Source organism: Saccostrea echinata, unplaced genomic scaffold (genome assembly GCF_033153115.1).
Source record: "Saccostrea echinata isolate AGI-Se365-2 ecotype Australia unplaced genomic scaffold, CSIRO_AGI_Sech_v1 ptg000009l, whole genome shotgun sequence".
Lineage (NCBI taxonomy): Eukaryota > Metazoa > Mollusca > Bivalvia > Ostreida > Ostreidae > Saccostrea > Saccostrea echinata.
In genome coordinates, this window is record NW_026889758.1 from 46,782,377 (window position 1) to 47,070,734 (window position 288,358).

At 33.6% G+C, this 288,358-nt stretch overlaps 8 protein-coding genes and 2 long non-coding RNA genes across 13 annotated transcripts in view; 4 read left to right on the plus strand and 6 right to left on the minus strand.

Moving 5' to 3' along the window:
* The window catches only part of LOC133182919 (ectonucleoside triphosphate diphosphohydrolase 5-like), a 14,061-nt gene extending 13,588 nt beyond the window's left edge, over positions 1 to 473 (plus strand). The window contains exon 14 of the mRNA XM_061317774.1: positions 1 to 473. This exon is cut by the window's left edge and continues 1,236 nt beyond it. The gene's annotated coding sequence lies outside the window, so the exon portion shown is untranslated.
* An 11,323-nt stretch (positions 474 to 11,796) lies between these two features.
* On the minus strand, positions 11,797 to 13,474 carry LOC133183832 (uncharacterized). The gene is made up of 4 exons (XR_009720739.1): positions 13,391 to 13,474; positions 12,500 to 13,258; positions 12,243 to 12,337; positions 11,797 to 12,137 (listed from the first exon to the last, which is right to left on the minus strand). It is a non-coding gene; the product is annotated as an uncharacterized LOC133183832 (long non-coding RNA).
* A 40,879-nt stretch (positions 13,475 to 54,353) lies between these two features.
* On the plus strand, positions 54,354 to 102,348 carry LOC133182921 (probable nuclear hormone receptor HR3). The gene is made up of 11 exons (XM_061317780.1): positions 54,354 to 54,419; positions 54,668 to 54,765; positions 63,159 to 63,716; positions 76,753 to 76,897; positions 77,168 to 77,283; positions 85,603 to 85,750; positions 88,042 to 88,496; positions 89,035 to 89,158; positions 90,216 to 90,491; positions 91,608 to 91,688; positions 100,635 to 102,348. Exons 3-11 carry the CDS (start codon positions 63,174 to 63,176, stop codon positions 100,799 to 100,801), a joined length of 2,055 nt encoding a protein of 684 aa, XP_061173764.1. The 5' UTR covers positions 54,354 to 54,419; positions 54,668 to 54,765; positions 63,159 to 63,173; the 3' UTR covers positions 100,802 to 102,348.
* Positions 102,349 to 103,275: 927 nt separating this feature from the next.
* Positions 103,276 to 132,663, minus strand: LOC133182920 (patatin-like phospholipase domain-containing protein 7). Of its 4 annotated transcripts, none has more exons than XM_061317777.1 (34): positions 132,560 to 132,663; positions 130,840 to 130,921; positions 130,428 to 130,516; positions 129,089 to 129,171; positions 128,677 to 128,697; positions 125,496 to 125,642; positions 123,287 to 123,446; positions 122,911 to 122,991; positions 122,731 to 122,792; positions 121,894 to 121,960; positions 121,585 to 121,665; positions 119,399 to 119,564; positions 118,016 to 118,272; positions 117,729 to 117,806; positions 117,540 to 117,614; positions 116,953 to 117,086; positions 116,575 to 116,706; positions 115,966 to 116,139; positions 115,008 to 115,159; positions 114,535 to 114,657; positions 114,177 to 114,240; positions 113,912 to 114,080; positions 113,256 to 113,438; positions 112,836 to 112,954; positions 112,587 to 112,743; positions 111,204 to 111,267; positions 110,859 to 110,981; positions 109,715 to 109,831; positions 107,877 to 108,025; positions 107,449 to 107,601; positions 106,836 to 106,958; positions 106,305 to 106,434; positions 105,555 to 105,679; positions 103,276 to 104,058 (listed from the first exon to the last, which is right to left on the minus strand). In XM_061317777.1, the coding sequence occupies exons 1-34, from the start codon at positions 132,653 to 132,655 to the stop codon at positions 103,993 to 103,995; spliced, it is 4,002 nt and encodes a 1,333-aa protein (XP_061173761.1). In that variant the 5' UTR covers positions 132,656 to 132,663; the 3' UTR covers positions 103,276 to 103,992. The 4 variants fall into 4 exon arrangements, with proteins under 4 accessions (XP_061173761.1, XP_061173759.1, XP_061173760.1 ...); XM_061317775.1 differs by lacking the exon at positions 128,677 to 128,697 and adding an exon at positions 128,887 to 128,916; XM_061317776.1 differs by lacking the exon at positions 128,677 to 128,697 and having other exon boundaries at positions 103,277 to 104,058; positions 125,496 to 125,663.
* A 1,121-nt stretch (positions 132,664 to 133,784) lies between these two features.
* On the minus strand, positions 133,785 to 143,439 carry LOC133182931 (maleylacetoacetate isomerase-like). Its single transcript, XM_061317810.1, has 9 exons — positions 143,391 to 143,439; positions 143,135 to 143,186; positions 140,879 to 140,946; positions 139,987 to 140,067; positions 136,559 to 136,636; positions 136,309 to 136,447; positions 135,975 to 136,077; positions 135,747 to 135,868; positions 133,785 to 134,253 (listed from the first exon to the last, which is right to left on the minus strand). Exons 1-9 carry the CDS (start codon positions 143,397 to 143,399, stop codon positions 134,249 to 134,251), a joined length of 657 nt encoding a protein of 218 aa, XP_061173794.1. The 5' UTR covers positions 143,400 to 143,439; the 3' UTR covers positions 133,785 to 134,248.
* Positions 143,440 to 145,500: 2,061 nt separating this feature from the next.
* LOC133182932 (maleylacetoacetate isomerase-like) lies at positions 145,501 to 161,269 on the minus strand. The gene is made up of 9 exons (XM_061317811.1): positions 161,261 to 161,269; positions 158,433 to 158,484; positions 157,239 to 157,306; positions 155,772 to 155,852; positions 154,131 to 154,208; positions 152,237 to 152,378; positions 151,599 to 151,701; positions 150,712 to 150,833; positions 145,501 to 145,886 (listed from the first exon to the last, which is right to left on the minus strand). Exons 1-9 carry the CDS (start codon positions 161,267 to 161,269, stop codon positions 145,882 to 145,884), a joined length of 660 nt encoding a protein of 219 aa, XP_061173795.1. The 3' UTR covers positions 145,501 to 145,881.
* Positions 161,270 to 161,534: 265 nt separating this feature from the next.
* On the plus strand, positions 161,535 to 172,688 carry LOC133182930 (protein O-mannosyl-transferase 2-like). The gene is made up of 20 exons (XM_061317809.1): positions 161,535 to 161,857; positions 164,044 to 164,128; positions 164,570 to 164,674; positions 164,939 to 165,047; positions 165,156 to 165,264; positions 165,720 to 165,785; positions 166,217 to 166,310; positions 166,445 to 166,551; positions 166,797 to 166,879; positions 167,083 to 167,192; positions 167,341 to 167,468; positions 167,656 to 167,734; positions 168,129 to 168,280; positions 168,526 to 168,614; positions 168,947 to 169,023; positions 170,636 to 170,707; positions 170,878 to 171,034; positions 171,172 to 171,312; positions 171,866 to 171,977; positions 172,233 to 172,688. Exons 1-20 carry the CDS (start codon positions 161,580 to 161,582, stop codon positions 172,336 to 172,338), a joined length of 2,259 nt encoding a protein of 752 aa, XP_061173793.1. The 5' UTR covers positions 161,535 to 161,579; the 3' UTR covers positions 172,339 to 172,688.
* Positions 172,689 to 174,981: 2,293 nt separating this feature from the next.
* LOC133183833 (uncharacterized) lies at positions 174,982 to 179,247 on the minus strand. The gene is made up of 4 exons (XM_061318737.1): positions 179,120 to 179,247; positions 176,438 to 176,555; positions 175,799 to 175,862; positions 174,982 to 175,162 (listed from the first exon to the last, which is right to left on the minus strand). The coding sequence occupies exons 1-4, from the start codon at positions 179,165 to 179,167 to the stop codon at positions 175,051 to 175,053; spliced, it is 342 nt and encodes a 113-aa protein (XP_061174721.1). The 5' UTR covers positions 179,168 to 179,247; the 3' UTR covers positions 174,982 to 175,050.
* Positions 179,248 to 208,686: 29,439 nt separating this feature from the next.
* Positions 208,687 to 213,135, minus strand: LOC133182810 (beta-1,4-galactosyltransferase 2-like). Its single transcript, XM_061317655.1, has 6 exons — positions 213,060 to 213,135; positions 209,957 to 210,186; positions 209,540 to 209,730; positions 209,197 to 209,319; positions 209,016 to 209,111; positions 208,687 to 208,840 (listed from the first exon to the last, which is right to left on the minus strand). Exons 1-6 carry the CDS (start codon positions 213,133 to 213,135, stop codon positions 208,687 to 208,689), a joined length of 870 nt encoding a protein of 289 aa, XP_061173639.1.
* Positions 213,136 to 228,733: 15,598 nt separating this feature from the next.
* Positions 228,734 to 230,418, plus strand: LOC133183834 (uncharacterized). Its single transcript, XR_009720740.1, has 4 exons — positions 228,734 to 229,060; positions 229,696 to 229,771; positions 230,099 to 230,168; positions 230,347 to 230,418. It is a non-coding gene; the product is annotated as an uncharacterized LOC133183834 (long non-coding RNA).
* The last annotated feature ends 57,940 nt before the right edge of the window (positions 230,419 to 288,358 follow it).

Genomic DNA, 288,358 nt, shown 5'->3' on the forward strand with positions numbered 1-288,358 from the left:
TCCATTTTTCTCTGTTCGTTGTATGAGGGTTTTATAGTATTGTTTCCATTCCTGCATTATATGTCTGCTCAACTTTGCACTATTTTATGTAAATTCACCTCCCAAATATGTAGTCCATTTCACAAGAAAGCACAAATTCAGTATTTAAAAATATCAAGAATTCATTACTTAAAGGATGAACAGGGTGGAATGGATTATTAGAGGGTTATTCATTTTAATACATGGGCTTTTTCACTAGAGACGTACAGGTTCAAATATTTGAACCAAAGTCATGACAATCAATTGTCTTTTATAAAATGAAAAACTTTAAATATTAGATGATAAAATGAGAGGGAGAACATTTGGCATTTAAGACAGAAGAGAGTGAAAAGTATACTTGTTTTTATACAAAGAAGATATCTTTCATAGAGACAAAAGATGTATGTTCTTTAGCAAAACAGATGTCTGAATAAAACACATATGACCAAGAATAACTCTTATTTTTATTTTGTCATTGTAGTTTTTCATATTTCTGATTTCTAGAAATACAAAAGAAATATTGTATATTTGAATTAAGGGAGATGAGTTGGGTTTTTTTTTTTTAAAGAAAATGAATTTTGCTCACAGAAGACAGTCCTTATCAGTTGTTACATACCTTGCTGAAACATTTCAGAAATTAACATTTGCCTGTCTTCATTATAAGAACATTTTATGTTTTAGCTAATCTGAGCTAAAGGCTCTAATGAGCTTTTCTGATCAAAGCATATCCAACATCTATGTGTCCTTATATTGCCTTTAAGTTTTTACATTTTCAACTTCTTCAGAATCAATGGGCCAAATTCAATCAAACTTGCCCAAAATCATCCTTAAGTGAATGGAATTCAAGTTCGTTGAAGTGCAGGGCCACATCCTCTCTCAAAAAATAGTGAATATTTGGTTGGATTGCCAAAAATGATGAATATTTTACATGGGAATATATAGAAATTAATCTCGAAATATCTTCTTCTCAAGAAAGCTGGGTTGTGATTAGTAATATTAATATACAAACATCTTCAGATAATGCAGATTCAAATTTGTTCAAATCCTGGGAGGAACAAGGTTTTACATTTAGAAATGAGGGAAAAATTCCTATATAATCTTCTGAAATTACGCAAGCATCCTCATTTAAGGAGGAGAAGGACACATGGTCACATGACTCTGTTTAACTACGTCATAGTCTCCGTTTATATAAGAGCAAAGCGTGTAAAGCATCAGTTTTTGTATAATTTTTTGACATTTTTTTTTTAACTTTAATAACCATCTTATATGAAAAAAATAAAAAGTTTTAAAATTCTTGTAAACATTAACAAATTATGAAAAAGATTGATCCACTCCTCTGTTTCCCTAAACTGCGCGTCCTGCAAGTCGGTGACGTCATACACGATCAGTTAGTACAGCAAGATCATACTCAGTGAATACAGGAGCGGTGTTACTTTGTTGAAACAGGTCTTAATCAGTATATATGATAAAATATTCTGGACACGGGGAATACAAAAATTATTTTTGCATGGCTGATGACGGAAATCTTATGTAGGTATATCTTCTTTCGCTTATTTAGCTTACATGTGACGTCATAGTTGGTTTTTCCCGTACTCGAGAAATGTTTTTGTCATGCTTATGTCCTCTTTAACGATGTCCTGTGCAATATTGAGGTCAGCTTCACCATTCGAAATTTTTACAGTTAATCAATAATTTGAAGGACTTACATTTCAACGTAAATTTAAAAATATTGAATGATAGAATTTTTGGTAAATTACTTTTTTTGTTGTTAAAGTTGTCTTAAAAGTACGTAATTTTCGCTATCCAGATGCAGTGTGATAGAAGAAACTTGCCTTTTCGAATTTTAAACCCTATTCATACTATGAAATATTTTAAAAGATACATGTCCACTTACATATTTTTTATCTTTGCTTAAAAAATCCCATTATGGACAGAGTAATGGGCCCGGAAACATGGAGAACTAAAACTCTACATAGATACTGTAGGGCATAGTATTTGTCAATCAATATTTCTAAAATAAGGTAAGAAATCTAATGATATAACTGCATTAAGATATGTGGGACATACTTAATAAGAAATATACAAAATATGAAAAAAATTGAATGACAGGTATTTTTTCAGCTCAAGGTCCTTCTTCCCCTTAATGCAGATTTAACTTTGCTCACATGATCCCTGGGGTTAGGACCGCAAAAGGAATCAAAGCTGTACATGGAAATATGCTGGGGACAAAAACTTTACCTTTCAAGAACACCAGGACCACAATATAAAATTTAAATGCATGTAACCTCGGATGGTGCAGATTCAAAATTTATTCAAAACCTGACCCTTGGGGTTTGGTGGGGCCACAATAAGGGATTAAATATTCATATGGAATAAATAAGGCAAAAAACTTAATTGCAGACGTATTTCATGGCCCACTGAACAGGGAGGGTAGTGAAATAGGTACTTTGAAATCACTAATTGGGGGTTTAATTTTCATTGTTTTAATGATATAAAGAGACCCACATCATGCACATATTCATGTCCTCCAAGTAATGTAAAATTTCAAATATATAACAACCCGCCACTTCTTCACCCATGAAATCATTCCCCATGAAGCAATAATTTTTCCTCAAGCCTCAAAAATTTGACCCCACAGATTTTTTTATTTTACAGTATTTAAAATTTTGCAATTGAGTATATAGGATTTTTTTAATTGTGATTAGGAGTCTCTAATTCATTGAATTTGATTGAAATGCAAACATTCCTACAGCACATTATGAGGATCCAAGATTGTTTGAATAATGGACAGTGGGATTTGGATGGAGATGAATTAGGGGATAAAATTTTACATACCACTATTTGGGGTCAAAATTTTCATGAGAATATAAATGGGAGAAAAATTCAATCTTATGAGGATCAGCAGGACCAAAATGACTCAGATGAGCAATATGACCCTTGGGCATCTTTTGGTATTTATAACCATTTAGTGATATGACTTAATCAAACAGGTGATATTGATATTTAAATGAGTGATATCACATATCAAATTGAGTTGGATATCATCTATTCAAATAAGTGATAATATCTATTCAAATGAGTGTTACCATTTATTTAAATGGGTGATATCATGGACATAAAATGAATAGTGATATTACTTATTTAATTAATGATGTAATCTATAAGAATAGGTTTATCACATTTACTCTTTTATACAGTTGATATAGCTTATACAATATTGTTTTCATATCGGCAGTTTGACGCCACAATGACTTTTACGTGAAAGTGATGAAGTCAAAGCGGATTTTCATAAAATATACAATAGCTGTGTAAAACGTGATAAAAAGTATCTCCCATGGTTTGTGGTTTGATATGATTTTCAGCTCTACTATTTAAAGACCAGATGAGCTTATTTGAGTAGGTGTCCATCATCTGTCCATTTCTTTGTCTGTAAACAAATTTTTAAAATGAAAGTCCTACAATTTTGGTTTAATTTCAATGAAACTTGGTACACAAGTACACTACACTAAGATACATTCGTTTTTGATTCAGTGAAGGGTCTTGCAATGGTTATTAAAAGTACAAAAAAAATTTGTGAAATTCTTTCAAAGAGCTACTTTTCCTACAGTTTTTAGCTCACCTGAGGCAGAGGCTTAAGTGAGCTTTTCTGATCAAAGAGTGTCCAGCATCCGTCTTCTCTGTAAATTTATCACATTTTCAGCTTTTTCTGTCAAGAACCATTGGGCCAATTTCAACCAAACTTGCCACAAAGCATCCTTGGGTGAAGGGGATTTAAGTTTATTCACAGGAAGTGCCACACCCTCTTTCAAGGGGAGATGATTAAGAATTCGTGAAAATTTGGTGGCATCTTTCAAAAATCTTCTCACTGAGCAAGAAAAGATGAAACTTATTTGAAAGCTTCCTTACCTACTCTAGATTCAAGTTTGTTCATATCATAACCTCCAAGAGTAGGATGGGGCCACAAGAGGGGATTGAAGTTTTACATAGCATCCTTGGGTGAAGGGGATTTAAGTTTATTCACAGGAAGTGCCACACCCTCTTTCAAGGGGAGATGATTAAGAATTCGTGAAAATTTGGTGGCATCTTTCAAAAATCTTCTCACTGAGCAAGAAAAGATGAAACTTATTTGAAAGCTTCCTTACCTACTCTAGATTCAAGTTTGTTCATATCATAACCTCCAAGAGTAGGATGGGGCCACAAGAGGGGATTGAAGTTTTACATAGGAATACATAATCACTTATATATTGTAGATGTCCTTAAAAATCTTCTTGAGAACAGCAAAGCCATGATTATCATATTATAATAGAAGTATCCTCAGGTAGATCAGATTCAAGTTTGTTCCAGTCATGACCCCTGGGTGTAGGGCAGGGCCACAAAAGGGGGTCAAAGTTTATCATAGGAATATATTGGAAATTAATATCTTTAAAAATTTTCTTCTCATGAACAGATAAGCCATTATTAGTCATATTAATGTAGAAGTATCCTCAGGTAGTGTAGATTCAAGTTTGTTAAAATCATGACCCCTGGGGGTTGGGGACAGACACAACAGAGGGCTAAATTTTTACATAGAAATATGTAGGAAATATCTTTTTAAATAAAATTTTCTTCTCAGGAACAGATAAGCCATTATTAGTCATATATTATATGACTAATAATGGCTTATCTGTTCCTGAGAAGAAAATTTTTCTATGTAAAACTTTAGCCCTAGCTCTGTTGTGTCTGTCCCCAACCCCCAGGGGTCATGATTTTAACAAACTTGAATCTACACTACCTGAGGATACTTCTATATTTAAAATATAATAGAAGTATCCTCAGGTAGTGTAGATTCAAGTTTATTTAAATCATGACCCCTGAGGGTAGGGCAGGCCCACAACAGTGGGCCATATTTTTACATAGGAATATAAAGGAAATATCTTTAAAAATCTTCTTTTCAAGAACAACTAAGCCATTATTAGTCAGAAGCAACCTTAGCTATTGTAGAATCAAGTTTGTTCAAATTATGACCCCCAAGGGGTTGGGGGTTGGGGCACAACAGAGGGTCAAAGTTTTACGTAAGAATATAAAGGAAGCATCTTGAAAAAATCTGCTCAAGAACAGCAACGCCATGATTAGTCATATGTATTATTACAGAAACACCCTCAGGTAGTGTAGATTAAGCAAAAAGTGTGATTAAACACTGTTTTTATAACATCATATTTTTCATAATTTTTATCCCTTTAGAATAATTAACTTGGCAAAAATAAATTGTGTTGATTTCAAGACAGGAAGAACTGAAGTTTTCTTTATAATATATACATATTGCAAGCAATACTAGTACATTTGTACTTTGTATCTCGAACATGGATATCTTGAATGCCATGGATATGTTGAAGTGATTTTGAAGACCCAGATACTTATTCCTCATTAGACTTGTAAGTATTTTACCTTGGATATCTCGAATCCTCGGTTATCTCAAAGTATTTTCTTGGTCCCTTGGAGTTCGAGATACAGTTTGACTGTACTTGTCTGGCGACACCTCTTGAACAAAGTTAGAATCCTGATGCTTTTGTACAATATGGTATACCCTTGAATCATGAGTTTTTGTGGCTTTAGCTGTTTTGTGTAATACATGTATATAGTGTTGCAAAGTGGAAAAATCAATAAGGTTGAATAATATCACAAATAAAAACTTCTTTCCTTATAATTGTCAAAAAATGCAAACTTGATTAGTAACTCAGCTACATGTAGATAGACTCACATAACAAAAAAGGAGTTTAATATAGATCTACAAGAGTTTAGGGGGGAAAAGCTCGAAAACTGGCCCCCATTAGAAATTAAAAAGGCCATAATTCTGTCAAATCCCTGAAGCGGAATGATACGAAAACTTGATAAGTAACTCATCAAACTACACTCAAATAGCAGTTCAATGTCTTTAAGGATTTTTTTTAAAAAATGCAGAAAACCAAGCGGGATAGTCACAGACAAGGAAGAAACTAAAGTTTCCTCCGGTTACCAGTAGGAGACTGATGTATTATATTGTGATCGAATTTTGAAAGGCCCAAAGTTTTTGAATAAAAAATGTACACTTAATGGCACCTCCATCTTGATACAGGCCTTAACTAATTGTGGATATGAACTTTTGGCATTAATAAGTTATGTTAAGCACATTTGTAAAAGAAACCTGAGGCCTTAATGGCCACTTGAGTATATAATACACATACAGTAACATAGTACTGTAAAGGTTCCATAGAAGTAATTAAAATATAAAACAATTAACTGATAGATGAAGATATGCTGACAAAACGCAAGATAAATAGGATGATCAGGGATGAACAGAATAGTTAAATTAATGTACTACTCGGTAACAAATCATAAACGAGATCAATTTTTCTGTTTGCACTTGCCAGTGCTAATACACTCCAATTTGTCACTATCACCATGCAGAGTAAGTCTACCTGGCCATTAAAAACTATGTACTTTTTTTATTATACATTAAAAATTCTTGTATACCATAATTCATTTATTCAAATTTATTTATTTATTATTATTAATTTCAGTATTTATTGTGATTAATTATCATAGGTGAATAGCAAAGGGAAGTAACCTCAGTTTTCTTGTACATTTTTCTTACATGATCAAGTAGAGCCCTGTCCAGCACCAAAACACTTAAAACAATGGTCTAGAATTTAACAAATCTGGTAAAAAAAAAACAAAAAAAACTAAAAATATATCCATGGGACATAAATGCCCCACCAAGAGAAAATTAGTAATGCAACACAAAAATCTGTATTAATGTATGAAGTTTGATGAGAATACTGGTATCTTGAATAGTTTCTTTAAAACTGAAATCTAACAAGCATTCTGAGAGTATTGCATTAGCAATACTAGTCCCCTACTGGCAAGTGTAATTTGGTTCCCGTTAAGAATTGAAAATGCCATAATTCCGTCAAAAATTTATGAAGCGGGACGAAATGCAAACTTGATCTATAACTAATCAAGGTAAAGCCACATACCAAAAATCAGCTCAATATCTACAAGCGTTTAGCAGAAAATTGCGGAAAACCCGTAAAAATTGAAAAGGCCGTAATTCCGTCAAAAATCAATGAAGCGGAACGAAAAGCAAACTTGATCTGTAACTCGTCAAGATACACTCACAAACCAAAAATCAGCTCAATATCTGCAAGCGTTTAGGAAAAAAGTGCAGAAAACCAAGTGGGACAGACTGACAGACAGACAGAGGGACAGACAGACAGACAGATGGATGGACAGACTCAGAGGAAACCTATAGTCCCCTCCAGTTTCACCGGTAGGGGACTAATAAATTGGATATAGATGTTAAATTCTCACCAAATGTGTATAAGTGCATAAGCTTACATAAAAATATCTTTATTGGTTTCCTCAAAACATAGCGAAATGCAAATTTAAGAAAACAAGGTCAAGGTCACAGGAAAGGTCAAAGTCAAAATGTTGATGCAGTTGAAAAGCTTACATCAGTAGATAATATATATATATGAAGTATGATAAAAATATCATGAATGGTTTCTTAAGAGCTGAGCTAAACACTTATTTAAAAGTGAGGTTAAGGTAAAAGAATAGGTTGAAGTAAAAAAAAATGTTGATGCAGTTGAATAGCTCTCACTAATATGTATCAGCGTATTAGCTTTGATAAAAATATCTTGAATGATTTATTTAAAACTGAGCTAAACACTAATTAAGAAAAGTAAAGTTAAGGTCAAAGGAAAGGTCAAGGTAAAAAAAATAATGCAGTTGAATAGCTCTCATCAATATGTACATGTATCAACATATGATGTTTGACAAAAATATCTTGAATACACTGTAAAAAATGTGTTTATAATTCAAACACTTTCTAAACACTTTGTTGTCACCTCCTTTTTTATATGTTTAATTCCTAAACATTTAAAATTCCTAAACATGTCTTAGAAAGTGTTTAGAATTTAAACACTTGTGTGCTTAGAAATTAAACATATCTAAACACATAAACACAAGTGTTTAAATTCTAAACACATAAGAGCAGAAGTGTTTAAAATCTAAACACACCATAAGTATAATTTGTACCTGCAGAAAAACAAAACACTCTTGTATAAAATTTAGACACAAAAAGTATATGTTTTTTTCAATGTGCATAATTGTCAAAATTTTCAAAACATGTAGCCAATATTAATTATTTTCCATATAGCCACTGAACGTTGGGATATGTATTTAATTATACAATACAATGGACACTGTGCAATGTACACATACTTAATTTACACAAATAATGTAGGAGATAGAACTAAATATGTAATCTTTATTGCCCAAGACATACATCTTATAGCATTGAGTAAATATAACAAACATCAAAAGAAGGTTGTGTGGCTTTGTAACATAAACACATGTAATATATAATGTTAAATTGTAACATACTTTAGTAATATACAGTTTGGTTATATACATTTATTATAAGACAGAAAATGATTTTGTGACACTTTCACGAATAGATTTGATTAGTCTCAACAATTCAATCAGAATGACACATAATTTATAATGTACACATAGATAACAAACTTTTAATCTTCAAAATCATTAAGAAAAAAATATTAAGCTGACAATTTAATATCAAAACTTCATTGAATATTTCTAAAAGGCTTTATTAAAGAATTTTTATTTTAAAAATACAAAATGTATATTTATGTATATATTTATAATAATCATTATAATTTGAATCGGCTGCAGAGTTTTCCTCTTGTCAATCACGAAAATATCAAATTTTGTTTTAACTTTCAGCAAGTCCCAAAGCACCATATTATAATCTATATGCCATCAATAACTGCCAGAAAGTAATCCATTTCTAATGCACGAGGATAACGAATCCAAGATATCCCAAGTCAGCTTTTTTACGTTGCTCATCATGGTTAATTAATGCAAAGAAAAAGAAAACCTTTAATGTATTGCAGTATCATGATGCCCTTTCACGTATTTCACTATTTCGTCATGGTTATTCCTTGAACTGGGTTGTCATAACTCTCGTTGATACATCACCTTAGTTTGTTGTGTTTTCTTTGTTTAAATAGCTGCTCAAATTAACGTTCAAATATATGTGTGTCATTTCCAGGAAGATAACTCTGCACTTTACAGTAAAACGTGTTTAATTTCTAAACGCGTTTAGATATAAAACATGTTAAGACATAAGTGTTTAGTTGTTAAACACAATACTATACACGTTTAGATCTAAACATGTGATAGAAGTGTCTATTTCCTAAACATAATTTTTACACTGAGCTAAGTGCAGAGTTTTGAACTGAGCTAAGTGCAAAGCGCACCAAAAGGACAAAAGGATAGAAGTAGGACATGACAAACTCTATATGCCCCGGCCATATTTATGACGAGGCATATTACAAACCTTGCTCATTACAACTTTGTATTCCGTTTGCCTCATAAATGCCCTGGAGCAGAAACAACTTTCAAAATATAAAGGCATTTTCACTTTATAATCGACAGAGTCCCAACTATACATTATATCCCCTGATTCAGCCCTAAACACCAGAACCCCTGACCCAAAGACCATGATATTCACAACTTTGGAAGAGGCACCTTTCCTCATCAAAATCAATAACTTACTTTGTTCACTTAATACAAAAAATTTTTTGAAGAAATAATGCGATTTTCACTATAGGATCAATAATACCCTGGCCTAACAATACCAGTGCCCAGTCCCAAATTTCACAATTTTGGAAAAGGAATCCTAGCTCATCTTAACCATGCACAAAGTTTCTCCGCTAACAGAAGCTTTTTTGAGAATTTATGCAATATATGATCGATGAATTGAGCTCCACCATATTGGGCCAACTGGCAGATGCCATGAATTATAAAATTTTGTTCCCATTCACCCCATAGATGCTATATGGCAAAATTGGTTGCAGTTGGTTCCAGAGAGGAAGCTGAAAATGTTTAAGGGAGCCGACTGGGGTTTTATTGTGTGAAAACTACTATAGAGAAACTCTTTAATTTTATAGAATATGTACTTTACATCGACTTCAGTATACATGCCAAGTTTATTGAAAATCTACCGTCTGGTTATTTTTTAGGGACCATCTCAAAATACAGGTATATTTACTATAGGATAATATAGGAAAATACCATTTTTTTGCACTTCGGAACAAATTATACAAATGCTACTATAAACTTTTTGCTCAAATTATATTATTTGATGGGTAATACTATATTGTACATTTTGTGCAAGAAACAAAATATTCTACCGTCTGGTTTCCAGAGGGGGCATCTCAAAATATCAAAATTCATGATATTTTCCTGTTTTTATGGAGTACAACAGAACATGACAGATACCACAGATTTACATAAAAAAATTATAAAAATGATTGTTAGATTCTCAATTTCCTATGTTTAAAATTTCAAGAGCATGTATTATATACTTTTTATTTTATGGCATAATCAATGACACCTCTTAAAGAACTTCGGTTATTCATAACGTCAAAAACACACTATTACGACATCTATCTACCCATCGTATGAAAAATCTTTTAAAAAATCATTTATTTTAAAACGTAATTAGATTTTTTAACCTGAGATTTTCTAAATTTGCTAATTTTTGTAAATTATGTAAAAATAGTTGCTTTAAAAGAGAAAATACGCTTTATTTTACTATGCTGCGCGAAGTATTGCGCAATGAAAACCCCAGTCGGCCCCCTTAAATGTCAATTTACAACCACCAGATGAAAACAGATAGCAAAGGTCACATTAGCGACTCAGATTTCACCTAATAACACAAAAAAACTTCTCCTCTGCTTTTTAATAAGGGCTTGGAACCTTCTGCTTGAAAAAAAAAAATGCAAAAATGAAAGCAATGTTTTTTTTTCAAGCAGGCAGCATTAAAAGTTTTGTGCTTTTTTCTGTTGTTTTGCCTTTTTTTTTCCTTTTTTTTTTTGTGGCTTTTTTTTCTTTCTTCTTTTTCCTTTCTTTTTTTGCTTTTCTTTTTTTTCATATTTTCTTCCTTTTTTTCTTTTGTTTTTTTTTTGTTTGTTTGTTTGTTTTGTTTTGGTGATTTTTTTTAACTCTGCACAAAACTTTGGCCAATGATATCAGAAAATTTAACAATGCACTATATATATACATATATTCAAAATTATTCATTCACTGTCTCAGTTTAACATTTACTAATACAATTAACATTAACATGTAATTTCACTGCATAACTAGTCACAATTCACCATTCACTGTCACAATTCAGCATTGACTAATACAATTGACATTTATCTTTCCCTGCATAACTTAACAATTCGCCATTTACTGTCATAATTTAACATTTACTAATACAATTAAAATATAATTTCACTGCATATCCATAGTCACAATTCGCCATTCACTGTCACCATTTAACATTTACTACTAATTTAACATTTACGGTACATGTACTTTCACTGTATAACTTAAGTCACAATTTATCATTCACTGTGACAGTTTAACATTTACTACTCATACAATTAACATTTACATGTACTTTCCCTGCATAACTATTCACAATTCACCATTCACTGTCACAATTTAACATTTACCAATACGAACAATTAACATTTACATGTATTTTCACTCCATTAACTCATCAAAATTCACCATTCACTGTCACAAATTTCCATTTAATAATATAAACAATAAACATTAACATGTACTTTCACCACAGAACTAGTCACATCAATAATAATTGCTGATTTACATTCAATAATACAATACATTCTTAGTCACCATTAACCATCTTATTGCAATAGCTTGAGTGAATTTGTACAGACTAATCAAAATTATAGCAAAACAACAAATAATAAAAAATATTTAAATTAAAATATTTTCAAAGATACATAATTATCTCATTGACATTTGATAGAGAAAAAGAATGGGGTCAGTGTGGGAGGAAACCGGAGCACCCGGAGAAAACCCACGTGTCTGAGTGGGCGACCCCATACCCTCTTACAACTCAGACACCCATTTCCAAAACAAATGTTTCAAAAAGATTTGTTTTGGATAAAAACTGGATGTGCTGTGTGTGCTTCACTGGCTTTCTGCATTGTCATCTTTCTTTGTCTTTCTCCAAACATGATCACAAGGATTTGTCTCTTCAATACTTTTATTTTCTGTCAATGAATGAGAAAAAAGGTATTAAACCATTAGGACCGACAAAGTAAAAATGAAGAACAGATTCTTACAGAATGGAATACTTGGGTAACTTATTCCCATACCTGAGGGCTGACCTTGTCATTCATAATGTCAAGCACATCCACATGACTTTATCTGAGTCTCCTACAGGGTACTGTCACCAAATCATCAAAGCACGCTATAAAATAAAAGTTAATACTTCAGCATCTATAATAGTATAAGACAGAAATTAAGAAAAGAACAGACATATCTTAGCAAAATATTATATGGACCTAAAATATTTTTTCTTTACTGTACTTTTTCAAAAAAAAGATGCTGGATTAATGATTATGTCACACACCTGATCAGTGACAGTTGTCCACAGTGATAAGTCTTGCTATTGGGAAAGTTAACATCCATCAGTCTTGTCTTTTCCGGTTGTTTCCACCACTTCCTGTCTGGCTATAGCTCTTTATTTCAATATCTTGGAGGGTTAAGGTCCATCAGCATTGCATTTTCCAGATGATTCCACCAATTTCTGTCGGGCTGTAGCTGTAGCTGCTCCTTTCCACATCTTGAAGGGTCAACATCCATTCGTCTTGGCATTTCCAGTTGCTTCCACCAATTCCTGTCTGGCTGTATCTGTTCATTTCCACATTATGGAAGGTCAACATTCATCAGTCTTGCTTTTTCCAGGTTTGTCCACCATTTCCTGTCTGGCTGTGGCTGCTCACTATCACATTGTGAAAGGTCAATGTCTATCAGTCTTGCCTTTTCCACGTTTTTCCACCAATTCCTGTCTGGCTGTAGCTCTTTATTTTAATATCTTGGAGGGTTAAGGTCCATCAGTGTTGCATTTTCCAGATGATTCAACCAATTCCTGTCTTGCTGTAGATGCTCATTTCCACATCCTAGAGAGTAAATATCTTTCAGCATTGCATTTTCCAGATGATTCAACCAATTCCTGTCTTGCTGTAGATGCTCATTTCCACATTGTTGAAGAACTTCACCAACACTATTTTTTAAAGTCTCCTTTTTCAGCTTATCAGATGCAAGTGTCTAATCTTTTAACCACTTTTCAGGGAAAAGGTAAAAGGGGTAATTGATACTCCTTTAGTTTCTGTAAAAGAACAAACAAAAGGTAATAATTAGGTCCAACGGAGTAAAAATGAGGAACCAAGAGTCATAGAGAATGGTATACTAAAGGTAACGAGTCACAGAGAATGGCATACTAAGGGTAACTTTCACATACCTGAGGGATCCTCATCATAATGTCAAGCACACCATTTTCATCTGAGTCTCCTACTGGGTACTGTCACCAAATCATCAAAGCACACTATATTAAATAGAAGTTAATATAATTAAGCTACTTTCAGTATAAAACAGAAATTATGAAAAGAACAAACATATCTAAGTAAATTATTATATATATTCTTTTAATATTTTGCTGTTTGTCTTGGATCATTGATTATATTACACACCTGATCAGTGACAGTTATCCATTGTGTTATTTCTTGCTGTTGGGAAAGTCAACATCCATCAGTCTCGTCTTTTCCACTTGTTTCCACCAGTTCCTGTCTGGCTGTAGCTCTTGATTTCCACATCTTGCAGGGTTAGGGTCCATCAGTGTTGCATTTTCCAGATGATTCCACCAATTCCTGTCTGGCTGTAGCTGCTCCTTTCCACATCCTGGAGGGTCAATGTCCATCAGTTTTGTCTTTTCCAATTATTTTCACTAATTCCTGTTAGGCTGTAGCTGCTCCTTTCCACATCCTGGAGGGTCAACATCCATTTGTCTTGTCTTTTCCACTTATTTCCACCAATTCCTGTCTGGTTGTAGCTGCTCCTTTCCACATCCTGGCATGTCAACATCCATCAGCATTGGCATTTCCAGTTGTTTCCACCAATTCCTGTCTGGCTGTAGCTGCTCCTTTCCACATCCTGGCATGTCAACATCCATCAGCATTGGCATTTCCAGTTGCTTCCACCAATTCCTGTCTGGTTGTAGCTGCTCCTTTCCACATCCTGGCATGTCAACATCCATCAGTCTTGGCATTTCCAGTTGTTTCCACCAATTCCTGTCTGGTTGTAGCTGCTCCTTTCCACATCCTGGCATGTCAACATCCATCAGTCTTGGCATTTCCAGTTGTTTCCACCAATTCCTGTCTGGTTGTAGCTGCTCCTTTCCACATCCTGGCATGTCAACATCCATCAGTCTTGGCATTTCCAGTTGTTTCCACCAATTCCTGTCTGGTTGTAGCTGCTCCTTTCCACATCCTGGCGTGTCAACATCCATCAGTCTTGGCATTTCCAGTTGTTTCCACCAATTCCTGTCTGGTTGTAGCTGCTCCTTTCCACATCCTGGCATGTCAACATCCATCAGTCTTGGCATTTCCAGTTGTTTCCACCAATTCCTGTCTGGTTGTAGCTGCTCCTTTCCACATCCTGGCATGTCAACATCCATCAGTCTTGGCATTTCCAGTTGTTTCCACCAATTCCTGTCTGGTTGTAGCTGCTCCTTTCCACATCCTGGCATGTCAACATCCATCAGTCTTGGCATTTCCAGTTGTTTCCACCAATTCCTGTCTGGTTGTAGCTGCTCCTTTCCACATCCTGGCGTGTCAACATCCATCAGTCTTGGCATTTCCAGTTGTGTCCACCAATTCCTGTCTGGTTGTAGCTGCTCCTTTCCACATCCTGGCATGTCAACATCCATCAGTCTTGGCATTTCCAGTTGTTTCCACCAATTCCTGTCTGGTTGTAGCTGCTCCTTTCCACAACTTGGAGGGGAAGCTAGGTTAAGGACTCCCATATTCCATGTCTGTCTGTTCAGAGTTAAAACAAATGAAACAAGATGATAAATATAATTGTTCTTTTCCTTAACACTCAAATACTTTTGTTTTCCATAGATAATGTTAATATAAATTGATGGGAAACTTATCCAGCCTAAATAATATTAACTGAATATAGACTGAAATCTAATGATCTTGCTGTACTGTGATATCACTAACTAGTTTGAAATGAATTATATGGATGTTTCTGGAGCGGGATGTTTCGGGACCTAACAACAGGTTTCAGGATTTGGGCTAACACGTTTCGGGACTTGGATTAACACGTTTCAGGACTTAAAATAAATTTGTTTGAGACATGAATTCATATTGTTTAATTACCTGTTTAGTATGATGTATAAGAATTTTACTAGGCCTATAACACTTTAAAATAATGTCGACATTAAAAAAAGTTGAAAGTGTGTATGTAATTGGTCAAAACTAATGTCCATGGAAGTCGCTTGAAGAATTTGAATGCTCAATAATCAGGCAACTTCTTTTCTTCAAATAAAGTTTTTAGATTAAAAAATACTGATTGAAATGTTTAAAATCAGCATTATCAAATTTCATATCAGGTATATTGTTTGCATATATCCTCTGTGTTGAAATGTGGATGGCGAGGCAAGGAGAGTCAATATTTTAATCAAATACACGAAGTTCAACATAAAATTATCAAGGACAATTCTTAAATTTTAGAGTAAAGAAATTCATGTATGTGGAGCTTTATCAAACGAATATTTCTGATAATTTTCATTTGTAAGAGAAAATAATAAAGTTAAATGCATATATTTCCATTTCTATTTGTTTTCTCTGTGATAACTCTTTGAAAGTTAGTTGAGTTGATTTCTTGATCATTCTACCGGAATGTAAATTTCGCCAAGCGAAAGGCCAGGAGCTAAGAAGGCCTAATATGCATGTAATTCTCGTGCAGCTGTCTTTGTGTCTGACACTAAGGAGGCCTTATATGCATGTAATTCTCATGCGGCTGTCCTTGTGTTTGACGTCAGTGGGCGGGGACTACTGAATTTGACATGTGAGGCCTCATGTAATTTAAATCTATTAGTCTACATTTTTAAAAACTAAATTTACAATTTTATTTCACAATGAAATGGAAATATAAGGTATCACTGTCTAGTTAGTAGAGTATGCTAGGAACATCAACGATAGTTGGAAATATGGGATAATTTATGCATAACGGGCTTCAACGATAGTTGGAAATATGGGATAATTTATGCATAACGGGCTTCAATGATAGTTGGAAATGTGGGATAATTTATGCATAACGGGCTTTACCCGTTATGCATAAATTATCCCAAGTTTCCAACTATCGTTGATGCCTTGGCATACTCTACTAACTGACAGTGATTCCTTAATTTAATCCCGATTTGATAATTGTCATCGGTTCTCAAAACTTAAGTCTGACTGACATAAGAGGAGTATGAATACAATGTAAAAAAAATATAAGAGGGTTGTCTCAGAAAAAAAGCAAACTTTTATAATATTTTATTAATTACCTGACCAAAATTATTCCCAAATTTTCACCAATTACTATACCAAAGTTCATTTCAGCTGGTTAATACCTAAATTCCATATACAAAATTACTTCAAAATATTTTTAAAAAAAAGAAAAAGTATTTACTGTATTACTGGAAGCACAATACATCTTAACTGTAGTTGATAAAAAAAGTTATTCTAGATATTTGAGAAAAAAAACCAAACTGAAGATGTTTAAAAACATTTTCTGGCTCACAACATTTTAAAAATGTTTTTAAAAAGATCAGGGTAATATTTCTAAGATACATTTCATGGAATTGATTTTAAACATTTTACAAATTATACTTTAAATAGGTTGTACATGTAACATTTCAAGAAAGAAAATCTTTTAACAATACTATGTTAGAAACATCTGAAAACAAAAATATTTGAAACGTTAAAAAAATATTTATACAAAATGTCACAAGATTTATACATTTTCAATTTTTTGTTTTATTATGATGGGATATCAATATTATAAATACAAGAGATGTTTATGAAACACTTATGCCTCCCCCCCCCCTCCCCACCCCCTTGGACATACATTATAGGGTGCCTTTATTATGGGCAGTGCATGTACGTGGAAATGAAATTGACCTTTTGAACTTAAAATCAATAGGTCATTTAACTCTTTTCCCCCTGAAGCAGTACATCCTTTACCCCCTGATGCCACCATTTGACGCTATGCCCCATTTCCCTGTTGACGACTTTTGACGCATGCATAAAACAACCCTAAATAGCTCTGTAATTTCCCCTATTTCTAAAATAAATTCAGCTCTAAATAACATCCAATCATGTGTATTAAACATTAGGTAATGTTACTATATTTAGTGAAGTCACATCTGATGTGAATTCACGTGAGATTTACCTGTCTTTAAAAAAAATGGCGTCCTGTCTGTTTACAAGAAAAATTAGGCCTTGTTACAAGCAAAGTTCGGCCTTATATTGCATATTATGAAACATTCCTTGGGTTTTATTAGCATTCACAATGTTTACATCATTTCTAAAGATTAATTTAGCAGAAATAAAAATTTACAATGAAAATTAGAAGGCAAAACTTCGGAGAATCTTACACAATAACAACAATGGCGGCCACAACTTTCCCATGTGTTTTACAAGTGCTAAATTCAACAATCAGCAAAATTTTACATCTGAACATTGCTTTAAGTATAAATTTATTTCCCCCAAGAGATTTCTGCAAGAAATGGTCAGCAAAATAAATATCTAAACATTGTCTGCCTAAACAAGATCGCAAAGTTTAGCAGGATCTACCTAGTCTAGTTAATTACCTACCTTAAGTGAACTATCATGATAATACTAAACATTCAAAAAAAAAATCTAATGAACCTTTTAAATGATAGGATATTATGCTATGTTTACAGTTATATTTTAAGAAAAATGCTTTAGAAAAATTTTCTTTCAAAGTGATGATATCAAGATTAATTGTGAAAAATTTATTTCACCTGGTTTCACCTATATTGTTAATTGTAGATGAATAATTTTTACAAAATTATGTGACCATGTTAAAGTTTAATCCATTCCCGAAACATTGATATATAATATGTGACACTTTAATGATATTTAAGTACTTACATGTAATTAGCATGTTCTAAATGTAATGGTCAGTCATTTCTAATCAGCCAAAATGGTTCAGGGGGCAGCCAGACAAACACTCTAGGGAAATGGCAAGTGCGTCAAATGGTGGCAACAGGGGGAAAAGAGTTAACGGTACTATCTGAGATGCATCAACCAGAAATAGTCTTCTACATCACATCTTAGGCAAAAACACGTTTCTCATGATATATCAATGATTAATTTGTTAAACCTTTGTAGAGATAATGAGATATATCAATGATTAATTTGTTAAACCTTTGTAGAGATAATGAACAGAGAGCAAAGAATTGGAATTTTTCTGAGTCTAAGGGGCATAACTCTGTCAAAAATTGCTCGGTCATACCCAAAACAGAACTTGACCTAGATATTCTTACGATAAATCTGTATACCAAATTTCATTTCAGTATGTGCAACCTCTGTGAAGAAAATGAGTGGAAACTGCAAATAATAGGAATTTTTCTAATTCCAAGGGGCATAACTTTGTCAAAAATTGATCGATCATACCCAAAACAAATCTTGACCTAGATATTCTTATGATAAATCTGTATACCAAATTTCACTTCAGTATGTGCAACCCCTGCATAGAAAATAAGCGGAAAATGTTGGTGGACTGACAGACAGACTGAGGGACAGACAGACATGCACGTACAGTATCAGTCATGATATGTGTGTGTGCAGATTCTAACTGTTGTTTTAATGATTTACTGACATGTTGTTTTAAACATATTGGACAGTAGCTGGAGATCACTTGAATTAAAATTATTAATTATAATTAAAAATAAGATAAATTAAAATAAATTTTATCAACATGAGAATTTTTTTCTATTATGATTCAGTTTCTTACTCTTCTAATTGTCTGTTGTGAATCAGTTTAACTTCTTCATCTGTTGTGAATGAAACACTGGTATACATTTTTATGACAACTTAATATATATAAATAAATTATGTGGATTAGCTTGAAATATTATGTGCTATGTGTACTGGTACTTACAAAAACATATACTATATCAACAGAACAAAAAATAATTGTTGCAATCCCGAAAAATTTAACCCAAGTCCCGAATTGTCTTTAACCAAGTCCCGAACCATCTTGTGGCTAGTCCCGAAACATTGTATTAGTTAGGTTCCGAAACATCGGGGTCCCAAAACATCGTGCACCCGTTTAATTGACATAGTTTCTCTGTAGTGTAAGCATGGATCAATTTATTATAATCATAGCAATATGTCCAGGATGGAGACATTTTTTTGAATAAATTAATATCTTTTTCCCCAACTATATTCAAAATGCATGTATAACATAGCTGCAATAATGTAGCCCTCTCAGATTATTTATTATCTGATGTTTTCTCTCCCCTTTCAATCCCCCCTTTTGTGAATAGGACATTGAATCTCATTTGTCTGTAAAAGCTGTCACAAAAACTTTACCCTGGGACATAACTTTTGAATAAGGAAAAATACTAGGCTACCATGTTTCTGATCACTTAGTTTTATTATTATATTTTGTAATGCATGTCAACTCATTTCACCTCAAATAAACCTCACTGCAGTGCTTTTGTATTAAATATTGGAACAAAAAAGTGAATAAAGGTATGCAGGGCATTTTATTTATTACAAATTATACTCGCTTAAATAACAAGTGGTTGTATCATATATTTTCAACATCCATACATGTACCATTTCTTTGTTGATATCAAAAATGTAAAAGAACCATGCAATCATCACAGGGTTGTCCCTAAGACCCGGAGGGCCGTGGATTTTCCCTGCCTATAATGAAGTAAATCCCCGGTTATTTTGGCATTCCTCCTAAACTCCCATTAGGGGAGAACCCCCAGATCTCCTTCTACTTTTCAAATGTCCCCTTCTAATTCAATTCTTAGGGACAGCCCGGCATCAGATAACTTATCAGAAAAAGTACGATATAAACTCAGTGAAATCTTGGATTAACATAGACGTTGTATTGCCAACTTACAAACATTTGATACTGTCTTTACCAAAACTATTTTGCATCACAGGCCTGTAGTACCAGCCAGTCAATGAAAATTACAGGTCCCCAGGAAATTAAGAGGCCCCCTACATTTTCTGTACATTTACAAATTATCAGAAAAAAAGTGTTGTTTATATTTATATATCAATAGGCCTTATGATTAATGTGATATTCAACTTCCTTGAACTGTTGTCTATTGTTTAATCTGATCTAGAATGAGAATATAAACAAGTGACTCAAGTAGTGCAATCATTATCTTCAATTTAATTAAAGGTACTGTTTTATGAAAAAAAACCTGCAAGAGACTATAACTCCACTGACTGAATCTGAAGTAGTGACATACTAACTATCAAAGTAAATAAATTTGTGTACCTGAAATAACTTATATAACACTTACTCTTTAGTTTGATTGAGTAAATGGAAATAATGCAATCATGGCATATCTTCATGTATTTCGCATGAATGGAGGAATGGATAAAATTCGGATTAAGAAAAAAAAGATGATCATTTTTAGGAATAAGACTAAGTCAGATAACACTGCTAAATGTATTAGTTGAAGGAGATTAACAAGCAATGGAGTCATACAGCTTCTTTTTTTTTTTTTTTTGGATAATATGGGGGGAAATACCTGCTTTTTTAAGCTTTAAAAATTTGGGCCTTAATTAAGAAAATCCTGCAGGCCCATTGGACTTACTTGATTTTCAGCTTTACTGGCCCCCAGCTTATTTTACTGGCCTCGGGCCATGGACCTGTTGGTCTTGATAATGACTGAAACTTTGAAAGTCCAAAGTGACAGTCCAGTACTGTAAACATGCTTTCAGGTATAAAGCCTTGTTCTCACCACTCGAAATATTGAACCCGAGCTTCTGTCAAACCCGATCACAAGTGAAATGTAGTTTTGGTTCTAGAATATTCATATAACTTTGTCAATAAATGAGTCTCAGTATAATGTAATGATGCTTACATATTATTCAGGTAAATCAATGCATGTTTTGCTGTTTAATTTTATTTTTTGATATGTATATATCCATGATCTAAGTAAACATTGGACCCCCTTTTCCTAGACTATCATATCCCTAAAGATCATGACTTGAAAAAACTTAATCTACACTATGTTAGGAAGCTTTCATATAAATTTCATTTCATCTACTAGCTCAGTGGTTCTAGAGAAGAAGATTTTTAAATCACCCCACCCTATTTTTGCCTTTTCTTGATTATCTCCCCTTGGAAGGGGACAATGCACTTCATTTGAACAAACTTGAATCCCCTTCACGCAAGGATACTTCAACTGGAATTTGGTTCAGAGATTCTTGAGAAGAAGTTGAAAATGTGAAGTTTATATACCCACACCCGCATGACGACAGATGAAAACAGATAGCATTAGGTCACCTGAATGACTCAGGTGACCTAATAAATAGTTGATTTACAGTTAATTCTACTAAAACAGTAGAAATACTTAAGAATGAATATACATTGTTATATATGACTGCATAAAGGGCCGTCTGACTTACTTCTGTTCTGTTTTCTGGTTCCTAAAGATGTAGATCCTTTGAGATGAGGTCTCTTATTGCTGCATTTTTTTTTTTCTTATTCCGGTGTTTGTAGTTCAGTGACTTTGTGTGAGGACACAAAACTGAAGATCAATGCCAAGCTCTAGCATCCCCTCATGACATCAAGAAATGCTACAATAGAGTTTGAACCATTACAGATCATTACTTGGCTCAGAGTTTACATATTAATTATTACCGGCATTTTTTTATTCTGGATAATCTACTGAAGATGCCTAAATATTAGCGGGGAATTATAAATTATCGTGCAATTTTGAGAGAAGATCAAAGGTGAAATAAAATTACTGTATACAGGAATTTTTTTGCTGTTTAATATTTTCATCCTACTGACACATGCAGATAGCCAAATTTAAAAACGTGAATTCAAAGAACACAGTATAATTTCCTAAACACAAAACTGTGATTGAGCGAATTTAAATGGGGTAAAATTGTGTGCAAGTGTGAAAGGCCGAAAATAACACGGGGCAAAAATAACCCTGTATACAGTACGTACTTCAGTTTTTATTTTTATGGTTCTGAAATCTATGTAAAATCTCTGGATCAACCATCCACTTGCGAATTATTACTCTCACAATTTGACATCTAAGGGCCATTTCACACTATTATTAAGTATTTGTGTAAAAAGGAATCTACAGTATAAAATCTACATTGATCACAATAGAATACTGTGCTTATTGGTATTCAATGTATAACAACTATATTTTGTACCTAATAAATGAATGGTTGGATATTTTTAAACATGGTAGCGTTATGAAGGGGTTATCAAATGAAAATACTCCACCAAAGGAATTAACAAATTTTTGATTTATGTCCAATTAATTTCACCTTGAATTTTACATTGAAGCCTATGGGCGTGCTTGTGTCATTAAGTTATAATTGTAAAAAGTATTTTAATTTCATACAAATCTCTTGTTAGAATATGCACACACTCTTTCTTCATTAGAATATAAAATAAAATGAATCATTTACTATAGATATTTTGACAAAAATTTAAAAAAAAATTTTTCATCAAGGGCAGATAACTCTTCAAAAACGTTTGAGGTGCAAAATGGTCAGCTTCTTATAATTTTATGTTATCAAGCAGGTGAAATTGGTTCATTTCACTTTCATCATTATTTAGCAATACCTATTTACTAGTTTCAAATGATTCAAAATTGTTCAATATCCCTTCATTATACACTGAATACCTTAAATCACTTTATTTGTAGGAACTTTTAAATGAAATCATGCAAGACCTACTACTAGGGCTGTGTCAATATATTGATTAATCAATTCTTTACATTTTAAATTTCTATGTTTATTCAAAAAATAAATTCAGTTTCATGAATTGAACTTGCATCAATATTCTTAGAATTCAATGACAATGACATTCTTTAATACATCACATCAAACATTTGTATTAAACAGGACACTAGCTCTGTTATTGTTAATGTTTACATTTATTGGGGTGTTCAATTTGTTTACTAGATGTATGCATCCCCAAGCATTGACTGACAATACTGGTGAGCTGGTTTTGCTTTCTCAAATTTCTACTCAAATTTTTCCGGATTATAGTTTTAATATTTTTCATTAATACAAAAAAAAAATTCTACTTTTCTTAAGAATTAAGGATAGTGCAAGTATATGTACAGTATCAATTAAACATGTCCCAAAATTCTTAATTATCATAATTTTCAGATCAAAGAAGATTCTAAATGCACTTTTATTACATTTTCATGTGAAATGCTCTAGCAAGGTAAAAATCATGATATTAAACTGAAAATTTTAGAAAATAATAATTTCAAATCTGTGTCCAACAAAGAAAAAAAGAAAGAACAAAGAAAAAACTTTTTTCAAAATTTTTACCTTAAATTTCTTAAGAACTAAGAAATACCTCTTTTCCAGCGATGTTGGCATGCTGTTCCTCCTTATAGACCGCCGCCAGCCCTAGCATTCCAGCGCTGAATCCATCGACGACTGTGGCTCTGAAACGAAAGAGGCAGAACAAGTGCGAAGGGGAGGGAGGGTGGATGGGTTAGTACTTAGTGGGTGGTGCAAACACAAAACAATGAATGAAGGGAAAACTCTTACCTCACATTTCTTAAGAACTAAGAAATACCTCTTTTCCAGCGATGTTGGCATGCTGTTCCTCCTTAAAGACCGCCGCCAGCCCTAGCATTCCAGCGCTGAATCCATCGACGACTGTGGCTCTGAAACGAAAGAGGCAGAACAAGTGCGAAGGGGAGGGAGGGGGGATGGGTTAGTACTTAGTGGGTGGTGCAAACACAAAACAATGAATGAAGGGAAAACTCTTACCTCACATTTCTTAAGAACTAAGAAATACCTCTTTTCCAGCGATGTTGGCATGCTGTTCCTCCTTAAAGACCGCCGCCAGCCCTAGCATTCCAGCGCTGAATCCATCGACGACTGTGGCTCTGAAACGAAAGAGGCAGAACAAGTGCGAAGGGGAGGGAGGGTGGATGGGTTAGTACTTAGTGGGTGGTGCAAACACAAAACAATGAATGAAGGGAAAACTCTTACCTCACATTTCTTAAGAACTAAGAAATACCTCTTTTCCAGCGATGTTGGCATGCTGTTCCTCCTTAAAGACCGCCGCCAGCCCTAGCATTCCAGCGCTGAATCCATCGACGACTGTGGCTCTGAAACGAAAGAGGCAGAACAAGTGCGAAGGGGAGGGAGGGGGGATGGGTTAGTACTTAGTGGGTGGTGCAAACACAAAACAATGAATGAAGGGAAAACTCTTACCTCACATTTCTTAAGAACTAAGAAATACCTCTTTTCCAGCGATGTTGGCATGCTGTTCCTCCTTAAAGACCGCCGCCAGCCCTAGCATTCCAGCGCTGAATCCATCGACGACTGTGGCTCTGAAACGAAAGAGGCAGAACAAGTGCGAAGGGGAGGGAGGGGGGATGGGTTAGTACTTAGTGGGTGGTGCAAACACAAAACAATGAATGAAGGGAAAACTCTTACCTCACATTTCTTAAGAACTAAGAAATACCTCTTTTCCAGCGATGTTGGCATGCTGTTCCTCCTTAAAGACCGCCGCCAGCCCTAGCATTCCAGCGCTGAATCCATCGACGACTGTGGCTCTGAAACGAAAGAGGCAGAACAAGTGCGAAGGGGAGGGAGGGGGGATGGTGTAAACACAAAACAATGAATGAAGGGAAAACTCTTACCTCACATTTCTTAAGAACTAAGAAATACCTCTTTTCCAGCGATGTTGGCATGCTGTTCCTCCTTATAGACCGCCGCCAGCCCTAGCATTCCAGCGCTGAATCCATCGACGACTGTGGCTCTGAAACGAAAGAGGCAGAACAAGTGCGAAGGGGAGGGAGGGGGGATGGGTTAGTACTTAGTGGGTGGTGCAAACACAAAACAATGAATGAAGGGAAAACTCTTACCTCCCATTTCTTAAGAACTAAGAAATACCTCTTTTCCAGCGATGTTGGCATGCTGTTCCTCCTTAAAGACCGCCGCCAGCCCTAGCATTCCAGCGCTGAATCCATCGACGACTGTGGCTCTGAAACGAAAGAGGCAGAACAAGTGCGAAGGGGAGGGAGGGGGGATGGGTTAGTACTTAGTGGGTGGTGCAAACACAAAACAATGAATGAAGGGAAAACTCTTACCTCACATTTCTTAAGAACTAAGAAATACCTCTTTTCCAGCGATGTTGGCATGCTGTTCCTCCTTAAAGACCGCCGCCAGCCCTAGCATTCCAGCGCTGAATCCATCGACGACTGTGGCTCTGAAACGAAAGAGGCAGAACAAGTGCGAAGGGGAGGGAGGGGGGATGGGTTAGTACTTAGTGGGTGGTGCAAACACAAAACAATGAATGAAGGGAAAACTCTTACCTCACATTTCTTAAGAACTAAGAAATACCTCTTTTCCAGCGATGTTGGCATGCTGTTCCTCCTTAAAGACCGCCGCCAGCCCTAGCATTCCAGCGCTGAATCCATCGACGACTGTGGCTCTGAAACGAAAGAGGCAGAACAAGTGCGAAGGGGAGGGAGGGGGGATGGGTTAGTACTTAGTGGGTGGTGCAAACACAAAACAATGAATGAAGGGAAAACTCTTACCTCACATTTCTTAAGAACTAAGAAATACCTCTTTTCCAGCGATGTTGGCATGCTGTTCCTCCTTATAGACCGCCGCCAGCCCTAGCATTCCAGCGCTGAATCCATCGACGACTGTGGCTCTGAAACGAAAGAGGCAGAACAAGTGCGAAGGGGAGGGAGGGGGGATGGGTTAGTACTTAGTGGGTGGTGCAAACACAAAACAATGAATGAAGGGAAAACTCTTACCTCACATTTCTTAAGAACTAAGAAATACCTCTTTTCCAGCGATGTTGGCATGCTGTTCCTCCTTAAAGACCGCCGCCAGCCCTAGCATTCCAGCGCTGAATCCATCGACGACTGTGGCTCTGAAACGAAAGAGGCAGAACAAGTGCGAAGGGGAGGGAGGGGGGATGGGTTAGTACTTAGTGGGTGGTGCAAACACAAAACAATGAATGAAGGGAAAACTCTTACCTCCCATTTCTTAAGAACTAAGAAATACCTCTTTTCCAGCGATGTTGGCATGCTGTTCCTCCTTAAAGACCGCCGCCAGCCCTAGCATTCCAGCGCTGAATCCATCGACGACTGTGGCTCTGAAACGAAAGAGGCAGAACAAGTGCGAAGGGGAGGGAGGGGGGATGGGTTAGTACTTAGTGGGTGGTGCAAACACAAAACAATGAATGAAGGGAAAACTCTTACCTCACATTTCTTAAGAACTAAGAAATACCTCTTTTCCAGCGATGTTGGCATGCTGTTCCTCCTTAAAGACCGCCGCCAGCCCTAGCATTCCAGCGCTGAATCCATCGACGACTGTGGCTCTGAAACGAAAGAGGCAGAACAAGTGCGAAGGGGAGGGAGGGGGGATGGGTTAGTACTTAGTGGGTGGTGCAAACACAAAACAATGAATGAAGGGAAAACTCTTACCTCACATTTCTTAAGAACTAAGAAATACCTCTTTTCCAGCGATGTTGGCATGCTGTTCCTCCTTAAAGACCGCCGCCAGCCCTAGCATTCCAGCGCTGAATCCATCGACGACTGTGGCTCTGAAACGAAAGAGGCAGAACAAGTGCGAAGGGGAGGGAGGGGGGATGGGTTAGTACTTAGTGGGTGGTGCAAACACAAAACAATGAATGAAGGGAAAACTCTTACCTCACATTTCTTAAGAACTAAGAAATACCTCTTTTCCAGCGATGTTGGCATGCTGTTCCTCCTTAAAGACCGCCGCCAGCCCTAGCATTCCAGCGCTGAATCCATCGACGACTGTGGCTCTGAAACGAAAGAGGCAGAACAAGTGCGAAGGGGAGGGAGGGGGGATGGGTTAGTACTTAGTGGGTGGTGCAAACACAAAACAATGAATGAAGGGAAAACTCTTACCTCACATTTCTTAAGAACTAAGAAATACCTCTTTTCCAGCGATGTTGGCATGCTGTTCCTCCTTATAGACCGCCGCCAGCCCTAGCATTCCAGCGCTGAATCCATCGACGACTGTGGCTCTGAAACGAAAGAGGCAGAACAAGTGCGAAGGGGAGGGAGGGGGGATGGGTTAGTACTTAGTGGGTGGTGCAAACACAAAACAATGAATGAAGGGAAAACTCTTACCTCCCATTTCTTAAGAACTAAGAAATACCTCTTTTCCAGCGATGTTGGCATGCTGTTCCTCCTTAAAGACCGCCGCCAGCCCTAGCATTCCAGCGCTGAATCCATCGACGACTGTGGCTCTGAAACGAAAGAGGCAGAACAAGTGCGAAGGGGAGGGAGGGGGGATGGGTTAGTACTTAGTGGGTGGTGCAAACACAAAACAATGAATGAAGGGAAAACTCTTACCTCACATTTCTTAAGAACTAAGAAATACCTCTTTTCCAGCGATGTTGGCATGCTGTTCCTCCTTAAAGACCGCCGCCAGCCCTAGCATTCCAGCGCTGAATCCATCGACGACTGTGGCTCTGAAACGAAAGAGGCAGAACAAGTGCGAAGGGGAGGGAGGGGGGATGGGTTAGTACTTAGTGGGTGGTGCAAACACAAAACAATGAATGAAGGGAAAACTCTTACCTCACATTTCTTAAGAACTAAGAAATACCTCTTTTCCAGCGATGTTGGCATGCTGTTCCTCCTTAAAGACCGCCGCCAGCCCTAGCATTCCAGCGCTGAATCCATCGACGACTGTGGCTCTGAAACGAAAGAGGCAGAACAAGTGCGAAGGGGAGGGAGGGGGGATGGGTTAGTACTTAGTGGGTGGTGCAAACACAAAACAATGAATGAAGGGAAAACTCTTACCTCACATTTCTTAAGAACTAAGAAATACCTCTTTTCCAGCGATGTTGGCATGCTGTTCCTCCTTAAAGACCGCCGCCAGCCCTAGCATTCCAGCGCTGAATCCATCGACGACTGTGGCTCTGAAACGAAAGAGGCAGAACAAGTGCGAAGGGGAGGGAGGGGGGATGGGTTAGTACTTAGTGGGTGGTGCAAACACAAAACAATGAATGAAGGGAAAACTCTTACCTCACATTTCTTAAGAACTAAGAAATACCTCTTTTCCAGCGATGTTGGCATGCTGTTCCTCCTTAAAGACCGCCGCCAGCCCTAGCATTCCAGCGCTGAATCCATCGACGACTGTGGCTCTGAAACGAAAGAGGCAGAACAAGTGCGAAGGGGAGGGAGGGGGGATGGGTTAGTACTTAGTGGGTGGTGCAAACACAAAACAATGAATGAAGGGAAAACTCTTACCTCACATTTCTTAAGAACTAAGAAATACCTCTTTTCCAGCGATGTTGGCATGCTGTTCCTCCTTATAGACTGCCGCCAGCCCTAGCATTCCAGCGCTGAATCCATCGACGACTGTGGCTCTGAAACGAAAGAGGCAGAACAAGTGCGAAGGGGAGGGAGAGGGGATGGGTTAGTACTTAGTGGGTGGTGCAAACACAAAACAATGAATGAAGGGAAAACTCTTACCTCACATTTCTTAAGAATTAAGAAATACCTCTTTTCCAGCGATGTTGGCATGCTGTTCCTCCTTAAAGACCGCCGCCAGCCCTAGCATTCCAGCGCTGAATCCATCGACGACTGTGGCTCTGAAACGAAAGAGGCAGAACAAGTGCGAAGGGGAGGGAGGGGGGATGGGTTAGTACTTAGTGGGTGGTGCAAACACAAAACAATGAATGAAGGGAAAACTCTTACCTCACATTTCTTAAGAACTAAGAAATACCTCTTTTCCAGCGATGTTGGCATGCTGTTCCTCCTTATAGACCGCCGCCAGCCCTAGCATTCCAGCGCTGAATCCAACGACGACTGTGGCTCTGAAACGAAAGAGGCAGAACAAGTGCGAAGGGGAGGGAGGGGGGATGGGTTAGTACTTAGTGGGTGGTGCAAACACAAAACAATGAATGAAGGGAAAACTCTTACCTCACATTTCTTAAGAACTAAGAAATACCTCTTTTCCAGCGATGTTGGCATGCTGTTCCTCCTTAAAGACCGCCGCCAGCCCTAGCATTCCAGCGCTGAATCCATCGACGACTGTGGCTCTGAAACGAAAGAGGCAGAACAAGTGCGAAGGGGAGGGAGGGGGATGGGTTAGTACTTAGTGGGTGGTGCAAACACAAAACAATGAATGAAGGGAAAACTCTTACCTCACATTTCTTAAGAACTAAGAAATACCTCTTTTCCAGCGATGTTGGCATGCTGTTCCTCCTTATAGACCGCCGCCAGCCCTAGCATTCCAGCGCTGAATCCAACGACGACTGTGGCTCTGAAACGAAAGAGGCAGAACAAGTGCGAAGGGGAGGGAGGGGGGATGGGTTAGTACTTAGTGGGTGGTGCAAACAAAATAGAACGCCCAGTGGTTCTTGAGAAAATGTTTGAGAGATGCCATTAAATTTTCACTTATTCTTAATTATCTCCTCTTGAAAGAAGGAATGGTCTTTCATTTGAACAAACTTGAATTCCCTTCATTCAATTTAGCTTTGTGGCATGTTTGGTTGAAACTGGCACAGCAGTTTACAACAAGGACAGCCACAGACATTAACAGACAAAATTCAATCAGAAAACCTCACTTGTGCCTTTGGGTCAGGTGAGCTAACAAGTACTTATTCCAGGTCTCTTGGGAGCTCTTCTTGGGGTTGCTAGTGTGCAGCAATCTTCTTGAAGCATTAATCTTGGACTAGTGGGTATGGACTCTTGTGTCTTGTTCGGAGTGGGGTACCATTAAATCCACTTCATAACAAACTGCTTTCCCTCAAAGACAGGAATTAGGTACTGAAAACATTCAAAATGAAGTTAAAAATATGTCCATATATATATATATATATATATATATATATATATATATATATATATATATATATATATATATATATATATATATATAAACAGTCAAACCTCGTTATCTCGAACTCGAAGGGACTGAGAAAATACTTTGAGATAACTGAGGATTCAAGATATCCAGGGTAAAATATTTAATATGCAGTTGGGACTTCAACATATCCATGGTATTCGAGATTTCCGTGTTCGAGATACCGAAGTTCAACTGTATATATATATATATATATATATATATATATATATATATATATATATATATATATATATATATATATATATTATATATATATAGGATCTCCCATGATTTGTAGTTGGATATGATTTTTATCCAACGAGTTGTGTGTGTTTTATCCCCGAGCCTTGGCGAGGTGATAAAAACACACAACGAGTTGGATAAAAGTCATATCCAACTACAAATCATGGGAGATTCTTTTTATCCCATGTTTAATACTTCACAACCAATGTTTTACACTGTTTTTTATAGGACTCTACTTCATTTTACTTCATCACGCTAACGCAAAAACCATTGTGACGTCACAACTGCACTTAACTGTGGATTATGAAAAAATTATCCAATGAGTCATATCCACGGGATAAAGGGGTAAACATGGGATATATATATATATATATATATATATATATATATATATATATATATATATATAGAAAGCACAAAGAAATTCACTTTTTACAAGGATACCCACTTCCGCCCCAGCCCGGGGTTGAACTCTCGACCTACAGAATCTGTCTCCTAGCAGTACAGGAACAGCGCGCTAGACCACTCAGCTATCTAGGCAAGTCTAAAACTTGCTTTCGATGCCAATGGAATTCTCGCGGCGCTGCTCTACACTACATGGTCATTGAGAATGGAAGTGAGATACATTTATTTGGACATTAGTTGTTGTAAAATGTGCTTTATAAATAAAAATTAATTTCATTACAACGTGTATTGGTAACGATCCTCTAATAAAACTAATGTCCAAATAACTGTATTTCACTTCCATTCTCAATGACCGTGTAGTGTAGAGCAGCGCCGCGAGAATTCCATCGGCATCGAAAGCAAGTTTTAGACTTGCCTAGATAGCCGAGTGGTCTAGCGCGCTGTTCCTGAACTGCTAGGAGACAGATTCCGTAGGTCGAGAGTTCAACCCAGGGCTGAGGCAGAAGTGGGTATCCTTGTAAAAAGTGAATTTCTTTGTGCTTTCTATATTAAAATTTCTTCACTTAGGGCAGTTATATTAGTTTAAGAGTTGTTGTAAAATGTGCTTTATATATATATATATATATATATATATATATATATATATATATATATATATATATACACAAATGAGAACAGAACAGAAATAAGAAATATAGAAATATGTTCACAAGAAATGGATCTCCTGCCCATTAGGAACATTTGTATTGCAACAGCAAACAGAAATGCACCTTCCTTCTTTGGTCCAAGATTGATTCCTCTCATCTTTTATCTTATACCTAAATAAAGCCTCATTTATTATTTATTTACGGGTATTTGTTCTTTATCTCATATTTAGTAAATAAATAATTCATGATCTCTTAAATATACCATATAATTGGAATTTTTAGCGAGACTCAAATTTAGCAATCTGTCCTTAACAAGAGGCCCAGGGGCCACATCGCTCACCTGAGCACTATGGCTAGGAAAAAGCAGAAATCACTTCAATCTTGAAGGGTTGAAAAGTTTAAATATAAAAGTGATTGGGGGGGGGGGGGGTGTCAGGAATTGAACAAATTTGAATCTACATTATCTGAGGATGCTTCCATTTAAATATGACCAATTATGGCTTTGCTGTTCTTGAGTAGAAGATTTTTAAAGATTTAACCTATGTATTCCTATGTAAAACTTTGATCACCCATTGTGGCCCCACCCGACCCCCAGGGGTCATGTTTGAACAAACTTGAATGTACACTATCTAAGAATGCTTCCATATGAATATGACCAATCATGGCTTTGCTATTCTTAACAAATAGTTTTTTTTAAAGATTTTTACTATGTGTTCCAATGTAAAACTTTGATCGCCCATTGTGGCCCCACCCGACCCCCGGGGGTCATGATTCGAACAAATTTGTATGTACACTATCTGAGGATGCTACCATATAAATATGACCAATCATGGCTTTGCTATTCTTAACAAATTGTTATTTTTTTAGAATTTTTACTATGTGTTCCTATGTAAAACTTTGATCGCCCATTGTGGCCCCACCCGACCCCCGGGGGTCATGAGTTGAATAAATTTGAATCTACACTATGAGAGGATGCTTCCATGTAAATATGACCAATCATGGCTTTGCTGTTCTTGAGAAGAAGATTTTTAAAGATTTTTCCTATATATTCCTATGCAAAACTTTGATCGCCGATTGTGGCCCCACCCTACCCCCGGGGGTCATGATTTGAACAAATTTGAATCTACACTACCTGAGGATGCTTCCATGTAAATATGACCAATCATGGCTTTGCTATTCTTGAGAAGAAGATTTTTAAAGATTTTTCCTATATATTCCTATGTAAAACTTTGATCGCCCATTGTGGCCCCACCCTACCCCCGGGGGTCATGATTTGAACAAACTTGAATCTACACTACCTGAGGATGCTTCCAAGTAAATATGACCAATCATGGCTTTGCTATTCTTGAGAAGAAGATTTTTAAAGATTTTTCCTATATATTCCTATGTAAAACTTTGATCGCCCATTGTGGCCCCACCCTACCCCCGGGGGTCATGATTTGAACAAACTTGAATCTACACTACCTGAGGATGCTTCCAAGTAAATATGACCAATCATGGCTTTGCTGTTTTTGAGAAGAAGATTTTTGAAGATTTTTCCTATATATTCCTATGTAAAACTTTGATGGCCCATTGTGGCCCCACCCGACCCCCGGGGGTCATGATTTGAACAAACTTGAATGTACACTATCTGAGGATGCTACCATATAAATATGACCAAGTATGGCTTTGCTGTTCTTGAGAAGAAGATTTTTAAAGATTTTTCCTGTATATTTCCTATGTAAAACTTTGATCGCCCATTGCGGCCCCACCCTACCCCCGGGGGTCATGATTTGAACAAATTTGAATCTACACTACCTGAGGATGCTTCCACATAAGTTTCATGTTTTCAAGCACAGTGGTTCTTGAGAAGAAGATTTTTTAATGATGCCATTAATTTTTCACGAATTCTTAATTATCTCCCCTTGGAAGAGGGCGTGGCCCTTCATTTGAACAAACTTGAATCCCCTTTACCCAAGGATACTTTGTGGCAAGTTTGGTTGAAATTGGCCCAGTGGTTCTTGAGAAGAAGTCGAAAATGTGAAAAGTTTACAGACGGACAGACGGACAGACAGACGGACAGACGGACAGACGGACTACAGACAAAATGTGATCAGAAAAGCTCACTTGAGCCTTCGGCTCAGGTGAGCTAAAAATCGGTATCTTATTTTAGCCAGAAGTATTTTTAGTGATTTTACGGTAGATAGATAGATACTGGTTACTCTAATATGGAATAAATTGTTCACGATCGATATTTAATTTTAGCGATCTCAACATCCTTGCTAAAAATACCAAAATTGAATCCTTCCTAAATTTTCTGCTTACACAGTATATAAATGCCTTTACATGAGATTTATTGATGAATGGAAATTTTTGAAATAATCCTTTATGGAATTTAACAGGGTAAACTAAAACCAATATGAGGGAAAATGTGAAATTCAGTTGTTGGGAAGGGCAAGGTAAAAAAAAAAATAACGAACTTAAACTGCTTACACCAATTTTATCAGTATAGAAAGTTTAATTTAAAAAATCTTGAATCTTTTTTAAAAAGGTAACTGTTAAAAAAAAGTGAGGTCAAGGACATAAAACAGGTCAAGGGAAAAAAAGAATGAATGGGTTGAAATTCTCACACCAATATGTATCATAGTATGCAAAGTTTGATGAAAAAACTTCCTGGGAAGGTCAAGGTCAAAAGGAATGTTAAGGAAAGGAAAATATGACAGTCTAATAACTCTCGTCAATTTGTATTAGTGTATGAATTTTGATGAAAATATTATGAACAGTTTCTTTTTAAACTATGCTAAATCCAAAACAATTTTAATGAAGTCAAATCACAGAGAAAGCCATTAAGTTAAAAAATCAATTTGTATATTTGTATGAATTTTGATAAAAATATCTTGAATAATTTCTTTTAAAAATAAGTTAAATTGAAAATAAGAAATAGTGATGTCAAGGTCATAGGAATAATCAAGGTAAAAAAAAAATTGACAGTTGTATCGGTCTGATGAAACTGTAACTCCACTGCTTTGTACTTATAACAAAGGAAGATAAAAGTAGCACTTGGACTTGAAACTTTGCAACAGAAATAAATAGAATAATGATCCCTGGTTTAGTCTGTTTTTGAGGTTTATTGCAATCAGACTAGTAAAACTCTAGGAGGAGTAACCTTTTAAAAGATTTTTACAAAAATTTCGATTTTAGTAACCATGGCAACATCATTCAACAAATTCAAAAAACAATAAAAGACAATTATGTATCTCAGTATAGTCTACTTGTGTGCAAATTTGTATTTTCAGTACCCATGGCAACACCATTCAATGAAATCAAAAACTGATAAAGAGAGTTATGTATCTTAGTGTAGTCTTATACTTGCGTGCCAAGTTAAATTGAAATAAGATCAAAACTTAGGAAGAGTAGCATTTTGAAAGTATTTCAAGGAAATTTCAATTTTTAGTAACCATGGCAACACCATTCATTGAAATCAAACACCTATATACAGAATTATGTATCTTAGTGAAGTATACTTGTGTGCCAAGCTATACTGATGCCCTGTTCACACAGAGTTTAATTCAAATTAAACGTAAGTTACTGCGAATTAAATTTGGTCTGCATTCACACGGAGAATTTAATGTGAATTAGTTTAATTTGAATTAGTTTACTTCGCATTAAATTACTTCGCATTAGCTCCGTGTGATCGCTAAGTGAAGCAATTCGAATTAAATTCTGACACATGCGTAAGGGCAGAATTAAGTCACAGGACACATATCAGTGGTCAAATATAGGTACTTTTGAATGGAAAACAAAGGAAAATTATATTTTTCAGTAAAATGTTTATAGACACTATGACATTATGCCAAATGTATATCTGCTTGGCACAATATGACGTGATTTGCAAATGACGTCATAATAGCCTTACTGAATAGCCTTATAATAGAAACAAAAGTTTAATTCACATTAGTTTACTTCACATTAGCTGTTGTGTGAATGCAATTTAATTAGCATTAGTTTAATTAACATCATTTTACTTCACATTTATTTATTGCAAATTAAACTCTCTGTGTGAAAAGGGCATTAAATCAGACCAAAACTGCAGGAGGAGTAGGGTTTCTAAAGTATTTCACAGAAATTTCTATTTTTAGTGAACATGGCAACACCGTTCATCAAAATCAAAAACCAATAAAAAGAATTATGTATCTTTATGTAGTCTACTTGTATGCCAAGTTGTACTGAAATCAGATCAAAACTGTAGAAGGAGTAGCATTTTGAAAGTTTTCCACAGAAATTTCTGTTTTTAGTAACCATGGCAACACCATTCATTGAAATCAAAGACCGATAGATGGAATTATATATCTTAGTGTAGTCTACTTGTTGCCAAGTTATATTGAAATCAGACCAAAACTGTAGGAGGAGTAGCTTTTGAAGGTATTTCAAGGAAATTTCTATTTTTAGTAACCATGGTAATACTGTTCATTGAAATAAAACATAGGTAATCAAAGATTACTAAGCTCACCTCGACGAATGTTATCTATAAGTAAGGTAAATCTCACATCATATTTTTTTCCTAGTTAGTGTACATTCCAAGATTAATATCCATCAATATTAGATTCAGAATCCAAAGTAAGTCTGGAACTGTCCATCTCTAGATACATCATCATTCATGCTAATTTGGTTAAAATATGGCTAAAATTCACTCATGTGGAAAATCTAGGTCAGATCCAGAATCCAAAGCAGGTTAGTTAGTGTACATCCCTAGATGCATCATCCATGCAAGTTTGGTCCAGGTAGGGCTTATATTTACTTGGGAATGGACCTGCTCCAAAAAAACTTTAACCTGATCAATCATCTGGAAAATCTAGGTCAGATCCAGCATCTGAAGCAAATATGGTAGTGTCTATCCCTAGATGTATCATCCATGCAAATTTGGTCCAGGTAGGGCTTTTAGTTACTTGGGAATGGACCTGTTCCAAAAACTTTAACCTGGTCACTCATCTGGAAAATCTAGGTCAGATCCAGCATCCCAAGCAAGTGTGGTAGCGTCCATCCCTAGATGCATTATCCACGAAAGTTTGGTCAAGGTAAGGCTTAAATAATCACTTGGGAATAGACCTGCTCCCAAACCTTTAATCTAGTCACTCATCTGGAAAATTTAGGTCAGATCCAGCATCTGAAGCAAGTATGGTAGAGTCCTTCCTTTGATGCATCATCCATGCAGGTTTGGTCCAGGTAGGGCTTATAATTGGGTACCTGCTCCAAAAATTTTAACCTAGTCACTCATCTGGAAAATCTAGGTCAGATCCAGCATCTGAAGCAAGTGTGGTAGTGTCCATCCCTAGATGCATCATCCATGCAAGTTTGGTCAAGGTAGGGCTAATAGTTTCTTGGGAATGGACCTGCTCCAAAAACTTTAACCTAGTGACCCATCTGGAAAATCTAGGTCAGAACCAGCATCCAAAGCAAGTGTGGTAGTGTCCATCCCTATATGCATCCTCCATGCAAGTTTGATTCAGGTAGGGCTTATAATTACTTGGGAATGGACCTGCTCCAAAAAATTTAACCTGGTCACTCATCTGGAAAATCTAGGTCAGATCCAGCATCCGAAGCAAGTGTGGTAGTGTTCATCCCTAGATGCATCATCCATGCAAGATTGGTCAAGGTAGGGCTAATAGTTACTTGGGAATGGACCTGCTCCAAAAACATTAACCTAGTGGCCCATCTGGAAAATCTAGGTCATATCCAGCATCCAAAGCAAGTGTGGTAGTGTCCATTCCTAAATGCATCCTCCATGCAAGTTTGATCCAGGTAGGGCTTATAGTTATTTGGGAATGGACCTGCTCCAAAAACTTTAACCTGGTCACTCATCTGGAAAATCTAGGTCAGATCCAGCATCCGAAGCAAGTGTGGTAGTGTCCATCCCAATCTGCATCATCCATGCAAGTTTGGTCCAGGTAAGGCTTATAGTTACTTGGGAATGGACCTGCTCCAAAAACTTTAACCTGGTCACTCATCTGGAAAATCTAGGTCATATCCAGCATCCAAAGCAAGTGTGGTAGTGTCCATCCCTAGATGCATCATCCATGCAAGTTTGGTCCAGGTAGGGCTTATAGTTACTTGGGAATTGACCTGCTCCAAAAACTTTAACCTGGTCACTCATCTGGAAAATCTAGGTCAGATCCAGCATCCGAAGCAAGTGTTGTAGTGTCCATCCCTAGATGCATCAACCATGCAAGTTTGGTCCAGGTAGGGCTTATAATTCCTTGGGAATGGACCTGCTCCAAAAACTTTAACCTGGTCAATCATCTGGAAAATCTAGGTCAGATCCAGCATCCGAAGCAAGTGTGGTAGTGTCCATCCCTAGATGCATCATCCATGCAAGTTTGGTCCAGGTAAGGCTTATAGTTACTTGGAAATGGACCTGCTCCAAAAACTTTAACCTGGTCACTCATCTGGAAAATCTAGGTCAGATCCAGCATCCGAAGCAAGTGTGGTAGTGTCCATCCCTAGATGCATCATCCATGCAAGTTTGGTCCAGGTAGGGCTTATAGTTACTTGGGAATTGACCTGCTCCAAAAACTTTAACCTGGTCACTCATCTGGAAAATCTAGGTCAGATCCAGCATCCGAAGCAAGTGTTGTAGTGTCCATCCCTAGATGCATCATCCATGCAAGTTTGGTCCAGGTAGGGCTTATAATTCCTTGGGAATGGACCTGCTCCAAAAACTTTAACCTGGTCAATCATCTGGAAAATCTAGGTCATATCCAGCATCCGAAGCAAGTGTGGTAGTGTCCATCCCTAGATGCATCATCCATGCAAGTTTGGTCAAGGTAGGGCTTATAGTTACTTGGGAATGGGACTTGCTCCTAAAACTTTAACCGGGACGCCGACGCTAACGCCGACGCCGACGCCGACGCCAACGCCGGGGGTATAGCATAAGCTCATCTCGACTTCGTCGAGGTGAGCTAAAAAGGATATAAAGAATTATGTATCTCAGTGAACTATACTTCTTTGCTAGTTATATTGAAATCAGACCAAAACTGTAGGAGGAGTAGCATTTTGAAAAATTGTTTACAGACGAGCAGACAGCTAGACAGATGGACAATGAAAATTTTGGTCAGTTCCAACATCCAAAGCAAGTCTGGAAGTTTTCATCCTTGAATGCACCATCTATGCAAGTTTAATCATAACAGGCCATAATATCATATAGCTACACCAAAAAAGTTACCCTGGTCACTCATCTGGATAATGTAGGTCAGATTCAGAATCCAAAGCAAGTCTGGTAGTGTCCATCCCTAGATACATCGTCCATGCTAATTTGGTTAAAATATGGCTAAAATTCACTAAATAAATGTAGAAAATCTAGGTCGGATCCAGCATCCGAAGCAAGTTGGTTAGCGTCCATCCCTAGATGCATCATCCATGAAAGTTTGGTCCAGGTAGGGCTTATAGTTATTTGGGAACAGGACTGCTCCAAAATCTAAACCTGGTCTCACATGTGGAAAATCTAGCTCAGATCCAGCATCTGACGCAAGTGTGGTAGTGTCCATCCTTTGGATGCATCATCCATGCAAGTTTGGTCAAGGTAGGGCTTATACTTACCTGAGAATGGACCTGCTCCAAAAACTTTAACCTGGTCACTCATCTGGAAAATCTAGGTCAGATCCAGCATCTGAAGCAAATGTTGTAGTGTCCATCCCTAGATACATCATCCATGCAAGTTTGGTCCAGGTAGGGCTTATAGTTACTTGGGAATGGACCTGCTCCCAAAACTTTAACCTGGTCACTCATCTGGAAAATTTAGGTCAGATCCAGCATCCGAAGCAAGTGTGGTAGTGTTCATCCCTAGATGCATCATCCATGCAAGTTTGGTCCAGGTAGGACTAATAGTTACTTGGGAATGGGACTTGCTCCTAAAACTTTAACCGGGACGCCGACGCTAACAACGACGCCAGGGGTATAGCATAAGCTCATCTCGACTTAGTTAAGGTGAGCTAAAAATGAAGTGAAGACCTAATAAAACATAGGTAATCAAAGATTACGAAGCTCACCTCGACGAATGTTATCTACATGTAAGGCAAATTTCACATCATATTTTTTTTCTAGTTAGGGTACATCCCAAGATCAATGGCCATGCAAGTTTGATTTAATTATAGACCTGCTCAAAAAACTTTTGACCTGTTTAGTAATCAAGAAAATTTTGGTCACTTCCAACATCCAAAGCAAGTCTGGAAGTTTTCATCCTTAGATGCACCATCTATGCAAGTTTAATCATAACAGGCCATAATATTATATAGCTACTCCAAAAAATTACCCTGGTCACTCATCTGGAAAATGTACATCAGATTCAGAATCCAAGGCAAGTCTGGAAGTGTCCATCCCTAGATACATCATCCATGCTAATTTGGTTAAAATATGGCTAAAATTCACTCATGTGGAAAATCTAGGTCAGATCCAGCATTCGAAGCAGGTTGGTTAGTGTTCATCCCTAGATGCATCATCCATGAAAGTTTGGTCCAGGTAGGGCTTATAGTTACTTGGAAACGAGACTACTCCTAAATCTAAACCTGGTCTCACATGTGGAAAATCTAGGTCAGATCCAGCATCCGAAGCAAGTGTGGTAGTGTCCATCCCTGGATGCATCATCCATGCAAGTTTGGTCCGGGTAGGGCTTATAGTTACTTGGGAATGGACCTGCTCCTAAAACTTTAACCTGGTCACTCATCTGGAAAATCTAGGTCAGATCCAGCATCCGAAGCAAGTGTGGTAGTGTCCATCCCTAGATGCATCATCCATGCAAGTTTGGTCAAGGTAGGGCTTATAGTTACTTGGGAATGGACCTGCTCCTTAAACTTTAACCTGGTCACTCATCCGGAAAATCTAGTTCAGATCCAGCATCCGAAGTAAGTGTGGCCATGTCCATCCCTAGATGCATCATCCATGCAAGTTTGGTCCGGGTAGGGCTTATAGTTACTTGGGAATGGACCTGCTCCTAAAACTTTAACCTGGTCACTCATCTGGAAAATCTAGGTCAGATCCAGCATCTGAAGCAAGTGTGGTAGTGTCCATCCCTAGATGCATCATCCATGCAAGTTTGGTCAAGGTAGGGCTTATAGTTACTTGGGAATGGACCTGCTTCTTAAACTTTAACCTGGTCACTCATCCGGAAAATCTAGTTCAGATCCAGCATCCGAAGTAAGTGTGGCCATGTCCATCCCTAGATGCATCATCCATGCAAGTTTGGTCCAGGTAGGGCTTATAGTTACTTGGGAATGGACCTGCTCCTAAAACTTTAACCTGGTCACTCATCTGGAAAATCTAGGTCAGATCCAGCATCCGAAGCAAGTGTGGTAGTGTCCATCCGTAGATGCATCATCCATGCAAGTTTGGTCAAGGTAGGGCTTATAGTTACTTGGGAATGGACCTGCTCCTTAAACTTTAACCTGGTCACTCATCCGGAAAATCTAGGTCAGATCCAGCATCCGAAGTAAGTGTGGCCATGTCCATCCCTAGATGCATCATCCATGCAAGTTTGGTCCGGGTAGGGCTTATAGTTACTTGGGAATGGACCTGCTCCTAAAACTTTAACCTGGTCACTCATCTGGAAAATCTAGGTCAGATCCAGCATCCGAAGCAAGTGTGGTAGTGTCCATCCCTAGATGCATCATCCATGCAAGTTTGGTCCAGGTAGGGCTTATAGTTACTTGGGAATGGACCTGCTCCTTAAACTTTAACCTGGTCACTCATCCGGAAAATCTAGTTCAGATCCAGCATCCGAAGTAAGTGTGGCCATGTCCATCCCTAGATGCATCATCCATGCAAGTTTGGTCCAGGTAGGGCTTATAGTTACTTGGGAATGGACCTGCTCCTAAAACTTTAACCTGGTCACTCATCTGGAAAATCTAGGTCAGATCCAGCATCCGAAGCAAGTGTGGTAGTGTCCATCCCTAGATGCATCATTCATGCAAGTTTGGTCCAGGTAGGGCTTATAGTTACTTGGGAATGGACCTGCTCCTTAAACTTTAACCTGGTCACTCATCCGGAAAATCTAGGTCAGATCCAGCATCCGAAGTAAGTGTGGTAGAGTCCATCCCTAGATGCATCATCCATGCAAGTTTGGTCCAGGTAGGGCTTATAGTTACTTGGGAATGGACCTGCTCCTTAAACTTTAACCTGGTCACTCATCCGGAAAATCTAGGTCAGATCCAGCATCCGAAGCAAGTGTGGTAGTGTCCATCCCTAGATGCATCATCCATGCAAGTTTGGTCCAGGTAGGGCTTATAGTTACTTGGGAATGGGACTTGCTCCTAAAACTTTAACCTGGGACGCCGACGCTAACGCCGACGCCGACACCGACGCCGACGCCGACGCCGGGGGTATAGCATAAGCTCATCTCGACTTCGTCGAGGTGAGCTAAAAATGCATTTCTATATCTGACCCTCAGAATGTATTCAAGTAGCCATCCTTACCCCAGGTGTCTTACATTGCTGCTTCAAAAACCTTTTGAATTGTCTTTTAATGTTATTTAATGTTATTTTAAGAGTAGATTCATTCTTTCTGTAAATCCATTTCTTTTTTTTGGGGGGGGGGGGGATAATTTGTTTTTTCATTATTTTATTTGATAAATTTTATTGCTAAGGCTATTTATACTGCCACTGAAGTATTTTCAAAAATACTAGAAGCACATGGGCCTTAATGGTCACCTGAGTATCAGTTTCTCAAGTTATATGACCACTTTAGCCCAACTAGAACTACTTGAACTACTGGGCCTCAAGTGAAAAAAAATTAGCTTTGTGACAACACTACAATAATAATCAACTTAGATTCAGAAATAGAAAAGATAGCATACACTGTACATGTATAATAAAGTTTAAGATATGTCCAACCTTGCCCAGCCCTTGGTCTTGATCCTTCAATAGGTTGACTTCAATTAAGGAATGTTTTTAAGTTTTATGTGAGTTATTGGTGTGTAAATCACACAGGCTTGTCACGTAGGCATATTTCATGAAGCGTGCTAGCTTTCCTTATATTTACATTTTACATGTTTAAATGCGCCAAAAATATACTCAATGTTTCTCGCTGTCCTATATCGTCATATTTTATTGATGTCTCTGTAGCCTTATTGTGACGTCACTTTAGCGCGAGGTTCTCCATGTATATTTCTACGCATGAGTATACAGAAAAATGGCTTTCAAATCAATTTCACGGTTGGCTTAGTAGAAAACACAGCAAATGTAAATATCTTTATTTGATTCCATTCATTATAATTAATCACTAAATGTCCATACTTAAAGATTTTCGAATAAGTTTTTAAATGACCTGGCCCTGAAACAACTGCGGGTCAGAGAGCAATTACCCAGTACAGTGTTTTTTACAAATCTGGAAGAGGGCATTAATTAAAATCTGAAAATATTACATGTATAATTTATATTTTGATGGCAAGATGTGTTGATGTTCTTGGAACGAAGATTTATAAACATGATAAAGATTGTTCCTATATATTCCTATGTAAAACTCGCCTGAGTTGTGACCCAACCCTGTCCCAGGGACCATGGTTTAAACAATTTTGACCTACACTGTAACCTGGTGATGCTTCCATATTCATCATAGCTTTGATGTTCTTTAGAAGGTTTTAAAAAGATTTTTCCTATATATTCGTATGTAAAACTTTGATCCCCAATTATGGTCCCACCCTACCCTAGAGGTCATGATTTGAACAATCTTGAATTAACACTCATCCTTGAGGATCTAGTCTCTATATAATTCAAAAGGGTCCATTCAACTTGAAATGTTTGCATATTATGACTGAATGTGGCCAATGCTTCTCTAAAAGATTTGTTCCCACAAACCCTTGTAAAGTTCTGTAACCCTGTTGAAGCCTCACCCTAACTCCAAAGGCTATGAGGTTTGGCACAATCTCTTGATTTAGCTATGCATATAGATATAAATTATATAGTTATCATACTTTTTGCTTAGTTGTGCATTTTCGCAATATGCAAAAAAAAATGCATTCTCATGCAGTGAAAGTGCTAAACTTTGTATTAATTGTTCTGAAAATAATGCATGAAAAAAATTGTTTAGCAACCTGTGTCTCCTCCATAGACTCAAAGTTCTGAAAATTTTGGGGCTATATAATTAAGCAATTGATTTGTGACCACAAAGTTTCTTCTTGATGAAATTATAAAGGGGGTCAGCTGTGGTCAACAAGGTAATTGATTAGTTATAATTCAGCACAATGTGAAGTAATCATACTTAGCCATGCCTCACTGCACACAAGGTGATGTACAATTACCAAACAATAGAAACTCCTATTACCAGTATGGACCAATCTTACCTGGAAGGGGAGGGGAAGGGGTGGGGGGGGGGGGGGCAGGGGTAATTTGAACTAACTTAAACCTGCATTACCTGAGGATGCTTTCATATTAATAAGACTATGGTTTTGTCGCTCTTGGGAAGATTTTTTTCCCTATATACATATTCCAATGTTAAACTTTGACCTTCCATTGCGACCCTCCCCTACCCCAGGGGGATCACCAAGTTCAAATATGTAAAAAAAAAAAAAAAAAAAAATACTAAATTGTAATTGATATTTTTGATATCAGAATTTAAGACAATGTTTCTTTCTCGAAATCTGACAAGTGACATAACTTAAACTTTAACCTGACCTTACATGTAACTCTGGTTTGACTGTTCGCTGAATGTTACGGTTGAGCCCATTTCAACGTTTGTTAGTAATTGTAGTAATTGTTTTAGCGTTAAATACAAATAAATATTTGAAAATATACCAAAAGAAACAATACCTTTCATAAGTAACAGAAACTTTTTCTATAATCAGAGGGAAGGCGGGAAAAGGAATGCTGCCGACCATTAGATCAAAGGTTTGACTGAGAACTATTCACACACCGGAAGTTGGAGCTATCACGCATGGGCTATAGATCAAAAGATGAAATCAAGCATGAAATTAAGGTCAGACGATACGTTCATCAAATATCTGTTTTATATATCTTCGTATTGTTTGGAAAATATTCAAAATTTAGTTACTTTCTGATTTCTAAACTGGTTTCAAATGGTCTTTAAAAAATTGGAACACTAAAAAAATGTGTTACTATTGGCTATAAGTCAACTCTCATTGGCGGATATATAGCAGAACCCACCCCACCCCTCTCGGTCAGGTTCGTATTGGCGTCCTGAACAGCTGGATAGCCTACACTTTTTCAGTATCAAAATAAAATTCCATTGTCAAAGTTGGATCAGTGATAGGTCTTCTAACTCTATGCTACAGGAGCAATAAATTTTAGTAAGTTGAAGCGACATAAATTTAAAATTGTGACTTCATGCAATCTTTTGAAATATATATATTTTTTTAAATACGGTGAGTTTCATCTAACAAATCATGCTTAGAATTCAAGAGGTTGCTTCTATTTTTTTAATCTAATTGTTTTGTTTGTAAAAATATCCATTTATTATAACACACCTCCACCCTAAAAGAAATGCAAGTCCTGGTCTGTGCCCCTGATTGTAACGCACAATGATAAAATAATTACGCACACTATGAACACGAAGAGAGAGAGAGAGAGAGCATGGTATAAATTGGTTTAAAATGTGTGTACACGAAGAGAGGAATGGGGTAACCTCCTTCGGAATATTCAGTATCTTAAGACTTTGGGGGGGGGGGGGTTACATGTATATGCATTATAGTTGTTATTCGGGCCCTATCTTCTGCATGAAACTCCCCTTACATTTTTATAAGTAGAATTCAATTCATCTTTATGATTGGTGGAATCTTTTAGATGTGTACCAAGGTTTTTAATTTTCACCCTTGAGTTTTTTGTTTTTTTTTACTTCATATATAACCCTTGAGGTTACAGGGGTTGGGGTCGAAAAACGACATTTTTTCCCCACAAAATCTCCCTCCTCAAGTCCTCTTACATTTTGTGCAATATCTAATTCATCTTTTGGAACATAATAATTGGTGCCCCGTAGATGTGCAATCAAGTTTCAAAATTTTTCATTTTTACCCTGTGGTCTAAGAAAGGATCGAAAAGCAATGTTTATCACCAATTTTTTTTTCTAATTTTCCTCGAACTCCTCTTTTATTTCATGCAATATTCAATACGTCTTTTGAAATATGATTGATGCTGTCTTGTAGATGTGCGATGATTTAAGGTTTCAAATTTGTTAAACACAAAAAGCATGCAAGTTCAAAGAACCCCTTTCACTAGCCAAATTAGTAGCCAAATCTGATTAGTGGTGTCCTTTTTTCTGACATGATCATTGTATCGACACCAAAACATGCGAAATGTTAACTTTAAACGAGATTGTTGTTATCAACTTACTTGTCCAAAGGTTGTCTCATTTTAAAAATTATTTGCATGTAAAACATGCGGATCGAATTAACTGGGAGACACAAACTCAATATGCAGGTGACAATGGTACATTTTTATTACTACATAAATTAGGGAAGCTAACGAGAGAGTAGTTGTAGTTATCATGTTTATCATAAAATCTAGTTGTCAGGTTGACATCAAAGTCATTCTCTAATAAACACCCAAATGTGAAAATAGATGTGATAGCTGGACTATGTGGTGTCTAGGAAGAATGTATGAATTTATGACATTGATCTATGACCTTTTGACCGTGAACATCGATAGGATTCTTCTTCGGGCCATAGGAAGTTTTGATATTAAATTTTACTGAGGAAATCTGAAAGAAAACTTAAGTTATCATCTGGAAAATGTTATTTGCAATGTATAATTTTAATTATGACCTTTGATATTTTTACCTCGAAATCCAAAGAGGTATTATTTACATTTGTCTTTAGGTCATGCGGAGCTGTGACATAAAACTTCATAGCAAAGGCTCAAAGACTTTTTAAGTGTCGTGTGTGTGTGTGTGGGAGGGGGGGGGTATGTTTTATTAATGAAAGCTCAAAGAAAATCCAAGTTTCATCTGGAAAATGTTATTTGTAATGTATGATTTTTTATCTTGACTTTTAACCTTTTGATCTTAAGATCAGAGGAGATCTTATCTAGGCCATAAGGATTGGTGACATAAAATTTCAGTGCAAAAGCTCATATACTTTTTAAGGTATTGCCTGGAAACGAAAGTGTTGCACATAAAAAGAATCATGAATTAATGACCTTGACCTTTAACATCAAAGTCAATAGGGGTCTTTTTTAGGCCATAGGGAGTTGTGATATAAAATTTCATTGCAAAAGCTCAAAGGATTCTTGAGATATAATCCGGGAACGAGAGTATTACCTTGACATTTAACCTTTTGACCTCAAATTAATTCAATAGGGTTTTTTTTAGGCCATAGGAATCTGTAGTATAACATGTCATTGTAAGACTCAAAGGCATCTTGAGATATCTTCCGGAAACGAAAGTGCTACTCACAGAAAGAAATACAGCTAGACAGACTGACAGACCCAAAATTAATATCCCTCACTTTCAGTTAAAGCGGGGGACAACAATTTCGAATAAAAGGCCACGGCAAGGGGCTATTTCTTTTCACATAGAAGACTTTGCATAAATTCTGCTTCATTTGGATACAAACAACAGGTCTGCTCGTAATGGGCCACAACTAAGTACCCATGAGAATTCCAAAAGGTTGTTGGGAGACCTGATCGCTGAAAACAAAATAGATAATGTCATTAGAAAATCAAGTATATATATATATATATATATATATATATATATATATATATATATATATATATATATATATATATATATATATATATATATATATATATATATATATATATATATATATACTGATTTTTATAATAATCTTGGAGTACCTGTGTCTAGAATTAGAATGTTTTGGGGCAAAATAAGTTTGCAGATGACCAGTGACAAGGTACACAAATTTACAAGCTTCATTTTTATTGAAGAAGCAGTTGTCCATAATTTCAAAAAGCCTGAACTTTAATTCATTGTGGCAAATGTTTGTATAAAATGTTGAAAAGTTGTTCGGTTTGATTCTATTAATTTCGGCAAAATTTTAAATTTCAAACTTTCTAACAGTTCTTTGGAGTTTTAAAAGTACATGTACCCACATCTGATTAACACCACTTGTGAAATACATTCTTGTGCAGTACTTCTAGAGTTTCTCCTTCACTGCTATTACCGCGGTAATATTTTCACGAGGACTTGGTAGAAAATATATTACTGATGTTAGGGCTTTCATACTTCACAGGTGTATTTCTTATGACAAAGCCTTTCTTTGGGAACCAAAATATTTGACCTTATGACCTTGACCTTGGAGTTTCACCCACTTTAAAAAACTTTAACTTTGGCCATACTTTTGAATGGTTAGTGCGCTAGAGCTTTCATACTCGTATTTCACAAGTGTATTACCTGTGACAAGATTATTTCTTGGGTACAACAGTTTTGAACCTTGTCCTTGACCTTTGAGTTTGACCTAATTTGAAAGAAAACTTGGAGTTTGACTTGCATTTGAGAAACTTTAACCTTCGTTATGAGCAGTCATATGGGGGCATCAGTGTTTCAGAAACACATCTTTTTTTTTTTTTTTTTTTTTTTTGTTTGTTTGCAATCAATGGTGGTTGAATAATTGTAAGAAATACAGAATGTGGACTTCAACTTAAATATGGTGGAATACAAATAAATATAAATAATTCTTATTAACACCCGCAAATACTGCATTTTTCATTCATAGTACTTTACATTTTTTTCCCCAAGTTTTACTTCAACAGTTATCACCTTATTTCTAGTACATGTAATTTATTCCACCGTGCAGCTGAAAGTGGGTGAAATTCAAACCAAAATTTACAGCATATTTTCTCTATTACTTTCTTATTTAAGCACATGGTTGTTGTGATGTTCATCAATGATAATAATACACAACCAATGTTATGAACACTTTATTGTAGGTGCAGTTTATATAATAACACTAACATTGACCACTTGATAAAATTTAGAGCCATTAATAATGAAAACATCAGATAATTGTCTGTACTGTAAGTAGTTGTAGGGGTATATGCCTGTAGTATATGATGAGTTCCTAATTACTACATAATTACAGTATTAAAGCTGGACTGCATTGTAGGACACACTTTAACAAAAAATATGATTACATGTATCAAATTTAAATTTATCTTGCTGAACAGTTACGCATATCTGAACATGACCTCTACTTTCTCTCTGTTTTATAACTTGTTTCAAAATTCATTTAATTTAATAACTTTAACAGATTGTCATCAAATTGTTAGAACTAGAATTTGTTCTAGCTTTGTCCATAGTTACTCATGTGAGTGTTGTGGCCCATGGGCTTCTTGTTTTTAATTCATCGTCTTATGAACAGCACATATTCACATGCAAGCATCTTCAGGTAGTTTAGATTCAAGTTTGTTCAGATCAATGCCCTTGGGAGTAGGTTGAGGCTACATAAGGGGATCAGAGTTTTACAAGGGAGTATAATTCGGATGAAATCTTCCCAAGCGTGGCAAGATCACACTGAATCAAGCAAAACATATCTTAGTTATGTGGAATCATTTTTTAATTATGAACCCTTGGGTTAGGGTTTGGCCGAAATCAGAAATCCAGATTTGACACAATGCATGTGTACAAGGGGGGGGGGGGGGGTGTCCAGAACAGCAGGGTCTTACTGATATTGAAGCAATCCAATGTTGTGTGGATGTAACTTTGTTTAAATCATAACTCCCTTAGGGTTAGATTTTGGTCCACAATATGGAGTCAAACTTTTTATGAAATAAAAGAAAAAAAATCTGATGAAGAAGAATAGCAGGATCAAAGTGACTCATGGTGAGCGCCGTGGCCCATTGGCCTCTTTTTCTTTAGCGTATATGCATGCAGTCATGGGAGCAATTATTACTTCAGATTTGCACATATAGTTTCAATGGGTGAATGTCACCTTTTTGGCTAAGCGATATGTTCAAAAAGCTGGTTTAAATAATGGCAGTGAATACCAAAGACTCGTAGTTGTGTCATTGAGTGTGTTGTACATCCATTGAGCGCATTATACATTTGACATTAGGTATCTCGAACACTTGTATGTCTAATACTTTACGGACAAGACGAAATAAGTCAGTGATCCAACGTTTGATAAACTTGTATAACAGTAAATCATGTTTATATCGAACACGTAACATGGATAACAATATTTTCTTAGAATGATTTCTAATATCAAGAAAATAACGACTTGCAGAATGCAATGTGAGTATATGACGAATTATAGTTATAACAAGGTAATTAAAGCTGCACTTCATTGTTCCAAACTTTATGTGAGATTATACGTCAATTATGAAGATTTAAGAATGCGGCAATTATTTTATGTTGCTCACATTGAACGTGTTTTTTTTTCTTCCAGAAATGGTGATCATATGAAACATACTCTAACCTTCAGTATACGACGAGTTCATGATTTTTGAAAGCGGGTGAAAGAGTTTGACATATTTCGCTACTTCACTTGACCCTTGGACTAGGATTCCCCATTTACATTTTTTTTAATTGATTTTCTCTTAATTTGGGTATATTTCTGAGGTGGTAAATTTGCTTTTCTGATAAAGCATGAGTACTATTCAGTTCAAAGCCCAGACACCTTCGGTGACCTTATTTAGATTTAGATTCAAATGGAAAACAGTAAGAAGTATGAAACATTGCTAACTTGTTTCAGAAATTGATAGTATGCTATACATGTATATAATAGTATATAATATAAATATTTACTACAAGCATATTTCCTTTCCTTTTTTTCTGAACCTTTCAGTGCAGAGAACACACAAAAAATAGCCATCATTTAAGGAGGAATGCCACACCAGAATTTTATTCAATGAATCTTTATGACATCCTTTTTTACTGTGGTTTCAGCACTGAAAGACAATATTAGCTCTTATTTATTTTATACATTTTTTTGTTTGCATTTTTTCAGAGAAAATAAAAAAGTTTTATTTGCAAATGAGAGCAAATGAGATGCTTTATGGTTTAAAATTTGCAGTTAATAAATGCATAATATATCGTCTAATAAAATATGTAAAGAAAACCGATAGACATTTTATTTTTTTTAAATAAAAAATATTTATGAAAATAAAACACATTTTTAAACCTACGTGGATAAAATCTTCAGAAAACTAGTCACAGCTAGGGAGAACATGTTAGTCAATTATGTTTTAAAAAAAGAAATCGAAATGAAATTGCGAAAATTAACTTTAGAGAGAATAATTATTTAATATTTGGACCAATCCCGATCAATGTCAGACTCGGAATTTTGTTGACAAAGCAAAAAAGAAAAACGTAAATAACTTGTCTTAACCTAAACTTATTTCCTTTGGGGGGGGGGGGGGGGGCTTCTGATCCGCGCATGACTTTTGGAACTCATTTTCAATTCACCGACAAATCTACTCGTATTTAATCCATGCACAATGTGTTACGAAAAGACACCGCTTACGCTTTTGTCGTGCAGCGAAAGACAAACTTAAGCTTTAACTTTGTGTTTAGTTAAGGACATACGCAAAGTAGTTTGAACTTTATTGTCTTTTTTCCCTGGATCGAGTTGAAGAGTTCCAATACTACCAATACTAGAGGAACTGTGTGCTACATTTTAATGTTTATATATGCTGTTGAACACTTCTTCTAAAACAAGTTTGGATAAACAAAACATCTAGAATATATGTTTAGAAATTTTTGTATATTTTTCTTTGAATTATACAAGAATTTTCATCAATTGAAAATAGGCAAGGTACGTTGCATCAGTCCTTAAGTATCAAACGTACCGTGTCGAAGACATTCAACGTGTATAGAGCCATTAGAGGTACATTATGTATTCGTGTACAAATTTTGTTGATGACTTTCTAATCTTTAAAGTTTTTATAGCATTCGGTGTCGGATCCAAAATTCTTAAAAAGGGAGGGGGCAACCAGTTCGGGGTATGCGGTGGAGGCCCAGGGGGCGAAGCCCCCGTAATATGTTTTAGGTTTTAAGGAACAGTTTTTCGACTTATTTTAGCTATATTTTATGTAAAATTAAATTAATGCAATATCCCACAACAAAATAATCATTTATTCATCTTGTGCATATTTTGGTCACTAAAGGGGAGGGGGTTGGGTCCCCGTCCCCCTCTAAATCCGCCAGGGGCACTGGTGACATTAACTTTTGGACCAACCCTTGTACATTGTCAGCTGAATGTTGCATAACTATGTGAGAAAATATGTCAGTTATAATCTTTATATATTTTCTATTTACAAATTGAAGTATTGATATTGCTGATAGTTAATGATATGTATTTATACTGTCTGACAATCAATATTTCTAGTCATATTATTGAGACTCTTAAGTCCTTTTGACAGACACATCACAGTGTTAATTTGTATGATTATTTATCTGTTATGTACATGTATATATATATATATATATATATATATATATATATATATATATATATATATATATATATATATATATATATATATATATATACACCTGATATATATCTGGAAGTACGATGGCCGACAGCGGCCGCCACTTTTGATTCTGAATATTGTCATTTTGTACAGCTTTTTTGTCAATTTTCGTTGACAAATTACAACTGAACTGGTAATGCTATATGTCCATATACAGTTTTTACACTGACAATTTACACTGGAGAAAATCATTAAAATTCTTTCTTGTGATATGAAATGAAGATACATAAAACAGGTTACTTGAAGGTGATAAGCTTAAGGTTCTAGCAGAACAGCAAGGTCGGGGTGATTACGGATTAGTATTGTCTTCTAGATATGCTTTCTCGACAGATTGTAGTAATTAATTCATAAAATTCCATGTTGGTGTACCTGCTGGTCACATCATAGGTAACCAGGATGAAATTTTCCAGGTCTATCAGAAATTTGATTTTGTTCATAATCGGACGTGTCTTTGATGTATGAATTTTGTTTTTTAAACAATGCGCACGAGGAAATGATCACATTAGTTACATGTACCTATGGTTTACAGCTCTTGTTTAGAATCTATATTTCATCAAATGGATGACACTCTGTTATGCAGGTTTGTGATGATTAGACGAGCGAAAGAGAAGCAACGGACGTTGTTGGGATCGCTAGTCTAATATTATAGTAAGTTTAGTCTAATATTATAGTAAGTTTAGTGTATAAGGGGAAACAATTTTATATATTGATTGCTTCCCCCGTATACACTAACTGACTAAACTTACTACGCTGACTTTCAACATTTTTTTTTTTTAAATATTTAGTTATTTCTAAGTATTTCTTCACTTTTGAAGTGAGTTGCGGCATTTCTATCCTATCCGATTTCGCTGCCGTATATTAACTAAATAATTTAAAAATGATTTGAAGATAATAGACCATCGATATTCACTGAAAACAATCACTGAAGCCATCCAAAAATTAAGGACCACAATAGGTGAGAACAACTGTGTCACTAATTACTGTATATACACAGCCACAGGCGATAATTGGTGTTTTAGAGGTAGAAGACTACAAGCTATAATTACCGTATGCATACATGTATTTAAATTAGTTTTTGATAAGTTTTTGATAAAAATAAGTACTTTGAAATATCCGAGTAACCGAGTACCATTTTTAGTATTCGATACTCGGACGTTCGATCGAGTACCCGGTTAACCGCGTACTCGTTGACATCCCTTATATATATATATATATATATATATATATATATATATATATATATATATATATATATATATATATATATATATATATATATATATATATATATATATATATATATATATAAGTAATACACACTACACACACACAAACACAAATTTCTAATGGAATTTATTTTTGCAACGGTGGTAACAACCTAACTGATATAGTGAAATGACCTGTACCTGTTGACCCGATGAGGTTGAAAGACACGACAATGTGTGAAGTTTCTGATTTTTTAATAATGCATCTGATATATAAAATATAAAATAAAGGATTTAAAAATTGAAACCGCAATTCTATGTCCTTGTTTGCCGTACTCGTCATTGTATGTTGTCTGTTACTCTATCTGTATATATATGTTTATGCCCATTTGGCCCTGATTTGGTGGTAATAAATCCTATTCTATAAAATTCATTATATTAGTTCAGTAAACCCCCTTTATACACATGCACAAGTGGCGACGGTTGAGAGATTGTTGAGCGTTGCAATACAGAGAGATCATAATATCTCTCAACGGTCTCCCAGCCTCAGCATGATCTCTCTTTGAATCTCCCTAAGCCTCCACAGTCTCCATCGTCTCTTCAAGGTTTTGATTCGACCAAAAACAGTCTCTTGACGATCGGAAGGTAATCAATGATTATTGGTGTCGAAAACGTTGAGAGAGAGAGAGCGAGAGAGTAAATGGATCGCCCAGCAATCTCTTAAATTGGGTGTCTCAGAGGTCTTTCTAAGATCGTTTTGAATTAAGGATCCCTCAATGCCTTGACTGGTCTCTCAACAATCTCTCAGAAGTCACTATAGAGAGCAAAATAACCTTCAATATCGGGGAGGGGGGGGGTCATTCAGGGTGCTCACACAGTCCTAGATCGCTTACTGATCTCGACAGATCGTCATGAAACGAGGCAATAAAGAGTACCTGTTAGTATAAACCGGTGAATCCATTTTAAAAATTAACGTTAGATCTTAAATCATAGCTAGGATTTGTAAGCAGTGCTAAATAGGAATGATCTCCTTATACCTGATAACACTTACACAGAGGCGGACTTTCGGAGGCTTTCAGAGATCACTAAGAGATTACATCGCTAAAAGATCTGTCAGCGATTTACATTTTTTTAAAGGGGCCCTAAGGCATTGGGTTCGAGTTGACTAGAAACCGTTGACTAGAAACATTTCGTGATAACAGATAACATTGGGCATTGTTCCAAGACTTGATTTGATTCATATTTCCCAATTTTAACAAATATCAAAATCATTAATCAAGAACCCATCAAGAATTACACCTCCTCCCTCCAAATTGATGCACAGTACGTTCAATTTCCATGTTAACAGTATTTGAATCGGGATCGGAAGAAGGGCAAGAACTTATTGGATCGTTGAAATCTGTCAGTGTCAAGTTATAAGGTGCACATAGTGCTTGTAAACGGATGGTTATATATAAAGTAGTGAGTAAATATGGACATAAACACTTTCAATATACAGTTCTATATCATTTATACAGTAGAGCACGTTTCATTAAGCTATGAAAATGATATTGCAGTGTCAATGACTCGAATATGTTTTCCACAGGAGAGGGAAACTGCGTCATATTGGATTATTGGCATATTTCATTGGAATTTAGATGTGCCTGAGACTATCATTATGTAGTCAGTATATATTTTTTTGAAACATTGATAAATATTTCTATTTTCAGAAGAAGGTTTGGTCACTGTGAGGAGTTTCTAGATAATGAAATTTACTGCAGGTCCATTTAAATATGGCTAGAGTTTGAAGAAAAAAGCTTTAGAAAAGGTCTGTATATAATTAATCATCAATAATCTGTAGTTTTGGTAAACATTCTTTTGCCTCTACTCTTCATTACAAACACATCACATTTGTTTTACTGGTAACGGATATTGGCCAATATTGTTGAATAATTTTTTATTTAAATATTCTTGAAAAACATAGTGATGGGTTTAAATATTTCTTACCTAAGGTAAATACAATAAAAGGATAAATATTCTACCCCTGTGTATCGTCTTTGTAACATTGGTATGATTAATTTCCACAATATTTACAATTTGAAACAATGACCCAGATTTGAACATGTGCAAGTGCAAGTCAGAGAAACCGTAAGTATGTAAACAAATGCATCTAAATCAAAATTTTCAATGTGTTATTGATCCAGATTGAGTATGTTTTCAATATTACAAGCAAAGATATTTCATGAAAATTGTGTCTCGGAGATGGTTGATTTAAAAGCAGTAATATATCATAAAAAGTTTATCATAAAATTTCTCATAGTGTTTAGTTTTAGAAAAAAATTCATTGTAAGCAACATGTAATGTTTATATACTTATGTAGAATTTTGTTCAAGGCATATTTCAACAATAATTCCAATCCGCCAATTTTATTTATTGGGTCAGCAAAAGTAAAGGACACTTGATTCAATACTGAAAAATGAATGAAGAAAGGGCTTATATAGGCTATGCCTGCTGCCTAATCCAGTTATGTATTTATTGCATAAATAAATATGTTCAAAATTGAAAAATGAATGAAACCTTGGATTATCATGATTATGTGTGTGTGTGTGTGTGGGGGGGGGGGGAGGGGGGGATGTTTTAATTGACATTTCTGTGCCTGTACCATTCATATTTTGGGAATTTTGTAACCACCTACTTGAAAAGCATAGAAATACGAATTAAACAATCAAGAACATTTGGAACTTCGACAATGTAGGTTGAGTGCATGACATAACAACAAACAGATTCCCAACCGTTAAAATGACGACTGTACAATAAAACTCGGTTATAGCAAAATCGAAGTCCTGGGGACCTGTAAATTTACTTCACTATATCCATAATTCGTTATATCCGTATAACGAACCTCTATACATATATTTAGTGAATTCACAATATGTTAGGGAAGCAATTATTACAAAACATACATTGGATAACTAAGGTTTAATTATGAATTGAATTTTATATACAAATACTTAACAAAAATAATATCAGTTCAGTATATAAAACTTTGAGATCTTTAAAAACTCATTATAAAGATGTAAATTCCATTATTTTTAACCTCTAGGGGACTCAAAATCAGTTCGCTATATCTATAAATTCATTAGTCAGAGTTCGTTATAACTGTATAATTTTACAAAGAATTGTTAAGAATTTTGCTGGGGACCCTAAAAAACTTCGCTATATCTGTGAATTCGCTATATATCTGTGTTCATACTAAACCAGCTTTACTGTATACAGACCAAAGAAAGAATTAATGCTTAATAAAGTAAGTCTATAGCCTGACCCAGTATGATGACTGCATGTACTTCACAATTCAAGTTTACATCATTAATGTATTATTTATAAAATGTTATATCACCCATTTAATTAAGAATTTACAAAATAAACTAAATACTATATAGTGTTGTGCTTTGCTAGATTAATTAAAACTTTTTTTATTTCTCTAATTTTCCTTGCTGTCTTTTCTAGACTTAGATATTTCCTGTAAGATATTGATGTCTTGAACATATCTTGTTAATGAGTAATTTAATTAGTACGGGGAAAGCTGGTTCAATGCTGACCTTGTGATTCGCATTGAAAAGAATTATTTCATTATATTAACTAATGCATATAATTTGCTAAAAAGTTTTCAAATGAGTAATGACATAACCATGATGAATACTTCTATTAATTTAAATAATGAGAGAGAAGGGGAAAAGGGGGGTTCCTTTGGTGTAAATTAAAGAAACCAATTATACTCTTTTTCTATGTACATAAAGTAAAGGAAAATTTTGAATCCAATCAGTTCTGTATTTATACCAATATGTCACTCTGGTGTGTGTATATATATATATATTCAGTGTATACTTAAGAAGTGGTATGTAAAAGTGGTATCTGAAGTCACTTTGATGTAGTAGGATGTAAAAGCTGGCCAAAAAACTCAGTTATTCACTAACAGTAACATATTCGAAATTTCATTCAAGTCACACAACATTATGCAACTTGTACCTGTTTATTAAAAAATTACATGTGAATTTCAAGAGTTGCAGGGCCACACTAAATCATATTAGCGCCCTCAGTCGATATACTCCATGTATCTTCGGTCAATATCTGTCATCCTGGGTCATTATAAATGCATATTGACCTACATTGAGTCCATATTTGTATAATACATGTATTAATATGCAATTATTCCCAAGTTATGTGGATTGAAATTTTTTCAAGTTATGGATCCTAGGGTGTGGCTTAAATCTGGAATAATATTTTCATAATACATGATAAGGACCCCCCTAAAATCTCAAGAACAAGGCTTTGTCAGTCACATAGTAAATGGAAGCATCCCAGTGTTATTTGGTTAATTGGTTACCCTTTGATGCTAGGTTTGGGCTATAATATGATGTCAACATTTTCATTGGAATAAAGAGAAAAAAAGTTATGAAAGATCAGTTCTGAAGAAAAGCAGGGCCCAGGTTATGCAGGTGAGTGTTGTGGCCCATAGGCCTCTTGTTTAAAAAATAATTTAAAAAATACCATCCTTGAATCAGTAGTTATTCTTTCCAACAGATTTTCAAAAAATAAAGATGAAACTTATTTCACTAGAAGTATTTGTTAGTTGCAGAAAATTTTATACTAGTATGTATAAAGGTCAGAGATTTCATTGCCTGATCTAGGAAATGAATTTTATCATCTAGAAATATATGTATATCTGAATACCATTAATATTCCTTTTCCTAACTTTGTTTTGAGATTAATATGAAATAAAATTTAAATAGAGAAAAATACATTGCAAAATCTACCACATGTACCATATATTCTAAATTCCCAATTTATGTGAATACTTATGTCGCAAAATAACTCATAGACATCAAATCATGAGAACAATAATTCACAAGTGGACTGTTAATCAAGAGTATATAGATCTACATTTTATGTACATGATGTATTTTAGCAATATAAAAATAAGAGTGACTGATATTATATCATGTTATGTACATGATATATTTCAGCAATATAAAAATAAGAGTGACTGATATTATATCGCAAGTGGTGCTTCTCACAAAATTATGTGAAAATAAATTCCTCACATATATTTTGGAATCTAGATCAATATCAACCTGAGACTCATTATTTAACATTATTTCATCACACAACATTGGTCTCTTACTTGTTACAGTGTCTCTCAAATTGTTGATATGGTCAACAAGATATGTTTGTGAAACACTGATGCCCCCGTATGGCAGCTTATGGCAAAGATTAAAGTTTCTTAAAGCCATAGCTCCAACCAATCAAAAGTTATGGGCAGGGTTCAAGTTTTTGTGGACAGACAGACGGACAGACAGGGCAAAAACTATACCCCTGAATCTTCGATTACGGGGGCATAAAAAACTTTTTATGCCACTTGTAAATCAATGAACTGGAATTATTTTATAGTCTATAAATAGTTCCTATATGATCTGTACAAATGCAAACAGTTCAAAATACTTGTACATATTCACTGGATTTGATCATATTCACTGAAAGGTTAGTAGCGGCACATCATCGCAAACCATGGGTTTTGTGTCCATTCTATTTCCACAAACGGGTTTGTGGAAATAGAATTCATGGACACAAAACCCGTGGCTTTCCACAAAACCTGAGTTGCCACAAACCCGTTTGTGGAAATAGAATGGACACAAAACCTGTGGCTTGCGATGATGGCAGCGGCATTTTACAAACTCAGTGTCAGCAATATTGCTTTCGGTAAATCCTGCAGACACTAGCTATGCTCCATCAAATACAATTGTACCTGCATTTGTGTCTAGATTTTCATGGAGTTCCTTCTATGTGCATGTATTCTAATCAGTGCTTTACTTACAACTTCCATAAATTGATAAGGGAACTTCAATTATAAGAAAGGAATTCTTAACCTCCCACCCCACCCCAGAATTCCTTAGAAACTATTTTTTCTTCAATTTGAAAGGTTCTTTTTGGAATATCTTACCCAAGGACTATTACAGACCATTTATATATTATACTATTAATAGATTCCTAAATAAATGCGAAGAATTAATTATCACACAATTTCCCGAGTACACCACTTGTGAAATAAAATTACTCGCTATTATTTTTATGGTGCTAAAATCCTGGTAAAATCCCTTGATTAACCTTCTACTCCTGAATTATTGTTCTTGCGATTTGACATTAAAGAGCCATTTCGCGATAATAAGAACCTGCGAAAAATAAGGAATCTACAATACTGGATATGGAGGGTTTGTGGTATTAAACATCACTGAGTAAAAACAATATTGTATTGATCAAGGTACACAACTCCAGAGAATTCTTTGACCTGAGTGTGTTTTCTCCCTGCTTTTCATGAATGCATTGAATGGAATATAATATTGATAGTCATAATCATGGAGTATTAGGCTAGGATCACAGTAAGTGTCAATTATTTTCCAAGGTTGCTTTTGTTATAATTCATTCCTATGTAAACAGTATAAGAGGTAACATATGCAGATGTGCATTTTCCACTGTTATTTAAAATTTTCAAGAACTAATTAACTCAAATTATTGTAATAATTTTCATTGTCAGAAAATATACCTATCATATGTTGTACTGTACTTTTAATTAGACTAGTGCTTAAAAAGGTTAATATTGAACCCTGGCATTCAAACATGCAACATCAAAAGATGAGGTTAAGACAGGATGCATAGCACTAGGGTTTTGATTTTGCTGGATGGATGACACTTTTATGATTGCATAAAAATGCATGATTGCAAATAAAATGTTGAGACTAGCCCTCTTCAAAAAATTGTGAAATGATCCCTTGTTTCAGGGTCTGCAGAGTGTGGCATATTGATCTTCATTGAAAATCCATATCTTATGAAGTCCTCTTATTTATCCTTACTTATTTACTTATGGACATCTAGCAGGAAACTGTTGTTCGTAATGAGTTCTCAACATTTTATCATTAATTCATATTTGTGAAATACAAACCCCCTAGGTCGAGTAATGGGATGTTTTGTGCCGATGCATGGTTTGCCCTCAGATGGTTCTGTTTTGCCCTTTGATGGTTCATGCTACAGTGTTTCACTCTGGATGCAAAAATGTGCTATTTATGTTGAATTTGTTCAGCAAAAAATAATGCAAATAAATATAAATATATGCCAGTATGTATATATAAGTACATGTGTCTCGCTCAGAAAAAATCATGGAAAAGTATCCACTGTGGCACAAGCACTGTTTAGCCAACTCACTGATATTTTGCATATATAACATACCAAGGCACAAGAATATTTTAGTACATGTTTCACACCTCGAACAAAGGGTTTTTGCTGCCACCAAATCACTTGGTATTGAGTCCTACAAAACACTGACTATTTTTTGCTGTCAGACCTTGATCATATTTGATTTTTAAAATGTCAATTTAAGGCCATTTTTTCATGAAAATTACTACAGTTTCAGAAGAGGATAGATAATCTGAGCTATTTAATATACTGAAATTGTGTAATTTTTTTACCCCAAAAATCTAACGAAATTTTTATTCTTTTTTGCTCATGAACTGGGCCAAGTGAAATATGGACTCTCCATGAATGACCAATTTTGCAAAGTTTGCTTAAATTCAGAGTAAAAAACCTCTTTAGATATATCATTGAAAAGCAGGGGTACATAGTGATGGGGGAGTCCATCTGTCCGTACATCCATCTGTTACGCTTTGGGGGTACATGTATATACATCTCTTATCCACAACTCCTCTCATACCACTGAATAGAATTTAATGATACTTTCACAGAATATTTGTTACATAGTGCCATTGTGCATCTCCTATTTTACTTTTTGATCAGACACATATTTCGGGTTTCCAAAAGCAAAACAGAGACACCGCCATTATTCCAATAATATTGAGGGGTACCCATGCATCTCTTATCTGTGATTTCTCTTATACCACTGAATAAAATGTTGTAATGATACTTTCACAGAATATTTGTTACATAGTGCCATTGTGCACCTCCTATTTTATTTTTTGATCAGACACATATTTTCGGGCTCCCATAGCAAATCACGGACTTTGCCATTATAAACATATGGGAGACTGGAGTATCATTTTGTGAGCTCAGTGCTCACAGTTCTTCTAGTTATATCTTAAAACCTCCATCATAAGTTAAGAAAATACTAGAATATTGAGCTCAGAAAAAAGTAGACCTACCATGACAAATAACCTAAAAACATATGCATTCAGCAAAATGCAAATTTCATCATATGTCATCCTTTATAATACATAACAAATTATCTATCCCAATAACACAGGTTTTCACAAATTTACCTTATACTTATTAATCAAAAGACTTTTATTTACCTTGAAGCTTGATGCTTTCTAAAATTTCTATGTACATTATTTAAAAAAGGTCAGATTTTTTTGGGAAGGGGGGATACACGTACATATTGATTTTATTGACCCTATACCTTTACGTAAATTTGAGTTTTCCCAACTCTGAGTGTTCTTTTTTTTAAGGAGAGAATATTTTATTTATTACCTGATCCAACAGATATTAGCGGACTTGTTCTTAATTCAGCTTAAGAGAAATGTTTTTTTTTTTTTTTATTTTTAGCTCACCTGAGCTTTTGGGATCAAAATTTGTCTGTTTTCTGTCGTTGTTGTCATAAACATTTTTACGATTTCGTTTTCTCCTCCAGATCCACTTGGCCAATTTCAACTAAACTTGATATAGAGTATTGTTGGATTAAGGGCATTCAGGTTGGTTCAAATGAAGGGCAACATGTTCCCTCTTTCAAGGGGAGATACTGAAGAAATAGTAAAAATTGGGTTGGGACATTTAAAAATTTTCTCAAAAACCACTGTGCCAAAAAAGATGAAACTTGTGTGAAGGCTTCCTTTTATAGTGTAGATTCAAATTTGTTCAAATCATTACATCCGGGGATAGGGTGGGGCAATTATGGTCGATTTAACTTTTACATGTCAATATAAAGAGGCATGATTAGTCATATTCATACAGAAGTATCATCAGCAGACTTGGGGTAATGCTAAATATAATGGTAATGCATTGCGATGTATTTTCAGATCTATGTACGAGTATGTACATGTTGTTTCTAAATGTTCAAAATTGCCAAAGAGTCATATTAGACAAAAACTAAAAGCTTCCATACATGTATAAAGTTGCAGATTCAAGTTTGTTCAAGTCAGTGGCCCTCTGAGTTACAATGGGGCAAAGCTGGGGATCAAAGATTTTTTTTATATGGGAATACTGCAAAAAATTGTCATTTATCGGGGTTGAATATTTAAAATTTTCCTGGTTTTAGAAATTTGGTAAGTAGAAACTTTGGAGGTCTACTAGAAACTTAGAGTACATAGCACATATTAATGTAAAACTGTGTTTTCCCTAAGAACTAGCTACCAGCCAAAGTGACCACTTTAATTGTCAATGATATAAATGTCACTAAAAAACAAACTTTAAAAACATAACTGTTATAAGGTCCATAGAGATTTTATTCATAAACCTGAACCCCTAGCCTGTTACAATTGATCTCAAACCCTTTACTTCAAAACAAAGGGAAAACACTGTATAATGAGGCCCATAAGCCACAATGCTTACCCTTAGTTACCTTGGCAATGCTGTTCTTGAAAAAAATTTTAAACAATTTTTTTCTATATATTCCCAAGTATTTTTTTTTCTATGTATTCCTAAGTAAAACATTTTTTTCTCTATATTCCCAAGTAAAACTGTGACTGTTGCCCAAAGGGCAATAACGACCAAACTTGCATCTACACTACATGGGAATGGTTGTATATCATTATGACCAATGATGGACTGTTCTTGAGAATTAATTTTAAAAGAAATTCTCTATTCTTATTTTAAACTATTGTGGTCCCATCTATTGTGGTGCCAAAGAGGCAAATGCATAATTGACCAAACTTGGATTAAGATTTGAACAAATATGAATCTATGTTACATGGACATGGGGATAGTGGTACATGTGTATATCATTTATTAGTGGTCTTAAATCTGCCAAGGGTTTGTGGAGAGTGTGGTGGATTGAAAAGGGCAAGATGAATTTTTTTATGCTCCGTTTGTCTTTTAAACTGACATGTTTTTCCTTAAATAAGAATAAGGGATAATTCAGCTTGGATATTTAAGAATACTTAAAATTAATACTGCTCAGCTGATTTACTCGGTAAGATTATTCAATTTTAATATTTTTTTAAGGTTTTGGAAAGAGGTATGAAGGCTTCTGCAGTGCAGTATGATTTTATGGACAATGCCAATGAAATTCTGCACCCCAAGAAGTACTTTTCACATCTGTATCAAGGAAGTATACCAGAAATCTACAATACGTTCTCTCCTACCAAGCCTAAACCTCATGAACTGGTGACCAGAAATGAAGGTTTTTGTAAAACAAAATCATCACTAGGGTTCCGATATGGCCTTAGTGTTGGTCAGCTAATAGAAAGGATCAATAAAAAAGTAGAGGTCAATGAATTGTGTATTAGTGCAAAAGAAAATGGAATAAGAGCTGCAAGTCCACAGCCAGTAGAAAGCTTAATTACACCTATAAAAGACATTAAATCATTATTATCCATAGAGAATGATGACATTTGTAAGTTTGAGTGCCAGGTGAAGGAAGCAGATAGTACAATGGCACTGAGTGAGACATCACAGAAAAAGGAGAGACGGTGGGCGTTAGGGACTCAGAATCCTTGTCAAGTCTGTGGGGATAAGGCAGCAGGATTTTACTGTGGAGCATTCGTCTGTGAGGCTTGCAAGGTACACTTTGATTACTTTATATGTTTTTCATTGGGTTGAAACCTTTTTTTTTTTAGCCAAAGGTTAGGTGCATGAGCTTTAACCATTGCTGCAATGTCTATTCATTTTGGAGACTTTTAAATTTCTGTATTTATCCCAATACTCTTTGCTATTTTTTTTATATGTATATACATGTATATTTATAACTATTCAAGGTCTGTCTAATAATTATTTAGACAGTGTTAATTACTAGGCAAAAAGAGAGGAGAAATTATGGAAACATTATGTAACAATCTCATTTCTTTTTAACTGTATGTTAAATGTTAAATTTTAAGGAATGGGCTTTAAATCACTTGAAATCCAGTATGATGCTACACCAGTAGAAGTTTAAGATGTTACTGTAACATCATTTTGAAATTACTGATATGAACAAATGAACAAATAGAGAAAAGACAATCACTCTCTTTATTTGTCTCTGATAAATGACCTCAGCTCTGGTCCAACATTTTGATCCACTGAAGCAGTGCATCTTCAGAAAGTGTGTCACAACTCAAAAGTTGGTCACTGTGACCTCATTTTGTAATTTAATGGCAATACATGTACATGTGATACTGATAGTTAAATTTTGGTCCAACTTATAAGTGAGTCCTAGAACAATCAGTATTTTTTGTTTGATGAAATGTAGTATTTTCTTAACTTTAACAAATATCATTGATATGATTCTTTTGTACAGGAAATGAACATCTTAAGTTACCATATGTGTAAAGTACAAGTTCCTACAGATTTTAATGATTTTATTTTTGTTTAAAATGTATATTTTTTTTATTGTCCCTCATTTTCATGAAAGCGAGGGGATCATTAAATCTCTGTCTGTCAGTCTGTCCATCTGTCAGTCTAGCAGTCTGTCACAAAAACTTTAACCTTGGTCATAACTTTTGAATGAGAAGAGATAGAGCTTTCATATTTCACATGTACCTTACCTCTGACAAGACCTTTCCAAGTATACTAAGATTTTTGACCTTTGACCTTGAAGTTTGACCTACTTTTAAAAAATTTTAACATTACTTTAATATATTTGACACGTACATTACCTGTGTCAAAATATTTCTGAATGTGCTGTGGTATATGACCCCATGACCTTGACCTTCATGTTTGACAGAATTTTCAAATGTTTCATCAGTGTTGCTAACTTTTGAAGGAGCGAAGATAGGGCATTTATGTTTGACACCTGCTTTACCTGTGTCAAGCATTCCCAAATGTACTATGATTTTTTAACTCCATGACCTTAAAGTTTGACCTGATTTTCAAAAATGTTAACATTGCTGATAACTTTGGATTGAGAGAAGATATGGCATTTTGCATTTCACATGTGCTTACCTGTTTCAAGACCTTTCCCATTGTGTAATCTGTTTTTTTTTTTTTAAATTTTTATGCCCTGCTATGAATATGGCCGAGGTATATAGTGTTTGTCATGTCCGTCTTCCGTCCTTCCATCCTTCTGTCCTTCCGTCCTTCCGTCACACTTTGCGTTTAGCTCTGTTCAAAGCTCAGGTTCAAAGAAACTATCCAAGATATTTTTATCAAGCTTCATATGCTGATAGCTATTGATGAGAGCTATGCAACTGCATCAACATTTTTTGACCTTGACCTTTCCTTTGACCTTGACCTCACTTTTCTTAAATTAGTGTTTAGCTCAGTTTTAAAGATACCATTCAAGATAGTGTAATCAAACTCATATGTTGATACATACTGATGTAAGCTATTCAACTGCATCAACATTTTTTGACCTTGACCCTTTCTTTTGACCTTGACCTCACTTTTCTTAAATTAGTGTTTAGCTCAGTTTTAATGAAAAAATTCAAGATATTTTTAACAAACTTCATATGCTGATACATGCTGATGAGAGCTATTCAACTGCATCAGTATTTTTTACCTTGACCTTTCCCTTGACCTTGACCTCACTTTTATTAAATTAGTGTTTAGCTCAGTGTTAATGAAAAAAGATTCAAGATATTTTTAACAAACTTCATATGCTGATACATGCTGATGAGAGCTATTCAACTGCATCAGTATTTTTTACCTTGACCTTTCCTTTGACCTTGACCTCACTTTTCTTAAATAGGTTTTTAGCTCAGTTTTAAGGATACCATTCAAGATAGTGTTATCAAACTTCATATGCTGATACATACTGATGTAAGCTATTTAACTGCATCAATATTTTTTCACCTCGACCTTTCCTTTGACCTTGACTTCACTTTTCTCAATTTGTGTTAGAATGTTGCATTATTTATTAATATACCCTTGGTGGGGCATTCATGTCCTATGGACATATTTCTAGTTTTAACATGTCTATTACTTGTGATAAAACCTTATGGATTGTATTATTATATTTAACCTCATGACCTTGATCTTGAAGTTTGATGTAGTTTTGAAAAGCTATAATATTTGCCATAACTGTTATTAATTCAATATTTTTTTTTTGTTTAATGCACAGACAAGACAGGACACACAAACAAGACAGTTACAATACGCCATAAATGATGGCATTCCATCCACTAAGACACCGAAAATCCTTTGAAAAAATATTGAGTGCATTTGTGTGTATTTGTTCAATTCAATGTGGATTTAACCTTTTATGTCAATTAAAGAAAAAAAGATTTTAATTTTTAATAATATTTCTAACTACAGGTATTACTCAGTTATTAAGTCTATAAACGAAGATGTTTGAAGAAGTATTTTTGTGATTTTCTATATTCTCCTTATGACCATGTACCCCTAAAAATGGCTGTAAATTATAGTCATACTGTATAATCCCTATTAACCGCCCCAGGCGATTAGAAAATTGCAAAAAGGAGGCATTTATTTTGGTATTCTCTTTATAATATTTAATGTCATATTTTAACTTCAAAAAATCTTGTGCAAAAAAAATAAATTCAGAAAACAACTAAAAGATTGTTTAATTTTCCTTTAAGTTAAGATAATCCACCCAAATTATGCTAAATGTTTCATTTTTCCACAAATTTTGAAGGTAACTTTCACTTTCAGAAATATATAATTATTAGGTCGTTCTAAAAATCTTTCACTTTCAGTAATACTTTACGTACGAGTTACCCAATAATCAAGCTTCACTTTCACTTTCTTCAAATTATGGTGGACTTTCGATACGATTCTAGATGATTTTAATCACTGTAGAGGGGGCCCTTATTTCCTGACAATTGAAAAAGACCCGGGGGGGGGGGGTGCTTATAGGGGCAGGGGCGGTTGATAGGGATTATACGGTAGTGTATAATTATCATTCTAAATTGCACCTTGCAGCTGCACTATACATTTAATAAAAAGAAAACATGCTGTGTACTTTTAATTGATTAATAAGCGAGTGCTAATTACTCATTTTGAAAAGTTTGAAAATCCTGTGACAAAGACTCTGACATAGGTTCTACCTTAAAGAAAATGATCGGCAAGTGTAAATCTCTCATCCGTTTTTAATATACATGTACTGAAAGATTTCATACAGAAAAATTAAATTATTCAAAAATCTGCAACATCATGACCAAACTGATATTTCTCGTAAGCAGTAGAGCTGTTAGCTGTTACAGAAATTCTGTATTTATTTGGGATTTTTGTTTTATGGATTGGCTTATAATTATTATGCTTTTGGGGTACACTTAGAATTGTAGTTATATTTTTAAATTACATCCTATTTATACTTTAGCAATAATAATGATTCACTTAAAAATGTTAATTACACTGATATGTATTTGGATTGCCATTTATGACAAAAATGTAATATTAACAAAAATCATTCTCATCTCCTCTCATCTAAAAGTTATCAGATATACATAAAAAAAATTAAGACAATGTATTGCCAACAATAAATTAAGAATGAAAAGCTTGAATTATGATGAGAAACAAATTGAATTTCTGGAAACTACAGGATAAAGCTCTGAACCAGAGACATAAATGACATCGCTATTTATGTCTCTGCCATAACATTCATGCATGAAAATTTTCTCATTTTGATACACTATAGCTATCCATAGTCAAATCTTGTCCCAGATATGTCTTTCACATTGTGAAAACAAAGACAATCAAACCACTTCCTTTTATTTTTTTGAAAAAGCTCTTTTGTGTTTTTCTTTCATTATAAAGGAAAGAAAATTCAGGTATGCTATAGTAACTTTATTCCTATGTAGTTACAAATAACAAGGTCACAGCTTGTGACAGTGAGTATATTCATAAATAGAAATGCATCATGTAGTTCCAGACAGATGTATCATGTGTCCTAGGAGTGTTTTTCATTTAATTTTAGCTCACCTTAGCTGGAAGCTAAGTGAGCTTAAAAGCTTCTCTGATCACAGTTTGGCTGGCATCTGTCTGTCTGGCCATCTGTAAACTTTTTAGCTCACCTGAGCTGAAAGCTCCAGTGAGTTTTTCTGAACACCCGTCGACCGTTTGTCTGTTAGTTCGTCTGTAAACTTTCACATTTTCAACTTCTCAAGAACCACTGGGCCAGTCGATAAGAAGCATGCTTGGATGAAGGGAAGTTTAAAATATTAAAATGAAGGGCCTAGCCCTCTTACAAGGGGAGATAATCAGGAAAAGACAAAAAATAGGGTGGGTCATTAAAGTCAGATGACACCTTCCTCAATAATATATAATTTTTTCCCAATAATTTGTCATTGAAATATTTCTACCTTAAAGTTTCCTCCTAAAAAGTTGAGGCACCTTACCAATTGGCATTTGTGGAAGGTAACGGAGGATGGTGTTTCCAGTATAATCCTTTTGGAAATGACTTGAATTGCTTATATCACAATTTTTTAGTCTTTATTTTTAAAAGCAGTTTAGAAATAGCAAGATAACAATAATTATAAATATTTTTTTGTAAATTACAAAGCAGATATTTGAGGAACTTGTTGTCTGACCTAAAAAATCTTCTTTCAAGAACCACCAGGCCAGAAAAACTGAAACTTATATAGAAGCATCCTGGGATAGTGTAGATTCTAAATTGTTCAAATCATGATCCCTGGGGATAGGGTAGGGCCAAGTTTTACATTGAAATATATATGAAAAATCTTTAAAAATCTTCTTCTCAAGAACCACTGGGCCAGAAAAACTGAAACTTGTGGGGAAGCTTTCTGAAAGTGAAGATTCTCAATTTTTCAAGTCATGACCCCTGGGGTAGGATGTGGCCACAACAGGCATTACAAAGAGGAAAATCTGTTGAAGAACAGCAGGGCCAAAGTTACTCAGGTGAGTGTTGTGGCCCATGAGCCTCTTGTTAAAATTTCACTGGGCCAATTTCAACCAAACTTACCACAAAGCATCCTTGGGTGAAGGGGATTCAAGTTTGTTCAATTGAAGGGCCATACCTCTTGAAAGGGGTGATAAACAAGAAAAAAGTAAATAGGGTGTGTGTCTTTAAAAAAATTTCATCTTAATAACCATGGGGCCAGAAAACAGTTGACATATCAATGCTTAGTGACATAGGGTAGATTCAGGTTTGTTCAAATCATGACTCCCAAGGGTAGGATTGACCACAATAGAGAATCAAAGATAAAATGGGAAAATTGAAAAATTCTTTTAAAAATTCTTTTTCTCAAGAACAGCAGGGGCATGATTAATATGCAAGCATTTTCAAGTAAAATAAAGTTTGATCAAGTCATGGCCTCCAGGGATAGTTTGAGACCAAAATAAATGATGGAAATTTACATGTAAATATATAGGAAATCTTTATAAAAATATCTTCTCAAGAACAGCAGGGCCTAATGGTAAGTCATACTAATGTGCAAGCATCCTCAGGAAGTGTAGATGCAAGTTTGTTTCAATCATAGCCCCTAGGGGTAGGGTGGGGTTACAACAGAAGATTAAAGTTTTATATAGAAGTTGTTAAAAGTCTTCTTCTAAAAGACAGCTGCAAAATAAGGGCTAGAATCAGCCATATTAATATGCAATCATCCTATAGTAGTTTAGATTCAAGTTTCTACAAACTGTGACCCCTTGAGATAGGGTGGGGCCATAATAGGAGATTAAAGTTCTCCTTAAGAACAGCTGGGCCATAAAAAGTGATATTAATATACAAGCATTCTTTGGTAGTGCAGATTCAAGCTTGTTCAAATCATAGTCCATAGAGGTAGGGTGTGTCATAACAGGGGATCAAAATTTTACATTGGAATATACATGTACAGGGGAAAAAATCTTAAAAAAAATATTTTTACTTTGTTATGGTGGTCCACAGTATGGGGTACAAAATTTTCATTAGAATATATATTGGGAAAAAAATCCATGAAAAATTTTTTAAAGAACAGCAGGGCCAAGGTGACTTGTGTGAGCTGTGTAGTTCATGGGCATCTTGTTTACATGTATTTCAATGATTGGTGTTGCTGTGGTCATTAAAATAAGAATAATCTTTAAAATTATTAAAAATGTTACTTTGATATACGTCCAGTATTTTAGCTCACCTGAGCTGAAAGCTCAAGTGAGCTTTTCTGATCACATTTTGTCTGTAGTCAGTCTGCCTGCCTAGCTGTCTGTCCGTCTGTAAACTTTTCACATTTTCGACTTCTTCTCCAGAACCATTTGGCCAATTTTAACCAAACTTGCCACAAAGCATTCTTGGGTGAAGGGGATTCAAGTTTTTTCACATGAAGGGCCATACCCTTATTCAAGGGGAGATAATTCAGAAATAGTGAAAATTTGGTGACATGTTTTAAAAATCTTCTTTTCAAGAACCACTGAACCAAATAAGTTGAAACTTATAGGAAACCTTCTTTACATAGTGTAGATTCAAGTTTGTTCAAATGATGACCCCTGGGGGTAGGGTGGGGCCACAATGGGTTATCAAATTTTTACATAGAAATATATAGGAAAAAACTTTTAAAATCTTCTCAAGAACAGAAAAAACATGTTTAGTCATTTTGATATGGAAGCTTCCTCAGGTAGTATAGATTTAAGTTTGTTCAAATGATGACCCTCGGGGTAGGGAAAGGCCACAATGGGGGATCAAATTTTTACAAAGGAATATATAGGATCTGTAAAAATCTTCTGCTCAAGAACAGCAAGGCGTTTGTTATATTGATATGGAAGCATCCTCAGGTAGTTTAAAATTCAAGCCCCCACCCTTTATGTAAACTTCAATACTAAACTGATTTGTGCTTTTTCCTAGCCAATGTGCTCAGGTGAATGATGTGGACCATGGGCCTCTTATTTGTTTTGATTTCATTATCACCTAGCTAGTATATGAAGGTAGAAAAATCTTGGTATCAGAATTTGATTTAAATGTGTGATGTTGGGGGGCGAATAATCAATAATAATCTCAAAGTGCTCTAAATGACAAATCCATTTGTTGAAAAGTGCTCTAAACGACAAATCCATTTGTTGAAATCAAAAACCAATAAACACAATTATATATATATTTATACTGTAGTATTATTTTGTACATGTACCAAGTTTGACAAGTCCAGTCATTCTACAGAAGGTTTGAGAACTAATTGCAACAGTTTATATTTTAATGCAGATTTATAGATTAACAATTGGTAACTCATGAATAAAAGGTTTAGAAAAATTCATAGAGGGGAAAGTTAAGAAATTAATAGGTTAAAATTAGGGGATCAAAATGAATTTAGAGTGACCAGTTTGCACACCATACATTCTCAGTGTTAGCTTCCTATGGCAGACAACATGCTGGTTGCACAACAGTATTAAATTTTGCTATATATTCTTGCCAAAAATGCGCAACTTTGAGTAGGTGGTCTTAATTTAAAACAAACTTTTTAGAGGTTTCCTTTTCAGATCTTGCAAAACAATTCTTTATAAAGATTTTAGTACCAAAAAATACATAGCCATTCAGCAAGGCATGCAAGTTTGTTTCAGTTGAAGTTGAGCAGGTGCTTGAAAATCAAGTTCAGGTCCTAATCACTCCCCACTCAAATACAGTATACAGAAAAATCAGCACATCCACCTTTAATTATAATGAATCTTGTCAATGCAGGAAGTTTACATATAGTTTTTCATCTCATAAAAAAATTCAGCTCCAGTCTCGAGCCAAAATGCCCGAATCAGGAGTCTTGGGAGATTCAGGAATTATTTTGAGTCAGCCATGTTTTGACGTGAACCTCAACTGAAATACTTTTATGACACTTGCAATTAAAATTTTTGCTTGCCAGGATAACACTATTTTCCCAATCTGTAATGAATATGTAATGAATGTAATAAAACAAGTTTCATAAAAATCCGTCTCAAGTTAGGAAAAATATTGGCGACAGTCTGTGACTGTGGTGTTTGCAGTGAACACGGATTTCTAGAAATATGGCAAAAGTTGAACTATATGTAATGATCTTGTGTGTTGAACTTTTGTTGTTTTTTCGTCTCAAATTTTAAATTAATGCATACTGATTCACATAAGGATTATAAACTGTGTAAAATAAGTTTGCTTTTTATAACAGGGCCAAAGAAGTGATCTTTGTCAGAAGGAAGGGGGGTGGGGTTAAAAAGAGCATTGAAATAATATACAGTTATGGACTCATTCGGTGGTGAATATGATTTGTTATTCACCAGAAAAATATCAATTTTGACCCAGGCAAGCGAGGTCAATATTGATATTTTCTAGTGAATAACAAACCATATTCACCATTGAAAGAGTCCATAATTGTGTTATTATATAGTCAGGATTTGAATGAATCAGACACTGAAGGCTGCAAGATGATTCCAGTTTCATTAACTACATGTAACTATACTGTTGTAGAAAAATAAAAAAAATGTCCAGATTACAACTTATAACTTCCGTGTTTCCCTTTCACTGTGTGTAAGACATCGAAATGTTTAAGCAAGGTGAGGCAGAGGACAAGATAAGAGTTGCAAGCCTTCTGCATGGAAGTGCCCAGTATTTTCGGGTGTCATCATTATGTGTAATGTCATTCGGAACATTAAATGTGAAAGGGAAAAAATCCCAAATTTTCTCTTCATATTAACGGTAGTTCTGTGTATAACAAGATAACTATATCTAGCTGATTCTGATGGATGAAGATTAGCATTTTAACAAATGACCTAGACAACCAAATTTCACAATATTTTTATTAAAAGACCAGGAATTCTTTTTTAATACAGAACATTCATAAAGTCAGAGGTACCATTATTGCACTTCCGTCCCAGCAGGTGCACACCAACAAAATTTACCCTTAGATGCGGGTGATTTCATCGAAATATTTACAAATTGAGGGCACATAAAAATTAAATAGAAATATGAAAAGGAAGAAGAATGTGTAACAAATTTATTGATGTATGCGTAATCCATGTTATCTTATGCTTTAGATAAAAAATCATGCAAAGTTTAAGCAGGTGAGGCAGACGACAAGAAAAGAGTTCCAAGCCTTCTCTCTTTTTATGTATCGGTTGAAAACGATATATTCAAAAACAAATTATAGAAAGAAAAGGATTAAGTTATCGATAACGTAGTACATATTAGAATACAACAATAGGAAAAAGATTTAAAACAGTACTGCCAAGTGCTTTTGTGAACAGTAACAAGCTTCCTATATCAAAGATACAAATACAATGTATTGAGCTTTTTTTCTGTAATGACTGTACCATTTGTACAAGAGTTGCATCATGTTTAAATAATAAATTCAAATGGATTGTTTTGACAGAAGTACTTAATTGATCTTTTAAAAGGTTTTAAAAATTTAAACCCATTCTTTAAAACCCAGTTTCTCCCTAAGGATTTTTTTTTCCATTTACCATATCACTCAGGCAGTAATTTTTTGCAATAATAAAATGCCTGAGGTGGCACTTATTTAATGGGAACTGCTACCAGAGATGTTTCCATGAACAACCTTTAAAGATTGAACAATAGCATTTGGAACACTTTCTCTAAATTTGAGGAACATTGAAAAAAGGAAAGTGGAATTGATTGTCCTAGTCTTTGTTAAGGTTCAATATTCAAAGTACCTAAAATTCCCAAATTATACTGTATGTTCCATGACAGCCAACACACATAGCAACCAGTATTTTTTTTCTTCAGTTTATTAAGTTTAATATCCTACTTAATATATGTATTTCGAATTGATATAGCAGTTTTTTACTTTACATTTTCATTTGATTCTGTTTACTTCATTTCATCAAAGTGAATAAAATACTTCCCAATAATGACCTCAATATTTTATTTTTCCCATGTTTGAATTTTTCTAACCTTTTTCTTATTTATTCAAATCATCTTATTGATTAATAAAAAGTTTATAAATCTTGCAATTAGTTATTTTAGTTTGACGGAAAATTTTATAATATATATGACTGGACTGTAGGAGCAGTAGGATTTTGAAAAATTGACTATAGATAAACGGACTGACCGATTTCAATAAAAAATGATACAGAAGAGAGTGAGTATACAAATTTACTTTTTTGATATGAACAAACAATATTCCTCCTATAAGTTTGTTCTGATTTTGAATAAAACTTGGAACATAGGTATACCCAGCCATGGTACAAAGCTACAGTCTCATAAGAGATTTTCTGGTTAACTAGAAAACAAAGCAAACAATGCATAAACAAGACTCTATAAACTTTTATTATTAAGCATTATCCTTTATGGCTAAGATATGAAATAGTAATTTGATATCAGGATAAGCAATCAATCAATCAATCTTTTCATATGAAATTTAATGTAGTACAAATCGAATTAACATAAATTAGCAAATTCTATGCTGCTCCTTTATAACCTTTCCTTGAGTTTATAATAAAGAAAGATTTATGAATGCAATGACAGGCACATCTAAAAATATTGTATCTAGTCCTTAGTAAGTGTATCCATGTCAGTTGAATTTCAAGGTGGTGTTATGTCAGACTTTCTCTTTTTTCTCTTTTTTTAGCTCACCAGAGCTAAATGCTCAAGTGAGCTTTTATGATCTAAGGGTGTCCGGCACCTGTCTGTCTGTCTGTTGTGTGTTGTTTGTAAACATTTTAGCTTAGAATCATCAAGCTTTGTCAGTTGATTCACCTTGGGGTCTCAGAGTATATTAAGCATCTAGAGTGTTCCAAGGAATGTGTGTGTCGCCTACTTTGTTGCTTCATTAAAGATGAAAATAAATCTAAGAGTGGTTAGCTTCTTACTTTCTATTAGCATGATATTTTATGCATTTGTCTGCAAAGAAAAAATGGCATCTATGGATAGTTTATGAATGCCATAGAATCTGACAATCAAATAAAATATGGTTCCCTAACCCTCAAATGAATAATTAAATTGAAATTATTAGAAATAACTAGTATTTTTTTAATATGTATTTCCAACAATCCTTGAAAAGAGATTTCAGTCTGTCTTTACTGCAATTGTCAGTCTACATGATCCACTGTGGAATACTGATTCCGATGTATTTTCTTACTATTTATATTAAATATAAGTTTGTGTGGTAACTGAATATCATACAGTTTCAAAGTACACTATCATGAGCTCAGAAACATATATAAATGCTATTTATCGAAATCCTGTCTCTCAAAATTCAAAAGTCAGAAGTTAAATGAATAATTGCCCGTGGTATTTTTTTGTAAAGTAGTTCAAAGTCAAGTGGATTGTAATGCTGGTATTTTTCACAATGTCTTAACCAAACAGTGCACATACTAAATAGCATAGACTTACCTCTTAAATGTAAAAAATATGCTGTATATCGGCACAATGAACTATTTTGAAAATTTGGTCAAAGGTCAAGAATCATGAGGTAGGTAACTATGCATCTTCGCTAGCCAAGGGTTTCCGATCCGAAATCTAATCTACTGTAGAGTAGATTTCGGATCGGAAACCCTTGGCTAGCGAAGATGGTAACTATGGTAATTTACAAAAGCCATAGTGCCAAGCAATATATCAAATCCATAACTTTTACAGATCTTGAGATATAGGGTGTGACAGATGGACAGACAGACAGACTGACGCTGGGTAAGGTGATTCTTAAATGCTGCTTTGCTCTGTAGGCGACACAGAAAGTAGGTCACTGTGATCTTCTTTTGGCATTTTATGTCTTTATCTAAATATTTAAGAAAATAAGGGGCTTAGAATCATCAAATAAATTTTGTCAGTTGATGTATCTTTGGTTTTCAGAGTGTGTTAACCAAAATGAAAGCCATGCTGACCTACTTTTGGAATTTCAAGGCTTTATCCTTATTTATAGGATACTAAGAGGCTTAAAATTGAAGAGATAGGTTGTACAATTTCTCACAAGAGTATTTCTAGGCCATTGAGCCTCTTGTATTTATAATGACATTAAAGCATCCACAGGATGTATAGATTCAAATTATTTTATATCATGATCTCTTGGGGTTAGGGTGGGCTACAATATAGTGTAGGAATTTTTCAAGTGAATAAAGTGCAAACATTTTTTTTTCATTTTCTGTTAACAGGCCCATGATGACTCAGGTGAGCATTGTGGCCCATGGATCTATTTTTTTTTTTAATTAATTAGATGAGGAAGCATTGCCTGACTGAACATTGCTTGTTACTAGGTCACTAGAACAATGAAATCATATTCATAATAAAGATAGATACTTCAATCTTGTAATGGTAATTGGCCATTAAACATAAACCATGTATATATGATAGGGATGGCATTTGTAACTGGCTACTTGGTAGGAGCAATGGTAATCGGAAAAAAATCTGCTATAAAAATAAATTTTATCAAGGTAAAATAAATTGATTGAACATTTTATTTGCATTTTCCCCACTGATTGAACATTTTATTTGCATTTTCCCCACTTGTGATTTGTGTTGATCTATTCTTCATTATCTTTCAATATTTTTCCTGGGGGTAAATGACTGGTATCTAATGTTGAAAATAAAATAGGTAATCTTATACAATACAATTTTCTCACTGACCTGGAAACATATTTTATTAGTGTTTAGAGGGACTGTATAACTAAAAGGATGATCATTCATCATCATTAAAACTTTGAACCAAAATTTTTTATACATTGAAATTGTTACTTTCTAATCTATAGAGTCAAAATATGGTTTATTGTTATTCAGAAATATAGATTAAATCCTGACTTTTCCATTGTTTCATTGACTTTTCCATTGTTTCAGAAATTTTTCATGAGAGCTTCAAGGCAACAGAAAATGAAATACACTTGCCTCAAGGACAAAAATTGTAAAATAACGAGAGAGAGTCGAGTCCAATGTCAGTACTGCAGATTCCAGAAATGTTTGTCCTTTAACATGTGTATTCCAAGTTAGTATAATGCTAAAAATGTACAGCTAAGCTTGTTTGATTAATATTGTAACCAAATACAATCAAATTTTGGTATCTTGAACTCTGATATCTTGAATACCGTGGATATGTCGAAGTGATTTGGAAGTTCAACCCCTTATTGTTTTAGTATTTTACCCTTAATATCTCAAATCCTTGGATATCTTGAAGTTTTTTCTCTCTCCCATTGAGTTCAAGATAACGAGATTTGACTGTAATGATAAATTTTAATGTCTTCATTGTGGTTTGCAGGTCAAAAAGAGAGTTTGGACAGAAAAGAGAATGGTATCAGTAACATTCCTTGTCAGGTGTGCAGTGCTTCATCCTCAGGGTTCCATTTTGGTGCTATAACGTGTGAAGGATGTAAGGTATGAGGCATGCAGATAAATGTTATTGGTGTAACCTCAGATCACAAGGACATAGAAGTCAATCTCAGTATACTGTAAACCAATTTTTAGCATACTTCTACTATGGCGAAATGAGCTTATGCTATACCCTGGCAGGTGTCATGTTAGTGTTGGCGTCCTGGTTATAGTTTTAGAAGCAGGTCCATTCCCAAGTAACTATAAGCCCTATACCTAGACCAAACTTGCATGGATGATGCATCTAGGGATGGACACTACCAGACTTGCTTCGGATGCTGCACAGATATGACCTACATTTTCCAGATGAGTGACCAGGTTAAAGTTTGGAGCAAGTCCATTCCAAAGTAATTTTAAGTCCTACTTAAACCAAACTTGGATATTGATCTTGGGATGCTCACTAACTAGAAAAAGATATGGTGTGAGATTTGCCTTACTTATAGATAACATTTGTTGAGCTTCATATTCTTTGATTACCTGTGTTTATTTGAATATGAAAAATATCTGTGAGTATTGCAACCCCTTTTTACTTGTGAATATTTCTCACTGCAAAGAGTTTAGCCAGTATTTATGCATAATGTTTCCTCAGGTGCATAAGTTAATAATCGTGGATGGATTTCATACCAAAAAATTGTGAATAAAAGGTGTTTTGAATAAAAAAGTTGGTTTGTAGTATGTGTAGTAAATAACAAAATTACTTCAATTGCTTCTCCAATGGAGTTAATGTGTTCAATCTGATTAGCTATATTGAGGATGTACCATCATTCTGCCTCTGTTCATCTCTGACAGGTTGACATTTTATGTAAAATGAAAAAAATTCTCAACGATATCATTGATTAAAGCGAATGATAATCAGTTTTACACAAGCAGTTTATTTTCATCTCAAAGCACCAATTCAACATGTTGCAGATAATTTAGCATAAAACTGAAATCACACCAATGCAACAGTGTGCAAAGTTTTGTCAACATGAACATGATGCAGGATATATTCTATGGCATAATTAGCAAATGGACTTGATTAATATTTACCGTATCATTTCAGTGTTTGAAACTCCCTGTAAAATAAGCTAGACATGGAGAGCTTTATTGCTAGTAAAAGTTGTCAGCCCTGCCAAAGATCTACTAGCCCAAGAAATTAATTGCCTTTTAAAATAAAATATTGCAAATGAAAACCATATATAATTTGTTACATCGTATGCCTAGCGTTTCATGGCTGGAAATTAAGTGACAACCTTAAAAAGTTTTGTAACGTTTCCAAAAGATGACACAGCTCTTCTGTGACTAGGACTGAGTCAGCTTAACTTCTAGCCCGATTATAAAGACTGATGAGTTCTACCACTTGGCTTGTTACACTTTGCGACAAGTACAATTAGTCCATTTGAGACAGATCTATCAATGCAATTTCTTTTTATTTATGGAATTTAAAACATGCACAGCTGGTTGTGGATGCAAGCAGATTTGTTTCCTCTAGGCAAAATATATGCATCTCAGGCTGTTGGGAACATGGTTATTTTAAACACTGATCAGTTATTCTATTTGTTTGGCCTAATGTGTTCTGATAGTTATACCATGCAGCTTGTCAGACAAATAATTGAAATGCCCCGCCATGAATATGGCCGGGGCATATAGTGTTGTCATGTCCGTCTTCCGTCCTTCTGTCTGTCCTTCCGTCGTGCTTTGCGTTTAGCTCAGTTCAAGCTCAGTTTCAAAGAAACTATCCGAGATATTTTCATCAAACTTCATATGTTGATAGATATTGATGAGAGCTATGCAACTGCATCAACGTTTTTTTTACCTTGACCTTTCTTTTGACCTTGACCTCACTCTTCTTAAATTATTGGTTAGCTCAGTTTTAAAGAAACCATTCAAGATATTTTTATCAAACTTCATATGCTTATACATACTGATGAAAGCTATTCAACTGCATCAACTTTTTTTACCTTGACCTCACTTTTCTTAAATTAGTGGTTAGCTCAGTTTTAAAGAAATCATTCAGGATAGTGTTATCAAACTTTATATGCTGATGCATACTGATGAGAGCTGTTCAACTGCATCAACATTTTTGACCTTGATCTTTCCTTTGACCTTGACCTCACTTTTCTTAAATTAGTGTCAAACTTCATATGCTGATATATACTGATGTAGCAATTCAACTGCATCAACATTTTTGACCTTGACCTTTCATTTGACCTCACTTTTATCAATTTGTGTTTAACTCAGTTTTAAAGAAACCATTCATAATATTTTTATCAAACTTCATATGCTAATACGTACTGATGTAAGCTTTTCAACTGCATCAACATTTTTTTACCTTGACCTTTCCTTTGACATTAACTTCATTTATTTTAAATTAGTGTTTAGCTCAGTTTTAAATAAACCATTTAAAATATTTTTAATCAAACTTAATATGCTGATACGTATTTGTGAAAACTGCATCAAAAATGTTTGACCATGAACTTTCCTGTGACCTTGACTTCACTTTTTTTAAATTTGCATTTTGCTTAGTTTTAAAGAAACCATTTAAGATACATTTATGTAAGCTTATGCACTTATACATAATTTGGTGAGAATTTATCATCTATATCCAACTTTTTAGATTTCAATTTTATAGAAACTATTCAAGATATTCTCATCAAATTTCATACACTAATACAAATTTTCATGTTGCATTACTAATACATGTATACCCTCGGTAGTGCATTCATGTCTATGCACATATTTCTTTTTTTTAGGTCACCTGAGTCACTCAGGTGACCTATTGCTATCCATTCTCGTCCGTCGGCATGCGGTGTGCGTCGTGTGTTAACATTTGAACATTTTTAGCTTCTTCTCTGAAACCACTTAACCAATTTCAACCAAATTTGTCATATAGCATCTATGGTTGAAGGAGAACAAAAATTGTGAATTTCATGGTCCCTGCCCCCCTGGGGCCTGAGGGGTGGGGCTAAAACCACCAAAAATAATGCAATCTTTAAAAATCTTCTTCTTTACTCCTGGACATCAAACAGTCAAACTGTTGGCATCATTGTAATAAGCATTGAGCCCTCTAATAAAATTGTGAAATTCGTGGCCCCAGGATCAGGGGTTCTGGTGCTAGGGCAGGGCTATATAGATCATATAGTGAAAGTGCATTATTTCTTTGAAAATCTTCTTCTCTGCTCCTGGGTATTAAATAAAGTAACTAAGTACATAGTTATGATGAGCAAGAGTGCCTCTTCCAAAATCGTGAATTTCATGGCCCCAGGGTCAGGGGTTCTGGTGTTAGGGCGGGACTCTATTGATTATATAGTGAAAATGCATTAATTCTTTGAAAATCTTTTTCTCTGCTCCTGGGCATTAAATAAACTAACTAAGTACATAGTTATGCTGAGCAAGAGTGCCTCTTCCAAAATTGTGAATTTCATGGCCCCAGGGTCTGGGGTTCTGGTGTTAGGGCAGGGCTCTATTGATTATATAGTGAAAATGCATTAATTCTTTGAAAATCTTCTTCTCTGCTCCTGGGTAATAAATAAACTAACTAAGTACATAGTTATGATGAGCAAGAGTGCCTCTTCCAAAATTGTGAATTTCATGGCCCCAGGGTCAGGGGTTCTGGTGTTAGGGCAGGGCTCTATTGACTATATAGTGAAAATGCATTAATTCTTTGAAAATCTTCTTCTTTGCTCCTGGGTATTTAATAATGTAACTAAGTACGTAGTAATGATGAGCAAGAGTGCCTCTTTTAAAATCGTGAATTTCATGGCCCCAGGGTCAGGGGTTCTGGTGTTAGGGCAGGGCTCTATTGATTATATAGTGAAAATGCATTAATTCTTCGAAAATCTTCTTCTCTGCTCCTGGATATTAAATAAACTAACTAAGAACATAGTTATGATGATTGTGAATTTCATTGCCCCAGGGTCAGGGGTTCTGGTGTTAGGGCGGGGCTCTTGATTATATAGTGAAGATGCATAAATTCTTTCAAAATCTTCTTCTCTGCTCCTTGGTATTATTCAAACAAAGGAAGTGCATGGTTATAATAAGGAAGAATGCCTCTTCCAAATCTTGAAATTCATGGCTCCTGGGTCAGGGGTTAGGTGAAGAGTGAAGGGGGGGGGGGACTCTATTGATTATATATTGAAAATGCATAATTTCTTTCAAAATATTTTTTCTACTACTGTTTATAAAGCAAAGAAACAAGTATATAGTTATGATGAGCAAGGGTGCTTCTTCCAGAATTGTGAGTTCATGGCCCCTGAGTCAGATGTCTGGTATAAGGATGGAGCTTTATTTATTTAATAATTTAGTGAAAATGCATTTCTTTGAAAATTTTCTATGCTTCTGGGCATATTCGAGGCAAACAGAGTAGAAGTTTTAATATGCAAAGGTATTTTTACCAGAATTTTGAACACTTGGACCATTTAGTCAAGTGTTCTGGTCCTGGCCAGGGCTCTATTAACTTGTATTCCGCTGGAAGTTATTCCTTTTTGCCATTCACCTTTGAAAATTAATCTCTGTAAACAATGTATTTGAAAGGTTAATAGAATACGAGAATTATGCCAGAATATTTATTGTAAAATACAAAAAGTACAGTAAAACTTGTTGAATCCGGATGTTGTGCATTCCGGCATGTTGTTCAGTCCGGCGTAATATTTTAGTCCCCTGAATTTCCTTTATAATTTATGTTTAATAAATGTTGTTCAATCCAGATCTTGCCTATTCTGTAAACCGACCGCTATTTAAAGAACTAACTGCTCATAATTAGTACAAATTATCTCCTCTAATCCGGCCACTTATTTTTACCTGTGCCCGCTGGTCATTAGAGAAGTCTCGCGTGGGGTAATTATTGTCCCATTAATGATCTATCCTGTATCGACAGTTTAGATTTTAACAAACGTGATAAAAAAATCATTAATGGCTCAAGTAAGGCGAGGAAATTAACTCGCAAAAGAACGAGTAATAGTGATGGTTTTGTGTAGCATGTCTGTAGAAAAACTTGGAGACTTGTTCATGACCTCCTTTCTACTTTCGTTTTGTGTGCACGACATGTAATTCGAATTACTTCCCTTTGTGTCGCTAGTTTACAACGACCATAACGACAGAAGATTTTGGTTCAATATTCATTATAACATTTGAAGTGTCTTAATATTCAATCATATTAATTTTAAAATAAAGAAATTAATTAGGAATCTGTCCCTAACAAAATAATATTTACAACAACGATGAGGTTTTGGAGTGTGTTTAAAACATTTAACGATTTTCAAATTTAATAAATGACCAAGAGATATTATATTTCGTAACTGAATAAAAAACTTAAACAGAAATGAAAATTCTGAAGAACAAACAGAGTTTAAAACAAACAGAAATAGACGATTTTTTTTTCAAGTGAAATGTAAAAAATGACACATTTGATCAAGTATTTATTTACCACTCTATGTTTATGTAATTTTTAACTTGCTATAATGGTTCAATTTTCTCCAATCCGGATGTTGTCTAATCCGGCCAAAAATTTTGGAACCACTAGTCGCTGGATTAGACAAGTTTTACTGTACTTTCAGAGCTAATGCTATGGCCATTTGTGCGGCATGCGTAAACTTTTTAGAATATGGGCCATAACTCAAGAACCCCTTTGGCCGATTATTGTCAAGTTTGTCACAGGGTATCCTTGGCCCAAGGGCTCCCATTTATACTGAAAGTAGGGTTTTGACCCTTAAACAAGGGGAGATAATTAGGAAAATAGAAACAAAAGTACTGGTTGCTAAAAAATCTTCTTCTCAAGAACCGCTTGGCAAATTATCACCAAACTTACAAAAAGGATGAGGATATGTTGTAGATTAAAAATTATTCAAGGCATCACCCTGGGGCAAATGGCGTGGTCTCAAGGTCACTTCAAAGTTGACCAAAAATTACATTTTATTAAAATGTTGATATTTTGCTTACTATAAGGACTATGATCATCAAATCTTGTCAGTTGATGCATCTGATTACCTCATATCATGTTGACTCAAAAGTAGGTCACGGTGACCTACTTTTTAAATTTTGCCATTCTTTTTCAAAATGATTTAGAGGCATTTTTTGAAAAATTTAAGGCCTATGATCATCGAAATTTGTCAGTTGACGCATCTTGGGTCCTCGGAGTATGTCGACTAAAAAGTAGGTCACCTTGACCTACTTTTTGAATTTTATGGCTAATCTTTTTCAAAACAACTAAGGTCATTAATTGGAATACTGAGAGGTTTAGAATCATTAAATCTTGTAATATGATGCATCTTGGGGCCATAAAACATATTTATTAAAAAGTAGGTCACAGTGACCTACTTTTTGAACTTTGCAGGCATTTGATTTCAAAGCGTTTTAGAGGCATAATTTGAACATTTTAAGGCCTATGATTATAAAACTTTATAAGTTGATGCATCTTGGATCCTCGAAAAACATCAACTGAAAAGTAGGTCACCGTAATCTACTTTTGAAATTTCATGGCTATTTTTAAATATTTAGGATATTATTTGGCTTAGAATTATCAAAATTCGTCAGTTGATGTATCTTGGGCTCAGAGTAGGTCGACTGAAAAGTGGGTCACCATAATTAAATATTTCAGGTACTAATTGGCTTAGAATCATCAAACTTTGTCAGTTGATGCATCTTGGGTCTTCAGAGTACATGTACTGAAAAGTAGGTCACCGTGACCTACTTTTGAAAATTTATGGCTTTAATTAAATATTTCTGCTACAAATTGGCTTAGAATCATCAAACTTTGTCAGTTGATGCATCTTGGGTCCTCGGAGTATGACAACTGAAAAGTAGGTCACTGTGACCTACTTTTGAAATTTTATGGCTGTATTTAATATTTTTTGGTACTATTTGACTTTGAATCATCAGACTTTGTCAGTTGATACATCTTTGGTTCTCAGAGTACGTCAGTGTGACTGTGTCACTGTGACCTACTTTTCAATTTATATGGCTATAATGAAATATTTCGGGTACTAATAAGCTTAGAATCATCAAACTTTGTCAGTCTATGCATCTTGGGTCCTCAGAGTAAGTTGACTGAAATGTAGGTCACTGTGACTTACTTTTGAAATTTTTTGGCTTTATTGAAATATATCAGGTACTTATTGGCTTAGAATCATCAAACTTTGTCAGTCTATGCATCTTGGGTCCTCAAAGTATGTCATCTAAAAAGTAGGTCACTGTGACCTATTTTTGAAATTTTATGGTTATAATTTTAAAAATATTTTAGATATTAATTGGCTTAGAATCATCAAACTTAGTTGATGCATCTTGGGTCCTCAGAGAAGTGAAAAGTAGGTCATCATGACCTACTCTAAGGTAATAATTGGCTAAAAATCATCTTGGGTTCTTAGAGTGTTTCATCTAAAATGTAGGTCATGATGACCTACCTTTGGAATTTCAAGGCTTTATCTAAATTCATGTATACAGGATACTTATAGGCTTCAAATAGAAGTGATAGGTTGTACATTTTATCAGAAGAGCGATTCAACATCCTTGGGCCTCTTGTAATGATCAGGTAGACTTGGAAATAATAGATGAATAAAATTGAGACAAAAATCTCTTATCTTTTAAAAAGTTCTTCAAAAGCCAAGAGAGGCCAATGTGAGAAGTAATAATATGGAATTAAAAAGTAGACATTTTGTTAAATAGTCTGCATGGTAATAGTGATAAATGAGACAGATAGATACTAGACTTATTATTTTGTTGATGCTAATCATACTATATTTCTTGTTTTGGGGCAACAGAGCTTCATTTATCAGTTTATGGATCCTCTAAATTGTTGTATTGTACTCAGGTGACCGATAAGGCCCTTGGGCCTCTTGTTTAATAAGAAAGCCTTCACAGCAATACTTGCAAGGCACTAAGAAAAAGTTTTCAGATTGGGAAGGTCACATGGTGAGAAGGGGAGTGGTTTACACCTAAGTATCTTTACAAGCAAGCAATCAGAAGTCTCTGTTGAGACTGAAGCTCTACTACACTGTACCTATTACTGTGTTTAACAATTTGCCCTTTACCAAAAGTTTGAAATTCACATGTCCTGGGACAGGGGCTTAGGCCCTAAGCTATGATCACTTTGTGAGAATAAAAAAAATCTTTATATTAGTTTGGCAAAACTTTTCTTGTGTGCATGCTTGTACACAAAACCTACAAATGAAACTTGTGGTCTTAGATGGTTATACATGATAACGAGTCATCCTTTTTGCTGAAACAGGTACGACTGTAAATTAAAATTCTCAAACCTTACCATTAGAAAGAACAATTATCAAAAGGATTATGCTTATTATTATTATATAATGCTTTAGTTTTTCACTTGCATATTTTATCAATTCTTTTCAGGGATTTTTCAGACGTATAGCGAAAGAAAATGGAAGAAAACAATTCCATTGCCCAAAATCTCGTAATTGTGAAGTCACGACAGGAACAAGAAACACATGCAGGGCCTGTCGCTACCAAAAGTGTCTTGATATTGGAATGTCTGTAGAAGGTAAATGAAAATTGATTATGATAGATTTATTGTTAAATTTGTTTGTACTGTTTCAGGTTTGCATGACTTGTATTAGGTCACCTAGGTAACTTGGTTGACATGCTATTTATTCCTGTTTGGCACATGCAAAGTTTGATGTGTGTAAGCTTTTGAATGTATTAGCATTTTATGCCTCCCTTTCCACCTGTTGGTCAGTAGATGTGTTGCTTGGTTGGAAGACCAAGTGTTGTCCACTCAATATCTCGAGAGCCCTTTGCTTGACAGACATCAAATTTGGCACACTGCTATCCCCTAAAACGTAAATATTCCCTGTTCATTTTGAGGTCATAAGAAAGATACTGTCTGCTCAATATCCATCAGTATTTAAACATAATCTAAACTAAAGATGGGTATTCGTTACTATGATGCTGTAAATTTTCAAAGATTAGTGTTGAACTGTTTTTCAATTTTTAGCTCTACTGGTCAACGACCAGAAGAGCTCATCAGGGGCAGATCTAGAGGAATCGAGGTCTGAGGGTCTATTTTCAGAGTTATTGAATTTATATGTAAAAGTAATCAATGACCTTGGACCCCCCCCCCCTCCCTTCCAGGAAACACCGACCTCTCTTAAAACAGGAGAGTCATGTAAGGTACTGTAAAATCGCGTATTTTAGTGGGGTCAAATTTTGTGGTTTAAGGAAAAAATCTTTGTTTGCGGGGATTTGATTTCGTGGATGAAGAAGTGTTAAGTTATTATTTATTTGAAATTTTACATTTCTTGGAGGATATGAATTTGTGGGTTCGAAAATGAATTCAAAAATACACCTCCCCTTCAAAAATTTGTGATTTCACAGTATTTGAGGAAAGTTGACTTAGGAAAATGTCTTCTCCTCACCCCTCCCTCTCCCCATAACTAGATGAAGTCCAGTGCAAGTGTGGGAAATAAAATTGATGCCAATATTGACACAGCAATACCATGTTTTTCCAAGTCATTGGTACTGACAATTTAATGATAGTTGTTTCCCAATAAAGCTAAATGAAAAAAAAAGATGTGTGGTTCCTCAATTTACCAACCATCTCTATTTTATATTCCCCAGGGCTGTCCCTAAGAATTAAAATAGCAGGGGACATTAAAAAAGTAGAAGGGGATCTCAGGTTCCTCTAACAGGGGATTGAGAGGGAATAACAGAGTACCCGGGGGATTATGTCAATGTTGGCGGGGAAATTCCCCGGCCCCTGGGTCTAAGTGACAACCCCTGATTCCCCATCCTAAACTTTTTTTCCATCTCCAACTTTTACATATTGTCAAGAGCAATCCAACTCTGTCAATAATTTTCTGACCTTGACTTTCCTATACCCTTCAGCTTTACTTTTGAAGATTATTTTTTATATTCTCTTCCTACCATTTTAGTCCAATTTCGGTAAAACAGGGTACACAAGTAGACTACACTAAGACACATACATTTTTAATTCTGTTTATTGTTTTTTTGATTTCAAAGAATGGTGTTGCCTTGATTAAACAAAATTTTAAAAATCTGTGAAATTCTTTCAAAGACACTCCTTGTAAGTTTTAGTTAAATTTCAAAAAAAATTGCCACACAGAGACTAAACCAAGCATCATGATTTATTTATAAGTGTTGCCATAGTTTCAAGTCCAAGAGCTACCTTTCCTTTGTTATAAGAACAAACCAGTACAATCTGATTTTTAAAAAATTAGTCATTCCAAATTCGATACTGCTTCTCAAACATCTAACAACATCCCATTCAGGGTCACATCAGCACGACCTTTCAATTATGAATAAACATGAAAATTTTGGCCAATCAGTTTCAAGCATATGTACAGGATTCTAAAAACAGTTCCACAGCTACATCTTAGTAGTCTGTCTTACATTGGTTTAAGTTAATTGTGGTATAAATTGAAGAATAGTCTGCCCATCCACCTTTCTTCCTTGAATAATGTAAACAAAAATGCACAAATGATACAAGATATCCCACAAGTCACATTCATACATAGCATAGCTTTTGCCATAATTTGTTTACTAGAAAATTCCTCAGGCTGTTAAGGCTGGCTGTGAAGAAGAAACACATGCGAACTACAAGCCAAGATTTCGGCAGCAGCGATTTCATTGGCTAATCGAAAGATCCCTCTGACATGACCTCGAATGGGATCTTGTTAGATGTTTGAGAAGAAGTAGTGGATTCAGAACATCTAATTTTGATATGATTGAAACCAGTAGAGGTTCAATCTCACCAGAGACTTCTAGTTTAATTGACTTAAACTGATTTTAAATGTTTTCAATCTCTAATTTCAGCCAGCAGAATAGGACGACAGCCGAATTCAGTAAAGCATGCCATTAACCTTGAACTTCAAAAAGGAAAGAGTTTAAACTCTGCCAGCATAAGCAGTAGTAAGATCATAGACTTCAAGCGTTTAAATAACCCAGATATGGACTTCTTCACCTCACCTTCTTCAGACTCTTGTTTAGAAAACTCAGGAAATGATCCAGAAGAGATGTATGACCATGAATCAAAGCAGAGTATTGAATCAACTGAAAGTAATTTAGGACAAAGTATAAAAGTTAAGGATGAACCTGAAGATAGTGATGTTAAGTGGAGCAGAAGTTGTTGTTTGCAAGAAAAATCAGATGGTTGTAACAGTAATTGGTTTCTGAATTGTGAGGTTAATACATCTTCAAAGATTGAGCGGTTTTACAGAATGAAAAGGAATATTGAAGACATCGACACAGCATTACAAAAAGTTGGATCTGTAAGTTTATTGTAAAAATTGCACCTTTATTACCTGCATGGCAACAGCAGTATGTAGCCACTCAACTCCATCTGACCACCAGTCTGTCATTCAAAGGGGGTTTCTGTATCTCCAAAATTTCTAATTCCACATTATAAGCTTATATCTGTCTGTCCTTCCATCCATCCAAAACACTTGGGGGTACCCATCTGCAACTCCTCCTATATCACTGAATAAAATTTAATGAGACCATTCACAGATTCACAGACATTCTTTATTATATAGTGCCACTGTGCACCTCCTATTTTATTTTTTGATTAGACACATTTCAGGAATTTTATGTAAAGTCTGCCCATCTGTGGTCAGCTGACCAAATTGTCTGTTTCACTTGGACATTTAAACTATGAATGATGAGTAGTTGTGTGCATGATTCTTGCAGATTACATACCAAATATGCCCTCCTTTCTTATGAATTTTATTTGTTTTAGTCGTGTAGAAAAAAAGCATGTTGAATTGAAAGAAGAAAGGTAATGATGTCATATTCTTTTTTTTTTTACAGAGAGATGGATATGATGAAATTTTTGGACAAGGTTTTGGTAGCAAAACTGCTGTTTGGAAAATATTAAATGATTTATTCAACTATAACGCATCACAGATTGTAGTTGCATTAAAAATGTTTCCAGGTAAGGACAATTTTTTATTTAACATTTCCAGTTAAAGAGTAAAAGCATTAATGACTTGAAATTTTTAACTGTAACTCTGGAGAGCAGATTTTGAAGTGCAGATTGAAAATATTAAATGAAAGATAAACTTCATGAAACTGGATAATTTAAGTAATTTACACACAGATAATATACATTCCTACAACATATCAGAAGTTGGAGGTCAATATCATCTTTGATTTTGAGCAATTTTGATTTCTATCATTTTTTTTTCATTGAACTTGAAATATTATTACCCTATTTCGCATACACAGTATCATTTTTTTTTAATAATTAATAGGCTATAACCTTTAATAAACAAGATTAAGGTTATGACAGCAAAGTACTGTATGTATACTTAAAAAAGCGGGCTTCATATTTTAGCAGCTTTGGTGCAGACAACGATGCTCTAATTCATGAATACCGCTAAGAAATCAGTTATAAATACAATACACGGCTCGGACATGTGTAGCGCTAATTCATGATTTCACCAACAACTCCATACCCAGTGATTGTGCTAAATTTTGAATGTGCCAATTTATGTACACGTACAGTATATGAATCTTGAGAAATCTACTGTGAATAATTTAATACCATCATCCTTTAGAGGCAATGCTTGGCCTTTACATACTTAAGGTTTTACTAGTATTTACTAGTAATTTAGGAAACCTATATCTTTTATCCTGGCATTTATTTATTCTTATGACTGTTAAATCATTATTTTCATGAGGGTTAAATTTTCATTGTTTTTGTGGAATGAAGAGATCCATGAATTCATATCCCCCCACTACGTAAAAAAAAAAATTTCATACCACAGTATAATGTTTTTTCTTTAACCACAGTTTCAAATCCCGATCACTAATTATTTTTCCTCAAGCCATGAAAATTTGACTCCACAAAAATAAATAGATGATTTTACAGTATTTTGTCTTTAGAACCTCTCTACCAAAATGAAAACTCTCCTATCATTCATTTCCTTAAGAGTATGAATGTTTTCAGAAAAATTAACTTATATAAAAAATAGTAATTTTCCTTACAGCCTTCAGAATTCTGGATCTGGATGACAGAATTGCTTTGGTCCAAGATTCCTTATACTCTGTGGGGATCTTAAATCTGTCACGTAGATTCAATCTCGAGACAAAGGATTACAATTTCTTTGGCTGCACAAAGTATGAAGAAAAGATACTCCTAGATTACTTCCCACAATTCAAAGCTGTTTCAGAAGATCTTTTGTATGTTGGAAATCTAATGCAGACAGTAGCATTTGATGAAATAGAAATAACCTGCCTTACTGGATTACTGACCTTCAATGCAGGTAAAAAATCGATAGATAAAAGAATTGGCACTTCTCTGTAGACCTATATAGTAACTCATAACATGTTCATGAGTACTGTACACTGTAATTTATCAGTTGAATAATATTGATACATGTATTTTCACAGATGTTATTTTTACACCATGAAAAATAAGTATTATTTTTACAATGTTAATAACTTGATGTTCTTTTTCTATTATTAATTCTTCATATTTTTACATGTACCATTAAAACTACCCTGATAAAGTTAATGAAATTTTATACATTTTAAAAAAAGTGATTTTTGGTTTGATATGTATTTTTGCACGCCAGTCTAATACGTGATACAAGTTTTTGGACTGGTCTTTGATATGGAGTATTGTATCGCACATATATATTGTTCAGTAAAGAGACAGCAAATAAGGGCAGATTAAAGGGGTCAAAATAGGATTATATAGCAACAAATTATTTTGAATTTTCTAATCAAAAAGAGCAGGAACATGGTTAATAAATTAATATGCAACACCCCCACATGTTTTAAATTCATATTTGTTCAAGTCATGGGCACAAGTGTGGCACTTAAGTGATGAGTCCAAACTTTACATAGGGATACTTTGATAAAGTCTTTAAAGTTTTTTTTCAAGGATGACACACTTTCATGAATTCAAGTTGGTAATCAAACTTCACCACTTCTGTACAGTTCTTGGCCCCTAGAGTACAAGGACAAGGGTGGATCATATATATAGACATTCTCAATAACAAAGCTGTGATTTGTAAACTTGATATCATTTAGTTTAGTTTGCCATAGGTAAGTGCATAAAATCTTTTAAACATGTTCCTGCAAGGTTTTCATATTGTTAAGATGCCTCTGCTTGAAATTTTATTTTGTACAAAACTGCTTATCCTACAGATGGCATTTATCAGGACGAGCTTTAGATATGCTAGAAAAGATTGGTGTCTCCCCCTAATTTGTATTTAAATATTCATCTATTAAATTAAGAGCCATTATTTTGATTTCTTGACATTTAAAAAAAAATTATGAAACCTACTGTATTTATGCATCAGTCAGTCCTAAGGGCAGGAAAATTTACAGTAATGCATATAATTGGAGATTATTGGTTGTTCAATATGTTGCAGATGCACTGAATCTAAAGAAAAGAGAAAGTGTGGAAGAGGCACAGAAGAATTTAATGACATTCCTAGAAGAATATGAGGAAAGTATGTAAAAATTGCACATTATATTACATTTAATTAAAATTCTCAGGACATTATGGAATTTCTCAATTGTAAGCTCACATGAACCAAAGGTTCAATTGAGCTTTTCTGATCACCAATTTTCCACCATCTGTCTAGCTGTCTGTCCATCTGTTACTTTTTACATTTTTGACTTCTTCTCCAGAATCACTGGACCAATTTCCACCAAACTTAAAACCATTCTTGGGTGAGAGAAATTTAAGTTAAATAAAGTGCCATGTCCTCTTTAAAAGAGATATAATCAAGAAAAGGCAAAAATAGGGTGGGTGTCTTATAGGGGTGTAACGATACAGCTGAAGTAGATCATGATATATCATGATTCACTGGGACTATCATGATATGTTATATATCTACTAAAATACTGGCTATGAGGACAATAGCAAGTGTATTGTCCCCCAAGACAGAAACTATCTTCCGAGGTACAGCATTCAAATTCACAGAGGTAGAATATATATATATATATATATATATATATCTATATCTATATATATATATATATATATATATATATATATATATATAAAGCACTAAATATGACCAACGACACGAACAATAATAATTGTCAAATTTTCGGGACAACCTGTCCCTTCCTCAGGACAAAGAAAAAAGTTAAGAAGTCATAAAAACAAAGGAAATAGAGAAGCAAAAACAACTAGCACTACTACATGTTTAAATTGGGGTTTATAAACAGTTGTGAACAAAGAAATCCGGATCGCTATGAAATGCGTCCGGTCTATCGGGTTTACTCTGACACTTCACCAGAGTACACCCGATAGACCGGATGCAATTCATAGCGATCCGGATTTCTTTGTTCACAACTGTTTATAAACTCCAATTTAAACATGTAACATTGTAAATATTTAGTGTTTGGTAGTTTAGTAGTAGTGCTAGTTGTTTTTGCTTCTCTATTTCCTTTGTTTTTATGACTTCTTAACTTTTTTCTTTGTCCTGAGGAAGGGACAAGTCATCCCAAAAATTTGACAATTATTATTGTTCGTGTCGTTGGTCATATTTAGTGCTTTATACAAGTTTCCATCCGTGACCTTGTATCTACTTAGTAGATCCGACACTTAGGATATATAGTGTTGTTGGTTTTTAGTGCTTTATATATATATATATATATATATATATATATATATATATATATATATATATTTTCCCAGGTGCAGCATTCAAAAATTCAAATTCACATAGGTAGAATATATATATATATATATATAAATATATATATATAAAAGCACTAAAAACCAACAACACTGTATATCCTAAGTGTCGGATCTACTAAGTAGATACAAGGTCATGGATGGAAATTTATATAAAGCACTAAAAATGACCAACGACACGAACAATAATAATTGTCAAATTTTCGGGACAACCTGTCCCTTCCTCAGGACAAAGAAAAAAGTTAAGAAGTCATAAAAACAAAGGAAATAGAGAAGCAAAAACAACTAGCACTACTACTAAACTACCAAACACTAAATATTTACAATGTTACATGTTTAATTTTGAGTTTATAGACAGTTGTGAACAAAGAAATCCGGAGCGCTATGAATTGCGTCCGGTCTATCGGGTGTACTCTGGTGAAGTGTGATTTACATAATTGAACGAATTAATTATCGCTAATTAATTACGGCCAACAGTAAATCGTACATTGTCTTATTCTCTCAACATAGCGTAACTCTACATGATAAAAAGAAATTAAAGAAAGATAATATGGAAGGATAATTCTGAAATATGAATTTGGATATATTCTAAATTTGGAAATCGGAAAAAAGAAATAAACAAAAATGTGAGCTGTAAATATTTGGGTAGGTTGTTCCAGGATTACTAATACGAATTAACGGTAAAGTTTACACTATATAGAGAGAATGAACTTGTTTGTTACAATTCGGGATTGGGTCTAGTTCACGTTCATCCTGGTGAAGTCATTAAGTTTGTTAATACCATTAGGGCGGAATGACTTCAGCCTGTGCATCCAGAACTTTTCCTTGCCTTTTCTCTGCGCGTCTGTCCATCTTGGATTATGGTCAATAACCACTACTGTCATGTCCTCCCATTTGTGACCTTCAAGGTTGAAATGTTCCCCAACGGGTTCATTGAGTTTTTTGGTCCTAATGGTAGAACGGTGATTATTGACTCTCCTGCGGAGATCTCCTGTTTCACCAACATACTGTTTGGAGCAAACTTTGCAGCTGATGAGATAAATGCAGTTGTCTGTTTGACAGGACAAATTCCCTAGTATTTTGTAGCTGCGGCCTGTAACGGGGCTGTTAAAACTGTCTGTGTCAGAGCTGTACTTACAGAGAAGACATCTTCTGTCAGAGCAAGTTTTAAAGCCCCCGTTAGGTAATGGATTGTCCAATCTGGTTCTTACTACCATGTCCTTCAGGTTCCTCGGGCGCCTGTATGCAGCCAATGGGGGCTCCTTAAAGACCTCTGCCATTCGTTTATTTGAGTGGAGAATTGGTAGATTCTTTTGAAGGATACCGCTGAGGTTCTTAAGGACGGGATGGTATGTGGTTACCAGAGGGACCCTGCCGCTATTGTCTTTTTCCTTGTAGCGTAATAGGTTTTGCCTGTCATGTCCCGCCATCTCATCAATAGCAGTTTGTACGGTGCGGGCATTGTAGCCTCTCTTGCATAAGTGGGACTTAAGGAGACCGCTTTGTTCTTGATATAAGGCAGGGGATGAACAGATGCGCCGAATTCTGGTGGCTAGACCCTTAGGCACACCCTTAAATGTGTAGGCCCCTTAGCTGGTTGCGTTTCATTGACGATATAGAGATGAAGTGGGTGGAATGTCACGAGAGCCTCGAGGCATTCATTTCATTCGCCAACACCTTTCATCAGTCTATCAAATTTACAGTAGACGTATCTAATTCGAAAAACATATTCCTAGATACTACATCTACCCTGACTGATGGTGAAATCGAGTTCAGTCTCCACACGAAACCCACAGATTCCCATCTGTATCTTATGCCAACTAGCTGTCATCCCCCACACACATTTAAGGGCGGGACATGACAGGCAAAACCTATTACGCTACAAGGAAAAAGACAATAGCGGCAGGGTCCCTCTGGTAACCACATACCATCCCGTCCTTAAGAACCTCAGCGGTATCCTTCAAAAGAATCTACCAATTCTCCACTCAAATAAACGAATGGCAGAGGTCTTTAAGGAGCCCCCATTGGCTGCATACAGGCGCCCGAGGAACCTGAAGGACATGGTAGTAAGAACCAGATTGGACAATCCATTACCTAACGGGGGCTTTAAAACTTGCTCTGACAGAAGATGTCTTCTCTGTAAGTACAGCTCTGACACAGACAGTTTTAACAGCCCCGTTACAGGCCGCAGCTACAAAATACTAGGGAATTTGTCCTGTCAAACAGACAACTGCATTTATCTCATCAGCTGCAAAGTTTGCTCCAAACAGTATGTTGGTGAAACAGGAGATCTCCACAGGAGAGTCAATAATCACCGTTCTACCATTAGGACCAAAAAACTCAATGAACCCGTTGGGGAACATTTCAACCTTGAAGGTCACAAATGGGAGGACATGACAGTAGTGGTTATTGACCATAATCCAAGATGGACAGACGCGCAGAGAAAAGGCAAGGAAAAGTTCTGGATGCACAGGCTGAAGTCATTCCGCCCTAATGGTATTAACAAACTTAATGACTTCACCAGGATGAACGTGAACTAGACCCAATCCCGAATTGTAACAAACAAGTTCATTCTCTCTATATAGTGTAAACTTTACCATTAATTCGTATTAGTAATCCTGGAACAACCTACCCAAATATTTACAGCTCACATTTTTGTTTATTTCTTTTTTCCGATTTCCAAATTTAGAATATATCCAAATTCATATTTCAGAATTATCCTTCCATATTATCTTTCTTTAATTTCTTTTTATCATGTAGAGTTACGCTATGTTGAGAGAATAAGACAATGTACGATTTACTGTTGGCCGTAATTAATTAGCGATAATTAATTCGTTCAATTATGTAAATCACACTTCACCAGAGTACACCCGATAGACCGGACGCAATTCATAGCACTCCGGATTTCTTTGTTCACAACTGTCTATAAACTCAAAATTAAACATGTAACATTGTAAATATTTAGTGTTTGGTAGTTTAGTAGTAGTGCTAGTTGTTTTTGCTTCTCTATTTCCTTTGTTTTTATGACTTCTTAACTTTTTTCTTTGTCCTGAGGAAGGGACAGGTTGTCCCGAAAATTTGACAATTATTATTGTTCGTGTCGTTGGTCATTTTTAGTGCTTTATATATATATATATATATATATATATATATATATATATATATATATATATATATATAGAGTGATTTAATGTACCTCTGTGATTTTTTTTTCTGTATGAAAATATGACTAATAAACCTGCTTATTTTTTGTAAACAGCCTCTACTGAGAAATAGATTTTGTGATATTTGCCCATGGTGAAATTGTTGTTGAACTATTTACCAGAAGCATTCAATTTCCCTCGCTTTTTATCTCAGAACTTTTCTGCTTTTATCCACATCGTGATGTGACACATGTAAAGTTTGCTTCAGTATAATAAAGCACTTATTTAATGACTATTCAGACAATATCAAGACACACCCCAGGCTACTATATGGGATCAAAGTTTTACATGGCAATACTGTATGTGTACTTAAAAAAGCAGGCTTCATATTTTAGCGGCTTTAGCGCAAACAACGATGCGCTAATTCATGAATACTGCTAAGAAATCATCTATAAATACAATATACGGTACGGACATGTATAGCACTAATTTATGATTTCGCCAACAACTCCATACCCAGTGATTGCGCTAAATTTTGAATACGCCAATTTATGTACATGTACAGTATACTGGAAAAAATCTTCTCAAGAACAGCAGGGCCACGATTAATCATATTCTGTCCGTCCGTCTGTCTGTAAACTTTTCACATTTTCAACTTCTTCTTACGAACCACTGTGCCAATTTTAACCAAAGTTGGTATAAAGCATTCTTGGGAGAAGAAGAGTTTAAATTTTAAAAATGAAGGGCCAAGTCCCCTTCCAGGGGGAGCTAATCAAGAAAAGACAAAAATAGGGTGGGGTCTTAAAATATCTCAAGAACAACTGGGCCAGAAAAGCTGGAACTTATTTGGAAGCTTCCTTAGGTTGTGTACATTCTAAATTGTTTAAATCATGGCCCCCGTGTTTAGGGTGGGGCCACAATAGGGAATCAAAGTTTTATATTGAAATATAGAAGAACAGTCTTTAAAAATCTTTTTGGTGTATTTTTGTCTGTAAATATACCCCCTTCCTCCCAAAGAAAGAACAGCTCTGGTATGAATGGTTCCCATTTCGCCTTAACTGTGAAATATAGGTAGGAAAAAGTAAAAAAAGTACTAAGGCGAACTGGGAATTTCTTAATAATACTATTGTAAAAGCAAACCTTGAAAATTGATGAGGTGTTTTTATAATGATTAGTTAATTACACAGTTTTTGGTATTTAAAATGATTATTTAGTCATTATACCCCCCGCAAACGAAGTTTAGGGGGGGTATATTGGAATCAGCATGTCCGTCTGTCTGTCCGTCTGTCCATCTGTCTGTAGACGAGATTTTGTCCGGACCATTTCTTGGAAACTGTTGGAAGGATTTGTCTGAAAATTTGTACACTTATTATTCACCATATGAAGGTGTGCACCTGGTATTTTCATTATGATTGGATAATTATTTTGCATTTTAAAGGTGTTTTTTTCATTTTTATTATGTGGTTTTGTCTGGATCTGTTCCCAGAGACTATTGCATAGATTTGTATGAAAATTTGTACACTTATTATTTACCATATGAAGATGTGCACCTGGTATTTTCAACATTATTTGATAATTTTTCTGCATTTTACAGGTGTTTTTTTTTTTAATTTTTATTGACTTAGTCATTTCGGGTTCATGTCTAAGGTTTGAGACATAGAATCTAGAACATCTGTACAAAAATGTGAACTACAGCGTAAAACTACTCATTAGAGCTAAAAAAAACACAAAGTATTAAAAACAGTTTTTACATTACACAGCAGATAGTGTAAATCCATTTGTCCCTTGGGAGTAATGAGTGGACATGCATCTAGTTAAAGATTAATTAATGAGTTCAGTGTGGGAAGCTGTTAGGGCATCTCTGATCAAGCAGGTCTTATCTATATCTCAGGGGAATTGGGCAGAAAGAAATAAAGATCTCTGTTGTCTAAGTCTCTTAATTGTAATTTATGTCTGTCAAAATACATAGTTACTAAAACCAGCCTTTTATTTTTAAAATGAGTTTGATATAAAGGTATTAAAATCAATTTGATTTTCTATAATTAATTATGATATTTTTTTTTTCAACAATCAATTTGCTGTGTGTCATGTCTCACAAAGATGGCAGATAGTTGCAAACTATTTTTTCAATGTAATAAAAAACACTGTAATTATTAGTGTTGATGTTTTATTAGGCTGCACCTTAGTTTCATTCATTTAATAAAGTGCCCCACCACAGCATGATACGTCCATCAAATATTGTTAAATTATCATAAACAGTTTAGATTCAATTGTTTGAATGACGTCTTAGCGAGACAAGGCAGTCTGCAATTTGTTGTAAAGATATAAAAATTCAAATAAAAAATGTACAATAAATAATTAGTTTAAATTATATTATACAATATCATATAAGTTTTAATTATTATATACAATATCAAATTAGTTTTAATTACATCAAATTTATCTTGAAAGTAAGACTTGCCAACAAGAACAATTCAATACAACAAAAGCAATTAATTAAGAGACTGATTCCTTTTGCCCATTTCCCAAGAGATGTAGATAACACCTGCTTGACCAGAGATGCTCTGCCAGTTATCTCCTCACACTAAACTCATTAATTTATCTCTAATTTGACATGCAATTTTCTGCTATCAAAATTTTCCTTGACGAGTGCCTGATCATTACACCCATGGGAGAGGTGGAATTTTTGTTGTTACAGATTGCTGTAAAGAACATAATGAAAAAAATAAGACTATTATTTTCTTGATTTAACACTTTTTTAATAAAGATACTGCAATACTCTGACATCTTTTGGGATTGTGTAATTTAAAAGTTAAAAGACATAGTTTTTTGATTCTAAGTCTAATGGTTTTCTAGTTATGATTTTTCCATATTTGGCCATAGCGTCTTTATTAAAAGTCAGAACGACATGGTTTTAATGTGCGACACACCTTCTACCCTAGATGTATCAGCTGACAAAGGTTGATAATTCTAGGCATAATTGTATTAAAGTTATGAGCCTGACATGAAAAAGCTAACGGACGGACAAACATGAACGCTATAACATAATACGTCCCGTCGTAAGACGGACGTATAAAAATATATAATGAGTAATTAAATTTTCACTGTAAATGTTTAAGGAAATTGTGAACACCTCTCACATCTAGAAAACATTAGTGATTTGGTACTTTCTCTGAAAAACCAGCGGGGGGGGGGGGGGGGGGGGGGGGGGGGGTATTTGTCCCTTTTGGACAGTTCTAGTTATACATGTTGTACATTTGAAAATAAAAAAGTAAATTCTACTTTAAATGGGAATTAATTTATGCATACAGTGAATGGAATAATATTTTTTTTTTATACATAATAGTTACTATTTTATAAAAATAATGATTTCCATTAATGTTCTCTTTAACAATGTGCTCCTTGATTTTTTATCACTATTAATATTAAGCTTATTATTAAAAATAAATAAATATTAAATGATAATAAATGATATTTAAAAGAAAACTTTATTATCTTTTTGTCAACTCTACCTCCACAAGAGTTTCATAAAATTACTAATTCCTTAATTTAAGATTCATAATAATCCTGCTACACAAACAATATTTTTAGACTTAATTAGATGTTTATACAAGTTCCCATTTCACCTTGATTTACCTCAGAGCTTACTAAGGTGAAATGGGGGTGCGTATCATAACCGCTACATTTTCAAAATTATCATTACCGCTACATACTCATTACCGCTACAAAAAAGGTTACATTACCGCTACATTTAAACGTATACATTTCCGCTACATTGCCTCTTTCGATGCATGTACAGATTGATTTATAGCACAACATATACATCCACAAGACATGTTTCCCCTGCTCACCACGGGGAGTTGAAAGTAAGACTTTGAGCAAAATGTTCTTGGTTTTAGTTTTCAATTTTTATTTAAAATCTATTTTATTTAATAAAATTAATAAAACAGCTAGAAAGTGTTAAAACCGAGCATTGTTCATGGATAAAACACACAGTCTTTAAGTAATTGATAGAGCTTTGAAGGCCATTTGCTTGACGTACTGCTGTCTGGAAATCTTTTATATGAATTATAATGGGTAGAATTTATATTCTTTGCCATTGCTGGCTGATTCGATATGTAGGGGTAATGAGTTGTAATCAGCAATAGTCTTTTTTATAAAATGTAGCGGTAATGATCACCTGAAATTTCGAAGAAAAGTAGCGGTAATGAGTTGAAATTTTTCGCAATGTAGCGGTAATATTGACCTCCCCGAAATGGGAATACCAAATTTTACAGTTAAGGCGAAATGGGAACAAACCGTATGAATTTGCAAATTAACAATTTATAATACCTGTAAAAAGGAATTTGGGGGGGGGGAGGGATGTTTTAAAAATATTTTCTGTTTTCCATTGATTCTTGAGTTGTTACTAAAAATATAGTTATCTTTCTTTCTTTTGATAAATAATTCAAATTTTATGAAAGTTGATATGAATATCTATATAAATTCAAAAATTAATTGGAATATGATAATTTTTTAAAATTGATCAGGAGGTAGACTGCAAACACTTCTATCATTTGCAGTTCTTTAGTTACATTTTGTATTTTCTCTATTTTTATTTGCAGAAAAGTTTAATAATTGGGAGCTGAGATTTGGCATGTTGGTTTTACGAATTGGAGAACTCATTGGTTTAAATCAACGGCATATTACAACCATGGCGAAAACATTCCAGTCCAATCCAGACCTAGAAATTTCTCAGTTGATGAAGGAACTGTACAAGCATTTCAAATAACAGTTTTCTTTTTTTTTTTTTTAAATGTCAACTACTGATTGTTTATTTAGAGCTGAAAAGAAGAAGAAAGATTTCTAGTTTTCAAATTGTGCTGATTGTGATTTCTTTATTGTACCTTAAATTACCTCAAATTATTCATTTCTTTATTATCTGTACACCTTAATGCCTATCATCATTCCTCTGTGTGTGAATTTTCATTTGTTTTTTTTTTTGTGTTTTTAATCACCATTAACTATTTGCTGAAAAAGTGTTGTCTTTAATTAGCTTTTTCAGTTTCTAGAATGCCTTAGTCACTTGGAGGACAATTTTAGAAGTCACTCTGCATAGTGACTTTGATAACTTATTATCATTTTTTGTCATTAATTGTTAGAACATTGTCGGCTTTTTCTCTTTAACTATAATGTAATTAGTTTTGTTATTTAGCATCTATGGATGAAGGGAGTAAAAATTGTGGATTTCTTGGTCTTAAGGCTCGAGATGAGCAAAAGCCAAAAAAATCATGCAGTCTTCAAACCATCTTCTCTGTTCTTGAACAACAGGCAAATTGTTTTCCTTATCATAAAAAGCAACAAGCCTTTTAAAGTTATAAAATTCATTGACTCTGGGTCCAGACTAAGTTGGTGGTATATAGAAAATTTATCTACTTATTTTTTCCCCTATTTCACTTGAGGCGGGCCAACGGCATGCTTTAAATATATGAAAACTGAGAAATTTTTGTCTGCTTGGTCCATTGCTTAGGATTTAGAGTACACCTTATTTGCCCCGGTAATGAAAAATGCATAATGTCTCAGAAATTCTTGTCATCTATCACATTGTTTTTATATTAATACTATGTAATGAACCTATGTGAATTTTTCTAATTCCCAGGTCTCTCAGGTTAGTTTTTGGTTTTAAGTTGATCATACAAGGAATAAGATTCCAATAAAAAGTGCCATGTTTTTCCCTATTTAGTACAAATTTATAATCCTGATTGAATCCTGGTTCCTGTGGATATTGCAGGTTATATTAGGTCTATATACTAGTACTAGCTGTCCACAGTGATCAGTGATCAATACAGGACATGTGTTAAGTTGTTTTGATGTCATATCCTTGAGCATTTTGTGATGTATTTAAAAATTGTTTTTGTTTGAAAATTAGTGGCATTAAGTCGTATAATCAACGAAGTAGTTTAAAATGTAAATATACATGTAATACGTCTTGAAGATTGAATATTTAAGATTATAGATGCGATCTAAGTAATTACTTTAGTACATAGAAATAAGTATAGTAAAGCTATTTATACCTGATTTACAACTCGCTCCAATTGCAATGATCATAAACCCTCAAAAAAAAAAAAAAAAGAAGTGATTTCTTAATTTTCTACTTTAAAATCTATGTGACGTTATTATTGTGAATCTTTTGTCAAGTGGCTTAGGATTTGATTTACCTTTTATTTTAGGCATTTTTGGAAAAAAATGCCTGAAGAATATTGATTTTTTTTTTCCTTATTAATTGATAATTGAATTAAATTGACATAATATGATATTGTTTGGTTTATTTTGCACATTAGAAACAGATTGCATGTCTAAATACTTATGCATTATATATTGATAATCAATCAACAAATATGAAATGTAATAACATAACTATGAAAGTTTCATGTGTAGTGGCAGCAAAGGCATGTTCAGTTAATATTTATTCAAACAAGGAAATTAAATTTGTTGGTGTTTTGATTATCTGTACAAACTAATCAATATATTTTTATGTAGGTACATGGATGTATTTTGGGACTGTCCATAATGAAGTTTTGTTAGACATAAATTGTTTTGTTGTTCAATAAATCCAATTGCTCAAGTAGTTACTGTGCTTCACTTACTACCCTTTCAATGAAATTACTAGAGTTTATAGGAACCATCTTGTCCATTCCATTAGAATCGGCCTAGAGTAGTACAAAATACCAATGAATAAGGTCATAATAAAATCATGAAGCCCTGTTAAACAACCTATGTATATGCACATCTACATGTACACAATTGGCAAATGAATCATAAAGCACCATTCAAATTGAAGTATAGAGAAGATTATTCATTTATTCAACTAATGAATTATTCTGATTTGACAATTTTTCATTTTTTTGCTAAATATTTGTTAAAACAAATTTAATTTTTAAGAAAATACTCATTCTCCACAAAAGTTTTTTGGGACATGAACAATTAAAAAGTGGACCCTCTGTTTGCAATACAATAGAAGTACATGTATCACCTTGATGTGTACTGTGTCTGTACTTTTATGTTGCCATTAAAAATGCATTTAGATAAACTTGATTGACCTAGCATGAGGTAAATAATAAGAGGTTCATGTAACTATAATTCAAATACATGTAACACATCAAGTCATTAAAAAGAAAATAAGAATAAAAATCATAATCAATATCAAAACAGAACAAAAACATCATAATGATATTGTGTATATATTAATTTCAGTCAAAAACACATGGATAATATTTGAAATTTAACCATTGGTAAATTTTTCTTCAATTCTTTTTTCATCCAGTGATGAATTTTATTTTGAACAATTGCATGAAAAAATTATAATAGGTTTACATGTGAATTCAAACCAATAAAATATCATCAAGAAGTACATACATGTAAATGCCATTATTTTGTTCCATGCAGATTCAATACTGTAATACATGCCATACATTTTAATAGTACTTGGGAGTCAATGTTAAGGTAAAAAAACATTCAAAAAGTGCATTTCAATCTAAGAAACAAAACACATGAATAACTTTAACAAATCAAATTGGTACACAGAATAAAATCTTCCACACACAGATACAAAGTTGTTATAATTTGCATTGATATTGTGGAGCATACACATTGACAAGAACACTTAGGGCTGTAAACTGGACTTCGCAGGACAAGAGGCACACTGTAGCAATGACATTTATAATTACACTTGGCACTGCAAACAATAAAGCACATATATAATGATACCAGAACATCTAATCTTTTGATGTTTTTTGTTTAGAGACCCGCATGAGATTTTGTTTGTGTTATTTTTTTTGAAATATCTGTTAGTACAGGTAATGGATTGAAAATGTTCCATATAACCAGTGTTATGCTCCTGAACACTCTTGTTACTTGGATTTTGACTTTTTTATCACAGAAAAATTCTTATCACAGTCAACCTGTCCCTGGAGGTCTCGGTTTTTACTTGTCTAATTTGTAGGTCACAAATTTTCCCCCAGAACTCCTCCTTCTCATGGCACTTGGCAACTGGAATAATTGAACAGAATTATAGATGTGTATAATATAAAGCTTCCCTTATCATAAGTAACTAGAAATATGTCCATAGGACATGAATGCCCCGCTGAGGGTATATTAGTAATGCAACATTTTAACACAAATTGAGGAAAGTGAGGTCAAGGTCAAAGGAAAGGTCAAGGTGAAAAAATATTGATGCAGTTGAATAGCTTACATCAGTATGTATCAGCATATGAAGTTTGACACTAATTTAAGAAAAGTGAGGTCAAGGTCAAAGGAAAGGTCAAGGTCAAAAATTGTTGATGCAGTTGAAAAGGTTACATCAGTGTGTATTAGCATATGAAGTTTGATAAAAATATTATGAATGGTTTCTTTAAAACTGAGCTAGACACTAATTTAAGAAAAGTGAGGTCAAGGTCAAGGTCAAAAAATATTGATGCAGTTGAATAGCTCTCATCAGTATGTATCAGCATATGAAGTTTGACACTAATTTAAGAAAGTGAGGTCAAGGTCAAAGGAAAGGTCAAGGTAAAAAATGTTGATGCAGTTGAATAGCTCTCATCAGTATGTATCAGCATATGAAGTTTGATAACACAATCTTGAATGGTATCTTTAAAACTGAGCTAAACACTAATTTAAGAAAAGTGAGGTCAAGGTCAAAGGAAAGGTCAAGGTAAAAAATATTGATGCAGTTGAATAGCTCTCATCAGTATGTATCAGCATATGAAGTTTATTAAAAATATCTTGAATTGTTTCATTAAAACTGAGCTAAACACTAATTTAAGAAAAGTGAGTTCAAGGTCAAAAGAAAGGTCAAGGTCATAAAATATTGATGCAGTTGAATAGCTTAGATCAGTATGCATCAACATATGAAGTTTGATTACACTATCTTGAATGGTATCTTTAAAACTGAGCTAAACACTAATTAAAGAAAAGTGAGGTCAAGGTCAAAGGAAAGGTCAAGGTCAAAAAATGTTGATGCAGTTGAAGAGCTTACATCAATATCTATCGGCATATGAAGTTTGATAAAAATATCTTGGATAGTTTCTTTGAAACTGAGCTTTGAACAGAGCTAAACGCAAAGTGTGACAGAAGGACAGACGGAAGGACAGAAGATGGACATGACAAACACTATATGCCCCGGCCATATTCATGGCGGGGCATAAAAATTAAGAATTTTATCCCCCCCCCTCTTTTGGGGCCTGAGGAATGGGGCAAAATATAAATCAAATATTTTCAATGAATGATACTTTCAAAAATGACACTCTCAAGGCATTTAAAATTCATGGGAGTATGTTTTCACTATACATTCTTTTGGTTATTCATTAAATTTTTAATGGGCATTCAACATAAATTATACAATGTTTCTTGATATTAGAAACTTTACTGAGAGCACTTACAGAGGACATATGAACAACACAAGTATGTGTTGCTGTGTCTTTCAAATGAATAAATAGAAGAAATCAATCCTCAAAATAATTCCCATTAAATTTCTTAATATTCCTTACCTCTCTTGCATGTGAGGATTGGTTTGAGGATTTCCTTTCCGGCTGGATAACCTGTTTGGCTTCTTCCTCCTCAGCATTTTCCTCCTCTTCATCTTCCTCAATTAGTACTTCATCAGAGAGAGAATCTGAATATCAGGAAGTCCATTCAAGTCAATCAAGATTTCAAAATAAGTCTGAAGTGTCTAAATCTATATTCATTCTAAATCCAAAAAATCTTTGTCTCTAATTTTTAGATAATAATTGAAAAGTGAAAGGCATTATTACCTTTGCATGCAAAAAAAATAAAAAAATCTTAATTTAAAAAATTACAAGGGTAAAGCTGTCAATGTAACAGCAAACAGCATTTTCTTTTGTGGTATTTCTCAAATAAATTATAAAAAAAAAAAAATGTTCAATTCTGAAAACATCCCAACAATATCTATGTACATGTACCCTATAAGTATATTTTGCATAAAAGTTCGACAGCTGGTATTTTTCTCATAAATGATCAAAATTCAAAATCCAAGTGTTATGCCCATTTCTGATATATGCATAATTGATATTCAAACATATAAACTTCCTATCCTGAAAACGGTGGGGGAAGTTACCCAGACAAATGATGTAACCCTTTGGCAGCCGCCTGCCCACCCACCATTTCAGTATTTAAACTGGATTTTTCCTACAGAAAATCTGGCAAACAACAAAATAGAAGAGTTCCTATGTGGGCATAGTATTTTAGTTTAATCTTTAGATGATCATAAAGTGACATACCATCTGACTCATCTTCATACTCATCATCATTCTCTCCATAGAAGGTAGGCCTCTTTGTTTGTTTAGGTTTCTCAATCTGTGACACTAACTCTGCTAAATCTGTAAACTTGGCCATGGCAGGCATATATGTCTGCAACAAGAAAAGTATAATTTCCTTTGTCATTTATTAAGCTCTCATACAGTAATTTAGATAATGTAAATGTGGGGATTTACTAATAAAACATTACGAGATATTAGTGTTTGAGATACCAAAGTTCAACTGTACCTTCAATGTCCCTAACACTTCCTATCTCATCTTTGTGGATGCTGCAATCTGACTTAACTGATGCTATTCACTGAGCTTTGTGGAGACTACACTATAACTTGACTTACCTTTGACATGCTACACTCTGTACTCCATCTACCAGAGATTTCTGGATTCTATAGAGTTTGGTGGATGCTAACTGAACTCTTTGAAGGCCACACTTTGTGGATGCTACACTCTGATTTAAGTTACCTGATCTTTGTGGATGCTACACTCTGACAACATACCTGAGCTTTGTGGAGATTACATTTGGAGGAGTGAGCAGAATGCTTGTCTTTGAATAGTTCATCAATCAGGCCCCCTTTGATCCACCCTGATAGTAAGGTTTTACCATGATTGTAGCCAACCTCCTACAATATAATTAGAGTTCATTGTCAAAAATCGTGTGATTTTTTGCTCTATATAATGATCTCAATAGAAAATTTTTAGCATGGATAAGATTCCAGTGTTATTGATAAAGAATTATATTATAATAAGAAATACATGTAATTTAAATTAGACAATTCTTGAACACTTTCATTTGTTTGCTATTGTGCCTCTGGTTAACATTTACTATGATTGGGGATTACCAATTAGGTAATCTATTTTTATTTCCTCAGTTTAAAAATTCATTATTGGATTACGATAACAAGATGGAATCCCAGTGTATTCTCTGCTCTCTTATATCCACACAAATTTGAATCTTTCCTTTGCATTGTTTGTTTATATCAAATTTTCTCTATAAATATACTGAAGGAAGCTAGAAAACTTGCAAGGTTAGTAAAATGGGGGAAATTTCTTCCCCCCAAAATCTTTACTACATTTGTACATGTAAAAAAAAAAAAAAAAAAATCAACTTACATTGATTTCATCAAAGCTTCCGAACTGAAGAGTGCCATACTTGTCTATAGGTGGCCTGATATATTCACAGAAGTCACTGTTTTTGACCATTTCTAGCTGTCTCACACCAGAAACATAGGCCAGTCTGGTCTGAATTTCCGCCATATCTGGCACCTAACATCACACGTTGAAATAAAAACAACAAATATGTTATAATACTGATGATTACAGAGACCACTGTATTGTCAGAAAATGTTGGTGTGCAAAAGAAAAATGTACTAGACTTCAACATAAAAACCCTTCTTAATTACTCATAAAAACATTTATGCCATCTTCAAATTCAAATGAAATATAGATTTTAAAGTCCAGAACATTTAAGTTCCTAATAAGAATGAGGTAAAATCATATTTCAAAACTAATTCTTTTTAACTGAAATAAACTAATTGCACCTTAACAGGTGAAGCCCAAGGATTCCATCTTTTCCATAGTAACCACCAACCAGATAATTGGTCCCCATAATTTGTTAGGTCAGTTTCATCAATACTTCCCACATCCATGGCAAATATATTTCTGGCTCCTTTAGCTTTCATTACATCAGCTGAATAACAATAAATGCACTCTCAAATATGTTCTCAGGGCAAAATCCATCTGATTCAAACATTTCATAATGACACTTATAATGGCTTAAATTTGTGGTTGTAGTAATTTGCTTCTGTTTTCATTGACATATCATTGTGGTTTTAAATTCAAGCGATCACAAAGAAAGTTCTCACCCTGTATGTGATAACTTTTTAACATAATTTATTCACTATTTCTTAGGGATGTCAAATCGGTCAATTTTTGATAATCGGTTACTCGGACGTTTTTCCGATCGAGTACCCGGGTACTCGGTAAAAAGGAAAATACATACAAGTGTGTTAATTTTCTTGAGCCCTTTTAAGCTCTGTTAAACCTCAAAGCTGGTTTTTTTTCACGTTTATAAATGTATATAAACAGTTGAGTCAAAGGGAAATGATTTTTTGGTACTAAATTTACTTACCAAATAAACACAAACGACACAATTAATACATCAAAAATTACAAATGGTTTACAGTTTTTGTTTAGGATCTATTTCATCAACACAAAAGGAAGACAATCTGTTATGCAGGTTTGTGGTGATTAGACTAGCGAAAGGGAAGGAACGGACGTTGTTGGGATCGCTAGTCTAATATCATTTCATATGTTGGTTGTTTCCCCCATATACACTAAACTTACGACGCAAACTGACTTTCAACATTTTTTTAAACTTTAGTTGTTTCTAAATATTTCTTCTTTTTTGAAGTGGGTAGCGGCATTTCTAATGCATGTCCGATTTTGCTACCGCATATCAATTAAATAATTTAAAAAACAGTTAAGATTATAGACCATACTTAAACTATGTTCACTGAAAACAATCATTGAAGCCATCCAAAAATTAAGGACCACAATATAGGTGAGAACAGCTGTGTACCAGGTGATTGGTCACTAATTACTGTATATACACAGCCACAGGCGATAACGGGTGTTTTACAGGTGTAGATGACGACACGTCAATTACCGTATGCATATTTAAGTTATTGATAAGTTTTTGATAAAAATATGTACTTTGAAATAAGAAAAAAATACACTTCCGAGTAACCGAGTACCATTTTTAGTATTCGATACTCGGACGTTCGATCGAGTACCCGGTTAACCGGGTACTCGTTGACATCCCTACTATTTCTTGATTCTGCGACTACATCGAGTACTCAAATTTAGCTATATTTAACTTCCATTTATGTTTCCCATTATGGTTGTAGCATATACTGGTTCATACACATGTAATATCACAGTCATTTTTGTCTAGAAGATTATTAGTAATAATCTTCCAGACAAAAATGACTGTGATATTACATGTGTAAGTAATAATTTATTACTATGCTTATATCCACTATTATCATGTAAACTCATTCCCAGGGCAAATTTTCATTAAAATTGAAGTTTACATGTAGAAACGGATAAACCTGGTAGAAGAAATATTTCAAATAGTTATTTTTTCCAATTGATACCTTTCTAAACATATTTAAGCTTGTTATTTCTACATTTGATTCAACAATTCTGGAACAATTCAATGAATGAAACCTATCTTATATGTTTAAAATCAATTTGCATGTTACCTTATGAACATTTGAAACTACTTATACAGACTGTAGCCCAAAATATATGTATCTAACCTAAATGGGGGTTACTTGTTCAACAAGATTCCAAACATTCTGGAGAGTATATTTACCAGGAAGATTATTGATGTATCCCCCATCTAGTAGCAAGTGTCCATCCATTGGGTCACAGAGTGGGGGCAGGTAACCAGACAAGGACATGCTGGCCCTGACATATCTCCATAAGCTGCCTAGAAACCAAGAATAAAAAAAATCAGTACTAAACTAGTCATACAAGGTCTAAAGAAAGAAATTTTTTAAATACATGTACGTTCCTGGTAAATGTATTCAAAGAATATACTAGTGTTATTGAACTGATATTGGTGAATATTGGCACGAGTTGGCTGTACAAACGCACAAGCTTGCAAGTGCATTTGTACAGCGAACCCGTGCAAATATTCACCAATATATATTCAATTACTCCTTTATTATATAGCTAAAACATCTCCCATTGATTTATATTAATTATTTCAATTAAATAACTCAAATTAATAGGAATTTTTTGTATCGGTATTTAAATTAATGTCTGTCTTCTAAGTGTTCAATATCGCATCATTCCAATGACCCTACCAAGCGTTATGATTTGCTCATTGATGTTTTATTAAGGCTAATACCGGGTACATACTTAATTATTAATTAATTTTCAATTTTGTGTGAAAATAAACAAATCTTACCTAGCTGCCACTACCTCTCATAAATTTGCCTTTGAGAGGTTGACCAGACAACATTTTTTGTTTACAACGGGGCGTTCAATATTGAACGCTCGTATTCGGAATGTTTCGGGTATACTCATTTACGTACTACAAACTCAGAGTTCAATAAAACGCCAAGACAATGTATTTCAAAGCCACCGGAAATGAAATTCACTTCGCTTTAAGTGTCATCATTAGCATGTTCACTGTAAGCATGTTTCACTGTATGATGGAACAACTGAAACTTGTAATAGCATTTTGAACCTTTTTGAATTCCAAAAAAAGAAGAAAGGAAAAAAGAGAAAATCTGAAATTGACAAACATTTTGGCAAATGTAGACCACACTATAAACCTCATCATATACTGATTAAGTGATAAAACTCTTTATTATATAGCTAATAAATAGTCTATAATGAAAAACTACTAAAACTCTAGAGAATTTTAGCATTCAATAAAACGCCAAAATATTGAATGCTAAAATTCTTAACTAGAAGACATATACATGGATATAAATATGATTGTGTACCATGAGTATGGGCCTTCATGGAAGAATTAGAGATATCAGTCGTGATGCAAAAGTAGGGTATCCATAGGTCCTCAATTTGTCTGTGTCCAAAGACTTCCTCTATACTGTCATTGAAAGCTTTCCCTAAAAACAAAATAGTTTATTATTTTAACCTCTACTTCCAAGAAATCTGTAGTGTCTAACTTGCATACTTCAATGATTCTCACAGATTTTAAGGCTGTTACAGAGGGAGACACACGCACTGATAATATACCCTAAAATTTTTAGTCTAGGTAGCATATAGGATACATACATTCAAAACATTCCTCTTTCTTTTGCCAAAACAGATTTACTTATTGTATATACCTGTGAACATTGAAGTGACTGGGTATGTTATATCTAAGATCTTCTTCCATAGAGAGGTCATACCCTTAAAGAAAAACAAAATTCCATAGATTACAATCAATGGTCACCAGAGCCATCTTTCTTTTCATCCTTCAACATGGCTCTAAAGACTATGACTTGAGGAACTTTAAGATATTTTGTATATCAAAGTGTACTACTGAAGAAAATTTGAAAGATTTTTAAAATTGTATGTAAAAAGACGAGTCTAAACTCTAAAATCCAAACTCCAGTGAGTCATGAACTGAAAAAATCTAAATCTATGCAACATGAGGATTAAAATACTGATTTGATTTGACAATATCATTATATAATATCATATCAATAAGTTGTACACATTCTTATGTTTAATAAACTTTTCTTCTTAAAGCAGCCCAAAGAAAGCCTAGGAGCTAAGATTTGAAGAAACTTGAATCTCAACTACACTGCATTGATATTTGATATTTATTTCTAATAATTAATTGTGTTGGTGTTTTTAAGACTTACAGTTTTCTAAATATAAAACTGTCATTGGTAAATTTTGCCCCCACCCTTCCACCCTCAATAATGGCTCTTCCCCAACCTTGAAGGCAATGAAGTAAGAAATTTAAATCTACACAAATAAACACACTTGAATTTCTTTTACCCAGGAGTGCTTTTGGTCAAGTTTGGTTGAAACTGGTGCTGTGAATCTGGGAAAGAAGTCAAATGAGGAAGTTATAAATCAACAAGCATTCTGAGAGTATTGCATTAGCAATACTAGTCCCCTACCAGCAAGTGTAATCTGGTTCCAGTTAAGAATTGAAAATGCCATAATTCCGTCAAAAATTAATGAAGCGGGAGGAAATGCAAACTTGATCTATAACTAATCAAGGTAAAGCCACATACCAAAAATCAGCTCAATACCTACAAGCGTTTAGAAGAAAATTGCGGAAAACCCGTAAAAATTGAAAAGGCCGTAATTCCGTCAAAAATCAATGAAGCGGAACGAAATGCAAACTTGATCTGTAACTCATCAAGATACACTCACATACCAAAAATCAGCTCAATATCTGCAAGCGTTTAGGAAAAAAGTGCGGAAAACCAAGTGGGACAGACTGACAGACAGACAGAGGGACAGACAGACAGACAGACAGACGGACAGACAGACAGACAGACGACGGACAGACGGACGGAAAGACTCAGAGGAAACCTATAGTCCCCTCCGGTTTCACCGGTAGGGGACTAATAACTGAGGACAAAAATGATCCTTTGGCTTAAGTGAGCTCAAATAAAATGTGCATATTACAACAATAAATAATCCCATTTTCATGTACATGTACTTGTATATACATGTACTTTTTAGAACTGCAAAGAAATCTGTCTTACAATGGACCAGTCCCTTGCTCTTTGTGAAAAGCTGGTCAAGTTGACAGCGTCTGCATACAAAGCTCCTATGAAAGCTCCCATGCTGGTACCCCCTACCATGTCCACTGGTATCTGCGCCTCAACTAAAGCTCTCACCATACCAACATGTGAAAGACCCCTAAAATCAAATAACAGATTCGTAGTAGATATCAAAACCCTGTTAGTGAGGACAAAATAAATTATCATGACAAACATGTTTTCATATAATACCTTGCTCCACCCCCACCAAGTACTACACCAATGGAAGTTCCTGTTAAAAATCGAGCCAGCCTTGAAAAGTCAGTCATTCTGTCTGGTTTGGTTTCCATATGCTTCTGATATAGCTCAAACTAAAGAATTAAAAATAAAGCAAATAAGGAAATTACATAGAGAATTTCTACTTAATCAAATAAATGACAATGTTTCTTTAGTATTTACTGGAAAACAACTATCATTTTTATTCATCATTTTTCAGTTTGTAATCAATCCAAGACTATTAATTTTCGTGACTGAGACAATACTCTATATAAATACACAAGCAAATAAATGATTCACCATGAGAAATATTCATGAGTTAAAGAAAGTCACAAAACTTCAGGATATTGCAAATAAAAGTTGATTAACAGTATCATATATGTGAAGTTCTCCTACAATTTTAGCTTCAGATCTTTTGGTAAGAACTCGTTTTGGACATTTGATGTGGTGGTGAGATGACAACCATCCTCGGGCATTCAGCCATTCTACTGTCCTCATTGGTGTCTCAGCATCTTCTCTGTGAAGCAGTACCAATTCTTTTTGTGCCCTGACTGCCATATTTTCTATTTGCTTCTCAATCTGAATAAATTACACAATAATCTTATTTCACAACACTGACAGTGCCCCCTACTTTTATGAGTAATACTTGCATGGTTATTTTGAGGCCTTGAACATTTTTTTTTAATATGTAGATTTTTAATATACATGTACATTTCAAAGTAAAACTTTGAATCTACTTTTTGTTTCCATAATCCCATTTCTTTTCCAGATACTACGGTTTGAATATTTTTGATTCTAAACTACACAAAAATGCATGCAAATCAATAATTTTGGTTTGAGAAGATAATATTATCCCTTATCCATGTACTTTCTTTGAAACTTTGAACCCCACTGTTTCAATATCCTACCAGGGGGGGATTGCATTACACAATCTTGAATCTACACCCAATGAGAATACTTGCATAACAGTCCACCTAAGAGACTCAGGTGGCCAACAAAAGAGTGACATATGATCAATGTACAATAAACACTTAATCAGTAAGAAGTCTTGCCTCACTGACAGCTGGGTCGCCTTCAAAGAGCCCCACAATGAGGATACAGTCAGCCTGGCGGATACAGTTTTTGGTCCACTTTGTGAGGGTGTAGTCACACTGGTAAAGGGTCATCCGGTGGATATCCTCCTGTTGTCCTAACCAGTTCAGCAACCGAAACTCATTTACACTGAAAAAGTAGAAGTACAGATATAACATGCGGAATATGTTCTCTGATTCAGAGTAAAATGATTAAGGAAAATAAATTGCGATAATTTGATCTCACCTGTCTAGTGCTGCAGTTCCTAGGTTGTTCTTTACAATGTCACTTGTAAGTCTCATAGTTGAACCTAAAACAAATTAATGCCAACAGGTAAATACCCTGCCATCACACAATGGCCAGTTTCCTATCGAAATAAATCATTAAAAACCAAGAGTAAGGTATGGAATAAACAAACTACATTGTATTCTTTAAACCCCTGTAAACAAAACTAGGTTTGTTTACTCATTTTCCTGTTTATATAAAATAACTTAAGAAGCAAAGTGTATTCATATTGAAATGTTCATTGGCCATTGGAAAATTGTACATGGTAATCTTGGTACACTTGTACTATGCATTTCATTTTCTTTTTAATGCTCATTACCTATGGCCTGTAAAGCATGTTGTAACTCCAGAGTAAAACTTGTGATTTGGACATCTTTATTGATGGGCAGGACAGCCACAGTTGCTAAGTTACCAACTGAGGTCTCCTCTTTCATAACAGGATCTATACATGAAATTAAAGTTTGTAGAAAATATTTACTGCACTTTATAATGCATTATCATAAATTCTCTTTTACATATATCTAGTACTTTAACAGTCACATAAAAGGCAAAGAAAACAACAATTCTAATGTCACATACAGATTAAAATATTAACCTAGAGGTTTGTGAGATTCATGTAAAACTTTATGCATCCAGTAGGCAGAATATATAAAAAACTCATTTTTTGCATCAAATACATGTACTCCAAGACATACATCTATAATTTAAGAATATATTAACATAGGTACATAAATGTATATATCAATCATGAATCTTTTCTTAAGACTTTTATAAACATGTTGTATAACAGACCTGCTATCGGGAATGAATTGAGCCCTGACGACTTTTGTAGCTGTCCGAGAAGACGCTCGCCCAGTAAGTGTATAAGTCGTGTCACAATCTGAGGGTATTTACGTTTGATCAGATTCAGCAATTCCGCTGGTAATTTAGCACATTCTGTATCTCTGTAAGTAAATTCAATCAAAACATAAGCATTTATAGAAAAAAATGGTTGTTCCCATTGAAATCATTTTCTTATAATTTAAAAATGAATACTAAACCAATTTTTTTAATGATACTTTAGATAACAGCGGTAATACCGGTATATAGAGTTTGCTTGAGATGCTTGAGATGCACAATGAGAGTTTGCTTGAAATGCGCAATGCCTCCAGGAGTAAAAAAAACTCAAACATGATCTTTATTCTCTATTTTTGACTTTTAGTGACCAGATATGAAGTTTTGACCTTTTCATTAATCAAACTTAAAGCCTTTATCTCTATAATTCCAAATTTATGGCTAAAATTGAATCAGTTTTCTTCTAAGCAGACATAACAGTAGGAGGAGGAGCATTCTGAAACACTTTCACATCTTATCTTAACTAAAAGATTAAATATGGTCCATCACAACTGTAAAGTGATACTCAGTAGTTCACTTAGTATACTCAGAAGTAGTTAGGCTAACCTTTTAAACCTCAATGAAATTGTTAACAGACAGACAGATGGCATGCGGGCAACTTCAAAAGCCCCCCTCAACCCCTACTCCCCATACAGTTTTTACCTAATTACCATGACATTTGTGATACTCTTGAGATTAATGACCATTATGCAATCCCCAATAGTAAACCCACCACAACCACTACTTTTCCCCATCTGCAGCCTTACTTGACAGACTTGACATTAGTGGTCTTTATGTCAACTGCATTTACAAAATCCAAAACAGTTCCACAAACAATAAGCTCTTACCATGAAACCCCTCCCCCTATTGCCTTTACCTGACAGCCATGACAGTAGTGGTCCTCTTTGCCTCTGTAAGAACCTCCACAATTCCCACCAGTTCCCCCCGGCCGTACTCCCCCACCAGCTCCTTCTTTCCATCCTCCTTTGTGATAACTGACCTCAGACGACCTGTCAGGACTATGTAGATATGATCTGACATGTCGCCTTGTCTACAAAATAAAAAGACAAAGAAAGATACAACTATTTTTCATTTCTTGATCCCAAATTTTTATGGTACAATTAGATAAATTAGAAATATATATACAGCCATTATTTATACTATATTTATGTATATCATACTTACATTTATATATAATTATATTATACTTTTCATCAGAAATACTGTACATGTATGTGCCAGGAATTCCACAACATAGTTGTAAATTAACACTTTCTAATTATATGATATGCATATAGACTTTTCATGACAATTTCCAAATAGCATTTAATTTTTTCTCAAAAAACAAAAATGTGTGATTTAAATAATTTTCCAACTCAGTCTTATGTAGATCAGGTTTTTTTTTTAAAAAAAAAAAAACCCTGAAATTTAAAGGTATCAAGCCTGAATCATACTTTACAAGTTACTTTCTTAGAAATGATTATACCTGAAAAGAGCTTTGCCTGCTTCTGTAAGAATCCAGTCCAGAGCAAAATCAATTTGTCTGACAAAGGGAGTCATCCTCACCACAGTGGTGTGAGCAACCGAAAGGACCACAGAGGGCTGGGCTTTCATGATGCTACAGAGAAAACATCAAATACAGGTAAATGTCCAATATCTCTGATTAAAACGTTTTAAAATTTTACAACTGACTACATGATTTTCCTTTCATAATTTTGAAATTAACAAATAAATGAGCTATACTTTTTCAAAGATCATTGAATTATGATTTTCCATTATACACCAATGTTGTAAGTTACAGGTGATTTTCTTCACAATCATGATGTAAACTACAGGTATGTTCTTTACACCTATGCTGTGTTACCTGTAAAAGTCCTCTTTGGATATTGTGACAACCCTACACTCATATTTACACCTGATTGTAAAGAATGATGGTTCCCCAGTCAGTACAGCAAGGGCTCCCACAAGCTCTCCAGGATATGCATTGAACAGTAAAGCCTGACAAAATATATAGTAAACTGCTGACAATCTCATTTTGGCACTCATGACTGTCAGTAAATAATATACCTAATACTGTAAACAAACTATTATTCGTGATGTCTTTTACTCGTGATTTTTCAATTTAGAATCCATCTGCGACTACTAATTTTTGCGACCAAGGCAACATTCAACATAAATACATAGGTGAATAATTGATTCGCGACGAGAAATTTTCGCGAGAAAAAGATCGCTAAAATCGGGGATATTTCTTGCTCACGAAGAAAAGTTGGTTTACAGTAATTTATAAATAAACTGTACTGTACCTTGTTAATTTGTATGCTCATTAAGACACGTCACAGTTTATTAATTATTACAACCTAACGATGGCATAAAACTTGTGACAATTAAGGAATCTGTAACGATTGGCTCCTATGGATAGTACAGCTATATGTTTAAGAGGTAACTTCTTACCTCCTTTTGTTCTTTGCCAACCACATGCTGGAGGAGTTTCAATGTTCCTGCCACCAAAAACAACAAACTGGCATCCTGAATAATCAAAAAAGGAAGATTGTTACACTTTTCAAGAAAAATTATTTAATTCAAAGATATTCAAATATTTTTAAAAAGCCAGAGTGCATGATACATGATACAATTTTTGACCTGGTCTCCCTGACTAAGAATTGTGGTTCCTGCTTTGAATTTTCTCAAGGTAAGCTTTCCATCCAAAAGTGACTCATCCTTCAATAAATAAAGAAAATTATAAGGTAGGATTTACTTATTTTATACAAAGCAATTTTTGTTTTGGACAATCAACAAATCATGTAAATTCATGAAAATACAATTAAGTGCAAAAATTTACTCTTTGAGAGTAATAAAATTTTTAAAATGTCTCCCTTTTTTGGATTATTTAAATAAAAACTTTATAACCTTCTTGTCACTATTTTTACCTGAAGATTCATTAAGGTGATCAGATCTTTCCTAGCACACTCCAGAGCTTCCTCTTCACTTGTGTCTACACTGGTCTGGGACACATACATCCCTGTGTCTGAAACCTTCTTGTTACGGGACCTCGGCATGTGACCTATTGACTTGACTGGTTCTTCTTGAGACTTATTGCTCTCCAGATCCAAACTGTTTATTCTGGCTCTTTGTGCAGCTGCAGCAAAATCTGTTAAGGCACTATCAGTCTCGTCACGTGTCTCCCCTATACACAGAACACAGGAAACACTATTTCTTAAAGCAAACTCCCTTTTTATATACTCATGTACAGCTGCACATTATTTCTCAAAAAAAATTAATGCTGTATACTAATTCTGATCAGATAGAGAAAACACCATTTTACTTTTCGCAAGAAATGTTCAAAACCAACCAAAATAATAAATGGAATATATCTTTGCATAGTTTATATTCAATGAAACTGAATGGTTTTTTTTTTCATGCATCATCCATGTGATAAAATGATTTGTTTCTATTTTTTATTATATTTCAGGATTTGATTAATTCAGTTCATAATCATATTTATTTTTTACAGCATTTATTAAATTTATTGAATTAAATAGATTAAGATTACATGTACTTGAACAAAACCACATGGACTTTCTTTAAATGAATCAGTGTTTCTCCAGTTATTTATAGATGAATGACACCCCACTGGTCATTACCCCCTACACTTTCTATCTATTTGTTCATGTTGACTGAAGTATGACTTGACCAAGACAGATCAGAACCTAAGTTTACTTGTACTAATTCCATTATCTCTTATATAATTGTTTATCTGCTAAATTCCCAAGTATGAAAGTTCAGTATGTATGATTATTTTATGATTATATAAATATTCAAAGTAATGATTCTATGCGAGTATATTTTTTTTATCTCTGAAAATAAGTGTACAATACAGTAAAGTTATATTTATTTTATTCATACACAGGTCACTGAATAAAGTTCAACTGAGTTCAGCTTTGTATGTATAAACATGTATTATTATGGAAGTGATCAGTATATTTTGGTCTCATTGTATTATGTATTTCAGTTACGAGTTGTACTAGTACATAATCATTGATGAAGAAAGATAACTTTTGATGTAAATTTATCTCCGAGTACAATTAAAGGGGAATAACTATTAATGTTACCATGCATACTACCTGGCAAGTGATTTACATGTATCATACTGTCATGAAATACTTATTACTGTTTAGATATTTTTTAGAGCTTTCAATTGATAATATTGATATTACTGATATTGCAAATGATAATATACATCTAAACTACAACATTGTGTTAGCGTTTTGACTGATTAACAAACCCCATTTGAACCCATTAAAATAACACACCATCTACTTTGTCCTTGACCTCACTGGTCAGCTGTTTTTGTGTCAGTGTGTCCTCCTGTTCCTCACTTATGTCCCTTTGTGAGCTGGTATCCCTGACGATGCTACGCTGTTTGTGAGGACTGGTCTGGAAACGACCAGACAATGACCTCATCTCTTTCTGGGTCATCTGTCAATAACAATCAACTCTTATTCATACAAAATAAATGTTTGGTGGGTACTTTAAAACTAGAACATTCTCATTTAATCAAAACATTTATTTCTATTACTGAAAATTTAAGGAAATAATCAAATTATCTACCTACTAGTCTATAAAAAACACATCAAGCCTTTGGTTAATATAACAATATATATATATATATGTATGATCAAAAGCTTTTCTTGAAAAAATAATTTCAGAATTATGACAAAGAAACTTTCAGCACATTTGCACTGAAATGTACACATCAAGTCTTTGGTTGATATTAAAAAAAAACTTATAAGTATACTCAAAAGCTTTTTTCTTTAATTTCAAATTCTGAAAAAAAAAAAGAAACTTTCAATACAGTTGTACTGAAATGTTAATTATAGACAAAGAAGGTAGCAATTTGTGCTTGTGTGCATTTCACCCTTTCCTAAATCTCTGATTTTTTTTAAGTATATACATGTATGGGTCAAATAATGTTTAAGAACTGGAGGCTTGTGATATTGTATTTATTACTTATGTCTATATATGTGAAAAGTACATCTTTGTATAACTAAAAATTAAACCTGTTCTTTGGATAAAAATAATAATAATATGGATATACATGTACACGTATTTACAATGAAATTTTTATGAAACTGTAAACAGTAGTACATTTCATATATTTAAATATACAGAGCTGTATACACATACATTTTCAATTATTTTTATATCAGAAATAATTTGAAGGAAGATCATAAGGAAATTTTATGAATGAGTATTTTTCACTTGGGATTCTTCTTTTTTGAATTACAAAATCTCCTCTGAACAACCAGAATTTGAAATTTTTATTTATAGTGGAGATAAGTTATTTCCAAGGAATGGCTTCTTTGAAATGAGTAACATTTGCTGTATAGAACCAGATACCAATCCCAAGATATTCTTTGCATGCTTGTCTATTTATGTCTACTAAATAAAAACTGGAGTCTGTAGTAAACTCATTGTACACTGAACACCATAAAACCTATGATCTACAATGCATATTTATATATATATACTATATCATCCATGTTGGGCAAATGAATGGTTCATCAGTATAGATGAAACATGTATATTGTGTAATAAAAGGACATGCATAATTTTACTCTGAAAATCATTTCTATTTTCTATTTTGCATGACTATTTTTCTGTGATACAAGCACTGTATTTATTTGCTCGACATAATTTTCACAGTTCCTCTACTTAAAAAGTAATTACTATAAAGATTCATTTAACATTATCATTCAAGTGCACTTTCCAACACATAAAATGTGACTGTTGTGTGAGTGTCTATGAAACTCTATTTTTATCTAGCAACCGTGACACAAATAAAACACCTGGGTAGTAGGATTAATTAATGAAAGGTCAAAGGTCAGCATTTAAAAAATTATGTATACCAATTCATTCCATGGGAAGAAAAACCTCTAGAAGTGTATATGTAAATCACATATTAGCCTTTAAATCATTACAAATCCTAAAAAAGTAAGCAGAATTTAAAAATGTTTCAGTAACCTTTTTTGAGCATTTTTTTAACACTAACTTTTACAAAGACCATAGTATGACACTGGTATACACAATGGGAGTTATATATGCTACACTACAAGAGAATAGGATATACGCATGTACACACAACACAAATGCTGTGTCGTTTTAGGAAAGCTGGATCTTTTTGTCTCATGGCATGAAGTTCCTCAATAAGTTGCTAGAAAGAATACATCATAACAAGACAATTACATATCACTTAAACAAAAGTATATATATCAATATCTTACTAAAACTCACAACTTCATAGTGCAATACATGCAAGTAAAACTGAGGGCATCATAATACAATTCTATACTATAGGTACAACCAGCCTTGTTCAAAGGGGCCTTCGATAAAAAGATATTTACAATCCAAAAGCAACATATTTCCAAGTACATTTATGTACCTCATATTACTACTTTGACAGATGTTCTGTAATGTTTATAAAGTAAAGGATACTCACTGAGCTGATGAGCTCACTAGACAGGCCAAGGTAGTTATGTAAGGCTGTGAATGTTACTCTCTGTAGTCGTATCATGATAATCTAAAAAAAAAAATATCCAGCATCATTCCTCAACTGTCAAGTAAAATTCAAAACACATATACAATTATCATTTTATGTTACATGTAATTACATGTATCATAATGTATCTGTCAATTTCAAGGTAGATGAGGAAGTAGGATTTTTAAAATTGTATACAGACTGAACATGAATTCTCATTTCTTACTACAGGATCTGACATTAACCTGAACCTAATGAGCTGACATTAACCTGAACAATGCGAACTAGAGACTCTGGAAATCTTTCAAACATTGACTGGAAAGCAATGGCTGGCAATCTGAAAATATCAGTGACATAAAATTATACACTTAGTAATAAAGCTGGTAAACAAGCACTTTAAAAAGGACCACATTATTATATCTAGACTACCTGAGTATTGCTCTATAATAAACATGATTTCAACAAAAATTTCTTATCTAAGTACATGTATTTCCTGCAATGACCTTGACTTTGTTAAAAATGGGCTATAATGATATTCAAAACTGTTTGAGAAATCTTTTTGTCAACAAGGAGCTTCAAATGTTCCTTTAAGTTGTAACCCAAGAAGAATACCTTACTTTCTGTTCAACGACCTTGACCTTTACAAATAACCTTAGAATGTGACAAATCCTCAGCAATAAACAACCTTTGAAAGTAAAAACAACAGTTTCTCCATTTTATCTGACTCAACTGTCGTAAAACATACATGAAGGTACATGTAGCATGCAGCATACAAATGAGCATACAAATGAGGACAATGTCCATAACTAGGAGAAACATCCAAACAAATATTCACTAATAGATAAAAACCTGTTCTAAAAACTCAAATATATAACTAATAGAATGCATTGTAAATGAAAGTTTAGACTAGTTAGGACTTATTTTTCATTGGTAAAAGGTCTACTTAAAAGAAGTTTAAGTAGTCACGCTTTCAATGCCGAGTCAGTTTGACAGAAGCTATCCCTGATTTTGTGGAGATGGGCTGAAAAGACTTTCTGTGTTATTTTCTATATCAAACTACTCTGTACAGCATAAAATGCTATTTATGAAGTACAGAGCTGGACTTACTTGAGAACAGTGGAGTCCTCAACAGCTTGTGCTGATACAGTCTTATAAGGAGCTGGATGTCCCTTTCATCATAAAAAAAGAGTTATCAAACTTAAACTTTACATATTTCATTTTTTCCCACAGGAAATGAAAAATGCCCAACATAAATGATGTACTAGACTGCATTTTCATAGAACTTACTGTAAGGACATCCAATACACTAAGTAAGCTATGGATGCTGTCCCCAGGACAAACGACTTTTACTAAGTGATTAGTGCCATCCTACAATACAAAGATTTAAACATCAAAGTACTGAACCCAGTAAATGTGAATTCAGCCACATAAACTTACATAAATGGGCACACATTTTGTTCTAGCTAGTTATATCATACAAGTTATTAAACTAATAATCATTTTATTCTTATTAATATATTTTATTCTCAGACTCATAAATAACATGTATATAAAATAAAACCCTTATCAGTGTCTAAATTTTATACAGCCTGCAGTGCATCACTAGTGCTTTGAAATAATTAAATTTTTCATAAATGCTATGACAAGTTGACAGGATACTTACCGACTCAGATATACTGACGTTAATATGACCTTCTTGTACTACATATATGCTGTCATCTAAATCTCCAATTCTAAACAAGTACTCTCCACATCTTAGAATCTTTGACTCCATATGTTTCACCAAATTCAAAAATAAAGGTTTTTCAAAATGTCCAAAAATTCTGAAATAAAATTCATCATCACAAGTTCAATAATTTACCAGGTACCTCAATGTAAAGTTTTCATGATGCCAAAATAACCACAGTTAGAAACTTTGTACGGTATGATGCATCTATGCATGATAAAGAGCACATACATTGTAAAAATTATGAATAAATAAATAGATAAATAATTGTATCAAGGGCATCACGCCAGCTATGGAGTTTGCGAGATGTTGACCTTGGACAAGACTGTTCATGGTCTTTTTTCACCAACTTGTTTTCAATGGCTTGCCTCATTTTGGAAATAGTTCATACGTGAATCTTATGCATGTGTATCGATCGAGTTGGCTGGGGGACATGGGCTTCATATGCCGGCGATAATGGTTTATTGTGAAATAGAGCTAAGGGAGGTTGATGAAGGAAGAGTTGAGTCATCACTTTGTTGTAGAGTTTTGTTGTTGACTTATCATTGACGTTTTTTTCTAGTGGAAGATCCAAATGTGAAGCAGATGTTTTGGACTCTTGTGTTGTCTTTCGTTTCGAGTTCATGGGGTATATAGGATCAACATAGGAACATGAATACAAAAATATGTCTGCTAATAACGGGGTGCGATTAGTACACATGGAAATTCTGAAAGATTGTTGGTAGACTTGATCCCCAAGAACTACATTAGATATTTTGTCAATTCACAGGAAATGTATAGTTAACTCGTGCACCTGATGGTTTGTACATATGTTACTCTGTTAGTCGCTACTCGTGAGGTTTTAATGTTTCCTATTCATCTCCTCTGGATGGGGCACTTGTCCATAACTTGTAAGCTATCGACAAGTTTGTGGCGTGTTTGTTCTCCCATCTATTTTGCCAATTCTTCTAGTCATATTTGTATTTTTTCGTTATGTATATTAATATCCTTATAAGGGATATATTCAAATATGGGCATGTGTAATTTTTGTACATATTTGGTTAATTTGTTTGGCATTCTAATAAATGCCCATTTACGACAAATAATTTGTTGTTATATTTGCAAAAAACAGAGCAGAGTAGACTCATGGATGGAGAAAATAAATTATATCGAGGGAAGTTGAAGACGATGGTATAATTGTATTTATGTGCAACATAAAGTAATTTATACCATCTCTTTTATTCTACTCTTAATAGAGAATTTTTCCGGAATTTTCAGTGCCGCAGTTAATTCTTGCTTCTATAGATTTGTAACTTGATCTTGTTTATCTCTAGACCATGCATTCTAATGGAAACAAATTTTTGACCCACCTCCTCCCCTGCAACCACACAATATATAATTAATTGTATTTGATTCAATAATATATATGTATTTACATTGAAGTAACGTTATGTTACTTGTTCTCAGATTTGCTATATTAATGATGTTATAATACATCGTACAGTGTACTTATTTTGTTGTGTGTTTCACATGCTTTTAAGATTGGCGTGTTTGGCATGTATAACTTTTGTCCATATTTGGTTAATTTGTTGGGCATTTTAAGAAATGCCCATGTGTTTGGGCTTGTTTGTTCTCCCATCTTTTTTGCCAATTCTTCTAGTCATATTTGTATTTTTTCGTTATGTATATTAATATCCTTATAAGGGATATATTCAAATATGGGCATGTGTAATTTTTGTACATATTTGGTTAATTTGTTTGGCATTCTAATAAATGCCCATTTACAACAAATAATTTGTTGTTATATTTGCAAAAAACAGAGCAGAGTAGACTCATGGATGGAGAAAATAAATTATATCGAGGGAAGTTGAAGACGATGGTATAAACATGGTTCACCTTATTTTTATTCACTCAACTTTGCCATTGTAATTAGGTCATTCTGATAAGCATTTATGTGCACAAGACAAATTTTATGTAAAATCTAAAACCATGCAAAGGCAAAAACAAACACAAACGGGAAATTCTGAAAAAGTTGTTTTGAGTTTGTTTTGTAGTTTTGTTTTACTTCCTAAATTTTGTGACAAATCTTCTTGCTCAACTCACAGTTTTGATTTTTCACTTGCACTTAGCAATTTTTAACCCTTCATTTCAACCCCTGAAGACTTACCTTGTACTTCTGAGCATATAGAGGACCTCCGAAGGAAGCCGCTGTTCACTGTCATCAATATCACAGGTATCTAACTCTAGGAAGGATTGTGGTGGTTCTTTCACCTTCAGCAGAGGTTGGGAGGAGTCTCTTCTCATCTGAAGTAACCTAGAAAACAGACTCTTAGTTCTTACATAACAGCCTATATTTGAATTGATATGAATTTTTTTTCATTTTTTAAAGAATCGTTAACATTTAAGTTCTTGGTCAAACTTTGTTCTAATAGTTTAAGGAAAAAACAATTTGGATAAATGGATCTCTATATCTTTTTTTTTTTAATTTCTTCCCCATCAAAATTGCAATAATTAAACAAATACACAGTGGCTCACAACTGATCACTTTTGTGTGTTTAGAAAGGTTTAGAAAATCATGAATTACTTTCAAAGTGTTTAGTATCTCTTAAAGTACATGTACCAGAACTCAGTGACAAGGTATAAAAGTCTCCTTTAATTAGAACAGGTAACAATAGTTGATACAGAGGGTGCATTCAGACAATCAAGTTTGCACATGAAAGAAAACAGAAAAAAATCTGCACCCTAGATACAATTAAGATAAAGATCTATCTTTAATATTTCTATGTGCAGAGAATTGGAATTTCTTATGAGACTATATGTAACAGGATTAATCCAATGATATTTTTTTAATCACTTAATACCACAACATGCATTTCCATTCATAAACAATATGCATACCAAAATACTTGCTAAAGTAAAACAAGAGGCCCAGGGGCCACATCGCTCACCTGAGAACTCTGGCTAGGAAAAAGCAGAAATCAGTTCAGTCTTGAAAAGTTTAAATATAAAACTGGTTGGGGGGGGGGGGGGGATCATGATTTGTACAAATTTGAATCTACATTACCTGATGATGCTTCCATTTAAATATGACTAATCATGGCTTTGCTGCTCTTAAGAAGAAGATTTTTAAAGATGTTACCTATATATTCCTATGTAAAACTTTGATCACCCATTGTGGCCCCACCCTACCCCTGGGGGTCATGATTTGAACAAACTTGAATCTACACTACCTGAGGATGCTTCCATATAAATATGACCAATCATGGCTTTTCTGTTCTTGAGAAGAAGATTTTTAAAGATTTTTCCTATGTTTTCTTATGTAAAACTTTTATCGCCCATTGTGGCCCCACCCTACCCCTGGGGGTCATGACTGGAACACACTTGAATCTACACTACCTGAGGATGCTTTCCTACAAATGTGACCAAACATGGGTTTGCTGTTCTTAAGAAGAAGATTTTTTAAGATTTTTCCTATATATTCCTATGCAAAACTTTGATCGCCCATTGTGGCCCCACCCTACCTCTGGGGGTCATGACTGGAACAAACTTGAATCTACACTACCTGAGGATGCTTCCATATAAATATGACTCATCATGGCTTTGCAGATTTTTAAAGATTTTTCCTATGTATTCCTATGTAAAACTTTGATCACCCATTGTGGCCCCACCCTACCTCTGGGGGTCATGATTTGAACAAACTTGAACCTACACTACCTGAGGATGCTTCCGTATAAGTTTCATATTTTCAAGCACAGTGGTTTTTGAGAAGAAGATTTTTAAATGATGCCATTAATTTTTTATGAATTCATAATTATCTCCCCTTGGAAGAAGGCGTGGCCCTTCATTTGAACAAACTTGAATCCCCTTTACCCAAGGATACTTTGAGGCAAGTTTGGTTGAAATTGGCCCAGTGGTTCTTGAGAAGAAGATGAAAATGTGAAAAGTTTACGACAACGACTACGACAACGACGACAGACAACGGACAAATTTCAATCAGAAAAGCTCACTTGAGCCTTCAGTTCAGGTGAGCTAAAAAGGGTTTGTTATACTGAGCTATTAGATAATTCAATAAAGCAGATCTATGCAGTATAATTATCACATCATTCATTAATTTTATCAATAGACAGTATCACTCAATATACTAGTACCAGTCAACTTGCAAGCCAAAATATAAATTTTTGGCAAGCTTGAAAACTGGTAAGGTTTTTTTTTTCTGGTATAATTTGTTTATGGGGAATATGTTACTTTCAGTGGTATAAAATATGAAGAATCAAAACTAACGAAAACTTTGACAGGGTTTTGTGAAAAATATAATGGCTCACAGAAAGATTTGAAATAGAATGTTAATGCACATAATATAAAGAAATTTAAAGAAATTAAAAAATCTAGTAAAAGTGAAGCTTTAAAATAATTGAATTTCAATGCATTACATTCTATAAAAGGCAAAAGTATTTGTTTCTGGTTAAACATTAGCACTTCAAAAATACACTGGGGATTGATTATTAGTGAACCTTCAATTTTGTTAATCATTCAACGGAAAGTATTTTACCTGATAGCTGATTTATTCTTATTAGAGTAACAATATAAAGTCTAACGTACTGAACATGCAACTACAACTTTTTACAAAAACTGAGTTAATGTACTCAGTTTAAAAAAAAAATTACAAAAAGTTATAAAATATTAGTTATCCAAGTTCAATCAAGGGTGTACAGGTATTTACCCCAGGTTTTATTCCATACACCCTGAGGCTAAAATAAAACTTTTTGAACCAAAGTCTAATCGATGGTTTTTCAAGCTATCAGTAAGATTAACAACATGTTACGATGCATCACGAAGTCATGTTATTTGCTTTTTGTAATAGAGAAACTATGCATTTACCCCCAGCTCAGGTCGGGTGTAGGGAAAATTAAACCCAGCTATCTAACCAATCAAATCTTGGGTTACAAGCTACATAGGAAATAAGAGTAATTATCCAGGGGGATGGACAAGTTGGACATGATGGTGCAGTTTATGTGGTTAAAACTAACTTGTTTAAAAGAAGGTATTCAGATGATTTAAACCTATTAAAGGAAGGTTTAATATACAGTACAAGTATACTTTAAACTAATTTCTATAAAAGAAAAACAGTTCATATAATAGTGTTTAAATAAGTTAATACAATATTCTTATAAACCACTGTGAAAAAGAAACTGGGGTTCTTCTGCCATCTGCAGTGGTAAAGACAAGCTGTCTAGAAAATTTGATAAATTTGTTGAGTAAAATAATGGCAGAATCTATCCCTCCCCACCTCCTTCCATATGAAATCTAACCAGAAACAAAATAAATATGTTAATAAAAGTGAAACTTACCACTTTTGCAAATCAAAAGAACTTAAAATCAAAATGTTATATTAGTTAATAAGCTTTCCAAGTGGGCAAATTTGGCACACACACACACACACATGTACACACTTTACACACAACAACTTACTCATTTATTTTTCTAGATAAACAGAAGGTATACATGTACCTTATTACAAGCATCTACGTGTACATATGAAGAGAACATGATATACATACCGCAAGGTTTTCTGTCGGAGCTCAGAATAGCTAGGGAATATCACACAGTTATAATGATGATGCTCATTCAACATGATTTCTAAATAATACTGGGTTGCATAAATCCTCTCCCTTTATACTACTCCATAACAAATGATTATTGTAAAGAAACAACTACAGTATTAATTCTATTTTTAGCCTTAGTAGCCATGGGTAAACTTACTTTTTGGCGAGCTTCATCACAATCTGTCTTTTCTTTAGTTTTCCTCTGTTGGGAGGTCCTAGTTTTCTAGTAAAGCTTTGAACCTGTTACAGTTCTTGCATAATTAACTTCAAAATGATTCGAATTTCATATTCATGTGCATTATAATATTCTCTTCATTTACATATAAATTAAATCAATCTCATCTGCACAGATGAATTCCTTATATGTCTTATATGCCTGGATAAGTAATTGCATCAAAATACATTTCAGATATGTGGTATAGAAATGTACAACTATGGACCATATTAAAAACAAATGGGAAATTTACTGTATGATTTAAAGAAACCAGTCACATTTGAATTGCTCTCATAATTTCTCCAATTTTGGGCCAATTTTCATAAAAATGTCACTATTTGCTCAGAACGCAGATTTGCATCACTGAAAAATCGATATAGCATTTCCGAAATTTTTTCTTTAGTTATCAATACCAAACATATTTATATATCATCATGTCATTTAATTTCTGAAACACAGATAAGCATTTCCGAAAATCTACTTTAATTCCTATTCCATGAGCCATTTTTACTGTTGTCTCATTTTCACCAAGGAGAGGTGAAGGAGGATTTTGAGCAGGGTAATTTTATTGGATTTACATGTATTTAATATTCAGCACTATTTCAAAGGAAACAGTTCCTTAAAAAACACTTTAATATAATTTTCAACAAGAAAATCTGCATATTAGTTAAAGCAATGTACTTGTATATATCCCAAAGTGGAAAAAAAAAATACTGGCAAAGTGACACAGCTCCAGAAACACTGTACACAGTCACTGTATTTCTGGATGCAGCTCCTGCACTTGTAGGCCTCAATAAGCAACTCATTTTGAATTTTTGGTAATGATATCTGTAATATTCTTTCAGAATGAAAGAAAATAATTTTTGATTATGATAACCAACCAGTTTTCCAAATTTTTGGTAATGCAATACAGCTGATCAAAAATTAAATGTAGTTTCACAAAATATGTATCTCATATTTCTTTACTTTACCTGTGTAAAAAGTAGGAATGAGATGACTATCGACTTGAAAATTTTTGTCATTCATTTGAGTATAATTATAGTTTTGACATAAGAATAAGTGTTTCCATTTTAATTAGATTTACATTCACATCTATTTGAAGATGCACAGCAAATTTTATCTGTTTCTCATAGAATAAAGGATTAGAGTGATGATTTCAAAATGAGACAATATAAGAAGAATAAATAGAGATTTTTTTTTATTTGGTTGTAATATGATGATCCACTGCAGTGCTGTGCCTCATGTATTTAGGATCAAATACAAAAGAAAGAGAAAGGAGTACCTTCCTTAGCATTTTTCTTCCATAAAACATAACTTTGTCTCTTTTCCTAAAACGTGGTTTTCTTGGGCCTCCTGTCTGACTTGGTAATACTTTTCAAAAAACAGAAACAATACTTTCAACTTTGAGAATTTTTTTATATGTATAAATCTCACAAAGCAAGAAAATATGTATGCATACACTTTCATAAAATAAAAGTGTGAAATTTGTTATCTGTAAGAATAAAAAGCAGTAAAAGGACATGTCAAATAAAAACCATCATTTCAGAACAATTGTGTGTATAGTATATTACAGAGATATAATATGTTCTGTGCCATAAACAGAATTACCTAATCATATGTTATTACAATTATGTAATACTGTTTACAACAAATATTGAGTGGGCCCGTAATGCATTTACAATGCAATGACTTACCTTTGGACCTTAATTTCCATACACCGAAGAACATGACGATAATAAATGTGGTTATGGCGACTCCTATCCCAACCATGATGCTCTGCATAAGCAAGATTTAAAATGTTACATATTAATCTATTAAATATGTTAATCATGTTAATGTTTGCTAGTTTCATAGTTCTTCAGGAGATAAAAAAAATCTCCCTAGCTTGATTACTATGCCAGGTAATCATTCAGAAGTTTCAAATATTAGTTCAAAAATATATACTTTACAGTAAAACACGCTTATAACGAAGTACCAGGGATGACAATTATACTTCATTAATATATACTTTGGGATATAAATTTGGGTAGACTTTACTTTACCGGTCCCCAGATCCGCAAGATCCGCGCGCTCATTGCACTATGACGTAAGATTTACGTCACTCAACTGATTAAGGTTGGTTTTGCACATTTTTCGACTGGTTAGGGTTAGTCTTGCACCCACCTGAAAGATTAGGGTTAGTCCTTGCATAAGTTTTCGACTGATTAGGGTTAGTCTCGCATATATCCGAGAGATTAGGGTTAGTCCTCGCACATGGGTTAGTCTAGCATGGTCTAGCATCCGCCTGGGAGATTTGGGTTAGTCCTCGCATACCATCCGAGAGTAAAGGGTTAGTGTCTTGTTCTTTTAGATTAATTAAGAAATTCAGTTGCATCTGTATTTTTTGCAAGATCTTAATTCAGCTTCAACGACATTTCGTTGGTTTGTTTACATGAAAAAAATGGCTAAGTACGAAAGAAACGGCACTAAGCATGCGCCGCACGCGCTTCGTTCACAATTATTTTTTGTCTCCTTTTCACTGAATAAACAACATTTATTACTTTTTTTCAGAAAACGAGGTTAAAAACTTCGTTTATAAACGAAGTTTTAAACTAAACTTTTAACCGTAAAATTCGAATTTGGGGTCAAAGAGGCTTAAAACCTCATATTTTTTATTTTTTTCGATCGCTCACGCGATCTCATATATATTGAAGTCGCCTACGGCGACACTATATTTTAGCGCGTTTTTCTGGGGACCGGTAAAGTAAAGTCGTTCCATAAATTTACAGTGCAAAAATGAAGATTTTTCATTTAGACATATATTATAAATCCACATCAAACTACTTAAAAGCAATAACTTTTGATATACAAGTTTTTCTGTATCCCCACTGTTTAGGAGATTGATTCCTTTGAAGATCCTAACTTTCTTGGGGATCAATCTCACAAAATGTAGGGTTTATATACAGGTCCCTGATATAAGAAAAAAAAAAAACTTGCTTGCCAACAGTTATTGCAATCAGTTTATATTTATGCAGATTTACAGTATTTATGGCCAAAATATTTTTTTTGCACTGTAAATTTATATCCCATTAGGGATATCATATCCCATTAGGACGATTGGTCCCAACCTGTTATAACATCTCATTATTCTGACCTTTCCTAATTCAAGTTCCTTGTATTTTATTATTTAGGCATCTATGCAATAACCTTCATTGCATATTACTTTTTCCACATATTTTTGCATTTAAATTTAACATCTTTGTTCAACACACTTTGGAATATTTTCCTAATTAACACCTGTTATTTGCATACGTTGAAAAACTGACTGAAGGACAGTGCGTCTCCTACCAGTACTTGTGCACATTTTCACATCGACAAAAATATCACATTGCTGACAGATACGATTAATGATGTAAGAGAATAAAAAATAAATACCACAGTGAGCTCAAATTCAGACATTTTTTCATTCATAAGATGTTTTAATCCACCAAATGTCTCATTCATTTTCGTCTTCAGTTCCTCCATCGCCATTTTCGTTTTCAATAATGATGAACAACTCGTTCTCAGATTGGAGTGAGTCTGGTTAACCGGTTCTTATATTGAGTCTTGTGTAATTTCACCTTCACCCTGGACATGTATAAAATATATTTTATCGTCATATCTGGTATTTATGTAATATATAAAAGCCCAAAGGAGAATACAAAATTCTTTTAAAAAACCAGTGACAGATTTGACAGGTTTTTTTTAATGTGTGTGTTTCTTTCTCTCCGAGTCTCTCTCTTTTTTTTTTTTTAATTTTTAAATTAGTTAATTTTTAATATCATGCATTTTAGATATTTTAAACTCATGTTTAACAATAAAACTAATTAAAACAAAAGAAAACAACAAAATTATTTTACTTAAAAATGAAACTTATCATAATATTTCAGTGCTATATCCCCCTCCCCCCATTCCCCAAAAAAACAAACAAACAAGCAAACCAAAAAAAAAAAAAAAAAACCCACATCTAACATCCCATTAAAACCTGAATCAACATCCCCAAATATCTCAATATATCTTAGAACTACAGTTTTTAAAAAATGACAGTGAAGGAAAGACATGGATCAAATATATTCCCTAGCAATTATGATCTCACACAACCTCTTCTCAACAATACTATTTATTGCTATATATCGTAATGAAAGATTTCTATTGAAAAAAGGGTAAATGTTAATTAATACAAAAAATATTGATGTTAAATATTTTCCTCTAGGTTCAAATTAGGCCTAGAACTCAAATGTTAGGGATTTTTTCCCTTTAGAGTAATCTATTAATTAGTATTCAAATACATGCATTTTGAAAGATAAAATAGGAACTGTTACAATCAAACCAGTATATAGATATTGGAAGGAAATAACTTACTACAAAAGTGAAGAAATTGCAGTCTGTGCATTTCTCCCGTTTTATGCAGTACATGTTGTACAACCTCTTTAAAACAGGAAGAAAGCTACTTAATATTTATCTGGCCCAAATCAGTTTCTAAATATAAGAAGCTGATACACTGTACATACAAAATACATGTAGATGCAACTTGAAATTTCCTTATATAATAATAAAGTTATATATCTACTTCCTCTGAGTCGTTTCCCCAATGTATTTCACCCTAGATATCAATACAGGCTTTACTCTGTTTTAATTTTATTTTAAATCACACAACGTACCATAAATCTTACATAATTAATTTTTTCCTAATTTCTGATCGTCTTTATTCTTCTATACAATATAAATTCTTGTACATCTTTGTGCGAGATGAAGACATTTAACAACTGGTGATTTATAATGTACAAATATATTTGAATCACAATTAAAATCAATAATGCTCATATATGATAAATGCAGAATAAAAAAATATATAAACCAATCAGTCAAAAACACGAATTTTTTTATCTGCCTGGAGAAATTCAACCATGAAGATTTATGTAACAAAGTAAGTGTCACTTTTAAACTACCGGTTACGGATTGTAAATATTAATGTCTTTAATAGCTGCACTGGCACATCATTATTCATTCTTCTCAGCATAAAAGTTATTATATACTCTCATATCTAAGTTGAACACACTTATTCTTTGGTCATGCAGGAGAACATCAAGCTGCAATGATAAAATAAGCAAAGATATACATTACTATTTTAGGGATGTCGAAACTTACTGATATCTTTTAAAATTAATCTACTTACTGGGGTCCTATGTCAACTGTAAGTCAAGTGTCCATGTATTAATACTTCTTTATTTCAGCAGTTATTTTTGGTATAAAATTCCAAACTTTTACCAAAAAATACATATACAGGTACATGTATTTAATCAGACATGGTGGAATCAAATTACATTTTAATCTTTTTATCAATTTTTTTTAAATTTATAGAAATTAATAATTGCAACCAAAACAAATTTAATAGAGATTTCGTAAAAATTTGTATTCCCCAATGTCATTAATTGATAGTAATCACATGTAAAATAACTGTCTGACCTTTGAAATGTTATGCTCATTGAAAAGGGGGGGTGCAGGTTGGAGGGTTGTATAATAACTACATGTACATGTGTATGTGCATATAACTACTTTGGGGCAGGCTAGTCTGTTGTTTATATTCAATAAACATTAGTGTCTGTAAATTAAAGTACAGGTATGCAGAAATCTAATTAATTTGTTGGTGTCTTTCTATTGAAGTCAGGGTAGTTTAATCCTACAATAATTAAGAGGATGAAGGCCAATCATTGCAATGACCATTAATCAAGGAAAAAAATTTGTTCATAATCAGTATGACTTAGCAATAGTCCACTTATTAAGTACATATGCACTATCATTCCAACCAGGTATGCAAAAAACAAAACTATCCTGTTGCATGAGATATCTGTTGAACTTAACAAGAAACCCATGGGCCACATCGCTCACCTGAGCATATTGGCTAAGAAGAAGCACAAACCAGTTCAGTATTGAAAAGTTTACATGGGTGGAGGGGACTTGAACTTTAAACTACCTGATGATACTTCCATACCAATATAATAAATGGCTTTGTAGTTTTTGAGCTAAAGATTTTTCCCTATATATTCCTTTGAAAAATTCAATCCCCCATTATGGCCCCTCCCTACCACCGAGGGTCATAATCTGAACAAACTTTAATCTACACTACCTGAGGATGTTTCCATATTAATGTGACTAAACATGGCTTTGCTGTTCTTGAGAAGATTTTTAAAACATGCCATCAAATTTTCACTATTTCTAAATAATCTCCCCTTGAATGAGGGTGTGGCCCTTCATTTGAAAAACTTGAATCCCATAAGGATGCTTTGTTGCAAGTTTGGTTGAAATTGAAACTGACAGACAGACGAAGAGATGGACTACAGGCAAAATGTGATCAGAAAAGCTCACTTGAGCTTTCAGCTCAGGTGAGCTAAAACTGCATGGATAGAGTGTGCATATGGTCAATTTGGTAAAATTGAGGAGAGGCAAAAGTATGACAGACAGACAACAATTCAAATCTGTAACCCCCCCCCCCCCCCTCCAAAAAAAAGGTTTGTCAGCTGGTGCTCTACCCACTGAGCTATCTGGCCTTTACAGCCTCAATCATATATCCTCAGTGACACACCTCTTAAGTCCTCTGGGCAATCTGGCTGCTTGAAGGGACTTGCTTTTTCAAATGCCTCAATTTTTACTAGCTCTTCATTGATCTTGGATATCAATGGAAACTTGCTCATATCAGCTGAGAACCTGAGAAAAAAATAGTTGTCTACTGAAAAATTTGAAATTAAGAGCCATTTGCGTAAGATTCCAGCAAAGTATGAGACAGAAAGGGGAGAAAAAAAGAGATAGTTACCTTTTTGCATTATAAACTTGTGGCACCAAGCAGATATCAGCCATAGTAACTGTGTCCCCAATACAATATTTCCCAGCACATTTGCCAAGTATGGTTTCCAGGGCTATAGAGACAATTTTAAAGTTTAAAAATATATCCTTAGGTTAAATACATATGTATGATGCATAAGAGTTGGGGAATTTTTAGAGTACTTCCTCTAGCTATGCTTCATGAAATTTCCAGCTGTCAATAAATTATCATGTTATAGCATTAATTGATATGTACTTGAAATATCAACAGATAAATGTTTTAATAAACTCATTTAAAAATAAAATATAATTATTTCACACAATACCTGTAAATCCCTTTTCTATAAAGAATCTGGCCCACTCTGATTTTTCCTCTGCACTAGAGAGTTTCTCCACTTTCTGCAGGACTTGCAAATTCTGGATGGGCTGAATACCAGAAGCTATCAACTCACAGATTTCCCTGACCTAATCAGAATGATGGAGTATAACATATATATATTGTTCACACCGAGTTTACGTTAACTGGGTTTGTTGTATGTTTTTCAAAGCATGAAAAAATATATTGTAGTTACATACTTTTGCTCTTTGAAGGGGGTCCTTTGGCAAAATTGCATTGGCTGGGTACTTTTCTTCCAAATATTCCATAACGGAAATCTGTTAAGAAGAAAAGGCATTCTTTTAGTCTTGTATGTACTACCATTTGTCAGTTGTCAATTGCTCACAAATAGAAAATTTTCTATTTCTGGCAAGTTTTACTGGTTGTGAAGACATCCTTACAAAAAAAGGTGTTTGCATTATATGTGTACCACAATATACAATAATATGCAATATAATTATTTTGCAATTAGCCTCTTCTTTGACGAAACAATTTTTGTGGGGTGGGGGATGTGTCTGAACAATTCCTCCTGCATTGTTTGACCATCTACATCCTCCCTTCAGGTAGACAAGACAACTGCTAATAAAGTTATATGGCCAGATTGCAAAATACAGGTAAAATTGATTAGATATTAAAATCAAGATCATTGTGCCAAGTCTTTTTAAAAATATTTGCACACACAAAGGCAAAAATAAAATGACATACTGTACAAAACATCCCTAAAAAACAATCAACTATGAAATATATACTGTAAACACACTTTTTTCCATGGAGTCATAATTCCCCTAATTACAATTTCTGTTCAATCCGTAGAAAAAGGTAGAAAATTATGCGTATATTTTGAATTCCCTTGCATGTCTTAAATGCACTTAAAGAGTGTTGAGACAATTTTTTGTGGAAAATTTGTGACAACATGCATGGTGTAAATTAATTCCATGCAGAAAAATGTACATCTACAGTACTGGGTATTCAAAAATCAAAGTCAGCAATCAAGGTGGTATTTAAAATATCATGATTCTGATTGTAAAAAAATTTCAAGTCAACTCCCAAGGTGTTAACTACAAGTGAAGTTACATATTGAATAATCAACAAGAGGCCCATGGGCCTTAACCGTCACCTGAGTATAACACAATCAAGTAAAGGATCCATCTAATGGCAATAAATAGCTATATATAATAAAACAAGTTAAATTGACAGATGAAGAAATGTTGCTCAAAAACAAGAAAGAGGACAACTAGGGATCAATAATTAACTCAATTACCAATTGACGACACGTTAATCTATTTCATTGGTCTCTTTTAGTCCTTGAATACCATTTAATGCACAAATATATCATGGGTGAATAACAAAGGGGAATAACTTCTCTCAAAGAAGAATAAAAAATTCCATGATCAATAGAGCCCCAGACCCAACACCAGAACTACTGATCCAGTGGTCAAAAATTTCACAAATCTGATGAAAACTCTTTGCTCATTATAACTTTGTACTCTGTTTGCTTCCTAGATGTCCATGAGCAGGGAAGTAGATTTTCAAAGAATTCATGCATTTTCAATACATGATCAATAAAGCTGTGCCTTAACACTAGGACCCTGACCCAGGGGCCATGAAATTCACAATTTTGGAAGAGGCACCCTTGCTCATCTTAACCATATGCTAAGTTTGTCTGATAAATACCCAGAAGCAGAGAAGAAGATTTCCATAAATTGATATATTTTCACTATATGATCAAAAGAGCCCCATTGTAGCTCCAGAACTCCTAGCCCAGGTGCCTTGAATAAAGGCACTCTTGCTCATCATAACCATGCAGTTAGTCTGTTTGCTAAATACCAAACAGAAGATATAAAAGAATTAATGTAAATTTCAGCATATTGACTTGTGTTACTATTAAAAGATTCTGAAATGCATATCAACAAATTAATCCTCATATAATTAAGAACCCCTGATCCATGGAACATGAATTTCACAATTTTGAAAAACATTCCCTTGCTTATCATTACCATGTACATGTACTTACTTTGTCTGCTAAATACTTAGGAACAGGAAGAAGAATTTATACATTTTCACTATATGAAAAATAGAGCCCTCCCCAGTAATACCAGAACACCTGACCATGGGTAGATGAATTTCATAATTTTGGTTAGGGTCCATGTTTTTAATAATCATGGCAACAGTTTGACTGCTTGACGTCCAAGAGTAAGATGAAAATATTGAAGATTGCTTTAATCTTTATGGTTTTAGCTCCATCCTCAGACCCCAGGCGGACAGAGATTCTGAAATTCATAATTTTTGTTCCCCTTTGGCCATAGAAGTTACATACCAAAATTGGTTGAAGTTGGTTCAACCATTATGGAGATGGAGCTGAAAATGTTCAATGGTTAACAGACGACGCATGACGAACTACAGAGGATAAAAACGCATAGCAATAGGTGACTTTAGTGATTTGTGTGACCTAAAAATAGCTAATCTGAGTTAAAAGTTAATGGAAGATTATCATAATACATAGAACTTCCTGGCAAGAATACTAGTGTAACGTATATTAATTTCATGGTAAAAGGTAAATGCAATACCAAAAATCTGGAAATTTTTACATTTTTTACATTTTTGCCAATTTGGGTCAAAATGCTATATAATTAATATTATAATTTATATAATTTCAAAATTTTGCAAATTCACCTCACTGCTAAAAATAAAACCAGAAGTCTCTGACGAGACTGTAGCTCTACTGGTTGTACTTATAAAGGAAGATAAAAGTAGCACTTGGACTTGAAACTTTGCAACAGCAATAAATAAAATAATGATCCTTGGTTTAGTCTCTTTTTGTGGCAAGATTTATTGCAAACAGACTTAAACTGTAGGAGGAGTAACCTTTTAAAACAATTTTACAGAAATTTCGATTTTTTAGTAACCATGGCAACATCAAACAACAAAATCAAAAAAACAATAAAGACAATGATGTACAGTATCTCAGTGTAGTCTACTTGAATGCCAAGTTATACTGAAATCAAACCAAAACTGTAGGAGAAGAAGCATTTTGAAAGTATTTCAAGGAAATTTCTATTTTTAGTAACCATGGCAACACTGTTCATTGAAATCAAAAACCGATATATAGAATTATATATCTTAGTATAGTCTACTTGTATGCCAAGTTATATTGAAATCAGATCAAAACGGTAGGTGAAGTAGCATTTTGAAAGTTTTTCATAGAAATTCCTACTTTTAGTAACCATGGCAACATCGTTCATTGAAATCAAAAAACAGTATCTTAGTGTAGTCTACTCATGTGCCAAGTTACACTGAAATCAGACCAAAACTGTAGGAGAAGTAGCATTTTGAAAAATTGTTTACAGATGGATGGACAGACAGACAGATGGACTAATGATGGACACCTTACTATTGCATAAGCTCTTCTGGTCTGTGACCAGTAGAGCTAAAAAAGGAAAACCACTAAAAATTCCGTGTACATTTTTGTAATCATCCGAACATACAAGTATATGTACACATTGCTAGATGTGCGATTCACCATTTTTTCCCAATAGCAATTTTTATTTTCAAGATTTTACAAAACTTTAGACTTCACACTGCTTTATTAATCTTACTCAGACAGTTAGAAACTGAGTAAAATACTCACAGATTGTGTGAGAGTAGCACCATCCATAATAAGAGCTGGTACTTGCTGCATTGGGTTAACTGTGGTATACTCATCTTTTTTCTGTGAAAAACAATCAAAACTAAATAAATTCTTCTTTAAGGCACTCCGATCTTCAGCCAGGAAGGATAACTCTTTAATTTATGATTTAATTCAAAAAGTCTCAAAATGAAGCTTGAAAATTAAATCTTTTCATGCAACAATTTTCATTTTATACCTCTCAATGTGCTTCAAGGTTCTTTGAAGTTCTCAGAAAGGTCTTATAAAAAGTCGAAATTTTTACCCCATAAAAGTATTTTAAAATTATATATTTAAAGAAATTAAGGTTCATTTTAATTTAACTATAGATACCAATGTTTATTAACATGATATGAAATTAGAAGTGATTTATGGTGCTTTGCAGTGCTAGGAAAATCTTTATACACTATGCATTGTAAAATTATCAAAGTAAATAGAAGAAATTAAAGTACCTTAAAAGTATAAAAATTGTGCAATTCCTTCAAAAGCCTGGATACCTATGATTTTTATTTCTAAAATGTGTTTGTTGATCATATTTGAATTGGAAAATGTATAGTAGGTGTTTTTATTCGCATTTCCTGAAAATTTATTTGAGGTTTACTAATTTTCCTTATATTATATGATAAACTTTAAAGATGAAGTTTGAAGAATTATCGTGGGTAAAAACACATTACTTTGAGAATTCAGAGACATTTTTGTGAGCATTTTCAATAACTCAATGCCTGATTTTCAGAACCTGAGGATTGGAGTACCTTAAAGATAATTGTAATGTTCATGGAAGAAATACGTGTATGTGTAGAATTAGCTAAACTGCAAACTTTGAATTAATTTACTTTACTTTACTTATAATACATACCTGCATTCCTCCATCTTTGATTAGATTGACTGCTCTGTATTCATACTGTATGCCCTTGATATTGAGGGCTAAAATAAACAATTTTAATGAATCAGATCACTCTCATATATTATAGACTCAATGCATATAGCAGACCTAGCTTTATTGTCGTTTTATGATGGTGATTTATTGGGTGTTCTTTGGATCTACATTCAATACTGATTCATGACCATTTAGGCCATCCTTAAATAATTGTTTGTTTGGAATTGCTGCCTTGGAGGTTTCAGACCCAGGAGGGAGGGAGGTAAATTATCATTTTTTTTAAATTAAATTAAAAATTGATGATAAAAATCTCAGTAAGGAATGAACACATTATTTTCTGCCTTTTTGTATTTAGGGTATCTCCCATCAACCAGGAACCCAGTTTTGCTTAGATCCTATGTACACTTATTAAATGATTGGGTGGCACATGTGGTAACACACCAAGAATTGATTGAATAACATACATGCCAACTTTCCCGATTTAGGCGGGATCCTCCCGATTTTACCCTATGATCCCGCTCTCCCGATCGGGAAAGCAATATTGCCCTAATTTCCCGATTTGAAAAAATTCAACCTAAAACTTCCAATTTTCAGAGTTTTCCTACCGCAATATTTTGTCAATTGGGATTAGAATATCAGACTTGTTTATTCAATGCACACAGATTTTTAACTCATGCAGAGGTGTTAATTAGCCACAGGAAATCACTTCTCGCTTGAACGCACACAGCTGTCCAGGTACAGGTAACATAGCCTGGAGCGGTTAGGAGATTAAACTTTTCAATCAGAAGGGGTATGCATAGTGAAACAATAGATTTGATGGTTAATTAAATATCATTTTATTAAAAACAAAAATTAAATACAGTGATATGATAAACTAACAACAAAATCGGAATTAATCCATGTTTATTGTTTTTTAAAAAAAAAAACGAAAGTAGAAAACAACAAAGCATAGCTGCTGAATTTTTCTGCTTGTAATAAAAATATTGTAAAGTTTACCAGCTAAAATAACATGAAAATAATTTAGATGAAACAACAAAGTCTTACATGTATAGCTCACGTACACTGAATCCCCCCCCCCCCCCCCCCCATGTAATATGACAAGGGAATACCCACACGACACTGCCAAGATTATGCAAAAGTTCATCATGATTATAACAATTTTATTTCTTGTTTGGGATAGGGGATATCCTTGTTTTAGATAACTGATGATCTCAAGGGTAAATTTATTTCTTCAATTTGTTTTGTGTGTGTGATAAAATCAATCATGATGTCTACTTATTAATAGGGAATAAAATGACACTTCTATTTAAAGTACATACCACAAAAAATTTTCTTATCTCTCTCTCACACACCCTCACAGACACAATGCATTGCAATTTTTTCAATATTGCTTTCAATTTAATGTCTAATTAGGAAATTCTAATTGTGTAAAATGTAAATATAGAATTTTACAAATGTTTCCCAGAAACTGTACAGTAACAAAACCTCATATATTTCTAAAACTTTGAAAAAACTTTATTGAACTGAAAGTTGTACATTTTCACATTTTTCACCAAATTCTGTGTCTTTTTCAAACATAATGTTGTTAAACTAAACAGATATCACTTCTTTAGTGAGAGAGGTACCTATTTAAGCAAAAGAAATTTGAATTTTGGAAGGAAAACATTTGTTTGTATTATTTATTCTTAAATTGTATTAATTAACAAGTGATATTGATATTATAAATTTTAAAAAAAATGGGATAAACATTTATTTTCACGACAAAATGTCGCAAATTTAAAGCTTTGAAAATTATCGTCACGCGCAAAATCCCCCATGGGAATTTTCAAAAGTTGGCATGTATGGAATAAAAAAAAATATTGTATTTTGGTCAATAAAATTTTTCCAGGAGGGGGCATTTCAATGAGGCGGGAGGCAATTCCAAACAAAGAATTATTTTACTTTGGCCTTATATTATCCTATTACACTCATATAATGACAGTAGCAAACTCTTGGCAGTTCTATAGGATTAAACCTCTCTAGCGTATGCATGCAGAAGCATTACTGGTTCTTTAATATACAATTCCCTTCTTCAACAAACGAAATCAGTTTACTGGATGTATCCATATGTCTGACCAATGTGATTTAATAAAATCAGTGACTTCTGCAGTGCAGCACCATTTCATCAATTATGCAAATCCTTGAACAATGTTACAGTTATAGAGAATATCAATTTCCTTGATTAAAAAAAATTACCTATTCTTACTCTCCATGCACAAGAGCTTCTAAAATAGGAATACAACACTGGCTGAAAAACAAAACAAGTCAGGGAGTAAGAGGAATTTCGGATGGGTTATCTGAAATGTAGAATATCGATCTAATACTAAAGCCAGTCTCGTGACAACTGTTTTTAGTTCTTTAACCGTATTCATTAATGCATATTATTAACAAAACAATGACTAAACTTTCTCAAATTTGCCAAAAAATATTTTTTTGTGAAAACGAAACTTACTGTTGACATTTTTCTAATTTTAAGGGCAAGTTGATCTTTATAAATTCGTAAGAATTTCAATGTTGCTTTAGCATCAAAAGGTCAATTAAAAAGTCTAAGTTATGTATAGAATATGTTTAAAGGTTATCATTTCATTAGAAATGAAAAAAAATATTCCAATTCTAATCGCGATTTAAAATTAATTCTTGATATAATCAAAGTACGAGTTAGCAATTCACTTTTACATCCGGTCAATAACACGCCATTTTCGTTTTCAATAACAAGCTTATCTTTTAAAAAGATTGGTGAGCTAGCGCTGTAGCATAATAAAATACAGAAAAAGATATCTGAACCATTTGTTAAATTTGCTGAATCGATTAATTATTAATAGGAAGGCAGATTGGTGCACTGGGGGTTGAGTTTTTTTTTGGGGGGGGTGTCACAATTCAGAATGGTGAATCTAAGAGTGTGCTTCACGTCGGCAATGGCATAACCCCTAACTGTGCTTTAAGCAATCTGTATTTCTGTGTAATTTCAATTTCGAGGTGAAAAATAAAAGGTCAGTAGAACCACTGAGCACCTTCGGGCCTTTCCGGCAAGCTCGGAAAACATATCCGAGGTTGCTGCGGTTTTCCGAGCTTGCCGGAAAGATTTATGAAGGTCTATTAGAAAAGCTATGTATTCATTACAACTTTAGAAATAACAGTCTTGGTTTTATAAGACCCGAGTTACTGTAACTTTTTGTTCATTTACGTGCAGGTTAGACAACAGAACACGAAACTTCAGATCATATGTATTTTCAGATGATAAACACTAAATTGACATGTCTTTCCGACATACTCTGAAAAAGATTTTTGTTGTTGTTGTTTTTTCCGAGCTTGCCGGAATTATCCACTAAGGTGGTAAAACTGTAAGGAAAGCTAGATGTCTAGAATCTTGGCATTATATGGCCAAATTTTTTCTTGTACTTTTATGTGTAGGTAGACAATAAATTAAAAAAATTTCAGAATCCGGATCTAGACTGGTATTGACTGTCTCTAATCTACGAAATGTATATCGCGCATATCGGACAGGAAAGGCCTGAAATTCGGATCATTTCTATTTTTGTATGACAAAACGAAATTGTTATTGTACAGTCTATCTACAGTAGTTTTCCCAGAATCCCCGACCGTGAAGTCGAGCATGCGTATTTCAGAAATATAGACTAACGTAGTTGCTAGCGCTCGAGAGCGCTAGCAATGATGAATAACTCGTTCTCGGATTGGAGTCTGGTTAACCGGTTCTTATATTGAGTCTTGTGTAATTTCACCTTCACCCTTGACATGTATAAATATTTTATCGTCATATCTGGTATTTATGTAATATATAAAAGCCCAAAGGAGAATACAAAATTCTTTTAAAAACCAGTGACAGATTTGACAGTTAATGTGTGTGTTTCTTTCTCTCTGAGTCTCTTTTTTAAAAATTTTTAAATTAGTTAATTTTTAAATATCATGCATTTTAGATATTTTAAACTCATGTTTAACAATAAAACTAATTAAAACAAAAGAAAACAACAAAATTATTTTACTTAAAAATGAAACTTATCATATTTCAGTGCTATACCCCCCCCCCCCCCCAAAGAAAAACAAACAAACAAAACAAACAAGCAAGCAAACCAAAAAAAAAAAAAAAAAAAACACATCTAACATCCCAATAAAACCTGAATCAATATCCCCAAATATCTCAATATATCTAAGAACTACAGTTTTTAAAAAATGACAGTGAAAGACAGACATACCAGTATATAAATATTGGAAGGAAATAACTTACAACAAAAATGAAGAAACTGCAGTCTGTGCACTTCTCCCGTTTTATGCAGTATATGTTGTACAACCTCTTTAAAACAGGAAGAAAGCTACTTAATATTTATCTGGCCCAAATCAGTTTCTAAATATAAGAAGCTGATACACTGTACATATAAAATACATGTAGATGCAACTTGAAATTTCCTTATATAATAATAAAGTTACATATCTACTTTCTCTGAGTCATTTCCCCAATGTATTTCACCCTAAATATCAATACAGGCTTTACTTTTTTTTAAATTTTATTTTAAATCACACAACATACTGTAAATCTTACATAATTAATTTCTTTTTAATTTCTGATCATCTTTATTCTTCTATGCAATATAAATTCTTGTACATCTTTGTGTGAGATGAAGACATTTAACAACTGATGATTTATAATGTACAAATATATTTGAATCACAATTAAAATCAATTAATTCTCATATACAATAAATGCAGAATAAAAAAAATATATACCAATCAGTCAAAATCACAACTTTTTTTATCTGCCTGGAAAAATTCAATCATGCAGATTCATGCAACAAAGTCTCATTTTTAAACTACATGATTGTAAATATAGCTGCAATGGCACATCATGATTCATTCTTCTCAGTATAAAAGTTATATATACTCTCATATTTAAGTTGAACACACTTATTCTTTGGTCATGCAGGAGAACATCAAGCTGCAATGATAAAATAAGCAAAGATATACATTACTATTTTAAGGATGTCATAAGCATACTGATATACTGATATTTTAATTAATCTACTATTTGGGGTCCTATATCAACTGTAATTCAATTGTCAATGTATTAATACTTCTTTATTTAAGCAGTAATTATCAATAATTGATAAAGGATTGATGTGTGCAGTACATAGATCATACTGTGATTATTTTTGGTATAAAATGCCAAATTTTTACCAAACAAGAGGCCCAAGGGCCTTGAATCGCTCTTTTGATAAACTGTACAACCTATCACTTCTAAAGCCTCTAAGTATCCTGTATATTTAGATAAACCCTTGAAATTCCAATTCACACTCTGAGAACCCAAGATGATTCTAAGCCAATTAGTACCTGAGAGTACGTCATGGTGACCTACTTATCACTTGTCATTTTCTGAGGACCCATCAACTAAGTTTGATGATTCTAAGCCAGTTAATACCTAAAATGTTTTTTTTTTAAATTATAACCATAAAATTTTATAAGTAGGTCAAAGTGACCTACTTTTCACTTGTTGTACTCCAAGGACCCAAGATGCATCAACTGACAAAGTTTGATGATTCTAAGCCAATAAGTACCTGAAATATTTAATTAAAGCCATAAATTTACAAAAGTAGGTCACGGTGACCTACTTTTCAGTCGACCTACTCCGAAGACCCAAGATGCATCAACTGACAAAGTTTGATGATTCTAAGCCAATTAGTACCTGAAATATTTAATTATAGTTATATAAATTGAAAAGTAGGTCATGGTGACCTCCTTTTCAGTTGACGTTTTTGAGGACCCAAGATGCATCAACTTACAAAGTTATATGATCATAGGCCTCAAAATGTCCAAATTATGCCTCTAAAATGCTTTGAAATCGAATGCCTACAAAGTTCAAAAAGTAGGTCACTGTGACCTACTTTTTAATAAATATATTTTAAGGCCCCAAGATGCATCATCTTACAAGATTTAAAGATTCTAAATCTCTCGGTATTCGAATTAATGGCCTTAATTGTTTTGAAAAAGATTAGCCATAAAATTCAAAAAGTAGGTCAAGGTGACCTATTTTTTAGTTGACATACTTTGAGGACCCAAGATACATCAACTGACAAAGTTTGATGATCATAGGCCTTAAAGGGTTTTTATCACGTATCTAAATTTCTTAAAAATGAAACACTATTATATTCTTGAAACATATAATTATCGTTTAATTATGAAATAATGTTGAAAACGGCCGTAATTAGACGATAAAACGCCCATAATATAGGGTCCTCGAAGTGAAAATCTCCACTAATTAGATAGGGGTCACGTGGTACTGAAACGTCATAGGTGTCAATGGTCAATAGAACTCGTAAGGCTTATCGTAAGAAAAAATATATTGAATAGATTTCTACGCTAAATAAATAGAAAACACAATATGGCCGGTTGAAATTTTGACATCGACTATATTCCTTTGGTTATGGACGGTCAATCTTTTATGTGTGAACGTCCAGCAAAGAGAAATAACCAGAAAATATGCCGACAATAGGAGAGGACACCAAAGACGAAGCCGTGGACAACTCGGGACTTCGACTAAATAGAACGAATTAATAAGTTTAACTTCGTAAACATTTATAAATATGGGAATTTTAAATTCTCCTTTATTATTATTTTAATTAATTATATATAAATAAATCCTGTATATCTTCTATCTGTTCCAGCAGTCAATATCATGTACTAGAAATGATACTTCTTCAATGGAGCAGTACGCCATTACGAAGTTCACAACATTCCTACTAGATTCTGTGCGACTTTTAAAAAATGCGTGTTTGTCATTTATTAGGTATCTTTCCTTAAAATATTTTATAGGACAGAAAAAAATCGTGATCGATCGGGCATAAACGATTGTTCTGAATGGAGATAAACGCCATCGCATTTGCAGAAAAAGGCCCCTCTTTCATCTCTCAACCAAGTCCAGGAAATTTGGAAAAATATCTTCCTAAAACCTTTCTTGTGCACATTTGTGCATCCTAAAGCCATGAATTATACCTTACTAGCTGTCAATTATCCAATTATCTCTTAAATATTTTCTAACAGGTTTAATAGACGCAACAAATGAGCCATTTTGTATACACAATAAGTACTTTGCTTGACCAGGATTGACACCTATGACGTCAGAGCAATGGCGCATAACATCGGCGATCAAAATATGCATATTGAGAAATTCAAACTTTGAATCGCTGAAACATCAAAAATGTTAATTTTCTAGCAAAATTTTTTAAATATATGATTTTAATAGCATGTAAACTTTGTCATATCAAAAAATTTTGAGACGTGATAAAAACCCTTTAAATTGTTCAAAATATGCCTCTAAATCATTTCGAAAAAGAATGGCCGCAAAATTTAAAAAAGTAGGTCACCGTGACCTACTTTTGAGCCAACATGATATGAGGTCCTTAGATGCATCAACTGACAAGATTTGATGATCCTAGTCCTTATAGTAAGCAAAATATCAACATTTTAATAAAATGTAATTTTTGGTCAACTTTGAAGTGACCTTGAGACCACGCCCTTTGCCCCAGGGTAAATCCCCGTGCAAATTTTAATCTACAACATATCCTCATCCTTTTGTGTAAGTTTGGTGATAATCTGCCTAGTGGTTCTTGAGAAGAAGATTTTTTAGCAACCAGTACTTTTGTTTCTATTTTTCTAATTATCTCCCCTTGTTTAAGGGTTACAACCCTAGTTTTAGTATAAATGGGAGCCCTTAGGCCAAGGATACCCTGTGACAAATTTGGCAATAATTGGCCAAGGGGTTCTTGAGTTATGGCCCATATTCTAAAAAGTTTACACACACCGCACGCCGCACAAATGGCCATAGCATTAGCTCTTTGAGCCTTTGGCTCAGAAGAGCTAAAAATATACATATACATGTATTTAATCAGACATGGTGGAACAAAATTACGTTTTAATCTTTTTTCTTTTTTTTTTTAATCAAATTTTCAAATTTATAGAAATTAATAATTGCAACCAAAATAAATTTTAAAGAGATGTTTTAAAGATTTGTATTCCCCAATGTCATTAATTGACAGTAATCACATGTAAAATAGCTGTCTAATCTGTGAACTGTTATGCTCATTGAAGGGGGTTGGGGTTGGAGGGCTGTATGATAACTAGCTGCAGAACTGTAGTGTTATGGTTTTATATTTTAGTCTTTGACCATAATGCTACAGATCCTGTAATGTAAATAAAGTGCAATTTACAATTTATAAACTCGCTTGTTGTGAATTTCTTGTCTGGTAACATAAAATTCACAACAAGCGAGTTTAATGGTCTGTAGAGACAACTATAAACGGTTAGGAGGTGGATAAAATATACAAGTTGGTTACAGAATATGTCTAGAATTAGGGAATGAAAGGTTGTTGATTGAACAATGCTGGAAAGTGGTGAAATACATCCCCAAAGTGCGCAGAAAATCTTAATCTTAATCTTAAAGTAAATTGCACTTTATATACATTATGGGATCTGTTATGGTCAAAGACTAAAATATAAAACCATAACACTACAGTTCTGCAGCTATATAATAACTACATATGTATATGTGCATATAACTACGTTGGGGCAGACCAGTCTGTTATTTATATTCAATAAACATTAGTGTCTGTAAATTAAAATATGCAGAAATCTAATTAATTTGTTGGTGTCTTTCTATTGAAGTCAGGGTAGTTTACAACCCCTACAATAATTAAGAGGATGAAGGCTAATCATGGCAATGGCCATTAATCAAAGAAAAAAGTTTGTTCATAATCGGTATGACTTAGCAATAGTCCACTTATTAAGTACCTGTGCACTATCGTTCCAACCAGGTATGCAAAAACAAAATTATCCTGTTGCATGAGATATCTGTTGAACTTAACAAGAGACCGACTGGCCACATTGTTCACCTCAGCACATTAGCTAAGAAGAAGCACAAATCAGTTCAGTATTGAAAAGTTAACAAGGGGAGCTTGAACTTTAAACTACTTGAGGATACTTCCATACCAATATAACAAATGGCTTTGTTGTTTTTGAGCAGAAGATTTTTCCCTATATATTCCTTTGTAAAAATTTGATCACCCCATTGTGGCACCTCGCTACACTGGGGGTCATCAATTGAACAAACTTGAATCTACACTTCCCAAGAATGCTTCTATATCAATATGACTATACATGGCTTTCCTTTTTTTTTTTTGAGAAGAAATTTTTTTCCTATATATTCGTATGTAAAACTTTGATCCTCAGTTGTGGCCCCACCCTACTCCTTGGGGTTGATCATTTGAACAAACTTAAATCTATCTGAGGATACTTCCATTTCAAAATGACTAATGACTTTGCTATTCGTGAGAAGATTTTTAAAACATGCCACCAAATTTTCACTATTTCTAAATTATCTCCCCTTGAATGAGGACGTGGCCCTTCATTTGAACAAACTTGAATCCCCTTCACCCAAGGATGCTTTGTGGCAAGTTTGGTTGAAATTGGCCCAATGGTTCTGGAGAAGAAGTTGAAAATGTGAAAAGTTTACAGACGGACAGACAGACATACTACAGGCAAAATGTGATCAGAAAAGCTCACTTGAGCTTTCAGCTCAGGTGAGCTAAAAATTGCATGGATAAAGTGTGCATATGGTCAATTTAGTAAAATTGAGGAGGGGCAAAAGTGTGAATAGACAACAATTCAAATCTATACCCCCTCCCCCCTTAAAAAAAGAGGTTTGCTAGGTGCTCTACCAACTGAGCTATTTGACCATGACAGTCTCAATCACGTATCCTCAGTGACACAACCTCTTAAGTCCTCTGGACAATCTGGCTGCTTGAAGGGACTTGCTTTTTCAAATGCCTCAATTTTTACTAGCTCTTCATTGACCTTGGATATCAGTGGAAACTTGCTCATATCAGCTGAAAACCTGAAAAAAAATAGTTGTCTATTGAACAATTTGAAAATATGAGCCATTTGTGTAGGGTTCCAGTAAAGCAGGAAACAGAATGGTAAGAAAAAAGAGATGATGTATAGCAGGTTTCTTTAGTTTGTGTAAAATTTGTCTTTTTGCTTGTTGAAAGGTATGTTATTAATTTTGGTGCAACTTTTTTTGGCAGACACAGATCTAGAAAAACATGATTGGCTGACGTTAGTATTGGGCGACGCAGAGCAGTCACATTAATTCCTAGGAACATCAATGACTTTAAAGTTTTTAATATTTATAAGTCGACAATTGTCGCCGGATCATCTGGGACTTAGCCCCAGTTTGATTTTTATTGTCGGCAGACATTTACGAAAACCCAAAACCTAAATGTCGAACAACCCATGACCAACTTAACAAAACTGTCTGCGGATGGTCAGACGATGATTGAGGGTTGGTTGACAGACTATTCAGTGACTGCTTCAATTGAAGAAATTGGCCACAGATGCAGAAAAAATTATAACTGGGTCAGTGGGACATAAAATTGGTAGGCCGGAAAAAAAGAGGTAAAAATCAGGCAAGACAACGGACGATGATCTGCCAACTGCCATCCTAAGAATCACATTTTTGCCTCAAAAAACGTCTGCCGTTCGTCATTTTTAAAAATATGACTGAAGTTTTAGCGATTAAATTTTAGCAGGGTACTACCAAAGAGCTAAATGAAGCCAAAATTACCACCCCCGCTAAAAATTAGTGTTATATTGTAGTTACCTTTTTGCATTACCAACTTGTGGTACCAAGCAGATATCAGCCATGGTAACTGTGTCCCCAATACAGTATTTCCCAGCACATTTGCCAAGTATGGTTTCCAGAGCTACAGAGACAATTTTAAAATTAAAAAAATTATATCCTTAGGTTGAAAACATACGTATGGTGCATAAGAGATGGGGCATTTTTAGATTACTTCTTCTACCTACACTACATGAAATTTCCAGCTGTCAATAAATCATAATATTATACTTTCATGTAAATTAGTTGAATCTGATTCGTGGAGAAACATTTGTTAAAAAACACTATTAACCGCTGAATGATGAAGCCACGCCCTCCAGCGTAGCAACGGTAAACATTGCTTGACGACGGGTGATATTCCAAAAAATAGTGACAGTGCAGAATTTATGTGCACAAGGTTCACTGTTATATGTATTTGTATAAAACATTCAGTATAATATAATAAATATTGTATGTAGTTGAGTGTAACATTTAAAATTTTCACCCCAAGAAAACCATTGTCAACCGAGGCGGTTAATTAATGTGTACATGTACTTGAAATATCAACCGATTGATAATTTTCCTTGCATATATTTTAATAAACTCATTTAAAAATAAAATATAATTATTTCACACAATACCTGTAAATCCCTTTTCTATAAAGAATCTGGCCCACTCTGATTTTTCCTCTGCACTGGAGAGTTTCTCCACTTTCCGCAGGACTTGCGAATTCTGGATGGTGGGCTGAATACCAGATGCTATCAACTCACAGATTTCCCTGACCTAATCAGAATGAAGGAATATAACATTATACTTTTGTGTAAATTGCTTGTATTTGATTTGTTGACAAACATTTCTTAAAAAACAATGTTAGCCTCTGAATGATGAAATCACTCCCTCTACAGGGGTGTCGGCAAAGGGGCGGCAGGGGCAGCGACTGCCGCCCCAATAATTTTGCAAAATAAAAAAAAAAAAACAAAAAACAAAACACCAAACCAAACAAAAAATGAAAGAAAAAAATGAATTTTAAATGAGAAATACAGAATTACAAAATTTGTAATGGCAATATCTGTGGTCAATGGAGCGGCAAGAATAACGGCAATCTGTGGTCAATGGAGCGGCAGAGTGTGAAAGCTATTGTTTACACAGGTGGAAATTGGGATGTACGTGTATATACATGTACCTGTACCTGTTGTGCCTAAACAGAAAGCATGGTATCCATCACTCTATGTGTGAGTTTGCTACAAATTCTCCATCAGGCACAAAGCTAGCAACGTTTTTGGAATTTCTCTTTTTGGGGGGCGGGGTAGGGATTCTCTAAGTTTCTAGAATTTTTTTTTCTTTTCAAATGCTGGAATTTGCCTGAGTTCGACCTAACAACAACAAAAAGTGTGTATGAAAGGGAGGTTGGGCAAGCAGAATATATGAATTTTTACCTATCAAAACTTAAGCAGAAAAACCTATTGTCAGAAAAAGTGGAGAAATTGGGCAAAAAATGGAGCCCCACCCACTTCCTGACACTTTCCCCGCGTATAACAGGCCTGTTCATTGTCTAATAAATTGGTCGATCGATGTTTGGAAATTTTTGATGAATCGAAATTGAAAGCTATCAAATTAAAGCAAAATACTAAAATACTGGGTAAAAATTACATTTTAAAACAACTTCAGTTGATTTTTTTTAAAATTCATACATATTTCTGCATTTCAAAAATGGATGGATTCTGAAGGATTAATCACCCTGTTCATTTTAAAGTTCATAACTATGCATTCTTTCGGCAAGTAACGATAAATATTATACAGTAATTAAATATTATACAATAATAGAAAATTATATGTATTTTAATCTATACCTCTTCATTAACCTTTCAAAGTTCTTTCTATGTCATTTCGGGAAAAAAAACCCCAGCTCCTAGCTATTTAAAAATACTCCGGTTTTGTTTAATCTGGATTTATTTAAAACACATAAAACATTTTTTTTTTTTGGTTGCTTGTTTAATTGTTCTTTTTCAATCAGAAAATATGTCTAGACTATTGACTTAATGGGAAAAATATCAAGATTCTGACGGAAATTTTAATTATTTATTGTATGTCACAAAAAGTTGGTTAGGACCCCCCCCCCTTTTTTTCGATCCAATTCGCCTCCCCAATGTCAAATACTTGCCGATGCCCCTGCTCTAGCAGTACAGAACTTAGCAACAGTCAACACTGCTTGACAATGATATTATTCAAAATATATTGACTGCATGAAATTTATGCACATTTGTTTAACCTCTATTTGTATTTGCATAAAAAAATTCAGTAGAATATAATAAATACTGCATGTAGTTGAGGGTAACATTGAAAATGATCACCCCTGGAATTACCATTGTCAACCTCTGCTGTGCCTTGGTTGACAATGGTTTTCAAGGGGTGATCATTTTCAATGTTACCCTCAACTACATGCAGTATTTATATAACTGTTCACATGGAGTTTACATTAACCAGGGTTGTTGTTTGTTTTTCGAATCATAATAAAGGTATATTGTAGTTACATACTTTTGCTCTTTGAAGGGGGTCTTTTGGCAAAATTGCATTGGCTGGGTACTTTTCTTCCAAGTATTCCATAATAGAAATCTGTTAGGAAGAAAAGGCATTGTTTTAGTCTTGTATGTATATCATTTGTCAATTGTTCAAAAATGGAAAATTTTCTTTCTGGCAGGTTTTACTGTTGTGAGGACATTCATACAAAAAGGTGTTTGTATTACACATGTACCACAATATATACTCTTATGCAATCTAGTCTCTTCTGTGAAGAAACAATTTTGAAAAATATTTTAGTGGGGTGGGGTTGGATGGGGTGGGGTATGTGTCTGAAAAATTCCTCCTGCATTGTTTGACCATTTGCATCCTCTTTTTGGGTAGACAAGACAAATAACCAGATTGCAAAATACTGGTAAAATTGATTAGATATTAATATCAAGATTGTTTTGCCAAGTCTTTAATTATTTGCATACACATGTGCAAAAAATAAAATGACATACCGTAAAAAAAATGTCCCTGCAAAAAAATCAACTATTAAATAAATGTAAATATACATGTATACTCTGGGATACTGTAAACATACTTTTTTTCTATGGAGTCATAATTTCCCAGAATCACAATTTCTGTTCAATCTGTGGGTAGAAAATTATGTGGACATCTTGGTTTCCCCTGTTTGTCTTAAATGTCTAAAATTTTTGACAGCATAATAGCGTAAATTAATCCCATGCAGAAAAATGTACATCTACAGTATATTCAAAAATCAAAGTCAGCAATCAAGGTAGTATTCAAAATATCATGATTCTGATTGTAAAAAAGGAAACCAGGGCTAGAAATAATTATTTTTGTTTACTGGTCACTCGGGCTATCACCTTAAATTTTTACTGGTCAGTTTAGTACTTTCACTGTCCCACTGGGCCAGTAGATTTTAAAAAGACTGGCCCAAAATCATAATAATAATAGTACTATTTTTTTTATATTGTAATACTTAGAAGTACAACTTAACAAAACAAGAAACAGTAGAAGTTGGGACACACAACCCTGTCAAGTTAACTAGCCCTACTGTGAATGAATTTTATTATGCATAAAAAAAATGCTGACCCAAAGGGCACATGTCGTCTGCAATGTACTAGCCCAGATTGAAAATTCACTGGCCCCAGACCAGTGGGCCATCAATTATTTCGAGCCCTGGAAACTCCCATGGTGTTAACTAAATCATTTTTTTTTCAAGTAAAGTTACATACTGAATAATCAACAAAAGGCCCATGGGCCTTAACAGTCACCTGAGTATAATACATCTTAGTAAAGGAGCCATATGTTATGATCCAGTGGTCAAGAATTTCACAAATCTGATGAAAACACCTTGCTTATTACAACTTTGTACTCTGTTTGCCTCCCAGATGTCCATGAGCAGGGGAGAAGATTTTTAAAAAATTCATGCATTTTCAATAAATGATCAATAAAGTCCTGCCATAACACCAGAATCCCTGACCCAGGGGCCATGAAATCACAATTTTGAAAAATGCTACCTTGCTCATCATAACCATGTACTAAGTTTGTCTTCTAAATACTCAGGAACAGGAAGAAGAATTCATGCATTTTTCACTATATGATAAATAGAGCCCTGCCCAGTAATTAGAAACTGAGTAAAATACTCACAGATTGTGTGAGAGTAGCACCATCCATAATAAGAGCGGGTACTTGCTGCATTGGGTTAACTGTGGTATACTCATCTTTTTTCTGTGAAAAACAATCAAAATTAACAAATGTTGTTCTTCTTTAAAGATAATTGTAATGTTCATGAAAGAAATATGTGTATGTGTAGAATTAGCTAAACTGCAAACTTTGAATTAATTCACTTTACTCTACTTATAAGGCCAAATAAAAAAATATGTGTGGTTCCGGTTACCCGACCATCCCTATTTTATACCCCCGACTCTAAACTTTTTTTTGGCAATTTTCATATTTTTTCCAGAAATTTCCCCAATTTCCATCAATGGTTCCGGTTTAAGTTTTAGTTTCAGCAATGACAGCCCCCTTGCACAACATAGTGCAAGTGTTTATTAGTGTTAAATCCAAAGCAAGCTAGCATGTAGGTGTCCCCTATCAATATTGACTAGTATATTATCACACCACATCTAAATGTCATTTGCAAAGTAGTGATACAGTGATTCATTTTGAAAATGGTTATCATGGGTCCAAAGGACCCCTCTTAATGACAACAATGGGTCCCGTGCCAAAATCATTGCGTCCAAATCCAAGAGTACCGTATATATTAGATATTACAGAGGAAATTCTGGTGAAATATAAAAGGGTATTGCACAAAAGTGCAAATGTTTTATTGTAGCTGTGAGTGATTTATACTTTTACTATCAATTGTCCAAGTAAGAGTACATGATTTTGTGTCATAAAAATATTATACTGTCCACTGTGCACTTTGGTTCTATTTTCAGATCGTACATACGATCTCACAAATTGTATCAGTCATAATATGCACAGAAGCAGAATGAAGTAAAAAAAAAGTTTAAGAAGAAATGACAAATAGTCAGAAATAAAAATGATTAAATTTTATACTTGTTAACTTGTAAGGAAAAAAAAAAACGAAAAAAAAACAGCTTAAATACAAAGGCATAGCATGGTATAGTATTCACTTCATAAACGTTCCACGGTATAGACATAATCAGTGATAATCGAGCTATGCTATCTAACTTTCAAATATTTTCTGATAATTGCTTATTAACTGCAATTGTGAAATCTGACCTGTTGTTGACAACCTTATACCTGTTGAAATCGTTCATGCGTGCAGCATATCACTTAGCACGTGGATATGATGCAATCGGTCAAGTTTTGAATCAAATTATACCAAAATAGTTTAAAATAGTACATGTTCTTCTATAAATTTATTGCGTCCATTGGGATGCACATTTATTGAAATAATGCGTCCTGAGCAAAATTTGTGCGTAATTTACGCAGGACGCACACCAAAATGAATCACTGGTGATAAGTATTATTTAGAAAAATTAAGAAAATCATTTTGTTAAAAAAAAAAAAAAATCCCTACCTACCTAATTTTTTTGGAGGTGTAACCGGAACCACACATATTTTTTTGTTTGGCCTAATACATACCTGCATTCCTCCATCTTTGATTAGATTCACTGCTCTGTATTCATACTGTATGCCCTTGATATTGAGGGCTAAAATAAACAATTTTAATGAATCAGATCACTCTCTATATATTATAGAGTCAATGCATAGAGCAAACCTATATTGAACAAATGCTTTATTGTTGTTTTATGATGGTGATTTATTGGGTGTTCTTTGGATCTACATTCAATACTGATTCCTAACCATTTATAATATCCTATTACAGTCATATAATGACAGTAGCAAACTCTTGGCAGTTCTATAGCATTCTATAGCATTAAACCTCTCTAGCGTATGTATGCAGAAGCATGACTGATTCTTTAATAAACAATTCCCTACTTCAACAAATGAAATCAGTTTACTGAATGTATCTAGATGTCTGACCAATGTGATTTAATAAATCGGTGACTTCCGGTACGTCGATTTACCCAAATGGACCCAAATGGAACCCAAATGGACCCAAATGGACTCAAATGGACCCAAATGGAAATCCAAATGGACCCAAATGGAAATCAAATGGACCCAAATGGAAACCGAATGGAATATTAAATATACAAATAGAAATATTTATTATTGTATTATCAAGTTGTTACTTATTTAAAATGAAAATAATGAACTTACAAATGGAGAATATTTAGTATTCATATCTAATATTGTATTTTAAAAATACGAATTAATTTTCTTTAGTATTCTTTAGATCAGCAAAATTATTGGAGGAGGGGGGGGGGCACAGGCCCCCGCACACCCCCCCCCCAACCCGGTTCCTCCTGCCATGAATTCTATATAAACTTTAATATGAAATACTTCAGTTTTGTATACAATGATATGCAAAAGTTATTACAAATAGAAATAAAGATTAATTCATTTTAATTTTAAAATACAATATTAGAAATGAATAATTAATATTCTCCATTTGCAAGTTCATTATTTTCATCATTTTAAATAAGTAACTACTTGAAAATACAATAATATATGTTTAATATTCCATTTGGGTCCATTTGATTTCCATTTGGGTCCATTTGGATTTCCATTTGGGTTCCATTTGGTTCCATTTGGGTCCATTTGGGTAAATCGACGCACCCCGTGACTTCTGCAGCACCATTTCATCAATTCTGTAAATCCTTGCACAATGTAACAGTTCTAGAGAATACAAATTTCCTTGATTAAAAAAATTACCTATTCTTACTCTCCATGTACAAGAGCTTCTAAAATAGGAATACAACACTGGCTGAAAAACAAAACAAGTCAGGGGGTCAGAGGAATTTCGGATGGGTTATCTGAAAGAATTATGGATGTTTCGGGACCGCGATGTTTCGGGACCCCGACGTTTCGGGACCTGACAACACGTTTCGGGACTTGGGTTAACACGTTTCGGGGCTTGGGCTAACACGTTTCGGGACTTCTAAATATTTTGTAAAGGAAATGAAATAAAACTTGTTTACTTGTGTTTTTATATTTATACATGTATAATTTCTCAGTTTGATACACAATTTATAATTTAAGAAGCACTGATTGGAGTTTTTATTAGTTTTAAAGTTTGCCTGCGGCATGGAGCACGCCTGCCGAGAAAATCAAACCCCGGGTGTTGTCTCTTTAATTTCTTATTACAGTATTTGATATATTACCTTTATAAAGTATTTGGTTAACATTTGACCAAAATTTAATTAATTTTTTTTTTTAAAATATGTATTTGATTTATTTATAGTGTTTGATACGAGAGTTTGTAGAATTAAAGCCGGGAGACAATCGTAACTGCTGTGTGAAGACCACGGACGTGTTTTTCTTTCTAAGACTTTCTTTCTCTCCTTTTTAATAAAAATTTTAGGTATTTGATTTCATATTTGTTTACAAAATTTACAAAGGCTCAAGCTAGCACATGTGCAGTAAAAACTTCACGTTTTACGGGTAGTTGTTTTGAATCAGAATCTGAAATATTCCATGTTCAACATTTTAAACATCAATGTATAAAATTTATAATTATTATTTCAGGTTATATATGCAACAAGATCATAAAAGCAAATTTATTCAAAATGTTACGGGTAAGAGAAATGTTATAACTTAAGCTATAAACTTCCTACACATCCATGTATACGTTAAGCAGAGAAGGAAAAAAACGAAATGGGTAAGAAAATCAGCATGTATTTGACTTTTCAAATATATATAACGTCAAAGAACAGCTTGTAAAGTAATTTTTACTGAAAGTATGATGTGTATATATATACCATGTATGCAACATTTGTAAATAAACCAAACTTACTAATTTTCAAAATATAAACACGTTTAACTTATTTTTCATCTTAACGTTTCAAAGTTAGACAATTTCTTCGTCTATGCAAAGTACATGTACTCGATAGCTTAAGAAAAATGATGAAAGTAATCGATTTTATTCATTTATTTTAATTAGAAAAAAAATTATTCCCACCAAAGTCCCAAATATTCCCGCTATATATTATTGTACTATCAAAATTGTTAATTTGTCTACAATGATATGGATGTCTGAATTTATGTTTACTCTGTATACACAGACTACAAATCTCAATGAAACTCAATTATCGATCTTCTTATATACCCGACCAGTGCGTAATATTATATGTGGTGTTACATAGTTAGGTACATGACAAACTTTAAATAATACTGTAAATAAATACTAAATATTATTTAATTTGCAAATATTAAATTTTTCATGCTGTAAAAGTGTTTAAAAGACATTCCACATTGACTACGTTAACAGGTCAACTTACATTTCAAATTTCCACCTTGCCACATTAAATAGATAAAGCTATGATGAAATTTAAAATGTTTTTAAAGACATTATTTGAAACGATATCAAATGAAATCATGTTGTTTATACCATTTAATGCTTTTTTTATAAGTATGGTATTTTTTTTAAATTTAGGGCCAATGTTCTCGCAACATTTGTAAAATATGTTTATTTACAATGTTTTGGAAACTTTAAAAATGTTTTCGTAACATTTCCAGGGAAGAATCTTACAGATACTATGCCAAAACTTTTTGGGGAAAAAATATTTGAAACCGTTTGGGAAAAGGTAGACAAAATCAAGATCAAAACATTTTGAAAACCTTTATATTTTGTTGAACTATTGTTTGATTCTGAGTTATTTCATTTACCAATAAACAAACGATATTTTTTCCATATTTTTAGATTTTTATTTTCTTAAAATAATTTCAAAAGAAACCACACAATCTTTTTAGTTCCCATTACCGGCGGCGTCTTTATACATGTACGTAACACCTCCCTATGTACAGAGTATCAGTTGAGATATGTGTACCTGATCCCAGTTGTTGTTTTAACAATTTACTGATATGTTTTTAAAAGATATATTCGACGGTAGCTGGAGATCACTTGAATATTTTAAAATATCTATCATCAACCTGAGAAGATTAAATTTTGCCCCCCCCCCCCTCCCCATCACCACACACACAAGAAAAAATAACTAATAAAAAAAATGATAAAAAAATAAAAAGAAATAAAAATGAATATTGTAAAGATTTATTCTTCTTCGTCTGTTATGAATAAAACCCCATCAAAGTATATCTTTATGACAATTTTTATTATATATATACATAAAAATAAAATTCGGATATAGCTTGAAATATTACGTACTATATGTAATTAGAATAATATGCTATATCAACATAATAAAATAATTTGTTTAGATCCCGAAAAAAATTAACTCAAGTCCCGAATCGTCTTTACCCAAGTCCCGAACCGTCTTGTTGCTAGTCCCGAAACGTCGTATTAGTCAGGTCCCGAAACGTCGTGGTCCCGAAACATCGTGCACCCATCTGAAATGTAGAATATCGATCTAATGTAGAATGTAGAATATCGAGACTAGCTTTAGTATTAGATATACTAAAGCTAGTCTCGTGTCAACTGTTTCTAGTTCTTTAACCGTGTTCATTGATGCATATTATTAACAAAACAATGACTAAACTTTCTTAAATTTGCCAAAAAATATTTTTTTTGTGAAAACGAAACTTACTGTTGACATTTTTGACATTTTTTTCTAATTTTAAAGGCAATTTGATCTTTATAAATTCGTAAGAATTTCAATGTTGCTTTAGCATCAAAAGGTCAATTTAAAAGTCTCTGTTATGGATAGAATATGTTTAAAGGTTATCATTTTATTAGAAATGAAAAAAATATTCCAATTTCAACCGCGATTTAAAATTAATTCTTGATATTTTCAGAGTACGAGTTAGCAATTCATTTTACTTCCGGTCAACAACACGAATTTCCTCGGGGCACTTAAAACAAAATGAATTAATGATCTGTTTCACAGTTTGCGTTATTAAAAGTAAATGGCCACTAAGAAATTATCATTAGAGGAAAACAAGAATGAATTTTCAAAAGGTTTGATAGAGTGCGAAAAAAACATGGCTAAGGAAATGCAAGAAGACGACGACGACGAGCTTAAGGAAAAGGTCGAACGAAACGAACTTACAAAGGCTATGCTTTCTGATGGCGAAACTCTATCTACTGGTGATAGTGGCCGAACGTATTACTCCATATTATTTTCTATTTCTATTTTATCATTAATATCGAGGCTGTACAACATCGATAAGCCCTCTCATGTTTGGTAAGTGAAGTTAATGAAAATTTATGATAGTTAATGTCTATAGAATTTCAGAGCTTTTCAGAAAAGATAAAACCCTTACTCCATTCAGTTGAGTAGATAATAGGGTTGAGATAATTTGATATTTTGTTTACAAGGTTCTTTAATGATAAGTTATAATTATAGTTGTCACACATAGGGCTGAAACGATTCACCAAAATATTGATACTGTTCAACAGGTTGGGAACAATCGCCCAAATGGGATATAATAACCCGTCTGGGATAGAATATCCCAAATGAGATATAAATTTACAGTGCAAAAAAATGAAAATTTTTTATTTTGGCTATAAATATCATAAATCCGCATCAAAATACTTTAAAAGAAGTAACTTTTGACAAGCAAGTTTTTCTGCAACCCTAAGGGTTGTTAGATTGATCCCCAAGAAGTTTACGAACTTCCGAGGGATCAATCTCTTAAACAGTAGTCATACAGAAAAACTTGTTAACCAAAAGTTATTCCTTTATAAGTATCTTGATGCGGATTTATGATATTTATAGCCTAGATAAAAATTTTAATTTTTTGCATCGTAAATTTATATCCCATTTGGGATATTATATCCCAAACGGGCTATTATATCCCATTTGGGCGATTGGTCCCAACCTGTTCAATACAAACGCTCAATTCAATGTTCAATTCAATATCTCAATTTTTAGTTTGGTTCCTTTTCTTTAATCAGATTTGCTTAAATAAATCTGGCTTGACCTTATTGTATTACTTTCACATGCACAAGGGAGAAATGAAAAAGGTGACGTTGTAAAACAACATTATCCTGACCCATAAGCAATAACCCTATACACTTTTGAGGTCCTACTAAACAGAGAACCCTAGAGAACTCTTAAGAACCCTAGAGAACTCTGGCTATATTAGATTAATTCAAGTAAATATTCTGCAAAATTGAACTTATAATCACTTTATTTATCATATTCTATTAATAAAATGAACAAAAATGCTATTTTAGGAATGTTTCCTTTGAAAACAGCTGAAAAATGTAACAAAATTAGACGGAAAAATAATTGTTGTCATCCCGATCCTGATTGAATTTCCTTATCATTGTTTACTGAAATAATTAGTTTTATAACATGATTTTACAGTTCTTTTTATATATTTTTTTTAATCTAATTTTATTTTTTAAGTTAACAATTCAATCTGTTGCAAAACATATAAATGAAATTAATTTTAATTATCTTTATCACAAAAAGTATAATATACGGTCTTCAGAGATTAGTATTTCGTCGATAATAAACATAAAACGTCTGAAAAAAACATATCTTTAAATTTTTGTCTTGTTTTTATTTGATACATTACATATAAGAAAACATAAATTAGTCATTGAAATACAGTTAATAATTCAAAATCATTAGGGTTCTCTAAGGTTCTCTAGAGTTCTCTAGGGTTCTCTGTTTAGTACTAGTACCCCACTTTTTGAAGCATTTTGTCAATTGCTATATTAAGATGTTTAAGTTGTGTCATTTCAATAGTTCAGGTATGTGACCCACTTCATATAGGGTCCACCTTACCATGTTTACACACATCAATCAATGGCATTTCATTTGGTTTTCATTTTTATCTGATGATGAGATCACATGACTTGTCCTTTTGTTATATAACATGCCTTGGTTGTGAATTAACCTTTACATACTTTTCCCTTTAGTATGTATGTATAAATAAATCATTGAAATATAACTATAACTTGATTAATCATAAAATTTTCTATTTTATTCATTAGAACCATTATTGATATAAAATCACCAGTAGTTTTCTATTTTAGATAATGAATTTATAATTAAAAATTGTGTAATTTTAGAGACTTTCTGCAACATTATGATTTGTTTTGTCTTCAGAATATTGAGTTGTACGTGGCACAAGTATTGCAACATGCATCATACCATGAAGGGAGTGTATTGTTTATGCCCTAGTCCCAGGGTAGCAATATCATCACTTTATTTTGATTTAAATTTCAAAAGAATCATAATCAGAAATGTTTTTTTTTCCCAATTAAACTTTTATGGCACATAACTCCTGAATGTGGGGTACATCAAAAAAAACAAATAATATGGTGTATGAATTGAACTTTAATTAACATGCCTGGTAATACTTACTACTTTAATAAGTACTATGTATTTTAGAGACATGTCTATTTAAATTTCAGTTGGGATGAAACTCACTTTGGGAAAATGGGGAGCTGGTACATAAAGAGGGAATTCTTCTTTGATGTTCATCCACCTTTAGGAAAGGTACAAGTAATTGATATCACCAATATATTATATATATATTAGTTTTAGTTATTATGACACAAATCCCACACTGTGTGATAAAGGTGACATCACAATACCCCAAAATGGCTCGATTAGATTAAAAAAAAAGGCCATATTCTCGTGTGTGCACGAAATATTCTTAAATGACCTTTTGTGAACTCATATTAATATTTTAAATATATGATTAATAGAATACTACATACTAAAATACGTATCATATGCCATATCAGCCCTTGGGCCTTAGGCTGATATAGGGCCACTTGGTCTGATATGACATATGATGGGGATTTTAGTATGTAATATTTTCTATATATTTCCTGCACGTGAAGATTGACTTTTTTGAAGTAATCGACCATAACCACTCAGAACAAGCATGAGTCAGGAATATTTCAGAAGACAGAAAAAATATTTTACTTGCAGATGCTGGTTGGACTTTTTGGTATTTTGACTGGTTATGATGGGGAATTCCCTTTCGGAAAGCCTGGTGATGAATATGGTGAAACAAATTATGTCGGAATGAGGGTGGTAAGAGAACAGAAAAATTAAATTTAAAGAAAAAAGATTACTTTTCTTGACATTTTTTATTATACAATTATGTAATGGTGTATGAAATTGTATCTATTGCCATAAGCCATGGGTTTTCCTTTTGTTCCTAATAGCATTATATAGATCTACCTGTAAGCTAAAATGAATGAGTGAAAAAAAATAAGACTTCAGAAAGCATTCATTGCCATACTTAGCCAATTTTCTATTATGCACATACATTTATATTGCAAGCCTTTATTTCAGTGTTGTGCTATTATGGGAGCTGCTTTAGTTCCCCTGGCGTACATGTCAGTCTGGCTTTTGACTAAATCTCTCATGTCATCACTTTTTGCAGCACTTTTGATCTTGTTAGGTGAGTTTTTGTTATGTTTATTCCTCTAGTATGATTTTTAAAAGAATTATGTAATTATGCATCAATTATGCCAACACAATGTATGGTTAATTCTCCATATTTTTGTAGATGTTGGGACATTGACTCTTTCTCGACACATCTTACTGGATCCAATAATGATGTTCTTCATTATGATGTCAACTTATTGTCAACTTAAATTTCTCTCATATCATAACAGGTCTGTTGTTGTTATCTGTCCTCAACAGGGAATGTTATTGTAATTGGCTAATGAATAAAGTTAAACTGGTTACAGTCAAACCTCATTATCTCATACTCTAAAGGGCCAAGATTAAACTTTGAGATATCCAAGGATTCGGGGTAATGGGGGTAAAAAACATAAGAAAAGTAGTTGGGACTACCAAATCACTTTGACATATCCCAGGTATTCGAGATATCGGTGTTTGAGATAACAAAGTTCAACTGTATATGATATGTAAGTCCTATCATACCCAACAGTTACCCGGTAGACAAAATAAATATTGTTACCCATCATTTTAAAATCTTATAATGACAGTTTATCGAATTCCTATAAAATATCTTTTCTGGAGCAATCTATGTCTTTTATATATGAAACCATACCTGAAATTAATGAAAGATTTTTTTGTTATGAATATTGTACATGTATTTTTACAGACCATTTTCGATACCCTGGTGGATTTGGTTAGCCTTAACAGGAACATTTTTAGCAGCATCAATAGGGTAGGTGACATTTTAGAATACATATGCACCTAGTATATAAGGTATTTATAGTTCCCTGATAGTGAAACTGGAGAGCATGTAGTCCATTTTTAAGGAGAATTTCTGTAACCTGAAATATCTACAATTTTATCCTTTTAGGATAACATTCAAATTTTGAACTTGTAGTACAGATTGAGTATTTAAGTATTTTGCATTATTTCTACAATTTTTATAAACTAAGTTTGTATGTGCCTATATAACTGGACAATCACAAAAAATACATGTACAATCTGTATGTGTAAGGCAGTAAAAATGCAATATTTTTAATGACAGAATGCAATCTTTTCTAGTACTGTTTTATATATACATGTATGCACATGTATATGTAAAACATGTAGATCCATTTATGTTTTATGAATAAAATACACGAATGTAACATTTTCATTTTTCAGAGTAAAGTTTGTGGGTTTATTTATCATTTTATTTGTGGGAATGTCCACTATTCATGACCTATGGAGAATATTAGGAGACAAAACCTGTTCTATGGTAAATTTTTTCAATCTTTGAAAAATATTAAATAAAATAAGGAAAGGAATTCTTACATCTGCATTCAATTGTTTAAATTTCATCATAGACTATGTATTTACAAGAAGCAGTGATTTTTTTTACTTCTTTTTTAGGCAGCGGTTGTGAAACATTTCATTGCTAGAGCACTGTGCCTTATTGTACTACCTGTGTTAATGTATATTGCAATATTTGCCATCCATCTCAAAATTCTGAATCACAGGTTAGTAGCAGCAGGTCATGATATCTGACATCTTTGTTTTTCATTTCTGTGTAGTGTTTTTATATTCTTTTATGTCCGCAACATCAAAAGTAAGTGGGTGTATATTGGTCTATTTGTTTGTCTCATATCATGCCATCACAATGATTAACTGTTTCAGAAAGAAAATTTTTTAATGGTTTTTTAAAATAAAAGTTTTAAAAGATTATAAGTACAAGCATGAAATGATATAAATTTTTGTATTACAGTGGCAATGGAGATGGATTTTACAGCTCGGCATTTCAGTCACAGCTGATTGGCAACAGATTGTACAATGTTAGCATGCCAGAAAGTAAGTATAAGTGACAGAAGCTTTATACATTAAACATGCTGTTGTGTTTAAATTCTCTTACAGAGAGAGAAGTATTAGTGTGTAGAAAACCTATTGTTACTGATAATGACTGCTTAGTATATAGAATTAAGTAATAAAATACACTGTTACAATGACTTTCAAAGGGGGTCCTTGAGTTTGCAATTTATTATTGGATTTGATAGATGTGGCTTATGGCAGTGTAATAACTTTAAAGCAGAGGAGAACAGGAGGGGGCTATCTCCACTCCCACTGGCACCTGTACCCTGATGAACACCCTCCCAGACAACAACAGGTACATCATACAAAAAACCAGCCACCAAACCGCCCCAAACCATTTTATCATTGACTCATGTTAAACTTTGTCCTGCTTTATATTCTTATATTTTTATATTCTGGCTAAATATTAAGATTAGGATTTAAATAAAAATTTGATTTTTAAGATAACCACATATGCACATAAGGACTTCAATAATGAATGGATAATTAAGTTGGCTGACAGAGAACCAGAACCAGGAGACCCGGCTCAGCTGGTTGTGTCTGGTGATCTGGTCAGGCTGGAACACAAAGAGTAGGAATTTTACATTGTATCTAAAGCTATTTTTTAGTTAAAATAATATATAAATGGCCAATTTGTAATATAGAATTATGTGTATAAAAAAAAAAATAAAAGTACTTTTCCATTGATAAAGAAGTTTCTTTTAATTAAATAAAAAATTTTTATTGTTTGTAAAATATTTTGCCCATTGATTTGATAGAACCAGAAGAAATCTTCATAGTCATGCAGAGCCAGCCCCTCTCAGTAAAAGACAGTTCCAGGTGTCAGGCTACGGTGTGGTAAGTAATGTTATAGACTGTTGTTGTAATTAAAGCTTTTATATCTTTATATAGAAACACTCATTAACAATAAAAGAATACGTAATCCTTTTGGTCTTCTTAAGACACCTATTCTTATAATTTATTTGATTGCATGAATAAAATGAATTTCAACATGAATTGGACCCAAAGGACTAATGCTTAAATACCATTTGGAAATGTGAAAGACATAGACTGATGTAGGATAAGAAATGCAGTGTGAAACTCTGGATATAAAAAACATGCAGTACATTTATTACTGACAATGTAATCAGATTTAGATAGCATTTTATTTTAAAAAAAAAGAAGAGAAAAATATAAGCTAAATTTGTGTTTTAAATTACTCTGTACCATATGTGTGTATTTAACATTACAGAATGGTACGGGGGATGCTAATGATGTCTGGATTGTAGAAGTATTGGGATCTCCTCCAGGTACCGCCATCCAAACAGCAAAGTCACGCCTGCGTTTTATCCACTATCATGTCAAATGTGTTCTACACTCCCATGATAAGAAACTCCCAAAATGGTATGACAGTTTTCTGGTAACTTGATATAAAGTCAGAAAAATGCACTGTAGTCACAAAAATTCATTGCCTTATGATTTTGTTTTATTTTACATCTTAAGTAATTATTTTTCAATTTCATTTATGTGTATTGTGTGCATTTAGCTCAAAACAATGACACCCTGTAATAAAGCTAAGAACAATGTTCATTTGTATAATTTATATTTTTATTAAAGTGATTAATCTGATAAAATGTTTTATTTTGTAGGGGTTGGGAGCAGCTTGAAGCTACGTGTAATCCAAACATCAGGGAACCAAAAGCTGTGTGGAGTGTAGAAGAAGTGACAGACAAAAGATGTTAGTGATGTTATTTATTATTTTTTTGTTCAGAAATTAGTTCTCAAAGTTGATTTATGCTCTACTTGTTGAGGGATACAAATACAGTCAATTCTTATTATCTCAAACTCTATAAAACCAAAAAAAAATACTTCAACATATCCAAGGATTTGAGATATCAAGGTTAAAATACATACAGAAAGAGTCAGATAGGACTCCCAACTCACTCTGACATAGCCATGGTATTTGAGACATCAGTGTTCTAGATAACAAAGTTCAACTGTATGTGATGAAAGTCTAAGTTTTTTTTATAAAGGCAGTCATTGTTTTGATATTTTATTTCTGTTTATTAGTACCAAATGCCAGTTTTGAAATTTATTCACCTTCATTTATGGAGAGATTTATGGAAAGCCATGCAGTAATGACACAGGTATTCTGATACTTATATACAGTACTTTTCCATGCTGGTGTTTTTAGCTGTACTGGTCAGAGACCGGAAGAGCTTATGCGATAGTAAGGTGTCCGGCGTCCGTCTGTCTGTCTGTCTGTCTAGCTGTCTGTCTGTCTGTCCGTCTGTAAACAATTTTTCAAAACGCTACTCCTCCTACAGTTTTGGTCTGATTTCAATATAACTTGGCACAAATGTAGACTACACTAAGATACAGAAATTAGTGCATCGGTTTTTGATTTCGATGAACGGTGTTGCCATGGTTACTAAAAATAGAAATTTCTGTGAAATTCCTTTAAAACACTACTCCTCCAACAGTTTTGGTCTGATTTCAATATAACTTGGCACACAAGTAGACTACACTAAGATACATAATTTAGTGCATCGGTTTTTGATTTTGATGAACGGTGTTGCCATGGTTACTAAAAATAGAAATTTCTGTGAAATTCCTTTAAAACACTACTCCTCCAACAGTTTTGGTCTGATTTCAATATAACTTGGCACAGAAGTAGACTACACTAAGATACATAATTTAGTGCATCGGTTTTTGATTTTGGTGAACGGTGTTGCCATGGTTACTAAAAATAGAAATTTCTGTGAAATTCCTTTAAAACGCTACTTTTCCTACAGTTTTGGTCTGATTTCAGTATAACTTGGCACACAAGTAGACTACACTAAGATACATAATTTAGTGCATCGGTTTTTGATTTTGGTGAACGGTGTTGCCATGGTTACTAAAAATAGAAATTTCTGTGAAATTCCTTTAAAACGCTACTTTTCCTACAGTTTTGGTCTGATTTCAGTATAACTTGGCACACAAGTAGACTACACTAAGATACATAATTTAGTGCATAGGTTTTTGATTTTGATGAATGTTGTTGCAATGGTTACTAGAAATAAAAATTTCTGTGAAATTCCTTTAAAACGCTACTTCTCCTACAGTTTTTGTCTGATTTCAATATAACTTGGCACATGAGTAGACTACACTAAGATACATAATTTAGTGCATCGGTTTTTGATTTCAATAAATGGTGTTGCCATGGTTACTAAAAATAGAAATTTCTGTAAAATTCCTTTAAAAATTACTCCTGCTACAGTTTTCATCTGATTTCAATCTAATTGGCACACAATTAGACTACACTACGTTATATAATAATGTATATTGGTTTTTGATTTCAGTGAATGGTGTTGCCATGGTTACTCAAAATAGAAATTTCTGGTGAAATACTTTCAAAATGCTACTCCTCCTACAGTTTTTGTTTGATTTCAATAAAACTTGGCACACGAGTAGACTACACTAAGATACATAATTCTTAATGTTTGCTGCGTGTTGCAAAGTTTAATCCAAGTGCAACTTTTCTTTTGTTATAAGTACAGACCAGTAGAGCTACAGTCTCATCAGAGACTTCTGGTTTTCTGTAGATTTTGTTTTATACTTTTGTTGTATTCAGTAAAGCATCAGGATAAGAAGTCAATAGATTTAACTAATGTGTTCTTTAAAATTTATGATTTTTATTTCATTTGAATTTTTGGTTGATGTTTTCCACAATAATCACATTAGTTAGTAGAAATTCACTGGGATTTTTGTTGTCAGGGAAACAGTGGATTGAAGCCAAGAGAAGGGGAAATAACCTCCAGGCCTTGGCAATGGCCCATAGATTACAGGGTAAGTTTTATCAATGGTTTACCTATAGATTATAAAATTTATAGATTACAGGGTGCCTTCTCTAAAATATGGGGTAAGTTTTGAAACATGAAAAGGACAAGTTCTATAGCCACAGTTCATTTATCATATGTTATTTTTTAAGTTTGTAATACTTCAAAATATTATTGCAGGGACAGATTTTCTCAGGGAAGGACCACAGAATTTACCTGTTGGGGAACCCTGTCATTTTCTGGGGATGTCTGGTGGCCCATGCATTGTTTATTGTTTACTTTTTGGCTCACTCAATAAAAGCACAGAGGGGACATAGTGAAAATAAAATCTGGAGAAGTATGTGAATTGAACAGACACAATTAAATTAAACAAAGACTCTTCAACATTTTTAGTCTTTTTTCATATTTATAAATGAGTATTAAAAGTAATTAAAAAAAACTTGTGCAAGAATTTAAAAGTACTTTTTCTTCCAGATCACAAGGAGAACATGCTGGCAGCCTGCTGGTGGCTCCTCCTGGGGTGGGCTCTGCATTATCTCCCCTTCTGGCCAATGACTAGAGTACTTTACTTCCACCACTACTTCCCGGCCTTCCTCTTCAGTGCCATGTTAACAGGTACAACAATATATAAGCAGGGTGTCTTAGTCTGGCAAATGTTTGATATTCATTTAGCAGTGAAGTTGAAGAATATGGACCTGTGCTTACATGTACCTGCTCTTAAAAGACTTATGTCCCATTTCAAGAGGGTTGTTCTGCTTTGTGGAATAATTGTTAAAATTGTTAAAAATATTAAAAGTATTAATCATTTTATTTTTATTGAAGTTTTACTCATTAGTTTTTAAGTATTTTTCACTAATTTAATATCATAATCCACATGCATAATCAGTTTGCATTTATAATTACACTTCCCACAAAAAGTTGTTGGAGGGTATATTGGTCTATTCTCCTGTCTGTTAATCCAGCTGTTTGTCTGTAGATGCAAGGTTAAGTTCAGCTTTTAGATCATTTTTCTAGCTTCTTTCTTCTATCCAGACCAAACTAGCTGACATGGTTAATCTGTGGATACTTATTGAGATCCATGCTTTGATTGTGTCCTGGAAGGGAATATCATTCATGTTCAGGACTACTCTAGTTATTGGGACTAAGATTTTGGTACGGTATTTTACAGGAGTGATCCTGGACCACACAGTGATTTTACTGATGACCTTGGGCCCAGAGAGCCTGGCAGGGACAGTGTTCCACATTATTGTGGGATCTCTGATATCAGGACTTCTACTTAGGTACGAATTAGGTCAAATGTAGAAGATATTGTTGAAATATGTTTTAAACAATGGGAATAATGATTAATTTTGTGTTGCTAGGTTACACTTTTTATGTAAATTATATGAAATCAGATTATAATGAATTAATACCTGCAGTTCACTGATTATGAATGAATAATATATCTACATGTACATTTTGTTGATAGTTTAGATTCATTTTCATGGTTTATGGTACACTTAAATTTACACATTTGTTTCTAATTTTTGTTGCAGCTTTTACCTATTTTCTCCATTGACATATGGTATGGATGGTCCAATGGCCCACGAAGAAGGAAGCAATATAGCAGGATTAAAGTGGCTGAACTCCTGGGACATTTAAGAAGAATGATTAGAAGCATGAGTGATCTGATTGAGCAGTGCAAAATTTAAGATTGGTCTATTTTTCTGAAAAATACCTAAGATATTAATTGAACCCACTAGTCCTGTTTTCCAGTAACTGAACTTTTGGTGGAGACTTTATGATTGAAAATGAAAGCAGAAAATCTGTTCTTTATTATAGAATTTTGATATACCAGGGTAATGTCAATTGATAGGTAACTGTACATTGACAGGGCCATATATCAAACTTTTGATATGTAAATGTACCTTTAAATTTTTTTTTTATTAATAAATGTATGTGTTTTATGTAAAAGATATTGAATAATGCATTCCAAACAAATTTTTGGTATTTTCATTGTGTTCATTTTTTTTTTCATTTTGTGTTAATTTTTTGAAAATGTTAATTGTATTTTGTGGATACTCAAATCAATTTTATTTTTAAAAATACTATTTTTTTTATTAGTATGCAGTTCAATCAGTTGCAAATCAAATTTTGCAGAAGTAATGAACTAAAATGTATGCTATTAATTTATGACTTTAAATTTTGCAGCTACATGTAAATCTGAAATATACACAATCTAATGCTTTATTTATTTATAATCATTTGTTGAATTATTCTTTAAATAGTACATCTGCTTGTGCCATGTGATAAATATACAATTTATTTTTTTTTTTCTCAATTTACACACTGGTTGTGTGGTGCTTTAATTCCCCTTTAATTAAGCTACCTTTTTATGCAAATAATTTATTCCACTATGCATTTTTCTTGCATCAAATGCTTTATATTGAACCGCCCTATTTGAACAGATTACTTGTGTATGCATAATATGCAAATTACTTGATTAGTACTGTACATATCGGAATTTTTCAATCATGGTATTAAATTTTAAGCATCTGTACTTAAAAAATAATAGTGTGTATCTATAACAATGAAACAAAGAAGTCATGAAAAATGGACAATTTTACAGTTTTTTGATATACTCTTTACAAATTCTATAGAAATTTAGATGTACATAATGATCTGTGTTTTTTTAAGATACTGAATCTGAGATCTAAATCTAACCCTTTAATGGTAGCTTACAGAGAACAAGGTACTTGTAGGTTAAGAATTCTTTTTGTCTCCCTTCCTTGATGACTGAGAAATGCAGTGGTTCAAAAATGAAATTTGTAATTATGCATGTTCCAAAAAGTCACAGGAAAGTCACAGATTAATGTTTCAAAATTTCCTTAATTTTAAAGATTTTTCATGTTCATTTACATTTACTTCAGAAAGAGAACAGTATGTTTTATACAATATAAAATCTCAGTATGCTAAAAACTCATCAAGGTGAGGAAATTCGGAAAATTGTTTTCTCATCTACCACTTTCACTATTTTAGTTTCTTAATTACAAACTATCAGAATTCTGTGTTTGATTTTAATGCCATTTGAAAAAAAAAATTGGCATGTACTTTGTTCTTTTTTTGGATTTGATTTACATATATTTTTTCTCACAATCTAGCTCCTCATACTATGGCTTGTTTTATATTTTTATTAAATTGCTAAACTTTGAACCAATGGAAATGAGGTTATGGACATTAAATTTCTTGAACTCATCACCAGTGATGTTTAAATGTTGTCACAGAAGACCATTTCTTTATTTGTTGTAATGTTTCTTTTGACTTCTGGTCTCTTGGATTTCCAACCATGAATATATACATTTTTTGTGTGTATGATATTTATACTTACTATATCTAGTTTAATTGGGGGGGAAAACTCTTACAGGGCAATTTATATTTATTTACAACACAGTCCAGGGTAAATTGTTCTTATGTGTAGGTTGAAATGCATCCATATTAAATCAAACAGTATTTTGAAACCACCACACTGCAATTGTTACTTGTTCTATGCCTATGTGTACAGACTTTGCATGTTTAGATGTGGTACAATATCTACTGTAAAAATTAACTTAATTGTGTATAAAATTTACATAATTTGAGACACTATAATAAATTATTTAAATATATATGATATACATTTGTGGATTTAACAATTTAATCGCTTAAAAAAAATCCTAATTTGTTTTTTGTAAATGTGTGAATACTATGATTAAATGAAGTAGGTCTTCTGTGATGCTACTGTGGTAGTAAAATCTAGTGAGTCATTGGAGTATTCAAGAGCAGAGAATTTTGAATACAAATATCTCCAGGTGATAACTGAAGAAAGTTGGTCAATTTAAATAAAAGTGAAACTCTATGTTACCAGCAACAAATCTGATGGCAGTAACTTTGGTGAAAATAGGTCAATCAATTTGAAACCAAAAAGCAAGCCATAACTATAAAGATACATATAAAAAGTTAGCTCATTTCTACAAACACACCCAAAAATATTAAAAAATAAAAGTGAATGATTACAAATTCTCAAAGTCTGGGAAAAAAGAGGTCAATCAACAGGAAACTTGAATTCAACCTGTAATTTAAGTCATCCATGTGAAGAGCAAAAATTAGCTTTGTATCTAAATCCAGAGTAAAAAAAAAAGTCTGGAAAACTAACTATGACAGAATGATGGCATGAAAGAATGACCAAATGACAGACTAAAAACAAATAACACTGCCTGGATCTTTATATCACACATCAAAGGAAGATTTTAAAAAAAGAAAAAAATGTTATAGCAGTCATTAATATCTTTATTCCACTATATTCATTGTTAAAAATATGATCACGTCCATTAAAATTCAATCAGAATCGTCCAATGAAAGCGAGCCATCAGTATATAACACTTCATTGTTTTTAATTTTTTCCACTGTCCGTAAATATCGGTTATAATCTTTGTAACCTAGATAAAACCTGTAAGAAAGAAAAGATCTCTTTAAGGAGGTATAATTCAGAAACAACAAATGTTCAATACAATTCAAGTGTTTTCAGTACCAAAGGTGACAGTGAACACTTCAATATAATGCTTAAAAGTATATATATAGTAAAACTCGGTCATAAAGAACTCGCATATAAGGAAATCTCGGTTATAAAGAACTTTTATTGAATCCCGTACAAGATTTTTTACTACAGTAAAACTTGTCTAATCCAGCCACTGCTGGTTTCAAAGAAATTGGCCAGATTAAACAATATTCCAGATTAGACAATGTTTTTAAATTAAACAATTGAAATTGCTAAAAGGGACTTGAAGTAACATCATGTTAGGCAAGATTTCAGAATACACAACATCAGAATAGACAAGTTTCACTGTATATTCATTTTACAAATATAAAGAATCTATAAGGAAGCAAAATTTGAGGTCCCAGTGACTTCCTTATAACCAAGTTTTACTGTACATGTGTTCCTTCTTATGACTTCTGAATATGCTCATTGAAGCATTAAATATGAAACCTACCCTCAATATTTAAGTTTTCTGATTAAAAACATTTTAATTATAAAAAACTTGGGTAATAAAGATAAGCTAAAATGGATATAAAATTGAAAACTTACGTGGTTCCAAAATAAGTACCAATGAAAGCAAGTGATCCTATCCGCACTCCTTTACGTAAATTACCTGAAATTAAAAGAGGAAATTTCATGTGATATTTGATTTATTTTTATTTCAATCTTCAGAGTTATAGGTCTTTCATTCAGTGATACCACTGAAGATGTAACATATTGACTCATTGATGTAACAATGAAATAATAAGGGGTCAAATGGTCATATGAACATCAAGTTATGAACATCTTATCGCGTCACATAACGTCAAAAAAACTTCAAGTGATTGCTCCATGAACCCTATTACCGCACGTTAAAAATCATTGTATGTTTTCAAAATTTTAGTAAATGGACCTGATTTTTTACATACTAATAAACAAAAGATAAGAATTTAATCAGACATATATCATTCTTCTAACAACACAATAAATTTTCCATAAATCAGTGTGACCGCGAACTTTTCTAACAACCCTCGTACAGACAGATGGACAGACAAGTTGATTCTGATATATCCATCTCCCTAAACTTTGTTTCCTTGGGGTATAATAATTGTATTGGGGTTTGGTGTTTAAGTAAGCAGCATGGTCCATAGGCCTCTTCTTTGAAATTAATACAGAATAATACACATTGTTTTGTGTCATTTGACTTACTTGTGAAAAGAAAGTATCCCAAAGTTGTAGAAAATAATCCAATTAGGGAATTCCTTAAAGAAACTTTCATGTATGGTATAGTATTTGCATCAATTCCAAACAGCACTATTCTTTTTCTCTAAAAAGGAAAGAAATCTTTATAAAATTCTAAACATGCCAGATGTATGCATGTAAAATGTCAATATTATATATTGTGCTAGAAGATGTGCAGCTTTTTTTTTTACCAATGAATTCAGATTTTAACATTTCTAAATACACATACATGCATATATTGTATAGATGAATTCAATGAAAATAATTTTTTTCTTTTAAAACAACTGTGTCTGTGTGATTTTAAATGGGGCAAAATTGGTGATGGAGCAAAATAACATATGAGGCTAAAAATATCCCTATGTGCAGTATTTATAAAATTTATAACTACTGCCCACAGTTGTTTTCCTTCTTCAAAAAACTTGCATTTTATGCCTTTAGTTCAATGTAAATCTAATGATGTCATGATAAAATTACATGATATCTAAGTGATAAAACAGTCATTAAATTAGGTTAAATGCTAACTTAACTACCTAGGGGTAAAGAATGGTCCATATTAGCATTTAAATACCATCTTCATACTAGAGTACCTATCTGATCTAAAACTCAACCTGATTATCTTGATTTGAAAAGGAACATAAATAGAAGAAAAAATATTAATATATTTGTTGGCATTGCACATTGTTGCAGGTTCATAATCAATGCCAGTATCATAATATCTGTTTATACAAACTGAATACTGCACATAACTTAGTATGTATACCTTGTGTGATTTACATGTGACACAGTTTAGAGCAATAATCATTCATCAACGGTAATAGGTGGTTTCACCCCGATTACATGTTTGCCTCGAGTGGTTTTGCCTCATTACATGTATACTTGTTACATGTAATTAAAGAAGTCAAAGTTTAGCATGTGTGGATTTTGGCAGTTTGCTATGACAAATCGCCAAAGTGGTTTTTACGTGTGTTCTCTGTCAAAAGTTTATTATTACATCCCTATTTATTTAAAAGCGATCTACAGAGTTTAATAAAGTAAATATTTTTTCAAAATTTCAGAAACAGATGAGATTGTTGGAATAAAATTGTAACAATCAAACAAAACTTATTTACCGGTATTTTACAATATAACCATAGATGAATTTATTTCAAATATAAACCATAGTTTGAAGAAAACTGTGCAGGGCAAATCCACTCAGAGCAAACAGGTAATGGGGAGAAACCATCCAGATTCTACATTAACTATTCAGTACATTTTCTGTTCTGTTCTGTCCTCAGAGCAGAGAAAGTAGGTCAAATAAGATAGAAATAACTTCACACCATCTTCATAGTACACGTTCAGAAAGCAATGTTGTGTCCACAAAAAAAACAATGAATAATCATGCACAATTGTAAGAAATATCTTAGACTGATTAAATCAGAGATGTATATAAATGGACATGACTTATCATCTCGTATCCTGTTTTCGACTGTAATGTATTTTCGACCTATTTTTCCCAATCTGCTTCCTGTGCAGATACCATGCGGTACAACATTATTTTTGGCTGCTGCACTTGGAAAAATATCAAAGCGGTTATCATTTGATTACAAAGATTTTCTGATAATATTTTACCGAAAGAAATTTAAGATCTCTGTCACAAAGATGCATGAATATTAAAATTAATGGGTGGATCAAACAAATTTTTTTCCTTAGATATGGGCATTTTCTTATAGGTTTTCATTGAAAAATGCAATGTAATTTCATTGAATTTTTTTGGAAATGCACAGCTACTGACGGAAGGGTACAGCCAATGAATAAAATTCTCTACAACCAAAGTAAGCAACATGTTAAGTATTTTTATGAAAGAGAGACAATCATAGCGAGCCAACGAGCGGCGCAAAGCGACGCTCGTCACAGCGAGCTCTAACGACAATGCCTGGGCGAAGAGAAAATTCGGACAACTGCACATTCATTCAATAGAATTTTTTTCCGCAGTAATTCTGGACCCACAATGCATTGCTTGTTGATCTCGCTGTTAACTTCATTCGTGCGGTAACAACAACTAAAAATTCACAAAAAAATAAACTCACCTTAATTTAATGGATATTGCATACAGATAGTAGATTAAACATTCTTTGTTAAATTTTTTGCACTTTTCAAACTTCATATATGAAAATGCAGCTAACATACGACGTCATGTGACCTCACAGTCTAGAAGTTCCAAATGTCTCAGGCGGTTTGAAAAGGCGGATCTTAAAATTAAGTGAACAATGCGCTCGCCCCAACGGTCGCACCGTCAACATATTATTTTTATTGTCTGGAATATCCTACAGATATTTACAGCCAATACTATCTGGGAGTCCATACTTCATTTAGGTCGAAAACACAAGACGCTATTATTTTTGTATGGAAAACCGCACCCTCCTCATATTATGGCATATAAATAAACAGAAAACTGCAATTTGGGTTATATTATTTTATTAACAGACACATATACTATCCTCGTAAGCCTTTATTTTATTCGATTTTTTAAAGCTTGCAATAAATCAATAAATAACATCTAAATAGGTCGAAAATACAATACACCAGAATATCAAGAGTCCACCTGTCCACGATGAGAGGTACGATTAATGCATTTTAAAAAAAGGTTAATTAGCAAAAAAAACCCCAAACCTTTGGTGCTTGTTCATTTTCGCCTACTACCGATGCAACTTCAGACATCCTTACAAGGTACTTGTAGTTTGTAAACAAGCTACATTTGCAAGATCTTTTGACTTTTGTAACAAAAAATCAAAGTAGGAAGCATTGTCACGTTACTAAAAAACAAAACAAAACTGTTCGTTTTCCGGTTGTCCTTTTTTTTCGCTCACAAGTACGGTTCAGGGTCCTTGTATTTCTAAAATGACTTAAAATTTGAAAATTTAGAATTTAAATATTTTAACTCAATTCTAAATCAAAATTTATGTCAATGATATGGGTTCCAGAAGTTCCAGTTATGGTCAAGGCCAAGACTCTAATGCTGCATTGTGCATTGTTGTGAACGTCATTCGAAGAAAGATCACTTGAGATCTGTCATGTTCATTTTAGAACAAATTGTTTTAATTTTGGCACATACATAATTTAAATTTTTTTTATACAAGGCAAAATTTCCACAGAGAGAGAGAGAGACCCAGAGAGAGAGTTCAATATATATCAACGATTCACAATAAACATCCATATATTATTTTTGATTTAATAGTTTGAAGAACTTATTATTGAAAACAACATTTCTCACTGAGTGTATCCAAAATGTTTTGCTTTTCTTACAAATCAGTTTGTTTAGCTTTCTGGAAAATGTACTTTCTGTAAAAACTGAAATTCTTTAACAGTAAATCTCCAACAGAATTGATTTTTTTTCATAAAAAATAAACTACGTACTATATCTCTAACTGTTATAAAAGGTTTAATATGAGGTTAATTTTGCTGTCCTACTGTATTTGTTTTGCAAGAAGAACTCTCGTCATCTCGTCACTTGGCCCTTGCATTAATAACATCATCTTTATTCTAATGATCGTTGTATACTGACGTTGTTCAAAGGGAGATCATTTGAGTACATCCAGAGTTACCTTATTCAAATTTCACAACAAAAGAGCCGAGCATTTGAGAGAATAGTATAAATTCGAGATTTCTAGATAGTGGTGGAGGGATACTATGTATCAAGGTTATTTACAAACTGGAATCGGCTGTTTCTTTCAGACAATAAAGCATATGCAGCTATATGTACCTGCACGTACATGCATAGTACTGCAAGTGTAACCTGTGTAGCAAATGCGCTTCATCAAATTAGTCGTACTCATTTTAAGTTTCACATATTGAGCAAATTCTTTTGACTTAAATCTTAAGATATTTTTCTTTCTTCAAACTAAAGTTTTACCTGTATAAATCACAATTGTGACTGAGTTAATTGTCTAGGATCAAAATAGTTTTAAGAAAACTTATTCTTTACAATGTTTGCCAATGCAAAGCTGTGAGAGGAAAATTGCACATACTCAATGCAGTTAAAAAAAAAACTATACACATCAAAAAAGTTCCCGATTTCTTTCTGTTGTGAAGAATTTAATACAAACTTATCTAAGATCATTGTTGTAGTCTTTGAAAGTAACGGTTTTGTGAACTGAACTCAAGTCATCAAGTGACCAGTAACCGTTCACCGCTATCAAAGAAGGATTTAAGATTAAGTACTTTTTAAAGATTTATACAGTATTTGTCTTGCATGCAAAATATTTTTGTCATCTCCTCACTGAGGCGTCGCATTAGTTCAATCCAATGATGGTTGTACTTACGTCGTTCAAAGGGAGATCATTTTAATATATCCAGAGTTATCTTTATGCAAATTTCCAAACAATACAGCTAAGCCTTTGAGAGAAAAGTATAAATTCAAGATTTCTAGAGGGTGGTGGTGGGATAATATTTACAAGTAGAAATCTTCTGCTTGTAAGCAATAAAGGCACTTGCACGTACATGTATCTTTACATGCATGCACAATAGTGCGAATGTAACTTGTGCAGCACATTGCTTTGTCAATTTAATATACTCATTGTTGCTGTCATATATTCATCCTAATATTTTCCCTTAAAACTCAGATATTTTAATCTTAGAAGATTTTTCTTTCTTCAAACTAAGAGTTTACCTGTATAATTCAGAACTTTGAGTTGAGGTTATTGTCTAGGATCACTTAGTTATAAGGAAAGTTGTTCTTTACAATGTTTGACAACGCATTTTATGTAGGAATTAAGATACGCCGATTGTAAAAGTGTGAATGAAAAACTGCACAAGATCAGTGCAGTTTAGAATTATGCAGGTAAAAAAAACACAAATCCCGATTTCTTTTGGTTGTGAAGAATTAAGTACAAGGTCATTGTTGCAGTCCTTGAAAAGTAACTGTTTTGTGAGCTGAACTCTAGTCATCACGTGACGAGTAACGGTATCAATAGAAAGCGTGAAAGCTCTTCTCGACTCTTATGCATTTACCTTTTGTAGGTAAAAACGGTTATTGCAATTTTGCATGAATATTAGATACACTGGAATGCACTGCATTCAATTTATGCACCATTCAAAGGGATATTACTTGAGAATTCTAGAACAAATTTATTCAATTTATGCAAATAAATGTAGTAGTAATTGGTTCAGTTTATTGATAATCGGATTATATTAATTAAAAAAATCATGACCTTTAAATCTCTTTTTAAAAATACTTTCAATTAATGAGTACAAAGAAAAGTTACGAGAGTATGCAGAGAGAGAGGGAGAAAGAGAGAAGAGTTCATTGCATATCAGCAATCCACAATATATATCAAATTTCGTATTATTTTTGACTAGTTTGAAAATCTTTTCTTTTTTTTTCTTATGGAAAAGAAGATTTTTGACTCGGCGTTACTAAAATGTGTTTTAAAAATTTAAATTGTTTCCCATTACTGACAATGTACTATTTAAAAAAATAGAAATGCATAAAAAACAGTAAATATCTAATACAATTGATTTTTATTCCAGGAAGAATAAAGTACCAAATATGTCTTTTTTAAAGAAGGATTTAAGATTAAGTTCTTTTTAAAGATTTATACAGTGATTTGTCTTGCATGCAAAATATTTTTGTCATCTCCTCACTGAGGCGTCGCATTAGTTCAATCCAATGATGGTTGTACTTACGTCGTTCAAAGGGAGATCATTTTAATATATCCAGAGTTATCTTTATGCAAATTTCCAAACAATACAGCTAAGCCTTTGAGAGAAAAGTATAAATTCAAGATTTCTAGAGGGTGGTGGTGGGATAATATTTACAAGTAGAAATCTTCTGCTTGTAAGCAATAAAGGCACTTGCACGTACATGTATCTTTACATGCATGCACAATAGTGCGAATGTAACTTGTGCAGCAGATTGCTTTGTCAATTTAATATACTCATTGTTGCTGTCATATATTCATCCTAATATTTTCCCTTAAAACTCAGATATTTTAATCTTAGAAGATTTTTCTTTCTTCAAACTAAGAGTTTACCTGTATAATTCATAACTTTGAGTTGAGTTTATTGTCTAGGATCACTTAGTTATAAGGAAAGTTGTTCTTTACAATGTTTGACAACGCATTTCATGTAGGAATTAAGATACGCCGATTGTAAAAGTGTGAATGAACAACTGCACAAGATCAGTGCAGTTTAGAATTATGCAGGTAAAAAAACAAATCTCGATTTCTTTTAGTTGTGAAGAATTAAGTACAAGGTCATTGTTGCAGTCCTTGAAAAGTAACTGTTTTGTGAGCTGAACTCTAGTCATCACGTGACGAGTAACGGTATCAATAGAGAGCGTGAAAGCTCTTCTCGACTCTTCTGCATTTACCTTTTGTAGGTAAAAAACGGTTATTGCAATTTTGCATGAATATTAGATACACTGGAATGCACTGCATTCAATTTATGCACCATTCAAAGGGATATTACTTGAGAATTCTAGAACAAATTTATTCAATTTATGCAAATAAATGTAGTAGTAAGTAGTTCAGTTTATTGATAATCGGATTATATTAATTAAAAAAATCATGACCTTTAAATCTCTTTTTAAAAATACTTTCAATTAATGAGTACAAAGAAAAGTTTCGAGAGTATGCAGAGAGAGAGGGAGAGAGAGAGAAAGAGAGAAGAGTTCATTGCATATCAGCAATCCACAATATATATCAAATTTCATATTATTTTTGACTAGTTTGAAAATCTTTTCTTTTTTTTTCTTCTTTTGGAAAAGAAGATTTTTGACTCGGCGTTACTAAAATGTGTTTTAAAAATTTAAATTGTTTCCCATTACTGACAATGTACTATTTAAAAAATCAGAAATGCATAAAAAACAGTAAATGTCTAATACAATTGATTTTTATTCCAGGAAGAATAAAGTACCAAATATGTCTTTTTTAAAGAAGGATTTAAGATTAAGTTCTTTTTAAAGATTTATACAGTATTTGTCTTGCATGCAAAATATTTTTGTCATCTCCTCACTGAGGCGTCGCATTAGTTCAATCCAATGATGGTTGTACTTACGTCGTTCAAAGGGAGATCATTTTAATATATCCAGAGTTATCTTTATGCAAATTTCCAAACAATACAGCTAAGCCTTTGAGAGAAAAGTATAAATTCAAGATTTGTAGAGGGTGGTGGTGGGATAATATTTACAAGTAGAAATCTTCTGCTTGTAAGCAATAAAGGCACTTGCACGTACATGTATCTTTACATGCATGCACAATAGTGCGAATGTAACTTGTGCAGCACATTGCTTTGTCAATTTAATATACTCATTGTTGCTGTCATATATTCATCCTAATATTTTCCCTTAAAACTCAGATATTTTAATCTTAGAAGATTTTTCTTTCTTCAAACTAAGAGTTTACCTGTATAATTCATAACTTTGAGTTGAGTTTATTGTCTAGGATCACTTAGTTATAAGGAAAGTTGTTCTTTACAATGTTTGACAACGCATTTTATGTAGGAATTAAGATACGCCGATTGTAAAAGTGTGAATGAACAACTGCACAAGATCAGTGCAGTTTAGAATTATGCAGGTAAAAAAACAAATCTCGATTTCTTTTAGTTGTGAAGAATTAAGTACAAGGTCATTGTTGCAGTCCTTGAAAAGTAACTGTTTTGTGAGCTGAACTCTAGTCATCACGTGACGAGTAACGGTATCAATAGAGAGCGTGAAAGCTCTTCTCGACTCTTCTGCATTTACCTTTTGTAGGTAAAAAACGGTTATTGCAATTTTGCATGAATATTAGATACACTGGAATGCACTGCATTCAATTTATGCACCATTCAAAGGGATATTACTTGAGAATTCTAGAACAAATTTATTCAATTTATGCAAATAAATGTAGTAGTAAGTAGTTCAGTTTATTGATAATCGGATTATATTAATTAAAAAAATCATGACCTTTAAATCTCTTTTTAAAAATACTTTCAATTAATGAGTACAAAGAAAAGTTTCGAGAGTATGCAGAGAGAGAGGGAGAGAGAGAGAAAGAGAGAAGAGTTCATTGCATATCAGCAATCCACAATATATATCAAATTTCATATTATTTTTGACTAGTTTGAAAATCTTTTCTTTTTTTTTTCTTCTTTTGGAAAAGAAGATTTTTGACTCGGCGTTACTAAAATGTGTTTTAAAAATTTAAATTGTTTCCCATTACTGACAATGTACTATTTAAAAAATCAGAAATGCATAAAAAACAGTAAATGTCTAATACAATTGATTTTTATTCCAGGAAGAATAAAGTACCAAATATGTCTTTTTTAAAGAAGGATTTAAGATTAAGTTCTTTTTAAAGATTTATACAGTATTTGTCTTGCATGCAAAATATTTTTGTCATCTCCTCACTGAGGCGTCGCATTAGTTCAATCCAATGATGGTTGTACTTACGTCGTTCAAAGGGAGATCATTTTAATATATCCAGAGTTATCTTTATGCAAATTTCCAAACAATACAGCTATGCCTTTGAGAGAAAAGTATAAATTCAAGATTTCTAGAGGGTGGTGGTGGGATAATATTTACAAGTAGAAATCTTCTGCTTGTAAGCAATAAAGGCACTTGCACGTACATGTATCTTTACATGCATGCACAATAGTGCGAATGTAACTTGTGCAGCAGATTGCTTTGTCAATCTAATATACTCATTGTTGCTGTCATATATTCATCCTAATATTTTCCCTTAAAACTCAGATATTTTAATCTTAGAAGATTTTTCTTTCTTCAAACTAAGAGTTTACCTGTATAATTCAGAACTTTGAGTTGAGTTAATTGTCTAGGATCACTTAGTTATAAGGAAAGTTGTTCTTTACAATGTTTGACAACGCATTTCATGTAGGAATTAAGATACGCCGATTGTAAAAGTGTGAATGAAAAACTGCACAAGATCAGTGCAGTTTAGAATTATGCAGGTAAAAAAAACAAATCCCGATTTCCTTTAGTTGTGAAGAATTAAGTACATGGTCATTGTTGCAGTCCTTGAAAGTAACTGTTTTGTGAGCTGAACTCTAGTCATCACGTGACGAGTAACGGTTTCCGCTATCAATAGAAAGCGTGAAAGCTCTTCTCGACTCTTATGCATTTACCTTTTGTAGGTAAAAAAACGGTTATTACAATTTTGCATGAATATTAGATACACTGGAATGCACTGCATTCAATTTATGCACCATTCAAAGGGATATTACTTGAGAATTCTAGAACAAATTTATTCAATTTATGCAAATAAATGTAGTAGTAAGTAGTTCAGTTTATTGATAATCGGATTATATTAATTAAAAAATCATGACCTTTAAATCTCTTTTTAAAAATACTTTCAATTAATGAGTACAAAGAAAAGTTTCGAGAGTATGCAGAGAGAGAGGGAGAGAGAGAGAAAGAGAGAAGAGTTCATTGCATATCAGCAATCCACAATATATATCAAATTTCATATCATTTTTGACTAGTTTGAAAATCTTTTCTTTTTTTTCTTTTGGAAAAGAAGATTTTTGACTCGGAGTTACTAAAATGTGTTTTAAAAATTTTAATTGTTTCCCATTACTGACAATGTACTATTTAAAAAATCAGAAATGCATAAAAAACAGTAAATGTCTAACACAATTGATTTTTATTCCAGGAAGAATAAAGTACCAAATATGTCTTTTTTAAAGAAGGATTTAAGATTAAGTTCTTTTTAAAGATTTATACAGTATTTGTCTTGCATGCAAAATATTTTTGTCATCTCCTCAATGAGGCGTCGCATTAGTTCAATCCAATGATGGTTGTACTTACGTCGTTCAAAGGGAGATCATTTTAATATATCCAGAGTTATCTATGCAAAATTTCCAAACAATACAGCTAAGCCTTTGAGAGAAAAGTATAAATTCAAGATTTCTAGAGGGTGGTGGTGGGATAATATTTACAAGTAGAAATCTTCTGCTTGTAAGCAATAAAGGCACTTGCACGTACATGTATCTTTACATGCATGCACAATAGTGCGAATGTAACTTGTGCAGCAGATTGCTTTGTCAATTTAATATACTCATTGTTGCTGTCATATATTCATCCTAATATTTTCCCTTAAAACTCAGATATTTTAATCTTAGAAGATTTTTCTTTCTTCAAACTAAGAGTTTACCTGTATAATTCAGAACTTTGAGTTGAGTTTATTGTCTAGGATCACTTAGTTATAAGGAAAGTTGTTCTTTACAATGTTTGACAACGCATTTTATGTAGGAATTAAGATACGCCGATTGTAAAAGTGTGAATGAACAACTGCACAAGATCAGTGCAGTTTAGAATTATGCAGGTAAAAAAACAAATCTCGATTTCTTTTAGTTGTGAAGAATTAAGTACAAGGTCATTGTTGCAGTCCTTGAAAAGTAACTGTTTTGTGAGCTGAACTCTAGTCATCACGTGACGAGTAACGGTATCAATAGAGAGCGTGAAAGCTCTTCTCGACTCTTCTGCATTTACCTTTTGTAGGTAAAAAACGGTTATTGCAATTTTGCATGAATATTAGATACACTGGAATGCACTGCATTCAATTTATGCACCATTCAAAGGGATATTACTTGAGAATTCTAGAACAAATTTATTCAATTTATGCAAATAAATGTAGTAGTAAGTAGTTCAGTTTATTGATAATCGGATTATATTAATTAAAAAAATCATGACCTTTAAATCTCTTTTTAAAAATACTTTCAATTAATGAGTACAAAGAAAAGTTTCGAGAGTATGCAGAGAGAGAGGGAGAGAGAGAGAAAGAGAGAAGAGTTCATTGCATATCAGCAATCCACAATATATATCAAATTTCATATTATTTTTGACTAGTTTGAAAATCTTTTCTTTTTTTTTTCTTCTTTTGGAAAAGAAGATTTTTGACTCGGCGTTACTAAAATGTGTTTTAAAAATTTAAATTGTTTCCCATTACTGACAATGTACTATTTAAAAAATCAGAAATGCATAAAAAACAGTAAATGTCTAATACAATTGATTTTTATTCCAGGAAGAATAAAGTACCAAATATGTCTTTTTTAAAGAAGGATTTAAGATTAAGTTCTTTTTAAAGATTTATACAGTATTTGTCTTGCATGCAAAATATTTTTGTCATCTCCTCACTGAGGCGTCGCATTAGTTCAATCCAATGATGGTTGTACTTACGTCGTTCAAAGGGAGATCATTTTAATATATCCAGAGTTATCTTTATGCAAATTTCCAAACAATACAGCTATGCCTTTGAGAGAAAAGTATAAATTCAAGATTTCTAGAGGGTGGTGGTGGGATAATATTTACAAGTAGAAATCTTCTGCTTGTAAGCAATAAAGGCACTTGCACGTACATGTATCTTTACATGCATGCACAATAGTGCGAATGTAACTTGTGCAGCAGATTGCTTTGTCAATCTAATATACTCATTGTTGCTGTCATATATTCATCCTAATATTTTCCCTTAAAACTCAGATATTTTAATCTTAGAAGATTTTTCTTTCTTCAAACTAAGAGTTTACCTGTATAATTCAGAACTTTGAGTTGAGTTAATTGTCTAGGATCACTTAGTTATAAGGAAAGTTGTTCTTTACAATGTTTGACAACGCATTTCATGTAGGAATTAAGATACGCCGATTGTAAAAGTGTGAATGAAAAACTGCACAAGATCAGTGCAGTTTAGAATTATGCAGGTAAAAAAAACAAATCCCGATTTCCTTTAGTTGTGAAGAATTAAGTACATGGTCATTGTTGCAGTCCTTGAAAGTAACTGTTTTGTGAGCTGAACTCTAGTCATCACGTGACGAGTAACGGTTTCCGCTATCAATAGAAAGCGTGAAAGCTCTTCTCGACTCTTATGCATTTACCTTTTGTAGGTAAAAAAACGGTTATTACAATTTTGCATGAATATTAGATACACTGGAATGCACTGCATTCAATTTATGCACCATTCAAAGGGATATTACTTGAGAATTCTAGAACAAATTTATTCAATTTATGCAAATAAATGTAGTAGTAAGTAGTTCAGTTTATTGATAATCGGATTATATTAATTAAAAAATCATGACCTTTAAATCTCTTTTTAAAAATACTTTCAATTAATGAGTACAAAGAAAAGTTTCGAGAGTATGCAGAGAGAGAGGGAGAGAGAGAGAAAGAGAGAAGAGTTCATTGCATATCAGCAATCCACAATATATATCAAATTTCATATCATTTTTGACTAGTTTGAAAATCTTTTCTTTTTTTTCTTTTGGAAAAGAAGATTTTTGACTCGGCGTTACTAAAATGTGTTTTAAAAATTTAAATTGTTTCCCATTACTGACAATGTACTATTTAAAAAATCAGAAATGCATAAAAAACAGTAAATGTCTAACACAATTGATTTTTATTCCAGGAAGAATAAAGTACCAAATATGTCTTTTTTAAAGAAGGATTTAAGATTAAGTTCTTTTTAAAGATTTATACAGTATTTGTCTTGCATGCAAAATATTTTTGTCATCTCCTCAATGAGGCGTCGCATTAGTTCAATCCAATGATGGTTGTACTTACGTCGTTCAAAGAGAGATCATTTTAATATATCCAGAGTTATCTATGCAAAATTTCCAAACAATACAGCTAAGCCTTTGAGAGAAAAGTATAAATTCAAGATTTGTAGAGGGTGGTGGTGGGATAATATTTACAAGTAGAAATCTTCTGCTTGTAAGCAATAAAGGCACTTGCACGTACATGTATCTTTACATGCATGCACAATAGTGCGAATGTAACTTGTGCAGCACATTGCTTTGTCAATTTAATATACTCATTGTTGCTGTCATATATTCATCCTAATATTTTCCCTTAAAACTCAGATATTTTAATCTTAGAAGATTTTTCTTTCTTCAAACTAAGAGTTTACCTGTATAATTCAGAACTTTGAGTTGAGTTTATTGTCTAGGATCACTTAGTTATAAGGAAAGTTGTTCTTTACAATGTTTGACAACGCATTTTATGTAGGAATTAAGATACGCCGATTGTAAAAGTGTGAATGAACAACTGCACAAGATCAGTGCAGTTTAGAATTATGCAGGTAAAAAAAAGCAAATCCCGATTTCTTTTAGTTGTGAAGAATTAAGTACAAGGTCATTGTTGCAGTCCTTGAAAAGTAACTGTTTTGTGAGCTGAACTCTAGTCATCACGTGACGAGTAACGGTATCAATAGAGAGCGTGTAAGCTCTTCTCGACTCTTCTGCATTTACCTTTTGTAGGTAAAAAACGGTTATTGCAATTTTGCATGAATATTAGATACACTGGAATGCACTGCATTCAATTTATGCACCATTCAAAGGGATATTACTTGAGAATTCTAGAACAAATTTATTCAGTTTAATATGCAAATAGATGTAGTAGTAATTGGTTCAGTTTATTGATAATCGGATTATATTAATTAAAAAAATCATGACCTTTAAATCTTTTTTTCAAAATACTTTCAATAAATGAGTACAAAGAAAAGTTTCGAGAGTATGCAGAGAGAGGGAGAGAGAGAGAAAGAGAGAAGAGTTCATTGCATATCAGCAATTCACAATATATATCAAATTTCATATTATTGAGAGAATAGTATAAATTCGAGATTTCTAGATAGTGGTGGAGGGATACTATGTATCAAGGTTATTTACAAACTGAAATCGGCTTTTTCTTTCAGACAATAAAGCACATGCAGCTACATATACCTGCACATACATGCATAGTACTGCAAGTGTAACCTGCGCTTCATCAAATTAGTCGTACTCATTTTAAGTTTTATATATTGAGCAAATTCTTTTGACTTCAATCTTAAGATGTTTTCCTTTCTTCAAACTAAAGTGTTACCTGTATAAATCACAATTGTGACTGAGTTAATTGTCTAGGATCAAAATAGTTTTAAGTAAACTTATTCTTTACAATGTTTGCCAATGCAAAGGTGTGAGAGGAAAATCTCACATACTCAATGCAGTTAAAAAAAACCCATCACATCAAAAAAGTTTCCGATTTCTTTCTGTTGTGAAGAATTTAATACAAGCTTATCTAAATCATTGTTGCAGTCTTTGAAAGTAACGGTTTTGTGAACTGAACTCTAGTCATCACGTGACCAGTAACCGTTCACCGCTATCAATCGAAAGCGTGCGAGCTCTTACTGTCTCCTTAGACGTACATGTGTATGTAGATAAATGATTTTTCAAAGGTAAATGTCATTGCATTTTGCAGGAATATTAGATATATTGCAATGCCTTGCAAGTTACAAGATTGAAAAGGAACCTCCCTCCAATTCTATTAGGAATTAATTTCCTGGATTTATTTTCGATATTTCGGATTGAGTGACATTTGACAAATTGGAGAGTATCTTAACAAAAAGCTTACAATTTCATTTATTACCATTTTTTATGCATATATAAGTTTTAGGGATGCGCGATTTTATCGGTATACCGGTATATCGCGATTTTTTATTGCGTGATACGTATCGTGATGCGGAGACTAAAATACCGGTATTTGGTACATAACTATAAATTCCGGAAATTGTTCATTTATTTGTTCAAACTATTGAATGACAATAAGAGGAAGTGTAAAAAAAATGTTGAAAACAGTTAAACAACGGCATCAAAACATGCTTTATATTAAATAAATGAAAATTTAAAAAGTAAAGTTATGTTTTATAGCATACTTTAAGAAATATTATGGAAATTCATTTGAAATTGTAGTAAAAGATGCGTGTAAAAATATCACGATTTATCGTGATATTTTTGGGAAAAAATCGTGATATATCACGATACGAAATTTTTGCCGATACCCATCCCTAATAAGTTTTAAATCCAGATATTTATTTACATTAGACACAAACCAAAGCCAAGTAAATAATGCCAAAACTCAACTGCGGTATTGTACGTCATTCAAAGATCACTTGAGATTTGTCATGTTCATTTTAGAAGAAATTCTTTTAATTTGGGCACATACATAATTTAATTTTTTTTTATACAAGGCAAAATTTCCAGAATGAAGAGAGAGAGAGAAATAGAGTTCAATTCTCTCTTCATGCAAATTTCACAAGAAAACACCTGAGCATTAGAGAGAATAGACGATGAAGCACATGCATCAACGATTCACAATAAACATCCATATTATATTTGATTAGTTTGAAGAACTTATTTATTATAGAAAACAACATTTCTCACTGAGTGTATCCAGTTTTCTGTAAAAATTGAAATGCATTAACAGTAAATCTCTAACAGAATTGATTTGTTTTTTCATAAAAAATAAAGTACCATTTCTCTACCTGTTATAAAAGGTTTAATATGAGGTTAATTTTGCTGTCTTACTGTATTTGTTTTGCAAGAAGAACTCTCGTCATCTCGTCATTTGGCCCTTGCATTAATAACATCACCTTTATTCTAATGATCGTTGTACTGACGTTGTTCAAAGGGAAATCATTTGAGTACATCCAGAGTTACCTTATGCAAATTTCACAACAAAACAGCTGAGCATTTGAAAGAATAGTATAAATTCGAGATTTCTAGAGGGTGGTGGAGGGATACTATGTATCAAGGTTATCAGCTGAAATCGGCTGTTTCTTTCAAACGAAGAAGCACATGCAGCTACATGTATCTGCACATACATGTACATGCATAGTACTGCAAGTGTAACCTGTGTAGCAAATGTGCTTCATTAAATTAGTCGTACTCATTTTAAGTTTCACATATTGAGCAAATTCTTTTGACTTAAATCTCAAGATATTTTCCTTTCTTCAAACTAAAGTGTTACCTGTATAAATCACAATTATGACTGCGTTAATTGTCTAGGATCAAAATAGTTTTAAGAAAACTTATTCTTTACAATGTTTGCCAAGGTGTGAGAAGAAAATTGCACATACTCAATACTGTTAAAAAAAAACAATACACAGCAAAAAAAATTTCCCGATTTAAGCTTGTTTATAATACAAGTGTTGCGCCTGCATAGCAAACCTTTAGTGTGTTTTTTAGAATGTATGTTTCATAGTTATGTTTTCGCTATAGAACTAAGATGCATGTTTACCCTTGGTACAACAAACGTCTGACTGTGCTTAATTTTTATTACGTTGATTACATTTACCTTCAGTGTATATTTAAGCATATGTTCCTTTCTATGTCTTTAGAATTATTATGATTAATTAGAAGTCTTGTAGTACTCAACATTAAAAGATTTATTTATTACCGGGATTTCGTTATATGACAACTGGAAATGCATAAGATTCAGTAATTTCGGAAACTGTATGGTAGAGATTAATATATCCGGATTGTTAGCAGACGAATAGTTTCTGAATGTACAACTCTAGAAATAATAAGCTTAAAATAATTATAAGATTATAGTTATATAAAATAGATCTTTTGGAGTATTATTAGTAGGTTGGTTTATCCTAGTTTATTGATAAAAGTATTGTTTTTGGAGTTTTACATTTTACATATGACGTAGTCGCAGCATCACTGCGTCACAGTATAAAAGCAGCAAACTCGAAGCGGCGTCGTCAGATCTAGATCTCCTCCTGAAGAAAAGCAAAAAGTCGGTGTTGGTCGGTGCCAGTAAAGTTTAAGGTAAATTCACATTTTAGATAAGTTAGAAAAAGTTAAAACCTTCTTAGCCTATTTAGATATAGTATATTAAAATGTAAATTCTTTAGAAAATATTTGAGAATTTTTATTAGTTTAAAGTATTCAGATATTGACTACTCGGTGTGAGATTCTGAGCCAAAGTTTGTTTCTTAAATTATTAGAATAAATTTTAGTATTATCGACTGTGCAAGTTTAGAATAATTAATTCCGTTTTTATTGAGATTTAGCTAAAGTTAATTTACGGTGCAGTTTGGCACCGGCGGCACCGAGCACCGGGTTGTACCGTGCACCTGGTCGCACCGAGCACCGAGTAGTCCCGAGCACCGAGTAGTATATATTAGACCATTCTAAGTTGCATAGGTTATAAATGATGGTTGGCATTAGCACAAGAACTTTCCTATCTACGCATGACATGCTAGCATAGGATGGGGGTGGACTTTTTGTTATTAAGAAGTAGATATTTGGATTTCAGATATAGTTCTGATTACAGTATCAGAGTTCCTGATTGTGCCTGTACAGTTATACTTAGTAGTAGCAGCAGATAGCACTGAACATCTTGAAGCTCCGGAAATCGAGAAGAAGTACAGAACACCTAGTAGCACCGGAAACCGAGTAGCACCGAACACCGAGTAGGCCCGAGCACCGAGTAGCACCGAACACCGAGCTCCGTGGAATTTCGGCAGTATACTTAATATTGAAGAGATATTTTAAATATTTTTTTTTGAACTTTATTGTCTTTGATGCTATGATAAATATATGTACTGATGCTATAATAAATATATGTATTAACTGTTTATATATATTTCTTTCCTTTATTAAAACTAGGTAATATACTCGTTGCGCACTGATAGACGCCCAGACCTTGAACCTATGAACCTTGAATGTATATGGGTAGAAATCAGCGATCCTACCTGCAATATTCACCTCTGCTGTGTGTATCGTCCTCCTAACTCCGATAATTCATTTTGGAAAAAAATTGAATGGTCCCTTGAAAAAGCTGTTGATATATCCGATAGAATTTTAATCTTAGGTGACTTAAATGTAAACTTTCTAAATCTCCAAAATCACACATGTAGTCAATGAAATTCTCTTAAAATACTCCTTTCAAAACACAGTATGCGACGCAACTAGAGTCACGAAAAACACGAAATCTCGCATAGACCCAATTCTTGTTAGCGAAAATCTACACGTCGATGTATTGACTCTGGGACAATAGACGTAGAACACTCTCTCAGCGACCACAAAGGCACATACATCCATCTTAAATCACATACAATACAGAAACAATCATTTGATAGGAAAATATGGCTATACAAAAATGCAGATTTTGAAACAGTAAATATACTTATACGCAACACAGATAGGAATACGTTTATTAATGACGCCAAAGATATAGACCAGGCGGAGAGTAATTTTTCAACGAGTCTTTTAAACCATGTAAAACAATGCATTCCCGAAAAAACAGTAACTACCGTATATACTCGCCTATAAGTCGGTTTTTTGGGAGTTAACTTTTGGTCCAAAACTCTATGTCCGACTTATAGGCGAGTCATCAAAAGCTTGGTATTTTTCTGGACGACGAAATGTAGTATTTTTTACACAACTTCGACGATTATCGTTGAGAAATGTCTGGACGTATTATATTATTTATGTATTCTAAGATTATATATAAAGTAAAAGTATTTACATGTTTTAATGATTTTATTTTGATCTTAAGTGTATATTATTTATTTGATTAATTATTAACAAAAATATTTCTTTATATTAACTTGCGACTTACTGTAAATCTATCGTTTATCGGTAAAATGGAATTGCGAACCCGATATAATACGTTTAGGATTAATATATAATTATATGTACCGTCTGCAATGTTTTTGACAACAGATATGATATTCTTAAAAAATAATTCAGAATAATATGTTAGACGGTGTGACCGTTGGTGAGGGCGGAGCCATCAAGGGAACATTTCTACATTTTATTGTTCAATGATAAATCAGTTTTAAAATCAAGTTGTAATTAGTGTCAGAAAATCATAACAAAGAGCTCAGCTGTAAGTTCTCTTACCTCAAATATTTTTCATTTCAAATGAAGAAATTTAAGGGTATTTGGTGTTATAAATCTGGAAAACTTTTACTAAGATATTTCATCATGAATCGCCTAGCCAGTGCACTCAAAATCAAGTAGCATAACGGGGAAAGAGCGTGCACCGGACCAGTCAAGGATTCAACCGACCAAGGCCGTGCAAGGCCCAAGAACTCTTAAACGTTAACTCTTTTACCTATGTATCTGTGCAACAATTAATACGTGAACTTGCATGTATGAGCATCATTTCTTTATCTTTCACGACTTAATTTAAAAACCTCAATCCAGAAACATCAAGTCATTTAATTCTCATCTTTTACTTCCAATGAATGGTCATGACATCAAATACAAATAAGGACAATTGTCAGGGACTACATCGGAAGTCGAACTTGGGACCCAAACTACAGAAAGATGATTTAACTCCTGGGTTATCAGGACATTTGGAAACTGATCATCTGACCAACACTAGGGCTGTGTATCGTGAGGGCTAAAAGTATCAGCATCGCAAAATTTCTGAGAATTATTTTCTTAATTTTAATGGAAAAAATGTAGAGTAAATTTAACGTTTCTGATTTTTTTAAAAAAACTTATCTGATTCGAATAGGCTTTAGTGCTTTCAAAACTAACATATAAGCAAGGTAAAAATCTTTTCTTTTTAATATCTGGAAAAACAAATTTAACTCAATAAAATTTTTTCCAGATATTAAATTGTTTATGCCAAAACTATTAGAATTTTAAAACCCAAACTTGTGAATAATAGGGTACATTTCAGGGAAGTATCGAATAGAATATGTATCGTTGTATCGACACCCCCCCCCCCCTGCATCAGTAATTGATGTTTTGTGACATCCCTATCCACCACATGATTAATGAAAAGGATCATATACGGAAGCTTAAAAAAATATTTTAGTCAGTTCTAATCAACAACATTGACCTCTAAGTCTTTACATGGATTACCATGGGTAATGTCAAATGAAGATCCAACTTCTGTATTTGCGGGGTTTTTTTTAATCAAGAGAACATTAAACTTTATTTTATACATGTCATGTGTTTTGCAGTTCCTCATGTATTGTTTAACTTAGATTTCCTCATATGATTTTGGACTTTATACACTATCATAATCCACCATGGGTTCCAAATAGCTGAATAAATTTTCTGTTCTATATTTTTAAAAGTACTTTTTAAAATAAAAATTAGAAATCATTTTACTTTATCCGTTGAAGCGTATCCACATGTATAAATGGAACATGTGTTTGATGTGGTAGTTTGAGCCTCAGACATGTCAAAAGATTTTTCTTTTGATGGTGAGTTTCACGAAACTGAAATTTGACACTTAAAAAAAATGGTAAAACTTTTGAGAAAAAAAAAATCACAACAACAAAAATGAGACACAGGCCTCCACTTGCAAACATATATAGGAACAAGCAGATAATCAAAGACAAGAATGAATGAATGAATACATAAATAAATAATAAAAATAAAATTTAAAAGAATTAAAATGCATACCCCTTCCCCCCTTCTTGAGTTCATACCAGAATTCAGTAAAGCTTTTCATGCAATATTTTACCACTAAAACATTTTTTTAAAAATGTATTATTCAAGAGGAAAATCATACTATGTCACAAAAAATCTTATATTTCTAGTTTGTGTATTGAAAATAATCCTAAAAACATTCGTAATTAATAAATTTATCAACAAATTAAATAAATTACAGTTGTTTCTTTTCCATAAAGTCTGGTAAAAGGGGCCACAGAAAGATCCGCCCCTCCATAGTGCGTAGTACGCAGTCTAGACAGTGACGTCACTGGAATTCCTTGAACTGAGTTTTTTTGTTTCACCAAAAACATAGACTCTAGTAAGGTTTATTAAAAGTTGAATAAATCTTTCTTTAAAAATACAGTACGCATATGAAATATCAATTATTACAGTTTGTTAAAAATTCAACAGTTTCCGCTGATTCAGTAATGAATGACGTCACATGTCAGGTCTATGACGATCGAATGCAAGTTAGTTGAAAACGAAAGTAACAAAGATGTGTACTATAAGGGTGTTTTTGATTATTAGAATTGATAAAACTTCATTAAAGCAGGATTGGAATTAAAATTACGATTCTCCAGCATCTCGTCTATGCGGGAATTCGTCGCGAGATTCAAGATGGAAAAGACTATGGACGCTATATTGGCGACAAGGTTCTCAGTTCCATAGGTATTGTAATAAAAATATAGTTTACAATAGAATTCAATATATTTTACATACATACGTGTTACCTATAGGGAGAGCTTCGCTCTCACGGGCCCTTCGGGCCCGTGAGAGGGCTCCGCCCTCTATTATTCTTGAGTCTATGAAAACTCGATTGTTTATGAAAATGCTTCCCATGTGTGGTGCACAATTTTCTCGGGGCGCGTGCCACTAAATAAACATGGTGTCAGGTAAGGGATACAGGTAATTAAGAGACGATAATTGCTAATATAAGATCAAACATAGCGTTATTAAAAACTATAGATATGGCTTGGACATTGAGCACCTCCTAATTAAATATCATCAAAATGTTGGTAGACTCGTTACATAGTTCATCACCATGCCAAAGAAACAGAGATCCGCCAGTGATCGAGATCGATGTATAAAATATACAAGACAAGGGATTTAACGCTTAAACAAAACAGTATAGAAGAAACTAAAATGGTAGTGGTTTGGTTTGTTGAAAAATAAAAATATTAATTACCGATGTCTTACCATAACATATTATTTGAACACAGGTAAATACATTAGAGTATTGATATGAAATTTATAAGAGAAGAAAAAAGAGAGATAAAATATCGGCGTAATTTCTCAAAATATTATTAGAAACACATGTTAAAACATTAGAGCATTGGTTTGAAATTGTCCACCGATCCTGGCAAAAAGTTGTACCGACTTATAGGCGGGTCAATGGAAAATCCCTCCAAAATAACCTCAAAAATCACAACCGACTTATAGGCGGACCGACTTATAGGCGAGTATATACGGTATAAGGCCTAAAGATAAACCCTGGTTTGTTTCCACACTGCGGAAAACAGTTCGTATTCGAAATCGCGCAAGAAATAAAGCCCACAAAACAAAAAAAGATTCGATTTGGATAAGTTTAAAAAACTACGTAACAAAGTTAACAATATGAAAAAAGTAGCGATGGGAACTATTATAACAATACAGAGACCAATCTTATCGACGCAAGTATCAAACTTTCTAAAAATTGGAAATTATTAAAGGATGTTTTCAAAACCAAGGTTAGGTCCGAAATACCACCTCTGCAGGATATTACAGAAAATTACGATGTGCATGTTACATACATGTATAGCAAATTGACAAAGCTGAGGCGTTAAACAACTATTTTGCTTCGATTTCGGCATCGCATGATGTCGAACCTGCATTACCAGTTTTTTCTTTATTGTGTAATAGTGTTCTTAAGGACATACGCAACGTACCTTACCTACTGATACTTTTTCGAGATATTCTTAATTTAAGATTATAGTGCTATCAGATGTTCGTAGACAAAAAATCAGCATGCATTACCAGGGGTTTTGAAAAGATATCAATTGATAAAAATTCTTGTATAATTCAAAGAAAAATATACAAAAATTACTAAACATATATTCTAGATGTTTTGTTTATCCAAACTTGTTTTAGAAGAAGTGTACAATAGCATATATAGACATTAAAATTTAGCACACAGTTCCTTTAAGTATTGGAACGCTTCAACTCCAAGGAAAAAGACAATAAAGTTCAAACTATGTTGCGTATGTCCTTAATAGTATTGAAATACCGGTAGTTGAGCAAGACATTTTTGATAGAATTTCTATTCTCCCTGTGAACAAGATACTATTTTTAGCGTCTCATTTCCCTTGTGTATTCTGATTAATAGATCTTTAAGAGAATGTGTATTTCCTAAACAGTGGAAAGTAGCTAATGTACTTCCTTTATTTAAAAAAAAAGGTGACCCATCATTATTATCAAATTATAGACCTGTATCATTATTAAGCTGTGTAGGTAAAATTATGGAGCGAGTCATTTTTAAATATGTTTATAATTATTTTCATTCAAACAATCTTTTTTAGGTCACCTGAGTCACTCAGGTGACCTATTGCTATCTGTTTTCGTCCGTCGTCGTCCGTCGTCCGTCGTGCGTCGTGTGTTAACATTTGAACATTTTCAGCTTCTTCTCTGAAACCGCTGAACCAATTTCAGCCAATTTTAGCATATGGCATCTATGTGTGAAGGGGAACAAAATTTTTGAATATCATGGTCCCTGCCCCCCTGGGGCCTGAGGGGTGGGGCTAAAACCACCAAAATTAATGCAATCTTTAAAAATCTTCTTCTTTACTCCTGGACATCAAGCAGTCAAACTGTTGGCATGATTGTAATAAGCATTGAGCCCTCTACCAAAATTGTGAAATTCATGGCCCCAGGGTCAGGGGTTCTGGTGCTAGGGCGGGGCTATATAGATCATATAGTGAAAGTGCATTATTTCTTTGAAAATCTTCTTCTCTACTCCTGGGTATTATTGAAACAAATTAAATACATAGTTATGATAAGCAATGATGCCTCTTCCAAAATTGTGAAATTCATAGCCCCAGGGTCAAGGGTTCTGGTGCTTGGGTGGGGGGGGGGGCTATATAGATCATTTAGTGAAAGTGCATTATTTCTTTGAAAATCTTCTTCTCTACTCCTGTGTATTATTGAAACAAATTGAATACATAAATATGATAAGCAATGAGGCCTCTTCCAAAATTGTGAAATTCATAGCCCCAGGGTCAGGAGTTCTGGTGCTTGGGTGGGGTCGGGGGGGGGGGCTATATAGATCATATAGTGAAAGTGCATTATTTCTTTGAAAATCTTCTTCTCTACCCCTGGGTATTATTGAAACAAATTGAATACACAGTTATGATAAGCAAGGGTGACTCTACCAAAATTGTGAAATTCATAGCCCCAGGATCAGGGGTTCTGGTGCTAGGGCGGGGCTATATAGATCATATAGTGAAAGTGCATTATTTCTTTGAAAATCTTCTTCTCTACTCCTGTGTATTATTGAAACAAATTAAATACATAGTTATGATAAGCAATAATACTTCTTCCAAAATTGTGAAATTCATAGCCCCAGGATCAGGGGATGGTGCTTGGGTGGGGATGGGGGGCTATATAGATCATATAGTGAAAGTGCATTATTTCTTTGAAAATCTTCTTCTCTACTCCTGTGTATTATTGAAACAAATTAAATACATAGTTAAGATGAGCAAGGGTACCAAAATTGTGAAATTCATGGCCCCAGGGTCAGGGGTTCTGGTGCTTGGAGGGGGGGGGGGGACTATATAGATCATATAGTGAAAGTGCATTATTTCTTTGAAAATCTTCTTCTCCACTCCTGGGTATTATTTAAACAAATTAAATACATAGCTATGATAAGCAAGGGTGACTCTACCGAAATTGTGAAATTCATAGCCCCAGGTTTAGGGGTTCTGGTGCTTTGGGGGGGGGGGGCTATATAGATCATATAGTGAAAGTGCATTATTTCTTTGAAAATCTTCTTCTCTACCCCTGGGTATTATTGAAACAAATTGAATACACAATTATGATAAGCAAGGGTGACTCTACCAAAATTGTGAAATTCATAGCCCCAGGATCAGGGGTTCTGGTGCTAGGGCGGGGCTATATAGATCACATAGTGAAAGTGCATTATTTCTTTGAAAATCTTCTTCTCTACTCCTGGGTGTTATTGAAACAAATTGAATATATAGATTTGATAAGCAAGGGTGACTCTACCAAAATTGTGAAATTCATAGCCCCAGGGTCAAGGGTTCTGGTGCTTGGAGGGGGGGGGGAGGCTATATAGATCATATAGTGAAAGTGCATTATTTCTTTGAAAATCTTCTTCTCTACTCCTTTGTATTATTGAAACAAATTAAATACATAGTTATGATAAGCAATGATGCCTCTTCCAAAATTGTGAAATTCATAGCCCCAGGGTCAGGGGTTCTGGTGCTTGGGGGGGGGGGGGGGGCTATATAGATCATATAGTGAAAGTGCATTATTTCTTTGAAAATCTTCTTCTCTACTCCTGTGTATTATTTAAACAAATTAAATACATAGCTATGATAAGCAATGATGCCTCTTCCAAAATTGTGAAATTCATAGCCCCAGGTTTAGGGGTTCTGGTGCTTTTGGGGGGGGGGGGGGGCTATATAGATCATATAGTGAAAGTGCATTATTTCTTTGAAAATCTTCTTCTCTACCCCTGGGTATTATTGAAACAAATTAAATACATAGTTATGATAAGCAAGGGTGACTCTACCAAAATTGTGAAATTCATGGCCCAAGGGTCAGGGGTTCTGGTGCTTGGAGGGGGGGGGGGCTATATAGATCATATAGTGAAAGTGCATTATTTCTTTGAAAATCTTCTTCTCTACTCCTGGGTGTTATTGAAACAAATTGAATATATAGTTTTGATAAGCAAGAGTGACTCTACCAAAATTGTGAAATTCATAGCCCCAGGGTCAGGGGTTCTGGTGCTTGGGTGGGTGGGGGGGGGGGCTATATAGATCATTTAGTGAAAGTGCATTATTTCTTTGAAAATCTTCTTCTCTACTCCTTTGTATTATTGAAACAAATTAAATACATAGTTAAGATGAGCAAGGGTGACTCTACCAAAATTGTGAAATTCATGACCCCAGGGTCAGGGGTTCAGGTACTAGGGCGGGGCTATATAGATCATATAGTGAAAGTGCATTATTTCTTTGAAAATCTTCTTCTCTACTCCTGGGTATTATTGAAACAAATTGAATACATAGTTATGATAAGCAAGGGTGACTCTTCCAAAATAGTGAATTTCATGACCCCTGGATCAGGGGTTATGATGTTAGGTCCGGGCTCTATTTATTATACAGTGAAAATGCATTAATGCTTTAAAAATCTTCTTCTCTGCTCCTGGGTATTTTTGAAACAAACTAAGTACATTGGTATAATAAGCAATGGTGCTTCTTCCAAAATTGTGAATTTCATGGTCCCAGGGTAAAGGATTCTAGTGAAAAGGTTGGAAGGGGGGGGGGGGGCTCTATTGATTATAAATTGAAAAAGCAAAATTTCTTTGAAAATATTCTTTTCTGCTTCTGGTTTAAAAAGCAAAGAAGCTAAGTATATAGTTATGATGAGCAAGAGTGCTTCTTCCAGAGTAGTGAATTGCATGACCCTGGGTCAGATGTGCTGGTGTAAGGGTGGATCTCTTGATAATATAGTGAAAATGCATTAATTCTATTAAATAATCCTGTCTGCTCCTTAGTGTTAAGCAGGTAAACAAAGTGATTACTTATGATGAGCAAACTTCTGTTCCCAGGGTGAGAGACGCTAGTGTTTCTCGGTGGGGAGGGGGGAGGCTCTATTGATAATATAGTGAATCTGTAGTAAAAATGCATTATTTCTTTAAAAATTTTCTCTGCAATTGGGCATATCAGAGGCAAAAAGATCAAAAGTTTTAATAAGGAAGGGTATTTTTACCAGATTTTTGAACATCTCGACCATTGGTCATGTGTTCTGGTCCTGGCCAGGGCTCTATTAATTTGTATTCTACTGAGAGGAGTTATTCCCCTTTGCCATTTACTTTTGATAATTAATCAATGTAAACAGTGTACTTGAAAGGTTAATCGAATAAGAGAATTATGCAAGAACTTTTATTGTATAATATAAAAAGTATTTTCATAGTTTTACTGATCAGGTAGACTTGTAAGTTATAGATAAATAAAAATGGAACAAAAATAACTTGTCTTATTAAATGTTCATCAAAGACCAAGAGAGGCCAATGTAAGAGATTTCAACAAGAAATTAAAATAGTACAGAAATACTGATAGTTTTTTAATATACTGTGTAATGATAGTGATAAATAGGGAACAGATTAGAACCTTATTTATAAACTGTCAATGAATACTAGATTAATTATTTTGTTGATCCTGATCACCCCATTTTTCTTGCTTTTGGGCAACAAAGCTTCACCTTTCAGTTCATTTTATACTCTATGGATCCTCTAAATTGTTGTATTATATTCAGGTGACCGTTAAGGCCCTTGGGCCTCTTGTTATAAATATCAGGCTGGTCTTTTAACAGGTCATTCAACTGTTTATCAGCTTACTGAGACATACGATTACATAGCTAAATCTATAGATGAAGGAAAACACTGTTGTATGGTTTTCTGTGATTTGTCTAAGGCATTTGATCGGGTATGGCATAAAGGTCTTCTATTTAAGTTACAAACATATGGTGTTCGTGATAAGTTATTACTATGGTTTCAAAGTTATTTAGATTTAAGGACACAAAGGGTATTGCAGAGGAATACTATGTCTAATTTTAAACCTTTACATGCTGGAGTCCCCCAGGGGTCTGCATTGGACCACTTTTATTTTTGATATATGTCAATGATGTTGCTGAAAATATGTCGAGTTTAAGCAGGTTGTATGCTGATGATAATTCTTTACAGAACTGTTCTGAAAATATACATGATATTCAAGTATGATTGAATAATGATTTAAATCAACTTGAACAGTGGTCTAAACAGTGGCTATTGAAATTTAATCCTTCGAAAACCAAAGCTATCTTTTTTAGTACAAAGAAAAATGTAGATCTACCATGGCTTAAATTTCAAGACTGTTATTTAGATTTTGTATCATCACACAATCACTTAGGTATTCTCTTTTCACACGACCTTAAATGGTCATCGTACATTGATTCTATCGTGGCCAATGCATATAAAAAATTAGGTCTACTTAAAAAAATGCACTTCAGGGTCAGTGCTAAAACTTTATCTCTTTTATATACTACTTTTATAAGACCTCAGTTAGAATACGCAACTGAAGTTTGGTGTGGGTGTTCTAGTCAAGATTCCGAAAAACAAGAAAAATTACAGCTAGCAGCAGCAAGAATTAACTTCTGGATTAACTTCTTTGGCATCGCGAGATTCTCTCTATTTTGAAACTGAATGGGAACCACTTGTTGTTAGAAGAATGTCCAAAGTAAGAACAACTATGTATAAAATTTTTCACAATATGGTACCCGAGTATCTGAAAGAAATATTTCCAAACATTCGATCACACGAATCAAATTACGTAACAAGACAATCACAAAATTATTGCATCCCTAAGTGTAGATTAAACATTTATAAATCATCTTTTGTCCCAATGGCAATAAGGGAATGGAACCCTTTACCTCTTGAATCAAGGCAATCCACCACTATAAGTTCCTTCAAAAATTGTATAAACTCTCAAAAAACACCTACTCCTGCCTTTTTTTCTTTTGGTGTTCGTTACTGGAATGTAATTCATACTAAATTAAGACACAATTGTGTTCTGAATAAAGATTTATTTAGGTGTAACACCATTGACAGTCCACAAAATTCTATTTTCTGACCTGAAGACCTCATAGAAACGTTCTGTAATTATTGATTTTCATTGTTTTATGCATCTACAAATGATAACGTTTAAAGTCAAGGACAACATGCAAGTTCGATAGCGGTTTAAATTTTTAAGAGATAAACTGATAAAAGGAAACACACTTTTTACAATTTCCTTTTATATTATCTATTATTTTTCTGTTATGCATTCTTCTTTTTGGCATGGGGAATTTATTTCAATTTTGTTTAGAATTAATTAATCCTGAATAAATAGTGATTTCATGCCCAAAATAAAATTATTTCTGAATTTAAAGAATCCACAGTCTGCAAACCTAGCTAAAACATCGTAACCCCCATCCTGCATGTTTCACTTTTCCTTTAACAAGAAGGTAAACATGGCCTCTTTACAACCTTCATACTACGCATTTAAAGGCAGAATTTCCCACTGTAATAAATACATTTATTTTTCTAAACAATCTCCGTTCCATCTTTGCCCTAAAATCAACCCATTCCACACCATATACATCTCCAGAACTTTTTAAAGAAAAAATCTCTCTACTTTTAAATGGCACTACTTGCGTAGTCAATGAAATATGGGTAAAATTAGTGACTGAAACTGGAGTAAAATTAGTATTCTATGACATACATTTGCTTTCTAATATCTAATTAAGTATCGCAGTTTCCAACATTTATTTTAATTACTTTTTTTCTTTTACTTAGTTTTTATTTATTCGTTTATTTTCTAATTTATATATATATATTTTTATTTCATTTCATTTATATTCATTATTATTATTGACCACATAGGATATTGAAACCCATTTGAAAAAAAGTAGAAAGGCCTCTCTCTGAAAAATGAAATTTCTAGGTTTAATTTCAAATCTATAAAAATTTAGGATCCTTTCCTCAAAGTTGTTGACATTAATTGCCTGGCAACACTGTGATGGGTAATATAAAAGATAAGCGTTGATTGCACTTTGATTAAGTTCACTTCTATACCTGAAAAAAATCCACAGATTTTTTTCTCTGTGCGTTCATATTAGGAGTAAAATGTTGTTATGCTCTAAAACAATATCATTCAAATTTTTCTTTTGTGCATGATATGCACATTTGTCAGAAATTACAAGTATGTCCCAAACAAATTATTTCTTTTTATATTCCATTAACTACATGTACAAGCAGCTTAGTTCAATAAAATCGTTAAATATGGAGGATCGGGTACGACAAATTAGACTAAACCATGTGTACAACATCTACCACGGTAATGCACCATCTCATGTGAAATCTTTACTCGTGCAACACCATAGCATCCTCCATTAAGGATTTGTTTTAAAAATATCTTTTCATAGAAAGGACCCCATTGGAAGCTCTGGAGCTTTTATGGGTTATCCTGGTATTTCTATCAATGTGGATATTTAAATATTTAATTAATTAGGCCATCTTTAAAATAATATTTGTTTGCCCTCTCCCGACTCAGGGTAAAAATATTGAGTCGGTAGGTAGGTGGGGAAACTTTTTTCCAGAAAATTTTTTAATATATTTGTTGATATATAAGAGGATAAGATGAATAAAGAGAAAAAATATCATGCCCTGGAATGTAAAAAAAAAAAAAAAAAAAAAAAAAAAAAAAAAAAAAAAAATTGAGTCGGGCCATTTTTAGTCAGTCGGTCGGGAGAGGGCAGCCAATCAATTTTTTAAAGATGGCATTATGTATAATTTTTTATATTAATATGCATCAGGAATTTTAATATATTTCAAATAATTTATGTTAACCTGGGGCTTCATAGTACTTGTATATACAGTCCATGTCAATCAAACTTGCCTGCATTGCAATACTTTCCATGCTGCAAGCTTTTCGGGGTAGGCATAAATTATCTATAATAATAAGTAGACTGTGTAAACCAGTTTTACTTTGGTATTATCACTTAGGATAAACTTAGTTCTGTTATCAGGAATGCCCCAGCTGCTGGAAGTGTCCTTCCGGATTCGAAGTTTATTGGTAGCGGAAAGGGAACAAAAGACGTTTCTGCATAACGAACTATTAATTTCGCCAAAAAGCATACTGAAATACAATAAATCAAACAACTTAAAATACAATCAACAGACTGAACTGCAAAATTAACAACCAAGAGTCATTGACTGAATTGACGCTAGATGGCTGTTTTTGCAATCGAGTCTGTTGAATTTATTTTTTAAGTTGTTTGTTTTGTATTCTAGTGTTTTTGCAAATTTATTGTTCGTTATGCATAAGCGTCTTTTTTGCCCTTTCCACGGCCGCACAATTTCCACTCCAATGTGAGAGTCTTGCATGTACACCGACCCTACTCACAATTGAATAAGACGAAAGAATTTTTTAAAAGAAACTTTAGTTATTTTTTGTATGCTTTTATCTTTCTTAACAGGTCAATGCCCAAGTTGAATAAGTTTTTCATTGACTGATACGGGATACTGAAATTACTGAAATTAGTACATGTACTTCGGTATATTTTCCAGGCCAATTGAGAGACATAATTGTCATGAACGAGTCAATTCCTAAAATAATTAATAATTATTAATTATATATAAATTCAGCATTGACATAATTTGAATCTACAATTACACAGAAAACCTTTCACCTAAATCTCTGACCAAGTTATCTAAAACTTGGAGAATTTTATTATGCCGATTGAAATCGGCAGTTTTGTATGTAATAAGAATAAAAAGAACCAACACTAGTATATGAGAATTTGGACCCAATTGTTTTTATGACCATAAAGAAAAGCCTGTTCCTGTCATGTTATAAAACAATCCATTGGTCAATCAACAATTTGGGAACAAGTGGTGAAGCTTGAATATCAATATCATAAACATATCTTCCATGCGCATTTACATTCTAGAACTTTTTAAAATTGAATCACATTATTTTGACATCGTATTAATAATTTCTATTCTATATATCTATACATTATTGTCTTATACTGACATCAAACACTCACACTATGTTTGTTTAATATAGGATTTGACTCGGCATGGGTGATATATATATATATATATATATATATATATATATATATATATATATATATATATATATATATATATATATATATATTAAGGATGTCAAATCGGTCAATTTTTGATAATCTGTTACTCGGACGTTTTTCCGATCGAGTACCCGGGTACTCGGTAAAAATGAAAATACATACAAGTGTGTTAATTTTCTTGAGCCCGGTTAAGTTCTGTTAAACCCCAAAGCTGTTTTTTTTCTCACGTTTATAAATGTATATAAACAATTGAGTCAAAGGGAAATGATTTTTTGGTACTAAATTTACTTACCAAATGAACACAAACGACACAATTAATACACAAAAATTACAAATGGTTTACACTTTTTGTTTAGGATCTATTTCATCAACACAAAAGGAAGACAATCTGTTATCAGGTTTGTGGTGATTAGACTAGCGAAAGGGAAGGAACGGACGTTGTTGGGATCACTAGTCTAATATCATTTCATATGTTGGTTGTTTCCCCCATATACACTAAACTACGCAAACTGACTTTCAACATTTTTTAAAACTTTAGTTGTTTCTAAATATTTCTTCCTTTAAGATTATAGACCATACAATGTACTTTAAACTATGTTCACTGAAAACAATCATTGAAGCCATCCAAAAATTAAGGACCACAATAGGTGAGAACAGCTGTGTACCAGGTGATTGGTCACTAATTACTGTATATTCACAGCCACAGGCGATAACGGGTGTTTTACAGGTGTAGATGACGACACGCCAATTACCGTATGCATATTTAAGTTATTGATAAGTTTTTGATAAAAATATGTACTTTGAAATAAGAAAAAAATACACTCCGAGTAACCGAGTACCATTTTTAGTATTCGATACTCGGACGTTCGATCGAGTACCCGGTTAACTGGTTAACCGGGTACTCGTTGACATCCCTAATATATATATATATATATATATATATATATATATATATATATATATATATATATATATATATATATATATATATATATTCTAAAATATTGTCTATTGTCTTTTACTAGATGTTATGATGTATTCTTCCGTAGATGATTCTCTGCATTTTTTTGAAATTCCTGTAAAATAAATTCTTTTTGATAAATAATGTAAGCTAAGGATAAGCTATTAGGATTTTAAGGAACTTAGTTTATAATTACCTCGTCGATAAGCGTTTGATTTACACTGACGACGATCCAGACGAAGAGAGGTTTGTATTTGACGAAAATTACTTCATATCGCAGACTGGAAACGCCGTCAAAGTTCTTGGAGTGTTTCGTTTTCATTAGGGTTCTGAATCTGGTTGCAATTTCATTTGATGAGTTTTTCATACAGAACAAGGTTTCTCCATCAATGACATATTACAGAGTACAAAATGAAATGTTTATAAAGTAGTTATGTATTTATTTGAATTAGGATCAGAGGGGAAAAAATCTGATCCAGATTCAAAGTTCTTGCAAATAACAAAACATACCGAGACACAAACTTCTTGTCTTTCTTGTGTGCTAAAGTTGTGACAAGTCCGTCTTGATACTCTGTTCTATCAAACCATATTTTACTCTCTATAAATCTGGAAAATAATATTGACGTATTCTTAAGCATGATTCCGGTATTCTTAAAAGAAGCAAAATTCTATCTTTAACTTATTTATTTACCTGTCAAACAGATTGTCATCTTCTCCTCCCCAAACGAAGAACATGTTGGAGTAACCATTTAGTGTCATCATCTGTTTGTCAGTTATAGCTATTACTCCTCCAAGCAGTCCTCTATATGGTAGGCTGTTAATACACGGTGTTTGAAGTTTTGATAAATTTTTTTCAAAGATGCTCCTCGTTAAGAATGTATTGATATATTCAAGAAATAATAATTACTCACTTTTAATGAAATAGTGTTAAAATCAATGTAAATTAGTTTTGCATTTATCTTACTGAACGAAAAACTTTTAAATTTAAAGATTCACACAAAATTTATGTTACCAAATTCAGAATAACCAATTACCTGTAATTATACCGCCGCACACCAGAAACTAAATGATGAACAAAATCTTGACCACACATGAAGAGGTTCCTGTCATCCTCAATAATGGTATCAGCGTCATTGAAGATATAGCAGTCATAACGAAACCTCTTCTTCGCCTCTACATATCCTATATTACGCATCATTCCTCGATTGAACGCTTCATTCTCCCTCTGTGAAATATCAGCTTTTTCAGAATTATAATTAAAAAAAACTTTTATATATAAAATTTAGATTTAGCTGAAAATAACATGTAAGTGTCGAGTTGTATAATTATAGTTTGAATATCCATGCATTCCTCATTAAAGCATCGTTAAATCCCTTGTGCGTTTTCGCTTCGTTACAATGTAGTGTGTTGGAGAAAAAAACCTTTAGTTTTGAAAATAATCTTAGAAGTACCTGTTCTATAACGTAGATTGTAAAATCTATAAGCTGCCTTTTAAGCTTAGGAAGGAGATTCAAAAGGAGACGTTTCAGATGAGCTTCACGGTTCCTATAGGGAATGATGATGGCGATTCTCAATGAAGGGTTACAATGAGATGGCCGATATCTTCCCCCTCGATGATCCGTAAATGTTCGCTCTAGTTCCGAGAACGTTAAGACTCGGGTATCTATCTCTTCACGACCTTCTACAAAAACATGAATGCAATAAAAATTGTTTTTAAAAAATAATTTTAAAGATTTTTCTTATTTTATCAGATTCGTTTCGTTTTTTTTTTTTTAAATGCTCACTAACCATTTGCATGGGGAAACGATAAAGGTTTTGGGCATCCCCAATATGCTAGCAAAATCATAAACAATAAATGCAATTTCACTAAAATAAGCATTATATGTAAGACGAAAAGCATAGCAAAGAAAGTATTGTCTGCCAGAAAACAAAACATTTCTTGAGCTACCAAAGAAAGTCGAGAGTCATTGTGGGAAGGGCAACTTCCTGTTATAAATATCAACAAATGTCAATGCAGCATCTTCCTTTACGGGATGGAAAATAATGCGAGACAGACAGTTTTTGGACTGAAGAGATAATTCTTTAATCCTAAAAGACAATAGAGGAATTCTATAATAACAAAATCTAGATACCAGAACTTAATCGGTTCTCAGATGTCATCAAAAATGTTGACAATCGCGAGCTTAAGAATACTTGTATCTGACTTCTCGGAAGAGTGAGCATCCCCTGCCGACCGGTCACACCCGCCGTGTGCTCCTTTTCATGATCGGGAAGAAATTTTAAACGGAAAAATCAGTAGACAGTTCAGTGCATAAATAATGGCCTAACAATTAGTATGAAAAACGTCAGTCAGCATTTACTCAATGATAAGTTGTATGTGATCTACATGTTTAGTGATCTATAAAGGAGCATTAAACCATGATCAAGGATGCTACTTGTTGATCGTTTTATGTTCCTCCTCAACCCCATGGAAAGCAGAATATTAACGGTCTGATAGAAGATGAATGAATTGTGACCCGTAAAGCAAAACCGGTAATAATTTGAGATTTTAACTTGTAAAATCTTGCCAATCTTCTAATTTGATTGAAAGGTCTTCATGCATCAGTTTTTAACTTACTCAGTTGTTCTCTTGTAACATTACACATAAAACTACGATTCCTATAGGTTCCATTTGTTGGAAAATATTCTAAACCAGTGCGTCCCTGATCTTCAGAAAACAAACCGAACAGTCTGTGATGACCTATATAGTCTCTGTAGTTTAATTCTTGGACAGCGGCATCTCTCACTGTGGTTAAATTGTCAAGTAATCCATTACTAATTAGAAGAATCATAAAAATACACGACAAAATTAGATTTATCTTTTGTAAAGCAAGTTTTCTTCTGCTGATCCTTGGCAACATAACTGATCGTATAGGGTATGTTAAATTCCTTGCACAGAATGTCGTTAATTTGTTGTTTACACATGTATTGTTTAAATGGGGCCTTTAAATTAGTGCTTAACTTTGATCAGCAATCACTACATTAAATGATTTCATGATAAATATCTATTAACCTTTATCTTAATTTTGGAAATTCATTCAGAATTAACACTGTGTACAGATTTGCATTGTAAACAGCCCTGATTCTAAACAGTCGATCGCATATTGTAAGAAATAAAAAAAAAAAACCTTTCTTACTGCTTTGCACCAGTTACAAGGAAAATATAGGCATTCTGATATAGACATAACCAAATCCTAAAAATATGTTCTATGAATTTTCAAATTTGTCAAAGATTTTATTATCATTTTAGAATATATCGTTGAGCTTTGTGTGTATGCATAAAATAAATCTCAAAGCACAATTTTACCAGTATATTGGAAGGCAAATTTTTATTAAACTTCAAGCTCCTCTAAATTTTCTTAATGTTTTATTTCAGTTAGTTGAATTTTAGTACACAATTTTATCAATGTATCTAACATCAGCACTTAATTACAGCAAAACTTTTAAAAACCTCATGAACTTACTTAAAGGTATCATATATATACTGTAAGTCGTTTTAATTCCACGGTGTTAAAATTTCACGATTTCTCAAAGAGTACCAATCGCAATGGTTTTAATTTCACGCTGCAAAAAATTAATTTAAAATTCGTATACGCATTTAAACGTTTTTAAAAACTTATGTAGCATTCACGATAGGTTTAATTTTGCGGAAAAATGATGAATCGCGAACATAGTGAAATTAAAACCATCGTGATTATTTGCCAATCTACAGTATATATATATATATATATATATATATATATATATATATATATATATATATATATATATATATATATATATATATATATATATATATATATATATATATATATATTTATATTTATATATATATATATATATATATATATATATATATATATATATATATATATATATATATATATATATATGTGTGTGTGTGTGTGTGTGTGTGTGTGTGTGTGTGTGTGTGTGTATGTGTGTGAGGGTGTGTGTGTGTGTGTGTGTGAAATCGGGATTTTTTTCATAATCGATTATCGAAATAATCGGATGCACTTTAATCGAATAAAAATCTATCAATATGTCACGGAGGTGACCGAGCAATTATAACTTTTATGAATTCCATATATATATATATATATATATATATATATATATATATATATATATATATATATATATATATATATATATATATATATCAAATTGTTGGTATAAATCCGTGATTAGTAAATCCTTGTAACTCTTGTAATTCCCAATCCAAATAAAAATTCAGTAAACAATGCACTAATTTATTTACATATATACATTGAGGAGGCACAGTACAAACGAAAGATGTTACATTTATGCTAGCATATGTACTGTCTAAATCCTAGTAAAGCACTCCCGACTTCTGAACATTTCACACTTATTATATATAAACCTTAGCTCCAATAGATGATTATCTAAAACATTAGCTCCAATCTATTAATTAACTAACTCCAGCTCTACATATATCTTTATCAAATCCTCATCAAACTGTCCTAACTCTTATTTGACCTTAACTCAATATACGGCTCCCAGTTCTACAAACAATAGCTCCCATTGCTCCACTGATTAAAACCTCATTATTCTTGACCACACTAGACATCGCTCTACTCTTAATTACCCTAACACAGCTTGAATAGTCTGGGCAACGCATCCTTATGCCTGTAACTCTGAACATTTAATCATAAATCACTTCTTTACTTTTAAGCCTAAAATTACTACTCATCAAATATTATATTTGTTCATTTTTTAAATTGGTTAGAAATTCTGGAGTAATTTCTAGAATACATTTTTGAAATATTTTATATCATTGGGTTCATTTATTAAATTATTACTTAGGATTTAATTAAATTCAAAGAAGAATGAATCAAAAATCAAAGGAATAATTTGCTTTTAACTAATATTATAAGTAATCGATTATCAAAATTATAATCGATTATCTATTATCGGGGATATTTCGATTAGATAATCGATTTAATTGATTAATCGGTACATCGCTTATATATCTATATCTATATATATATATAGAGAGAGAGAGATATAGATATAGATATATAATTATACATATATAAATTTAGGACACGTGCATGCAAGTCGATGTATTAGCCTATGAAAGTACCAAAATTTAGAATTTTTATTCTAAATTTAGTTCTGTTTTGTTGAAAGAAAAGGAAGTTATATCCATTTCAAGTTTCAGCAAATCAAATTGCAACCACATGCTTGCGCATGTTTATAAGAATTTCGTTTTTCATATTGTAGAACTCTATTATACACATGCATAATTTCGAAGAATGTGTTTTTTTTAAAAAATAGGACAGTTTAATCTATTTGAAGTATATCAGTCATTTCACATATCGCACCTGCACGCACTTGCGTGCACTGTGCATAAAATGATACACTTAAGGAATCACTGTGTAGTTGCTGGGTATGCCAGGCATCAACGATAGTTGGAAAAGTGGGATAATTTGCATAACGAGCGAAGCTCAACATAAGGTTGACATGATAAAGATGAACCTCGAAAACATACCCTGCCCAATATCAAGAAATCAATTTGAAAGCGGGAGGGGGAATCAGAGACTATATATATAACAGAGAGTTGGATATCAAAACAAATTTAACTTTTTGAATATAAACAAGTTTATTAAAGAAAAGAAATAAAGTACAAGGTTGACAAAATAAAAAAAAATAAAAATTATGGTAAAATATATAGTCCAAATTAAGCCATATTTGTATAGCAATTCACATGCGAGTTTTGCACATATAAAATGATGATAATAATATTACGTACGAGAAAATTCTAATATGATCATTTATATACATGTACCTCCATTGAAATGCAATCCATTTCTTTTTAAAAATTTATGTTGAAAAGCTGGTTTATATATTTCAGAGGTCTTGCATTTTATGCCCCTGTATCGAAGATTCGGGGGTATATAGTTTTTGCCCTGTCCGTCCGTCTGTCTGTCCACAAAAACTTTAACCTTGCCCATAACTTTTGATTGGTTGGAGCTATGACTTTCATATTTCACATGTGTATTCCTTGTGACAAGACCTTTCTTTGGGTACCATCATATTTGACCCTTTGACCTTGTCCTTGGAGTTTGACCCACTTTTGCAAAATTTTATGAGACTTTAATCTTGGCCTTAACTTTTGAACAGTTGGTACTTGGAGTTTCAAACTTCACTTGTGTATTCCTTGTGACAAGACCTTCCTTCGGATACCAACAACTTTGACCTTTTACCTTGACCTTGGAGTTTGACCTACTTTTGAAAAACTTTAACCTTGGTCATAACTTTTGAACGGTTGGTGCTTGGGGTTTCAAGCTTCACACGTATAATCCTTGTGACAAGACCTTCCTTTGGATACCAACCACTTTGACCCTTTGTCCTTGGAGTTTGACCTACTTTTGAAAATCTTTAATCTTTGCCATACCTTTTAAACATTTGGTGCTACGGCTTTCATGCTTCACATGTGCATTCCTTGGGACAAGACTTTCCTTTAGATACCAACAATTTTGGCATTGACCTTGACCTTGGAGTTTGTCCTATTTTTAAAAAACTTTGACCTTGGCCATAACATGTGAACGTTTGGTTCTAGGGCTTTCACATTTCACAAACATGTGTATCACTTTTGACAAGATCTTCCCTTGGGGCCCTTGACCTTGACCTTGACGTTTTACTTACTTTTAAAAACATTTAACCTTCGCCATAACTTTTGAACAATTGGAGCTAGGGCTTTCAAATTTCACAGGTGTATTCCTCGAGACAAGACCTTTCTTTGGATACCAACAATTTTGATCTCTTTAACTGGGTTTTTACTTGCATTTGAGAAACTTTAACCTTCACCATAAGCTGGCATACGGGGGCATCAGTGTTTCACAAAACTATCTTGTTTTTTAAAATAAAGATATGCGCTATGGATAACTTTACTAATCCCATATACTAGTATCACATTTTTTAAAGATGTGCTTGTACTAGGGATGGCAACGAATATTCGAATATTCATTCGATGAGTTGATATTCGAATATGAATTTAAGATTCGAATATTCAGTGTTTTTCAGATTTCATAAAAAAAGTACTGTGATTAATAAATTTTGATTAGAGCAGTGCTGGGATTATCCCTGTTTAAATTACTAGCGATCAATTTCGATCGACTGATTTCTTTCACTACTTTCTTATCTTATAAATCTTCTAAATTACATATATTTTGTTTTGAGTAAGGTGTTGTAAAGAATTGTACAATAATGCTTTATGTATAATACAAAACGTACTTTCATAGCTTTTATTAGTTATAGATACGATCGGATCTAGAATCGAGGACAACAAATGAAATCTAAGAATATCTAGAAGGCGTGAAGAGTATACTTATCAAAATAAAATTAATTGATCATTGAATGAATGTCCGATAGAATTAATCTGTAATTAATATTGTAAAGGGCTTAATTTCAGAATAAATGTGTAAATTACTTGATTATCTCGGGATGTACATAATCTATATTCATTATCGGGAAAACAGTTAATTACCTAGGAAAATTGTCTATGGAAATATTTGTTTACATTGTATCAAAGATTATAATCATACAGTGTATCTCTTATCAGGCAGATAATTGTAATTTATTACACTTATTGAAATCTGAACAGTATACCGTTACGGCTATCTTCCCTTTTGTAAGACGACTGGTTCCTCAGGTGGGGCTACTATAAATACATGTTTCATTTGTTAAAATTATACTTTTCTACATTTAAATCAATTATTTATTTCAAACATTGACAAATATCAAATGGAATTTCTTATTGTACACCTACAAAAGTCTTCATACAATTTTACTTCCTATATAAGTATACCTACGAAAGTAGGATGATGATATTTAAAATAAAACAGATTTTATTTATTTTATCGAATATTCGAATATATTCGAATACTTTCATTGAATATTCGAATATGAATTTTTGACAAAATTGACATCCCTAGCTTGTACATAAATGATATTCCGTATTAGTCATTGGAAAGTTGTTATTTGGATTCAAGTACTTGAACACGTTCCTTTATTTCCTTCATATCTTGGCTACTCTTGTCCATTTGTAGTTGAATATTTTTAAGCGCTTTATTTGTAGTTTTCATTGCATTTTCTATCTCTTTCGTCGATTCTTGATTGGCTTTAAGATCAGAGCGTAAATCATTAATTTGTGTGGTGAAATTTTGTGTTAATGTTTCAGTCAAATTGGTCATCAGATTCTGAAAAGTGTCAAGTCCTATAGTATTTGACACGCCTTCCTCTTCTTGGTTCTCATCAGACTGGAATTTTGATAAGCTGTCATTACAGAGTCCTAAGCTCTTCAAAACGTCTTCAATGGGTGTCATTAAACAGGATCCATACGACGTAACGGCAACTCCCAGGCCGACGCATTTCAGTCTTGGCGGATTATCTTTGGTGACCATGAAGATAAATGCTCCAGAATCACCTATCTCAAAAAACGGTGAAATTTTACTATTTTCATCTGGCAATGGGAATACTTCGTACTGTTTGAATAACTTAAAGCGGAAGGTGTCCTCTGAATTCGTTGAATATTTCAAACAAACCTCCTTTTCTTTCACAATCATAGCATGCGCCCTATCCATACGAAAAAATCCAATGGTGAGACCACTCTTTGCTCCAAACTTTATGACGTTTCTGAAGTTGGACGATGTAATGGAATCCATTTCTCCATTGGAAAAGTTAGGAATTTGTTTACTTGTAAATCCTACAAAATCAAAATGCGAAGAAAATGAAGCAACACTCTGGGAAATAAGCGCATTTGGTTATATAATGAAAAATTGTAACTTACCGGCTTTTCTTAACTGGCGCATTCTGTATTGATCATTGAATTCGCCATTTTCAGGAAATCTTGCCGAAATTTTTACAATAGCCGCATCAACACTCACTTTGTTTGGATCATCATGCTCAATTACTCCACGAAGAACAGTGCCAATTTGCCCATCTCTTGATTCATTTACCGAGGTGTCATAAACAAACAATTCTTGTTTCCTAAAATATTCAGCGCAATACCCACGTCTTAGTATTTCATTAGGACATAACACATGTGCACATGTAATAAATACTTTACAGTTTTGCTGTACGTCAACAAATCCACCTAGAGTTCCATATTGCATAGAATTATCGGAGTATATTTTTTCACCGATTCGTAAAGGTTCGCTGTTGCTTGCAAAAGTGCAAAACCCTTCACGAACATCTACAGGGTGTCCCTCGAGCTTGGATGGAAAACATGATTCTCCTTGAGGAATAACTCCTTTGATTAGACAGTAAATTACGATACATGGGGTAAATTCAACTTCCTCTAGAGAAGTATCGTATCCTTTAGATCGCACACTTGATGTACTTATTAAAGTAATGTTACTGTGAGATGCTAAAAGATCCATAATTACTTCACTACTGATGTTCAAATCTTTTGAATGACTTCGTAATTCATGTTTTAGTAAACTCTTCGCTTCTTGATTTACTTCTTTCTCACCTCTAATAAGCAAAGAATGCCCCAGAAATGATTTTGGTAAGTCAAATGGCTTTGTCGATTTATGTATGATTACTAGGGTAACTAAATTTGCGTTAATATCTGCTGTCAATCTTTTTCCAATCCAGATACGAACTATTTTACATTTATCTCCATAAAAGTGTAAAAATGCATCAATTATCATAGTTTTTATACATTTAAGAGCGGCCTTCTGAACAGTTTCTGATAATTTGGTCTCCAGCCATTTCAGTCCTCCGGGTCCTAGGAAACTTATACCTATTGATACATATTTTTCATTTCTTTCTTTCAGTCCTGTTTCAATCAAATAATACTCAAATGGTTGTTTTTTCTTCAGTGTGGCAGTGAGCAAACAATATCTATGGCCAAATGAATTAAGTTCTATGCAACTTTTGACAGAAGATTCTTGGAGTTTTTTCTCGCATAATTTACATTCATTTTTATTTGAATGAATTGAATGTTCATCAAATAAATGTAAACTACAAGTCAAGCACCTCAAAAATGTATTACATGTATTTTGATTGGAAATGAGATAATAAACATTTTGAAGAAAATCATAAGCTATACAATCCGTTGTGTGTGCTTTTTGAAAAAATAAGGTTTGATTCCTGCGTGTTAAACATTCATTCTTTAAAGTATCAGAATCCTTGCCTAACACTTCAGAAGGATATGCAGAATTTACAATGCCTTCTTTGGGTTTATATTCTAATTCAGGCATATGGATCAGTAAGTATGATATCAAAGCTATATTTCGATGTTTCACACTGAGGCTGAGGAAATCTGCCTTCAATTCACTGCTCAGATTTTGTAAACAATCTGAGAACATATTTCCAATGGATTTATTGAAACCATAATCTTCCCAAATAGGAGATTTCCAGAGACATTCAAACAGTTTCAAAGAAGGATTTTGACTCAGTTCTGAAATAATTCGTGAGAAGATACGGCTGATCTTGTCGTCGGATATAAAATATCTTATCAGTTGGTTTTTTGAAGACATCTCTTCAAAACATCTTACAGGACACATGTCTATGAATTTCCATGGATTTTTTTCATACAAGACAGTACAAACTGCATCATGAACATATGTGTTGATAAATACATAGGTATGAAGATGTCTCTGATAGGATAAGAATATACCATCAAATGCTTGTGCTATTTCATACATATGATTTGTTTGTGATCTGTCGCAATTCTCAGCTAATAATATTGTCAGATCTTGAAAGAATTTTTCATTTGGAAGCCCATCTTGGAAAGATTCAATTTTTAAAGCTCCGTTCAATGCAGTAACAGAGAGCAGTAATAAAGGCAAGTGGTCCATATTTCTTATATGGTCTTCATACATTCTGACTGCTGTATTGAAGAATAATGTTGACCTCGGTTCTCTTGAACACATGAATGATTTGTAAAGCTGACAGAATTTTGGAAAACCCAAATTAGTATCTGCCAATGCTAAAACTTTTTGCATATCCGTTTCTGGCAATCTTTTGTTACCAAATTCTAAGAACTGTCTTTTGACTTCTTCTGTGAGATGTGTTTTCGAGAAGTCAACAATCGAATCTTCAAACAACAATTCCTTACTATGTATTTTAATTTTCAGATATCCATAAACTTTATTTTGCATAACAACGATAATTTTTATCTGTTGATTTCCGTGTCTCAGAAATGAAATTCTTCTAAGCATACCTTTTTAAACCCTTGAAGTTGTTATCTGATCAAATGGACCATCCACCAGAATTGCTAATTTGTAATTCGAAATTATACTATTAAGGTCTTCCAATTCGTAAACCAGCCATGACCTGTAATTATTTTCAGTAAGATGATTGAGACATTGATGTGCAACGCTTGATTTTCCTGTTCCGAAACCTCCTGTAAGAAGTACAATGCCGAACGTATTGAGTTTATAAATGGCGCTATAAAAGCATTCTGTTTCAATGAGTCGAGGTGAGGTCTTCTTGGCAGCTATCATTTCTGTTGAAAAAGCTATTTCTAAAAAAATAAAAATTAAAATATATATAATCTTTAAATTCACACAGCCTCAGATTTGTAAATGTTTATTATTTTTTGTATAAGTGACTCTGTTATGTATTTTACAATATAATCTAAAAACAGTTACTTTCACTATATTCAGATAAAAAATTATTGTATTTAGCAGAAAAAGAGTTAAACCGTACCTTTAACACACTCTGGACACCCAACATTTTCATTGGCTGTACTGTCTGACCGCCAATATATTTGTTGGGAAGTACCACCAGTCGAGCTCTGCTCTATTTCTTTATACTCAATCAATGGCACCTTCTATAAAAATTTGGAAAAAAACTAATGCAAAAAAACAAAAAGGAAAAGACGTCACAAAAACTTGGGAAAATCCACTGATTTTGATGTATGGATCACTATTTAGATCATGAAATCCAATTTTCTTCAAGAAAACAACTGGACTTATTTAATGACTAATGAGTTTTTATCTTTTTATATTCTCAGATACTGATAAAAATTGTTAAACCGTGTTTTTTTAATTAGCTAGGTATTTTATTCAAAATGACAAAAAAAAGTATAAACACCAAGCGTCAAGCACCAAGCGCCACACCGCTCACCTGAGTGTTATTCATCCTGGTTTGAGGATCATGACTTCAGCAATTTTACATAACATATGGTGGCGTGTGTATTGATATCTTTTGTAGCCTTCCGAGAAAATGTCAAACGTAAACAGAATGATGACAAACATGTTGATGGACTGTTGATACATTTCGATCAGGAAAGCTCACCAGGCCTCTACTTTAGGAGATGCAGCAAAAATTATTTTGATATCGTAATTGTATACTTACAGGTTCCATAGTTAAAGAAGACGCTATCAATTATTCCGATATCTAGAAAAAGATTGACAGAAAACATTTCTTGCATTAACTTTGTACAGTGTATTATTTTTTTTTCATAACATTGTTATCTGTCTTCAAAATTCTGAAAGTAAAATCATTTGTAAAATAGTCATGCATTCAAGTAAATACTACAATCCAGCCTCCAAAAAGATAATAATTTCTTTAAATTATTACAGTAGTAGTATCTTTATTGGTGTATACATTGCATATATTTAAATTATTACAATTGGTATTAAAAGTAATTGTCATATTTTTCAGCCGTCTTTCGCAGTTGAAACTAATGATTGTAATTTTAACCCAGCCACAGCTTCCCAGCATAAATTAATTACATTAATTTGTTTACCTTATTAACTTCATTTTAATTAATTTAGACTATTTACAGAATCTTCAAAATCATGTTATAACTTCTTTCAGATCTTATCCACTTGCATGAACTGTACATTCCACTTGTATTCCTGTTGTTTGAGATACAAACAACAAATATGTTTACATAAATTTTGTTCACTTTTCACTCTTCTGATGAATCGCAAAAACAAGCTAAACTTAAAGAAAAACATGATGTTTCGTACTAAGTCGGTAATGAAATATCTCCCTCCCCCTCCCCCCGCCAAAAAAGGACGGAAATATTTATTGCTTATTCGTTCTATACATTTTGATTGTTTTAACGTCCATTTGAGAATTTTTCACTCATACTGAAACGCCACCAGTTGCCGGTGGAGGGCTGCAGATTTAGACCTATACTCGGCACTAGAGCAGTGGGGGATCTTTTTTCGTACCAGCACCTACTGCGACACGGGATCGCGGTTTATACGGTCTCATCCGAAGGACCGGTCTCCACGCCCCACAGTGGGATTCAAACCCGCGACGTAAGGACCAATTCCTTACTTCGCAACTCTAGAGCAAACGCTCTAACCATTGCGCCACGCGGGCGACTTGAAAAGCTTTTAATTGTATACATAAAGAAGATGTTGGGTTTGTTCCGGAAATTAAACTAGAAAAACACTTGCATATAAAAGGAATGCGTAAAGGATGACTGCACTTAACGCCTGTTTTTGGGTCTTTTTCGGTTGCTTCTGTTGCTTTTATATCTAAACCTTAACTCACTTTTGTATTTTTATGAAAGAATACTGTCAATTTGGAACCACATTTATATCTAAAAATGATTTTAGACTGTGATACAATAAAATGATTAAATGTTTTTTTGTCCTTACTGCTTTCCAAATATAGTGAATTTACACTTACCTGCCCTTGATTGAACATTAGATATGCATGAGAGGTGGAGCTAACATTGTAAGAATGGCTCTAAAATTAGACTACATAAATAACAATGCCATGTTTGGAAAAGCGAACGTGATCACTCTTTCCCATCTCCCTCTCCATTCTGTATGGCACAAATATACTTCTGACAAAGGTTTCAAAACGAAATTAACAATATGAGCACGTCAATGTAATTAAAGCAGATTTTATATCAATGCAAGATGACTTAACGTGTTCGAACACAATGTCCTGGTTAGCACAAAACATGCTTCCTTACAGGTCACGAGACGGAATTTAGTATTCACGAAGTTACCTGAGGTAAGAAATTACGTGGTGAATTATAATATTCAACATGTCACAGTTCTTGGTTACAACACAGAGAGCGAATGTAAGAAGAAGCAGATTTTTCTCTTTTTAACCATGTTTGTCTATTAATCTCCTTTTGACACATTATTATTTATGCAAATATACAACTACTGTTAAAGGTAGAACAATAGACAAACATGCGCTGACTATGTATAAAGTCTGTAAAAAAGTGGGCGTCCTCATTATCGAACGGAGATTCAAGAAATTGTGATGACCCCTGCCTTTGAAAACAGAATCGAACTTCGTAAATACACACTTCTATTAATCGTAATTATGTAAAGTTGTAGATTGGATGTTGACCATTCTTGCAATGAAAAGAAAAATGCTTGTTTTGAAAGTTTATTTTGTCGCAAATTCCGCATGTCCTGAAGTGCAGTCATCCTTTGCAATAAATTCAAAAATTGATAAGGATTTTAGACATTTAGCATAAAAATTTCTTTGATAATGATTTAATAAATTTAAATATTTAAAAAAAAAATTGAAATTACTTAAAACAGGATTGTCGAGGTTTGCCTACAGAAAGCAGTCTTAAGCTGTTTAAAAGTTAATGTTGGGGGGGGGGGGTTAACTTTAAACCTGCTTCTCGATCATTTAACTCATCTTTAGCAAGCGACATGTCTGCCTCCACACATAGTATCATATCATTAGATCATGTTTCCTTAGTGTGCTTATATACTTAATGTAAGGTATTCATTGTGTTTGGTAACTGATATCTTAGAGTAAAAAATGTGTAAAATTTGCGGTTGAATTCCTTACATATATAGTCATTTCTAAAGAATCTTAATGCAGTGTACACCTATAAACCTCCACAAAATTGCTTTTGTTAAAACAAGTGAATTACATCATCAAATTGCAGAATAAAGATTGTTACAGAATACCATAGAGAAAAAAAAATAGTATTAATATATGCTTTACTATAGCATATAGTTAGAAAAGATGTCAATGAAGATCATGATAATGAAAACATTGTTATTTTTGTACCCCCATTTTGCCATAATACTCAAATGTTGGGAGGGTGTTATCATTTTGTGAGTTTAGTGCTCACAGTACCTCTACTTTGCTTTGTTATTATATGCTTTGAACATTTTTGTAATTTGATAAACCTGTCACCAACTTTGATTTGCTTAGCACGGAGACAAACGAGACTGAAAAAAATATCGTTTTGCAAATTCTAAAATATTAATTATTATGATGCTACATAGTATACACGTATATCGGATGGATTACGGATAAAACGTTTCCCCGCTGTATCTATTACAAGACTTCGTGATGATTCATGTATCGTCTTGCATTATTCTACCTTTTTTTATTCTGAAAGCTGTCTGAAAAAAGGAAAGCCTATACACAAGTATCGAAATTGTAACTCTCCAACGATAGATGCGCAAAAAGTATCCATGTCAGGAAATGGGACAGGTTGTTACTGTAAACAAACAGGCATAAATAAATAAAGGATGGCTAGGGCTTTTAAAATTATCTGACATATTAGACCATCTTTGTCTTGTATCCCTTACATATTTTCTTTTGTTTCGATATTTTTGGTAGAAAAAGAAATTGACGAATTTACTTATATTCGGTAATTTTCGATTTGAAGAGTCAGTTATGATAGACCGGCTTATTCCCGGTGTAAAGACGAATAATGATCACGATAGAATAATGACCGGGAGTCATTTTTCGCCGTCGAATAATGGCCCCCGGTCATTATTCAACGGAGAAAAATGACCCCTGGTCATTATTCGACATCGAAAAATGACCCTTTTGCCCGTAGAAAAAGTGTTATTACCCTAAAAATCTGCATACCCCACGTGAAGAAAAAAGACCCCCGTAGAATAATGATCCCTTGTGGATTAAAGGTGAAATATTTAGGGGCAAAAAAAAAAAATAAATCAAGAGACCTGTTGGCCAAAATGCTCACCTGAGATAAATTGGAAATAAATCGATGATGTGTTGATCTCATTACATTTAACATTTATTGCTGTTTTTAAGGTCAATGCGATGATTCAGAATCTAGAGGAGTAAAAGATTTATCGATTTTTTTAACTATACTGTATAAAAAAGAGGGGGTGGCTACAAGACTTTCAATGAACGTTTTCAAACTTGAAATTGCTAAAATTTACATTTTGAAAAGGTGTGAGGGGGGTACAATCCCCCCCCCTTCTCCGATTCTTTGTGCCTAAATATTTTCGCTTGAGTGGAATTCGGATGCAGGTAAAATAACTTTTCAGAATTGTTTTCAATCTATTTTTAGTTCAACGTAGGAAAAATAAATCCTTATGTTCACCTGGAAGGTCAATAAAATGGTCTGTCTTGAAAACATTTATCTACTTCAATATACACTGTTTTGAAATGTTTCCATATTGATTTGACAAATGTATCACTGTTTTAAAGTGGATTAAAAATATTCCTCTTACATGTATGTATCCTATTGTTAACACACTTGAATGTACATTATACTGGGATTGTTCTTGATTACTTCTGTAATATTGAAAAGAAATTCCCATGGACAACTGTTCAAAAATAAAATTTATTGCATATTATACGATTGTTTATATTTCAGACATGTGGAAATGTTATGTCCTTCTTATGTTTGCCTCGTCTGCTTCATATTTGGACGTTCTACTGACTATAGACGATAAAGACCAACCAATAACTAAATTGTCTGACAAACGGGATAACTTCAGCTTTTTCCATCGTCAACTTTCCTTATTTATGTAGTAATATTCCGCTATCATTTGCATATGATGTTTACGTCTACCAACTTATTCGATAACCAAGAACACGATTAATTTTTAAATCGAGGCAGGGCACTGACAGATACATGTAAGTTGATGTTGCAGGGGGAAGTCGGCATTTCGTAAATTCAATGGTCGTATCAATGACCCAGTCAACAAATATAACCTACAATTGGGTCAGATATTTGGCCTTTGTCTTTATACTAAATTCGACAGCGGAATGTCCCGTTTACCTTATTTATTCATAGGGCTCACGGTGGGTGTGACGGATCAACAGGGGATGCTTACTCTCTCTAGGCACCTGATCCCATCTCTGCAATTTTTGGAGGTCCTTTTTATGCCCTGTTAACAGAATTGTATTGTTTGAGGATATTTTAAAATCATCACCTTTCGTTATCTTCACCTTTTTTATATTAGGAAATATGTCCATAGATGTCGTTCGCACGAGATATTAAATCATTTGCGCTAAATCCTACCTCATTTGCACGACTTTTTATGTCATTTAAATATATAGATAAATATTACATTGCATAACTTTCCGTATTACCAAAAACATATCTCATTCATTTTTTTCCCTTCACTTTTTTGAAAAAAAGTTGATCGTACTCAAAGCATGCTGAGACTTTGGGAGACATGTTTACCACTGAAAAGCCAGAACATCCCGCTTGTCTGTTATTTAGCTATAAATGTCTATAATCAGTCAAATATCCAAATAGGAAACAAATGGAAGACAGTCATAAAGAGAGATTACGTTAAGCGTTATAACCAATACTAGTAGCGATAACCAATGTGCTGGGAACACAATAGGCTTAAAAGATAGAATTATGCAATTAAAATGCAATGCTGTTTTTTTTTTGTTTTGTTTGTTTCGTTTGCATTTTAATTGCGCGTTCCTCCAGTGTTGATAAAAAAAGGGCATAACTTTAGAAGAATTAAACATTGAGGTTGAAACCTTGGCGTCAATCATCTTTTATGTATCACTGTTGGAAAAGGGGTCATTTTTCAACGGGGGTCAAATTTTTATAGGATATATATATATATATATATATATATATATATATATATATATATATATATATATATATATATATATATATATATATATATATATATATATATATTAAAAAATGACCCCTAGGGCTAGGGCTCTTTTTCTACAAAAAACTAATTTTTTCTACAGCTGGGGGGTGGGTGGGTCATTTTTTGTCCTTGAATAATGAGCCTCCAGTCATTATTCTATGGCTGTCATTTTTTGTCTTTACACCGGTTTACACAGAAACAAAATTTCCCTCCGTAACTAAAAAATGCACCAAGGGAGATAATCTCGAAACTTACGTATTAGGATCAATGTATGGTGGAAAAATTTAAAACGCCAGTTATATCGCCAGGTGAAAAGGCGTAAAAAGGCAAGAAAAAGGCCATATAACGCGAAAAAATGCGTTAAAGCGCCTTTCCTAAAAACATTACGATGCAAAGTTAAAAAGCATTATAACGCTTTCCAAAAAGGCGAAATAACGCAAAGTGAAAATGCTTTCTAACACAAAAAGACGTACACCGCACCAGTGATTTTTGTACACCCAATTTTGGTCCGAATATCGGCCCTTCCCCCTTTCAAAAATTACCGATTTTTTCACAATTTCAGTTGCTTTTTCCCCCAGAAAAACCGTTATTGATTTTGTTAATGAATTTTTTATGTACGACTTATCTAAATTGGAACGCTATTGCTCTCCGTCATTCATACTCTTAAAATAATAGTGAAATACAGCAGATCATTTTGTGCGTTTACAAGACATAGAAAAACACATGGATCATGTCAAACGTCAAACTAAATACATCGTAAGAAAGTGTAAGATGCATGTGAACAGGCGAAACATAGCTTTATTTGTAAATCCAAGTACTAGTAGTTCTACAACAAGCATCCCTGATTCCATGAAAATCAAACTGTTTCTACACCCGGCAGATGCAACTAATATTGCAGGGTAATTGCAGCACAATGATTAGGGTGATTTAGAAAGCTAGAAGAAAAATGATTTGTTTTAAATCATGTCAGATTATATCATCTTCAATGGCTATTATGAGTAGGATTTTTTCTTATGTCTACCATTATGGCAAAAAAAAAAAAAAAAAAAAAAAAAAAAAAAAAAAAAGAATTGGAATATAGGACGGTCACAGCTAATGACAACTTTCAAAGATTAAAAAAAAGTTGAAAATGTAGATCTGTGTCTAATTTGTTATTTTGTAGTAAATATTTTGAATAAATGATATTACATTTACTTATATATTTTATTTTACTGTCAATTAAGGTTTATTTCAATTTTATTGATTTTTCCCAATTTTACACAAATGTCAATGATTTTTCCCAATTGTAAAGGCCCAGGCCCCTTTTAAAAAATGTAGAAAAATCACTGCCGCACAAAAGTGTTATAGCACCTTTACAAAAAACGTTATAATGCGAAGTGATATAGCCTTTTCAAAGGCAAGATAATGTATTTATTCGTATTTTCAGAAAAGTCTAATAACTATGGAATCCGGATAGGATCATGTAGTTCAATATCGCACCATCTAAAATGTCGATGGCGCGATAATACGATGAGAATGACGCGACGGTGCGATAGTGCAACGACGATGATGCGGCAATGCGATGACGATGGTGCGATAGAATGATGAAGCTTCATCGTCATAGCACCATCGCTTCATTGTTATCGCACCGTCGCTTCATCGTCATCGCACTATCGACCCAAACCTCGATGGTGCGATAGTGAACCAAGTTGCCATATCCGGATTCCATAAATAACGTCTTTTAAAATTTAAAAGGGTGTTACAACGCATAATGAAAAGCATTAAGATATGATAATGTTAGAAAGTTTATGGGGGTTGGATGAAAGACATCTTAATACATTGTTTTAAGGAATTTTTTTATATTCCTACAAATCTAGCAGGAAGCAGGCAACTTTTGAGTGTAATGAGAATCAACCCTTTACTTGCTGACTGACATATCTCATACTAATTGTTAGGCCATTATTTACACACTTAATTGTCGACGGATTTTTCCGTTATTTCCCGATCATGAAAAGGAGCACACGGCAGGTGTGACCAGTCGGCAGGGGATGCTCACTCCTCCATGGCACCTGATCCCACCTATGATGTTTTGGAGGTCTGTGTTTGCTCTGCACCTATTTTGTAATGTTTAATGGACTTTTGAGCTTGCTTGATTGATTGATTGTATGTTGTTTTACGTCCCATTCGAGAATTTTTCACTCATATAGAGACCGCAGTACAGTTAAGGCTACACATGAAGATAATATGGTAATGAGGTCATAATGAGGTTTGACGTCATGACAGTTGCTCCGCCTTGATAGATCCATATAAGGAAATAGAGCTCAAAAAAGCTATTTAATGATGATTGCGAGAATTTGTAATGAATGTCTGTATTTTCAGGTTTAAATAAATAAACATTAGTGACTTTCTCTTATATAGTAACAACACTCTTCGAAATAATTCTCTTTTTATTGTGTCGTTTGGCTGCATTCGGCTTCAGCCAAGCGCTTGCACTCGGTGACACGGAATGTTGTTTACATCTAAAAACGTGGCGACAGCAGCTGAGATATGCAGTGGATAAATGCAACAATCAGGCAATCTTTAAAGAGAATAGGGATAAAATAAGAGACCTGGGCCTTGTTTATCTTTTTGATGAGAAGATGATGACGTTATTTCGGGAAATCATGGAAAACTGAGACGATCCGCACTACCTCCCTAGGTCCCTTTCTGTTCATTAAGGTGTGTATGTGCATAGGTATTAACATGTAGACATAATATTCTTTATATCGATGTAAAATAACCTTGAACATGTACAATAAGATGTATTGTTACAGTCCGTCACAAACTGCAATGCAATGCCTTATGTGCCCCCCCCCCCCACACACACACACACATACACAAAAACACACACATTATGAAAGTTGCACACTTTTAAATATGCAATGATGTTGTCCTTTGGCATACATGTACAAACATGTAACATAATATAAGCACAGCATGTCATGATATCAAATAGTATAATTTTGATGCAGTCACACTTACAATGTATTTGTGAAGTCAAACTGCACAGTGTACAATGTATGTGCACTGTACATACAAGAGTATAAGACCCTATAAATTTTAATTTTTACCTCTGGCAATCAAAAATATGTGAATTTTAAGATTTCAGTTTTTACCAGTGCTTCATATTTTAAATTCATCATAGAACTTTTACTATCTATATCACTAGGCTGTAAATTTGTAGAATTTCTACATTAATGAAGATAAAATGTTTGAATTTTCATTTGTCTGACTACATGTACATTAAGTCAGTCTGATATGTATATACATGTATTTATGTACTGTTTATATGTATAATTCTTTTGTCATTGTAGCTATCACAGAACTGGTTAAAACTAGCATTTACATCAGCTAGAACTATCAAAATAGATGCATCAATTTCTCCACTGGGTATGGTCACACTAAAGCATTTCACATTAATTTTATAGTATGCCAGTGTTAAATATTTTTTTTCAAAATGTTGTATAGGTGAAAGAATTAAATGTTATCTCTAGTATATTGATTTTTTTTTTACTTAAATTAAGTATAGCTACCAATTCTACTTTTGCAAGGTTTCAATTTCCCAGAAAAGTTTTGTATCAAAAGTTTGTTTCCATTTATTTTATGAATTTCAGAAAATATAGTATAGCATGGTTTGTTTTGTACAATGCAATGTCATTTCATTCTACAATAGTAATCATTATGTTTTTCACTCATTACATATATATTGTGTTGTAGCTACATGTACTCCCAAACAATTTGAACAATTCATTCAGGCAGCAAGTGTTTCCACCAATAAAATAAAAAGGTATGCTCCATATAAGTTCTAAACCATACATATTCCTAGCAAGATTATTGAAATGTTTTTATAATAAAAACAGTAGAGTCATGTATATGCTTTCCATGTTACTCAATGCATTGTTTTGAGTATCACTTTTTTAAAACACCAATGAACCTTCCATAATGGTATTTCATTTTGTTTTCAGAATTGCTTTCATCCAGAAGAACTGTTTGAACTGTGGACTGTTTGAAATATTTTGAACCTGCTCAGAAATCCCTTCACAGCTTGTCTTTGAATTTGAAAGGCTGTTTTTAATTAAATAAATTTTCTAGATAACTAATACTCTGAATTTTTAACAGTACAATGGTGTTAAAGTTTGAAGGCTGTTAAGATTTGAGTATCTTTACTTGCATGTATTCTGACAGGCGCGTAGCTGCTTATAGGCAAATACGCAGGTGCGTACACATCGTTTACAAATTTAAAAAAATGGGGGGGGGGGGGGGGGAGAGATTTGTGAGAAGAGAAAAAAATATCAATACCATCCAGCAAATATTTGTGTGTCAAATTATTTTATCTCATACTGTTTCGATTCAAATTCAAATTCTATATTACCATGTCTTTATAAAAAAAAAAAAAAAAAAAAAAAAAAAAAAATATGGTATTGTTTTATTAAATCATTGCCAAAACCAAATAAAACATTCACTAATTTGTAATTCTTCTACAACACATTGATAATTTATTTTAAGATCTTTGAGAAAATATCAACGGTTGAATGCTGTGATCCACTAGAATATGATTTGAAATATTTTTTGTTTGTTAAAAATTGAAATTATTAATTATATTTGTTGCCAAAAGATGATTCCAATATATCTTTTAAAAAAATATTCAGCCTCTACATGTACAATAAATTTGCACGGAAGTATTTAACTTTTTTTAAAACAATATTACTATGTCTTGTATTTTCTAAAGAAAATCGAAATGGCATGATTTTGAATGAAATATTTGGTAAAAACCATGAGCTTCCAGGGACTTCGCCCCTGGGCCCTCATCTGGACCCACTGGGGGTCTCAAAGCAGACCCCAGCCGTTCTCTGCGTACATTTCACTTCCATTCTGGTATGCGCCTGTCTGTGCTTTGGGGTACAAGAAGATCTAAATTGCAGCATGTATATTGTGTTCACCTGTTCTTTAACAGAGTATCTGTTTCTGTATTACAAAGTTTTTACTATGATTATCTTGTTTGCGCATTGATTGATAATTACTCAAAAATATGAGACTAAAGCCCCCCCCCCCCCCCCCCTACGCCGATATGATTTGTGCTACAATACCCAAATAAGTAAAACCTGATGTAAACACTGTTTAATAATTTATTTTTAACATGCCAGTAAGTATATGGTATCAAAGGAGCCAGAGGCAAACTGGTGAGGGGGGAGGGGGTTAGATCTGTAGAAAGGAAAACAGGTTATTAAATACAGGAGTAAGCACCCCAATCCCTTCCTTCTGTTCTTAAAACTTTTAACGTAGTCTAGAATCCATAAACAGTTGAAGGTTTGATAACTAAAATAATCACATATGAAAAAAAAAAGAAGAAACTACCAAGTTCTGTACAGTTGGAGATATTTTTTCTGTGTGACTACTGAGGAAGAATAAATGTTTAATCATTGATAGGGGCTGTCTATGTTTTATTTTTATTACAAATGACTGAATCTTTCAATATTTTTAACCATGGGCATTTTTCAATTTATTTACATGATGGATGTTGCGGCAAATTTTAGGCGAACGGAGGAAATGCGGTAGGTGTCAAATACGTCTTGTGTAGCGTATAAAAGAACGAAGATATACAAAACAAAGTAATGTCAAAGATTTTTTATGCATACCGATTTGATTTAGTGAAATAAAGCCCAGCGCAGTCCGTAGGTATTTATTAAAAATTTGCGAGGTACACAAACTCTACTAAGTACCACAGAGTTATCTCCCATGCTGGGTCAATGATGCGTTTGAAAACTATATTTAGAATGAATGTGTTAAGATTTCAATTTTTAATCAAATAGTGCAAGGGCAAGGCGACAACCCAAGAGGTAGGTTTATATTTTAAATTCTTTATTTTACTGTATAGTTTTTAAAAAGTGATGCTCATTTCTTTGTAATTCATTAGGCAATTTAAAATTTCCGATTAAATGATGAAAAATACCCTATTTTTGAATACTGGTGTTTGTTTTCAATGACTAACTTAAATATCTCAGAAATCTGACTGAATGAGCATCAGTTTTTCGATAGGATAGTTACCAAGGGACACAATGAAACCTTGTGCAGTTCAAATATTGTTTGCCTTGCCCTTGCACTTTTTGGTTAAATTTGACATTTCATATTTTGACCTAAAATCGGAGCTCACGTGACTTTAGAGGGTCACATGATGACAAAAAATACCGATGTGAAAAGCGATGGACAAACTCTTCATAAAGCCATTAAGATATTTCAGATAGAGTTTCATGCTAAAAAATAAGACGGTTGAACTTTAAGTGTCTCGTTTTTGGTGCCTTTTTATAGAAAATGTTGCCTTAACTGTACTGCGACGTCACCATATAACGGTGAAGGGCTTCATACTTTGACCTTTACTCGGCACTTAGGGCCATTGAGCAGTGAGGGATCTTTATCGTGCCAACGCCTGCCGTGACACGGGGCCTCGGTTTTTAAGGTCTCGTCCGAAGGACCCGCAACTTTCACTTCAAAGTGCCGAGCGCATGGCGAAGGAACAGTTGCTACCTATTTTTATCGACTTAGATCAGTCGAGGCCGAGATTCGAACTCACGACCTCCCGATCACGAAGTGAGCGCTCTTCCGACATACAATCAATCAATCATGTGGAAAATACACATCCTCATGGGTATTCTACATGAATTGAATTAAAGTGAAATTTAAGTTAGGCTAAGCTTAGAATCGTGGATAAAAGGAAGAATGATTTGCGAATTTAAGCTACAATTCCGCTGGTTCCAGATACACTATAGGATTACTGTTATACGAGGGTCGTTCAATAAGTAATGGCTAAAATTTGAATATTTTCTTGATTTTTTGGAATAAAAAGATCTCATAATGACTGAGATCTAGCGAATACGGAGGATGACTAAGCTCTGTAAACGTTTCTTTCTTCAAAATGTGCCTTTAAAATTCTATGCATATTTGCAGCAGCGTTGTCAGATACAAGAAAGTTAACTTGGGGACCGGTATTTGGTCTTCGCTCACAGAAAAGCTTTCATCAATGGAATTTCAGCATGAAAATTACCATTGATGGTCCTTTCTTTGGGTGTATTATTAGACCTCTTGACTAAAGAGAAAATCTGTATAAGACATGTTTGGATCTCTGGCTTCTCTTTGCAATCATAACAGGAAAACTTTTTCTCTGATTCCACTTTTTAGGTCACCTGAGTCACTCAGATGAATTATTGCTGTTTTCTTCTGTCGTCGTGCGTCGTGTTTTTGAACAATTGAACATTTTCAGCCCTTTCTCTGGACCCGCTAAACCAATTTAAGTCAGCATATGGCATCTATGGGTGAAGGGGAACAAAACTTGTGTATTTCATGATCCCCGCCCCCATGGGGCCTGAAGGATGGGACTAAAATCTCCAAAATGGATGCAATCTTTAAAAAATCTTCTTCTTTACTTCTGGACACCAAAGAGTTAAGTTGTTTGCATGATTGTAATAAGCATTGAGTCCTTTATCAAAATTTTGAAATTTATGGACCCTGAGTCAGGGGTTCTGGAGTTGGGGTGGGGCTCTTTTGATCATAAGGAGAAAATGCACCAATTTCTTTAAAAATCTTCTTTCCTGCCCTGGGTATTTAGTAAACAAAGTAAGTAATGCTGAGTAATGATGTCTCTCCCAAAATTGTGAAATTCATGGCCCCAGGGTCAGTTCTTTTTTTTTTCGGGGGGGGGGGGTTATGTTGACAATAAAGTGAATTAACATTATTTCTTTGAAAATTTTCTTCTCTGCTCTTGGATATTTAGCAGGTGAGCTAAGTACATGTTTATGATAAGCAAGGATGCCTCTTTTTATATTGTGAAATTCATGGCACCAGGATCAGGGATTTTGGTGTGCGAGCGGGGCTCTGTTGATCATATAGTAAAAAATGCATAAATTCTTTGAAAATTGTCTTCTCTGACCCTAGGTATTTAGCAAACAAAGTAGGTGCATGGTTATGCTGAATAAGGATGTCTCTTCCAAAACTGTAAAATTCATGGCCCGAGGATCAGGGATTCTGGTGTGAGGGCGGGGCTCTGTTCATCATATGGTAAAAATGCATAAATTCTTTGAAATCGTCTTCTCGTACCCTGGGTATTTAGCAAACAAAGTATTTGCATGGTTATGCTGAGTAAGGATGCCTCTTCCAAAATTGTGAAATCATTGCCTCATGGCCAGGGGTTCTGGTCTATTGAAATGCATAAATTCTTTGAAAATCTGTTGTTTTGAGCAAGGATGTTTTTACCAGATTTTTGAAATTCTTGACCACAAGTGTTCTGGTGCTGGGCAGGGCTCTATTGATACATTGTATTGTTGGGAAATTTGTACTCTACTGAGAGAAGGCATCCCCCTTTCCTATTTACTTAAGATAATTTATAACTGTAAATAAATAATGTAATTGATGGGTAAAACTGAATAAAGAATTAAAAAAGCATTTGTATTGTATAATGCAAAAAGTACTTTTGGAAGAGGCACCCTTGCTAATTATAATAATGCACTTTGTACGTTTGCTAAATACCCATGGGAAGAGAAGAAGATTTTTGTAGAAATAATGCATTTTTTTCTATATATTCAAGAGAGCCTCGTCTAAACGCCAAAATCCCTGACCCAGGGATTATGAATTTCAAACATTTTGAAAAGGCATTCTTGCTCATCCTTGCTCAGCCATGCAATTAGTTTATCTGCTAAATACCCAGGAGCAGAAAAGAAGATTTTCAAAGAATTAATGCTATTTCAATATTTAATCAATAGAGTCACCCACCCTTTCCCCACAGAACCCCTCATCCTGGGGCCTCAAATTTCACAATTTTGAAGAGGCATCCTTAATCATCATAACCATGCACCTAGTTTATCTGCCTTTTATACAGGGGAGAGATTTTTAAAGAATTTATTAATTTTCACTATATGATCATTAGAGCCCAAGCTTATCTCTAGAAACCTTGAACCTGGGGCCATGAATTTCATCATTTTGGTAGATGGCTCAGTGCATATCATAATCCTGCCAACAGTTTGACGGCTTGATGTCCGGGAGTAAAGAAGAACAATTTTAAGGATAGCACTTATTATGATGGTTTTAGCCCCACTCCTAAGGCCCTAGGGGGCAGGGACCATGAAATTCAAAATTTTTGTTTCCCTTTATCCATAGATGTTCTATGCCAAAACTGGTTGCAATTGGTCCTGCGGTTCCAGAGAAGAGGTTGAAAATGTTCAAATGTTAACGCACGACGTACGTCGCCGGCCGAAAACTGATAGTAATAGGTCACCTGAATGACTCAGGTGACCTAATAATGGGACAAAAATACATCATTTTCATACATTGTATACTTCTCAAGTTTATAAGTACTGGCAAGTAAATAGATCTACTTTAAGATTTATTACGGAGAACTTGACTACATTGTAACTATTTTATTGATCTCTGATTATCTTACTTCTCTTGCTTTGGGGCGACATATCTTCATTTATCCGTTTGTTTTATTTCATACTTCATTGGATCCTTTACGATGTTGTATTATACTCAGGTGACCTGTAGGGCCCTTGGGCCTCTTGTTATTACTCTTCCTTTTATGCGATAAATAGAGGATAGTCATGTTTTGTAGATGAATATGGAATTTATTTCACGAGTGGGACAGGATTTTTTGATATTTTCACGAGTGCGAAGCAAATATCAAAAAATCCTGTCTCACGAGTGAAATAAATTCCATATTCATCTACAAAACATTGAATTTTCTGTTTATTACATTTTCTTTGATTTTCCATTTGCCTCTGTCTTTTCTTAACACAGTGTCATAGGCTTGACGTCATAGATGAGCGGTTGAGACGTCATAGCTTAGCAGTTGTGTGATTGAAAACATTACGTACATAGCATGGATTTTAGCAACATATTTGGGAAGAAATTTGCAGTTTTAGCTCTATCAAGATGCTTAGTTACTAGTTCTATCTTATGACAGGCCAGAAATTATTTTTTGCTTACTTAGTTTCCTTTCACACTGTGAGAGAATATCTTTTTGGTATCCTTCCACACTGTGAGAGAATATCACTTTTATTCAATAAATAAATCACAGTATTTCACTTTTGAAAATCTATACTTATAAATTAACAAATTTTGCAAATAAACTCCGAAACGGGTGCACCAGAGTTCTTAATTACTCCTCTAACAATGCACTATATACAAGATGTTGTCCGTAAACTATATTTAGATTTCGATCGCATAGTAAGTATCGCACATTAAATTAAAAAAAAATTTCATTTTCTATAGACAGCCATGAAATAGCAAAAACGTGAGTACGGTGGCGTTTTCGGTTGGCGGATCTAAGTTACTGGCAATTTTTAATGAAACTGACAACAAGCAATATTTTATTTATTTCATAAAACGTCATCACTAAATTATTCAATCAAAACTTTATTTAAATGATATAAAAGAAATAAGTTGTGATAACCGAATAAAAACGGAAATGTGCCAACTATTTTCGTCAATCACCGATCCTAATGTTGACGGAAGCTTCTAGAACATCATAAAGCATCAAGCCCGATGTTAAAAAGAAAAATACCTGCATGAACATAAAATTTGTTTTTGTGTGAATGGCCATTGAAATAATGGTAAATCATTGATAACACTATAAGTTCTGAATATATTTATATATCGAAAGACTATAATTACATATATGTTGTAGGTTTTCCTGATAGATTTGTATATATATATTCCTCATTGAGAGCATCGTGGCAACGAACCCGAAGTACAATTTGTATTTCGTAATAATCTTGCTTACGTGAAAAGAGAAAATTGCTAAATAAGGTAGTGTTCAAATACAATTAAAGGTATAAAATTTCGTGCTTTAATCAACACATTTCAGTTTTTTTCTCTGCTATTTCACTGGGCGTTAAAAGTTAATTTTTACACAGATACTTGGTTCTTGGTTTATAAATATGTTTGTACCTTAATACTGATATGTAAAAAAAAAGTAAAGTACATATTTTACATATCAATAAGGTACGTACATATTTATAAATCAAGACCCAAGTGAATTTTTACTCCCCCCCCCCCAATCAATTTATCATTAAAATGTGGATATTCGCTACTTTTATCCTTGACGGAAATGAAATAAGAGCATCTGAAGTACAATATCCATAACATAGTATGACAGGTTTCACAATAAACGTCAATTAATGAAATTGATATTTTTTCAAGCTTTTACAAAAAGGGGAGGGACGGGGTGGTGGAGACGTACATCTACTTCATGCTTATTTCTTCTAGCTTATACGCCTGTAGGCTGTCAGTAGAAACTACAATATATTTTCTGTCGGTAGTGGTATAAATTCAATTCCCCGCGCTTGCGTAGTTGAATAAAAAGTGCACCAGTGTTTTGACACTATCACCTAAGTTTATCATACCTTCTTTTGTAACACAATGTTTATTTTTTTAATAGACCATTAGCACATTTAACATATGTTTTCTCTTAGGCATCCGTAAGGAAATACTCTATATACGGTGATGACGAAATGTTTAGTGTCTTACAAGCGGCTTTCACAGATTTACAAATATCATGTTCCTCAAAGCATCGACATATTTGATGTCTCTAAAGGTTCAACTGCGATCTTGTGACACTCCTTTTCCATTTCTGGATTTCTTAATCTATGTGAACACTACAGTGTGAAAGGCTTGTCTTTCCAGATACATGTATCAAAACCATTTCTTTCGTATTCGGTCTTCAGCGATTTTTATAATGAAGCGCAGTTTTTACATACGCCCTTATTTTCATCTTCTTGCCATAGACCATTTTAAACAGTTTCCTGTTAAGTGCAGTGACCATGCTTACTTTAAAAGTGAATTTCTTTGCGAAGCAAGAAGGAAAAAGCATGCGATTTTCGGTCATTTTGAGTTCTTAATTAGCACTTCTCTACTGTGAAAAAAATAAAATTAACTGCTTCTACATTTATTATGATAAACCGTGCGTTAAATTACTTTTTTGTACGATCGTTGTTGAATTATTAACTTCAGCAGAAGGGTATTTAAACCTTTTCATATAGAACATGCACTGTAATTTTAGCTTTCGGGTTGAAAATAATGTAAAATAAATACACATGTAGTAAATAGATAGAGACAGGGCTGAAAAGTAAACTGATATGAATAAATTACTTTGTACGATCCTCGTTGAATTACTAACTTCATGCAGAAGGCTATTTAAACCTTTTCATATGGAATGACATGCACTGTAATTTTAGCTTTCGGGTTGAAAATAATGTCAAATAAATACATATGTAGTCAATAGATAGAGACAGGGCTGAAAAGTAAACTGATACGAATGATATACGTATACTTTAAAGACTGAGTATTGTGCGTGTGATTGAATTCAAATACATCTACCAATCTTGCTTGATAGATCAGAGAAACTGGATTTCTGAAAAAAATAGTAAGTACTTGTACATATTGTTCCATTTTTAATACAATTAAGTACTCTCTCATTGTTTCATGTTTTTGATATTTATTGAACTAACGGTACTGTTATACAGACTGACTTTTTGAAAGGTAGATGGTTCCTCTTCATCTATACTGAAAAAAGAAAGGTATAGTCAGGTCAGTTGTTTTCAATTTCTTAATATATTAATGTAATGTTATTAATATTAAACGCTAGAATCAAAACAGTATTTGATAATCATAAAAGAAAAGGTACTACTGGTTGGCAATATTCTTTATAAAAAGTCAATTTAATGAATAGGTGAGCTTTTTACAATTCTTTAAAGAACTCTTGGGTATGAATTGGAATTCACAAGTCAGTAGCGTGTATGACCACCGCCAGCATTCAACACTGCAACACATCTCCGATGATGTGTAGTGTCCAGGGATATTGTTCCATTCCTCCTCTAGTGCTGTGCTCTAGCCCATCCCAGAAGGATCCGGAGATTTTGAGGGCCAATCTGGAACATTGACATTGTTTTAATTCATGACATCTCTTGATGTTCGGGTCTTGTGTGCAGTTGCTATGTCCTGCTGGCACGTTAAACCACTTTGGTGCGCAGATATGACAGTACTACTGGAGAGAGAATTTCATCTTTGTATTTTTGTGCTGTCATGGTATCGTTCACTACAAGAAGTTACGTGCGGTTTCGCTCAACAAATTCCTCCCAAACCATTACAATACCACCACACCCCCTCCCCATATCTGTCTAGTTCCGTCACACATGCAACAACCAGCTCAGCAAAACACAAAAAATTTTTGAATTCGATATAACGAATTATCGAATTTGTTATGACGAATTTAATTCGTTTTAACAATTTCTTTGAATTCGTTATAGCGAATTCAAAAACTTTGTTATAACGAAATAAATTTGTTAAAATGCATTCCTTAATTCGTTATATCAAATTATATTCGTTAAAACGAATTCGACAAATCGTTATATCAAATTCATATATATTTTTCTATAGGCCCTGATTTCTGAATTTGATTAAAAGAATTAATTTGTTACAATAAGTTTTAGAATTCTTTATAACGAATTCAATAAATTTGTTATAACAGATTAAATTCGTTATAATGAATTCAAAGAAACAAATTCGACAATCCGTTATATCGAATTCCAAAAAAATTTTGAATGGTCCTAAATGGGCTTCCGTACTTCCCTAATCGCACGGCATTAGAAGTGATAGTCGCAGGTCTTTCGGATGAGACCTTATAAATCGAGGACCCGTTTCACAGTAGACGTTGGAGAACCATCACTGCTCAATGGGCCTCAATGCCAAGTATATGACTAAATTTTAAGCACTTCACAGGTATTAATATGGTGACTTCTCTATATGGGTGAAATATTCTCGAATAGGATGTAAAACAACAACAACAATCAATCAATCCCCAGGGCCTTCTTGATATTAATTAGAAATATATAATTCTACCACAGTTATTGCTGAGATCAAAGAAATGCCGCGGACATTATTCTCCAATAAATCCACAGGCGCCTGAAGTGTGGATCGATAGCCCCCCCCCCTTTTAATTAAAAAAAAAAATTGGAAGAGCTTATAATTTCTCAAAATTATCAAATTTCCCCGTCAATCACATCCATATGTCGTTCTATGCAAGCAGATTGTACTTTTCTTATGTTTAGAGAATGGCCCGTACAGGTATGATAAAAATACACAAGGTAAGAAACAAAATCTGTAAACAAACGGGGGGTTCCCTGCTTCGAGACATATTTCCAAGGTAATAACAGTGTTACCTATCATAATTTTGCAAGCGAGATGTTCTTCTAATAGTCTCTTTAACCTAAACCCCATCATTAAAGTTTTATATGTCGTAATCGGACGATTTATTTATCGGATACATAAAATTTTCTCCATTGACAACTTTGAAGGAGGTTTTGGAGTTCGCACATCCGTCTCGCTTTATCTGATTGGTTAAAGATTTAAACTGTATCACTGTTAACCAATCAGATAAAGCGAGACGGATGTGCGAACTCCAAAACCTTTTAATTAAAACAATAATTACTATGCGAGTTAAATTCAAATACAGTCTAGGGTAACCCCCTTATACATAAGAGGAGTAAGCATGAATAGGTGTAATGATTATCACAGACAAGTTTATACTCGTAGATATAGATTCTATAATTGGAGATAAAACACCTATGTGGATCTTTGAAATTAAAAAGACAAAGATAAAGACAGTGATTGATTTCGAAAAATAATCTACAAACAAAACGAATCTGTGAACAGAACATAAAACACGAACCCCCCGGAAATTCAAGAGGTAGGATCAGGTGCCTAGGAGGAGTAAGCATCCCCTGTCGACCTGTCACACTCGTCTTGAGCCCTGTGTTTTTAACAATTGCTATGAAATATGTAAGTCAAAGTACAAGCAAATGATTGTTTATATTTAGTGTTGTCAAATAGGACGATTTTAGTAACCGGTTACTCGCTTACTTTTCCGATCGAGTAACTCGGATGTTTTTTTAAGACATCGAAACATTTTTGTTCGCGGTATATATACTCAGCTGTAATTTAAAATGTATGAAATGTCGTTACAATTTCTGCATTTATCTGATCATTTACAAAACACAAATGCACTGCATATGAACTTTATTTATAATCATTAACACACAGTATCTTCTAAATAAATTTGTTCTCGAACACCCTGTAATCTTTGGCTGTTTTGCACTTTATTAAGCATAATAGTTGTCCCACCCGTGTATGTTAATTCCGTTTCACATGATTTACACCTCATGGATTTAAATTCAGCCATTCTTTTAAAAATGTTTTCATACTTTCGATGTATGTGGCGGCATCTTCTTTAATCTTGTACTACGGACTAGCACAGATTTATGGGGAGGTCAACATCACTGCTACATTGCGAAAAATTTCAACTCATTACCGCTACATTTTCTCAAATTTTCGGGCGATCATTACAGCTACATTTTATCAAAGGAGCTTATGCCGACAACAACTCATTACTGCTACATACCGAATCGGCCAGCAATGGCACGGTATTTGAGTTCCATTCAATATAATTCACTCACCATGTAGTCAAGTACAATTTAGTTCCGAGTTCTAATCAAAATGAGTATAGGCCTATACGAGTCTGTAGTCGATTTAGCGTCACATGAATGTCATGGCTACTATTGAGAAGTTTGTGACAAATCGCGGTAATATTAATGCAGGATTATTTATCAATGGATAAATTTGGTATAAATAAGACTTTAAAACACTCCAAAGTGTGGAGGTGCAGGGATACAGGTCTTATGCATGTATATATATATATGTAATGTTGTACTGTACACGCATAAGACGCTGGCTAACGAAAAAGGCAATGTAGCGGTAATGTATACTTTTAAATGTAGCGGTAATGTTTTCTTTTTTGTAGCGGTAATGTGCATGTAGCGGTAATGAAAATTTTGAAAATGTAATGATACCCACCCGATTTATGTGAGGTAATTATAATTGAATCAAGCCATCAAATCTTATATACCCCTAAGCGATCAAAGCCATTAATTAGATAAACTGTGAAATACTAATCAAAACAAATGATCGCATTTGTAAAACGCTAGGTCGAGACTAACGTTAAATAAAATGGGGACATTATAAACAAAAATATATTATTCCTACGGATTTACTCATAAAATTCAATATATCCGAGTAACCAATTAGCAGTTTTACTAACCGATACTCGCATCGTTCGACGATTAACCAGTTAACCGGGCACTCGTTGACAACACTAGTTAAATTTGCAAAGGTTATTATAGCGACCATAGAATTTACAAAATGTTAACTTTATGCTAGGTTGGTGAAACCCCTGTAACATGAACTTATCTGTCAGTAGACTTCATCGGTTTAAAAATTGATCGTTCCCAAAGCCCGCTCATGAACTATATCGAATAAGTTGGGAGACTTAAACACAATATGCAGGTGATACTAGTCCCCTACGGCAAGTGTAATCTGTTTCCCCTTAAGAATTAAAAAAGGTCATAATTCCATAAAAAATCATTGAAGCGGAACAAAATGCAAACATGATCTATAACTCATTAAAAACTCACAAACCAACATTCAGTTCACTATCTGCTAGCGTTTGGGAAAAAGTGCGGAAAACCAAGTGGGAAATCTGAGTCCCATTAAACATTTCAAATGGCCGTAATTCCGTCAAAATCATCGAATCTGACGCAATGCAAACTTGATCTGTAACTAGGTACATCTGCAAGCGTGTAGGAAAAAACTAGATGGGAAAACTAATAGGACAGAATGACAGTTAGATAGTGGGACAAACAGACAGACGGATAGATAGACAGAAAGATAGTCCCCTTCGGTTATGTCATACTGTTTAATTGTTTAATTAGTTGGCCCTTATTGTCTATAGTCGGTAACATCCAAATATGAAATAGATATGACAGACTCTGTGGTGTCTTTTATTTCGAGTTCACTGGGATAAATCAAGTCGACATATGAATGAAAATAACTATTGTTAATTGATTAAACGTCGGCGATATATCTGAATGTCGAGTTGAATGCCACAAGTGTTTTCTTTCTCATATTTATAAAAGTTTTTGAATGAATTCTGCTTCATCGGAATATTAAAACAGGTCGGCTAATAAATAAGTACAATTGAAAATTAATCAAGGATAACTGAAAGAGAAAAGTTGTGTAAAGTTGATGTCAAGTAAAATATATGAAATTTGAAGAGAATGTATGTTCACTAGGCTACATAATACAGTCTGGAAAACATTTGTAGATTTCATATTCATTAATAATACAGGTGTGTCTCAATCTATTGAATCGCTGGAGCGGTCTGATACGACTTACAGATATGTAAAGTATATATTTCTCAACGTACAATAAGGATATTGTTTAATTGGAATTTGAGTACGATTACTGTTCGTTATCTTTACATTTTAGCAGATTGATTTGGTACTCAGAGCACCAAATTAAGGATTAAAAATTCTCAATAGTGTAAACGAATCTTTTGGTGATTTAGAGAATATACATGTATTTCAAAGTAAGCTTATTTCTTTTCGCATAAATAATTATTATACTTATCTCCAGAATTCAAAATTGCAGATTTACTCATCTCTAGATCTCAGGATTTAAATGAATGTGTTTATGTATGGTATTGCCTAAAAGTAGTCTTTTTTTTAAAAGGAATCTTTAATAAAATTTTAATTACGAAGTTGAATTTGAAAAGTCTCCAAAGTCTACAATTATTACCCTCAAAATTCTTTTAGAAAATATTTTCAATAAATAAAATTCTTAAACACATCAATGACGTGTAAAACGTTCAGGAGGAGTAGAACAGGGATATTTAGAACCATAAAGAACTTTGAACGATAGTATTGTTCTGCCGCCTACCTCCAAGTCAATTTTCAAAAGATAACATATTTGAATGATTTTTCATATTTATATACCGGTAGATATTTATGGGAATTTTTATAAAACATGACTTACTTGGGAAAACAAAGAAAGATAACTCTAAAATTTTGGTAAAACTTGTATTTTTCACTTTAAAATTCAACGGAAAACAGAAAATCTTTTTGACCCCCCCCCCCCCTCCGAGAAACAAAACTTCCTTTTTACAGGTATTAAGAATTGTTCTTTCACAAAATCATAGCAAAGTTTTCGTTGTTTCACGGGGGGGAATATATGTTTACAGACAAAAAAAAAAAATGGCAAACATGGTCATTTTATTACTACCGTAATTATGTTCCCCAAACGAAGTTTGGGAACATATTGTTTTTACTCTGTTTCTTATTATTAAAGTCTTCCGTTTCAGATGGAAGACCTTTTAGTGATTCAACTGTTTATTATTATTTTCCCCCTTTTTCTTGTCGGGACGATTTCTCAGAGATGGCTGGATGGATTTTCTTGAAATTTTCAGGGTTGATAGAGAATGAAAATACCCCCAGATGTTTTTTTTTCATTTCTTCAAAATTCACTTCCGGTCGTCAGATATTTCCGATTTCCGTTTTTTCAAAAATATTTAGCCCGATTGAGATCTCAGAAATAGTAAGAGATTAAAGAAGCCTGGACACAGATTTGAAGTTAATATTTTCTCAAATTTTCTGTATAATATCATGACTTATATGTTCACACGGAAATATAATAAAAGCGTGTTCAGAAACTGTGTTGGTCTCACCGGAAACAAACAAACAAACGAACAAAACAAACAACACCCCCCCCCCCCAAAAAAAAACCCACACAACTTCCTGTTATAAGAGAAAAACTACGTTTAAGGGGTTTTTAGCTAACATGAGCCGGGGGCTCAAGTGAGCTTTTCTGATCAAAGAGTGTCCGTCGTCCGTCTGTCGTCTGTAAACTTTTCACATTTTCGACTTCTTCTCAAGAACAACTGGGCCAATTTCAACCAAACTTGCCACAAAGCATTCTTGGGTGAAGGGAATTCAAGTTTGTTCGCATGAAGGGCCGCGCTCTCTTTCAAGGGGAGATAATTAAGAATTCGTGAAAATTTGGTGGCATTTTGTAAAATATTCTTCTCAAGAACCACTGGGCAAAATAAGACGAAACTTATGTGAAAGCTTCATTACATACTCTAGATTCAATTTTGTTCATATACCCCCGGGGGTAGGACGGGGCCACAAGAGGGGTAGAAGTATAACATAGGAATATATAAGAAATGTATTTAAAATCTTCTTCTCAAGAACAGCAAAATTCTGATTAATCATATTATAATAGAAGTATCCTCAGGTAGTGTAGATTCAAGTTTGTTCCAATCATGACCCCTGAGAGTAGGGAAGGGCCACAACTGTCGATATCTCTATTTTTAAAGATGTATCACTTTAAAATAAGAGATATTTCTTATACAGAGATATATAAAGAGATATCATTATTTTCGAATAAATAGTATAAGGGCTTGCCATATCCATGGGCACCTGAGTTTCTCAGATTAAAATTATTATTATAAAATTAGCATACTCATACTGGATTCCAAAACCCCATATAAATCCTTACAAAGATTCATAGCGGGTTCCAGTAATGTTCCACCAAGCCTCCTTGTATACTCTTCACTAAAATATTTACAGCAGTGAATGAGAAACCTCAAGAGTACTGTACAACAGTATACTTATTCCAGAAGTGGTGTACTTCAAGGAACTTTTTGAAAATTTTAAACTTTATACAACTATTCCCCACAATAAATTAAAATCCAGGCCTTTTGACATCATAGACAGCTGCATTTTCAATAAAAATATAGTATATTAACTCGTAAATATACTTACCTTGTCCTTGGTCATTTGCAAAATTATTTTGTTAAAAAGCATTCTGATTGTACACACAAGTACTCTGAAGTTGATATTAAAAAGATGCTTGAGTTTCTGATTGACAATATCTACATGTATGTAGTTTTTGGAGATCAGGTCTTCCAACAATTTGTATGAAATTCAATGTGTATCAAGTTCGCCTCGTTATAAGCAGACCTATTTTTGTATTCATATGAAACAGAATTTATTCAAAAACTTCTACATGTGGACTTCAACTCGACATTTAGACATACTGACGGCGTATTATCAATTAACAATAGTTACTTCCATTCATATGTCGATTCGATATATCCCAGTGAACGTGAAATAAAAGACACCACAGAGTCTGACACATCTGTTTCATATTTGGATAGATATTAATGATAACCTTACAACAAAGCTTTATGATAAACGTGATGACTTCAGTTTTTCAATCGTCAACTTCCCTTATTTATGTAGCAATATACCCCTTATCACCTGCATATGGAGTTTATGTCTCCAAGTTGTTTCGATACGCAAGAGCATACTCTACGTACGATCAATTTTCAAAACGAGGCAAGCTATTAACCAACAAGTTGATGAAACAAGGATATCAACAGCCTCGTTTGACGTCATCAAGTTCTATGGTCAATACAATGACCTGATCAACAAACACACTCTAATCCTTAGGTCAAATGTTGATGATGTTTTTCATTGCTAATTGTTAGGCTATTATTTACACACTGGAATTTCTACCGTTTTTTCCGTTTACCCGATCATGACAAGGAGCACACGGCAGGTGGGACGGTCGACAGGGGATGCTTACTCCTCCCTGGTACCTGATCCTACCTGTGATGTTTTTGGAGGTCCATATTTGCTCTGCTCCCGATCTGTATTGTTTAGATGGACTATGAGCTAGAATACTGTTCGTTATCTCCATATTGAATCATATTGGTCCCATCTGGAACTGAACTTGTTTGTTTTTTGTTTGTATGTTGTTTAACGTCCCTCTCGAGAATTTTTCACTCATATGGAGACGGCACCACTTGCCGGTGGAGAGCTGCAAATTTTGTCCTATACTTACGGCCATTGAACAGTGAGGGATCTTTTTCGTGCCCGTACCTACTGCGACACGGGACCTCGGTTTATACGGTCTCATCCAAAGGACCGGTCTCCACGTCCCACAGTGGGATTCGAACTTGCAACGTAAGGATCAACTCCTTACTTCGCGACTCTAGAGCTGACGCTCTAACCACTGCGCCCTGAACTTGTTTGACAATTTTTTAAAAAAAGTTTAGTTACATGTAGGACTCTATTATCAATAACATGATTAATAATTTATATATATATATATTCAGGTCATGGATGAACAGGAAGAGTGTCCATCGCCAGATGTTGATAAACTGCTACGCAATATAAATACTAATTTTTATCTAGGTCTCGATGTACGTATTTCAGATACAATACTTTTCAATATAAATCATCACTTTATTCATAATTATGATCAATACAGTGTTGCTTTTTTCAACAAGTTGTCATATATTTTATGTGTGAAAATAACAAAATATTCATACTGCAACAAACTTTACAGGCTTAACTAGTCATATTTGTTTTTAATTATTAATGATTCTAAGATTCTTACTATTTTAGCCAAAGCGAATCGCGTGCCATGAATTGGTTATTGCAGAAATCAAAGATATGCAGGTGAGTGAACGAAGTGAAAAACTATCCAAATTATATATATATATATATATATATATATATATATATATATATATATATATATATATATATATATATATATATACATATACATATACATATATATATATATATATATATATACACTCCCAGAAAAATGTTTTCATTTATTGTGCACAGTTTTACTGGAACCGAAATTAAAGATTAAATCAATAAAGTAACATTTTTAACATTAATTAAGAAATAAATAACAAGTTTAAAAACTTCAATGGGAATTGAAGTGGGTCGGTCACGTGATCAAATCCTGTGAAGGCCGAAGGCCTTCTCAGAAGATTTGATCACGTACCGACCCACTTCAATTCCCATTGAAGTTTTTAAACTTGTTATTTATTACTTATATATACATTTGAGATGGACAATCAAATGTAATCGAATATAAATATAGCACTAACTTTGCGTCGTAGATTTTGACAAATTACGCTAGGTGTAAATCGGCTTGAAAAGCGGTTACGCTTCAAATTCATCTGGCAAAGGATTCTGTTTTGAAGGGAATATTCTGTGAAAGGCTACTTGTGATCAATTATAGTGAGCATATTGGTGTCTGGGAATTTTTGTATTCATGAGAACCCATATTCGATGTTAAAAAACACAAGAAACACGTCCGATGTTTGATAATAAAAAGTTGGAGGAATTTCGGTCGGAAAGGGATGGATGGAGACACTTGTCCGGACCAGATAACTTGAAATCAAGTACAAAATTTGATCAAAAACATAAAATCTACGATTTCAGTAAGGCATATTTATTAATTTATAATGTTGGGAGACACTGGCGACAGCTTACATTGTTAAGACAACGTCACAAAGATCTCGATGATGGAGGTGTGCCTACCGAACTTCCAAAGTGCAGTGTTTGTCAGCTGTTTGTGGCGTGATTGCATTACATTGATATTTTTCAACAGATTTTCAAATTTATTGTGAGTAAAGTTTAATGAAAAAAAAATTTATAGCATTCAGAGGTCTGCGAGAAAAATAAGGGTAAACGTTGAGACTATGCAGCTAGACATGAAACTTATAACACGTAGTTTTCCATTCTCTATGTAAAATCGATCAAGAACTGTATTAAATACTCGTTTACATTGTAAATAAAATGATTATTATTTTACTTGCGTATTTTGTACATTTTTATGCATGAAAAACATGCTATATTGCTTAGTGGAGTAAGTCTTTTTATGTAGATATTACTGCGCTGTGTGATTAGGTCACGTAATGACCTATGACCTTCGAAAAACTTCATACAGGTATGAAGATATTTGCTCTCTGCATGTTTATATAATAGAGAGATACCACAAATGTATATATTAAGGCAAAAATTAACCTCACTCATTCTAGATCACATATAAAATTAATTTTCCACTAAAACAATGTTCAGACCAAAATAATATGTCTCAGTAATAAACAGATATCGAAAGATTTTGATTTAAAATCTTTAATTTTTAACCATGAAGTTTTGAACAATCAGAATTTTCTTTTCCACTTCTAAAAGATTTTGTGAACCATAAAGTAGTAGATTAAAACATATAGGGTGAGCTACGTACATTGTAAGAATTCTAAGAAAATGTTAAGTGCATAAGAAAATGTTCGACAGGTACATTCGCACCACATGAACATGGTGGCGAATATTACTTGAATTTCTATGGATCAAATGTAAATTCAGAGAACTATACACGAGTCTGAATTTTGCATGATTTGCTTGACTAATCCTACGCCAAACAAGATGTGATCGTGAAATACAGATGCCCCCGTATGGCAGCTTTAATCCAAGGTTAGAGTTTTTTTTAAGTTAGGTTAAAAAACCTAGGTCAAGAGTTAAAAAATGTTGATACCAAGAAAAGGTCTTGTCGGAACGAATACAAATGTGAAATATAAAAGCCCTAGTACCAATCATTCAGAAAATATGACCGAGGTTAAAGTGTTTGTTTTTTTCAAAAATATATGTCATACTCCATGGTCCATGTCATGAGGGGGGAAATAGTGCCAAAAGAAAAGTTTTGTCACAAGGAATGCATAAAAGAAATCTGAAAGCCCTAGAAAAATCTTTCAAAGGGAATAGGCAAAGTTAAGTTTTTTTTTTTCAAATGTAGGTCAAACTCCAAGGTCGAAGTCATGAGGTCAAAAATGTTGGTACCCAAAGAAAGGTCTTGTCACTTGGTTTACACATGTAGTATATGAAAGTACCTAGCACCCATCGTTGAAAAGTTATGGCCGCGATTAAATTTTTTCAAAAGTAGGTTAAATTGCAGAATTTATTCAAAAACATCTACATGAGAAGGAGAAAATACTTGCTGTGGCCTTCAACTCGACATTCAGATATACCGATGACATTTTATCAATTAACAATAGTTATTTCCATTTATATGTCGACTCGACGTGAAATAAAAGACACCACAGAGTCTGCCACATCTGCTTCATATTTGGATGTTTTATTGATTATAGACGACAAAGGCCAACTAACAACTAAAATATATGTCAAAACGATATGACTTCCAACTTTTCCATCGTCAACTTTCCTGATTTATGTAGTAATATTCCGCTATCACCTGCATATGGTGTTTATGTCTCCCAACTCATTCGCTACTCAAGAGCATGCTCTGAGTACGATCACTATTTGAACCGAGGCAGTCTACTCAAAAATAAGTTGATGTCACAGGGATTTCAACAACCTCGTTTAAAGTTAGCATTCCATAAATTTTATGGTCGTTATAATGACCTTATAAACAAATATAATCTATCACTTTGTCGTATTTTGGCTGACCTGTTTTCTAACAATTGTTAGACCTTCGTTTTTATACTAAATTAGACTATAGAATGTTCCGTTTACTTGATCAATTCATAGGGCTCACGGCGGGTGTGACCATCAACAGAGGATGTTTACTCCTCCTAGGCACCTGATCCCACCTCTGGAATTTCCAGGGGTTCGTGTTTATGTCTTGTTCACAGATTCTTATTGTTTGAAGTTTTTATGAGATCGATCACTGTTCGTTATCTTCACTCGTTTTAGCTCACCTGAGCTCAGAACTCAAGTGAACTTTTCTGATCACCCATTGTCCGTCCGTCTGTAAACTTTTCACATTTTTAACTTCAAGACCTACTGCGCCAATTTTAATCAAAGTTGGTACGAAGCATCCTTGGGTGAAGGGGAGTTTAAATTGTTAAAAAAGAAGGACCTAGCCCCCTTACAAGAGAGATAATCAAGAAAATACAAAAATAGGGTGGAGTCATTGAAAAATCTTCTTCTCAAGAACCACTGGGCCAGAAAAGCTGAAACTTATTTGGAAGCATTCTGGGGAAGTGTAGATTCTTAATTGTTCAAATCATGACCCCCGGGGGTAGGGTGAGGCAACAACAGAAAATCCTAGTTTTACATTGAAAAATATAGGAAACATTAAAAATCTTCTTCTTAAGGACCACAGGGCCAGAAAATCTGACAATTGAAAGCATCCTGGGGAAGTGTAGATTCTAAATTTTTCAAATCATGACCCCCAGGGGTAGGGTGTGGCCACAATACAGAAACCAAATTTTACATTGAAAATATATTAAAAATTTTTAAGAAATGTTCTTCTCAAGAACCACTGGCCAAGAAAGCTGAAACTTATGTGGAAGCATCCTGGGATAGTGTTCAGTGACTTTTTTTTTTAAACCACCACACCAACACCCCCTCTTTTTGTATTGGAATAAATTAGCGACATTTTCCTCAAATTTGGAAAAATCATTTATAGTAAATTATAATGCTAAAAAATACATAAAATAATCAAACTAAGTAATAACAACAGATTTTGTTTGATTTTAACTTTAAATTTGATTTAAATTCATAAAATAATCATTTAAAAAAATTAACATCAATATTTTATTGAATGTGTACATGGCTTATATTAATCACATCTTGTAGCTTATATTTTCTTGGAATTGCTTTGTCTAATTTCATTCAAAAAAAAAATAATAACCACCATTTGGACTCATAATCTAGTAAACTGTCTTATATTGATAATCAAGTTTACAGTCTTTTCTGTTTGTTTTTTCCTGATTTTAGTGAAAACATATGTGTTGTCCATTTCCTATAATTAGCCTGACCCTCTATGTAATAATGGCGGTCAAACCAAAATCATTATGTCAACATGCAACATGACTTGTATCTGTGAACTATTTACCAATTCATTAAGAATATTATAAGTTACCTATCTGCTAATATGGATATCTGCATTGTTTTACACATTCATTAAAAAAATCGGCAGCATATGCATGGATTTAAAGAATAAAAACGTATTTACTCTGTCAGCAAATTTAGCGACTTTTGTTCAAAATTAAAACATAATTTTCGTATGTTTGAAATTGGGAAAAATATACTTATAATTGCGAAAATATAGCTTATTTTTGTGAGGGGACACAGCCGAATATCGGTGGCATTTTGACCCCCAAAAAATCACTGGTGTTAATTCGAAATTGTTCAAATCATGACCCCCGGGGGTAGGGTAGACTCAATAGGAAATCCAAGTTTTACATTGAAATATATGGGAAAAATCTTTTTAAAAATCTTCTTCTCAAGAACCACTGAGCCAGAAAAGCTGACATTTATGTGAAAGCTTTCCGAGATATGATAAATTCTAAATCATGACCCCCTGAGATCAGGTAGAGCCACAATAGGTATTACAATGTGGAAAATATGGTGATGAACAGCAGGGCCAAAGCTACTCAGGTGAGCGTTGTGGCCCATAGGCCTCTTGTCATTAAATTCAAAGGTCAATGTCGGAAGGTAAAAAAATGTTGATACCCAAAGAAAGGCCTTGTCACAAGGTATACACATGTGGTATATGAAAGTCCTAGCACCCAACGTTCAAAAGTTTTGGCCAAGGTTAATAGTTTGGTAGAATTTTGCATAAGTGGGTCAAACTCTATGGTCAAGAGATCAAATGTGTTGACACCCAAAGAAAGGTCTTGTCACGAGGAATACACATGAAATATGAAAGCCCTAGCACCAATCAAAAGTTATGGGCAAGGTTAAAGTTTGGTAAAATTTTGCAAATGTGGGTCAAACTCCAAGGTTTGCCTTAGATACAAATATATTTCATCTTCTGACCTTGACAGAAGTTTGACCCACTTAAAAAAAATTAACTTTGGCCAAAGGTTTTGAATGGTTGGAGCCAGGGATATCATATTTCACATGTGTATTTCTTGTGACAAGACCTTAATTTGGACACCAACAATTTTGACTGTTGGACCTTGACTTTTGACTTTTGGACCTTGGAGTTTGACCTACTTTTGAAAAACATTAACGTTGACAATAACTTTTGGACGGTAAATGCTAGGGCTTTCAAATTTCACATGTGCATTTCTTGTGACAAGAGACCCTCCCTTGGGTAACAACAATTTTACCCTTTTACGTGACCTTGGAGTTTGACCTACGTTTGAAAACTTTAACCTTGGACATAACTCTTGAAATGTTTGTGCTAGGCCTTTCATATTTCATATGTGTATTTCTTGTGACAAGATCATTCTTTGGGTTCCAACAGTTTGACCATGGAGTTTTACCTACTTTTGAAAAACTTAAAACTTTATCATAACTTCTGAATTATTGGTGCTACGGCTTTCATATTTCATATGTGTATTCCTTGTGACAAGACCTTCAGAAGTAAAATCTCAAACCATTTTCTGTTTTCTAAAAGTATTGATACGCCCTTGGTATGCGTACATAGCATAAATACTTTTAGCAAGGTTTGCTCAATTTGTAATAAAAGACTGTTAATTTATTTAAATGTAACGAGGATGAAGTAGCCTTAATTCTCCAAATGTCTGACAAGACCAAGACTTTCTTCAAACAATACATTTACAAAAGGACAGACAAAAAACAAAGGATAAACGAACTAATAATTCAAATGATCAATCTCTCTCTCTCTTAAATATTCACACCACAAAAATAATATTTACAATGAAAAAAATCATATGATTCTCTAAACAGCTCTAAGTTAACATATGCTTTTAAACTATCAATCTCGATTTAAATCATAAACGGGTTTCCAATAAAGCCACATGTATCTATATGAGAGTTCTCTTTCTGCAGTTCGACACCCTCCGCCAAATCTTCAGGGTTCATTTAATTCACGAATGCCAGTGATTCATGCGTCTACTTCATAGAAATCATCGAAGTCATCTTCATCTACATTTCTTAAATCACCATCATCGTCATTGACATCATTGTCATCAACATCATTTACATCATCATGAACATCATCCTTATAATGAAGACCTCAGCATATTGCTCGGTCTGTTTCCGTGCAAGACGTACACATTATGGAAACACTGCTATTGTAAGTTGCAGCCACACTGGTGCAAATTTACGGAGGTGAATCCTGTGTCATTACAACGTGTCTCTTACACTGGACAAATCTGCCAGGAATGACCCAGCTGCTATTGTTACCTGTAGGCTGAGCTTTTTGCAAAGAATTCTGTGTATTTATAAAGGGGTATTCGAAGTTAAATACTAGTAGTAATGAAGCAAGGTGTATGTTACACAACCCACTCCGAATGAAAAAGTATCGTGGTTTTTCGAGACAAGGTCTTCCAACAATCGATTGAAATTCCCATGGTTACCAATTGCGCCCCGTTATTAGCAGACCTTCTTTTTTGTATTCATATGAAGCAGAATTTGTCCAAAACCTTATACGTAAAAAGAGGAAAACACTTGCTGTGGCCTTCAAAACGACATTTAGATATATCGACGACGTATTGTCAATTAACAATGGTTATTTCCATTCTTATGTCGATACGATATATCCCGGTGAGCTTGAGAAAAAAGATACCACAGAGTCTGACACATTTGTTTCATATTTGGATATTTTACTTGAAAAGGACGTTAATGGTAATCTAAAAACCAAGCTTTATGATAAACGTGATGATTTTAACTTTTCAATCGTCAACTTCCCTTACTTATGCAGCAATATACCTTCATCACCTGCATATGGGGTTTATATCTCTCATTGATTCGATACGCAAGTGCATGCTCTACGTATGTACAATTTCTAAAACGAGGTAAATTATTGACAAACAAGTTGATGAAACAAGAATATCAGCAGTCTCGTTTAAAGTCATCATTTCGTAAGTTCTATGGTCGAAACAATGACCTTGTCAGCAAATACAATTTATCATTGAGTCAAATGCTGACTGACGTTTTTCATACTAATTGTTAGGCCATTTTTACACACTAAATTGTCGACGGCTTTTTCCGTTATTTCCCGATCATGACAAGGAGCACAGTCACGGTGGGTGTGACCGGTCGGCAGGGGATGCTCACTCCTCCATGGCACCTGATCCCACCTCTGATGTTTTGGAGGTCAGTGTTTGCTCTGCACCTATTTTGTAATGTCTAATGGACTTTTGAGCTTGAATACTGTTCGTTATCTCCATATATTCACCTTGAAAACCCCTTCGCACCACTTACTGCTGACTAAGATAGTCCCTCCCATTCCGTGTTCTTATTACTTCAATTTATTGCTACGATTCTGAAACGATATGGCTGAGGTTTTAATGCCTAACGCAATAATCCTGAGATTTGTTTTTGCCTTCTTGATGATCAGTTTCAGCACAATGTCTTCGTAGAGATACTGATGAATACCCTAGACAACTTCTAAGCACTTTTCAATAATGGCGTATGATTTCCCCCCTGCTATAGTTTTCTGCTAGCGTATAACCTGAAATTTTTATCACTTTCAATTTGAAGTAGAACTGCACATATTCCTTCATCCGCAACATCAGCACGTAGAATAAAAATTGTTTGGAAGTCGGGTAACTTCTGAATAAGTCTGGAACACAACAATTACTGTATTTCAGAGCATCGAACACTCTTTGTTGATATTTGTCCGTTTGACTTATTTGGGCTTACCTTTCTTTATAAGATCAGACAAAGGTAAGGCTATTGTTGAAAAGTTGGGAATCAACTTCGTACAAATGCAAACTAAACCAGGATAAGAATGTACTTGTTTTATTTTTAGTCTGTGATTGGGAACATTCTTGATTGCCTCAATCTGGTCTTCTGGGGCTCGTAACATAAAGCTTGCTAAGATTTTGACTTAGTAGGGTCATAAGTATGTTTTAAGTGCAATCTTAGGACCTGCCTAAGTACAGCTTAAGTATGTCTTTAACCGGTAACATAAAACGAACTAAGCCAGGTCCTAGTCAAGTCAAACTTAAGTTCAAAATATTTCTTATGAATGATCCAGGGGCGTAGCTTCCATTGTGGCAATGAGGCAACTGCCTCACTAGATTTTTCACCACCACCACTCCTTCCCATAATCAACAATACATTGCAGATAATACGTAAAATTAATGGCATTTCTTTTAACATTTTAAGCAGTTCTATCATGTTGAATTGAAGTTTTAAAGAAATAAAAGCAAAGTTTAATAAGATGCGCTTTCACTTTCAAATGTTTCAAAAGTTTTAGTAAACATATTTATTTACTCTTTTACATTCTTTTACAATATGTAGTATCATGCTGAAGTCTTTAATAAAGAAACCAGTACAGCAAATGAAATTTCATGGCATTTTAAAACCCCCAACTTCATTTTCTGTCGGAGTGCCCCCCTCCCATGACACCATCCGGAACCTGCTGGGGGCTTAAGGCAGCCCCAGGTCTCTTGCTGCTACATGTATGGTTTTGCTTCGCTAGAATTTAAAGTCAAGCTACGCCCTGGAATCACCCTAGTTTTTCACTTTATTTGCGTATATTGCTAAAAAAATGATTCATTTAGGTTTTGAATTAAATATATATTAAATTTGACGTCCTCGCCTACCGATTTTAGTAACTAAGATTGGATTTCGTATTTTAAAATATATAATTCTATTAAAAATTATCAGAAAGTGGCAATAGTGGTTCAATGTAAAATGCATGAGTTTTGTTTATCACTCGAGACTGCGATGTTTTCAGTTTACCTTTTGTTGTTATTCCTTTGTTTTGAGAAATGTTCACTCGCTTTGTCATTGTCGCAGACTTGGCATCTATCTATTTGAAATTAAAACTCTGTTAAAGAAGTGGAAACGATAGGGACATTTTGAATTTTCCCCCGCCATGTATCAGCAAATATCAGTAAGGAAAGACTGTAGACGTTTTATGATATTAAAACACTTTATTATTGCCTATTTTCAATTTAATCATGAATCGAAGAAAATTGGTTTCAGAAGATACTTTTTCGTATGCCCTAATTTATCAACATCTCTCTCTCTCTCTCTCTTTAGGAAGCTAGTATGCCCTGCACGCATGTCCGAGTCCGCGTTTGTCGATTCTACATTGAATCTAATTCACAATCACTATTATTTAGCATTCTAATCATCATCTTCTAATTCACCACCAATTTCTTTGTCTCTTAAAGTGTATTTCATCTCATATTTTCACAGCAAACATACAATTTCATGATTTCTTTGTCCAAGTTACATATAGTAATCTGTGTTTATATCCTATTCAATTTTTTTTTAAGTATCCCCAAAAATATAATTTTTCAAGGACATAATTATACCATGTTTGGAGTGGAATCGGTTATCAATAAATCTGTTTTCACCACCTCCCCTCCTACCCCCCCCCCCCTCCCGCAAAAAATCTCAAATTCAAATACCAGTATTACGCAGCGATAAATTATTTCTTTAATGCATAACATAAATAGAAGAATGCTTTAACGTTGAGATTCAACATTTGATAGTTTTAAATTTGTGTATAAGATATTTAAGACATACTTAGGTCACCTCCACCGGCCGCCGAAGTTTTGCTAAAATTGTCAAATCTTAGCACGCTTCTAGTTACGGTCTTAGGTCTGAGAGTGTACTTAAGACCTAGACTTAAGTATCCTTTATGTTACGACCCCCTGGACGCAAACGTTGATCTCTCACTAGATAACCTAAGCAATCAATCTGAATAAACCCAATAAAACATTTAGTAGGTTTAGTTGTAAGACCTGCTTCTCTTAGTCGGGTAAAAATACTTTCAGCGTGTTTAGATGTTCAATAAATGTTTCAGTGAAAACTATGATGCCATCATCGAAATATTCCACTTTTTCCATGACTTGCAGATGTTTGTGCTTCGATCTACTAAAGTTGATGGGACGTGTACTAACCTAAATGGCATCATTCTGAATTGGTACAATACAGCTGGGGTAGAAAATATAGTTGGTGGTTTAATATCCTCTTTTATTTGTACCTGCCAATATCCTTTGAACAGGTCATTTTGAGACAAATTTCTTTCCTGTCTGCTGAGGAAAAAATGCTCTCTTGATTAGGCATTAGTTTTGCATCGAAAACTGTGACGCTATTAAGTTTTCTGAAGTCAATGCAAAAATCGACTTATCCTGTCTTTTTTCCTTGCAATTACAACTGGATCTGAATCTAGGGAAGAAGAATGTTAAATCACCTGTAACTACAGCATCTTTTCAACTTCTTCTCTAGTCATAATTTCCACATTAAATGCAGTTGAATATTGTTTCACTCTCGGTAATTAATTAATTATTAATAATTACAATTAGTAATCACAATCTAAAGCATCTAAAAGAAAATATTAGACAAGGATTTTTTTTAGATGAATGCTAAGGGCGTACTTGACAATATTACTTATGACTTTCTATGGAAAGCTAAAGATACGAGGGTAGGGAGATTATATCTGCTCCCTAAAATATACAAGCTCAATACTGAGACTTTTAATGAGATTAAAAACAATGATAGCTTGATTTTACCGATGATTCCACCAGGTCGACTTACATGTATAATCTCACAAACATACCAAACACTGAGCACTTATCTCAGGGACAGTTCAGACTTCATCCTGAAAATTGAACAGCTTAAACCACACACTGAGTGCCTGCTGATCAGTTTTGATGAGACTTCGCTCTACACCAATATGTATTTCAAAGAGCATATAACGGCTGTTCAAATGACCTATACTAACTTTGACAAAGCAGGATATACGTTTAATTCCAGCTCTACCTACATCGGATCTTTTATTAGTCCCCTACCGGTGAAACCGGAGGGGACTATAGGTTTCCTCTGAGTCTGTCCGTCCGTCTGTCCGTCCGTCTGTCTGTCTGTCTGTCCGTCTGTCTGTCTGTCTGTCTGTCTGTCCCTCTGTCTGTCTGTCAGTCTGTCCCACTTGGTTTTCCGCACTTTTCTCCTAAACGCTTGCAGATATTGAGCTGATTTTTGGTATGTGGCTTTACCTTGATTAGTTATAGATCAAGTTTGCATTTCGTCCCGCTTCATTAATTTTTGACGGAATTATGGCATTTTCAATTCTTAACAGGAACCAGATTACACTTGCCGGTAGGGGACTAGTATTGCTAATGCAATACTCTCAGAATGCTTGTTTTTATCTACAACGCACATCAAAAGGATGTGCTGTGGGTTCAAAGTGTTCCCCATCTGTGTGCGACATTCGCCTACATCAGATCACTGATGAAATCGATAAATAAAATAATTTATCATAGTTGCGATCGCAACGACGGGTTTATCACTTTTCATGAATTGGAACTTGACATCCATGAAGTATTTAAAATAGCTAATTCACACCATCCTCATTCAAATTCAAGTATGAAATCTCTACACAAGAAATCAATTTCAAAGCAACTACAGCGTTCAAAGGAAATAGATTTAAGACAACTCATTTTTTATTATTTTAAAACCTACATCAAACCAATAAATACAGTCCAATATTTGGAGCGTTGCTAGCAGTGCACATAATTTCTCTGTTTTTAAAGGATTCATCAAGTGGGAAACAATACGCCATGTGAGAAATGCAAGCAATGAACATATCTTGCTTAAAATTCTGCGTGAGGTTGAGATAAATCTCTTAAAAAGATAATATAATGGAAATGAAATAAAATCAAACATGCAAAATGTACTTTCTAACTATGATGGAGAAAATACCATGCAAAGTAAAAATGGCATCATGAAAAAGGGAATTCCTCACAATGATTACAATACGGGTGAACTCGAGTGTCTTTTGTCAGTTTTATATCCACCGATGGACGCAAGTCGCCTTACAGAATGGCTTTGGGAAACCTAGAATTCTATTTTCATCTAACAATTGATTGTAAATGTGAACCCGGAATAATAATTAATAATGAACATATTTTCCTCCTATCTTCTGTGAAATGCATGAAAATAAGAGATCGTTATGTTTTCCGATTTCGAGTAGATTTGGTCTTTTCTAAGAGTAAAATTTCTCTAGTATTCGTAGTGACCCATAATGCAATTCAACTCATTCAGCTGATTTGTCGTTTACTAGTCACGTTGATACATGTTTAGTATGTAAATTTAGTCTCATGCCAGAAAATGTAGTTCCTATGAAAGCATGTTTGTTTAAAAAGAAATTTAAAAAAATCTTAATACATAACTGCAGAAAATAATGTCATAACGAATACTTATGAAGAAGTTAGAATGAATTCTAGACATATTAAAGTACATTTCCAATGATTTTATACAGTGGTGAAAACTGAAACGTAACGTAACTTTTCTGTTTCCCATGTCTTCACGTGCTAGTCACTTCCTAGCTAAATTTCCGTGAATAATTTACCCTTATTCATAACAGTCTCACTGTACTCTCACTAAATCTCGCCAGAGCTAGTACTGCGAATTCGTCGGGTATTATAATTTGCAGAACACCGAAAATCATCATCATCATCATTTATCTGGTATCATGCCATTATACATAAAACAAAATACACATAACCATACATAATCACTCGAAAGACAATATTTGGGAATCCATAAATTTTAAATAGATTATAAATAAATATTCAGGAAACCATATTTTTAGAAATATAATTCCATTGCGACTAGATGATACCAGGATAACCCATTAAAGCTCGAGAGCTTATTTTCAATGGGGTCCTATCTTAAATACATGTAAGATAACAATACAATGTTTCATTATTAAAGCACTATAACGATTTTTTGGCACTATAGTTTTAACACTGTGTTGCTTACACATTAAATTTTAATTTAAGTATGACAACATTGATAGGATCAATAAAATAATAAAATATGTTTTATAAATTAATATTGAAACATATCACTTTCATGTTCTAAAATGCCATTTTGTAAGATAAAATTCTTAACTTGTTTCTTAAAAGTACTCTTTCCTTTAGTACATTTAATAGAAGCTGGTAAAAAATTCCAGTCCTTAATGCCATTATAGTAAAAAGTATCTGCTTGTCATGCTTTCACATGAGGTATAAAAAAAATCTTCATTAGAGGATGCTCTGGTGTTGCGAGAAGACACAGCTGATCTTAAAGTAAAATTTCCACTTAGATAGGATGGCGTACTACCATGTTATACACATGGTTTAATCTGAGTTGTCGTACCCGGTCTTCTATATTTAAATAATTTTATGTACTAAGCACTTTATAGTTTATGGAATGTAAAGGAGTTAAATTCAGTATAAATCTTACCATTTTGTTTTGACATACTTGTAATTTCTTTTTCAAAATCTTTGACAAACCTGCATACCATGCACAACAAGCATAATCTAAATGACATTGTATAAGAGCAGAACATAATAACATTTTCTTGTATCCCAAAAAAAAAAAAACGAGCTTGTCTGTATAAAAAACGCAACCGATTGTTAACTTTTTGTACAATGGACGAGATTACTATCATCAACATAAAGACTTTGAAAGTTTTCGACTTTGGAGGAATAAAGTTACACTCTTGATTAATAATGCGAAATGTACTTATTACAAATCAGCAACTGAGGAGAGCTCTAATCCAAAAGAAATGTGGAGCTATCTCAACCATTTAGCCTCAAAGCCAAAATATTTTCCCCCCACTCATATTAAGGACAATGGATCGGAAATTGACGATATACAAGGCATTGTAAATGTTTTTAATGAGCACTTCACAAAAATTTCTAGCAATTTATTAACTACTTTACCAAAACATAGCTTTAAACCAGAAAAATTAAAAGAATTCACAAAGTCAAAACTTGGTGATATAAATGTATTTAGCCTACTTCCTATAAGCCGAGACGAGGTCTTATCAATGCTACGTGCACTTGACATTAATAAATCGGCAGGTATAGATTTCATTGGTCCGCGTCTCTTAAGACTTTCTGCAGATATAATTTCTAAGCCTATAACTCATCTAATTAATACTAGCATTACTAATGGCATCTTTCCTTTACATCTGAAACAAGCTAAAGTCACCCCTATATATAAGAAGGGCGATAAAAATGATCCAAGTAACTACAGACCAATATCTATTTTACCGACTCTGTCAAAAATTTTTGAAAAGCATATTGCTAATCAAGTACGTGAATTCACCAGAGCTTTTGACCTCATTATGAGCTCACAGTCTGGTTTTAGGGAATTCAATTCTTGCCAAACGGCACTAACCAAACTTACTGACAGCTGGTTGCATGCAATGGACCAAGGAAATCTCATTGGAATAGCATTTCTAGATTTCAGTAAAGCATTTGATTTAGTCAGCCATGATCTTAATGAGAAATTAAGACACTATAACTTTGATCCACTTGCAATTAAGTTGTTTCAGTCTTATTTAGATGAAAGGACCCAGAGTGTTAAAATTGGCGCATGTTCTTCTGATATTTTACCTATCACAGCAGGAGTGCCCCAGGGATCTATTTTAGGTCCACTACTATTTTTATTGTATATAAATGACCTTCCTTTATGTGTTAATCACTGTAATATTGATATGTTTGCAGATGATGCAACTCTGCATTTATCTGACAGCAATGTACATAATATTGAAACATATTTAAATTATGATTTATCTGAAATTGAAAATTGGTGTATACAGAACCAAATGATTCTGAACACGAACAAATCAAAATCTATGCTTATGTGTACACAACAAAAGAGGTCAAAGTTAGATATTCCAGAACTTCATACAGAAATTTCTGGAGAAAAACTGGAAAATGTTGAAGTTGAAAAACTCTTAGGTGTTCAGATAGATCAAACTCTTCAGTATAATTATCATGTAGATACAGTTTGTAAATCCTTATCATACAAGTTATTTACACTTCGTAAAATTAAGAAATTTCTTCCATTAAGTACCAGAAAACTTTTCTATAATGTATACATCTTGCCTTCAATAAACTATTGTCTTACGGTTTGGGGTAATGCATCTAAAACTAACATTGAAAGAGTCCTTAAACTTCAGAAACAGGCTGCTAGAATTATTCTTGATGCAGCACATGACGAACCATCAAAACCATTGTTTGAAAAACTGGGATGGCTAAATGTGTTTGAATTAGTCACGTTACATAAGTGTATTTTATTGTACAAAACTTTTTATGGTATGAGCCCTGAATACCTCCAGGACCTTTTTGTTTTTCATAGCCATGATTCATATTCCCTGCGTTCAGAATTAAATTATAATCTTCGTTTACCAAAACATCGAACAATTCTATTTATAAATTCGATTCAATATTCAGGTGTACATTTATGGAATAACCTACCATTAAATGTAAAATTGTCACCATCTTTACATATTTTTAAAAGAAATGTGGAAAAAATTATAATTAGCCAACGTCTGTAAATATATGTTTGTATATTTCTTTTGTACATGTTGTATTATTATTACTATTGCTTTTCAACTATGTCTCCTGAACTATAAATATTGACTTATTTATCTTGAGCTTATATTTCATTAAGTTGAACATTATGTTACATTTAATTATTCATGAATTAATGAACTTATCATTACATGTTTTATCTTTGATTGTATCATTTTATGTAATATGTTGTTTGAAATTTAGAAGGCCCCGGGGAAGAATAGTACCTTGTACTAATCGGGTTACCTTCTCTAAATAAAGCATTATTATTATTATTATCATTAATAAACTCTCCACTCAAAAATTTATCAACAAAAACTCCTAAACATTTAACTTTTTTCATAGACTGTATTGTATGTCCATTACACTCAATGTGAAAGTCTTGGACACTTGAAAGCTTCTTTCTTGACCCAAATAAAATACATTCAGTCTTCCCGGGGTGTAGAGATAAACTTATTATCTACTAGCCAATTTGAACATTGTTTTAAAACAGTACTAAGTTTTTCTGAAATAAAATCTGCATTTCTATGAGAAAATAAGATTGCACTATCATCAGCTTATAAAATAAGTTTGCAGTCAGGATCAATACTGGAAGCCATATCATTGACATAGATTAAAAATAGTAGAGGGCCTAAAAAATAAAAGGTTCCGAACATATAAGTAGGGGTGTAACTGTTCTACTAACGCTTTGTTTCGTATAGTTCTAATTTAAAGCCTGTAAAATTATCGATCCATCTCTTAAAGCTACAGACAGCAACAGTAACGACATCGCGCCGCTCCAAGGGGAATATTGATTAGTGTTAATCACAGGCCCTTAGATCGCTTAAAAAAATTAAGATGTTAAAAAAAATTAAGGTATGGAACTCCTTACATAGGGTACCCACATTCGCCAATAAAATACTTTTAAATCAAATGATCTAAAACTTTACTTTCTATTCATAACTGTTCATATATAAACAATCTACGTTACTACCAAAGTTCTTTCCAAAATTCCGTGTACTTCCCGAGATATGCTGAAATCATATTCCAAAATTGACATTATTTTTTACTCGACATTAGCTCGGGCCTCTGAATAGTTACACTAATTGTAAAGCGGGAACGACGGGACCAATTCTTCCCGGAATTTATTCTATCTTCTCTGAATATTTGTTTATTAGCACTGTCTCTACAAAATCTTATCTGATTTGATCATATGGGGGTCGTAACATAAAGCTTGCTAAGTTTTTGACTTAAGTAGGGTCATAAGTATGTTTTAGGTGCAATCTTAAGACCTGCCTAAGTACTACTTAAGTATGTCTTAAATCGTAACATAAAACGGACTTAGCTAGGTCTTAGCTAAGTCAAACTTATGTTCAAAATGTTTTATTAATCATCCTAGTTTTTCAATTTATTTATATATGTATTTGTAAAAATGATTTAGTTACGTTTTTAATCACATGCATATTAAAGTTAACTTCCTTACCTATCGGTTTTAGCTAGGTTAGATTAGTACAGTTAATTCTGTTTAAATAATTTTGAATATTTGAAAACAATTATTGCACGGTCACAAAGTGGCACTAGAGGTTCATTGTAAATGCGTGAATATTGTTTATCACTCGAGACTGCGATGTTTTCAGTTTACCGTTTGTTGTTATTCTTCCGTTTGACAAATGTTCACTTGCTTTCAAATTGTCATTCTCGCAGACATGGCACGACAACCGAACGTCTACGTACTTGAAATTGAAACTCTTAATAAAAAAGTGAAGAAAAAAAACAATAGGGGCATTTTGAATTTTTTTTTCTCTACCATATCAGCAAGCAGAGACTGCAGACGTTTAATGAAGGGTGGAAAAGAATTGTTTTCAGAAAACAATTTTTCGTATATCTCCAACTTATCAACGAGAGAGAGAGAGAGAGAGAGAGAGAGAGAGAGAGAGTTAACGGTAATGAACCCTTTCTGAATCCTCGCTTGTTGCGTTCTACATTCAATCGAATTTACAGAAAATCTTTATTAGTTTTCTTCTCATCATCCTTTACTTCACCTACAATTTTTAACATCATTTCATCTAATTTTTTTTCTCAGTGAACGAACATGATTACTATATACAATTTACATATAAGGATTAGTGTTTATAACCTAGGTCCCACTAATATTTCAAACGTATCCCAAAAATAATATTTTGCATTTACATGTATGTCATTTAGAGAGTGATATTGGTATAATTGATGTATAATCCCCCCCCCCCCCCCGGTACGAAAAACTAAAATTCTTATACCAGTATATCAAATAGAGAAAATTATCTTTTAATGCATAATATTAATAAAGGAATGTTTTAACATAGTAGGTCAACCTTAAATAGTTCTAAATATGTGTATAAGAAAGTTAAGACATACTTCAGTCACCTCTACCGGCCGCCTAAGTTTTGCTAAGATGCTTCTAGTTACGGTTTTAAAGGTGCTTGGACACAGATTTGAAGTTAATATTTTCTCAAATTTTCTGTATAATTTCATGACTTATATGTTGCTATAGCATTTCAGACTAAAATATAATAAAAGTCTTATTTCATCTCGAAGTTATTTAAACTTCGAATTTCTAGGCGCGTTGGATTGACACATCCTTGAGCTTTCACATATTTTAATTTTATTCTTAATACTTAAGAAAAGAGGCAATTTTGTTGTGTATTAATGAAAAATATTAAAACTATAACCCAGAAAATTCAGAGTAGTAATGTTCGAAATCAAAACCCACTCACAGTATTGTAAGTCCGTGCTCAGTGGTGTGTGAAGAGTTTAACAATTGAACACACCCGGTGAATCGTAAACATTAACAATAACAGAGCTCGTGCCCTGTGTACAAAAACAGTTTACGTTTCACGGGTGTGTTCAATTTGTTTAACTCTGTACACATCACAGAGCACGGACTGACAATACTGGTGAGTTCTTTTTGCTTTCGAACATTTCTACTATGAATTTTCTGGATTATAGATGTAATATTTTTCATTAATACATAAAAATCGCTTCTTTTCTTAAATATTAAGGATGAAGTTAAAATTTGTGTAAGTGCAAAGATGTGTTAATCAAACGCGTCCCGGAATTCGTAGTTCCAATAATTTCCAAATAAAATAAGTTTTTAATTACATTTTCGTGCGAAATGCTATTGCAATATATAAGTCGTGATATTATACAGAAAATTTGAGAAAATATTAAGTTCAAATCTGTGTCTAAGCACCTTTAAGTTTAAGACTGTACGTAAGTCCTACTTAAGCATGGTCTTAGATTTAAGTACCCTTTATGTTACGACCCCATGGTCTTACTAAGTTACCACCAACATTTTAGCGGTATAATTTTTAAAAAATCAAAAGGTATATTATACATTCCGGGAAAATTTCGTTCAATCATAGTTCTTTTCACATTAATAAACAACATGGCTGTGAAGTTGTTGAAGCAAACGTTTTCTTATTTTTTTTTTTTTTTTTTTTTTTTTTTTTTTTTGCGCGAAAGAAATTAATACTGACTTAACCTTACGAACTTGAGTAAAAAATCAACTTTAAAATGTTGAAAGATTGTGCAAATACTATGCAGCTGATCGCTGCAATCCAAACACCGTCTGTATAAGGCCTCTAAGTGACCTATAAAATTTAGGCGCCAGCTGGCTCCTAATAAAAATATGTAGTCGGCAATGCAAATTTTTAGTCGCCAGGCAATTTTTTCTTAGGTTTTTCTTAGTTATATGGACTCATTGGGTTAGTCCAGAGATGGGGACAATCGGAAAGATTCTTTTCTCCTCTTCAGAAAAAAAAAATCTTGAAAATATTCAAAGTTTCGGAATTTGATGATCGCCAACTTAATTTTAACTAGTCGCTAATTTGGCAACTTATAGAGAAATTTTAGGCGCCATGGTGACTAAATTAGTCGCCAATTAGAGCCCTGTGTATACATGTGAATAACCAGGGCCCAAGCTAATGTCGAGTAAAAAAATTAGGTCAATTTTGGAATTGATTTCACTATATCTCGGGAAGTACACGGAAGAACTACGCACGCTAACTCTCGATTCCCGCCTACATTTTATACCCATTTAATTCAATACTAATGACAATTTGACCGTGAAATCTTTGTTGGGTGTAAAGAACAGTTCAATGGTAATTGACTGATAATTTTAATGTCAGTGTTAAATAGTTAATTACCCTAAATTCCAGCTCTTAAAATAAGGAGGGGTAGATGATATTTTCCATTGAAATCGAGCTTTAAAGCATCAACACATTTTAAAATATTCTTGGATATGAATAAATGTTCCTAAAATCTTTTCTTATGTTTTACGCATATAAAATTAAACATATATTATTAATAAAATACAATATTTTAGTTTTAAACCCTTTGAAATTGGTGAAAAAATAAGCATCTTTGTAGTTTGGGTCTGTAAACATATGCCCCCCCCCCCCCCGTTAAACACAAAAAGCTTTGGTATGAATTTGTGAAATGACAGTCCATATTACCTGTAAAAAGGAATTTTTGTTTCACGGGGGGGGGGGGTTAAAATATTTTCCGTTTTCCGTTGATTTCTATAGTGAAAAACACAAGTTTTACCCAAATTATAGAGTTATCTCTCTTTGTTTTCCCAAAGAAGTATTCATATAAATATTTATATAAATATGAAAAATCATCCAAATATGTTAACTTTTGAAAATTGACCTGAAGGTAGGCGGGAGAACAATGCTATCGTTCGCAATTCTTTCGGAATGAACTTTGGTAGTAATGTAGATTGATTATATATGAATACATATGAATAGAGAGTAAAATTTTAGAGCATTCGATTTAAAGTATTTTATTAGCGAAAGTGGGTATTCAATGTAAGGAGTTCCATACCTTTATCTTTTTTATAGGCCTACACTTTAATTTTTTAAAGTCGGATTTAAGCGATCCAAAGGCCTGTGGTGTTAATTACACTTTTATTGAGTTCGCCCTAAATGTAGACTGAACAAAAACGCATTACATTTCTTGTTATATGAAGAGAATACCTTCCACGGAGTCCCTAAGTAATTGTTATTTGTTCGATTTTAATGGCGTGTGAAAAAATAGTAAAGGTTTTTCTTTAAAGCCCGTTAAATTTTGGACCCAGCAGAGCTCAAAGCAGACATTTTAAAACATCGCGCCACTCTTAGGGGAATAACAGTGACTAGCGTTAATTACACATTTACCTAGTTCATCCTAAATCTAGACTGAAAAACAAGTATTAGCTCTCCCAAAAAGCTTGTCTGACTTGAGCAAATTTATTTTTACATGAAGAATCAAAAAAAGTTAAATCCAGTGTAATCAAAATGACTTTTAGTCATGAAATCAATCTTTTGCTATAAAGAAACAAGAAAAGTTCAATTCAGTGGCATCAACGAAAATTAAAACTTGTACATGAATTTATTCTATATTACTTGACTTCTAACTTCATTATCACTTTAATTATTATGCATTGCAGTTGTTGAAATATGTATACTTTAATATGTCTAATAAAATATGAAAAAGTTAACAGGTAAATCTTTGATAAAATTCAACTTGTAATTTGATGAATTTAAAGTTCTTTCTGAAATATGACATGGGTAAGGACTCAGAGGTACATCCCCTCCCTTCCTCCCCAAAATGCAAAAAGTGGGATCCTTGCAGGATCAAAGATTTTCTACCATTTTTTAATGTTCTTTTGGATCAAGTATTGCAGGCTTATATGATATCATGTGCTTAAACACTTCATTAATATTCACATTTAGATACGAAAACTACATAATCAAACGCAGGAGGATAGGATGTGTTTACAGTCGCAAGTAAGTATATACACTGTACAAGAAAATCACTCTAAAAATTCGAATTCATTAATTTTTCATAAAGTAGTCCGCCAACCTTTTTCAAAATAATTTAGATATAAAGAAGGTGTGATAAATTTTGTATTAGGCCATTCCCATCTTCCTAGGTCAAGGTTTCTGATCTACTCCGCTTCAGATACCCTTGACTTGGGAAGATGGGCCATTCCAAGTTTTTTCTTTGCTTAGCGTCCGCGTGCGCCTTGGTTTTTGACACCCTATATCAGAAAAGACAAACTCAGGAGTCCTGAAATTGATTATTCTGGTCAAAGTCTTTACACGTGTTATAACTTGTACATTGTTGTATTTTTAAGTGTCTTGTAAACGTATAAAATGTTATAACTTCTTATTTATATCACCGAGCAAAATTTACATTTTTGAAATAAATAACATTTTAATATATTATACTAAATTTGGACGTTTATCTGTAAAACTCTCTATCTATTATCATTGTACATGTATGTCTATTATTTAGTTGATTGAATCTCATTCTCTTTGAAGCAGGATTAAGACATTCCAATTGACTTTAAGTGACTGTCAAAAGAATTGATATTCGTAAGGTGTAAATGCCTCAGGACCTGTTAATCTTATATCAATAACCTTGTTTATATAATTATTTAGCAATGTCTTTTATGTCCATTCTATCAAAGAAACACACCTGTTTATCAACTCAACTAGTGTCATAATTCTATTATTATTTACTCTCTGTCGTACAAAAAGCTATGTCTATTATACCTTCTTCAGTTTGGAGGCCCGATGCTCTACCGGCCACATCCAACTCGGTTAAGACTTGTAAACTATTGTTGAAATTCATGTTGATTGTTATTTACCACCGTCTATAATAAATTCGGAGACCTGATTTTACCAGTTCTTGGACTTTAAATTGGAAGACCCTAAGGAATAGGCACCTTTCTCGTTTATGTTGTATTACGGCCCTACAGCGCCACCACTGTACTAACCGCCAACATTCCTTCTTCCCCGTTTACGCAAAACAACGGATATAGTCCAGGAATTAGTTTTATAACTTCATAACCAATATTTATACACACTAGATGAAATCCCGCGCAAGCGCGGGATGTTGAATTTATACCACTACCGACAGAAAATATATAATTGTAGTTTCTACTGATAACCTACAGGCTTATAGCAGGAAGAAATACTTTGTTCAAAATCCTGCATGAAGTAGATTTACCTCTCCACCCCCATCCTCCCTTTCTGTAAAAACTTGAAAAGTAATAATTTCTTTAATTAACGTTTAAATTGTGAAACCTGTTGTACTATGTTATGGATATTATACTTCAGATGCTCTTATTTCATTTCCGTTAAGGATAAAAGCAGCGAATATATTTATTTAGTTTAATTGATTTGGGGGGGGGGGGGATTCACAGGTACTTGGGTCTTGGTTTATAAATATGTATGTACCTTATTGATATGTATAAAATGTACTTTTCTATACTTTACTATATTTATAAACCAAGACCCAAGTTCCATCTGTAAAATATAGCTCTTAACGCTCTATTAATAGGCCGGGTATTTGATACAAAGGTCTAAATTTAAAAAGAAAAACCTGAAATGTATTGAATAAAGCACAAAATTTTACAGCTTTAATTGTATTTAACAATGCCTTATTTATTCATTTAGTTTTCTCTTTTTATGTAAGCAAGTTTATTACGAAGTACAAATTGTACTTCGGGTTCGTTGCCTCGATGCTCTCAGTCAACTTTCATTTTCTATAAACAGCCATGAAATAGCAAAAACGTGAGTACGGTGGCGTTTACGGTTGGCGGATCTAAGTTACTAGCAATGAAACTGACAACAAGCAATCGTTTATTTATTTCATAAAACGCCATCACTGAGTTAATCAATCAAAACTTGATTTAAATGATATAAAAGAAATAAGTTGTTGTCATATTGTAATTTTTGAATTTACCGGGTGGTAGTAAATACAAAAATTACAAGGTTGTCATTTTGTAATTTTTGTATTTACTACCACCTGGTAAATTCAAAAATTACAATATGACATTGTGATAAATGATTAAAAAGGGAAATGTGCAAATTATTTTCGTCATTCACCGATCTTAATATTAATAGAAGCTTCTAAAACATCATATAGCATCGAGCCCGATGTTAAAAATGAACATAAAGCTTTTGTGTAAATGGTCATTGAAATAATGCTAAATCATTGATACCACTATAAGTTGTGAATATCTTTATAGATCGAAAGACTATTACATATATGTAGTAGGTTTTCCTAATAAATTTATCGGTTAAATTTGTATAATTATATTCCTCACTGAGAGCATCGTGGCAACGAACCCGAAGAACAATTTGTACTTCGTAATAAACTTGCTTACATGAAAAAAGAGAAAATTAATGAATAAGGTATTGTTCAAGTACAAAGAAAGCTCTAAAATTTTGTGCTATAATCAATACATTTCAGTTTTTTTTCCCCTGAATTCAGTTTTTTGTATCAAATACTCGGTCTATTCATAGGGCGTTAAAAGCTATAATTTTTACACAGGTACTGGAGTCTTGGTTTATAAATATGCATGTACCTTATTGAAACATGTAAAAAAAAAAAAAAAAAAAAAAGTAAAGTACATTTTTTACATATCAATATCAATACCCGTGAATTTTATCCCCCCCTCCCCCAATAACAATTTATCAGTAAAATCTGCATATGCATATTCGCTGCTTTTATCCTTGACGGAAATGAAATAAGAGCATCTGAAGTACAATATCCCTAACATAGTATGACAGGTTTCACAATAAACGTCAATTAACGAAATTGCTATTTTTCAAGTTTTACAAAAAGGGAGGGGGTGGAAACGTACTTCTACTTCAAGCAGGATTTTGAACAAAGTATTTCTTCCTGCAATAAGACTGTAGACTGTCAGTAGAAACTACAATATATTTTCTGTCGGTAGTGGTCTAAATTCAATTCCCCGCGCTTGCGCGGGATTTCATCTAGTGACGTCAATAAAAGCTTGCGTCCGATGTAGCTTACTCACACCCTATTACCGGCAACTGGGACTGCCCATGCAACTGGGACGACAGACGGCAAAGTTGTTTTTCGCTATGACAGATACCTGATTTTATCATATTTTAGACTATTTATAATAATAGATTAATTTACTTATGTTTGGTGGCATGGTTTCTCGTTTTGATCATACCTAAACTATTTTTCTGTGGAATAAAAAAACTATGATTTCTTATAAAAACAAAATGAGAACAGAATAAAGTTAAATTTCAATCGTCGTTCAAGAAAATTTGGTCAAACTCAGCTTGTATAATTAAAACTGCTACTCCACGGTCACATTTCTTGTTGTATATAACAAATTTAGGCTCCTTAAGGCATAACTGCAAAAATGTTGATAGTCTGTGTTGTTTAATAAATGTGCTGCGAGTGCTTGATTTTGATGGGTCAAGATATTTTGGCTGTTTTGAACAACAGATGGTTGTTAACATGGCAAGCACTGACGACGGATGATGGCAATCGATAACAACTTTATTTCAATTTTTTCTATGTTCCCATCACTTAAAAAGTTGAGTTCTACTTATCAACAATATATATTTGGAACCACTTGAAGGATAATTATAGTTTGAAACATTTAAAGATTTAACAAGAGGCCCATGGGTCACATCGCTCACCTGAGTTACCATTGCCCTGCTGTCCTCCCGCAGATTTCCCCCCTTATATTCCCACGTAAAACTTTAATAATATATTGTGGCCCCACCCTACCCCCAGGGATCATGAATTGAACAAAGAATGAGGGCGCTTTTGATCGACATTCGGCAGGAATCGGGGCGCACTTAAAAAGTCAAAACTTTATTGAACTGTAAAATTAAATTTTAACATTCTTTTGATGTATTATGTTCCTATGAAATAGGAAATGAAAATATTTCCCCTAAAGTGTGTTTTGATTCCTTAAAAATAACTTGAAACATGGCTAGATGAGTCATTTGGTACAAAATGCTACATTTTTAAACACGTTTTTCTAAAAATTTGCTATCTCTGGGTCATCTCTTCACGATTTTAAAAAGATATTTGTGTGCGTTCGTATTCAAAGAACATTGGTAAAAAATGGAGAGAAGACCCAGAGACTATAAAAATGAACTTTTCCTAAAAAACATACCAATGTGTAAATGCGCTGATTCTTAAGTTTGTCATTTTAAATTCCGGAGTGTTTATGTAGCGATGATAGCTCAGTAATATGCGTTACCAGTCTAGTGCACTTATAAGTCGAGAAATTTTGGTTCGATCCTCGGACGGAGCAATTTCTTTTCTTTTCTTTTTTATACAAACAATCACGTTGTTTATCAGTTGAATTTTATTTATAAGTTTCGAAAGAGATCAACTTTGGTTCAGTTGCACGGGGAGCGAAGGCAATTTTTCAACCCTACTGAAACTTCATTTCGTCTACATGTATCATACCCTAATATCTTGTTAGGTGCTTATTATTTATGTGAAGTATTACTGTGTTATCGTAACTACTAAGATAATTGGACTAAAATATTTCAAATTTGAAAGCTATTTTAATGTAAATCTAAATATTTTCCTATGTGCCTAACTTTGTTAAGTCTGTCCACTTCTGGTCAGCCGACCAAATCGTGGACATTTAAACCATAATTGTTTCGTACATATGATTCCTGCAGATCACACGCCAAGTACGCCCATCTTCTTTAATATACACTCATAAGGATGCTTCCATATACATGTTAATGTGACTAATCGTGGCTTTGTTGTTCGTGAGTAGATGATTTTAAAAGAATTTTTTCCTATATCTTCCTATGTAAAATTTTCATCACCGATTGTGGCCCCGCCCTAGCCCCCGGAGTCATGGTTTGAAAAAAAAAATTCGAATCTACACTACGTAAGAAAGCTTTAACATAACTTTCCTCTTTTTCTCGCCAGATCGTTCTTGAGGAGACGATTTGTAAGAGATGTGCCATTAAATTTCACTAAAACCTAATTATCAGACGGTTGCTAGACATGCACTCTTTGATCAGAAAAGCTCACTTGTTTATTTTTTAGAATTATATGCTATTTAGGATAATTAATGAACTCCTTTACAAACGTCGTTGTCAAAAGAAGTTATAAAACCAGGCATGAGAGGGTCACCACAAATCAAACTTATAGCATTTTTTTCTCGAGATAAGTGAGCATTTCACATTCATGTGTTTAATCTTCACCATTCAAATTGAAGAAGATTGGCGAACGAGGCGAGCGAAGCGCCTATAGTGCGATAAACATTAAGGTGAAAAACTAAATTTCAATTATAACAAAATTTTCGTTGATATTTCATCTAACATTAAAATATACTATATGCAAAATCTGCAAGGATCTCACAAAGATTGAAATTATTTGCCTATGAAATAGCATACGCACACTCAAGAGGACAAAAAGGGCCATTTTCTCATAAAATAACATAATTTTTCGATAAGAGTGGATCATTGCTCCATTTTTTTTGAGTTTTTCCTGAAAATTAAAGTAAAAATATACATTTTTTGGTTCACAAAAACATGGAGCAAAGACCCTCTATACCTTTAAAATACAGTTTCATGGCGCAACATTCGCATCTTCCGAGAAATACTTGAAGTCCATTTAGTCAAGGGTCATATCACAAACATAATTTAAATGCCACCATTCATCAGGAGCTGTGTAGTGTAGTGTTTAGCGCGTTAATCTCAAAGGAAATGATACTCAGGAATCTCACGAAAACCACATTATTTTTTAATGACAGAATGATTTTTGCCGAGAAAATTTCCCCCCGAAAAGTTTTGTTTCATAATTTCATAAATTTCAATAAAGATAACTTTACTCTAAATAGTAAATTCACAAATTGAATATGATTTTTAGATATCTGAAGCTATAGACATTATGCACGCCTTGTTCACCCATCTCCTTATTTTATGACCAAAATACATATAGTTAATCGAGAGATGGAATTTCAGTTAGTGTTGTCAGATCCAAAGTTTTGAACCAGAGAAGCTGGGAGCCATGCAATATCAGTTTCTGTATTCAAGAAAATCCCGACTTCACTGCATGATAAAACAAATAACTCATCATAGGAAATGAACTGTTTGACACATTTTCAGAATATACAAATAAAAATCATTATTCGGGCGTCATTCCCTTATCTAATATTAGATATTTTTTCATGAAAAATCAGTCTGTACCGAGCTCATTGACAAAATTGTCATTATCATGCTAGATATCTCTTAATTGTATGATTTATTATTTCAGAAATGGAATATGCTCAAACCAGCAATTCAAAAACCCAAGGTTATGATGACATAAGACTAAGTCTCGTGAATAAAAATTGGAATAACTATTATATTTGAATACTTTACTATGGTCCATCATATTTTACAGTCCCAATATCCTTTTTTCGTTCATTGTTGTTGGAAAACAAAATTTGCGACTCTTTAATCATCTATGGACCGTCTTAAAACATGTTCATGTTGGTAATAAATGAAAAGTTTGATTCAGTAACTGTTATATAGCTACTATACATACGACCAATATTTACAGCTAAAAAAGTTTTCCGAAATTTGACGCTCAATAAGATACAGTAAATTTATATTTTATTAAAATTCGTATCCATTGTTTCCGATTGCCATATTCTGTTCTGAATCTGCTGCCATTGTTTGCCCCATCTGCCGTTCACGAACGCCAAAATATCTTGACCCACCAAATTCAAACACTTGCGGCAAACTTAATAAACAACAAAATTCTTTATCCATATTTTGCAGTTATGTCGTAAAGAGCCTAACTCTATTATATACAACAAGAAGTGTGAGGAAAGAATAGCAGTTTTAATTTAAATAAGCTCAGTTTGACTAAGTTTTCTTGAACAACGCTTGAAATTTAACTTTATTCTGTTCTTATTGTAGCGTGAAACCTAATGATATAATTATAATTAACAGAGGCGGCTGAATTCCCCCCGTTAACTTTCTGAGGACCTGGCATTTCAAAAAATATATATATGATAAAGCAATATATACAGATAAATGTTGAGACTACCTAGCTGTCTTTAGTCAGATATATACAATGAATTAAAGTTATGCTGGCTCTTGAGCGCTCGGTTCTTATGGTTACCAGCTCTTACAGCTTGGTTCTTATGGTTACCGGCTCTTACAGCACAGTTCCTACAGTTCGGCTCTTTGCAGCTCTTGCTGGCTCCCACAATCACCTTCTTAATAACAAACAATATCTAAAGCCAGGAAAGACTTGTTCAGTCACGTTTAATCTTTAAATATATTTATTATCATTAACTAAAAGTTACCTATTAAGGAATGTTTTTAAGTTTTGTATGAGTTATTGGTGTGTAAATCACACAGACTTGTCACGTAGGCATATTTCATGAAGCGCGCTAGCGCTTCATGAAAAATATGCCTACGTGCAAGTCTGTGTGATTTACACACCAATAATTCACACTATACTTAAAAACATTCCTTATATTTACATTTTACATGCTTAAATCACCAAATATTTACTCAATGTTTAAATTTCTCGCTGCCCTATATCGTCATATTTTTATTAACGTCTCTGTAGCCTCATTGTGACGTCACTTTAGCGCGAGTTTCACCGTGTATATTTCTACGCGTGAGTATACACAAAAATGGCTTTCAAATCAATTTCACAGTTGGCTTAGTAGAAAAACACAGCAAATGTAAATATTGGTCATTATTGGTCCGCTTGTCTTGCCGCTTCAGCATCAACTTCGCAATTAACTCAACTCTGCCGCTTCACTTATATTCATACTCTATGTTCCCAACAACGCCACCTAGCGGAAACATATGACTATAAAATGCCGCTTGTACCGGAATGACTTTTCCGGATTGTCTCATTATTTTATTTTAATAAGAAATCATAGTTTTATATTCTACAGAAAATTAGTTTATGGTATGGTGGAAACGTGAAACCATCAGTAAGTGAATGTTATAAATAGTCAAAAAATATGATAAAAATCAGGTCTCTGTCATAGTGAAAAACAACTTCTGTCGTCCCAGTTGCATCGTTAGTCCCAGTTACCGGTAATACGGTGTGTTACTTGAAAAGAACAAATGACAAACGGAACATGCTGGCGAGTGCAGAAATATCGACACTATAGACGATAAAGGACTCTGAGTATCAAACAAACAATAAAGAAGTTGATAAATCTTTTTCGAAGCTTTCTTACTGAGAAAAATAGAAAGCTTTCAACACATGAACGTAACGACGATCGACGATTTTTTTGTTGTTGACATTCTAAATCAGTAAGACATTCAGTATAATAAAATAAATGGTGCCTGTTTTGGAGGGTATCAGATGAAATTGACACCACTCGGAAAACCGTTGTCAACCTCCGCTGACGCGTCGGTTGACAATGTGTCAATTTCAGCTGTTACCCTCCAAAACAGGCACCATTTATATATTGTATTTAGGTGTTTTTACATAATTTAAAGCGTCGCCCGCGTGGCGCAGTGGTTAGAGCGTGGTTAGAGCGTCTGCTCTAGAGTCGCAGAGTAAGGAGTTGATCCTTACGTCGCGAGTTCGAATCCCACTGTGGGACGTGGAGACCGGTCCTTCGGATGAGACCGTATAAACCGAGGTCCCGTGTCGCAGTAGGTGCTTTCACGAAAAAGATCCCTCACTGCTCAATGGCCGTATAAGTGCCGAGTACTTTATAGGACAAAATCTGCAGCTCTCCACCGGCAAGTGGTGGCGTCTCAATATGAGTGAAAAATTCTCGAGAGGGACCTTAAACAACGTACAAACAAAAAACATAATTTAAAGCACCTTCTTTTATTTGATTGATTTTATCTATATAAGTTATATCAACTTAATAAAATATTACTAGTAATTTGAAAATATTCATCTAAGCATGATATTTAAACATATTGATGTAGTTATCTCGATATGCAATAATAAAAATATATGCTTAGTAGTAATATCGATATAAATTTGGTAGTGGTTTTGCAGAAAAGTCCGAAAATATTGTTCCTGAATTAACTTTTGGGAAACACGTGAACATTGTACCACGCGTACTGTTCAAATATTTGCTATCGTGTACGATTATGAGAGACACAAAAAAGATTTGAGGAAGGATAAATTGGGGAGTTATAGGCAGTGCAAATAATGCATTTACAGCATTTTAATTAAGAAAGCAAATATATGCAAGTCTAGTTAAAAAATATTATTTATTTTATTAATAAAGATTAATATCCCAAATGAGCTGAAAATTCAAGTGAGCTTTTCTGATCACATTTTGCCTGTAGTCCGTCCGTCTGTAAACTTTTCACATTTTCGACTTCTTCTCCAGAACAACTGGGCCAATTTCAACCAAATTTACCAGAAAGCATCCTTGAAATAAGGGGATTTAAGATTAATCTTCAAATGAAGGGCCATACCCTTATTCAAGGGAGATAATTCAGAAATAATGAAAATTTGGTGGCATGTTTTAAAAATCTTCTCAAGAACCACAGGGCCAAAAAAGTTAAAACTTACAGGAAATCTTTTTTACATAGTGTAGATTCAAGTTTGTTCAAATGTTGACCTCTGGGGAAAGGATGGGACCACAATGGGATCTTATACAAAGGAATATATAGGAAAAATCTTTTAAAAATCTTCTTCTCAAGAACAGCTTAGCAATGTATAGTCATATTGATATGGAAGAATCTTCAGGTAGTGTAGATTCAAGTAGATTCAAGTGTGTTAAAATCATGAAATCATGACCACTGGGGGTAGGGAGGAGCCACAATGGGGAATCAAAGTTTTACTAAGGTATATATATATATATATATATATATATATATATATATATATATATATATATATATATATATATATAAATATCTTTATAAAATCTTCTCCTCAAGAAGAAGAACAGAAAAGCCATATTTAGTCATATTGATATGGAAGCATCCTCAGGTAGTGTAGATTCAAATTTGTTGAAATGATGGCCCCTGGAGCTAGGGTGGGGCCACAATTATGGATCAAAGTTTTACATAGGAATATATATGAAAAAAATATTCTCAAGAACAGAAAAACCATGTTAAGTCAAATTGATATGGAAGCATCATCATGTAGTTTAGATTCAAGTTTGTTCAAATTATGATCCCTGGGGTAGGTAGGGGCAATTCGGGATGAAAATTTTACATGGATATATGTAAGATAAAAATCTTTATAAACCTTCTGGTCAGAACAACAAAGTCATTTGTTATATTGATGTGGAAGCATCTTTAGTTATTTAAAATTCAGCCCCTCCTATGCTAACCTTTCAATACTGAACTAGTTTGTGCTTTTTCCTAGCCAATGTGCTTAGGTGAGCGATGTAGCCCATGGGCCTTTTGTATCAATTTCGTTTTGAAATAAGAATTATATTTTTGCAAAATATACCTAATTAATATTTTGATGAGTAAAATAATGAATGACAATTTCCTCCCCCCCCCCCCGGGGGGGGGGGGGGTTCAGTGTTCCATTCGTATATAATGCATGCTCTATCAGGCCTATCGAAAGTAGTAATATTACAGAATTCAAAGTAACACTGGCTATGTAATCTACGAATCCCTGTAAATGTTTGATGTTTTGTCACCATGTGGTGAACAAAGGATCCGCCACAAAGACGTGAACCTCAAAACTCATGACCCCCACCCGAAAAATAAAATCAGTGTACTATGACTGCAGGATATCCGATAAATTGTAAATATCAACAGATCAGATCCAACTGTTAATTACGTAGAAAGATGTAAATTCATTTTTGCTTCATTGAGACAGTCTACATACACATAGTCCTACAAATTTAACATGTAAGCTTAGTCATAAAGTTAAAAGTTGGGGGGAGGGGCTCAACCAAATAAAATATTTAACAAGCAAACATGTAGAAAAAGGAATTTTGTCCAACGAATCGAAATATTTTAAAAGCAAAGAAGAGAAAAGGGAAATGTGATAATTCTAATACGAGTATTGTCCTTAATTTTAGGAATATATTTACTACTCAGATAAAAAAAAAAACGCTGGAGTAAGTGGCACAAAGACATTCTTTACCCCCCCCCCCTCCTTTCAAAAGTAGTGATGGTGACACTAGCTCCCTGTGACTACGACTTTGATCCAACTGCAGTTGTCTCCCCATCTACCCCTGCGAAGTTAATTCAACAACTATAATTTCTCACCTCCCCCCCCCCCCCCCCCCGAAATATTAATATATTTACATCGATATAACTATTATCTGTATATTTTATTGTTGCATGTCGACATTAATATATAGATATGATTAAATCTCTTGCTTTGATAAATAAATATTTTTAATCAACATTTTATTAAAGGAGCTTGAACACAGATCTGAAGTTGATATTTTCTAAAATTTTCATTATATATCATGACTAATGTAATGCTAGAGCATTTCACACAAAAATATAAAAGCGTGTTTAGAAATCTCTTTATCTGGAAATTATTAAAACAACAAATTTCGGGACGCGTTTGATTGACACGCATTCTTGTACTTTCATTAAGTTAACTTATCCCCAATATCTAAGATTTTTTTTTTTTTTTTTTGAATGTTGTATATTAATGAAAAACATTCAAATTATAATCCATTAAATTTATTAATAGCAGATATGTAAGAAAGCAAAACCAACTCACGAGAATTGTCAGTCCGTGCTCAGTGATGTGTCCAGAGGGACAAATTGAACACACCCTGTATAATTTAAACATTAACAATAACAGAGCTCGTGCCCATGTTTTCCAACACAGATGTTTGACGTGATGTTATGAATAATTCCGTTGTCATTGAATCTTAAGAATTTTCAATTAAGTTCAATTAATTAAAAATGAAGTTATTTTTTAAATAAAAAAATAAAAGTCTAAAATTGTAAACAAAACGGCAATGCAACTGTGTCCAGGCCCCTTGAAGTCGATAAAACTTACAGCTATCAATCAAATTTAAGAAAGTGCTTTAGATTTTGTTAAAATACCTAGACACAATACAAACTGTGTATAAATAAGAAGATTATATATAGGATCTAACATGGTTTGTAGTTGGATAAGATTTTTTATCCTTCGAATTGTGTGTTTTTATCCCGGAGCATTGGTGAGGGGATGAAAACACACCACAGTTGGATGAAAAATCATATCCAACCACAAACCATGGGAGATTCTTTTTATCACATGTTTTAGACATAGCTTTTTCGTTTCATACCGTTTTATAGATGTAAATCCACAATATTTTGATCAAATGCACGCAAAAACCATTGTGACCTCACAACCGTGGATATGAAAACGATATCATATGAGCTATAACCACTGTCTAAAGGACTAAACATGTGATAAAACACTTTATGGAAATTCCACCTTCCTGTGATGTCATAGGTTTGAGCAAAAACTGTTATTCATTTAAATTCATACCCAATAGAAAATATCTTTTGAAAGAATGTTTTCCAGTGGGTTTAATGAAAAATATTGTCAAGTAAAAGAGGTAAAAAATTGAGTATTTTCCTTATTTAATCAATTGAAATGTTGCTAAGGGCAGTAACTCCTGCTGATGTATCTTCATTCAGACATTTTCTAAATTGTACTTCTAATGTAATATGGTTTCCCTGATATTCACAATTCAAACATATTTATAAAGTAACAATTATTTTGGAACTTTCAGCATCAGAAATATGTACTTGAACAAGTTTTTACATAATTTTTAAAATGCTGTTCACTAAAATCTACAATTTTTTATGCCGACAAATACATCTTGTTTATGTATGTGTTACGTCTTTAAAAATATGGCAACCTATACATTTTGGGGGTTTATTAATTAATTTAAACTATATTCAGTGAAAATAAATGCAGTTTTTCTATTTTGAAACCATAAATTCGTGAGGGTGGAAATACCTTATATGTTGATAAGACAATAAAAAAAGACAATGTACAAGTTATAACACAGGAGGTTTTAACTTTAAAGACCTATAGGCTTTCATATTCAAGGACAGTTTTCTTCTAAGTACTATATTTTTCTGTGGTTTTGAAAGGATCATTGTTAGATTGTTATTAAAAAACACACGTGAAAAAGATTATAAAAACCTTTTTGGAAATGGTAAAGCTAGTTTGTCAAATTAATTACTGTATAATTTACAGGCATCCTTGCGCTGTCCACAAGATTATAAAGAAGAGTTACATGACAATATAGAAGATTCGCTTTCCATTACTACATGTAATACATTCATTGAATCCACTGACAGTGCATTCTCTGAAAATAATAAGCGACATGAAGGTAAAGATCTCTGGCGATAGATAGAATTAAATAATTATATGAGATGTTATCAAAATGTTGTTTTCTTTTAAAGAAATCGTTAAGAATATAATTTAAAGCACCTTCTCTTTGTTAATAGATTTTGTTGATAAAATATTGATATGACATGAAATATATAGAGATAACGAACAGTATTCAAGCTCAAAAGTCCATTAAACAATACAAAATAGGAGCAGAGCAAACACGGACCTCCAAAACATCAGAGGTGGGATCAGGTGCCATGGAGGAGTGAGCATCCCCTACCGACAGGTCACACCCACCGTGTGCTCCTTGTCATGATCGGGAAATAACGGAAAAATCCGTCGACAATTCAGTGTGTAAATAATTGCCTAACAATTAGTATGAAAAACGTCAGTCAGCATTTGACTCAATGATAAATTGTATTTGCTGACTAGGTCATTGTATCGACCATAGAACTTACGAAATGATGACTTTAAACGAGGCAGCTGATATTCTTGTTTCATCAACTTGTTTGTCAATAATTTACCTCGTTTTAGAAATTGTACATACGTAGAGCATGCTCTTGCATATCGAATCAACTGAGAGATATATACCCCGTATGCAGGTGATGAAGGTATATTGCTACATAAGTAAGGGAAGTTGACGATTGAAAAGTTAAAATCATCACGTTTATCATAAAGCTTGGTTTTTAGATTACCATTAACGTCCTTTTCAAGTAAAATATCCAAATATGAAACAGATGTGTCAGACTCTGTGGTATCTTTTATCTCAAATAATGAAATAATCATAAGATTTAAAGATATCGATGCAGTAATCTTGACAAGCAACATAAAAACAAGATGTGTTTGTGAAACACTGATGCCCCCGTATGGCAACTTATAGCAAAGGTTAAACTTGCTCAAATGCAAATCAAATATGTTTGTACCCAGAGTAAGGTTTTGTCTCGAAGAATAAACCTGTAAAATATGAAAGTCCTAGCAGCAACCATTGAATAGATATGGAAAAGGTTAAAGTTTTTTCAAAAGTATGTCAAACATCAAGGTCAAGGTCAAAATTAATGGTGCCGAAGGAAAGGCCTTCTCCCAAGAAATACACAGGTGAAATATGAAAGTCGAAGCACCACTCGTTCAAAAGTTATGACCAAGATTAAAGTTTTCCAAAAGTAGGTCAAACTCCAAGGTCAAAGGGTCAAAGTTGTTAGTATCCAAAGGAAGGTCTCGTCACAAGGATTATATATGTGAAGTATGAAAGCCAAAGCACCACTCGTTCAAAAGTTATGGCCAAGGTTAAAGTTTTCCAAAAGTAGGTCAAACTTTAAGGTCAAGGTCAAAGGGTCAAAGTTGTGGGTATTCAAAGGAAGGTCTTGTCAGAAGAATTACATATGTGAAGTATGAAAGCCCTAGCACTAACCGTTCAAAAGTTATGACCAAGGTTAAAGTTTTCTAAAAGTAGAGCAAACTCCAAGGTCAAAAGGTCAAAGTTATTGGTATCCGTAAGAAGGACTTGTCACAAGAATTACATATGTGAAATATGAAAGCCTTAGCACCAACCGTTCAAAAGTTATAGCTAAGGTTAAAGTTTTTCAAAAGTAGGTCAAACTCCTAGGTCAAGATCGAAAGGTCAAAGTTGTTGGTATCCAAAGAAAGGTCTTGTCACAAGAATTACACATTTGAAGTATGAAAGCCCTAGCACCAATTGTTCAAAAGTTATGGCCAAAGTTAAAGTTTGTTAAAATTTTGCAAAACTAGGTCAAACTCCAAGGTCAAGATCAAAAGGTCAAATATGGTCGTATCCAAAGAAGAGTCTTGTCACAAGGAATACACATGTGAAATATGAAAGCCCTAGCTCTCACCAATCAAAAGTTATGGGCAAGGTTAAAGTTTTTGCGGACAAACAGAAGACAGACAGACGGACGGACAGGGCAAAAACTATATACCCCCCGAATCTTCGATACGGGGGCATAAAAATATGAACAGTAGTTATATCGATATAAATACGCTAGTATTTCTAGGGGAACATTATACATTTATTGACTGGGTTCGTAGGCAACATGTGTTTTGTTGGACCCAAGAACCAAACTGTTTGCCTGAGGCCGTTGGGCCGAAGGTAAACTGTTTGGTTCGAAAGGTCGACAAAACGCATTTTCCCCGAGAATTAATCTTTTTTAAAGATTTTACCTGTATATTCCCACATAAAGTTTGAACCCATATTGTTCCTTCACCCTTTCCCCAGGAGCCATAATTTGAACAATTTAGAATCTATGTCAGAAAGCTTTTATATACGTTACATCTTTGTGACCTAGTGGTTCTTAAAAAGAAGATTTTAACCTATATATTACTGCATAAAACTTCGATTTCCTATTTAGTGACGGAGATGTCCGGACGTCCGTAACACGTGGGGGTACCCTTCTTTATCCGCAACTCCTCCTATACCAGTGAATAAAATTTAACGAGACTTTCACAAAATCCTTATTACATAGTGCCATTGTGCACCTTCTATTTTACGTTTTGATCGGACAGTTACTTGAGGTTTCCTTATCAAAAACTTGGCACTTACATTCTTTTAATAACATTTGGGGTATCAAACTCTTATCCAAAACTCCTCCTATACTACTGGATAAGATTTAATGAGACTTTTACAGAATCATTATTGTATAGTGGGGTGGTGCATTTATTTTTGTCCTGATCTCAAAGATATTTGGGGTTTCCCTCAGCAAAAATGGACTTACCGTTACACTTACATACTCTATGGGCGTTGGGGGTATTATTTTGTGAGCTCAGTGCTCATAATACCTGGTTTTATTTAAGATTATTTTATTATATACACTATATGCTAACTATGTTTACATAAAAATGCTTAAAACTTTTTTATGAATATTGCAGCTTTATCCTTAGCAAAGGTTGAGGAAAAAACGAACAAAGAAAAATTCGTCAAAACAAACTCATTTGAAATTGCAATGGAGTATCTCTCAAAAAAAGACGACTAATAGTAACAGGAAATCCAGGTGATGGAAAATCAGCTCTTGCATATGAATGCTTGAAAAGATTCATGCAAACAGATCAAAATCATTCAAGAACACCTTGGTTGGTGTACAGAGAAGAAAATCTTCTCAACATTGGGCCAACAGATAACTTAACTATTTTGATCGACGGTCCTTTTGATCATATAACTTTATCTCGTGTTCCAGCGAAGTTGCTTGAAACTCTAGCATTTGTTACATGTAAAAATCAATCAAACCAAGTCATCATTGTAATGCAAAAAGAAGTTCTTCATTTATATAAAGACAAATTAAAGTCAATGGAATGGTTCTCAGATGATATAATTGTGGACTTATCACAAGAACAGTTTTCTCCAGATGTCCGGCTTAGTTTTCTACAGATCTACTTGAAGTACAGAAATGAACAGGAATTGAACGAATATACTAATGTATTTTCCGCAAAATTTGCAAGTGGATTTCCTGAGCTTTGCAAAATTATGAGCAGGAAAGAAAACAAAGCATCATTAGATTTTTCCGGTGCTTTGATAGAACTGTATGAAAAGCATTTCGAAAAATTTGAGCCTTTACCGCTTGCCTTTCTATCAGCAGTATTAATAAATAATGGATCAGTAAACATTGAAGATTTTCAGGACGGATTTCCAAATGAAAAATTTTACGATGACCTTTCAGTTTTACTGGGCTGGAAATATGAAAGAATCCAAGCAAACAATATGCTTGTCGTAGCAAAATGCTTTGAGGGAATTTACTTATTTAGAAATGAAAACAAATACACATTTTTTAAAAATGAAGTGTCTGAAGCTGTTTCACTTGTTTTATTTAAAAAGAATCCGTGGAAATTTATAGACATGTGTCCAGTAAAAACCTTTGCGAACTTGGTGTTGAAGCCCAGTCAGAAGGGATTATGTATTTCTGAGGAAATGTTCAAGCGTTTAATTACGCGATTTCTTTCCGAAATTGAGGAAAAACCAACATCGACTTTATTTGATTCTATATGGCAATGTTCTTTATGGACAAATCATAAGTTTAAGAAGTTGATAGGTGGGAGATTTGCAAATTCTGTACAGAAACTTCGTGAAGATATGCAATCATCATTCTACCAACGAAGTGCTAAATATAGAAATGTTGGCTTGATATCGTATTTGCTTATTCATATACAAAAATTGCAATGTGCGGTCGTGGAAAAAGGGAGCCCGAGTCTTCGATTTCTGTCGACAAAGTCAGAGCGAGAAGACTTTAATGGGGGTCTTAGAGCATGTTCTTGTTCACTGCACTGGGGATTAAGGAAGAGATGTGTACATAGTACCGAATGTTTATTTACACGTGCTGTATCTAAAGGCATTATTGATATTCACAATGCAATCAAATCAAATTCTAAACATTTATGTTGCTTTATAAATTTGTGTTTAGAATTCTTACATGCTGCAAAAGTTTGTTCCTTTCCAGATGGTGAATCAGCTGCAGCATACCACACATATCAAATTAATATCTGTCATTTGAAAAATTACCAAGTTTTTCCACAGTGTTTACATCGAAAATTTGAGAATTCTACTGATGGAAAATGTATACTCGATGCTTGCAAGAACAATTACCTCTGGATGTGTAAGTCTATACTAGAGTCAGGGACATACATAAATAAAATCTTTGGCTACGTATTCCTCGATTTCATACAAAGGAAAAATGAGCTTTTTAGGGACATTCTTATTAAAAAAGCACTTAGAGCTTTTTCTTCTATTTATGGTCAAAAATTTAAAATTCTTGACTTATGGATGGGACAGAGATATTTGAAAAGTAAATCTCCAATGATAGATACGCTGGTAGTCATACTCGGGCTGCAAGAGTTATATAATTTACCGAAAACATTTTTAGGACTGTCCTTGCTTGTTCGCAATGCCAAAGAGGTGAGCCCCGAGGCTTCCAGCATTCTGCAGCATGAGAATGTATTATATGAGCGTCATCATTCGGATATCAAGCTAAGTGATGAAATCATATCGAATTTGTTCAGTTCTCATAGAAATATTTCACTGGTGAGCTCATCAAGCGTGCGGTCTAAGGGATACCACACAGATTCTCCAAAAATCGTTTTTGAATCGTGTGTTGTGATATACTGTAGAATAAAAGGAGTTATCCCGGATAACGAAAGTAGTTTTCCCTCTGAAATTGGAGGGTACCCTGTAGACGTCCGGGAAAGCATTTGCCATTTTGCAAATAACACCGAACCTTTGCGTATGGGTGATTCCATATATTCAGACATCTCAAAACAGTTTGGAACTATTGGGGTGGTTGTTGATATTGATCAAGATACTCAAGGATTTTTAACATGCGCACATGTTTTCTGTCCATCTTACGTTCTGAGTAGTGGCAGTTGTCAGAACTATTTTAAGAAAATTGATTTCGATCACATAAAGGTGTTCGACAGCAGAAATACGCAGTCTGAAAATTCGATAGTTGGTAAGTTAAAGAAACCTATTTTTAGCAACAACAATCCAAACAGGGTTAGTGTGGATGCAGCTATCGTTGAAGTCACAGCAAGGAAACCTAGGAATGGACAATTCACTGATAATTTCAAAATGTATCAGCTAAAACAGGCAGGTAATTAGACTTTGAAATACATTTGATTGATGATTCTAATCCTTGAATTTAAGAATATCATTGCGTAAAATGCATATATTGAATGTTTCTGATTTGGCCTAATAGCATGACGATTTAATATTATATTGTTATACCTTTAAAATTGTTTCATATATAAATCTATACCGAAAAAGACTTTCTGAGCGGTCAAAAAAATCGATGTTTGACCGCCGAGTGATATTCTGGACCTGCCGATGATATATTGGACCGCTGTGATGTTTTTTTACGTCACGCTGTAGGTGTACAGCTATATTTTATTCGCATTTGTTTGTGTTCGACAGATACGATATTAAC

What these genes read in the sequence shown, in the direction of transcription:
- LOC133182921 (XM_061317780.1), top strand. Translation starts at nt 63,174, where the DNA reads ATGAAGGCTTCTGCAGTGCAGTATGATTTTATGGACAATGCCAATGAA. An exon ending in CTTTAACATGTGTATTCCAA is followed by an intron (nt 76,898 to 77,167) that starts GTTAGTATAATG and finishes TGTGGTTTGCAG; the next exon opens with GTCAAAAAGAGAGTTTGGAC. An exon ending in ATTACTGACCTTCAATGCAG is followed by an intron (nt 90,492 to 91,607) that starts GTAAAAAATCGA and finishes AATATGTTGCAG; the next exon opens with ATGCACTGAATCTAAAGAAA.
- LOC133182920 (XM_061317775.1), bottom strand. Translation starts at nt 132,655, where the DNA reads ATGGCGATGGAGGAACTGAAGACGAAAATGAATGAGACATTTGGTGGA. An exon ending in GAAGAAAAATGCTAAGGAAG is followed by an intron (nt 129,172 to 130,427) that starts GTACTCCTTTCT and finishes GAACTGTAACAG; the next exon opens with GTTCAAAGCTTTACTAGAAA. An exon ending in CTAGTGAGCTCATCAGCTCA is followed by an intron (nt 119,565 to 121,584) that starts GTGAGTATCCTT and finishes TGTTATTGACAG; the next exon opens with ATGACCCAGAAAGAGATGAG.
- LOC133182931 (XM_061317810.1), bottom strand. An exon ending in TGCATGGAGAGTAAGAATAG is followed by an intron (nt 140,947 to 143,134) that starts GTAATTTTTTTT and finishes TGTTTATTTTAG; the next exon opens with CCCTCAATATCAAGGGCATA. An exon ending in CAAGTTTATAATGCAAAAAG is followed by an intron (nt 135,869 to 135,974) that starts GTAACTATCTCT and finishes TTTTTTTCTCAG; the next exon opens with GTTCTCAGCTGATATGAGCA.
- LOC133182932 (XM_061317811.1), bottom strand. An exon ending in TACATGGAGAGTAAGAATAG is followed by an intron (nt 157,307 to 158,432) that starts GTAATTTTTTTA and finishes TGTTTATTTTAG; the next exon opens with CCCTCAATATCAAGGGCATA. An exon ending in ACCCCCTTCAAAGAGCAAAA is followed by an intron (nt 152,379 to 154,130) that starts GTATGTAACTAC and finishes CATTCTGATTAG; the next exon opens with GTCAGGGAAATCTGTGAGTT.
- LOC133182930 (XM_061317809.1), top strand. Translation starts at nt 161,580, where the DNA reads ATGGCCACTAAGAAATTATCATTAGAGGAAAACAAGAATGAATTTTCA. An exon ending in ATTATGTCGGAATGAGGGTG is followed by an intron (nt 164,675 to 164,938) that starts GTAAGAGAACAG and finishes CCTTTATTTCAG; the next exon opens with TGTTGTGCTATTATGGGAGC. An exon ending in AGAAGTGACAGACAAAAGAT is followed by an intron (nt 168,615 to 168,946) that starts GTTAGTGATGTT and finishes TCTGTTTATTAG; the next exon opens with TACCAAATGCCAGTTTTGAA.
- LOC133183833 (XM_061318737.1), bottom strand. Translation starts at nt 179,167, where the DNA reads ATGTCTGAAGTTGCATCGGTAGTAGGCGAAAATGAACAAGCACCAAAG. An exon ending in AAAATGAACAAGCACCAAAG is followed by an intron (nt 176,556 to 179,119) that starts GTTTGGGGTTTT and finishes TTTCCTTTTTAG; the next exon opens with AGAAAAAGAATAGTGCTGTT. An exon ending in GGTACTTATTTTGGAACCAC is followed by an intron (nt 175,163 to 175,798) that starts GTAAGTTTTCAA and finishes TCTTTCTTACAG; the next exon opens with GTTTTATCTAGGTTACAAAG.
- LOC133182810 (XM_061317655.1), bottom strand. Translation starts at nt 213,135, where the DNA reads ATGTCTAGTGTGGTCAAGAATAATGAGGTTTTAATCAGTGGAGCAATG. An exon ending in CAATCTACGTTATAGAACAG is followed by an intron (nt 209,731 to 209,956) that starts GTACTTCTAAGA and finishes GATATTTCACAG; the next exon opens with AGGGAGAATGAAGCGTTCAA. An exon ending in GACAAGAAGTTTGTGTCTCG is followed by an intron (nt 208,841 to 209,015) that starts GTATGTTTTGTT and finishes AATTGCAACCAG; the next exon opens with ATTCAGAACCCTAATGAAAA.